At 34.9% G+C, this 214,182-nt stretch overlaps 7 protein-coding genes across 8 annotated transcripts; 5 read left to right on the top strand and 2 right to left on the bottom strand.

Moving 5' to 3' along the window:
- The first annotated feature begins 3,885 nt into the window (after positions 1-3,885).
- LOC138324466 (zonadhesin-like) lies at positions 3,886-13,914 on the top strand. Its single transcript, XM_069269529.1, has 5 exons — positions 3,886-3,978; positions 4,305-4,364; positions 5,416-5,588; positions 11,339-13,203; positions 13,235-13,914. The coding sequence occupies exons 1-5, from the start codon at positions 3,886-3,888 to the stop codon at positions 13,912-13,914; spliced, it is 2,871 nt and encodes a 956-aa protein (XP_069125630.1).
- An 8,813-nt stretch (positions 13,915-22,727) lies between these two features.
- Positions 22,728-105,445, top strand: LOC138324465 (polycystin-1-like). Its single transcript, XM_069269528.1, has 47 exons — positions 22,728-23,060; positions 23,258-23,695; positions 41,701-41,778; positions 42,328-42,399; positions 44,562-44,633; positions 45,141-45,212; positions 45,888-45,956; positions 46,229-46,300; positions 49,618-49,689; positions 50,981-51,052; positions 54,115-54,186; positions 54,827-54,901; positions 55,542-55,708; positions 56,527-56,625; positions 71,174-71,896; positions 72,632-72,808; positions 73,561-73,749; positions 74,058-74,136; positions 75,163-75,368; positions 75,657-75,788; positions 76,169-76,309; positions 76,906-81,998; positions 82,503-82,649; positions 83,086-83,735; positions 84,181-84,478; positions 84,904-85,943; positions 86,406-86,658; positions 87,008-87,203; positions 87,539-87,847; positions 88,220-88,536; positions 89,052-89,204; positions 89,702-89,839; positions 90,247-90,396; positions 90,928-91,028; positions 91,464-91,676; positions 92,263-92,432; positions 92,900-93,138; positions 93,652-93,765; positions 93,937-94,181; positions 94,734-95,042; positions 95,436-95,653; positions 96,007-96,092; positions 97,140-97,427; positions 97,842-97,976; positions 98,326-98,643; positions 99,570-99,761; positions 100,036-105,445. Exons 2-47 carry the CDS (start codon positions 23,370-23,372, stop codon positions 100,438-100,440), a joined length of 14,742 nt encoding a protein of 4,913 aa, XP_069125629.1. The 5' UTR covers positions 22,728-23,060; positions 23,258-23,369; the 3' UTR covers positions 100,441-105,445.
- Positions 105,446-105,885: 440 nt separating this feature from the next.
- Positions 105,886-120,722, bottom strand: LOC138324061 (mitochondrial dicarboxylate carrier-like). Its single transcript, XM_069269073.1, has 9 exons — positions 120,462-120,722; positions 115,083-115,199; positions 113,318-113,478; positions 112,546-112,587; positions 111,921-112,035; positions 111,218-111,310; positions 110,223-110,303; positions 108,895-108,951; positions 105,886-108,527 (listed from the first exon to the last, which is right to left on the bottom strand). Exons 1-9 carry the CDS (start codon positions 120,558-120,560, stop codon positions 108,429-108,431), a joined length of 864 nt encoding a protein of 287 aa, XP_069125174.1. The 5' UTR covers positions 120,561-120,722; the 3' UTR covers positions 105,886-108,428.
- A 1,237-nt stretch (positions 120,723-121,959) lies between these two features.
- LOC138324060 (mitochondrial dicarboxylate carrier-like) lies at positions 121,960-128,060 on the bottom strand. The gene is made up of 9 exons (XM_069269072.1): positions 127,459-128,060; positions 126,486-126,605; positions 125,673-125,833; positions 125,115-125,156; positions 124,686-124,800; positions 124,312-124,404; positions 123,405-123,485; positions 122,797-122,853; positions 121,960-122,534 (listed from the first exon to the last, which is right to left on the bottom strand). Exons 1-9 carry the CDS (start codon positions 127,567-127,569, stop codon positions 122,436-122,438), a joined length of 879 nt encoding a protein of 292 aa, XP_069125173.1. The 5' UTR covers positions 127,570-128,060; the 3' UTR covers positions 121,960-122,435.
- A 2,920-nt stretch (positions 128,061-130,980) lies between these two features.
- LOC138324059 (protein qui-1-like) lies at positions 130,981-145,185 on the top strand. The gene is made up of 12 exons (XM_069269071.1): positions 130,981-131,046; positions 132,007-132,046; positions 132,365-132,417; positions 132,829-132,908; positions 134,136-134,173; positions 134,674-134,796; positions 135,433-135,635; positions 136,025-136,189; positions 137,986-138,172; positions 138,644-138,798; positions 139,521-143,507; positions 143,827-145,185. The coding sequence occupies exons 2-12, from the start codon at positions 132,022-132,024 to the stop codon at positions 144,049-144,051; spliced, it is 5,241 nt and encodes a 1,746-aa protein (XP_069125172.1). The 5' UTR covers positions 130,981-131,046; positions 132,007-132,021; the 3' UTR covers positions 144,052-145,185.
- A 12,868-nt stretch (positions 145,186-158,053) lies between these two features.
- LOC138324058 (actin-like) lies at positions 158,054-160,883 on the top strand. The gene is made up of 2 exons (XM_069269070.1): positions 158,054-158,396; positions 159,334-160,883. Exons 1-2 carry the CDS (start codon positions 158,292-158,294, stop codon positions 160,222-160,224), a joined length of 996 nt encoding a protein of 331 aa, XP_069125171.1. The 5' UTR covers positions 158,054-158,291; the 3' UTR covers positions 160,225-160,883.
- A 2,984-nt stretch (positions 160,884-163,867) lies between these two features.
- LOC138324057 (uncharacterized) lies at positions 163,868-184,680 on the top strand. Of its 2 annotated transcripts, XR_011208614.1 has the most exons (13): positions 163,868-163,916; positions 164,986-165,029; positions 165,787-165,842; positions 166,411-166,484; positions 167,656-167,693; positions 168,055-168,177; positions 168,583-168,785; positions 169,353-169,517; positions 170,401-170,587; positions 171,448-171,602; positions 172,145-176,131; positions 176,434-178,124; positions 178,158-184,680. XR_011208614.1 is itself a non-coding variant. In XM_069269069.1 (12 exons), exons 2-12 carry the CDS (start codon positions 165,002-165,004, stop codon positions 176,659-176,661), a joined length of 5,244 nt encoding a protein of 1,747 aa, XP_069125170.1. In that variant the 5' UTR covers positions 163,868-163,916; positions 164,986-165,001; the 3' UTR covers positions 176,662-184,680. The 2 variants fall into 2 exon arrangements, 1 of the variants encoding a protein (XP_069125170.1); XM_069269069.1 differs by having other exon boundaries at positions 176,434-184,680.
- Positions 184,681-214,182: the final 29,502 nt, after the last annotated feature.

Genomic DNA, 214,182 nt, shown 5'->3' with positions numbered 1-214,182 from the left:
TCTAGAACCATGAGATCTGTTTCGGATTCTTTTTAAAGTGAGATATACCACGTAAACCGGATCAGGTTTAGATATTATACTTGAGAATACTATAAACGATTATGAGTCATAAACTAAGTTCCTTGTCCCGATATATACATCTCTTCAGATTTTAACGACGGAGACGTACTTTGTCACGGCCTCAATTTATCTCCACTGTTAGCACCATTTACCGCTAAAATTAATAGATCCTTACACATAGACGAAATGTTTATTCAAGTCTATGTAGTAGTAATATGTTGTGATATTCAACTTCACCTGTCAAGAAATAACTTCACCCGTGACCTTTAAGTAAGTAAATATCCCCTCAATTTACATCAACTAAAGCCATTATTGTAGCGTATTTATGCTCCTGATCAGGGCCATAGTTCTGTATAATGTTGATAATGTCAGAGTAATCGTTCGCCGTCACCTTTTTGTACTAACGGTACGGGTGTTGTATGTTTTAATAGCGATCAGTCACTCATGTTAAGTGGAGTGTAAAACGGTCTATCTGATCTGACATAAATAGACAGTGATAGTAACCCCTGGACTGCCGAAGATGATGAACTATGACAGTGAATAGAACCGAGAGCAAACCCACATGGGTACTTGATAGAAAAATTCTAACTTTGACGATTGATTTGGTTTGGTTTTATTAGTTTAGCGTCCTATTAACTGCCAGGGTCATGTGAGGACATGCAAGGTTTATTTATGGAGGAAAGCCGGAGTACACGGAGAAAACCTATCGACTAACGGTCAATGCCTGACAACTGCCAAACATATGAGATTCGAACACGCAACCCAGAAGGACAGAATGAACGAATAACTAATGAGAATTTTGGCAAGTCAGAAAATATCTTCTATGATAGAATGGACCATTCCTGAAGACATGCTTGAAGTCATTTTTGTTAGAATATTGTCAAAATGAAACACCATAGTTTACTGGATTTGTGCTGGTAGTGTGTCAGAGTTACGTAATAAAACATTTTGCATTGTCAGGTGATTAATTTCGTTATAATACAAAAATATCTTTAGCACCTTCGAAAATTCGTGCCATGCCCCTGTGCTTCTTCGAAACGGCTTGGAATTGCACACACAGAGAAATGACTTTGTTCTAGTGACTTTTTTACGATAATTTCATTAAATGTTGTAATTTTCTTTAAAAAAATTCTCGGTGATTTATTATCGCGGATTCAAATCACTCGAGAATATGTAAAATAAATTGAACGCAAATATATAATGTTGATGTACAAATACATTGAATCATGAATCGTTCAATGTAAAACGTTAATTAACGTACCGATATTGTGATTTTCGACCGAGATCCCGTCCATGGCAATATACTGATAACTGTGTCAAGGTATGCAGTTTATAGATTATTGCTTCTGAGAAATGATATTTTACTATCAAAGGTTTGCGGACACCCAGTGAAAGGCTGAGAACCAAGGCCCGATTTTTCGCTGATCGAGTCTGCCGGGTACATCGATCGTCCATTACAAGTTATTTTATTACTAGGGTATAAACCGTTTCATTCGCGCTGGTCTGGACTATTTTTGAATCTATATCGACTTCACTGATGGTGTACTGTCACAATCTTTTGTGATAATTGTCTATTTAATACAGTAGATAAACAAACTACTTCAGACATTTCCGCATATTTTTCCCCTGCGCTAAATCCCATTTCTGTTGAACAATATAAACTATGGCTTCCATATCCACCACTCTCAGAAACTCTCATATTTACTCTCCAATACTATTTTCCCATATAAAAGCTATATAGATACTGAGTCTTTCGTGTTTTAAACGGTCACTACCTCTCCGAAATGGCTTGTAATTTTTAAAATGGGAATGTAAAACTAGATTGATTATTTCATAGAGTCACAAAAGTTATTAACTTTACGTTAATACTACACTTACAATCACCTTCTTAACAATTTGATTTGATTTTAAATTTAAAAATTTGATTTTGATTTAATTAAATGCTAATTATCATAACGCGGGTCGTGTTATGTTTCCCGCCGTCGTCCTGATAACCGCGCATTAACTGATTATCACTGCGCCAGACGGCAAGACAGCGAAATGAATCTTAAAGATGCTCCACCGCTGACAAATGGTATTTTTTCACTATCAAAAACAGCAGAAGACGATTTAGTATTTTTCTTCGGTTACAAAACTTACTTACTTTACACCATTACCGCCGTTGAAAAGTTTGAGCTTCTAATTTTACTTCAAGTTAAAAATATGAAAAATGATTAATTGCATCCCCAAAAAAAATCCGTGGCATTATATCCTATATGGACTGAAGTACTGATTGCGCATGACCCAAAGGCAAACTAAATTATTTTATATTATTTTTTGTGTTAACTAGACTTATGTATTCACGATTAAACACTAATTATTGTTCAAATGATGAATATAATTTATGCTCTGTCGGCGGTGGAGCATCGTTAAGTGTTAACATAGTGTTACAACAACATCCTCTCTACAGTGATATAGATTTTCGTATATTATTATTGTTTCAATTTTTTTTAGTTTTGTTTCGCAAAGGTAGTTGGCCTTTAAGCTATTTACAACGTACCGAATTCATCAAGCATTTCGGTTCCAGCAAACCATCATACATCATTGTTTGTTTGTTTGTTTGTTTGTTTGATTAATTTACGTCCTATTAACAGCTATGGCCATGTAAGGACGGCCTCCCATGTATGCGGTGTGTTGCGTGTATGTTGTGCGAGGTGCGTGTTTTGGGAGACTGCGGTATATTCATGTTGTGTCCTCTTGTATAGTGGAACTATTGTCCCTTTTATAGTGCTATATCACTGAAGCATGCCGCCGAAGACACCAACAAACACACCCCACCCAGTCACATTATACTGACAACGGGCGAACCAGTCGTCCCACTCCCTGTTTGCTAAGCGCTAAGCAGGAGTAGACAATACATCATTGTATTGAACGGTTATAAATGGTACATATTACACTTAATACGTTGTGTATGCCGTTGAAATATAATGCAGCCATTGTAATTGCGTGAATACATAAATTGCGCCAAATTGTTAAAAAGTGTTTTCGAAAAAATGTGCCAAAATAGCAATGCTTACAGTTTTAACTGAACAAGGTTGACCATATTTGCTGAAATGCCAACGACATCCTAGATGCGGTTATCTTACCAAGCGATCCGTAAATTTCACTTTTTAGTATAATTACATGCCCACTAAAATATTTTTTTAGAGCTCCCATGACTACGCTCAGGAAGGTTCACGCACACAGGGGTTGGTAACAATCGGTCATGGTGTGTAGATATCAGTACATGTATAAAGAAAAATCAATAAAAATAAAGTGGTAGCCGTTAAAAAAACAACTTGACAACAAGTTCTGGGAGGCATTTTCGCTTTCACATGTGTAATAATAAATGAAAATCGTAGTGCCCGATAAAAATGTTTAAAAAAAACCTTAAACCTACCTAAGTATATAGTATATACACAGCATAACCGACCTCTCCAAGCTTATATTTCAAGCCCCTGTGAATAAAAAGATTTGCCGAAATGAATAACAATATTATGTAATATAATTAATAATGCGTAATTAATTAACGTCAACAAATTCTGCTTCATCATAAAGGACATATTGGTCAAACAATTTTGGCACAAACTACCGCGCAAATTTTTTTTTTGTTTATGATATTTTTGGACTTCCCCATTACGATCGTCTAGTTTTCTGGTTCAAAGCCAGCGTCAAAGCAATTTGTTTCTCATTAAATAATTAGTCGCATTGTTACAATAAGACAATATCATGCATAAAAGGTTAATTAAATAGCATATGACGTATTTTGAATTAATCAACATCGGTTATTTATGTAGTGTCTAAGACATGGAGGCGGGACGGACCATTCAGACCGGTACGTATTTAAATAAGATCAGTCTGAAGAACGGGCTATTACTCACTCCTATCGCCGAACACATCGTAATCTGGGTCTAAAACACTATTTATATTTCGATCTATAAAACGCTTATTACGTTGTTTTTCATTAATACCTACGTGTTTATTAAATTTATGGGATTGAGAAACTGTAAACAGGATACGTTTCCTTCATAATTTGGTAACTAACGTGATAAAAAAGAGAAATCATTTGTAATTGCAAGGTTTTCAAGTTCATATTAAATCTTATGATTTCAATACAATATGAAATCGCTCCCAACAATGAGAAGTTCTGTAAAAGATTTTTTACTCTAAAATCAACTAAAAGTATGGCTAAGATATTGTAAAGAATGTAACAATGAATTTTTCAGGAGAAGGAGTATGAATTGCAAAATAATACATGTATAACGAAGAGAGACCAACAACAGGAAGTAGGCATACAACAAACGAGATTAACAACAGGAAGTAGGCGTACAACAAACGAGATCAACAACAGGAAGTAGGCGTACAACAAACGAGATCAACAACAGGAAGTAGGCGTACAACAAACGAGATTAACAACAGGAAGTAGGCATACAACAAACGAGATCAATAACAGGAAGTAGGTGTACAACGAACGAGATCAACAACAGGAAGTAGGTGTACAACAAACGAGATCAACAGCAGGAAGTAGGCGTAAAACAAACGAAATCAACAACAGGAAGTAGGCGTACAACTAACGAAATTCACAACAGGAAGTAGGCATACAACAAACGAGATCAACAACAGGAAGTAGGCGTACAACTAACGAAATTCACAACAGGAAGTAGGCGTACAGCAAACGAGATCAACAACAGGAAGTAGGCGTACAACTAACGAGATCAACAACAGGAAGTAGGCGTACAACAAACGAGATTAACAACAGGAAGTAGGCGTACAACAAACGAGATCAACAACAGGAAGTAGGCGTAAAACAAACGAGATTAACAACAGGAAGTAGGCGTACAACAAACGAGATCAACAACAGGAAGTAGACTTACAACAAACGAGATCAACAACAAGAAGTAGGCGTACAACAAACGAAATCAACAACAAGAAGTAGGCGTACAACAAACGAAATCAACAACTGGAAGTAGGCGTACATCAAACGAGATCAACAACAGGAAGTAGGCGTACAACAAACGAGATCAACAACAGGAAGTAGGCGTACAACAAACGAGATTAACAACAGGAAGTAGGCATACAACAAACGAAATCAACAACTGGAAGTAGGCATACAACAAACTAGATCAACAACAGGAAGTAGGCATACAACAAACGAGATCAACAACAGGAAGTAGGCGTACAACAAACGAGATTAACAACAGGAAGTAGACTTACAACAAACGAGATCAACAACAAGAAGTAGGCGTACAACAAACGAAATCAACAACTGGAAGTAGGCGTACAATTAACGAAATTCACAACAGGAAGTAGACATACAACAAATGAAATCAACGACAGGAAGTAGGCATACACCAAACGAGATCAATAACAGGAAGTAGGTGTACAACAAGCGAGATCATCAACAGGAAGAAGGAGTTCGATGAACGAGATCAAAAACAGGAATTAGGTGTACAACGAACGAGATCAACAACAGGAAGTAGGCGTACAACAAACGAGATCAACAACAGGAAGTAGGTGTACAACGAACAGAGATCAACAACAGGAAGTAGGTGTACAACGAACAGAGATCAACAACAGGAAGTAGGTGTACAACGAACAGAGATCAACAACAGGAAGTAGGTATGCAACGAACAGAGATCAACAACAGGAAGTAGGTATACAACGAACAGAGATCAACAACAGGAAGTAGGTGTACAACAAACGCGATCAACATCAGGAAGTAGGTGTACAACGAACAGAGATCAACAACAGGAAGTATGTATACAACGAACTAGATCAACCACAGGAAGTAGGTGTACAACGAACTAGATCAACAACAGGAAGTAGGTATACAACGAACTAGATCAACCACAGGAAGTAGGTATACAACGAACAGAGATCAACAACAGGAAGTAGGTGTACAACGAACAGAGATCAACAACAGGAAGTAGGTATACAACGAACTAGATCAACCACAGGAAGTAGGTATACAACGAACTAGATCAACCACAGGAAGTAGGTATACAACGAACTAGATCAACCACAGGAAGTAGGTGTACAACGAACAGAGATCAACAACAGGAAGTAGGTATACAACGAACTAGATCAACCACAGGAAGTAGGTATACAACGAACTAGATCAACAACAGGAAGTAGGTATACAACGAACAGAGATCAACAACAGGAAGTAGGTGTACAACGAACAGAGATCAACAACAGGAAGTAGGTATACAACGAACTAGATCAACCACAGGAAGAAGGTATACAACAAACGAGATCAACAACAGGAAGTAGGCGTACAACAAACGAGATCAACAACCGGAAGTAGGTATACAACGAACTAGATCAACAACAGGAAGTAGGCGTACAACGAACTAGATCAACAACAGGAAGTAGGCGTACAACGAACTAGATCAACAACAGGAAATAGGTATACAACGAACTAGATCAACAACAGGAAGTAGGCGTACAACGAACTAGATCAACCACAGGAAGTAGGTATACAACGAACTAGATCAACAACAGGAAGTAGGTATACAACGAACAGAGATCAACAACAGGAAGTAGGTATACAACGAACTAGATCAACAACAGGAAGTAGGTATACAATGAACAGAGATCAACAACAGGAAGTAGGTATACAACGAACAGAGATCAACAACAGGAAGTAGGTATACAACGAACAGAGATCAACAACAGGAAGTAGGTATACAACGAACTAGATCAACAACAGGAAGTAGGTATACAACGAACTAGATCAACCACAGGAAGTAGGTATACAACGAACTAGATCAACCACAGGAAGTAGGTATACAACGAACAGAGATCAACCGAAGGAAGTAGGTGTACAACGAAGAGAGATCAACAACAGGAAGTAGGTATATAACGAACTAGATCAACCACAGGAAGTAGGTATACAACGAACTAGATCAACAACAGGAAGTAGGTATACAACGAACTAGATCAACCACAGGAAGTAGGTATACAACAAACTAGATTAACAACAGGAAGTAGGTGTACAACGAACAGAGATCAACAACAGGAAGTAGGTATACAACGAACTAGATCAACAACAGGAAGTAGGTATACAACGAACTAGATCAACCACAGGAAGTAGGTATACAACGAACTAGATCAACCACAGGAAGTAGGTATACAACAAACGAGATTAACAACAGGAAGTAGACTTACAACAAACGAGATTAACAACAGGAAGTAGGCGTACAACAAACGAGATCAACAACAGGAAGTAGGTGTACAACGAAGAGAGATCAACAACAGGAAGTAGGTATACAACGAACTAGATCAACAACAGGAAGTAGGTATACAACGAACTAGATCAACCACAGGAAGTAGGTATACAACGAACTAGATCAACCACAGGAAGTAGGTATACAACGAACTAGATCAACCACAGGAAGTAGGTATACAACGAACTAGATCAACCACAGGAAGTAGGTATACAACGAACTAGATCAACCACAGGAAGTAGGTATACAACGAACTAGATCAACAACAGGAAGTAGGTATACAACGAACTAGATCAACAACAGGAAGTAGGTATACAACGAACTAGATCAACCACAGGAAGTAGGTATACAACGAACAGAGATCAACCGAAGGAAGTAGGTATACAACGAACAGAGATCAACAACAGGAAGTAGGTATACAACGAACAGAGATCAACAACAGGAAGTAGGTATACAACGAACTAGATCAACCACAGGAAGTAGGTATACAACGAACTAGATCAACAACAGGAAGTAGGTATACAACGAACTAGATCAACCACAGGAAGTAGGTATACAACGAACTAGATCAACCACAGGAAGTAGGTATACAACGAACTAGATCAACAACAGGAAGTAGGTATACAACGAACTAGATCAACCACAGGAAGTAGGGTAGGTGTACAACAAACAGAGACCAGCAACAGGAATAAGATATTGCTTTGAATTTGAACATCGATCTCAGTAACCTTCAAGGAAGTCTCTGCGGGCCAGCGATTGGTCATGCAGTGTTGTCTTCTGAACTGCCTTCAGTTTTGCTATGACATATATCGAGGAAACTAAGTGTATAAACGGAAGGAATACTAAAGATGAAAAAGAACATAAAATCCACAAAAACATTATATGGCGTAGTTGTAAACTGTCCCGGCTGGATGCATTGCTACTGGGTAAACACTTGATGTCTAATGTACACAGTTTGGTGATAACTTGGAGATAATTTCGGTGGCTCGTGGATCCATAACTGACCATGGCCTACTAAAACCCTAAGACACTGACAACTGACCATGACCACCTTTAATAAAGGGGACGTTGACCTTATTAAAGACAATGGTCTCATTAATATATCACATCTACCGACAAAGATTCGACATGATTGGTTGTAGGTTAATACAATAGCGTCGGTTATAGACGAACAATCTACTGAGGCAATCGGCTGGGCCAACCACTTGTGACGTTATAGACACAAAACAAGATAGAGCATTCTTCTGGGGCAGTCAAACAGAGCAATGAAGACTTCAACACGACCGAGACAGCACTAAATCAACTCTTCACATCGTGGAATATAGAGGACATTTTATTATGACGTCAAAGCAATGGCAAAAACACATATGTGATTGCGACCTACCCAACACCTCGTCCCGATCACAAGGGTCAATAATATATATGCAAGTCGATCTTTTACTGTACACAGGAGCGAGAAACGGGTGAATACCCATCAATTAAACATGTTCATAAGCAAGTTTGTAAGACTAAATCCTGTGAACCAATTGATATTACCCTTCATAACCCATGTTTCCTCTGGTTCTGTGGATGCTTAATCATTGAATAAGTGAATATTCCATCCAGTCGTTGTTTTTATTGTAGAAGCAGTTAGAATTTACGTCCAGTCCATACCCGTATTGTGAAGAGCTTCATTAAAACTGTCGTTGTCAAATCACTGTATACATTCATTACCACATGAAGAAACAAAGATATTAGATATTTACAACTTCACAACCACCACATTAGGTGTGTAATCTTACCAAACACATTTGACATAGGTCAGTACATAACCGACAGTCGCTTATTTTGACCTCATTATTGTTATGACGTCATTCTTAAAATGAAAAATGACGTCATAATCAAAATAACGTCATAATTAAAATGACGTAATAACAAGTGGCTGGCAATCCTGTACTGAAGACTACTAGCTCGAATCGTATGGTAAGGTTATATTGATGTTATACAGTGGGTTGGAGTGAAAATGTAAATATTTGGGTATGACGTCACCAATAGGAAATATAAGTCTCGTTCGCTTGCGATCATAGGAAGTCACTTGGAAACTGGCAATCATTTTGTATGGTGACTGCTTGCAGCGATGATTATACTTGCTATAAATTTGAAATATTTGTCAATATATAATGAGACTGATGTCGGCAAACTTGAGCCGACATACACAGTTAATTTTTTTTCCTGATACATGTATTTAGCAACGACGCCCTTAGAGAAATATATAAAGAGATATTTATCGACACATAAAGCTTTACTAATGAACCATTGTACCGAGGCTTTCTATTTTTATACAAGCGTCAATGTTTACTGTACAGACATATGTTATATGTATGTGAAAATAAGGAGACCGCAGATCCACGTCAGCATGTGACAAATGACTAAATCTCCATACAAGAATGCGTTTACTTATTATTTGTGTAAGTACCCTAACGTGTAAGTCTGTAAATAGGTGTATCGCCCTATCCAGTCCATCAATACCTGGCTCAGGTGTGGTGTGCGGATCCGAATTAGGATTTCTCCGCCAGGGACCAACGCAGAGCTGTTGTGACGTTACTAGTCAGCATGTGACAAATGACTAAATCTCCATACACTTTTCAAATTTACTGAATAAATAAAAATGTTTCATTATTGTCATTAATAGAATGCGTTTACTTATTATTTGTGTAAGTACCCTAACGTGTAAGTCTGTAAATAGGTGTATCGCCCTATCCAGTCCATCAATACCTGGCTCAGGTGTGGTGTGCGGATCCGAATTAGGATTTCTCCGCCAGGGACCAACGCAGAGCTGTTGTGACGTTACAGGCTACGGTGTCTCGCGGACCTTGGTCTCCAAAAACACGGGACTCTCACCTTCGACGGTCCTCATTATGATTTATGCGCAAATATAAAACTGTAATTACGACTGCGATATGTAAAATATTTACCTGGGCGCGAACTGTGTTTGATGACCATACATCAAAAGAAAGAGACGTGTTATATTTGAGCATATATTCTTAGATTTCTGAACGCCAATGTCTTTTTGTTTTCTGAAACATAATGCAAATTTATCAAATCGATGCGGCTTCTCTATGCCCTTTTTACAGACAGTATCAATTTATCATACGCAAGGCATTGGAAGTGGAGGAGATACGGAGTTTATGGAGAAAAACCAACGACCTACGGCCGAAGCCCTAATATTTGTTCCAGAGTAGGATTGTGCTATTTATATCTAATTTAAGAAACGCATAATTTCATGGCATTGCTTAAGAAGAAGTTAATCTATCAATAAACCCCAGGGTCATTTAAAGGGCGGACGACAGCCAGAGTACCCGGAGAAAAAAAATCGGCCTTTTTGTCATATAAACCACTCGGTCATCGTGATACCTTGTTAGTTTTCATTTCTTTCCTAAAAAGTCAGTATTAAGTATCTTTACTTTAGATATCTTGTACATGCATACATACGTCAAAGACATGTTAAAGTCTAGGTATATACAAATATTCGATTATGTTTGTACACATTTCATACCATGGTTACAATCTTTCATCAGCATTCGGTAATTATTTTTGTCACTGAAAAATTCAACAGTGCGCGGTATATCTGCTTCCTCTAGGAAAAATAGTGTAACTGGTACCAGAGCACGAAACGGGACATAAACAACGTATAACACATTACCTCATTTTAGGATTTTCTTTTTCTCTACATAGATGTTCATTAAATAATCCGAACGTTTTTATTTCATTGAGAAAGTGTTCAAACTTCAAATAATCACTTAATTCTATCGATAATTTATCGCCACAAAATTGGACCAGTTGTTCTATTGAACACATTCACTTGTATGTTATAATGCTCTCAATTACCCGAGAACATCACAATGCCAATTTCCTTTCCCATTTTCGGATAAGACCGGAGCTACAAAACTAAGCTTTGGTACCAATAGACTATGGTATAGAGGTATCAGACTGTGTTCTGGTACCAATAGACTATGTCCTGGTACCAATAGACTTTGTTCTGGTACCAATAGACTGTGTCCTGGTACCAACAGACTATGTCCTGGTACCAATAGACTATGTCCTGGTACCAATAGACTGTGTTCTGGTACCAATAGACTATGCCCTGGTACCAATAGACTATGTCCTGGTACCAATAGACTATGTCCTGGTACCAATAGACTATGTTCTGGTACCAATAGACTATGCCCTGGTACCAACAGACTGTGTTCTGGTCCAATAGACTATATTCTGGTACCAATAGACTATGTTCTGGTACCAGTAGAATATGTTCTGGTACCAATAGACTATGTTCTGGTACCAATAGACTATGTCCTGGTACCAATAGACTATGTCCTGGTACCAACAGACTATGTCCTGGTACCAATAGACTATGTTCTGGTACCAATACACTATGTCCTGGTACCAACAGACTATGTTCTGGTACCAGTAGAATATGTTCTGGTACCAATAGACTATGTCCTGGTACCATTAGACTGTGTTCTGGTACCAATAGACTATATCCTGGTACCAATAGACTATGTCCTGGTACCAATAGACTGTGTTCTGGTACCAGACTGTGTTCTTGTACCAATAGACTATATCCTGGTACCGATAGAATATGTCCTGGTACCAATAGACTGTGTTCTGGTACCAATAGACTATGTCCTGGTACCATTAGACTGTGTTCTGGTACCAGACTGTGTTCTTGTACCAATAGACTATATCCTGGTACCGATAGAATATGTCCTGATACCAATAGACTGTGTTCTGGTACCAATAGACTATGTCCTGGTACCATTAGACTGTGTTCTGGTACCAGACTGTGTTCTTGTACCAATAGACTATATCCTGGTACCGATAGAATATGTCCTGGTACCAATAGACTGTGTTCTGGTACCAGACTGTGTTCTTGTACCAATAGACTATATCCTGGTACCGATAGAATATGTCCTGGTACCAATAGACTGTGTTCTGGTACCAATAGACTATGTCCTGGTACCATTAGAGTGTGTTCTGGTACCAGACTGTGTTCTTGTACCAATAGACTATATCCTGGTACCGATAGAATATGTCCTGGTACCAATAGACTGTGTTCTGGTACCAATAGACTATGTCCTAGTACCAATAGACTTTGTTCTGGTACCAATAGACTGTGTCCTGGTACCAACAGACTATGTCCTGGTACCAATAGAATATGTTCTGGTACCAATAGACTATGCCCTGGTACCAATAGACTATGCCCTGGTACCAACAGACTGTGTTCTGGTACCAATAGACTATATCCTGGTACCGATAGACTATGTCCTGGTACCAATAGATTGTGTTCTGGTACCAATAGACTATGCCCTGGTACCAATAGACTATGTCCTGGTACCAACAGACTGTGTTCTGGTACCAATAGACTATGTCCTGGTACCAACAGACTGTGTTCTGGTACCAATAGACTATGTCCTGGTACCAATAGACTATGTCCTGGTACCAATTGACTATGTCCTGGTACCAACAGACTGTGTTTTGGTACCAATAGACAATGTCCTGGTACCAATAGACTGTGTCCTGGTACCAATAGACTATGTTCTGGTACCAACAGACTGTGTCCTGGTACCAACAGACTGTGTCCTGGTACCAATAGACTATGCCCTGGTACCAATAGACTTTGTCCTGGTACCAATAGACTATGTTCTGGTACCAATATACTATGCCCTTGTACCAATAGACTGTGTTCTGGTACAAATAGACTATGTCCTGCTACCAACAGACTGTGTCCTGGTACCAATAGACTATGCCCTGGTACCAATAGACAATGCCCTGGTACCAATAGACTATGTTCTGGTACCAATATACTATGCCCTTGTTACCAATAGACTATGTTCTGGTACCAATAGACTATGTCCTGGTACCAATAGACTGTGTTCTGGTACCAATAGACTATGCCCTGGTACCAATAGACTATGTCCTGGTACCAACAGACTGTGTTCTGGTACCAATAGACTATGTCCTGGTACCAATAGACTGTGTTCTGGTACCAATAGACTATGTCCTGGTACCAATAGACTATGTTCTGGTACCAACAGACTGTGTCCTGGTACCAACAGACTGTGTTCTGGTACCAATAGACTATGTCCTGGTACCAATAGACTGTGTCCTGGTACCAATAGACTATGTTCTGGTACCAACAGACTGTGTTCTGGTACCAAAAGACTATGTCCTGGTACCAAGAGACTATGTCCTGGTACCAATAGACTTTGTCCTGGTACCAATAGACTATGTTCTGGTACCAAGATACTATGCCCTTGTACCAATAGACTGTGTTCTGGTACAAATAGACAATGCCCTGGTACCAATAGACTATGTCCTGGTACCAAGAGACTATGTCCTGGTACCAATAGACTTTGTCCTGGTACCAATAGACTATGTTCTGGTACCAAGATACTATGCCCTTGTACCAATAGACAATGCCCTGGTACCAATAGACTATGTCCTGGTACCAATAGACTATGTCCTGGTACCAATAGACTATGTTCTGATACCAAAAGGCTGTGCTATGTGTGTAAATAATCATATCATAGCATTATTTTCGCTTGAGTTTTTCACAATGTACCAGTGATTTACAAGGAACTAGTCGTAGGTCGGTGTTTATTTTTTTGTATCTTAGAATTTCGTCTCTCCAAAAGGATGTGGCATATCATTGAATGACCATAGCTCTACAAAGGACGCAAGACAAAATGACACTAAATCCTTATTGTCCGCTAAATATTCCACTATAGAGGGGTTGGATCGGAACGATCATCAGGAAATAGGTGTTCGGAGGTTCCGGATTCAATCACCGAACTTCGATCTGGTCGCTACATTTTATCCACTCTACTTAACTAAAATATCATCACAATTTTGCAGTAAGTCACTATGTACGAAAATGAGCAGGTAAATATGCCAATAGACAGCTGAAGGGATTAGCGTTTCTGTATCATGTTTAGAGATTCCGGGTTCGAAACCGGTCTAATTGATGCATATTTCCACTTCTTAGATACCAAACCGATATTGATGTTTCAAAATAATGCAAAATAATCCCTGACCGCCCGCTCTATGTGTGAGCCACTTACGCTAATAATCACAGTAGGTATGAACTTTAAAGTTTAAAATCCTTGGCGAGAGGTTTTACACCCGGGCTGAGCAGCGGCGAGGCCTCTATAGTACATGGATTATCTCCCCTGATCTGGCAGACTTTGGGACCAGGGTACGCTCGATATCTACCCGAGATCTACCCAATACCTGCCCAACCCACCTGCTACATTCACACCTGACAGTTCGTTTCGTTTTCTCGTGGATTTATTACAGTTCGCTTACAGGTAGGTTCAATTTCATAATATTTTCTCATAAATTAATATTAGTAAATTAAAATCATTGGAATATCAATGCTGATTTTAATATGTAACACTTTCGATTATTACCGTGAAATTTTTGGTGTGTATACATGTATGTATATACAAATGTTGAACTGCTTAGCTCTATAACACGTAGCATTCGTGGCTGAGCCGATTGAATAAACTCAATTATATGTATATTATCAACGGTTTATGATTTTTATAAAGTTTATCCAAGATTTGAAATCGTATATTATTATGATACAGAATATTGATAACATTACATCCTGTCGGAACATCAAAAGTTTTAACTTATTTGTTCATGGAAGTAACAAGATAGTGATTTCTTCTTACTAAAGTATCATCGTGTTTTAGCAGTAGTTGATCTTTACTTTCATTGTGAATTCAATTTCAATTGATAGTTTATTTTTTTTATGATACATTTCACATTTTCGTTCATAGAAATACTTCGTTGCGATAAATTGATAGATTATTTAACAGTTCACGCCTGTTGTGCAACTGGTATCCGTAAGCTGTTTTCATTATATGCGATATGTATCACAGAATTATACAACTATTTTAAATACGTATATTAAACAGTGTCTTTTTGTTCTATTGGAACAAAAAAAAAGACAATTATTGTTGTAAAAGCAATGAAAAGAATTTCATGAAAAATAATTTCGTTGGGAATTTTATTTTCAAATTCTTAAATCCATATAATACCCGTTTTCAGATTGTAAAAGACAAATGTCATAATTTCTTACAACAAAAACATGGAAATAAATGTAATCGATATATAAAAGAATCGCCGCCTACAATTTGATTACTTTTTATATTGTAAAATCACACAATATTCGACTGGATAAGATAGAAGTTGTACATGTTTTACGGCTAGCTATAATGACTTCGTGAACTATCTTATTTCAATAATTCAATAGTCTTGACAAGGAAATCCCGGCATGTTATTGCATAAAACGCGCAAAAAATGCATCTGTTATTTTTTTATTTCTACATCCGAAGTATATACAGAAAAGAAGGATAAATAATTAAACAAATATCGTAATAAAATTGGTAAAATGTAAGTCATAACATTGTTTGTCTACCGTATATCAAGCATTTTCCTAAAATTTGGGTTTATGAAGACTGCAATGTGGATACTATGGAAGATTGGTAACACGGCGGCTTTCCGAACAACCTCAACAAAAAACACAACAGATACGCTCTTTTCATGAAATTCCCGAAGTCTACATTTCCCTGAAAATCGGAAAGCGACAGATAAAACTTTTTCTGGATGTCTGGAAACTTAGAGTTCAAAAGTTGTAATAGTGGATTTTGGCGCAGAGTTGTCATAGATACCATAAACCACCCCACCCATGGAAACAATAATATGTGTCTTTCCCGCGGATACGATATGGAAACAACATTAGAATGATAACCTACGGGCTACATGTACAGTATACAGTTGTGCTTTAAAATCACACCTTTTATTTTCTGGTGATAACGCATTGATTTGCACAACACAGAATTGATAACTACTTGTACAGCATGATAAATCAAGACAAAAACGCGACAACACTGTACCTCGTTCAAATTAAAAAGTAATTTATTTACTTATTTTTAGAAACTTGTTGACTTGACAAGAGACGTACAAATATATGCCAGTACGTGTTTAAACCGTATTCAGCCGAAAAATGTCACCTTTTTTCCCCACAGGGACCTGGCACGAAAATTTGTAACCAACTATAATATGTATATATGTATACTGTTAGTTTAAACAAATCGTGCCAGTTCCCTGTGTTTTTCCCTGTGTACATTTTTTTTTTAAATTGAAGATTGAAGCCAAGCCAGTTTTCAAACTCGACCAAGCATTGTAAAGCTCACTTCGGGTTCTTGTGCATAGGAGCAAAAACCCGAAATAGCAATCAATCAATCAATCAATCAATCATTCAATATTTTATTTTAGTGTCACGCATCGTAAAAATATACAGCCATTGATAAAATAAATGTACAGGTACATTTTTGATGCCCAGCCGATATCAGCTTATGAGACACTTATGAAAATGTACATGGAGTTAAAAATACTCATTGTTATACATATTAAAACTATGTTAAAAGTCACATGTGAAGCACAGCACAAAAGTAAAATTTCATCATGATATCATTAAAAAATAGCATTCAAGGGGGATCTGAAACTTAAAGCTCCGAATGAAAAACAAATAAACAAACAAAATGATAGATACCGGGTATGTACCATCGTTTCATTCTAGATAACTATAAAGTATATGTTCTAGGTTTTCGGATAATAGAATATTTGTTTTTCTTGTTCGTTTTTTCTTTTTAATTCATATTTACCATCATTTCCTATTTCAACATACTAAATTCCTGTTTCCAATCAACTACTTAAACTACAATTTCGAGATCCTCAGTTTGTCATATACTGTGAAATCATTCATTTTCTCTGGGCTCAATTTTCGCGAATTTTGAAATTTTAAAATTTCCTTAGTACTTATTTCGTAGAGAAGGCAAGAAGCCCACGAAAATAAAACCCCACAAAAAATAATGATTTCACAATATATGTATAAAAATTATTGATTCAGCCGTACATAACTGAATGTATCCAAAATCATGGTAAAATTGCTTAGAAACAATGAGCGAGAAAGTCTAGCCTTTAGCTCTGTACTTTTTGGTGTTTTAACTCCCTTATACAGTATTCAGGATTTTCCACTGTCACGAAATATTTTGATACCGAATGTGTTAACTTTGTTTAAAGTCACTTGTGATAAGTGAATAAGATTTTTATCAAAAGCAAGGTACCATAATAGTCGGTCAAAATTGAATTTCAGTGAAAATAAAAGTTAGTTTTTTTCCTCCTGATAACAAATGTGCTCACAAATATTGAAACTGTTCGGACAACACTCGGGAACAACACGACCTAAAATCGAAATCGTAGTTTTCATATATTAATGATGTTAATGGAATAAACATGTTTATGCCTTTTTACCTTCGTTAATTAATATCCTCTCTTTGAATGCATATATTTACAAAAGTTCGTATCGCTAATTTTAGCAATAATTAGGACAGTTTGTATCGAGCAGGGTATGCATTTAAAATCAATTTAGATGCGACGTAAATGTCGCTTTATTATTAAAATTCGTTAATTAACGGCACAGGATTTTTTTTTTCATTAAGAGAGTCGGATGAGTTTTGTTTTAGGCAGGGTAAGTGTATTTTTACTAGGTTTTAAACTAATTCAAAATTTTATTTGTGGTTATACTGCAAATAACCATGGGAAAATTCGAAGTAAGAATTAATTAACTCCTGCGATCATTTACTTCTTAATTTGGCGAGTTAAAAGAATAACTGATAGAGTGACAGAAAAAGAATTTAGCATTTACAAAACCCTAAACTCCTTATCACGAGTCAATTCATGAAGAGCGGAATACTTACCAACAGCACAATCATTGCGTATAAAACATATTTTTTTCAATCTCAAATATGTATTCAATTCACATCATAAAAATAAAAAATCGAGTCTTACTGAAAATCGCAAAATAGAAATTTAAATTAGACACGAGTTTAGTTAATTCTGAATTGAGAAGATAATGATTTTTTTAATAGATCGTTTAACATACAGTTAAACATTTCTACAATCAAAATGTATGAATTGAGATAAAAAAAGAAAGATACAATTGTGCTATACAATATATACTATAGATGACGTAACGCTCATGTCAATATCATGACGTCATCCTAGACTCTCAGCCAATGAAAACAATTGACATATGTAAAAAAAAATCAAATAGATTCTAGTCTTTTTGTTATATTTTTTAAAAAGAGTTAACATGTGTCAATCGAGAATTGTATTTGGCATTCTTGTTGCCTTTATCCCGAAGCATTGAGTTGTATACGGTTTAGCATAATAAACGATCTGCCAATCATGTTTAAGTGTTGTTCCTACACAGGGTAGGATATTGCACGTTATAATGTCATGAAAAAAAAAATCATTTCCCTATGAACCACTTTAGGTCGCAGTACAAATTACACACGTGGGCCGACAGAAATAGTTTTCATCTAAATTGACATCAGATGTGTCATTAAATATTCATTTAAACTCATCTGTATTAAAAAAGAAGCGTAGTTAGATATTAAATATTAACGCGTCTCGGAAGCTTTGGAAAACAAATACCATCATTGCCATTGCTCGGTGATTATCTGTTTGATGGAAGTGGTGGGCGGGAATTGTAGACCGTGGTGCGTGCTTAATATGCTTCCTTTAATGGGAATACTTTTATATACACAAACAGTATAATACCTTTTCACGTTCATTTCCAGCACCACAAGACCTTAAAGCACTGACAGTGGTGACTAATGGCTCTATTGATAACGCCACTGACTCTGTTGGTAACAGTATTGGTTCTTATAAGGCCACAAAAAATAATATATCTGTTAAGGGTTACCCTATCGACCCTAATTTTTTACCCCGACCCTAATTTTTTACCCCGACCCTAATTTTTTCCACTTTTCTACGAAAAAAAATAAAAGTTGGGATTTCGATCTCGGGCTCCGGTTCCGGCCATTGTTTTAGAGAGAAAGACACTTTTAAAAAAATCCTCCCTACCTACCGACCCCCCTTTTTTTTTGCCAATGTAACCCTAAACAGACATATATTTTTTTGGCCTAACATGACCACAGTAATACTGACTTAACGTTTTTGACTCTAGTACAGTGGACAGGTGTTTCCGATACTTGTGACAGTGAGTATAGCAGCAAACTTACTGACTCTAGTGTGGTAATTGCACGTGTGCATTGAGAAAAATTAGCTGTGTCCTCTTGCGATAGCGGAAACTCCGGTTCCTAGTATAGCGCGCGCTACCTTGTAACTATCACTACGACAACCGTCAGGGCAGAGTTGGGGTAAATTATTGATAGGCGGAATTGATAGAGAGGAATGATTAATTTCAGATAACTGAAGACAGTACAAGGTGATCAAACGCTGTTAAACGAATTATATTACTGTATATATGTATTATATATTTCATATCATACTTCTATACAAACGGTAACTTTGCTGTAAAACGGCACTCATATGTTAGTCATGCCTAGCATTCGATAAGCTGCAAGCAAGTCTATTTCCAGTATGATTAAGGCAAATCAGGTTTGGATAAAACTAACATGAAGTATTGTCTTATAATCACCTCGTCCGTCCGTAATCCTATTGTAGTGCAGACCATATTGTTAAATACCAGTATACTGAATGGCCACAGTAGGATTATCGTAGCCACTCATCGGGGTGAGGAAAATATTATGACATTGCCATGTGCTTCTGTGCTATATTTAATCTTAATGGCACAAACGTCACGGCGTTTTTTGTTTCTGTCTTGTCAGCTGTAAAGTCGAAAAGAAGAAGTGCCTAATTTAATACAAATCTCTGGCTGCATTTGGGGCTTTAAATCCGCAAAGTCGGTGAACTAATGACCGGAATTGAATTGTTTTTAAAACATGTTGTTTGATAGCTGAAAGACTGCTGCGAATTTACCTCCCTGGATCCGAATTATGTGATATTTATAGAAGTGACACTGATAAAATGCGGGATTAATCCGGTATTTAAGCTGTCATGTCCAAGTTAAGATCTGCAAGCGATAAAAATGTGCATTGTCATATAATCTACCTTTCAGAAAATTCGATGACGCATTCTTTCTTATTAAAACTGCATACCCTTTCAATAAGGATGCCCCTGTCTCCATAACAAACTTTCCCTCTACATATAACAAACGTTTCTCTCTAATTTACACGTTTCTCTCTACATCACGAACGTTTCTCTCTCCATCACGAACGTTTCTCTCTCCATCACGAACGTTTCTCTCTACATCAGAGACGTTTACCTCTACATCACAAACGGTTCTCAATACATCACAAACGTTTCTCTCTACATCACGAATGTTTCTCTCTACATCACAAGCGTTTCTCTATACATCACGAATGTTTTTCTTCGCGTGATACTAGTAATCGCTTCACTCAACATCACAAACGTTTCTCTCTACATCAGAAACGTTTTTCTCTACATCACAAACGGTTCTCTCTACATCACAAACGTTTCTCTCTATAGCACAAACGTTTCTCTCTACATCACAAACGTTTTTCTCTACAGCACAACGTTTCTCTCTTCATCACAAAAATGTTCGTACAAAGTGGTATCCATAACTGACCTTTTTTCTTTTTCGTTTTTTTTTATTAGGCAAATATTTAATTGTATTAACTTCAACTGAAGTTATATGTATGCTAAATCTTGTGAACTCCAGAGTATTTGTATTATGTATGTTTTTGTGCTGGCCTTATATATAGACTTTTGATACATATATATCTGTTATTACAAACTGTATGTATCATTTGCGATGTCTCGTCTACATATGTTTGTAGCTAATTATTATAAGCATTCTCCGCTATCAGATAATGGCGAAATGTAGTCGAATATCTAATAGTATTTTCTTGTATTGATAGATATGTATATATGTGTGTAACGTGTGTATGTTAGAATGTTTCTTTCTTTATTTATGTATTATTTTCTGTAAACTCTTCAATATTGGAGGAAATAAAGGAAATAATAACGACATCAGTAACATAAAAAAAAAACCAAAAAAAACCGGATCTCTTACTGAAAACTCGTCAAATTGAGATCGGAAGTTCGAGATGGCTTGTCCATTTTCTATTACATACCAAACTGTATACACCCAGTCATGATCTGCCTTGTAACGGAAGAACCCGGAAAACAATGTATATTTGAGGTCCCGTTATACGGGCAATTGTGGGCCACGAGTGCATCACAATGACATTGTATATGCAGTGTCACTGAGCCGTGACGGCCGATGATTCTCTGCCCCGTCAGATAAGACAGGTTTTGTGGCACGTATCGTCCCAGATCTTGGGACACAGCTGAAGAAGTAGGCACCGGTACTAGACATAGAAGGGATACTTCGGAAGGACTAATTGAGATTTACAGATACACCACACGTTAGCTTATCACCAACTTTTATATTCCGTGTAAACACGCGTACAATTTTGAATATCGGATTTAAAGTTATATGAGCCGTAATTTCCATACTCACGAATCAATAAGAGATTTTGATATTTCATTCACCATATAAATACAATTTTTGAGAATTACAATATTTTTAACGCATAGGTTTTAATTTTACTAGTATGAAAATAAGAACTGAAAATGATTTTTGGCAGTACTGTTTTGTAATTTTACATTTATAAGCCATCATAAATGTTTGTTTGTCCATTTGAATGATTTTTACAGCTTCATTCATCAAAACCTGGTGGTTTTTAATTGATTACTGAAGAAAAAAAGGCTTTTTAGCACGTCAAAATTTTCTTCCAGTTACGGCACATATAACTTTAATGATAATAAAAAAACCAACAACATATAAACAAATAAAATACCTGTACATAAGCATAATAACTTATTAAAACATGATTTTTGCATATGTGTATCCTGAAGGATTTTGAACTTCAGTGTCCCCATCCGCCATTCAGAAACAGTGTGTATAATACTATGATATATGTAAATACTGCGGGTTAAAAATTTCGTGCCAGGTCCCTGTGGATATTTTCATAATTGCTCCTTTTCTACACTCATGAATTTAAAAAAAAAAAATCACCACACACACAAGCTGTACACCACCATATTTGTGACATGAACGTGTGTACTGTTTGTATGTTTACGAGAATAAAATATTTGTCATTTCTGGTATAGTGTAAGTAAATAATATATGCAACATTTTGTGTATTGAGTTTTAAATTGCGTCGACACCCTAAATGGCGTTCCAAATAAATTAGTCATTGTTAATGTATGTGTTTAAATTAATTACATTTTTATTATCTCACCCGATCTTTTCTTGTACTCGTTTGTGTAGTTAATTATGACAACTGTTATTACATAATGAAAAAAACTTCAGCCAATACATAGACTTGGCAAATTGTCACGGCAGATCAAAGCGGGTATTACATCTAGCGATATTAATATTGAACCGAGGAGTTTAGTTTTATTTAACTTAAATCCTGTTGAGAATAATAGTTAATACCTAGAGAGATCGGTAAGGCGAGGCAATGTTAAAATTATTGGCCTGAAACAAGCGTTGTTCTGACCAAGGGGAAAGCGAAACCTACATGAAAGCTTTAACTATCGTACATAGCGTCACAGGTTGCCATGCTACACGGAAGGGGACAAGGTCGTATTGTACACGATTGAACAGCGACAAAGGCATGTACCTGGTCACGTGACTATACAGTCGATTGACAATCTAGCATTACAGTAATGGTGGTCACAGTATACATGACGAGATAGACACATTATATGAATGGACATTATAAACCTCAGTAATGGAGAAAGGTAGGTTCACACCTGAGATATTACAGGTATATTTGTGCTAATGAGCAAATGATAACCTCGTTACCTGTCCTAACCGGGTACCTGTACAGGTAAAGTACATACCTGTTAAGTAAACCTGTTTGTGTCGTTGATAGATATTACCGTTATATATATATACAGTGTATAATCGATCTATATTTACTGTCTGTATTTCACAGGTTGAGTTAGTACTGGGATCCTCGGGTGTGAGTACCTAGGGGCTGGCCCTGTACCGGAATCCTCTAGGATTTACATACGCTATGCGGATTGAGGGGCCCTGTCTGAGCCTTAATGGCATATCAAATGCCCGGTCGACGTAGTATGCTGAAAGTTGACAAATCAAGAACTAAAAGCCATCATGGTTTCCCCAGAGCTTTCCGTCAGCCACGAATGTACTGTTTGTCGTTTGGATTTTTACTCTTACTGTGCTGGGGGCAGGGGGGAGTACAGGGGGTGGGAGCTACAACCCCCTCCCCCTGCCCATCAATGTGCAAATGTTACACTGTGGGTGCGTCCACGACGGACAGTGTTGTGGACTGCGCCAGTGCCAATATTAGTTCCATAACAGATATACCAACGACGGATTTGCCTTCATCCAGTTGGAGAGTCGTTCAGCTGTAAGTATCTGTAGAATAATCCACTTAACAATCATCAACTGTCATTCAGGATTTCTTCATTTACACACTAGTCTCACTCAATACAAGCAGTTTTATCCGATCTATTACCCTCTCTCGCCGATCTACAGCCAGGTCCAGTTACCACAAGTCACATTTGAGTTCCAATTAAATTGTACGTCATTTTATTATGGTTATTTTTGTATTCAGTTAATTAAAACAACAATTAAAATAACAATTATAGCAATATAATGTGACGTCACACGTCATCAACACTACGCTAATAAGAGGAGACATTCTAACGAGCTGTCGAATGTTAGACATATTTATATACATGTCTTGTCCAAAGGGACTTGTAACTATACAGAACCGTAACACAATTTCACAAGCCTCTGTGGTCTTGCCATTACAGTAACTTAGAATTATATATCATATGCACCAATATAGTCATTCGAACCAACGACGTATATATAGAGAACCGTAACACAACTTCACAAGCCCCTGTGGTAATGCCAATAAACTAAGGACGTATACCCATATCAATGTATTAGGACCATATTTAGTCACTTCCTAAACTAAAAGAGATCTGGTTGTATTTAGACAGAAACGGCATCGTAAGACGCTAAGGTCTTATCACTCAACGAAAGACAAATTCGAGAGAGCTATCCAACATTAAATTTTTGAAATTGTAAGACATTTCATCAAAATGAAAACCCCATTCCACTCCATTAACAGAAGTATACTCCATTATCCGAACTTCATCCCTGTATCCGAACTATACCACATTATCCGAACTATACCCCATTATCCGAATTATACCTCACTGTCCACATCGAAAGCAAAGTTGAGGAAACATTTGTAATAACCAGATTGGCAGATTCACTTCAAATAATAGACTTAATATTGTCAACAAAATGTATTCTTGACATTTATGTTCACTCTTTTGTGTTGTAATTCACATAGGAAAGTTGTGATAATGTAACACATATGGAAATAGCGAAGGAAAGTTGTGATTACGGAAAAAAACGTCAAACTATGCAGATCTATAGATTCGAAATAGTAAATGAAAATTATCAAATTAATCACTGAATTATTATCTGCATAATTTGCAACAGACATATGATATAGCGTAAAAAATGCCAGTTGTAATATTTTCATATTACACTATATACCACCTTAAAAAACATACATCTGTAGCCGCCAAGAAAAACTTTAAATCCTAAATTGACACGTTTCATAAAAATAGAAAAATGTGAATTGCAAAACTGCATTTGGCCAATCCAATATAGACCTAGATGTAGTAAAAGAAATCACAAATTGTGAAGAACCGAAAGACAATCACATATCATACCATTAGTGGGGACCGTTTTGAAGTTCTTGAGCACTTGTCTTAATCGATATTTTACTTCAGTATAAAATACATTTATTTCATTTAACCCCAGAACGACAAGTTTGAAACAATTTCCACATCCGAAAAGCGTACTTTCAGAACTGGTGATAATTTAAGAAGTGCTATGGTCCCTGGGAAAGAATTGTGGGGTTTCCATACACGTATACTGCTGCAAACCGCCTTATATTTGTGTGTTGTTACATTCAACTACATTGTATTTTCATTTTGCGATATTTTTTGTTCTATGCAGTTAAAAAGGTCCGTTTTATATTTAATTGAAACACAGGTTTACGACGCGCAAAAAAAAAATTTGGCGCGCGCGTCGTAAACCTGTGATTGAAACCCTTTGTGACGATTTATTTTTACGAATTCCAATCGTCCGCGAAACTATATGGACCACGAAAAACAGTTAGTCTGCAGTATTGAATACTCATTTAGATATAGATACATATCGATTGTTGTAATTGTGAATAAATCAACTATATGTGATGGACATTGAGAACCAAGAAAACTGTTTCTATTAAGAGCGTCACAGTATATGAATACATGTATAGACAATCCGACAAGTATAATGTACAAATGTATAAATAACCTAAAAGCCAACGAATTTTTTTGACTGACAAATAAATTTAAGAACATCTTAGTCCGGTGTCAGGGTCGGAAAAAAACTGGGACATACATTTGTATACTACTATATAAGCGACTCCAGTTTAATGCCCGGGGTGGAGATTATAAACGTTTTTGCTCATACAAATTTTAGATCAAATTTAAACAAATATCAATAAGGCTTAATAATTTAGTTCCTTGTCATAAATGTATCTTAGTATATAATTGCATTACTGTACCCCATTTGAGATGCTACTGTATAAGAACGACCAGAGGAGGGATTTAAATAAGCACAACTTCATTATCTTCTACTTCTCTGACGTAATAGTGACCAACAAATCAGACATTGATATGAATTGTATATGGAGTAGATATTTACGACAATCGGATCGACAACGAGAAATTGCGATAAGACAGGACAACAGAAAACGCAAATATATGTTTAACAGAACAGGTGAACGTAATTACGAAGAAACCAGGGGAATTTTGGATGTGAAAATGATACCAATAGTCGATAACTATTTCTATTGTTCAAGGTACCTGTAACCTCATACATATAATCGCTACCGTTTAGAAAACGACTGTGTTGATTTATGCTACTCATTATACGCGCGCCAAGTTCAGCATCGTTTCGAATTTTCGCAATTGCAATATATGTTAAAAAGCGGATTCTTCCGTTGATGAATGCATTTTGAAAAGTGAATTCTTAACGTGATGAATGTAATTGAGAAGCCGATTCTTAAGTTGATGAATTGAAATGGAAAGTGATTCTTAACGTGATAAATGCAATTAAAAAGTGAATTCTTAACTTGACGAATTGAATTGAAAAGTGATTCTAGACTTCACGAATTTAATTGAAAAGTAAATCTAAACGTGGTGAATGCAATTGAAAAAATTGGAAAGTTATTCTTAACTTGATGAATGCAATTTAAAACTGATAATGATTCTTAACTTAATGAAAGCCTATTCTTATCCTAATAAATATCATTCAACCTGATAAATGGTTGCTCTTAAACACAGGGACCTGGCACGAATTTTTTTAACCAATAGTATACATATATATATTATAGTTAAAAAAATCGTGCCAGGACCCTGTGCTCTTAAACGCAATAACTTACATTAGAAGAACGTCTCGCACTCACGTGACTGTATCGCGTGATTTCGGGTACATTACTCCGTGATTACGCGGATCTTGATGCCAGTTACTAATTACGGCAAACAGACGGCAGTGTTTGGCGATAAACGACGGGTGTATTATTAATGAGACAAAAACACGTGTCCTGACATGGCTATCCAGTACTAACCTGGCTCCATCGATCGACCGTCTGAGAGGAAGAAAGAGATAAAAAGGCAATGTTCTCTTTCATCAGTACAGGCCTACTAATATTGTACAGAACTTTACAAGATATATCGGTGTTATTGATCCAGAAAATGTCGCAAGTTTGAAAAATGTTCTTAGTCTATTGTCCAGTTCTGAATACACTCAATATCGCTGGAAAAGTTGATCGACATTCTTTTAAGGACATTGAGTAGTTCATGCTGCTATGAACTACATAATCCCATGAGTCCACATGTCGCTCATGAGAACAACGCTATACAATTTCGTTGGACATGGGGTGTGATTTTAAGACCTGTAAAATATAAGTTCTATTCTAGCTGCCGTTACAAATTATAATGAAACACAGACAGTGTATAAGACTATAAGTGCACGAGTTCTTGTTGATCTACGAGTTTCCGGTTGGGAAACTATTATAATTACCCAAGACTATCAAAAAAGTGGTTTTGTTGTTTGCCAATTACAATTACATATACGAGTGCAACTTGTCCATTTACAGTTGAAATTATGACATATAACTAATTATAATACCACTGGCACATTAACACATATGGAATCGACCTGTAAAGAATTTTAAGTTTTCAAATAGTGGAAATAACGAACAGGCTGTTTGGAAAGATTATATTTCGTTCGACACTTCCATTTCTTAGATAGAAACAAATGTGTTTTTCCTATGGTTACTAAGGTGGCAGCGTATACTGGGATTTGTAAAGGTAAAAAAATCTCACCAATAAATTACACATTGATTAAACTCTGTGTTTACACATCATCTAAGGTATTGGAAGGATTGACGCAGTAGAATATGGGACTGGAGATAAGAATACATGACCTGACTTGACGACATTCTGTTGCTCAGTATGAATCCAGATATACTATATTATCACATTCTGCTCAAACACTGTCTCTAGATATATAGAAAGTAAGTTGGTACAGACGTGTCTTAAAAGTTAAATCATTAGCTCAGAAAATTAAACATTCACAGTCAACTCGATCAATAGTGTATGTCTACGAAATGATATTGGTATGGTTTTAAAAACTCTAATCCATCTCCTATCAATCGCGATCTTGTTAACTTCTGATGTGATCATGATCAATAGGCCAAGTGCCACTGTACCGAACACGCAATTTTTTTAATCTCAAAAGTAAGGTATTCTGACGTATGTAGAACACTGAATATTTGAGTGGTAATATTTCTAATCTCATTTTGAACAGAACTGGTCCCGGCAGATATAATTGTAAACTTTGAATTCGTACCTTCCCATATGTCATTAAAATGCGTTATGAGTTTGTCTTAGGACTTAAATATGCATCAGTGACTGAGAACTGTATCATAGATCCTTGTATTAAAACAGTCTAATTAGACAGTGCGAGCACACCTGTGTCCGTGAAGTCACACGCATCACCGCATTCAACGATCTACAAAGTACCGTAGATCTAAAAGTGCGATCGTACTAAAATTTGTTTTAACTTTTGACATGATTTAAAGCAACATAAAAACCAATTTATGACTGAATTATTATGCAACTTGCAAAACATTCGATATTGCGTGGGTATCATCTCTGATCCATGATGGTCTTCTTATAAAGAAGATCATCAGGTCGAAATCTCTGGTTTAACGAACAGAATCATACACTCATTGAGATTATTCAATTCAACTTCATTGCTTCCATACAAAAGGGATCGATAGCAAAACATACATGTACATAACACTCAGTAGATCAAAACAACAACTTAAACACTTATCAAGTCAACTTTCCTCAGTTCAAATTACTTTTTAACAGAGAGGCCTAAATCCAGCAGAAGCTCTATGCCTAGATCGTTAAGAGTCTTATCAAATTTTCAAAACCTGTTTGATGGTGGTTAATTACATCTTTATGACTATTAAAGAAAATTGTTCTCAGTGTAGAGTTAACTGAACACTGAAAAATGAAGTGGGTTTCATCCTCATTTACATTACAAAATTTGCATAACCGCAGAGGACGGGGAATCTTTTTACCCTACCAGCCTCGATTTCTAAACTGTAACTACCAATGGCTTCAGATCTACACGTGCTGACAGCTCTTCTATATTATTTCCACTGCTTTGCCTGCTACAATATTGTCAAAGGAAAATAATTTGACGCATATTTAGGATAACAGTCGGTCTGAAGAAGTCCATAGTATAAAGTTTAGGTTTCACGTAAGTACACGTGTTGTCTAAAATTATGGCGCTTTCATACTTCATGTCAAGTTTCCTCCAATCAAAAACGTCGTTACAAATATCTACATTTCAACTTCCGATAAAACCGAAAGTGAAACAACCGCGACCAGACGGAGCCTCCCTGGCGAGCCATCTTGTGGACATGGTAAAGAAAACGATTATGCGAAAAATATCATTTTTATCGTTCGTTTTTCAAATAACTGGGGCTTGGGTATATTTTTTTTTGTCATTTCAACACATCTATTATAGCTAACTTTATGAGTAGCATGCATATGTAACGTTAAGTAACGCGTTACGTTAGCCTCTCTCAGCAACACAAAAAGTGAACGTGTTTTAATTTATTTCGTGACGTTGACTTGTTTACATTCTTTAACATTATAGTCAAAAATAAAAACTAAGTATTTTAGTAAATACTGAAGTTACCAGAAGGCAAGTGTCTGTTTTATGGATAATGTACTACATTATCACTGTCTGCTCCAACAATGTTTAAGGTATAGCAGGACAGACACTTTTGATCATTACGTCGTGTCGTACGTAACTTTCTTAATATCGACGTCTAATTGGATTAGATCACTGTCTAAATATTTAAACTACAAAACGCATAAGAGTAAAGAACATGATTGAAGCAGATACCATTTTTTTTACTTTTGCATATGAAACTCAATAAAGTTTTAAGTACACAATATTCAACCTTACAATTTATTCATAATTGTAAGTGAATTGGTGTTACGTATTTGGTACAGAGATTTCAACCATGTTTTCTTAAGTATGTGCAAACTGTCAAAGTCAAACATTAATGAACTGTGGTCCAGTTGCAAAGAATGCCATCTCAAAAATCCATACTCTGTACGGCCCATGGGCAAAGCAAACAGAGCGGAATTAATTACTCTACGAAATAATATAATACAATTCAGTGAAAAAGTACACAATAAAATCTCCTCATGTATTGTTTCCACTGTCAAACTTGGTCGACTTTTTTCATTTCTTTAAATTCTATTTTATTTAAATATCCAGGTCTAGTTCCTCCATTTGATTATTTAATTATTTTTTTCTGAATCTTATCAGAATTAATGATTCAATATGATCTTATTAACATTCTGGAAAAAGGTGGTATTTACAATTAAAACATTGTCAATATGACACAATACTTGAGTGAATAATTATGGGGTTGAACAAAAATTGACATTTTCAAGAATTCATTATTTTAAGTGAACATTAAATAGATTACAGTCAAAACTAAAGGTTTTAGATAAAACTTTCGTAAACTTAAAAAGTGTTAGTTTTAAATAGAAAAGTAATTTGAATTACACGATCTTTGATTGAATTAAGTGTAAATGTACACATGTAAAATGCAGGTTAACGGTAATCACTTTTTATTACTTTACAAACAATACTTACTGTCAACTTGGCCAATAAATTATAAAATTTGAAAACAATGGAAAAATACCGTTTAAGCATTAAAAAGCCTGCAGTTACCGTAAAGACCTTTGTTTTCATGTATGCTATTAATTTCATGTCTTTGTAAATTTCATCATTTTTGTAATAAAGAGTAAATAAGGATATTTTTACATTTTGTAATTATCGTTTAAACAATTATTCCTGAAAGATTTAGATTAACATTTGAGTTTTCTTACGAAGTTATTTGAAAACTTGTATCACACGGAATTTAAAGTTGTCAACAGAAATTCAGTTAATTGCTTCTAGAAATTTATTTTAAGGAATTCAAATTTCACTTACCGGATACATATACAAATTTATTTAAGAAGGATTTGGTTGAAAACACAAGATGTTTTTAGTGAAGTGTACTTGATTGACACTTAAGTAATTGAATCATGGTACTTGGCGGTACATGTATCAGATTTTACTAGTGAAATTGATTGAATTGTGTACATATGGTACTTTACTAAATAAATTATATTCACAGTGTAACTGTATATAATTGACCATACAGTAAAGATGAAAACTGGTTTGTTTTTTGCAAACACAATATGTATACAAATAAGATCACTAAATAGGAATATCATTCCATTACTAAAAAGAAATATCAGCATTGTTGTGAAATTGCCGTAGCCTGTCTAGCATAAAAGTTGAAGATTTCAAATATAAACCTGAAGCTTTTAGCGCTGAGTAGTTAGTTTATTCCTTTTACAAACAAATTGCATAGTTTATTAAAGGTGATATAGGTTTTTAAATTAATCTACAAGGGGAGCGACACCAGTGGTATATACATGCCACTCCTGGGAACTTTGGGCTGGTTCATGGAGTTTCCCCTCGGTGAACATGTGAGTTTATATCAGTGTTATGAGGGAAGGAAATGAGGCTATAGAGTGAAAAGTAGATTAGTCTGGGATATCAAATCTTCCAAACGTTACCGACACACCTAGAATTGGCTACAGGAAGATACATTATAAACATTGTCAACCTTGCTACAACACTTACAGAAATTCAATTTACATACCTTAAGATCGCTTGTTCAACAACTCTGTTTACATCCGAAAATCAATTATGTACATTTGTATTTGATATTAAACGAAAAAAATCTACAGATTTTGGATTGTTGTTTACCAATGTATTAAGTACACATTGAATTCCTGTGGAACCTTGGTATGTAAATAAAACAAGTCTTGATATAGGTCCAGTTTACAACATAGAAATGTACCTTTGATAAGATTTTATTTAGATTTTTGTCTTGATGTCATATATATAGGATAAATATCAGCCTAATTCTACATAAGCATACTTATTTTCTCAAAACAAAGTAATACATTTATGAATATAATAAACAGCAGTTCAATCATTTTTCAAGAAGCTGTCATTTTATAAATATATTACTGAGGGTGATGTGGTTATAAGGATTCAGATGGTGTTTTATATTTCCCTATTTATGATTTATATGTACACATGTACCAGGTTTAAGGAGACAAAATAACATTTTGTTGGTAATATTTTAATGATTGATCATTCAGATATACCATCACCTGAAAATTAAAGATGCTCCACCGCTGACAAATGGTATTTTTTCACTATCAAAAACAGCAGCAGACGATTTAGTATTTTTCTTCAGTTACAAAAGTTACTTACTTTACACCATTACAATCGTTGAAAAGTTTGAGCTTCTAATTTTACTTCAACTTTAAAATATCGAAAATAATTAATTGCATCCCGAAAAAAATTCCGTTGCACTATATCCTATATGGAATGGTGTACTGATTGCGCATGCACCTAAGGCAAAATAAATCATTTTATATTATATTTTGTGTTAACTAGACATATATATACATGATTAAACACCAATTATTGTTCAAACTATGAATACCATTTATGCTCTGTCGGTGGTGGAGCATCTTTAAGGATTTGATATCGATAAAGATTAAATTTAGTGGATTGAAAAATTAAATGGAAATTCTTATAAATAAATATGATGTAAATGGTAATTCATTGAGATAAACTTTTACGAATTTACTAGAATTTAAAAAAAAAAAAAAAAAAAAAACCGAAAGTAAAGAATGTTGGTTTTAATATCAACAAATACAAAAAGACTCAAGTAAGAAAAGTGTCAACTTCACTCTGTAACAAAAGTCTGCAATTTAGCAATTTTTTTTATAGTTACAACACCTTGGTGAAAAAATCAGCATTACTTAATTTAATTAATAAATAAAAGGCCCTATGTGATTTTGTGTTACCCACATTTATTGTCATTATTTCATGTTGATTGAAAGTGCTATTGCATTATTTAATTATAAAAGAATTTGTATATTATAAATTAATTCAAAGGTATTTGCTTGTCATTAAAACCCCATGCAGTTTTTAGTTTCTATCAAATCTTGTTATTTTCAACGTTACTAGTAAATATATGCATCATATAGGGGATTGATCTCAATCTTGTTGGTGACATGATCAAGACAAAAATATGATAACAGAGCTTTGTACATTGTTCAATCATCATAACTAATGAATATCCAAAGAGGATCTTAAGACTAATTAGGACATATCATAATTACATGAGGACTGTTAAAACAGATGTACAATGAATGTGAACTGGTCATAAAGTGTACCAGGTCTTCTGTTTTTTAACAGAAACAAATCCAAATGCCTAACCCTATAACGGAACAATCTGGCTATTATTTCAGAGACATTTCAATGAATGTGACAAAATATTATCCTATTATCAAGACCAGCTACACATGAGCAATTAAAGGGACTTATTTATTGTGATATGTAATCAGGGTAGAATCTAAGTGTACAACAGGTTTTGTCTGTTCAGAAGCAGCCATTGTTGTCTCCATCGCTTGGATCTAACCACAATGACGTGCCCTCGCCGTATACCTCATGATCTGGCGATGAATTTACCACCAATAAGAGGATTTTAATAGAAATATAATACTGCTTCTGTATTTTGTTATTCCCACAAAAACTGCTTTGTAATTGATAACGAAAATAATGAGCAGAAATCTTGATAATGACATGGTCCGAGGTTCTGTAAAAACCTGTTAATTAGCAAAGGATGTATGTAACACAAAAGTACTAAGCATAAAACTGCACCCTGACACATGCCAATGTTAACATGGAATACCTGTTTCATTAAGATTTGAGATTTATAGGTCAGCTAGGCTTATACTCTCATATTTACATGTACATGAATAACAGCTACTGAACACACAATACAGATTTTCTTTCTCTTGTAAATATTTTTTGTCCAAAGTTACACCTCATTGGACATATTGTTATGGTTTTGATATTGTTCGATATTTAGGGCAAGATTTTAGTAGTGGAATTAGGTAATTCTGTCCCACATACACCCAATGGTTCGTGGACACCCAATGGTTCATGGTATCAATGGTTTATAACAACATTAACTCCCATGGTCGGGATTATTCAGGGAGATTAAATTTTAAATCTGAAATGATTAAACCATTACATGGAATACTTATAAAGGTTATGATCAATTTATTTACGGCACGTTAAGTGTTGGAACTGAACCTTGGGGCTAAAACTTGTGTGATCCAACAGCTACTTAGGTTAATACTACATATATTAGAACCGGCTGACTACCATAATTTCCATTAAAATTTTGAAAATGATTCTTGGTTTGTGTTTGGGTAAGGGGTCTTGCTCATACTTATTAATATGATTGCATTTACAAAAGATATATGTTATCTTCGCATTTTGAAATTTTATGAGTAAATGCTTTTTAAGTGTACTTTGCCACTCATTTTATTACTGTTACCTGTTACCTCTTCTTAGACAGGGTAGTTAGCTGGTTCCAGCTAGTTTTGGCGTGTTTTGTTCATTTACTAGATTGTTGTTGTCCAGTTGTGCCATATAAAAACTGGGGTAAAACTTGCATGGTACTGAATTCCAGTGAGTGTTCAGTCGGTTTTTTAAGCGAGTTTAGAGTAGGCGGGGCTTCTACTACAAAGTTTGCAAGGGAGTTCCACGAATCTACCACTTGTGGAACTCCCTTCCTACTATGGATCAAGACACATCTAAAAGTGCGCTTCAAATTAATTTTTAGAATCAATAGACTTAAAATGCCTCAATATATGTATCGTTTGTTTTAGTCCAAGTTTTCAATACTAAAGGAGGCAGGACTTAAGTGTTCTCAGGTTCGAACCCCAAAATCACTGCTCAATTTTTTTGCTCTTCTATAACACATACATGAATACATAATTAAGTACTTAATGCGCATCTTTCAAAACTCTAATGAAAGTCAACCGTTCATGTCTAGTAATATAGACAAAGGTGACGCGGTGACCAAGTGGTCAAGATGTCCGGACATATTACCACAAATCCTCCACCTCAGGGCTGTGAGTTCAAATCCCATATGGGGCAGTTACTAGGTACCAAATGCTGGTTGGTGGTTTTTCTCTGGGTACTATGGCTTCCCTCTACCATTCAACAAACCTGGCACATCCTTAAATGACCTTGGCTGTTAATAGGACATTAAAATAATAAAAGAAAAACCAGTATATTGACATTATTTTGTAAAAATTGGCAATATTTACACTTGAGTCGTTTGAATGCATGTTCTGTATGTTAAATTTCCTATAAAGACTCGATAATATGTAATTAATGTGTTACAAAATCATTTCACGTCATTAGATCTAACATTTAACTCAATAACGCTTATAATACTACAACCAAATTAATACATTTTGATCAATACCGTCGCTCTCCTGGAGACCGAATTATTGAATTTTAACGGCAAGCTTTTGTATATATGAGATTTCAGCGAGAATAAAATTCAGAATAATGATGCCTATAGTTTTCTTTTTACGTACATATGTACGTATAATTGGTTTACAATTTTTATATTTTTTATGAATTAGAGTTTCAGTTAATTAAGATATGGTCTGTCTGTCTGTGTATGTGAGTCACAAGTTTAAAGATTTATTTAACGAGGGCAAAAAAAAGGTCAAAATTGTTTATGTTGAATTTACTTGTTTGATTATGTCATAATGTGCTTTTGGTTATAATTATTAAAGTTATATGTCATGTGCCAACCAAATCCTGGTACATGTATATGCCCTTTGTATTGTAATCGGTTCTTAATGAGATGTGGATTAGGGCTAACCCATTATACTCCCCGCAATAAAATTACAGTGGGGTGGGGGCCGGGGGGGTATACTTGGTTCAGTTTGTCTGTCTGTCTGTGTGTTTGACATTCTTTGACTGATTTCTTCTCCTAAACTTGAAGGATTTCAACAAAACTTGGTGGCAACTATCCTTATACAGTGTACCAGTGTTCTATAAAATTTTGATCACCATAAAATACTTACCGGATGAATATTTTATGCATAAAATATTTACCCGAATCAATATTTAATGGGGGGGTCAAAATTTTATATGACAAAGGGTCAATATCTAATGGGGTGTCAAAATTTGTGTGCATATTTTATATCAGAATAAGACATGTCCGCGTTATGCCCCCCCCCCCCCCCCTTTTTCCTTTTTTTTTTTTTTTGTGGGGGGGGGGGGGGGTGTGTGTTTTGCTCTTGGACAACAGCTCTAGTTTTGGTAGACTTCCAAACACCTTATGATGTGCTATATTCCTTTGATTTATCAAGCTTTACATTAGTTCATACTTTTCTATATAAACTATGTGTAACATATAATTACTTAGTGCATGTTTAAATCAATATAAAAAAATTAAAGCATCAAGTAAAGTATAAGTTAATACTTGTTTATCATTTTAGCTTGAAATGACATCAAAAGTATTTAAAACAAAATGGATATTTATCACAGTTGTCAATTAAAATACAACCTTAAAGTGGTTTTGGACAGGAAGTGACAATCAAAATTCACAATGTAAAGTGGTTTTGAAAAGAAGGTGTATGTGGTTCGCCTTGAAACTATACAACTCTAAAATGCAAATCCGTGTTAAGTTGAAAAATTGTGCATGTATACACAAACACAAGAACTTAATTTTTTAAAAATTTTGATTATCCAAATTTAAATATTACTCGGTGATATGCTTTCGGGAAGAATGAAGCAGATACAGCATTGTGAAAGAAGAAAGACATTTTTGTTTTATTTATTTATTTGATTTTTTTACGAATTTTAATAATTTCATTTCAGGAGAAAATTTTTACCTTAATTACCAAATATTAGATATAGGTATATATCCAAATTAAAGCTGTGGATTTTCTGATACATATTTAACGTATTTTAAATTGCATTAGAATATCATATTTTTTTTAATCTAACAGGGGTTGATTTGATATGCTTTCATGTTGAACATTTAATACATTTTCAAAAAAAAAAAGGAATTTTAAAAAAATCATAGATTTTGCAACTGTAATTACACCTGGATTTCATTTTTCTACCTTCCTACCTAGTATGTTTATTACTTTCATGAAAATTAATAGCTGTTCCCAATAAAGGACATTAACCTTATATTAAATATATTTCTTGGAAAATGTTAAAAACTTCCTCTTTTAAATATTTCCTGGATTCTTGTGCATTAACCAATATTTTAGTAATGCACTCTCACAGAAGCTACAGTGTATCTGTCGTTTCTTTTTGAATTCATTACAGGATAAAAAATTAGCAATGCAATGATTTACAACACTTTATAATTGGACACGAAAATATTGATTCCTTGTTGAAGGACGCTAAATGGTTTTAAAGATATGTCTTCCAAATGTGATTTAAATGCCCATATGTAGGCCTGGTACTTTTCACATAAACGGGTCAAGGGCATCGCTACCTATTCCCTAATACAAAATTACCTTTAACTTGTAAATCTGTGTTTGTATAACATAAACTGGGTCCTTTTTCGTGTCAGTTGTTTTGAATCAATTTTGTTATGAAATAAAAAAAAAAATCCGCTACATTAAGTAGTTTTAGATATCAATCTTGCCCGGTAGATGAAGGACATCGACATGGGTTGTAGAATAACTTTGGTTTGAAACCTTACGTCACATATTATATTGTCTATGTACCTGGTACTTATATATACATAGGGGCCGATTATTTAGGTTTTTTCATATTAAAGCAATAAGTCTAAGCTTTATCTAGATTAAAGTCTCTAAATCAGTTGAGAAGACTAGATATGAACTCACATATGTCTGGAGAATATTAGATCGAGACTTGAAGAAATATTTTCAATTCTGAAAAAAAAAAACATTTGCAAGGTTACATAAAATTTTAAGTTAAATTGAGTCATATTTTGTTTCCTTTTTGGCATTAATAACATGGTAATCTTGCCTTGGAATCTCCTTGATAAGTTTTACAGCCTTGTCATGGAATTTGGTGGTGGTGATGGTGGGGGGTGGGGGTTGGGAGGGGCAGCAAAGCTTCATATAATGGATCTAAAACCTCATATTTCATAGTGTCATGCTTGGAGATCAAGTTGGAATCTTACAAATATTTGTGGTATACATGCAACTTGCTTTTGCTTCAAACTACTTTTGTAATGAGCCATTTTTGATAAGACAATCAAAATACAAACTTATTGTGTTTTAATTAACTGAAGACCACTTGACTAAGTTTAGAACTGACATTTTGTTTCTCAGTTTGTCTCTGGGTACTCAAAAAAAATTTATGTTCACTTACCTTACATTTCAATTTCATGATTAAATGTCAACTGGAAACATTAATACCATATAGTTTCTTTTGCAAATAGATTAATGGCTTACATTGTCAATTTTGTGAAAGCTGGTCAAAATTTTGTCTGCTCTTACCGTCCTTTGAGTATTCTCACCTTTTCGGATTGAGTCTAATCTGCTAATAGCTATAGGAGTTAAATTGATAATGGCTGCCATAGCTGCATGTTGGCCATATTATTTTACAAACAGTCTCAAAATCGAACAAAAAGAAAATCTAGACCAAGAAGATAAAAAAAATACTTTATTTTGGTAGGACGCTTGTAAGAAATCTATTAAATCTGGAGAACAATTGGCAGTTTAAATGATTGTTGAATAGAAGAATACAAACATGCTAGATACTCTAGTTGTGATATTAGATATCAATTATAGCTTTATAGAATTAACGAGGAGTCAACTAATTAAAGGACACATGTATTATAGGGGACTCCCAAGAACCTCTGTACAGGCAAAATTTGTGTCTTAATGTACAAAATGTACTTATTGATATTTCATTATTCAACACTTAATGTTGTAATTCATGAATTTGATTATTAAAAAAGATATTAATAAAACCTATTATCATTGTATTCATTTAAAATGAAAATGCAAAACCATCAAGAATCTTGGAATAAAAAAGTAAATGGGAAGGGGGGGATGGCAATTTACATTTCATTATAAGTCTAGAATAATTAACCCAATTCAACATTGGTTGCAAAAAGTAAAATAGAAGGGCAGATAGGATCTCCTTGAATTGGACAAACCATTTGTTTATATCATATTAAACCCATTCACCCATAAAGACACATTTAGACTCTTCTAAATCAAAGACTAGAGCGGTCCATTATGGGTGGATGATTTAAGGACAAATGAGTGGAGTTTTAAAATTGTACAAATGATAGAGTTGAGAGGTGTGTCGTGTTTGATTCAACAAAAGTTTTCATTTCATAAAGTTTCATTTGATACCAAAATTTATGAATTTTTTTTTTTTAATTTGGTAATAGAGAGACTGATCCTAAGAAATTTGATCTCAGCTACAGAAAATATATTGGGTTGTAGGGATGGATGTCAAATTGAATTTCACCACCATTTTCATTTTCATCATTACATGTACAGACCAACATTCAAGGCATGTACATGTAATTCAAAGTGTGTAAGTCAATCAGTAATTAGACTTTGTTTGTGCAGAGACTAAAATATTATGGGTCAGAAGGTTCAATATCTGCTTATATGTATCGCAGACAATTCTATAATGGATTGGGGAGTTAGGTATCTTAATATTTCTGACAGACTACAGTCAGTACTGGCTGGGGAATGAACTCAAATGGAGCTAATGCATGTACAAAAACTGCAAAAAAATCATAAAAAAGGAACTCTACAGATTATACTCTGGTGCAAACCCCCCAAAAAAAAAAAATATGATAAAAGTCAATCCTATTTGAAGCATCTTTAATTAAAATTGATGAATGATTAAGAACTCCGTCCTTTTCAAAAACATAATTTTTACAATTCAAAATTGATGAATTAATAAACGATTAAGAATTCCTTCCTTTTCAATAAAAATAATTGATACATGTAATGATACTGTACATGTAGTGTGGTTTTCAGACCGGCGGGATTTAACTTTGACCCAGTTTTATGGTTCTACTATATGTTATCGTGGGCTCAGTGTGGGACAATGTCAATAGAATACTAAGCTTCTGTGAGTGATAAACACACATACCTGTAGATATACCTCTAACGAGTTAAAACCAAAAGGAGGTCAATTCCAGGTGTTATTAACATTATTATCTTTAAAATTCTGTATCAAATATCAGAAAATTTCTGTTAAGTTACAACTTCAGCAGTATTTAGACCAATAAACTGAGTATCCGCCAGAAAATTGCTCAATATTATTACAGTAGAACATATGATGAAAGAGGGACCCCAGTTTTCAGTCCCATTTAGCCCTATTGTATGCCCTTTATGTGCCTAAGACTTTCCTTTCAACTCAGCATAAGTTAATTTTAAATTTATCATTGATTATATTTGCAGGATATGGTCTAGGTCAAAGTTTGTATAGCACAAGCTGGTCTATCGCCAGGTAACTTTTGTACCAGGCGATTGTCCGCTTTATTTACCTTTACATGTAGTTTATAAAAGCAGGACCGATGATATTCAATCAGTGATATGTACACCACACCTTGAAATGTCTACACCGAAACTCGGAACACAATTACTCCTATTGCAAAACCTAAGTGGATAAATAAAGGTTTATCTCTACCAGCGAACCCTCTTTGTAACTGCCATGCTCCAAGACAGTTCTACTTTGTACGCATTGAAATTGATTGATATTCATGTTATTAAACTTTTGAAAACGTGATAAATGACTGTGGTAAAAATGGTTAAAGCAGCTCAGAATAGATATGTTTAAAAAGGCCAGATGAATTATAGATGCAATGCACTTTGGAAACACAAAAATAAATATTGAAAATAATGATAAAAAAATGAAGGGGAAAAAAATAGTGCCTTACTTTTGTTGCCAATGATGCCTTCCAAAAATCATTTTAGGGAATTGAAAATACATGTTATCTATTTAAAGTCTGAATTATCAAAGATTTGTATATAATGCAGAAATAAAATTGCTAGATATCCCTGTTACATCGCAGCCTTGCACAGTAATAAATGGATGCAAGTACCAGTTCATATCGATATTAAGCTATTAAGAAATGGAATATTTTCACGAGCACAAAATAATCATAAAATTGACCCAGTTCAATTTCAACATCAATTTGGTTGAAAAAGTTTGGAGAGTTCATATTTCAAACTTTGGTTTTTTCTAAATTCATTCATATTACCAAATGTCTTAGTTGTAGCCTTCTTAACATTACAGGCCTCATCATACAAATTATACTTATTATTTGTTGTCTGCATGACTTTATATTTGACCAACAGAAAAAGTATATATATTTTTACAAAATATTTTTTAACAAGTATTCAAAGGTATAAGCCAAGGTGATGCTGTTGACCCCTAACTTTAAAGCTGTTTTAATTATTAAGGGGAGATAATAGTTATATTCACTTTAAAGGAGGGATAATCACTATTCCTTTGTTAAGGGGAGATAATTATTTATGTGTTAAAGGGGAGATCATTATTTTTATGTAGAAGGGGACATAATAGATAATTATTTCCATATAAAGGGGAGATAATTATTTTCTATGTTAATAGGGAGATAACAGTTATTTCAATTTTCTTCTTCTTCTTCCAATTTAAGGGACAGACTCAAAGGTTTTAGTGCATTTGTCCCTGGGAGGGGAAAAAAAGGGATAGTTGCTATTTCCATGACATTATATAACCTGGTACAATTAAATTGTCAATTAATAATTTTTTTTTTCTTTTTCTCTTTTTCAGAAATTTATCGAGAAATAGTATTAATTCCATAACCGCCAAATCATCAGTATTACAGAATTTGCCTCATCTAGAAACACTGTAAGTACTGCAGGAAAAAATACCAGAAAGTATTCTTTTCTAGTTTCTTACTTTTGCATGCTTTAATATAAATAAAACTGTTTCTTAAATAATTTTAGTTGAAATGCAAAAAAAAAAAAAAAATTCAGTCAAGTAACATCCTAAAAATTTTCAGTCTGTTATTTTAAGTGCAATTTATATACAATCAACTTGATTATATGTGATAAGACAACACTATTTAATAATTTAACATAATCTTCAAGTAATTTTATTTCGTATTTCTTTAATTCTTGCTGCTTATTTAAAAAAAAATCTTTATCTTAATATACTCAGGACACGTAAAACTATCATATTTACTTATACACTTTTAAAGAAATAATATATAATATTGTTTTTATTTAATATCTTGAATTCTAACTACAGTTACATTTATAAAATTAGTATTTCTTTATTTCTTGAATAACTTTTAATTTTTAGATGTCACAAAAATCTTATTTATATGGTTTTAACACTTTTAAAACATTCTTTCTGCACATATTTATATTTTGTTGTAATGATTATCTTTTTCAGAGATTTGACATATAATGACTTTTCTTCACTTTTATCAACCTCATTTTCCTCAATATTAAAGATTAAATATTTGTAAGTACTAGTATATAAAATATGAATATATACATATGTTTGGTTGCGGTTTGTGTGATTGCAAATTACGTAATTGTGCAGTATTCTATAATACATATGTTGTATATTAGTTTCTTTTTCTTGGTGAAAGTTTATGCATGTACCAGTGATTTTTCAGGGTATTTTGGGAAAAATGTTTTTGTAAAAATTTGGGAATTTTTAATCGCAAAAAAGAGCAGTTTTGGGAAAAAGTTACCCATTACTGAACATGGTATTATAGGTGATTAGATATTGTAAAACAGTAAACTGTGTCAATTTATCAAAAGGTGACGACCATCACAACAGTTTCAGAGTAGTTTTTTTTTTAGATTAAATGAGAGGAGAGATTTCCAGGTTTCATTCGTTTTTCAGAGATTTGATTTGGGAAATTTTCATTGTAACTGGGAAGAAAATAGGAGGGTTTGGCATTGGGAATGGGGTCGTTTTATAAGGCAAAAAATCACTGTGTACATATGTAGTTTGTATCATGAAGGTACGGAATGTATTATCTACACATTGGAATACATTGTAACATGTGCATATTTTAACAAAAATTGATTTCATAATTTCAAGAAAAAAATTCTGGAATGAAGTATATTATTCATGCATTGTGCTGCATTCATGAAATTCAAATACCGGTGTGAGTATTTAAGAAAGAAATTAAATTTTATATTCTTGAACAAATCATTCTGTTATTGAATATTTGGCAAGCAAAGAATAATGTTAATTCAAAACAGCAGATTTAACTTATTAAAAATTTGGCACATCTTTTTCACCTGATCACATTTAGAATATAAAATGCTTATAGATTTGTTTGCATGAATGTTACATAAAAGGTGAAATAGGTGTCCTAGCTTTAGAGTCCAATCACATTTCAATTAGAACTTACAATAAATATTTTCTTGTAAAAGTTATCTGATCAATTCTATTTAAGCCAAAGTTGGCATGCAAGGTTTCATAGGTCAATTCAAGGGACATTCTCACTGAATCTTCATAATACGTTGAAATAAAAAAAAAAAAAAATAACAATGGCAATGCAATTTTTCTACTTCATTGTATTATTAACAAAGTCCCTATAAGTGTCAAATGTCTTCAAGCTCATCTTCGTACTTAAAAATATTATACTGATATCATATCAATAAACATGTTTTCCATTTAATAAAAATAAAAAAAATGTATGATTTTTTCTGCTGAAAAAATGACACAGGTCAGTATATTATATGACCCCCCCACCCCCCCCCCTCTTATTCTGGAAATTTGTTAAAATAAGCGGGTGTCCTTTTGTAGTGATGTACTGTTAATGCAATATCACTACTGAGTACAGTTTAGCTTATAATACCATGCTTATCTGTTTTCTAATTATTATCCCTACTGTTAGGGACGGAGAAATGGCGAATTTCAACTCTTTGGGAAAAATTTTTGTCAATACATATGTAAAACTACTTTTACACAGAAAAATATATTTCCCTTTGCACTAGCAAATGTGTGTTTTGCTGACTAATATAATTTTTGCTGTCCCATTTAGAAAAAAAAAAGTTTGCAGTGGTTTTTATTTCATGTTGTAGTTAAACCTTATTGTTTAATATTTACCTACTACATGTTTAGCTACATCTTGTAAAAAACAAAGAGAAAAAAAAAACAACAACAAAAAACAAAAACAAAAAACTCCCAAAAAACAGGTCAGCTATGACCTACATTTTGACTTAACAATTATTGACCCACAATTTGACTTTTGACCTAGAAACTAGGCCGCTGAGACCACTGGGACCTAGATTGCCCCATATCATCTGTTTGAGCTATTTTTACTCCTTTGCTTTGAGAGAATAGAAGTTGGTATATGGGTCTATCTATGTATCTATATATAGGCATTTGATTTTTCAGGTCATTGAAATGATATCTAATCATCACAAATTTTTGACATACATATTGTATTGTACATATTGCTGATATTAATATTCTGATATCTTGATATTCATTAATGCATAAATTTATATACAAAATTTATTTATCAAATTTTCTGTGTATAATATAATTTTGATTAATGAATTAATTATTTCAGATTTCAATTCTTGTGTCATTGTTAGTTGCCATTGAAAAAATTAAGTTACATGTTTTAAAATTTCCAAATTTTTTTTTCATTTCAGAAACCTCTCGCACAATAGTATTAATCACATTGATGCCAATACGTTCAGTTCTATGTCAAGTCTAATAAGTTTGTAAGTATTTCCTTCTAATTATGTACCTTCCACCCCTGGAGACACATTTGAACTCTTCTAAATCATAAGCTAGAAGAGTCCATTATGAATTGCCAGGGGTGAATGAGTTAATTGTTTCTTGTACTTACTAGGTTATCTCCCCTTAAGGCTAGGTATCAAATGTAACATCATTGATTTTTTGAGTGAAAATAATGTTGATTTATGAAAAAAAAATGATGCTATGCTCATAGCAGCATGAAGTTACAATCAATACCTACACTCAGTTATTCATAGATATAGAATAATTTAATGAATTATGCTATTATGCATGTTCACATTTGTCTAAAGATGCTTTTAAAATGATATTAATGAAAATATTTTGCAAAAAAACATAAAATGACAATTTTGAAATATTAAATTGATGTATAGTGTATATTTATATTAAATTTCAGTAATAGAGTAAATTTGAGAATGCCAATATTGAACTGTTTTCAGTTCATGTTGTAATGAAATCATTTTTGTTTTTAGGGACTTGTCATATAACGGATTTACCGAAATAGATGCCACCACTTTTAAATATACGACGAACCTGCAGGCATTGTAAGCATATAGCTACAATTATTTAACAAGATTTTATACAGTAACCCTGGTCAATGCTAGCCGCAATGTACCACTCAGCTAGAGAGATCTTCTCTTTAGCTTGATCAGTTGAGTGTCATATTGTAATCCAGAGGTCCTGCGTTCAATCCCTTGCAGAAGCAGTGATTGAATTTAATATGAATCCCTACCCTGTTACATGTATTATACATGAAATGTTTGTGAATATTTTCTCTCTTCATTTGACAATTCTTTAATATTTTGTGGTTAGTCTTTGGAATGACATTAATTATTTTTGTTTTCTTGGTTCGAAATCAATAATTAAAACACCAAAATTTTCTGCACATATTGTTTCATGTCAGAGGGTATGTCAAAAGTCTTGAAGAGTTGGAATTACAGGTAGGGCATTAATTGCCAGGTGCTGACAGTAGGTCGGTGGTTTTTCTCTGGGTAACCTGGATTTAAATTTCCTTCACATAACCTGACACAAACTTTTATGAACCAAACATCAATGTGAAAATTAAAAAAAATTGATTAATTAAATTGTTACACAATCTTGAATTTGAATAAATTGTTTTCTTGAAGTTAAATATGACAGAATTTGAAAAAATATTTAATCTGCTAATTTGTTATTAAAGGTTTTTTCTTTAACTGTATATCTTACGTTTTACCTTGTAGGAGCCTTGCGGGGAATTTGATCACCAAGTTCAAGGATAAATCCTTTGAAGTTCCAAACCTCACCGTATTGTACGTATTTTGATTAATATTGAAATTCTTTTGTGTATTTCTAATCAAAATAAAATGTATTCTGAATGACATGAAAATTATGAGATAAAATTGATTTTTGTAGCTTGCTGTAGATACCCTTTGAAAAAATTTTTGCATATAATGTGATGTTTTGATGACCTAAATGTAATTATGACAACTTTTCATTTTCTAAAAAAAAATTGCATGTATTTTATGTAAATCATGATGTACAGTAATTAAGTTGGGTTTTTTTTTTCTTCTATTTTTTGCAGGGACTTATCCAATAATCCTGTGAAATCATTTGAGAGACTCATGTTCACCTCATCAAGTAGTATCACCACATTGTAAGTACAAAGTCGCAAACTAGGTCACTGTGACCTACTTTTATCAGTTCCTAACCAGTTCACAAAGGACTCTATGTTGTTGAGTTAATCAGACTACCCTTACATGATCCTGTCAGAGTCTCCTTCATACCTGGTCACTGGAACTTAACACGTTATACTTCATCTTCTAAACTAAGTCACTGTGACCTACTTTTATCAGTTCCTAACCAGTTCACAAAGGACTCTATGTTATTGTGTTAATCAGACTACCCTTACATGATCCTGTCAGAGTCTCATTCATACCTGGTCACTGGAACTTAACACGTTATACCTCATCTTCTAAACTAAGTCACTGTGACCTACTTTTATCAGTTCCTAACCAGTTCACTAAGGACTCTGTGTTATTTTAGTTAATCAGACTACTCTTACATGATCCCGTCAGAGTCTCCTTCATACCTGGTCACTGGAACTTAACACTTTATACTCATCTTCTAAACTAGGTCACTGTGACCTACTTTTATCAGTTCCTAACCACTTCACTAAGGACTGTGTTATTTTGTAAATCTGTCTGCCTTGATCAGAACCTTCTTCACAACTGGTTGGTTGATGAAACTTTATACTTTTGCGACAGATTCATATACCAAGTGTAATGTTTGGTTTACCGAAAGTAGGTCACCGTTGCCGATATTGTAACCTTTGACCTGCATCAAACTAAAAGCTTTAAGGCTCGTACAATATATAAACTGTTTTATCATAACCCCCATCTCTGGATTGAATGTTTCGAACCCATTGTCACCATTTTGGAAAGAAAAAAGAATAATTTCATTTAGTTCTGTCTAGAAACCACATTCTGTAAGTGGCATAACTGAAAGTCAGTTTGAGAATCTTTTTATACACTAATGACTTACCAGTAGAACATGTTTTATTTGCATAATTATTTTTCACTTTATTGCAAAGAAATAGAATTATCTTCAATTTATATATTTATGAGTTAATATTGTAGTAGATAATTGAGTGTTTAAAAACACGAAGAAATGTGACATTTAATTGCTAGAAATATCTTTACATAGTTACCGTATACAGAAATTGAATGTTAGAAAAAAGTTTGAATCTTTTTGTATATGTAGTCATTTACTGTTCAAAAATATGTATGGTGCTGTGCATGAAAAATATCTATTATAATTACTGAGCACAACAGAATTTTATTTTGAACATATTATACAGCTTACAAAAAATTCCAAAGATTTAACACCTAAAATACTTAAAGTTTCAATCAGATTGAAAATATAGGCTAAAGATCTGTATGTTCAATGAGGCATGACTGAGAGCGGAGCTCGTAGATCCAATGTTGGGCTATAGATAATATGACTAAACAAGGTAATAAATGTAAACAACTCTATATACTGTATTATATAGGTATATGGTATATGACCTTGGAATCTTTCACATAGTGGGTACCTTGGTGTGATTTTTTTTTATCGTCGTATATAAGCATTTGGGTATGCTTATAGTGGATATTCTTTCATAATTGTATACCTTTAGTACTCAAAGTTCACATATGTCGATGGTAATTTGCTGTGGGCTGAATAGGCTATCAATCAAATACATTTAATTATCACATCTACATCAGATTTATTTCTTTAGCAGTGAATTTTTTTTTTTAAGTCAAATAATAAAATACAATTCTAAATATCTTTCTGATGAATTCCAAAATGTTTTCTGTGATTTTTTTGTGTGCTTTTGTCAGCATTTTCAGAAGTTTATTTTATGCATGCATGCATGTATGGATGTAAAATATATTTTTTTTACAAAATAATGTTATTATATCTACATATATATGAACCCATAGCTTCTGTCAGAAAGTAATTTAACTCCACATAATGATAAGTTTGTCAGCATTATAAGGGGACATCAACGTATCTTTATAATGTCACTGACGAGATATTATGGCCTAATAATTGATTTATCTGACATTATACCACTAGCTTGCTATCTCTGGATCAGTGGGCTGAGTGGTTAAGGCGTCTGACATTCTACCACTAGCCCTCCACATTCGGGTCGCAGATACTGAGTGTTTAAGGTGTCTGACATTCTACCACTAGCCTTCCCCCTCTGGGTTATAGTGGCTGAGTGGTTAAGGCGTCTGACATTCTACCACTAGCCCTCCACATTCGGGTTGCAGATACTGAGTGTTTAAGGTGTCTGACATTCTACCACTAGCCCTCCACATTCGGGTTGCAGATACTGAGTGGTTAAGGCGTCTGACATTCTACCACTAGCCCTCCACATTCGGGTCGCAGATACTGAGTGTTTTGGTGTCTGATATTCTACCTCTAGCCCTCAATCTCTGGAGTCACAGTGGATGAGTGGTTAAGGCGTTCAGCATTCTACCACTAGCTCTCCACCTTTGGGTCACATTGGCTAGGTGTTGTTAAAGTGTCTGACATTCTACCACTAGCCCTCCACCTCTGGGTCACAGTGGCTGAGTGGTTAAGGTATCAGACATTCTACCACTAGCCTTCCACCTTTGGGTCACATTGGCTAGGTGGTTAAAGTGTCTGACATTCTACCACTAGCCTTCCACCTCTGTGTCACAGAGGCTGAGTTGTTAAGATGTCTGACATTCTACCACTAGTCCTCCATATTCGGGTCGCAGATACTGAGTGTTTAAGGTGTCTGACATTCTACCACTAGCCCTCCACATTCCAGTCAGATACTGAGTGTTTAAGGTATCAGACATTCTACCACTAGCCTTCCACCTTTGGGTCACATTGGCTAGGTGGTTAAAGTGTCTGACATTCTACCACTAGCCTTCCACCTCTGGGTCACAGAGGCTGAGTTGATAAGGTGTCTGACATTCTACCACTAGCCTCCCACCTTGGGGTCACAGAGGCTGAGTGGTTTAAGTGTCTGACATTCTACCACTTGCCCTCCACCTTTGGGTTACTGATATTCTACCACTCACTCTGGGTGTAGTGTGGTACCTGATAAATTTAACACCATCCTTTCACTTTTATATTGTAATGGACCAGAAATTAATTTTTTCATTAAAGATGTAGTGTCTTTGACAAATATCAAAAGGATATTTGAAGTACATGTAAATTACAAGAAGAACAATGGCCATAGGACTGCACCTTGAAGAACTCAACATAGAGTATCAACACAGTTATGACATCATTAAATGAATATTGACTCATTGTTTCTAAAAAAATAGATTAACTAAGACAATATATTGTATATCAAACCTTATGTGGCTATGTATATGTATTAGCCAATGCGAATAGTGGAAAATCAGAGCATATCTAATATTAATTGAAAATTTATCTTTTTTTTTACAGGTACATTAACCAAATGAATCTCACGAGTCTTCCACCTTACCTGTTTGAAAACCTAATGCTTCTGGAGACATTGTAAGTTTTTATTTTTCATGTTAAGATTGGTAGTGGGTTTTTTGTGTGTGAATAGTTCTGTAGATTTGAGTTCTAAAAATGAGTAATTTTCAAATAAACTGCTCCATTTTGTACTTACATGCATAAATAAAGATATAGATACTTAGATTTAAAGATTATAGCTATTGTGTGATTAATCAATTTTTGAAAGGTGGAACAATGGATTCAAATGACTGTTTGGGCTGCAGTCCGTTTGAATGATAATTTTGGTTTTCAACAATGGGTCATTTAATTGAATTTGCACCATTAAATTCACATTCAATCTTTTAATGAAAATTTTTAAGTGATATGTACTAATTTTTACTTATTTAGCCATTTTACAGATATTCAAATGATTAAGTAATAGAACAGAAATTAAACTATGTATAAAAGAAACATTTTCGTATATGCTTACTTGGTAGCTGTTTAGAAGAAAAATGTTTAGGTCAAATTAAACCGAACTAAACTAAAGAGAATTAACAAGCATTCCTTTTATTCAAAATTAGTTTCTTATCTCAAGTATATGATGTATATAAAGATAAATATGTTTTTATCTGTTGAATAAAGACTAGACAAACTTGCATTACTTTTCTGTTAGCTCTGACCCCAAGTAGAATTCCGAATGACCTTGTAGAATAAGAAGGTCAAATTTTAGCCGTTCCTAGTTTTATCCTGTATTCAATGGCTTGGGTCCTTGTGAAAACATATATTTATTTCTAAACTTTGAATTTAGAATATCTTCTCCAATCTAAGAATGCATTAAAAAAATAGGTTGAAAAAATGTATTTCTGATATTCTGTCACCATATGTCAACATTATATCTGAAAACTCCTTAAGGTGAATGGCTTTGTGTGTGATATTTTATATAATAGATATAGTTTTAATTATAGATTAGATGTGTAATACAGGTATACAGTCAAGCCTGTCTATAAAGACCACTCTGAAGGGACAAAGATCTACTTAAAAAACCAATGGGTATATAAAGCCAGAGATTTTTATACTCAGGAAAAAAATATTGTTGAAAACCAAAAATGTCCATAGCCATAAGTTTATGCATAGGTCAAATTTTATTGAAATCAATTATTTTGAACAAAAATGGTCCTATTAAGCAGATGGTCCTTATACAGGGGTGGTCTCTATTGCAGGTTTTACTGTATAATTACTACCCAAACAGGTGTAGCCTATGTAGGTAACACTGAGCCACAGTGGCTATTTTAGGAGTATGCCACCGGCCACACTCTGACTGTGCATGCCACCGATTGTTTGTTTACAGGTATCTTCGTGAGAATAATATTAGTGTTATTCCCAGCGACGCTTTTTCCTCCAACCCCAATTTATCAACATTGTAAGTAAGGCCTCCGGAGAGACGCTCAGCCGTCGTATCCGGACACAAATAACCTTCGGAGAGACGCTCAGCCGTCTTATCCGGACACAAATAACATTTGTAGTGACGTCGGATCAAAATATACCTTAACAGCCATATCCTTCGGCATCAATCCTTGCAACAAATATCTCGTAACCCGCACATGGTAGCATCAACCTCTTGATCATAACAAGCACTCTGTGGCATCAACTATTGCCACCGAACATCCTTCAACTAAACAAGCACATTGTGGATATATCTCTTGTAAATTAATATATTATAACAGGGTCATGACTACAGCTAAAGGTCCATCATCTATTAGAAAGTTTTTCTTGAAAACAACTTAAAGTATGAGTTTACGGCTAAAACAGTCTTAGATGTTGACTTACCAAATTATAAAAAGTTAAGTCATTTTTGTTTGGCTAAAGCAAAACTAAGTCATTTTTATTGGCTAAAGTAAGTCATTTTTTATTAGCTAAAGCAAAATTAAGTCATTTTTGATTGGCTAAAGCAAGATTAAGTCATTTTTTATTTTGAATATCTAAAGTCTTAGGTTTCTTTATGACCTTGAAGCCAAATCTAGGGAATCTTTAATAGAAATTTTCAATCTTAATTTTAATTTTGTTTTAAGTTTTCAAGCTTGAATATTTAATGTGAAGTTACGCTGAGATCAACAAAATTATTTCTGATTAAACAGTAGGGTCTTGAGTTAAAAGTTTTAGGTAATACAAATATAATGTCGAATGCATTTATGAAACTCATTCTTAAGTTCACACATGTCAGGTTTTCTGAAATCTTTTGACTTTCTGAGATAAAGGTATGACATTGGTATTAAATTGAAGAATAAGATGATCTTTTACAATCTAAAATATTGTAGAAATAATGTACAATTCAATAACATTTCCTTGGAAAAATCTCCCCTGAAGGTGTTTAATAAACCATCACAGAATGAGGTCAAAATAATTCTGTCATGACCAAATAGATATAAATTATTCATCTAAATGGTGATAAAGATAATTAAAATGATATATGAATTCAAAAAAGAAAATTCTGCAAAGTCAATAAAGTTTGTCTAACCATATAATACAATACACCGAAAGGTGAGAGATGTAGATTAAATGTCTTTTTCATAAATTCCTTCAATTCAATAAGTTAAAATATATTGAAAATTTATTATCTTGATATACCAGAGAGACTGGATTATATCTCTTTTATCTGTGAAAGTAATTAAATTCAAATCACTGGATTAACAAGGATTTTAAAGACAAATGCACAATAAATTATAAAAAGTTTATTAAAGTTCATGAATTGTACATTAAGACGTTTCATTATGCAGAATTGCATGCTCAGAGAATTACTATTTATTGTTATGATTGTAGTTACATCGGGAAATTTCATAGATATTTTGTCATTGTATTTTAGAGTTATCTGCCCTTGAGTGTACTTGTTGGTTGTAAAGTCAATTGTGTAAAAATACAGCCGGTAAATGTTTCTATTAAAATCCTAACTTTACATTTACAAATTCATGATGTAGAAATCAATATCTACATGCAAGATCAGCTAACTTGGTATTATGTAAATATAAAGAAATGTACAATTCAATAATACATTATGCAAGGGGGATAATTCTGCAATATGAAATTACGGAACAAGGTCAATATTTACATGTAATTAAGGATTAGTTTTGTGTTAAGCCCTGTGAATTTGTTGATTTTATGCACACAGATCCTTTCTATGTCAAACTAAAGCACAAACTTCCAATCTGTATTCGACATTGCACTGTAGTGAACTTACAAACAATATGTAAGAAACGATACATAACTCATCACCCCTGTAAAATCATAATGAACTCTTCTAACCTTTGAATTACAACAATTCAAATGTGTCTTCAGGGTGAATGAGTTAATGTGATATAACCAAATTCTCTTTGCTTTAGAAAACAATTTAATGATAGAATTAAGTTTCTAATTTTCTGTATTCTTGTTTACATTCATGTTAGATATAACAAAGTTAGCCTTTCATTCCTGCTATGCCAAGTTTAGCATATATTGATTTGAGTAGCCTTATATGATGTTAAACTGCTGAACGTATTTGACAATTTTTAGCTCGCCTATTCGAAGAATAGGGGGAGCTAATGTTGTCACCCCGGCGTCGGTGTTGGCGTCGGCGTCAGAGTTGGCGTCCCATTTCACGTTAAAGTTTTTGCACAAGTTTCTGTTTTGTCAATTGTTTAAGCTTAAGTCATCATAAATGTTTGATTTTATTTTCCTAATGTGTATGGATGCTGAACGTGATAATACAACCAATTTGGGGCCCTTTAGGGGGTTTTTGAGTCTGTTAATTTGTCATATTTCCATGTTAAAGTTTTTGAGCAAGTTTCTATTTTGTCTATTGTTTAAGCTTAAGTCATCATAAATGTTTATGATTTTATTTTCCTAATGTGTATGGATGCTGAACGTGATAATACAACCAATTTGGGGCCCTTTAGGGGTTTTTTGAGTCTATTAATTTGTCATATTTCCATGTTTAAATAGTAAATACTTGAACATCAACTTCTCCTGAATAGGCGAGCTTTGCTGTTCTCCAACAGCTCTTGTTCTTGCCATCTTGCCATTGCCAATGTGATTTTCCAACTTGATACTTGACTTTCATAGTCAGACATATAATTACTCTCAACTTTTGTGGAGTTATTGCCCCTTGTTATTTTTTTCTTTTTTTCTTTTTGCAGCATTATTGGCATATTTCTTAATGATCTTCAAACATCAAATGCATTATATTGTTTACTTTTTAACGTGCAGGACATTGAATTATTTTGGGGAAATCTTATTTATTTATCTGTTTGCTCATTACTTTTTTTTTCGTTTCTAACATTGAACTTGATCTATACATAATACAACGGATATGAAATGTTTGCTTCAGTTAAAGCAAATTGTTGTTTAATTTGTTTGTATATATTTTTATTCCCTCATGAACTGACTGTTTCAGAATAATGTATACAGATATCAGGCCATGTTTTAACACATCGGTGACAATTGTAATTTCAGAGATGCCAGCAATAACAAGATCCAGTCTCTACAAGTGGACACTTTCGCTGGCCTGACGGCTATGAGATACCTGTAAGTATAAGACAAACCTGTCAACAGTATTATATAACCGGGCGGAGTGTGCTTGTTTGTGTCTTCGGCTGTATATGCTTCAGTGAGATAGCACTATAAAAAGTTCACAAGAAGACACAACACAAAAATACTGCAGCCTCCCAAAACATGCTTTGGGTTGCATAGCATAATGAACAATCTTTCAGCGCTAAAGCGTATGCTTTATTAAAGGCCCACTAACTTTCCGAAACCACTTTTCATTTTTAAAATGGTAATGCAAAACAAGATCGATAATTTTATAGAGTCACACAAATAATTAATTAACTGTTAATACTACACTCATCATTATTTTCTGAAAAATTTAATTAAAATAAATAAAATATTAATTTTCATAACGTAGGATGTCTTTATATTAATGTTTCCGGTATTGGTTCTAAATAACTCGCGGTAGTTGAATATCACTGCACCAGAGGGCAAAACAGCGAAATGAATCTACATAGTAATCATATATTACACAGGATATCTTACAAATGTTGGTGTTATCCCAGGATATTTTCTTATGTTATTTATGTTTTAAAGAAACCTGTAAATTTTGCTTCGGAAAGATAGTGGCCATTTAAAGCATCCAGTATGATTGATGTAATGTAATTTATTTTAACAGGGATATCAGTAACAACAAACTCGGACATCTAAACGCTTCCATATTCAACGTCATGCAGTCCTCGTTAACTAGTCTGTAAGTATCACTAGTATTCAGAGTTATCTGCCCTTGTGTGTATTGATTGTGATGTCACTAGTTTTTCAGCGAAACCATGTTGTTTTCTTTGGAAAATGTGACAATATACTCATGCCTCACTGCTTTTTTCTTTATTTTTGAATCTCTTTTAGTTGGGCTTGGTGCAATGTGGTCCAGTTAATGAAAAATTCTTAATTTTTAGTATGTAAGAAAAATAAAATAGTTCAAAATTATTCTGTTAAAACAAAGAAATATGCGTTTGTCAGCTGCATAGTCACTTTAAAGCATGAATATCAGGAGAATTAGTCATTTGTGTGACAAATTGAGGTAAATATGATTATTTTTTGGGTAAAGAAACTCTTTTTTTGCACAAAATGTTAATGTCAAATTTTGTTTGTAAGGTAGTTTGATATATATTGAAGAGAAATAAAGACATCAGGAGATAAAACTGAAAAAGCCAAAACCAAATTGATCAACAAAAAACTAATGTTCAAACAATCATTCAAGATGGATTTTACATAGCTGGTTTCTGCATGTTTCCATGGATGGTCAAGAAGCCAAAAATTTGTAAAAGAAGTGACATTTGTACTGTAAAAAAACAATGATGTGTTAAACTTTAAAAAAAATTTTTTGCTTCCAGAAATGTCGCTAACAATGAGTGGATGTGCGTGTGCCCTTTGAAACCATTCGTAGAGTATCTAGTCACTTTCAACAATAGTGCTGGCAAAACACTTATGGACTGGCAAAACACGACCTGTAAAAACCAGGCTGGCCAGAATCTTCTCAATCTCAACTCACAATTTTTATGTAAGTAACTTTTAATCATTTATAGTGAAAATAGTGTTATTTGTGATTATTTCAAAATGTTAAAATCATAGCTAGACAACAATATATTTACATAGTGAGATTTTGTTTAGAATTATGTGGTAAATATAAGCGTTTTACTGTTGTCTTCATTATAAAATGTCCCCAAATGTTTTCTGAAACACTTTCTTTTCAATATTATTAGATAGGCAAGGTACCAGTGATATTTTAATATTGAACATTTGCACAAGCCCAAGATATTTGTTCTACCTCAAGAAATGTCAATATGCAAAATTGAATATCAAAATATTTATTTCAATTTATACTTATATCTATAACTAGAAGATAGGTATGTTTGATTTGTATTTAATTGAAATTGTCATTAATGACCATTGATTTTTATTTCTTTATAAAATTTCTCAGATTTCAGGTGACAAACCATTTTTTTATTTACAGATATATGTTGCAGTCTGTATTACATTAAATTTTTTACAGAGAAACTTTCATCTTGTTCTGTTTTGTCGTTCTCATTCTGTGAATGTCTGTTTTAAAATGATGTACATGTATAGTCATCTAGCTCATTCACCCTTGCTGACACATTTAAACTCTTCTAAAACTAAAGCTGGAAGAGTCCATTATGAAATTTCAGGGGTGAATGAGTTTATGTATTAGATTGGTTTTAAATGTTGGCCCTAAACGACCTTAGATGTCAATGGGCTGTAAAACCTTAAAATCAAACAAAGAAAAGTTTGAAGTGTTAATTACTAGCACATCTGATTGACATTCCATGTTGACAGTCAATGTTGAAATGACCTTTTCAGCTTGCCTCTGCAAGCAAATGCCTGACTGCTTTTGTTGGGGAAGGTGCAATGGCGTTTTACACAATCAAGTGTCCGTGGTCAAACGATCGGTCCCAGGAAGTAAGGATATGTCATGGATTGAAGTTTCTTTGGGTTGCGGAGCTTGTTCAAACCAATAAACATAGGGCTAGTTAATGCTTAATATTGCTTTTGATGTATATTATATTTAAAACTTGTTTTGTTTTTCACTGTGATTCATCGTTTGGTTTGGTTTTTTTGACTGGTTGGTACATTGGGGTGATTTTAACAGCATGTTGATAGTAAAGCACATGCTTAAAAAGAAAGATACAGAAAGGAAAAAAAGACATTTTTAAGATCGTTAATTATTAGGAGAGAAAAAAATTCTATTATGCTGTATAATTTACATTATTTAGAATTTATTTTGTTAATTAAAACGATAAATGAAGAAAAATTCATTTGTAAACCCGCATGGAGACATTTTAGCTTAAAACATCTGAAAGAACGAATCTAAATATAAAATATCATTCAGATAGAGGGAGAGGAGAATTTGTTTTAAAAATTAAAATTAAATTCAAGTCAAAGTCTATTATAGGTATTAGAAACAATATCTTCTGCTCTGATGGAGGAGCAAAGCATCTATAAGTCATATGGCTTCATTAGATTTTAGGAATAAAATTGGTGGGGGGCAGGGGGCAGTTTTGTTGGATGTTTGTTTGTTTGTAATATATGTACTGTTCATGTGTCAAGTGTTAAATTAATGTTTTTGAATTGTAACCAACTTTTTCTTCAATCTTAATATGAAATTAACTTGACTTCTTTTCTATTTTTTTTTTTCATTTCTGATAATGCCTTATACAGTGAAAGGCTGCGGAGGTAACTAATCAAACTTAATCACCTTTGTATGTATCTCTATGGTCACGCCTTATATACAAATAGATCTTCTGCATGTCAACTTCCTCTGTTCAGTAGATCATGAATTTCTCGCTTATTGTTTATATATTATCTAGAATATTTGCAATATTAGCATGTACATTTGTTTGTACAGAATTTTAACAAGTGTAGTCCATTATTTCCTTTTCTGGTAGTGTGGAGATAGGGTCAGATGAATATGCACTTTGCTCATTAAACAGACGAATATTACAAGCAAACACTCACCTTCATCAAGTAGAGCCGCATTAGAATGGGAATCATTAATTAATACATGTCAATCTGCTTTAGATCAGGAACATTTCATTAGCTGTTTAAAATGTAGAAAGTCCAGGTTAAGATTTTTATTTTTTTATTTTAAATAACATCTAATTGATGAAATCTATAATTTTAAGCAATCAGATTTCAGATACTGCTGCTGCCAACAATGATGATGATGACGATGATTATAGTTATGATGACGATAATTTTATGTTTCTGTATATTTCTTTTATTTTTAAGCATTCCATAGAAGGTTCTAGTTAGTATGATATCCAAATGTGCTTGATAAAATAATATTGAAATCTTTTCACTGTTCCAATCATTACTATTTTTTTGCTTCGTTTACAAAATTAATGTTTATTTTAATAACATGATGAATTTATCGGTATGTGGTAGTTGAGTGGTTATTCAGGGTTTTTTTTTTCAAAAATTTTGGCCTCAAATTCTTGGTGATGTGTTTCAATCCCACCTTGTCAGTGACGGTTGATGGATTTTCTCCAGGTACTCCTGGTTTTCCTTCGCTTCCATTTCCTGGCTGTTACAAGGAAATAAAATCAAGCCAAACCATACCATATTCTTGATAAAGTTTTACCTATTCACACCTAAAATTTTACTTTGAACTGTTCCAACCGTCGATTTGGTAGAGTTTAAATATGTTTTAGGGGTGGATAAGTTGTGTGAATTTATCGAGAATTTTTGATTGAGAAAAATATGTTTGAAGTAGCAGAATGGTAATGTTTGAAACTGTGATGAGTTTAGAAGTAGTTTATTGAAATGTTTTTTCTAATGTTTTTACGATTACAACATTAGCATTGTGGATTCTTTTAACCCTAGAGGTAAACAGGTTATATATCAATCAACCATTCTGAAATTGAGACCCGTGAACATTTCTTCAGGAAATTATTTCGATTTGAAATTGTTTTATGTGAAATGTTTTTTTCAAACAGATTTTACAAAAAAAAAAAAACCTAAAAAATCCCAAAAACTTTTAATCAATTCACTTGCCATATACAAACCTTCCTTTAAGGAATATTTGGGTTCTATTCTAAAAATGCTTCAGTTTCATGATAATGAATGGAAATAGCTGCTTAGATATCTGTTCGGAAAGTAGATGGTTTAATATTGCTTTTATGTAGCCTTTGTAGGTAAGCATTTTTGAAAAGGCACTTTTTCAAGAAAAAAAATTCTTCAGTTTTGATATATACGACAGTAATTAAAGGAGATTGGATTGGTACTGAGTGACTAATGGTTTGATTGGTAGTTTCGTATTTTTAAAAATATTAATTAATGAATTTTAATTACAGCCCCTGGAAGTAGTGCATTTTAGTTCACTCAAAGTTGATTATTTTTCAGATCCAGAAGTTTTATTTACTTGATTTTTTAAAATACTTATAGGATATAATTAAGCGACCATTGATAGGTTTTAATTAAATGGCCACCCATAAGAATTTTTAAGATTTTCATAAAAAAAAAAAGTCAAATGGCAGCTAAATAAATCTATGGAAGGTAGAATGATAATATCATTAAAGAAATTGTTTTATGGTTTTGTGACCAAATTTTTAAGTTTTTCTCTCACGAGCATTTCTCAACTTGAAATTTCCCATAGGAAAGCATTACACTCGCTTTCCTATGGTGAATTATATATTACGGAATTTCTAAAAGTTAACTTATCTTTTTGAAACTGGGCTCTGGTATGTTGACATTTCAAAAAAAAAATCATGTTGATTCATTACTAATAATAATTTTGTATCAAAAAAAAATAAAAAATAATGTAGGATTTTCCACCTAAGATGGATTTCTTTAGTTGGCCAAATATTTCTCGCTATAGATTGCATGGTTCAAGTTATTTTGGTAACTTATTACACTGTATACTGTATAACATTACATATTTGTTGTATTTAAACATTCATTCTTACATTCATTTCTCAGTGAATGTGACTAAAATGATGTACAAAGATAATATCAAATATATAATTGTTAAATGTTTTTATTTTTGTGTACCACAAATGTTTTTGTACCACAAAACTTTGCAATGAAATTACATTCAAAGAAATCATACAAAGAATTTAGTGTCATGCAGTATACAGTATGCATATGATATGTATTAATTACCAGCTTGATATGCATGATGAACTTATTAATTATATGCAAAAAAAAAAAAAAAAAAAAAAAAAAAAAATTAAGAGTTTAGTAGTTCTGTATAAAAAATAAAAAAAAAAGCACTTGCTCATTTTGCATGTGAACAAACGTCGAAGCATGTTAAAATTATTTACTGGCTGAAGCACCAGTGCCTTTAACATCACATAAAAATGCTAAAGGCTTTTAATTAGTAATTAACAAAATCTACATCTGGTTAATTTCCTCATTCAAACTTTAATGCCTGAAAATTAACCCAATCTGGGTTAAAACGCATAAATATCAATTAAATTTTTAAAAGGAATTCTTGAAATGTAGTTTTAATTAAATAATTTACAACTAGGGCATGTTTATTAATTTTATTTATTATTTATACATTTCTGGTTAAATAAAAAAAAAAATTAATATAAAAGTTTTTCTGACTTTGACATCAACTTCACAATGAGTCATGGAGTGTCGTGACTTTCACGTTTATATATTCAATAAAATATGAAACAAGGAAAAAAATGTCATATACACATGTGTATTCATAATGTTTTTGATATTACTTCTTTGACCCTCACATTTTTTTTTACATTATCCCGGTATTCATATTTTGATGAAGTTGCCTTGGATATGATAACGTTAATCGCACTCTGGATTAAAAATGTGTTCAACATGTAACTTGGAAGTCAGTTTTTGAACATGTGATTGCAAAGGCATTTGAACAATTACAAGGCAGTATATATCCATGTCTTGTGCTCGCAAATGCATGTGTACCTATTCAAGTAGGAGCAAACGTCTTCGCATACACTATAAAAAATATAAAGTCACATGCAGTAACTAGACAATTTGATTGACAGCTGGCGGTCCGTCAATTTGCTCTAGACAAACAAAAAGTATCATGCTATAAAAAATTATCACAATTACTTCACATACTTCATGAAATTAAAAATTCATCTTTGTCCTACACATGTATTATGGTGAAGGGGAAATGTAAATGTGGTGTTTATTTCCCTATGAAAACAACTTTTCCCCCTATAGTACGAATTTCTACCTATAATTCCCAAATAACACTCCGGAATATACCAATTAATTTCTGATATTAACTTCCCGATTTCCCTGTAACATTTCCAACTTCTCTGACTTTTAATCTGCAATTCCTTTTTCAAATCTTAATTAAGACAATTTATGGCGGTAATATACATGTATAAGGATTAACTTTCACATTCAGGGTAAGGGTAAAGGTTGCAGTATGTGGCCCATTTCCAGACCTAAATATTCCACGGCCCAGATTAATTGATTATATGGACGATTTGGATCTTAAATGGTTATAACTTGTAATTCCAAGGCAATTCAATTTATAATTGGAAGAAGAAAAAAATGACATTGAATAAAAGCACAGGAAATTCTGCTGCAGTGTGAACTTGTAGAATGTTATTTATCCTACATAAAGGGGTTTATATATACTACATATTACCAAATTGATACATGATATTCTTCAAGGAGTGAAGCAAATTTTGATGTCACACATACTATGAAATAAGGTGGGGGGCAGTCAGGGTATACCATTACCTTTGTCCCCCCATGTCATGTCCTGTCATGTTACGTCCAATCTTATCGCGTCCCAGTATATACAGATACAGGGCATTAATATTTTATAAATATTTCTAGTTAACTGATATTTTTATGAAGCTTCTAGTCACAAGTGACAATTATTTAGTATAATTGTAATGTCTGACATTTTGATTTAAGGTGAAATACACTCATATTATTTTCATCCATGATAATAAAGACCTTCTCATTTTGCAACACATTATAACGACCACAACAAAACAACCTTTCACTGATTTTAATGAGAGATTACCAAACACAACAGGTTTGCAACCGTAATTCAATAAGAAATTAACTCAAAATGTCTTAGAAAGGGACATGAATTTATCAAGAAACTTCTAGATAACAAACTGAGGATTCCATTTGGTGCTTAAAGTTCCCTTTCCACGACAACTTGTCTGCTAACATGTTGTGGCAGTGACACTAGTTTGGTATTATTTTGAGGTTCCTCAACTCACATGTTTTAACGATTTAAATAAATTTTAAATCTGAAATGAATAAGTAGCTATAGAAATATTTTTATTAAGGGTTAATATTGTTAAGATTTTGAACAAATTTTGAATTATTTATTCTAAAATATAGTAAAAATATAGTATTTTTGGAATAAGATGTCTAGAAGCTTTGGTCAGGAACTATGACATTTTTTTCGATTATTTTTTTTTTCAAATTCAAAAGTTTAAATTTGGAATTGTAAGTCACATTTCATGATTTGTGATTTGATTCTATTTTCAATCCTTTATTTTGAGAATCAGAAATATCTTTTGTGTTCAACATGAGTTGAGGAACGCAACATCAAAGGGTCAGATCGTTACTGGAGTAATTTGAACTTGTTTTAATTATCTATTAAGGATTTTCATATGTCTCTTAACATCAGAATCTCAAACTTATAACAAAACTTCTGAAATTCAATTGTTAAGGAAAAACCTAACAAAATATATTATACTGCTTATATTGAGATGATTGATTTTGGTTTCAAATCTTTGAAACAAAAAGAGAAATATTGGATATCACAAAAGCTTGCGCAGTTTGTACACCTGAGTTTAATCTTTGAACAAACAATAAAAAGATGAAAATCTTACATTACCGTAGGTATGCAATGACAATAATGCAGATGGTTTTGTTACATACCAGTAAGCTGTAGGTTTTGATGTTCGGTGACCATCTAAGATAGAACGTCTTAGGACTTTTAGAGTTTAAGTTCCTTCTGTAATAAGGGTTTTCTTAAACCCTTCGTTTTAGAACTCTACTAGATTTTGAAGTTTGAGTTACTTTGTGAAACCCTTAGGTGTTGGAAATAACATGTATTTACTAGAGTTTGGTGTTTGGTCATTTTCATCTAAATCCATCATCATTAACATTCATGAACGTAAATGTTAATCAGTTTTCTGTATTTGCATATTAGAGAGATATCTTCCCTTGTGGGTAGGTATTGATTGTAACGACTTGAATTGCGCCCATAAAAAAATGATATCACAATAGATGCCTACCCAAAGGGAGCTAACTCTGTAATATGCAAAAATGGAATGTATCCCGCGCCATTTCCCAAATGATATCTTAATCAACAATTGTGTGTGTCTAATCCTTCCCATTTTGTACAACATTAGCTAACTGTTCGCCATCAATACGCACAAAGCGAGGAGGTGATCCAGCAAAGTGTAAGGCTTCCAGTTCAAATTCAATTCACTGCACGGATGGTGAGTTGGGTATAAAAGGATTTCTATTGCTGAAACTTTCTTATTATAAATTTTGTGTTGTCATTTTTTTTTTATATATTTTGTGAGTCCTTGTCAAATATACCTTTGTATTTAGAAAATTCAAGTAGTTTCAGGTCATTTTTTAAAATTAGTTTTTTTTTACATTCTTGTGTCGTATTTATGCTAGGAGCTATTCCTATTCTAATGCTCTTATAATAATCTACCCACAATCCTTCTAACAAATTTAATTAACGGTGATGGTTAATCAACTAATATTTTAACACAGGACAAAACATTTAAATTACGCACCACAACATCGTATACTACATAAGATCATTTCATTAAATTCATTTTTATAAAAAGATTACACATTTTCCCCCGAAGATTCACTTGAACTCTTCTGATTCTGTGAATGGAACAGTTCATTTTGAAATGCTAGGGGTGAATATGTTTCAAATATTTATTAAAAGATTGTTTCTCCACATAAAAAAAATAAAATAAGGATCCTTTTGATTGATGTATATAATTTATTATATATCTAATAACCAATTATTATTACAATACACAATATATACTAATATCTTTTTCCAAACTCTTGAGGAAAAATTTGATTTCTGTATGTCATATCAATTTCATTTTGAATTTTCATTTGCATTAGCTAAACAGCATTAAGAATGAAATGAAAACTGATGAAAATCTTAAATCGAACGAAAGACACTACATGTACAATCTTGAGTATCATTCTAATTAAGACCTGCATGCCTTTAGCCTTAGCTGCTGAGCTTTGCTTTTCCATATAAAGTTTGCATGTGGATTTATAAATATACGAGGCCGAAGCTTTGCATGGGTTTTGCTTCTGACCATCTGCAATTCGTTTTCAACAACTAATTTAAGGTCCAACCTATTCTCATGTCTGATAAAACTGATCATTTCAGCAGTAGACATTTGTAATGATATATACTTCATAATAAAGTTATGTTGAATCTGATAATGAGAAAGGAATATATCCAATATGGAGAGAGTATAGAGTAAAGAGGAAATAGAAAATAACAGCATAGACCTAGATAAACAAGATCTAAAAATAGAGGAAAGAGGGTATACAAGATCTTAGAACTAGAGAAGAGGGTATACAAGATCTAAGAACTAGAGAAGAGGGTATACAAGATCTTAGAACTAGAGAAGAGGGTATACAAGATCTTAGAACTAGAGAAGAGGGTATACAAGATCTTAGAACTAGAGAAGAGGGTATACAAGATCTTAGAACTAGAGAAGAGGGTATACAAGATCTTAGAACTAGAGAAGAGGGTATACAAGATCTTAGAACTAGAGAAGAGGGTATACAAGATCTTAGAACTAGAGAAGAGGGTATACAAGATCTTAGAACTAGAGAAGAGGGTATACAAGATCTTAGAACTAGAGAAGAGGGTATACAAGATCTTAGAAGAGAAGAGGTATACAAGATCTTAGAACTAGAGAAGAGGGTATACAAGATCTTAGAACTAGAGAAGAGGGTATACAAGATCTTAGAACTAGAGAAGAGGGTATACAAGATCTTAGAACTAGAGAAGAGGGTATACAAGATCTTAGAACTAGAGAAGAGGGTATACAAGATCTTAGAAGATCTAGAATAGAGAAGAGGGTATACAAGATCTTAGAACTAGAGAAGAGGGTATACAAGATCTTAGAACTAGAGAAGAGGGTATACAAGATCTTAGAACTAGAGAAGAGGGTATACAAGATCTTAGAACTAGAGAAGAGTATACAAGATCTTAGAACTAGAGAAGAGGGTATACAAGATCTTAGAACTAGAGAAGAGGGTATACAAGATCTTAGAACTAGAGAAGAGGGTATACAAGATCTTAGAACTAGAGAAGAGGGTATACAAGATCTTAGAACTAGAGAAGAGGGTATACAAGATCTTAGAACTAGAGAAGAGGGTATACAAGATCTTAGAACTAGAGAAGAGGGTATACAAGATCTTAGAACTAGAGAAGAGGGTATACAAGATCTTAGAACTAGAGAAGAGGGTATACAAGATCTTAGAACTAGAGAAGAGGGTATACAAGATCTTAGAACTAGAGAAGAGGGTATACAAGATCTTAGAAAGGGTTAGAGAAGAGGGTATACAAGATCTTAGAACTAGAGAAGAGGGTATACAAGATCTTAGAACTAGTGAAGAGGGTATACAAGATCTTAGAACTAGAGAAGAGGGTATACAAGATCTTAGAACTAGAGAAGAGGGTATACAAGATCTTAGAACTAGAGAAGAGGGTATACAAGATCTTAGAACTAGAGAAGAGGGTATACAAGATCTTAGAACTAGAGAAGAGGGTATACAAGATCTTAGAACTAGAGAAGAGGGTATACAAGATCATAAAACTAGAGAAGAGGGTATACAAGATCTTAGAACTAGAGAAGAGGGTATACAAGATCTTAGAACTAGAGAAGAGGGTATACAAGATCTTAGAACTAGAGAAGAGGGTATACAAGATCTTAGAACTAGAGAAGAGGGTATACAAGATCTTAGAACTAGAGAAGAGGGTATACAAGATCTTAGAACTAGAGAAGAGGGTATACAAGATCTTAGAACTAGAGAAGAGGGTATACAAGATCTTAGAACTAGAGAAGAGGGTATACAAGATCTTAGAACTAGAGAAGAGGGTATACAAGATCTTAGAACTAGAGAAGAGGGTATACAAGATCAAAAGAACTAGAGAAAAGTGTATACAAGATCATAGAACTAGGGAAGAGGGTATACAAGATCTTAGAACTAGAGAAGAGGGTATACAAGATCTTAGAACTAGAGAAGAGGGTATACAAGATCTTAGAACTAGAGAAGAGGGTATACAAGATCTTAGAACTAGAGAAGAAGGTATACAAGATCTTAAGAACTAGAGAAGAGGGTATACAAGATCTTAGAACTAGGGAAGAGGGTATACAAGATCTTAGAACTAGAGAAGAGGGTATACAAGATCTTAGAACTAGAGAAGAGGGTATACAAGATCTTAGAACTAGAGAAGAGGGTATACAATACAAGATCTTAGAACTAGAGAAGAGGGTATACAAGATCTTAGAACAGGGTTACAGATAGACAGAGAAGAGGGTATACAAGATCTTAGAACTAGAGAAGAGGGTATACAAGATCTTAGAACTAGAGAAGAGGGTATACAAGATCTTAGAACTAGAGAAGAGGGTATACAAGATCTTAAAGAAATAGAGAAGAGGGGTATACAAGATCTTAGAACTAGAGAAGAGGGTATACAAGATCTTAGAACTAGAGAAGAGGGTATACAAGATCTTAGAACTAGAGAAGAGGTATACAAGATCTTAGAACTAGAGAAGAGGGTATACAAGATCTTAGAACTAGAGAAGAGGGTATACAAGATCTTAGAACTAGAGAAGAGGGTATACAAGATCTTAGAACTAGAGAAGAGGGTATACAAGATCTTAGAACTAGAGAAGAGGGTATACAAGATCTTAGAACTAGAGAAGAGGGTATACAAGATCTTAGAACTAGAGAAGAGGGTATACAAGATCTTAGAACTAGAGAAGAGGGTATACAAGATCTTAGAACTAGAGAAGAGGGTATACAAGATCTTAGAACTAGAGAAGAGGGTATACAAGATCTTAGAACTAGAGAAGAGGGTATACAAGATCTTAGAACTAGAGAAGAGGGTATACAAGATCTTAGAACTAGAGAAGAGGGTATACAAGATCTTAGAACTAGAGAAGAGGGTATACAAGATCTTAGAACTAGAGAAGAGGGTATACAAGATCTTAGAACTAGAGAAGAGGGTATACAAGATCTTAGAACTAGAGAAGAGGGTATACAAGATCTTAGAACTAGAGAAGAGGGTATACAAGATCTTAGAACTAGAGAAGAGGGTATACAAGATCTTAGAACTAGAGAAGAGGGTATACAAGATCTTAGAACTAGAGAAGGAGAGGGTATACAAGATCTTAGAACTAGAGAAGAGGGTATACAAGATCTTAGAACTAGAGAAGAGGGTATACAAGATCTTAGAACTAGAGAAGAGGGTATACAAGATCTTAGAACTAGAGAAGAGGGTATACAAGATCTTAGAACTAGAGAAGAGGTATACAAGATCTTAGAACTAGAGAAGAGGGTATACAAGATCTTAGAACTAGAGAAGAGGGTATACAAGATCTTAGAACTAGAGAAGAGGGTATACAAGATCTTAGAACTAGAGAGAAGAGGGTATACAAGATCTTAGAACTAGAGAAGAGGGTATACAAGATCTTAGAACTAGAGAAGAGGGTATACAAGATCTTAGAACTAGAGAAGAGGGTATACAAGATCTTAGAACTAGAGAAGAGGGTATACAAGATCTTAGAACTAGAGAAGAGGGTATACAAGATCTTAGAACTAGAGAAGAGGGTATACAAGATCTTAGAACTAGAGAAGAGGGTATACAAGATCTTAGAACTAGAGAAGAGGGTATACAAGATCTTAGAACTAGAGAAGAGGGTATACAAGATCTTAGAACTAGAGAAGAGGGTATACAAGATCTTAGAACTAGAGAAGAGGGTATACAAGATCTTAGAACTAGAGAAGAGGGTATACAAGATCTTAGAACTAGAGAAGAGGGTATACAAGATCTTAGAACTAGAGAAGAGGGTATACAAGATCTTAGAACTAGAGAAGAGGGTATACAAGATCTTAGAACTAGAGAAGAGGGTATACAAGATCTTAGAACTAGAGAAGAGGGTATACAAGATCTTAGAACTAGAGAAGAGGGTATACAAGATCTTAGAACTGAGAAGAGGGTATACAAGATCTTAGAACTAGAGAAGAGGGTATACAAGATCTTAGAACTAGAGAAGAGGGTATACAAGATCTTAGAACTAGAGAAGAGGGTATACAAGATCTTAGAACTAGAGAAGAGGGTATACAAGATCTTAGAACTAGAGAAGAGGGTATACAAGATCTTAGAACTAGAGAAGAGGGTATACAAGATCTTAGAACTAGAGAAGAGGGTATACAAGATCTTAGAACTAGAGAAGAGGGTATACAAGATCTTAGAACTAGAGAAGAGGGTATACAAGATCTTAGAACTAGAGAAGAGGGTATACAAGATCTTAGAACTAGAGAAGAGGGTATACAAGATCTTAGAACTAGAGAAGAGGGTATACAAGATCTTAGAACTAGAGAAGAGGGTATACAAGATCTTAGAACTAGAGAAGACTAGAGAAGAGGTATACAAGATCTTAGAACTAGAGAAGAGGGTATACAAGATCTTAGAACTAGAGAAGAGGGTATACAAGATCTTAGAACTAGAGAAGAGGGTATACAAGATCTTAGAACTAGAGAAGAGGGTATACAAGATCTTAGAACTAGAGAAGAGGGTATACAAGATCTTAGAACTAGAGAAGAGGGTATACAAGATCTTAGAACTAGAGAAGAGGGTATACAAGATCTTAGAACTAGAGAAGAGGGTATACAAGATCTTAGAACTTAGAGAAGAGGGTATACAAGATCTTAGAACTAGAGAAGAGGGTATACAAGATCTTAGAACTAGAGAAGAGGGTATACAAGATCTTAGAACTAGAGAAGAGGGTATACAAGATCTTAGAACTAGAACTAGAGAAGAGGGTATACAGAGATCTTAGAACTAGAGAAGAGGGTATACAAGATCTTAGAACTAGAGAAGAGGGTATACAAGATCTTAGAACTAGAGAAGAGGGTATACAAGATCTTAGAACTAGAGAAGAGGGTATACAAGATCTTAGAACTAGAGAAGAGGGTATACAAGATCTTAGAACTAGAGAAGAGGGTATACAAGATCTTAGAACTAGAGAAGAGGGGTATACAAGATCTTAGAACTAGATCAAGAGGAGAGAGGGTATACAAGATCTTAGAACTAGAGAAGAGGGTATACAAGATCTTAGAACTAGAGAAGAGGGTATACAAGATCTTAGAACTAGAGAAGAGGGTATACAAGATCTTAGAACTAGAGAAGAGGGTATACAAGATCTTAGAACTAGAGAAGAGGGTATACAAGATCTTAGAACTAGAGAAGAGGGTATACAAGATCTTAGAACTAGAGAAGAGGGTATACAAGATCTTAGAACCAGAGAAGAGGGTATACAAGATCTTAGAACTAGAGAAGAGGGTATACAAGATCTTAGAACTAGAGAAGAGGGTATACAAGATCTTAGAACTAGGGAAGAGGGTATACAAGATCTTAGAACTAGAGAAGAGGGTATACAAGATCTTAGAACTAGAGAAGAGGGTATACAAGATCTTAGAACCAGAGAAGAGGGTATACAAGATCTTAGAACTAGAGAAGAGGGTATACAAGATCTTAGAACTAGAGAAGAGGGTATACAAGATCTTAGAACTAGAGAAGAGGGTATACAAGATCTTAGAACTAGAGAAGAGGGTATACAAGATCTTAGAACTAGAGAAGAGGGTATACAAGATCTTAGAACTAGAGAAGAGGGTATACAAGATCTTAGAACTAGAGAAGAGGGTATACAAGATCTTAGAACTAGAGAAGAGGGTATACAAGATCTTAGAACTAGAGAAGAGGTATACAAGATCTTAGAACTAGAGAAGAGGGTATACAAGATCTTAGAACTAGAGAAGAGGGTATACAAGATCTTAGAACTAGAGAAGAGGGTATACAAGATCTTAGAACTAGAGAAGAGGGTATACAAGATCTTAGAACTAGAGGGAAGAGGGTATACAAGATCTTAGAACTAGAGAAGAGGGTATACAAGATCTTAGAACTAGAGAAGAGGGTATACAAGATCTTAGAACTAGAGAAGAGGGTATACAAGATCTTAGAACTAGAGAAGAGGGTATACAAGATCTTAGAACTAGAGAAGAGGGTATACAAGATCTTAGAACTAGAGAAGAGGGTATACAAGATCTTAGAACTAGAGAAGAGGGTATACAAGATCTTAGAACTAGAGAAGAGGGTATACAAGATCTTAGAACTAGAGAAGAGGGTATACAAGATCTTAGAACTAGAGAAGAGGGTATACAAGATCTTAGAACTAGAGAAGAGGGTATACAAGATCTTAGAACTAGAGAAGAGGGTATACAAGATCTTAGAACTAGAGAAGAGGGTATACAAGATCTTAGAACCAGAGAAGAGGGTATACAAGATCTTAGAACTAGAGAAGAGGGTATACAAGATCTTAGAACTAGAGAAGAGGGTATACAAGATCTTAGAACTAGAGAAGAGGGTATACAAGATCTTAGAACTAGAAAAGAGGGTATACAAGATAACAGAAGTAGAAAAGGTGGTATGAGCATAAGTGTATAAAAAAAATGAAACAAGAGCTTAAATTAGAAAAAAGGGAGAAAGAGCATATAGCAATAGAGAATAGAAAATTTAATAAAGCAAAGTGAAAAAAGATATACCAAATTAAAAAAGGGCGACAATACATTAAAATAAGATGGAAAGGGAGATAATTCTAGATAGAGGGAAAAAGATTATTCTAGATTGAGGGAAAGGGCATTAATTCTAGATAGAAGGAACGGGCGGAATTTGAGATAGTGAGAGAGGGAGATTATTTTAGATATATGTTACTGTGTGTATGTAAAGTATGTAATAGGATACTTTGTAAGGGATAGTGACATGAAAGTAGGTGAGATTTCTAAAGATTATGCTGCTACTCTTATTACAACATTTTATAGAAGTGAAAACTCGGGTAACTTATAACAGCATGTGTGTCACACATAGATAAGCATGTTAGAAACTTAAGTGTTTAAATCTCACATCTAACTTAATCGCAGGAAATGCTTTGCCTATAATTTCAATTGTATGAAACAAAAACTTAAATTTAAGATATATAAATGTATACTTCTGTCATCAAAAACAAAATTGTCAATGTTTTGTTAGCAATTTAGGATACTATTTTAATTTTGTTGTTTATAATAATAAGTATCATTGATTTGTCATACTTCAAAATGAAACATTTTGCTTTACTAATATCTTCTTTTTTGATACTTTTAAATTATATATAATTTTTGATTGTGAGCATGTTGAACCATTTGATTTCAGGTGCCGCGGATTACTTTTCCTGCTACAACGATACAGCTTCTGGTACTGTGTCAACTGTCATGTATTCAAGTGTTGTGACCTCGAGCCTTGCCACCAGTGAACAGTTATGTATCGAGGAATGTTTCAAGCAGTCGGCAATCTATGCTAGCTACGACACTACCTTCTGTCTATGTAGTACGAGTACAGCTGACTATACTTGTGATTGTTCTACTGCCACCTATGCCAATATGGATACTGTGACATGTACAGATTCCGGCGGAGGTTCCATCTCCAAGACTTACTTATCTAACATCAATCCAACATCGATAGGGGTCGTACTAAGCCCGATCCCCCGTCTCACCGCCGGAAATAGCTACACTTTCACTGTCAATGTCTCCTTGGATATTATCAACATGTTCATGTTTGCGTTTGGCGATAGTTCCAGAGTTACATCTGAGGGCGTGACGGGTAAAACATACTCCATTTCCTACACGTACCCTGTACCTGCCCAGTACACGTTCACCGTGTCGGCTTGTTACAGCGACAGTTCCGTGACAGCATGTGAATCAGTGTCTGTACCAGTGCTGGTTGATCCACCAGACTCGCAGGTATCTTTCGCCTTGACCGCATCATCTCATGTGGGCTCCATTTCTACTGCGTCCGTCAGTGCAAGCTTCATTATGGGTAAAGACCTTGATATCTACTGGAGCAGGTCGCCTGACGATGGCATCACTTCCAACACAAGTAAGTCAAACTACCTGGTCGAAAATATATATGATAATGTACTTGACCCAATAAGCCCTCCACCCCTTCCTGGATTTGAGGCCTCTATTTCACTTGCCTCAAATCAAATGCAATATGAAATTATGAAATCCTGTAGGGTTCTTTATTTGATTTTTAGCTCACCTAGCCCAAAGGGCCGGTAAGCTTATGTCATGGCGGGGTGTCTGTCGTCCGTCGTCCGTCTGTCCTTCAACATTTCCTTTAAATCGCTTCAAGTCATAGAGTTCTGCATGGATTGCAACCAAATTTGGCCACAAACATCCTTGGGGGAAGGGGAACAGATCTTGAATAAATTTTGGCTCTGACCAAATTTGGCCACAAACATCTTTGGTCAGATTACATATACCAGATACTTTTAATATTTTTATGAAAAGCTAGGCAATATTTATTGGGTCAAATATGGTAACTAACAGTATGTTTATGTTTTATTAATATTTGGAGTTTCTGCTTACAGTCAACCTTTTTAGTTATTGGGATTCATGTTTATTATCAGGCCCAACTTCTGTAAACCAGTTTTGTTTTCTCAGTGATTTTATTTTGCATTTTCATGTCCAATGACATTTTTACAACAATCTTTTTCATGATTACATGTAAAACTCTGTATTTCAATTTTTTAATTTTAATTTTTAAATTCTATATCTGCTGGGAAATATGCGAAAATAAATCTCAGGTGATGTAAATGGTTCCTGTTGCTAGGTTACGCCTGTGAGACATCCTGGACACTGGTACGAGGAAGATGTATCCAAGTTAGCAGTTCTACCGCTATTTATGACACAGCCAAGACACAATGTACAAACTCCTTACTAAACACACTTCAACACTCCACAGAAGTCACGGAGTTTGCCACTGAAATTGCAAATGTGGCATCATCAGGTATGGCTATTGTTTATATAAATGCTAATATTCGCGGGGGCTTTAATTCTGCTAAATTTGGTTGTTCGTCCAAATTTGCAAAATTACATACCTCACCAAATTGATATGATAATCATGGTTATACATGTTATTACAGTCTGTCAGATGAATGACATTTTCAAGGGCTACAAAAAAAATCGTGAAAAAAATCACCTACAAATTGTTTTATACATTAAATTTCATCAACTGTACATGGGTTTCAATTTAATGGGCACTCAAATATCACAATATTATTTGCATCTCACTGTCAGTTTTGTTTTGGGGCTCGTTAATAAAAGTTTACAAGATGGCCACTACAGCTGTTGTAACTGGAAATCATAGCTTTTGTAAAAAACCTGTGTAATTTGTGCACCTGTGTAATTTGTGCACCTGTGTAATTTGCGCACCTGTTTAATTTGCACACCTGTGTAATTTGCGCAGGTACTTTTTGGGGCTGGTAGTTTCATTGATGGCAGGAATAATGTGGCAGTAGTGAGCACTCAACTAAACCAGTAGAATTTCTTATAATTATCAAATCAATGGCTTCTGATTATTGAATATTAAATATATATGAGGTTAGTTAGTGTCTGATCATGACAAAACTTTGATTCTGTTCGTGCAGTTTGGCAATAGAAAGGCAATGCAGTAGCAATAAATTAATGTTCATCACCTGAAAAAAATTACCCATTTTTTTTTCTGAATCCTTATATGAAATATCTTTTGTTCTTTTCCAGTTTCATCAGTGTTCATAGAAGCGAAAAAGAATGGTAGCTTCTACCTTTGGTCTGACAATAGCTACGCTTACTTCACAGCGGACGACGTTACCAATAGCAACATCGGTGACTGTGTTATGATTGACCTTACCACCAAGACTCTTCAGGGCACCGTCTGCTCCAATACACTCAACTATGTCTGCCAAAAACGTGAGTGTCACTTCCCCTCAGTCAAAACCTACATAGGAATGTAAAACCGTTTTTAATTCACATTAGTAAAGAGAATTATTAATATTTGTTAAGTGCTTTTGTTCAGGTTAAATGTTGTTTTACTTATCAAATGTATTAATTGCTACCTCCATTTTGTTGCATGAATATGCTGTAATGAAGTTTGGGAAATAAGGTGCCTATGGTGATAAATTTGTCCCACCCCTTTGCCCTCTGCATGAATATGCTGACTGTAAGTAGCTTCCCCATCTTCTTATAAAGAAAAATACAGGGAATTTCTGCTCTATAAGGCCAAGCCATTAGCTCTGGGGCCAGCCTGGCGACCTTCAATAGCGCCGAACTGTCACATGTCACCTCTACTGTGTTAACGTATGTATGATAACCATTACTTACATTCTAAAGTGTCAAAATTTAAAAAAAAATCTTTTAAAGTATTTCAAAAATGAAAAACTGAAAAGTATGAATTTCAAGGTAAAAAGTAAAAGTCTTAAGAAATCTACTTCCCTAACTCTGTTGCTTTCCTCCCCGTCTTTGTCTCCGTAACGAATGAAAACTAAAACCAGTCTGATTTTCCACGATATACACAACATTGATGGTCTACCTGATTATTTTTCTGCATTTAGCTGTAACCATGGAACAACATTGCATGTCCCTACGGTGGAGTAAAACCAGAAGAAGATACTTCATCCCACATTGGTCTTATGACAGGAACCTTTTGAGCTATTTACCTTTTTTGCCTGTCATTGCTGATGCTCGTCCGGGAGCACAACTCTAAATAATCATCAGCAGAGTATTTCCCATGGTAAGGACCGATATCTAGTAGTGCCTTTTGCTATAACCATACACAGTGCCAAGCCGGATTAGCTCTGGATGCCAGCCTTTTTGGTAACGACCTTGGCAATAAGCGCCGAACTAGTGTATTTTCACATGTCACATTGTTCTTATGAGTCTAGTTAGTGTTAACGTATGTATGATAACCATTACTTACATTCTAAAGTGTCAAAATTTAAAAAAAAAATCTTTTAAAGTATTTCAAAAATGAAAAACTGAAAAAATTGGTTGATATTTACCTTCAAGGTAAAAAGGGAAACAATTGTATTCTTTTCCTGTTTTTTTCAAACAAATTTTAAAGAATATTTTGTTTATTTTTCATTTCATTAGTGTGTCGTTACTTCGAAAGACTGATATTTTTTCATATCATGTATCAAAAAATTTGATCTGTATGGTATGATAAAATGTACATTTGTTATTTCACAATTACAAATGTACATGACTATTGTGCTGTTTCAGGTTTTAGAGATATAAATGTACATGTGCTGTTTCAGGGCTAAGACATATAAATGTACATGTGCTGTTTCAGGGCTAAGACATATAAATGTACATGTGCTGTTTCAGGGCTAACACTGAGGCCTGGGTAGGCCTGAGATACCAGAACTCGACCGGATACCAAGAATGGGTGAACTCAGAGTCGGTATGGGCATACGCCCCGTCAGCTTCCACATCGACCGGCAACTGCTTCAGTCTGTCTCAGAGTGGCGACTGGAAGGGATACCCATGTTCGACAAATCTCCCCTATATATGCCAGTACTCAGTTGTGAAAGGTTACTATCTCAATTCATTTGCACATTATGATTGCCAAAATAAGTTTCTCCTAAAAAAACACCACTTTTTCTGTGCAGGAACAGTAATTTCTGAAGTCAATCTAGTTTAGAACAATATGCAGATACGAAAAGTACTAATAAATACCAGTAAGATAAGCACTAAGATACCAGGTATGTTTACTGCACCTTGCAAATTGTGGTAATATTTTTTTTTGTATCTTTGAGCCATAATTAAAGACCAAGTTGAAATGTTGTTTTTGAAGTTAATCTTTTTGCTTGATTTTAAAGACACCGTGTCTGTCGAGGCTACCGGGGTTGGGACCATGGACCTGAATCCTACGTCACTAGCCTATACCTTGAGCTCGCTTCCTAATGTCTCAACACCAGCCGCAGCTATAGGAATCGTTACGCTCTTCCCAGGTAACCTAGCAACTGTCTTCACAATTAGTGTAAGAATATATAGCAGTTGATGGTGTATATTGACTTCCTCGCCCGGTTTGTGTCTTGAATGGAAAATAAAGGCATGAAATTTTTTCAAGAAAAACTCTTACAGTAAAACCTGGTTATAACGAACCTCTGGGGACCAACAAAATCACTTTTGTATACTCAAGCATAGTTCATTATACACATATGACAGCCATTTTAAAGGAAGCATGTACTACATTATGTACGTTATAATCATGAATTTGTTGTAAGTGTTTGTTTTAAACGTGTTTTACTGTATATGGGAAAATTATATGAAAGATACATTGTTGAATATCTGTAAACATGTGTTCTAAATATGTTATACTGACTTGCAGGACATCCAATTTCAACACCTGAGGCCAGTGCTACTGTAGTAGCATGGAACTTCAAAACAGCAAACCTGACTTCGTCACAGACTGTAGCTTTCCAAATATGGAGACCAGAATGTAACAGCGGAGAAACGTTTGTAACGCCAGGTAAATGTCATAGTTTGATAAGAGTTTGAACCAGAAAGCAAGATTTTAAATTTTCCCATCTTTCACTAGGATATCAATAACTCAAAGTTGCTAGTTAAAAAATGACTTACACAGGGGAGTATATGTAAGATAGCTGACATGTACTGGACAATTTGATTGACTTCATCTGTGTAGTACATTATCATGCCCTCATCAATTAATTTTAACGCAATTACAACACCTTTGTGTCAATGGTGTGATGAAAATGTTTGAAAGCAATTTTTAACATTGGAGAAAAATAATTTTACATGGGCCTGTCAAGTGGACAGGGACATTTCAACCGTTCAAGATTTTGGGTTGAGATGTCCCTTTCAACATGACAGACTATTGTATTCAAATAATTTGATAGTTCTGCTTAAGTATATTGCTATTATCAAACTTGAAATAATCGTCCTACTTCAAGATGAAAGGCATCTTTTTGGATAACTAAATTCTTGAAAGTCTTATATATATAGCGTTCATGAAAAAGATACTCTATATATTTACGTTATTTTAAAAGATTTCTTTACAGTGTTGATCTTAGGGATTGTTCTTGATTTATTGTTATTGTATTTCAGGGTGTAATACAAATGGGGCCAGATACGGCTCGTGTAAGTCCACTGCCACTACGTGTCCGACCGTTCAGACGTGTACGGACGGGATGAAGTATTGTTTCTACGACGACACCTGTAAGCCTGTAGCTGACGTTTGTGAGTGTGCCAGCTGTGCGGAATCCTATGTAGGAGCTGCCCCCACCTACAGACTTATAGGACAATCCTTTGTTGTTGTCCCTGCCGGAGCGTTCCAGTATTACACTGTTTTGGCGGGAGAAATCGAAGCTCAGTCCAACGATATCATTGCATTCCAAACCGATACAGGAGATGACGTCATTCAGTGCGACACGGGTGGTGAATGGGCTCAGAACTCGCAACAGTCGGCTGTAAATAGCTGGTTATCGGCCGGCGACACCTTCAGCGTTACCTCGTGGAAGAATAACACTATGTGTTACTTCCATGCCATCTACTCTAAACCAGAGTGTAAGACCATGCCCAGTTCTATAGGCTACTTCACCACTACAGGGCCGACGGTGTTTGACCTAACTGTACCAGACCCAGCGATTACAAAGACCAAAATCATTACGTCACAGGAAATGTTGGGAAGTCTGGGCTGGTTGTCTCCCCCTTTACAGGCTAGCGATACTATTTTCGTTGAATCTGGAGCATCCACTGATCTGCTACTGGTGACAAACTTTGGTACGGATTTGACAGCAAATTGGACTTTCGGTTCCACTTCGACTACAACAACATTCAGCAGTTCGTGTCCAAGTTTTGCAGCTGCGTCAGTTTGTGAGCCATACACCAACTGGCCTGCACTTCCATTTGCCACAACTTCATATACTTTCACCAGTGATATGGATGTACATGTAGATGTATCAAACGAGGTGAGCTCGGCGAACATCACTGTCGCAGTCCGAGTTTTTGAAGTGATCAGTGGCGTTTCCATCTCACTTTCTAGTTCACAGAGCAATAACTATGTGGCATATGATGAGCAGACGTCCTTTACAGTGACAGTGGGCACTGGTACACCAACAATGTATTATTATTATGTGAACGGTTCTTTGGAGTATTATGCAAATAGTGCTTCATTTTCTCACAAGTTCCTTAACACGACTGTGCCTTACCATGTTGTAACTGTGAACGCTTCGGATGACTACAGTTATGCTGTTGCAGAAATCGGTGTCACTGTAAAAGTCCGAGCAAATTTCCAGAATTTCCAATTCACAGACGTGCCTAGTATTCTGGAGGAAAACACTCAGTATGAATATGGTGCTACCGTGGACGCAGCTGTGGGTGCGGAAGTGTCCATCATGTGGATTTTTGGAGTCGGACCTCCACAGCTTATTACAACAACCATAACATCTGCAACTCAACAGTTTAAGCTCAACTCGACTTACACCCAAACTGGCTCATATACTGTCGCCATTTTTTTACAAGATGACTCATTTCTAAGTGCCAAATATATATCTTCCCCGATTGACATTGTTGTTTTGATAACATCACTGTCACTATCAACCAGCTCTGATGTTATCTTGGAGGGCAACAGTATAACGTTCACGCCAACATTACCTGGACCGAGTTACTACGGCAGAACTATTTATTATACATATGACTTTGGAGATGGGACAACTCTTGTCAACCAGACTTCGTCTAGTGAATCTCATGTGTTCAGTGCTTATTCAAATCCTGTGTACAGCGTATCTGTCATTGCTATGAACGGTATCAGTTCTGGAAGCACAACCATCAACATAACAGTCGAACAAGAACTTACTGGGCTGACCCTGGCAGGAACGTCGACCATCCTTATAAATACCATGAAACCATTCACAGCCTCTGTCTCAACTGGTTCACACATCACCTACAGTTTTCAGGAACCCACGCTAAGTCTAGCCAGTGACTATACTGCCGTCAATGAATACAATTTGACTATCTCATCAATTGGCGTCTACAATCTCACAGTCATTGCTAATAATACCTTCGCTACCCTGTACGACTCGCTTGAAGTTCGAGCTGTTGACACCGATACACTACAGATCCTATCTTTCACCCACAATAGATATGTTATGACTGGAACCTCGGTCGTGTTCAAACTCGACGTGCTTAGCTTTGACCCATCCACTCTGCATTGTGCCTGGGTCTACAATGACGGTGCATCTGATACAAGCGTCGGGTTGACTGAAACATCACACTCGTTCACTAACGCCAATAATTACACTGTGACGGTAACTTTAGTCCACAATGCAACAGGTATTCAAACCACTCAGTCTAGTTCAATAGGAGTTCAAGATACAGTGACAGGTTTGAACATTGCTTCCAATTTTTTGGGGAACATCATCTCAGGAGCGCCAGCGACAGTTAATCTTACTGCATCTGTCACCACAGGAACAGACGTATGGTATACTTACATGTATGATGGTTCCAACTATACAACATCGAATACCATCTATGGATTGGAATATGGAACTGCCACCGAACTGTCAGTTGACGTGGTTGCAGCCAATCAAATCAGTTCTGATAATGTTACAATATCGGTAACGTATCTAGAGACGATCGAATCTTTAGTTCTCACTTGTGCTGAATGTACAGTCGACAGTGGCATTAACTACCGTGCCACTAACGCTACATCCACATACACGGCCGCTGTCAGTTTAGGCACGGCTATTACTTACACCTTCTCCGTGGCAGGACAGCCTGATTCAAACGTTAATCCCCTCTCGCAAGCTTTCTCAAACAACGGCGATGTCTTTGTGAATGTGACAGCTACGAATAAAGTGAGCTCAGCAGAGTTCAGTCTGCCAATCGTAGTTGAGGATACACTCACAAGTCTCGTGTTTGAACCGTCAACCACAAATGACATTTTGATTAACGCAAACTTGAGCATGGAAACCATTGTCGTGGGCTCCCACATTACATACAACTGGAAAATGTGTGATACTTGTAGTGTAATTACAACAGATACAGGTACCTACATGAACCCAGGATACACTGCCAGTGGGTCATATGTCATTACGGTTATCGGCAGTAACCATATCAGTCCGTCAGCTACGGCTACGCTGACCATGACAGTACACGAACCCGTGACCAACGTCACTATATCCTCAAACGATCTAGTTGGTGGCACATATGTTCCAATAAATACAGGTACCACTTTTACAGCCGCAGCAAACATTGCACTGCACGTTCATTTTGATTGGACGATTCTCGACTCGGCTGGAACAACTATTCACACGTTGTTCAATACAGATACACTGACTTACAACTTTACAGCAGAAGGTGAATTTTGCGTGAAAGTCACAGCAACAAACTCACCAAGTAATAAGGAAACCAATTTGACTTTAATTGTAGAGACTCCAATATCCGGTGTAGCCATAAGTAATAATGATACCTCCCCAATAGCTACCTCTGCAGGTCTGGCCCTAACTACTACGGTAAATCAAGGCTCAACACTATCATACGCCTGGCATCAAAACAACACAGCTTTAGGCGTAACAACAGCAGACTTAGCGACTTCCATAAGTCCGTCAGGTACATACGTCTACAGCGTCATTGTTACAAATCCTTTGGGTTCAGCAACAGAATCGGTCACCTATGTTGTTCTGGACGTGATAGAAAATGCTACGATCGTAATACCAAGTAATCTTGTATATTATCCATATGTCGCCGTAAACAGCGCTGTGCAGTTCTCAGCCGACGTTCCCAAAGGAGATGATATCACTATTACCTGGGATATGAGTCAGTCTGGTGTGTCAAGTCACTCTGGATCGGGCACGACCTTCGACTACACGTTTGCTGCCGTCGCTAATTACACCCTAACGATGACGGTAACAAATGATGTGAGTTCAATGGTGAAGACGATTGATATTGTTATTCAAACTCCGCTTACCTCCCTTAGTATGACTTCCAGCTCCAATGCGGCCGAGACAAATTCACTTGTAACCTTCACTGCCGTTCCTAACAGTGATGCGGATTATCTGACCTTTGAATGGACGATAGATTCTTCAACCACGACAACTACCACTGACACCACAACTCATACATTTACCACAGCACAGAACTACGTTGTGTCATTAAATGTTTCCAACCAGATTTCGACACAAACCACCTCCATCAGCATTGAAATAGAAGACCCAATACAAGGATTAGCTATTCAGAATTGTAATGCTACTGTCAATGTGACGGACCTGGCACAAGCTATCGCAGTTGTAACACAAGGTACAAACGTTACGTATTCTTGGGCGGTAGTAGTTGACTCCAACAATGTGCAGCAAACTGGAAAAACCTTTAGCTATTCTTTTACACAGACAAATGTCTATAATCTTGATCTGAATGTGAGCAACCTCGTGAGTTCTGACACTGCCACGTGTTGGTTTACCATCATAGGACCAATATCTGACGTGGCCATTACAATGTCCGACGATATCTATCTGTTTGTGAACTACACGGTCGATTTTACCGTGACTGGAAACAATTTGGTTGGTGTAACATACGACTGGAGCTTTTCTCCAATTAATTTTGCCACATCAACTGAAACGGGAACTCTCTCCAAGATGTTCACTGTCAAGCAGACTTACGTGTTAACACTCACAGTTCACAACGACATAAGCAGTATCACTGTGACGAAAACTTTCGACATTGATGAATTGACGTGTCCAACTCCGATCATCACAGCCGGAGGCGAGACCTCCAAAGTTGCCTATAAAGCCAACTCCATTATGTTTGAGGTGTACATCAACAGGTTCACTTGTACCTCCTACGATTTACAGTATCAGTGGACGGCCTACAACGTTACGAGCTGCGCTGAGACGCTAGCAAACCCAGTCACTTTAACAGACGCTATCATCACCACAACACCAAAGCTGATGTTAATTAATGGTTCACTCAATCAGGGAGATTTCTGTGTTGTATTGGTGGCATCTTACCGGTCCACGCCACTGGAGCAGACGGTCCAGTTTAACGTGACAGTACTGATGACCGAGCTTGTAGCTGTTATATCTGGAGGAAAGACTGTCAAAATTCCAGCCAATACCTTGTATAAACTTGACGGGAGCTCTTCCTACGATAAAGATCACACTTCCTTCCTATCCTATAGTTGGTCCTGTACCAGAGTATCTGGGGTAAGTCGAGTTCCTATCAAATATGATTTCTAAAGGGAGCTAATTCATTTTCTCCATTTAGAAAGAAGCTTAATTTCAACGGAGTTAATTATTTTTCTCCATGAAGATTTCTCCATGGAAAGAGAAGCTTTAAATCAAGGGAGATAATTCTTAATTTTTTATGAAGTAAGAAGCTTTATTTCAAGGGAGTAAAATTATTTCCTCCATGAAGAATGTGTTTTTATTTCTCAGGGAATAATTCAATTTCTTTATGGAGAGAAACATTTTATTGGGGAAGATAATTAATTTTCTCCATGAAGAAAGAGTTATTTCAGGGGAGATAATATGAGCACTTACCTGAATTGTAAAGACAATGAATACCTTCGATAAATGAAATTTTTAATTATAAATGAAACAAATTACTTTTGCAAAATTTGAATATACTTTTCAAATTAACAAATTTTGAATAAATCAATGATGATAATGATTCTGAGGATTTTAATTAAATTTGTTTGTTGTTTACAGTCTACTGTGACAAATGCCTGTACAACAGTATCCGGAAGTGCGAGCACTATCAATATCTCTGCCAGTGACCTTACAGAAGGTCAAATATATGATGTCACTTTGACGGTGTCTGCGACTGACAGGTCGTCTGGATCGTACACTCAACAGGTGAGTAGCCAGTCACAATACATTTACCTTTATATAACGACAACCTGCTTAATAAAACCACTCTCTTGGGGATCTTATTTACCACAATTTGACCTGTGTATTGAGACCACTTAACTACTTGGTATACAGGTCTTGGATATGTTGTAGTCTTTATAGACAAGCCGAACTGTTTTGGAGTTGGTTGAAGCAATTTATAATTATCAAAATTGCATAGTTTTATTTGACAATTAAAACAGATTTCTTTTATCTGATTGCAATTTAGATTTCAGTAAAGACCTTCTTAAATATTTCAGTGCAGTGTATATTATAATATGTACCTGATATTTAAAATGTTTTATTTCAGTTCCACCATGTTGAATACTTTTCTAAAATATGTTTGATAAATATAATTTTCATTTTAAAATCGATAATTATTATTTTACATTTTGACTTTCAGCTGATTGTTGGAAATTCCCAAGTGCCATCTGTGGAAATTATGTGTGTGTCCTGCCTAGCTAGCTACACGAATGTGATCAGTTCTTCCAATCAACTAGCCCTTCAAGGACGTTGTACGGACTGCGGGTCTGCCTCCGTCACCTACCAGTGGACGGCACATTACGAAGATAGCGGCCCACAAGCCTTCAGTCTCTCATCCACCAGTACAAGCACTGGCGATACCAAATCCAACTTAGTTGTCAAAAAGGATCAGATTATAGACGGCAAGCCCTATACATTCAGACTAACTGTAACGAAGACTGAGAACTCTGTGACGACCTCATCTTATTCCGAGATTGAATTACTCGCCAATTTACCACCAACTGGTATTGGTTGTAATGTAGCAAGTTCCACCATTAATGTCTTCAGTACACTGTCCGTCGACTGCCAGGGCTTCACAGATCCCGATAGCTCTTCAACTGAACTCTTGTATGAAATCGTGGCCTACAGCACCGATTCGGCTTCTGCGGGTCAGTTCCTGGTCATCTACTCCGGACCTAAATCCCAGAATGACGTGTACTTAACATCGTGGTCGGGAGTTTCTCGATCAACGGTACAAGTGAAGGTGTTTGTTATTGACAGTTTTGGCGGTGTCTTCGAAGGTCTAGACCAGTAAGTGGATAGTTCCAATTATTTTTTCACCAGATAATTTCATGTAATGAGAGATGTGAATACCATATAGCTGGATATATTTCCGGGGATGATATTTTCACGATTTTAAAGTCATTGCTATGATTGAGAAAATTTAATTCGCGAATTATTGAGATATGTTTGAATCACATATCACACCTGCATAACCAAATTCATAAAAATTGAAAGACACTTAATATTTAATTTCATCATTTTTAATTCAAATCGTGAAAATTTTGAAAATAATTGTCTATGCAATAAAAGATTTGCTGTATTCCTGAATCAGCCACAGATGATGTGCATTGTTTAGTCTCATAGATCAGAGGTCAAAATGTTCAGATTTTAAGTGGTTCTTTACTTTAAACCATAAAACAAATGTTTTTGTTGATAAAAATCAAATTTTGGAACCGCTGTCTTGTGTTTTCAGGGTGATCACTGTGAATGGTATAGTTACAACCGGTGGACAAACTGAAGCCGAAGCTCTGTGGGACAAAGCCAACTCAGAAATGTTAGGCCTTGTGAAAGAAAACAGTCCCACTCTGTTGTTACAATATGGCATCACCATGATCCATGAGATAAACGAACTCTCACGCGTGGCTACAAACGACAACGAGAAATACCTAAGAGCCTCGCTACGGAATATCCTGACCTTGACCTTACTTGGTCTGCCTTTGGAGGATAACGTGGCGCAGCAACAGGCAGCGTTCTTCATGGATCACCTAACGGTAAGATATAGCTTTATACTTATAAACCTAATTAACTGGTTTCTACCATAAAAACTTGTGTAAATTGCGCACCAGTTTAATCTACGCAGGTACTTTTCTAGGCTGAAAATGCTGACAATAGTCTTCAATTAGTATGTATTGAACAACTTCAACAATATTCAGGAACTCTAAAAATTGATGTACGAACGTGCAAATTTTGAAACCATATCTATCAATGTAATTTGCACACTTTAAAATTTATATGAGCAGAGAAATATTTGCAGAAATTATATTAGATTTTATGGTACTTAAATATAAAACTGCTTAGTTAATTATGAAAAATATATTTCTCTGTTTGCTCCTAAGAAATAAATTCCTAACTTTTGTTTTTTTTGCTTGCTTTGATGACTCCTCTTAAACAGATATACTTTAATATTCTGTTACAGACTTACGCGGATGAGTTCCAGACAAGTACCTGCCAGGACCAGGTTCTAATCCTCACACAGAACTTGAAGAATACCATGGAAAATGGAGTACGACAAGGTCTGGAGCAGAGCAGCATACTTACTAACCATCTCCTTGGAGCTGTGGCCAACGCCATGACAGCCGTAAACATGGCCGTTTATTCCACTAGCACGTCTCTAGTCTCCGGCTGGTTCAACGATTCGATGCAGGTGTACATACCATCCGTGAGCAATCTGACTGATATATTCTCCTCATCTTCCTTAACTGGACAGACTCACAGACAGGATATAGTCACAAAGGCTATAAAGCAAGCTGAAGATATTATCGCGCTTAACCTCAAATCGATGATGTTGGGACAGGATCCGATGGAATATACCATCAACAGTATGGCGGTTTATGGCGTCAGGACGACCAGCGACGATCTCAACCTCGATTACGTCGGAGCAGAAAGTGGTATCACGGTTAGTAGTGACATCCTGACAGGCCGGATCGCGGCAGGTACCGAGGTTTTCCAGATTTACATCAACAGCGACCCGAGCCCATTCACCTGGGGCTATACCAACGATTTCATCGTAGAAACTCGCATGGCCAGTCTGACTCTTAAAGATACTAATGGAGCAGACATATCCATCAGCGGACTCTCAGACACCGACAGTGTCAAACTGGTGCTCAGCGGTAAAGGGGAGAATATCAATATCACAAATGCCAGCATTGTTGGTAACAGTGGTTACGATCCAACAAAGAACCTTAACTACATACATAAATCCGTAAACAGTGACTCGCCTCAGCTAATTAAACTAGTCCCCAGTTCGGGGGTGAGTGGTTCTGCGTTGTTCATCCAGGTTTCCGTAAATAACATTGACGGAGCCTCAGCAGAAGCATTGGCCACGCCTTCAATGGCATCATTCTACTTCGGAGTCAACATTGCTAATCCGTCTGAATCGGAACACACCGAAGCCATGCATCTTGTAGCTTCAGATACTCTGCCAAGCGACCACCGGGATTATACCTTCTATATCAAGTAAGTTTCCTAGTCAGGACAACGTTTACTTCTGTATAACATGAAAGATTTATCGATACTTTCTTTTGCTGTTTAGAGTTTTCATGCTATTTCGTTGGTAGAAATATTAATGGTTGTTGCATGGGACAGCGATGCTAATCAGGTACAAACCAAATTTAGTTGTTTTATGTTCATGGTTCAACTACAGGACATGTTCACAAAAGTGCAGGTCCGTTTCTTCAACTTCAAAACTAATGATGAGTAATAAGGATAATTTCGAGGTTGGGTTCAATTACTTAGTTGTAGCTGTGGCTATCTCAAAGGGCAACATCGATACCTTACTCGACACGCAAATCATTCAGCCTTTGCAAAATTAACCTCAAACTTCTTACCAATAGAAATATGTGTAAAGTGTAACATATGAAATTAAATTATTTCTTTTTGACTTTGAAAGTGTATATGACATAAGTGCTTTATTTTCAGCAACTATGACACATCCAACACATATAGAATCTCAGTCTATGCCAACGACTCGTACCTGTTGAATGTGTCTGCCGCCGTGTACATGAGTTCGTGTATGTACTACGACACCACTGAGCGAGAGTGGTCGACCCAAGGCTGTTACCCCACATCAGAATGCATTGCCATCGCCCTTGTGTGTAAATGTAACCACTTGACTGCCTTTGGAGGAGGCATGCTGGTGCCTATCAATGCCATAAGCTTCAGCGACCTTGAGGTTGGTTTGAATTGTATATTTTATATTCATTTTACAATTTCAACTCATTCACCCCTGGAATTTCATAATGGACTGGTCTAGCCTTTGATTTAGAAGAGCCTAATGTGTCTTCAGGGGTGAATGAATTAATATCTTGTGATTTTACTGATATATCTTGCATGATTTCAATGACCTTGAACATTTCCATTTTAAGACCTAATGTTTAATGACCTTGAATGCCTTCAGGTAAATTACTTGGATTTAGTTACCTTGAATATTTCCAGTTTCCAACTTAAATCACCTATATTTTAATGATCTTGAAGACTTCTGTATTTTTTACCTTAATTTTAATGACCTTGAATATTTCCAGTTTATTGACCTCTACACCAATCCTGTTGTGTTTGTGACATCTGCCATCATCTTCGTGGTTTACATCGTGGCAGCCATCATCAGTAGACGTCTTGACCTCCGTGACATTGAGAGAATCTCTTCTGTGCCTCTGTGTGGCAAAGATGGCTCCTTTAAGTACGAGATTACTGTGGTAACAGGCAAACAGAGAGGTGCCGGTAAGTGATCATGTATTAGTTCATTATCCATAATTAGATTTTACGATGGCTGACAATTCAGTCAAAAGGAGCTCTAGAAAGACTGTATCTGAAACCACAATCATAACCAAAGGTACATTTAAAATCCCAAGTGTACCATAAAGCCGTTATTTTTGCAGGTGAAAAATTTCATGATATTAGGTAAAAGGAGAACATTTAATTTTAGCTGTTTTGAACTGTTGCAATTTGGCTTTCCAAGTTTTTTATGATTGAGACAATTTTCAATATGCCTTTACTGTATTTTGTATACATTTTGGAGAGAAAACTTATATAAACAATTTGTTGTTATACCCCAGGAACGTCTGCTCATGTCGGGATCAAGTTGTATGGAGAGTACGGAAAAAGCAACCGGAAACATTTGTCAAAGAAAGGAGCATTCCAGAGGAACTGTCAAGATTCATTCATCATCGCGCACGACACAAACCTTGGCGACATCTCCAAGGTGTTTGTCTGGCATGACAATCACGGCCTGGACCCAAGTTGGTACATGGTGCAGATCATTGTCAGAGATCTTCAAACCGACCAAAAGTACTTCTTTTTCGGAAATGTCTGGCTTACTCTGGAGAAAGATTATGGATATATTCAGAAAGAGATTTATGCTGCAGGTAGGCCTTGTCTACACTACTTTGCTTCAGAGACTGATGATTGTTTTTGTTGTTGTTTGATAGCTTTACATGGCCCTAACAAGATTTTGGGGAGAGTGTAAGTACAAGGAGGGTTGCTGGGGAAAGGGTTGCATTAAGTGTTTCAAAAGGAAGGGGAAAAGGAAGCGGCTAGACTGGGATTCGAACCTTGGATCTCTAAACACTAGCCATATTCTCTTCCAATTATTAAAGCTATCTGGTCATCAGTAATCAATCAAGTTCAATTTATGTTTTGTGTTGCCAACTTCAAACAAATCTGTAAAGAAGAATGTTCATATTGTAAGTAACCGAATACCTTTCTTGAAATTGAACTGCTATCAATTTCACTTAAAGGTTCTGCTGAAATACAACGCTTCACAAGAATATTTGGTCATGCTTGGTCAAGTTCCGTGTCAGATCGCCATCTATGGATGTCTGTTATGGACCGTCCAGCCAACAGTCGATTTACACGCGTCCAGCGAGCCACCTGTATAGTGACCATCCTCTATGTATTCATGTGTATCAACATCATCTGGTACGGCGTCATTAACACCGAAGAAACCGCCGGCAGCTTTGGATGGCAGGAAGTTGTCGTTGCCATGGCAACCAATGCTGTCGTCTTTCCTTTTAGCATCATACTTATCAGTATATTCAAGAAGAGTCGCTCAAAGGTATTTGAATCATGTACATTTTGTTTCCTCTTAAAAAAACTGAGTACCTCTGAAAAATAGGAAATGTTTCAATGGTTCATGAAAATATTATAATTTGATGTGTCTTCGATTTGCATATGTCTGCCAAAAATACATTGCTGTGTTTGTGAATTTGCTGTTTTGCATATGGATACAATATTTACAGTTTTATTTAGGTAATGGCTCTCTTGTTTCTTCTTAATATCCCCTGCATTGGGCTTATATAAGGTCATTCCAATTTTGACCCAAAGAAAAGGTTTCAAAAATGTCTGTTTCAAACATGTAAAGGAGTTTGTAAGGGTGTTGTCATAGGTCACTAACTTTTTGTTCAGTCTACTTGCCTTAGAACTTGGAAAAAAAACAACAAAAAAATTAAATAAATAAAAAGTAGGATAACTACCTATAATATTATTAGATATAAGAGATGAAAAGAAATCATCATTAAATTCAAATTGAATATTGCGATATTATAGAGTTGATCTGTGTTTTCTTTGTAGAACAACCTGTTTGAACAAGGCATGAGAACCGGTACAGCGGAGACAATCGAGATTGAAAACAACTGTGACCAATCCATATATTCATCATTCCAAACAAACGAGGACCTGATATCGTACCTCGGAGATAGAGAGAGCACCTCCGATTCAATACTGGTACCCATAATTCATCATTATGCAAATGAGATATTCTAAAATAACTATTTGTTGCGACTTCTAAATTCGACGATTTTCATTTCAGAACAAATTTGCAAAGATTAACTTTTGCCAATTGAAAATGAAGGAAAATTCTTATCAATATAAATGATAGATATCAATTTGGAAAGATAAACTTTTTCGAATTTCCTGGTACATCCCACACGAAAGAAACTTAGTTTATAATATATAAATTAATGTTCACATAAAAAAAAAAAATCATCAAAAACCCAGTCTCATCATCAATGTCTTTGATAAGACAAAAATTTCTCTGATTTTAATAAATCTTTTTTTAAATGAAAAAATGCAATATTTTAAGAATTTCAACTTGCCTATAGGGCTCTTAATGGTAATGGCTGCCTACCAGAGTTACACTTTGCTGTTCTAAAACAGCTTTTGTTAATAGATTTATATAAGATCTGACCAACTGTAATTAATCCTTATACATGATTTACAAGGCTTCTGTTGCTGCTCCTCGCCAGTCCCTGTCTTTACGACGGACTCGTACTTTGAAAACCCCACTTAAGATTGAGAAAGTTCCATCATCCTCCGATAGCTTCAACAGCAGTGTTAGTGAAAACAAAACTGATAGAAAGGTAAGAAGTGTTCTTAATATTCTGATTTCTGTAATCATGATAAATCTGTTTTTAAAATGTTTTAGTTCTATCAAGAGGTCTATGTAATTTACGTTATAAAAATGACAAATAAAAACTTGCAGGCTTCAGGATGACGAAAGTTAAATTCTTGTTTAGGAGAACGACAATGATCTATAACATGTTACGCCTAAACATACTGAGTCTTTTTTAGACCTGAGACTGTTTCATATTCTTGTGGCCAGAAATTGTTCCATTTATCTATAAATGTGAATTATGTTATAAAGCAAAAAAAGATGATGCAGCAAAAGCTCCTCAAAAAAAAAAGGATTCTGCAAATTTCATATTATCAAAGTAGTTTCTTTTTTAATATAATATCTGACGATTATGAAAATTATCTTTGCCCACAGCTTGAGAGGACAAATAATCCTGGTCGGTGGGAAGGGGGGACGTTCAAAGAGAGTTGGAAGAAACATCTTCCACCCAAATCTGGTACTGAGGAAGCCCAGCCAAGTACAAGTGGCAATACCAAACTGGACGGGGCCACACTGAACTCACAGGTAGGCCTCCAGTCTCAGAAAGTCTCTAATATTATCTTATAATTACTTTTTTTGATAACAATAATATATTTTATTGATTTGAAATACAACAGACTGCTTTAGGCCGGGTTTCTCCTGGTGAATTAACGGTCTGTCATGAGATTATTGGTCTCAGGTTGAACTCCTGTTCTGGTTGAAGCTTTTTTTCTGATCTGCTCTTTTTTAAGACACCATGTTCAGGATATCAAATTTTCAATTTCAACAAATCTCATAGCAAAAATTAAGCAAATGGATTTGGCATCAGAATTTTAAGAAGTATAGTTTTGCTATGAAATAATAATATCCTTTTACCTTGATTTTTGAGTCCACACTAGTCATAGCGGCCAATTGAATATTTTTGGTTGAATTAGCTTACCTGGGCTAGAAAATCATGATTTAGAACGTATTTAAGGATTCAGGTGAACATTACAGGCCTCTTGGGCCACTTGTTTACTTCAGAGACTGTACAAAGTGTGTTATAGATCATCAGAAGCTCATCGGTATTATTTCTAGGTGAATGATGCTGCCGATGACATCATGGAGTACCTCGATAATATAGAGGCTGAGACCTCCCGCAAGGAACAGGCGAACAGTAAACACAAAATCACAACAGGGTAATTATTAATGCAAATTTATCTTAATTAAAAATATCAACGAGTCTTGAATCAAAATATTTCACAAATTTACATTAACATCTTATTGCATGCTTAATCATTAATGCATTCTGCATGCAACAAAATTATTTTAATCTCTTTTACAGAATAAATTTCAATGAATGTGAAAAAATATATTTGATGTAAAAAGATTATTACCTAGCATAAAAGTTTGATTTCAATAATTTGGTTTACATTAGTTAAGCTGTCAATAAATAAATGAAATCCCCACTTGGGAATTATACAAACATTGAACATTGAACATACTTACATTAAACTTAAATCATTGTAGAATTAAATGAGTGAAGTATTTTGTTATTACCCGCTAATAATACAACATTTCCCTTTGACAATTTGAAAAAAAAATTGAAATAAATCTTGAATGTTTATTTACAGAAATAAACCACCTGTACATCATTCCATGGATGACAACAAACATTTGAAGTCCGGCAAAGGCAAGACGGAGCCAAAGAATGTATCCTTGAAGAGGAAGGATTCGATCCACAGTGTTGGCATATCAGCTGTTTCCTCCAGCTACAACGCCATCCCCTCCTCAGGAGGTACACAGCGCAACTTTACACCACGAGAAGAGCCAAGTCTGTCCAACAGGTAAGTCAAGAAGCTTGGAGTTTGCCCTGTCCCATTTTATTTAAAGAAGTGTAGACAGTTATATCTCATAGACATTTGTAATTTTCTTAGAAATATGATATTGAATCGCTGAATCTTTAAAGATGCTCAACCGCTGACAAATGCTATTTTTTCACTATCAAAAACAGGAGCAGACGATTTATTAATTTTCTTCAGTTACAAAAGTTACGTACTTTACACCATAACCACCATTGAAAAGTTTGAGCTTCTAATTTTACCTCAAGTTAAAAATATGAAAAATAATTAATTGCATCCCGAAAAAATTTCGTGACACTATATTCTGTATGGACTGAAGTACTGATTGCGCATGCACTTAATGCGAACAAATTATTTTATATTATTTTTTGTTTTAATTAGGCATATATATACACAATTTAACACCAATTATTGTTCAAATGAAGAATATCATTTATACTCTGTCGGTGGTGGAGCATCTTTAAACAAATTTTACAGTGCATTGTGAGATCAAATAATCATATCATTTTAAGATTTTCTTCTATAAAACAATGGTATGATAAGACAATTTCCTTATTTCTTTCTCCTCTAGGAAACCAACATCTGCTGGTAGTGTAGCTAAATGGATGTCTGGACTAAAACCTGGGGGACGCTCCAACGGTATGCCTTCTGTGGAAAACACAGCCAACATGTCCGGGGCGCAGCCTCTAAGACCCAACTCATTGTTAGCTCGACAGATTTCACACCCAGACATCATTACTCGTAAGTTTTTGTAAATTTTTATTCGGCAAAGTCTATTCTGTCTTGCTTATTACAGAGCTATCCCCCTTGCTTGTAGGTATCAATTTGAAGTCATTTTTTTTGTGAGAGAAAGTCACGTTGGTTTTTTTTCTTCATGAAAAACATGATGTTAAGTTCGCAAATACATGACGTCACAATCAATACCTTTCCTCAAGGGGAGACAACTATATGTAATATGCAAAGACGGAATTCTGTTAAGAACATTAATTACCATGATAATTATTTTGAAGGAAGTACAGTAAAACACAGTTATAACGAACCTTTGGGGACCAACAAAATTACTTTGTTATGAAAATTAAACAGATATCTTATAGGAACCTTGATGGGGAATGAAAATTACTACGTTAATTACCATCAATTTGTTGAAAGCATATTTGCTATATTCAAGTATTTATTTATAACTGCATCTGTATATCCATACATTACAGATAGCGTCGTGGGGTCGTTTACGATGGAAGGAAACGACATTCGTAAGAGGAAGTCTGGCTGTACCCTGCCCCCCTGGTTTGTGTACGTGGGCTACTTCCTGTGCTTCTGTCTGAGCGTGCTCTCCGTCATCGTCGTGATGTTGTACGGCTACCAGCTCGGCGCTGAGATCGCCCTTCAATGGGTGCTGGCTCTCCTGTTCAGTGTTGTGTTTTCCTTCCTGTTCTTTGAGACGGTCAAGGTAAGCGTTTTGAAAACCTACCCTAGCAACCACTTCTGTATAAAGACCACCTACTAGATAAGACTGCTTTCCTTGGGTTTCAAAATTTAGTCTGTATATATGAAGACCATTTTTCTTTGTGCTTTTGTGGTCTTTATAAACAGGTTTGACTAAATTGTCTACATTAAAATTTGCACATGGGGGAATTCATGCTGAGTGTCTATTTTTCAATTTCAGTTGAAAAAAATAATGTGTGTATTTGTGTTACTAAATGCATTTGCAGAATCTATGCTACAAAAAAATTTGCCCATAAGTTACAGATATGACACACTTGTTTTATCTGCCAGAAATGAAAAAGAAAATGTTGTCAATGAAATAGTGTATAAATTGAAAATGAAATAGTGTATAAATTGAAAAAGTTGAGTTGTGTCATTAAAACCTTACATCCATGCCAAAACTTACAAACACAATCATGTGTTACCCTATGCTTGTGCATGTTTACATTAGATGTAAATTTAAACCTTTGTTTGACAGGCTCTCTTCATGGCACTGTACATCGCTGGAATCGAGAAGAAGGTCGACCCGTACGATGAAAACGACGTCATTGATATTGAGCCAATTATCGACAATGCTGTGGAAACTGTTAAGGTAAGCGTGCCTATCTTAATAATTTTAGATACACACGCCTTTGCGAACACGGAGTGTGGCTATAGTCTTGTGATTGCTCAATTACTTTGTGTTGTATTCTATGTCCAAAAGTTTGTTAAAAAATATTTTTCAAGCTTTTGTAATATCTTCCTGTTTGTTGTTTATTTGCAGGAAATGAAGTTTAAACCACTAGCCGGGTTCTCTCTGGTAAAGGCTCGGGAGGAAGGACAGAAGGTTCGGAGGATGCGTCTGATGCTGCGACAGTTCGTGGCCTACATGTTCTATCTGTGGCTGTTGATGGTCCTGTGTTACGTGAACTTTAATTCGAGCCAGTTTTACTTTACCTACAGTACGGAGAATCAGTTCGTCAGGAATACAGTGTCAAACAATACATATTCATTCCAAAATATGACCAGGTATGATGCTCTCTTAAAATAATTCTCCAAAGGGATGACAGAGGACAATTGTTAAAATTTTTGCATTCTACCACTAGTCCTCCACCTCTGTGTCACAATATCTGACATTCTACAACTAGCCCCCAACCTCTGGGTCACAGTGGCTGAGTGGTTAATGTGTCTGAAATTCTACCACTAGTCCTCCACCTCTGTGTCACAATATCTGACATTCTACAACTAGCCCCCAACCTCTGGGTCATGGTGGCAGAGTGGTTAAGGTGTCTGAAATTCTACCACTAACCCTCCTCCTCTTGGTAATGGTGGATAAGTGGTTAAGGTGTCTGACATTCCACCACAAGTGTTCATAGAGCTTCAATGTGCTAAAGAAACAAAAGTTATAATTTGCACATTTATGAATTAAAATATAATAATGTAGTCATATATTGTATGACGTACATAATTTCATATAAAAAAATCTTCTCATTTGGTTCCAAAGGCTGTTTATAACATATGTAAAGAAAATCACTCATTTCTTCTTGTAACTGATAAGAATACCTGAACATATCTTTACAGTATTGAAGATTTCTGGGTATGGAGCCAAGAAGTCCTATCTCCTGGCCTACATTGGGATGAAATTGATAACTACACAGAATACGGAACACTCCTGGGCATTGCCCGACTCCGACAGGTTCGGAGTCTAACAGAGAAATGCATGGCCTACGATTCCCTGATAATGTTGGGTAGCAACGACTTCCTCTCAGGGAAGACCTGTGTGGGGTCTATTGGCTTTGAAGAGGATCAGAGTTCGTACGGTGAATCTTGGTCCACTTATCAAGCTCAGAACCTTTCCTGGAATTACTTCACTGCAGATCTGACCGGCAGGTAGGCATCCTATTGTATAAGCATTGATTCAGTATTCCGTCTTTGCATATTACAGAGTTAGCCCCCTTGCTGGTAGGTATTTTATTGTAACGTAATCATTTTGTGAGCGAAACTTGCAGATATTTCTCTGAAAGTATTACGTTACGCTCACAAACATACCAACATTGCAATCAATACCAACCCACAAGGGCAGATAACTCTGTAATACGCAAATACTATATAGGGAATTTTTACGAAAGTATAGCCAGTAGAAGACTGTCTGAGTTATTAAGGTATGCTTATTTAATTTCTAGATTTTCAAGGTTAATAATCTGGTAAGTTTAGATGAAGGAGTCAAGGTTCTTCACGACTGTATTTTGGTAAATTTCTATCGAATACTAATTTTATTTTCAGTAAACGTCAAGAAGGTAATGTGTTCTCATATAGTGGAGGAGGATATGTACAGTTCCTTGGGACCAACTATACAGAGACCCTCACCATACTACAGGACTTACAAGCTAAAGACTGGATCAACTTACACACCCGGGCGGTGTTCATAGAATTCACCCTGTACAATCCGGCCACGGATCTGACAACCCATGTCAATCTCCTGGTGGAACTACCACTTACAGGTAAGATAGTCTTCTAAATCTAATAAATTTACTGTTTAGTTGTTAAATTTTGCTGGTGTAAAAGTTTACGGTTTACTATTTACAACTTATTTGCGGTGGTTTATTTTCTCGAATCGCCTTTGAAAGAGTAATGAGTAATTATGCTTTTTGAGTAGTTTGCTAGGTTTTAAAAATTGCCAAATACTGACCATTGGCTAGTGGTTTTTCTCCTGGTACTCTGTCTTTCCTGCAGCATCTAAACCTGAAACTAATTTGACCAAAAGAAATTAAGTGAAATAAGCAAACAATTTCACTCTTATAGTCATGTTGCCAGTTTGAGTAATCTAACATATACTAATGGTCTTCATTTCCAGGTTCAGTGAACACCTCCTACGTGATTCACAGTCAGAAGTTACTGCGTTACATTAACGATATTGTTGACCCTCTGATGGTGTGCGAGGTAAGCTTGTCTCCAAATTTAGAGTTAAAAGTCATTAAAGATGTTTCTTCATGTGAAATATTTTAAGGGTCCAACCAAAACTACACACTAAATCCATAACTTACATACTCATGTTTTTCCTTTGTCCATCCAACATCATGATTACCAGGTTCAACTATTTTCTTGTATTTTCAAATTGTCTATATTGATTATCATTTCCAATTACTGTATAATATGAATTATTTGTGGGTACTTTTTTCGTGCATTTGGAGCTTTTTTGTGGAAAAAAATATTTGTGGTTTTTTGATGAAACAACAATATTAATGATGCATAAAACAAGATTCCTTGTTTTTATATTTTTGTCCTATAGTAACCATGAAAACGGCGACAATTTCTACACAACGAAACATATCATATTATACAGTGTACTATTTTCGGATTATCAGCAAGCATCGTAATTATACCCCCGCAAAGAAGTTAAAGTGAGAAGGGGTAGAGTGGAATCAGAGTTGTCCGTTATTACTAAATTGTGCAGCAGGGGTATTAGTCATTCACTCCTGCGAGTGTCTATTTTTATGATTTTGTGGTAATCACAATGTCTATCATAAAAAAAAATTGTATTGCACTATTATTCATTATGGTTACAGTACGTATACTATTTTTTTTTTTTTTTGTAATTTTTTATTTTTTCAAATTTTGTAACACATTTGACATGACAAACGAGGACACTTTCATTCTTCACATACACACACATACACCTTATACTATCAAATATACACAGAGAGAGACGAAAAACAAAAAAACAACAGAAAAAAAAACAAAGAGAAAGGAAAGAAAGAGAGAGAGAGAAAAAAAAAGACAGAGAGATGGTATTTAGAGTGGCACGTACAGTAAGCGAAGATCGAAGAAATAAGAAGTTATATCGGCAAAAACAAAAAAATGATAATAATGAATAAATAAATAATAAATATATATAAAAAAAAATTGTATACATCTATGATTATCATATTACGAATATTTCAGGGTGAGGAGCAGTACGTATATTATATTGTCTTTGTTTCTTTACAGAGTATCATGTTTCTAGTAGTAGTTTACCTATGGGTACACATGGCCCTACTGATACGAGATGAAGGTTGCTCATTCTTTAAGAGCCTCTGGAACCTGTATGAGCTGCTGACTACACTGATGGCGATGGCCGTGATCGGACTATATGTCGGCTGCGTAGTCCAGGCCACATCCACCTTTGATGAATTCATCGTCAACTCCACCAGTTTTGTTAACTTTGAGACGACAATAGATATCCATTTGTCGATGAGATACACACAAGCCTGGCTTCTCTTTCTGCTCATGTTTAAGGTACGGTAAAGCATACTACCTTAACAGACACCTCTGTATATCGACCACCTGCTTAATAAGACCACTCATAGAATCTTATTACATCTCAAAGATAGAGAAAATCTCAACAATTCATATAGTCACACCTGCATTAACAGCCACCTCTTTAAATAGACCACCTGTCTAACAGGACAACGTTCATGGATCCTCATTGGTCAATTTCAACACAATTTGACCTGTGTTAAAAGACCATCTGTCTATAAAGACCACCTGGCTATTAAGGCTTTGTCTTTGTCCCTTGGGCGGTCTTTATAGACCAGCTACACTGTAGTGTGACATTAAATATAGGGGGAAGTGTCGTGACAAAAACCACTTTGATAAAGCAGCAATTCACTTCACAGATTGTTGAAACCCGCTTTTGCTTACTCATTACAGGTTGTGAAGCAACTAAGATTCATTAAGATCTTGTATATCTATGAGAGAACCCTCAGTGAGTCAGTGGGCAAGCTCTTAGGCGTGGCTCTTATATTTGCCATCCTGTACCTGACACACGGAATGCTTGCCTACTTGGTAAGTACTGCATTTGAAATTGGTTGGTTGGTTGGTTGATGATTTTCCTCTCGGAACTCTGATTTTGATCCACCACCAAGAAAGTTGCATGTCCTGCCTTATCCATAATTGTTCAAAATAGATAAAATGTACAAACTTATACATTAAAAGATATATCAGTCAACGTATACTGTAATCATACTTATTTTAGTGATGTCAAATTTTAGCTCCAATGCGAAAAAAACCCGTACATTTTGACTTATAAGCATGGATAAAAATTAGTGATTTCAGTGGTTCAACACTGGAAATAAGTATGTTCAAAGTTATTAATTTCTAAAGCAAGTAAAATATTATTGTGTATATCTTTCAGTGGTATGGATCACACGTGGGGGGATTTGAGAGTTACTGGCATACCCTGACAACACTACTGGGAGCAATTCGAGGCACCTTCGATTTCTGGTTGATGTTTGAACATAGTCGCGTCTTTAGCCACTTCTTCTTCTATTCATTCTACATCTTTGTATACGGCCTACCGATTGGATTTATTGTGGCTATCCTTTCGGACACCTACAAGACGCTACGTTCACAAATGTTCTTCAAGTCCACTCTTGACATGCAGGATCATGAAATGATCGACTTCACAATGAAAAGGTTTAAGATGTGGGCTGGGATCACCAAACCCAAACCAGTAAGCAGGCTCGTTGTTCTGATAAATTTGACTGTTTTTATTATGTATTCAAGTAATTTTAAAGATGCTCCACCGTTGACAGAGCATAAATGATACCCATCATTTGAACAATAATTGGTGTTTAATTGTGTACCAGGTATATATTTATGTCTAATTAAGCCAAAAAATTATATAAAATAATTCATTTTGTTTTTGGTGCATGCACAATCAGTACTTCATTCCATATTTAAGGATTAACTTGAATAGATTTTTTATGTTATGGAGATATAACACAAAAATCTGAGTGTACTCTAAATAAACCGCGAAGCGGTTTATGATGAGAGTACACTCAGATTTTTGTGTTATATCTCCATAACATAAAAAATCTATTCAAGTTAATCCTTATAATTCAATTTACTAAAGATAATCTCTTCAACATTTAAAATTCATTTTGGGACTCTTTTGTCTATGAAATTATTACGCCGTCATCTCAGCCAATCAGAAGCGACGTTACAAACGGCGACGCCATTTTTTCCTTTATGGGCTGATAAAGTAAATTTTTAAGCCAATGGAAATGCTCGTAACAAGCAACATTGAATTATAGGACAATATTGCCATGGAATTTTTTCATGATGCAATTATTTTTGATATTTTTATCATGAAGTAAAATTTGAAGATCAAACTTTTCCATGGTGGTAATGGTATAAAGTAACTAACTTTTGCAACTCAAGAAAAATACTTACCGGGTATTTGTCTGCTCCTGTTTTCAATAGAGAGAAAATATCATTCGTCAGCGATGGAGTATCTTTAACTTAAACACTTGGATAATACTATAGTCATATCAATAGTGAGAAATTCAATTATATTTCTATGTTTCTTACTGTTCAGTTTCCTGGATTTGTTGACTATGGTATATCTGTGTTTTACTGTGTACTTTTGCGTTGTAGGAGTTCCGTGCCGTACGGTTCCCTGGTCTCCCATCTGTGTCAAGCAGATGTACCTCGAGGAGTTCCAACCGATCATTTGATGACACCTCCACCAGTTCTGATGGCCTTAGCCAACTGTCCGCGGGAAGCTCTGCTAATGCTGCCGAACGTTTGTCTTCCACGTGGATGAAAGTTTTACGCACCATGGAGAGTGTAAGTAACATTGTTGTGCTAATATTGCGTGTAAGTCTCCCGTGGCAACATAGCTAAAATGTTTTATAGTCAAGCTGAGCAACTTGAAAGATTAACAAAAAGTCTGGTTTGGACCTTGATTGTCCATGTCTGGTAAGAATTCAAAATGTTTCAATTTTAATGAAAATTGATGTGAAATGGCATTAAAAACAATAAAAATTTTGATCACAGTTTGAAGAAGACATGGTAAATAGAGTAAAGATGAAAGTTAACACAAGTCTTTGATATATTTTAGGTGTCACACTTGGATGACATTGAAGGAGATCTCATCAAAAACTGCCAGAAGGAAATCGACGAATGGAAATGGCAGAATCGCATCAATAACATGGAAAAGGAGAATGATGGCCTTTTGAACTGGACGACCAAAAAGCCTCCGACTACCCCCAACACTCGTACGACGAAAATACCCAAAAGAGTTCCAACACAAAATCGTCAGACCGCCAAGTCCGATGTTATAGCCAAAACACCGCCAACTAAACCTGTAGCAAAGGGCAAGACTCCACTACGAACCACTCGCCCCCTGAGTGACCAAGGCGGGCGAGCTTCTCAGAGGACAGAACAGCCAGGCTCTTCCAACGAAAGAAGGTCGTCAATCTTCGACTTCTTTAAAAGTGTTAAACCATCCAAATCTGCGTGGTAAAACCTTGTGCAGACCACAAGAAGGAGAGAGAAATTTCGGAGACTTCTCCAAAAGGACAGAAACCATAAAATTCCTGCAATAGCTATGCAGGCAAAGTTCATATTGTGTTCAGTAAAAAGTTATTCGTTCAACTTATTATTTTTATTAGTAGTAATACAAGTAGAGTTTTATTTAAAGCTACCATTCCTCATTTAGATATTTTTACACGTTTTCTCACCTCATCATTATTATTATCTATCTGTGATAGATAATATCACATTGAGTTGTTGTTTTTTGTTATATTTTTTTTCACTTAATCATCGTCATTATTCACCTTGTTCAATTTCACCTGTGCCAATTATCAAACAAACAAAAAAATGGAGAAAAATTCAAAATGAGAAGAATTCAACAACAGTATATTTGATTGTGAGATAGAGACTCGCACTAAATCGGGGAATTACCAATGGGAAACACAGCTATGGAAGCTGGAAAATGTGAGTCATTTGATATGTGAACTTCAAACAACGGGAAGGATGTTTGACTACATAATCAACTGCCTTTTTGAAAGAAATGTTGTTGGTGATACGTATGGACTCGCCATTTGAGACATACACTTGTTAAGTTTCTTCAACTACAGACAGTGGTTTTAGACTCGCTGTCCTTAACTATCTGTGAGTGCTATCGGCTGGGCTGAATTGTAGTCACTAGACAACATGATATATTTATTTATTAATTTACCTAGATTTTGTAGACTATGTCTATTGTTTTAAAGTACGTGGTTGTTACAACTGTTATGACTTGTGCCTTTATTAGTTGTGAAAGAAATACAGGGCCTCGCAAAAAATTCTATAAATAATTAATTAAGTTAAGTGTTAATTGGACTAACAAGAACTCACAAAAATGAAGGAAAAAAATTATATGAAAACTTTTCAATGGTATAACTTTGGTGTAATTTACATAAGGATAATACTTTCTTGTATAGAAGTTCGTGAAAAAGGGGGAGAATTTACCAGTTATTTAATTCTTTTGGCTATAACATCTTATCTATAAAATTTGTTAAAATGAAAATAAAATATATCGTCCATTGAGCTAGTTCACGATTAAAATCATGTTTGACGCCTGTCCACCTGCTATAAATTTGTCGATCAGGAATTAAGAATATAAGAATATTTTTGCAGGGCCCTGAATTGGAATTTCTACCTTAATAAGGTTTGAAAGTCATTTGGAACCTCTCCTTACTGTTCATACACAGTTGGTCGGTTTAGAGAGGGTGCGGACTAGAGGGGGATCAGTTTCTGAGGCTCTTCTCTTTATTGTTAAGATTTAATATCTAGAATGTACTGTTAGAAACTAGGTTTGTCATTTCATGTTGATATTGACTATGATTTGGCTTGGCAGCGACTGCAGACGATGTTGTAACGGAGATGTATGGCCACAGTTTAATTGGTGCTTGTGTGTGCATGCATTTCTGCCTATCATTAAAGGGTAGGGTATTTAGTACATAGTTTGTCAGATGTGTAGAGAGTCGAGTGCTCGGACATTAAAAAACATGACATTTTTTTATAAAGAAAACACCAATTTTGTGTATATATACTACAATACTGCCTAGACAATCATTGAGTTTGCCGTGAATTATCTCCCCTTAGCATGGTGTAGTATAGGTTCTAGATCATAAATTATAGGGGCGTTTTCATCACTTAGTGATTCTGTATCTATTTCTAAATTCTCAAGGAAAAAACAGCTTCTATTATCAATTCCTAGTGTGCTGATTATAATGAAGATAGTATTTCTGGCCATATTTTTGTCGCCGGTTTTCTTGCTTTGGAAAAGAACTTAAAATGGTTTTAAATGACATTGGAGATCCAAAAAATTTCTGTTACTTATAGAACTTTTAAAGCTAAAGAAATCTTTGTTGAAATTTTGTTTTAAATGGGTTTTTTCCTGAAATGTTCGTTATTTAAACACCTTGAAAACAAATAACTTTTAAGATCCTGCAAATATTACCAAATGATAGAATAATTTTATCTCCATACATTGATTTTTTTGTCACATTCCAAAATATATTTTTGCATAAAACAGGGTTATCTCCCTTGTTTAGGTATTGATTGTGGTGTCATCTATTTGTTAGCGTGACGTTACGTCACATTTTCTAAAAAAAAAAATATAAACATCCAAACCTACCATACAAAGATCAAATAACCTTTTAAGCAGAATATTTTAACAAAGATTTTTTTTTTTTTTAAGCAGATTTTTACCACACTTTAAAGCTATATTGGGTAATATAGGGGGCGCCGGTGTCAACCTTGTGATGTAAACAGACCTATATATTCCGTCCAATAACTTTATACTAATGACATTTTATATTTATACTGTAAGATAATAATGTATGATCTGATTAGATCCGTCCACTGAACAGGTGATATATATCGTGAATATTTTAAAAATAAAGTATATATTTATATGCCGTCCATGTGTTTAGACATAATTCGTGTTGGGTTCGGGCTACCTCTGTGTTGATAGAGTAATGTATATTTAGCATAAAGTAGAGTCATGTGCCAGTTTGTATACAACCTGTTGTTTTATTGTTATATAAATATTTTGTTTATAACTGAACCATATTTCGAAAATTTCCAATCAGTTGGGTAAAATTGAATCTAATTTACATATTTAGGTTTTTGATGATGGTTCTTTAATTGTGATATAGTTGGGTGGGTTTTTTTTAACCGCATTCCGAAAATTTCCAATCAGTTGACTAAAATTAACCTAATTTACATATATATGTTTTTAATTATATATCATCTTAATTATTGATAATTCCATTGTTTTAACATTCCAACTTTTTATAAAAGTACTCTTGTGGTTATAGAAACTTTTTTTCTGCTTTTTGAATTAAATAATAGAATGTCAAATTCGCTACAGTTGGTAAAATTTCTGATTCATAGTCCAGGGTAAAAAAAAAAATTCAGTCTCTGATAGGATGTGTTTGGCAATGTTACTTTTCAAGGATTTATCCTTCACTGGCATCTTAAGTGATTTTTATTCAAAGACTGCAGATAGCCCATGATTATTTGTTAAAGAAAAAAAATGATATTTTATGTTGAAGAGAAAAAGATTTAGTCTTTTCATATTACAAGTGCCTTGCATCATTTTATATCCGTTGGTTTTATTGTCTTTCCCTAAGGGTCTTTTTGTGAATGTCTTATTTCAAAGTGTCTTTCCCTATTGAGGTTGTTTTCAAGTGTCTTTTAAATACTCTGTTCTGACAGGAGGTTATGAAAGACAGCTTCCAATTTAGTTAAATTGTTATACACTGTCAATATTTTGATGGGGAACCCCTAGTGTAATTTTCTATTGTGTCTTATCTCATTCACCCCTAGAATTCAATAATAGACTGTTCCTGTCCTTGAAATGGAAGGGTTCAAATGTGTCTTGAGGGGTGAATGAATTAAATTGTTATTAGGTAAACACTGGAGTCCCTCATTTATGTTAAAGTGTCTTAACTTGTTATAATGGAGGGTGTGGATGGGAACCCCTCATTTAAGTGTCTTAAACTATTTGAAAGGGGGGCTATGTATGGGAACCCCTCATTTAAGTGTCTTAAACTATTTGAAAGGGGGGCTATGTATGGGAACCCCTCATTTAAGTGTCTTAAACTATTTGAAAGGGGGGCTATGTATGAAAACCCCTCATTTAAGTGTCTTAAACTATTTGAAAGTGGGGGTATGTATGGGAACCCCTCATTTAAGTATTTTAATTAAACTACTTTAAATGATGGGAATCCATCAGTTCTCTACATAAGTACTTTACACTGCTCTATTGTCGAGAGTCTGAGATATATTTTTCTTTTCATGAGATGGGCTAACTGGTTTATAAATTCTTATAATAATTGGTATACCCCTTATGCCAACTGGAGAGAGACGTAATTGCCAAAAGAATGACCGGTTGATGTTCATACATACTTACTCTACAACTGTGATAAATAATTAATGTTGCTAATGAATTAATTAATAAGTGCTTGTTCATAGTCTAATCTTAATTCATACCTTAATAATCCTTGACCTACCCGGCGAGACAAGTCTAATCAGAAAGAAAATCAAAATGCAATAATTTCTTCTAGTTTTCTCCGTATCTATCCGATTGTTATTATATGTGTGTAGAATGATATATGTGCCAATGTCTATATTAAATCACTACCATGTTACACAACAATCACGTGGTTACCATGGATACCATAGGCTTTGTATGACTGTATGCTCAATTGTTATACGTATAATTATATTGTTTCTCTGTATGTCATTTTAGAATTGTTGACTTTATAGTGCTATTGTTACACTTTGTTATTGTCAGAGGAAGATGTTCGGCTTCAACGTCTTAACTTTTTTGGAAAATGTGTTTTTCGGTTCCGATAGTGCAATTATTCTGAAATGATAACGAAATAATTTCTCTCTTTAATTTTCTGAAAAAGTTTTTAGAGAATCAGAATTCCTGTAAAACGAATTCTTGCAATTTTTTTTACAAAAAAAAGTATTTATTTTCGTATCTCCTGATCTTAAAAGATATCTAAGTATCATTAATGTCTATTGGAATCTGAGGAAAAAAATTACAAGATTTGTTTTAGTTTTCTGAAACTTGATCAACATTTAGAAATTTAAATATAATTATTTCAATGTTTTCAAAAACTTTAAAAAAAAAGAAAACTTGAAATAAATCTCTATATTTTGTGCGGAAAAAAAAGTAGTCTTAAGTTGTTAGTTGAGCTGAACATCTTTTTAGATGACTGACTAACGTTCACTAGAAGTACCTCATGGTACAACGTGTGACTCGTGTTAGTCGTCCTGGTTCTGGCGATGGTGGCCGGACGTTTTACCTTAACCTGTTTTGTATATATCTTATCTACATCAAAAGAGTGATTCTATTTTTAGGTGTATAATTTATTCATTTAAAGGCATATAATATTTCTACAAAGATACTACCTGTTTTGACGACTGTCATTAAAGCAAAACGCTTTTGACTGAACATTACAAAATTGTTGTGTTGTTTTTTTTATGACTTTCACAAGCAGCCTCTTGTTTAATTAATACTGTTTTTACACATATTTTAGCTGAGGAAATTAATACCCTATATGGAGTATTATGTACGTGTAGTCGACTTAAATCAAAGTCATTTAAATGCTTGAAGATCTAAGACTTTACATAAATCAAGCACCTACGTGATAGCCATGAATTGTCTCCCTTTACCTTGAAACTTAAAATCTGGAATACTGTGCCGTTTTTGCTTATTCGGAACAACTAATTGGACGGTGTGTTAAAGTCATTATTTCAAGTATAAATCCTGACAGACCTTCAGTTTTTGATACAGGTCTGTGAGGGCTTTGTCAAGGCTAGCCCGAAAACAAAACAGAATCACCAGGCCAATCTCTAATAACTTATGTTATACATTGCAATTAAAACAAACTATACAATATCAAACTCTGCATATTATTTATTGGTTAATTTCATAGTATGATTTTTTGATTTGTAATCTTGAACACACATCATTGAAAACTTGAGTAAATGAGAAAATAAGAAATTATAACACTGCAGAATTATAGAAAAACAAATACATGTAATATATATTGTATAATTATCATATTTTTGACTGAAAAAAATACATATAATATACAGTATATATTATATCTGACTGAAAAAGCACTTAACAAGTTGAGCCACACGTATAATAACCATTCATGTTAATCGATAACATTATTAGTAAAATTAATAAACAATTAAAAACCAAAGGCTAGATAATGTCCATATACAAACGTCCACTCATCTTCAGTTAAACCTTGGTATATAGTTCCTGGATCATTTTAGCGACCCAACTTTGTTGGTATAAACTTGATTACTGTACAATTTAAACCAAACTTGCAACCCAGAGATAGAAAGCTTTTAGATGTTGCAACAATGTTTAACAGACATCATGGTCGTGCAAAATGAACTTCGGATAGAAAGCATATTTCCTTTCAACACAAGCCATTTTTAAATAGTAATTAGCTTGGCCGGAATGATACAATTTCACGTGATCAATTATCATTATCCTCTTACCACCTTTAACAAAATCAAAAGATATTCCGAGAATAGACAAACTGGATAAAATCTTCACCAATACTAAAGATTGAGTAGTATAGAATTTATATCTATTTTTTTATATCAGTATCAATTCTGATAAAATTTATATATACATTTGTAATCAATAATTGACTATCTATTTATGTATACATTATATTAGCTAAATATTCTTGATTAAATTCTATCATGATACACAAATTATGCTAGATTATAGACACATAAGTGAATACACACACACCCTCACACACAAACATGCATGATCCCCTTTTCCTGATTGACAAGGGGAAGTAACTCTGCTAATACATAAAATCTAATTTGGAGCTTCCCTGAACGAGAGGTCACGCTTGACCTAAATAGGCCGTCACAACCAAGTCATCGTTGGTTTACATGTTTTTTTTAATTCAACATTTCATACATCATATTTTGTCAACAAGAAATCGGCAAGATCTTGGTAAAAGATCTGAAAGTGTACAAGTTTGGTGTCTACTTCAAGACCTTGGATAAACTTTGTCTTGACCAACTTAATATTTCATATTAAACAGGTAGTTTTGAGTACCTTTCTCATCGTTGATGCCAGTTCGACTTTCTGAAGTTGAATGGTAATTCCTGATAAAGATAACAAAATGTGACATTAAAAGTCAAATAACAAAAGTTGATGTTCTTAACTGTTGAAATTAAAAATGACATAAAACAATTATACTTCAGGTAATAATAAAAACTTTGGTGTGGTTCTAGCAGGATATGGATGGTGCTAGAAAAAAGGCAAACTTAGTGGTATTGGAATTATGTCTAACAGGAAAAAAATATCAAAATACATGTAACCATATCATATACAATATTTATCAATAAAGATAATTAAATAACTTGTTAATGCAGTGGTTTCTAACAGACATAAAATGTTTCTGTTTCTAATTACGTCCAATTTGGTTATAAAAACATAAGATACATATACACAGGGTACATCTGTTTTAACTCATTCTGCCCTAAAATTTCATAATGGACTGGCCTAGTCTTTGATTTAGAAGAGTCTAAATGTGTTTTCAGGGGTGAATGAGTTAAGTTTTGATACTTTAACAATAAAATAACTTATTTCTTCTTTTTTTTTTGACGCGTACAGCTTACTCATAAAGCTATATAACCTGATTCTAACCGCTTTTAATTCTTTCATTTTATGCATTTGAATAAAATATTATAACATTTGGTAAAACGTAGTAAAGCAAACTTTAGAAAGCTTATTTATGATATTAATGTATTTTTAAATACCATTGTATAAGGCAAAACTAGTAAATGCATAAAATTTGGAAGTTAATTTCATAAATACATAAAGTTTGTCTAAAAGACAAATATGCTAAGATTATAGATGAAGAAAAAAAAATCCTAATTATTTATAGACCATGAAAAAAATCTTTTAACAAAAGTCTTTATACATTATGATTCTTCCCAGAAGATTCAGATAAATTGAAGTATATAAAAACTATAATGATGCATTTCAATATTGATTAACAGTTGTATAATTAAAATGATGGAATGGTTGAATCTCATTAGTTTTAAACTATTGTTCCACATTGGTTTAGTTAACGTTATCAATCACCTGAAGTTATCAGCGAAAATGTTTAAAAAAATCCAGATGAACATCACATTTGTAAATGCAACAAAGCTAAAAACACACTTATTGTCTAGATCATAGTTCATCTAGTGTCATTCTAATCTTATCACTCATTCACACATTTACTGGAATTTGTAAAACTGCAAGAAGACATCTTTGGCACATCTGACAAACAACGTCAACATTTCTGAAGATTTCTGCCCTGAATGACAGCTATGTCACCGAGATTGACTAAAGGATAAATGCTGGTCCTCGAGAGGAAGCACAACACCTCAATATATTGACTTTTCAGATATCTATTTAGGATCGTCGCCGAAATTCATGCGTATCTGCTCTAGGAACATGAACATACAGACAGTGTGAGGTCCGAGACGGACGAAGGCTGGAATAAATCCCTGTTAAGATAAAAAAGAACCAATTAAAGTACTATACAACACTATATATGTCGTCCTCGATACTCCAGGGGTTACTATCACTGATGTTACATCCACCCTTGGACTATCTCATAGTAAAACTGAAGGCTACAGAACACACAGGTAATGTTATTTCGAGAAATTGGGGCCTGGTGTACTTAAGAAACAAACTGATAACTTAATTGTGTTGTTAATCAAGGGACATAACTCAACCAATATATGGTGACTGAACTTTGACCTTTATCTTGAATATACTAACTTACAACAATTCATGCTAATTTTTTGTATTTAAGGGATACTGTAATTTTCAAACATATATATACATTTTTCAAACATATATATACATTACCTTGAAAAATCCCATCGGACCATTTTTCCCAATGTCTAATGCACATGCAGCCAAGCCCTACAAAAATGATAAAAAGGTTATATACATGATTTCACAGACTATAATAAGCTGCCAAAGTTGTAACGTAAGTTAATAATAATGGATATTTATATTGCCAGACTTAATTTCCTAGGCATCTGACATTGTATGATCCATTCATCATCACCTTACATATACAGTGGAACTTCCCTAAACCGATCATGGTCGGTGCATAGAATTTTCGGCAGGTTTAGAGAGGGTTCGGTTTGGAGAAGTGAACCGTTTATCAATTATTAAGAATTTACGTAATCCAATAACTTCATAATTATGTGAATACAAATCTTTCTGTTTATTACTAGCTCTGCTTGTTTTCCTACAGTAAACAAACTGGCAATGATCTCTGGTATAATAATCGTGTTCATATACCTTTATATAGCTTTCACACCTGTATACAACTATGGATATAGGTACGTGTGTATTTCATGGTCGGTTGATCAGACCCCAATGCAAGTTATCGGTATCGCTCAGGTAAGGCCTGTTTTCAGAAGTGTATTTTAGTTGCATTTGACTATTCAGATCTCAAAATTGGTCCGGTATTTGGAATTGGGAGGGATTGGTTTTAGGAAGTTGTATTTACTATTAATAAAGAGGAATTCATTCCGTACATGACATCCCTGTTCAGTTTCTAGAGGTGATCGGTTTTGAGAAGGTTCAGTTTCGGGAAGTAACCCTGTATATGTATACAGTAAAACACTTTTATAACCAACATACTTACAACCATCCTCGATACTCCAGGGGTTTCGATCACTTATGATCTGATCGGAACCCCTGGAGTAACGAGGATGACTTACAACAAGTTCATAGTGATAACATAGTTGTTTTCATTCCCCGTCAAGGTTCCTATAAGATGTTTGTCATATATTTGTATAAATGGCTATGTTTATAACAAAGTGATATTATTGGTCCCTAAAGGTTCGTTATGACGTGTTTTACTGATCTTACTTACCGAGTAGGTACCAGGTGGGGCGTTCACATCTTACTTACCGAGTAGGTACCAGGTGGGGCGTTCACATCTTACTTACCGAGTAGGTACCAGGTGGGGCGTTCACATCTTACTTACCGAGTAGGTACCAGGTGGGGCGTTCACATCTTACTAACCGAGTAGGTACCAGGTGGGGCGTTCACATCTTACTAACCGAGTAGGTACCAGGTGGGGCGTTCACATCTTACTTACCGAGTAGGTACCAGGTGGGGCGTTCACATCTTACTTACCGAGTAGGTACCAGGTGGGGCGTTCACATCTTACTTACCGAGTAGGTACCAGGTGGGGCGTTCATCATTCTGGTCTTCATCACATCCAGTGGCATGGTTAGGAATGTAGCCAGAGTTCCCTACAAAAAATCAGAAGGATGTTCTACATAATTTCAGTGAATTAACATGACCTCTTAAGCCTCAACTAAAATATATCATTAATTGACATTTGCAAAAAAAAAACTTTGTTTGTTTTGTTTATCTTTAATGCTTTGTTATAACCAGGACCATTATATAACATGCCAGGTTCTGGTGTTGTCCAGGAATTCTACCACAAGCCCTCCACATCTGGACCGTAGTGGCAGAGTGGTTCAGGTGCCCGACATTCTATCACTAGCCCCCTACCTCTGGAATACATGTTCTGGACCATAGCAACAGTTACCAGGCAATGATATGAATTTAATTGCCAATAAAATGTATTTGCTCTATCACAGATACCTCCTTCTTCACTAATGCTGTCACACCTAGCTGTCTCGCGACGGCCCTTCCCCGGACAATAGGGATTATGACAGCTTGTGTTGCTAGCTTGATATCATCAAGATAATTAATATCACTAATCAGACCGATACCCGGTGCTTTGTTTTTACAAGCTGCGTTATTAAATCATTAGTACGGCAAAGATACGGTTAGTCGTTTTTGATATTCGCCGCCGCCATTGGTAGCGGTTTGCAGAATTTACGGAACGGTAAATAGCGAGCCACATTATAAGTAACTCATACTCAAAACTGTTACATTGCACAACTTTGGCATAAATACTGGAGCAAATCGATCATTCTAAATTTAAGTATTTTGTAGGTGTTGTAGCGCTTTCGGTTTCCTCCTTATTCACTAATGACTGTTACTATTTCACCCTGAAAATTCATATTGGACTGTTCAAGTCTTTGAATAAGGAGAGTCCAAATATGTTTTCAGGGGTGGATGAATTAAGCTCAAACGAACCAATTAATCAAGTAATTGATGTAAAATAAAGTTTTAAGTTTATTCTAAAACTTACTGCCATTGTACTACAGGTGAAGTGCGTGACTAGATTGTCCTGGAAGTAGCCCGAACCCATCAACACTTGTTTTATTTGGTCATAACCAGCAAGCTACAAGAAAAAAATAAATCAAAGGTCAATTATTTATAAACCAAATGTCACTCAAGGTTTTTGTTTTTGGCTGCAGAAACATTTTAACATTATTTGAATGTCTTCACAACATTGATTAATTTAGGGTTTCTATAAATACACAAAAATTGCACTCGATGCACAAAGATCAATGATGGCGAAAAGGAGGAGTGTCAATTTTGGCCGTCTGGTGGCCATGACGGATAAGATCTATCCTTTTGTTTACAGATACCTGAGGGTTAGGTAGTCATTATATGACATATTGTATTTACAATTGCCACTGTTTCTATATCGATAAACTATGTTGGGGCAGATCTGTTTATATCCCAATACCTTGAGTGCAGAACGTGACCGATTCGGTGTGTATGGATACATGTAAACATTGGCGGATTATCTTTGACATTACACAAAACCACATCTAAATGTTTACAAATAACACATGAACGAGACAATCGGAGACAAACAATAAAACAGATTAAATTTTTTTAATGTGTTATAGCGTTTACTTACAATTTACCGACTGCTCCATTGGGTTTATCATCTCATAAACTAAACAAAGTAAGAGGTTAATCCTTAAATAGAACTTCATTACCTGTCCGACCGTGACCATGACTGCACGAGAACTGGCCATGGAGGCCCCAGAAAACATCCTCTTGACACCCTCTTCCCGGAAGACACGATATAGACCGTCAAATGCATGCTTGTAGCTGTCAATTATATATATATTTACTGTTTCCAGATCCCTAATAACTATCGCTGCATTTCATTATCATAGCAATTCATAAATTAAAATACATGGTGTGCAGTCGGAGGTGCCATTTAGGCACAAGTCCTTTCAACATATTTTCTGGTTTGATCTTCTATGAAATCTAGCACAGCCGAGTGACCAGTAAGGGAACAAGTAGCATACTTGAGAATTTGTGTTGCGTAAGGATACATTGTTTAAGATAAACAGCCAGGGCCATTTAGGATCATCTTAAGGATACAACATGTTGCTAGCTTGCAACAGGATAACAGGATTCGGACAATTGAACCTTCGAATCACTCATCAGTGTATAACATCACCAACATATATCTCCCTTTGAATAGTAACACTGAGAAAGTCCTTACCACAAAACATACAAAAATTAAACCCTCTACATCTATCTTTCTTAAATCTAAAAAAGTTAAGTAATTTTTTGTTGCTCCAGAATTCAAAATAAAATTAAATGACTTACTTTCTTCTTTGGTCTTTAGGTAATTTGACATCATTCTGCATTCTAAAAGAAATACATAGGGTTTGTTTTAGTCAAAGTAAGAAGGAAAAATTCTGAATGCGAGGCCAAGTTTGTGACCATTCATCACATCAATCAGACGTGATTTTCCACTCACTTCTTACTGTAAGCTAACAATGGTTCATCTAAGCCTAAAGATGTGCATCTTGAATGTACATTGAACATATTCATATGATGGTCGAAAACGGACTGACAGAATTGTGTTACTAGTAACACGTTTTCGTCAGCAAAATATGTACGTACAAATTTTGTGTCAAAAATCTATTGTTATAATCATGCTATAGTAGTAAGTTTTCGTCAACAAAATTTGTCCGTACATATTTTGTTGACGAAAACCTGTTGTTATGATAGTAGTAGATCTGGCTGTACATGAAATGTGTACATGACAAAATCTAGTAGTTTGGAAATCTACTGGATCTGTATAGATTTTTGACACATTTGTACATAAAGATTTTGCTGACGAAAACGTGTTACAAGTAACATAATTTTGTTAGTCCGTTTCCGGCCATCGTATATTCATCCCCATGAGTACATTTGAACTCTCCTAATCCTAGGTATAGAACAGTTCATTATGAAATCAGAGGGGTCAATAAGTTGATATGGAGTGATTCACATTACCAATATTCAAAGTCGGCACTATACCATTTTTAATGTTTGACTTGTAAATCAAGTTGTCTAGTACAGTACCAGAGACCAACACATCTTTGACAATTACCTGACATTGATAAGATCTGCAGGCGTACCCACAAATCCACCTGTTGCCCCGGATATAGCAGCCGTAGCAACCTTTTGGTAGAAGGGCATCACGCTACCATCACTGGTCAGCTGTTTCTTTATCGTCTCATACATAGCAAACCGTGTCATAGAATAGGTCAGCTACAATATAATTAAAAAGTGTATCATTATATCACCATTTATTACATAATTTGTTTACACCGATCCATATATGAGGAAATATAATATTTTCAACTATTATCCCGACCGTTCAATAAAACCTTGTTATATTGCACAGTTCAAAGTTATATTGCACGCTTCCATGGAAACGTTATATTGCACTGTTCGAGATGTTATATTGCACGGCTTTAGGAACACCTCGGTGTTTTTGTTAAGTTTTGTAGAAAACTTCCGAGGAATCGCGCGTAACAGTGAGTTACGTTTTTATGACGTCACAAAGGTTCACGCTCAATTTCACACTAGCTTTATAGATCTCGAATCAAGCATGTCATGTAGATGCTTATGGAGTAGAGGACGGACACGGCGAATGTATTAGATTAAAAGGCTGCATAGAGGTCTAATAATGTTAAAGAAGACAATAAGACATCCAAACCAGAGTTACAACGTGACGTACGTGGGCTATACGTCAAATTTAAACAGGATGTGAAGCTTTTCCGTACGGTACAGTGCTGATGATTTTGTTAAGTGGTTGAAGTATTAGTTTTATAAAATATTCAACTGAAAAATTGGTGATTATGTAATAAAACAAACCTCGAGGTGGTAATCAACAAATATTATATTTCACTCGGCCTTCGGCCTCGTGCAAAATAACATTTGTTAATTACCACCACCTTGGGTTAAATATTATGAACTAGAGCACAGTAACCCATGTAATATTTGTATAATAGTCATCTTCAATATCAAGGAGTTATGATCTCTATACCCCTGCAATATCTCATAACAAAACTGAAGGCTCTGTTTGTGGGACATCAGATGAGCACATAGTTTGGTCCTTTGATGTACACCAAAGAATTGAATAACACACAGTGAACAGTACATTGTACAGCTTTAAAGTTGAGCATTCATGATCTAGCGAAGACAGAACATATGATTTATCCTTGGGGAAGGGAACATAGTTTTATAAATCTTGACTTCGAGACCCAATCTCTCCCAGGGTTCAGTACAATCCCCACATTCACCTAGGTCACCTCTGTCAAAAGCTCACAAACTGGTTATCGCGTCTGTTGACCTCGGGTCACAGAATGTTGCGGCATGACAATACCACTCCTATTACATATGTCACAGTGATTGCTTTTGAAAATGGCTGGCGTCATATGCAAATCTTGACAATTTACTTACTGTTACAAGTAAATGAAGTGTATCCGCAAAATAATCCCTAATTGTTTGGTTTCATATTGAATTATCAAATCATATTCTGTCAGGACTAGCAGTACTTTATAGTTTTATGAGACAAAAGGAAACCAAAAATATGTTTTATAGAATTTAATATGCGTTCGAAATACATTTTTCGGGAATCTTTAAATTTCCGTGGGCCGTTTACAAAGGTGAAACGTGGGGACTTGCAATACACCCTGAAAGAGATTGTATGAGACCCCTTGACGGCAGGAGATGCTGGACCCGCCATAATTAGCCCAAAGCCAGTGTTGAGGCAGTAGGAGAGGTAAAGCATCAAGTGGACGTTAATTCTGACTTTAACCACCCAAACCAAAAATTGAATTAATTTTGTTGACGTCCTAAAAACTTACCTGTCTACACACTGAAGCTGATAAACCATTATAAAATCCCAGGATACCGTCGTTCTTAAAGATTTTTCCAATTAGTGTGGGAACTTTGACTTTTTCTTGTTGGGTCTGTAACTGGACCTGAAAAAGAAAATGTTGAAACAAATGTCTCCTGTTCAGAAAGTTCAAAAGCAAAAACACAGATTATTTTTAATCTAGTTATAATTCATAAATATAGACTACAGAGGTCTTGATCAAAGGTGTGTATGTGTTCTGTATTTGCATATTACAAGATTTATCTGCCCTTGCAGGTAGGTATTGATTGTGCCGTCATGTGTTTACGAGCGTAAGTAACGTCATTCTTTTCTGAGAAATGACGCAAGTTTTGCTCACAAATAATGACTTGCAAGGGAGGTAACTCTTTAATATGCAAAGACGGAATATCATTGTTGGATACATGGACTCAAAATAACAGGAATTGGCCTAGAGAAAGGTACCGTATGACTAATAACGATAAGGAGTAGGTATTTGTTTAGTTATATGGATTCTATAAATACCAGAAAAGAGCCCCCCCCCCTCCTCCCCCCTCCCCCCTAAAAAAATAAAATAAAATAAAATTATTTACCATTTACATAGGACAAGACTTCAAAGAATTATAGTAAATTTACTCATAGTAAGGCTGGAATAATTAGGAATAGAAAGACTCCAGAGTATACCAAGTAGTAATTTTTTTCAGAACTAAATTATTCCACCAGTGAATAGGGTCCGATCAATAAAGAGCCTACTGTACATGGTTTTTTTGGTTTTTTTCTCTTGATATACAAATGTATGAGGTGCAAATCCTGGTCTGCAGATCTCTGTATAATTCAAATAATCTGAATTGTTTATACAGACAGAGTTTATATATTCAAAATGACCGAAAGATTTTGCCGTCACTATAGAAATGGCAGAATCACTAATTTGTCAAGGCTCCAGAGATTACCCTTCCAGACAGTACTTATTGATAGCTACACTTATTCCAATAAATTAGATACCTAAATGGTAAACAAGATGTTTACTATTATTTATTTTTTCCATGAGGTCATTCGTAGCTCATAAACACAGTGGTATGGATTCTGTGGCAAACTTATCACAATATTACATGTAATTTGATATTGTTAGAATTCTGTGGACTGTTGATCAGGAGTGGAATATTGAAATCTGATGACTGTCGCGAATCTTTGTACGAAAAATAGATCACTGTTGTACACAATTTTAGTCTTATGACCTCAGGTGTGTTTAACGTCATGCTACCCGTCATCCGAGTTTTCTTTTAGTCACATGTATATCATTAGTGGAACACATGATAAGTGAAGCAAAGTTTTGTGCAATCAACCATGGATATTCAATGCATACAAAATTGCATATATTCTACCTAATAAGAGCCCCTGTCCCTATAAGCGCCCCTCCTCCTTTTGAGGCCTCAATTTTACATGCATGTACCTCAAAGTACATGCGGACTGAAATTATGAAGTGTGTACATTTTTTTCTGCAAATTGACCTATGGCTTATTTTGTAACATTTTTGAATTAAAGGCTACCAGTAGTCCAAATTTGGTTCTATCAAGCTCTCCGCCCCTACCCATTTTTCAATTTATAAGCACCCTGCGCTCTTATTAGTTCAAATAAGGTATATTGCAAAGCACACAGCCTATTTTGATTGAAAAATCAGATATGTGAGCTATATATATGCTTAGTGCTTTAATTTTTAGGTATAATTCAGAGTCCCATCAACTGATGTGTGCCCTGATGTAATACTTTACACATGTAATTACAAAATAATTTAAATTTCCTAGCTTCAGTATCATAGGTAAATCTTTAAAAAGGAAAGAGAAAATTCTTTTCCTTTTCAGTGATGTTTAAAATATATCTCTCCAGATCCTTTTTCACAGATATCTTCAAACTTAAGCAAAAGGCGAATCATTTTTAAATTAAAATTCTACATACTTTTCAAGCGACAGGAGAAATGAACCCATTCATCTATAACAGTCATGTGGAAATGTAAAAATGCTCCACCGCCGACAGAGCATAAATGATATTCATCATTTGAACAATAATTGGTGTTTAATCATGTATATATATGTCTAATGAACACAAAAAATAATATAAAATAATCATTTAGCCTTTATTGCATGGGCAATCAGTACTTCATTCCATATTAGGGTATAGTGCCACGGAATTTTTTCGGGGTGCAATTAATTACTTTTTTTTTAATATTTTTAGCTTAAAATGAAATTAGAAGTTCAAACCTTTCTATGGTGGTAATGGTGTAAAGTTAGTAACTTTTATAACTGAAGAAAAATACTAAATCGTCTGCTCCTGTTTTTGATAGTGAAAAAATATGATTTGTCAGCGGTGGAGCATCTTTAAGAAATATAGGAAACGTTTAGCTATACACCATTGAATAGTTCTTTAGACTCACACAATGGTATACTCTTCTCTGAGGGTCTTAATAATTAATTCACTTTTTCATTCCACACTCTTTATGTAAATGTATTGTCTCACTGACTACCGTAAAGTCACTGTTCTGTTGGCATATATAACCTCTGTCTTGTATATATAAGAAATATGTGGATGTGGCGCAGTCGGGTAGAAGGCGCAGGTATGTTTGGCTAGGCGATTGGGTGCTGTATATCGTGAGTTCGAGGCCCAGATAGGGCACGAGTCAATAAATTGTCATGCTTTGTTAAATTGTGTTTCTTTGATATTTAAGAAATATCGAACTTTATAGGTGGAGGTTTTTGCCAATATACTCCAAGAAAGGAAAAAAAAACCCACTTCAACATATCTACCAACAAAGAGATACTATTGAATACCATACATATTTTCAATACCTTCACAAAAATGGGAGGGGGCTTATATAAAATGGACAATATTTACAGCAAATGAGTTTCAAGTACGTACACTGGCGGCTAAATTACTGAAAATTCTGAAAATATATTGAACTCTATGTTATATAAACAGTGAGTCGAATGTCAGCACTGTTTATTCTATTGGAAAATAAATATTGGAGTTGGGTTAAAACAATAACACTGGTCGCAGTTTACTTAAATATTATATATGTCAGAACAATTATTACCCTGCTAATACACAAAAGTATTAGTAATGAGTTGGTTTTTTTTTATCTAACATCCTAATCTAACAGCCAGGGTCATGTAAGGACGTGCCAGGTCTGATGGTGGAGGAAAGCCGGAGTACCAGGAGAAAAACCACCGACCAGCAGTCAGTACCTGGCAACTGCCCCACATAGGATTCAAACTCACGACCAAGAGGTGAAGGGCTTGTGGTAATATATGTGGAGACATCTTAACCACTCGGCCAACGCGGTAGAAATAGTTCCATACCTAGGATACTAATAGGTACAGAAAGTCAGTGGTTTAAACTTGAAGTAGAAAAAGAATATATATCAAGTCAGTGGTTCAAACTTGAAGTAGAAAAAGAATATATATCAAGGACCAGAAGTAGTCCTTTACAATTCTGTATGTTGGCAACACTTGACAACAGAGCAATGTTTAAACACTGTTCTCTGTCAATGAGGGACAATTATCTGCAATATTATATAATAACAATACATGAACATCAGTAATACCTCTGGTGTCATGCGATTACCTAACTAGGAAAGATCGAGAAAGTTGCTAAATAATCTGTCCAAGGACAACTCAGTTCTGACAGAGGTTGTCATCCCTTTACTAGTTAATATGAATCGATAATTCTGTTCGTACTATTGTTTGTCGTGCCTAAACAGAGCTTGTAAGACCGCTCTAAACGTGATTTCTAGATTAATGTATACATAAGTCCTTCTTTCCTTATTTGCAGCTTTAATATGATTTTGCGGATGGAAATATGTGTGATTAGTTGATATGAAGCAATAGTGACAATAAAATAAAAACTTTTTTTTTTTTATTTTATATTCATGGTTTCATATATAACAACCACGAAAACAATGACGAAAGTTTCTAAACCACAAACACGTCATGATTCAATGACCCAATGGGACTTAAGCTTGGATCATACATTTGTATGTGAAAACAGTTGTGTCACTATTTTTTCCTATTTATCTGGTTGGGAACACTCCTGTATATACCGGAAAGTCCTGCATTTAAGTAATCATTTAATTACCCAAATGCAGGATTCTGTGAAATGAAAATGGTTTAAGTTCCTTTAATTTTTTGTATAAAAAAAAAAGGCGTCATAATTTTCAAATTGCCATAAAATTGATTTAAGACATGTTTTTGAACTATTGAATTCTTTTGTCTCATCTCTTTGTCATAAAATGACAATTTAGGTACAGGACTGTTACTCAAATGCAGGACTATCCTGCATATACGGGAATGTGTCTAACCTGTTTATGAGCTGAATTGATAATGCTTTATAAATTAAATGATTATTAACTATTTAACAGTCAAACAGTACTTTCATCAATATATATTTCCCGGGAATATCATCATGTCAAGAGGCAAACAAAGTTTGTCCGAATAATTTGTGTATTAGAAAATCACAAGAAAAATTGTATAATAATAGATTTCAGAAAGATAAATAGCTTTAGTCTACAAAAGGCTAAATATATATTTGAGTTTGTCCTTGACCCGATAATTGGTTTGTATAGACGGTTTTACTATCAGTTATAATAGATAATTTTATTTGAAGTAGACAGGGCATGAGAGGCGCCTTGTCAAATTCCCCTGGGAATATCATACCCATCAATCCAGGGGAGATAATCAACTACAGTGATATACATGTACATATTATCACTAAATTTATTAATTTCGAAATAGTTCTATTCAGACTTTAAGAAGTATTTTAATATTTTCATTATCTTTGTAAAAGATTGTAATCATCGTAATCATTAACAACCATTAATTCTTCAAAGCGTAAATTTTATAAATTGTTACAACGAAACCACTGACCAAGAACTGGTTTATAATAAATGGGTTCCGCAGATGCATAATCGGGATTAATATTACATGCAATGCTCTTTTTTTCCCCTTTATCAATAACAATATTTCGAATTTGTTCTTCAAATTGGTTGTAAATAAATGTTGAAAGTAGTTTGATAATCATATTTTGACTTAAATATGTATTAAAAAGACTTAGAAATAAAAAAAATATTGACTTCAAATAGAACTAAGCTCGGTTACTATAACCATTTGCTTAGGTTGTTAATTAGAGCAATTAACCTCATCACAAGGTTAATACATGTACATGTCCATTCTGTAGGAGATTTGCAGTATTAGTCCGTCACTGCTGCATCAATGAAAACCTACAGTGTGTGCCCTATTATGACACCTTCCCGAGCATACCTGGATGATACCGAGAGTGACACCTTACCTGCTCGTCACCTGTCTAAACCAGCATCTGTATTTACCTTGATCAGGTCCAATGGATGTGTGCAGCAGGCAGCCATAGCACTAGCTACACCTCCGAAGTAAAAACGTCCCACTCGCTTTGTTTTGTCCACCGTCATGATTCCACTTACAGTTATATCAGGCACTTAGATCATTAAGAGAAGATAAATTAATTAGAGCAGCTAATTAACATCCTTTGCTAGATTACACGTGCACACTCTTGCATGCTGACGTGACCGCGATCTCTGCGAACGTGACCCATCAACCCTGGTCGATGTCAATGTGGTTATTTAGAGTGACCTCCCTTTGACTACATTGTATTACAAAATATGTAGAATGTATACGCTCAATTGTGTTAAGTTGTAAAAGGCAACACAATAAATATATTGTTTCCTGTGGTATCGGGCGACTTCCATACAAAAAGGTTTTTGAATTGATACATTTTATATATTTATACAAAATATACATTTTAGAATGATTATTTCATAAAATTAGTTTTACGTATACATTTGTACCAGCTATAAGGTATATTTGTACGATATTCAAACGACTTTTATACGTTAAACACATGAATTTAATCAAGCATGATATTTGAAAATATAAATGTGAATTATTTTACAATTAAAATCTTGTTATAACTTTTTCACAAGACATCAAGGATTTATAAGTGAGAAGGATTTGCCACTGTTCTTAGGAACCGGGAATAAAAACATTTTTTTCTCAACAAACATTTGTCTTATCGTGTAAAAAAAAATCTATGTAAAGTTTATTAAATTTCACAATGTTTATACGTCCTTGCAAAAATATATAGCCTCATTCAAAAGTGGTAACTTTTTTATTAGTTAAGTTTCTATCCCTCAAGTCTACTAGAGCAATGTCCTGTGATTTTGTGTATGTTGATTTGGGAGACTGGGGTAGTATGTTCGTGTGGTGTCTCCATGTAAAAGCAAAACTTTTGCTCACATTATACGTACATAATTCTATGGCTCCAAAGCATTCTACCAAAGACACAAAATTAAAAAATAATAATTAATTTTCTCTTTGTTTCTGGCTTTCTGATTGGCCTTTTCTCTTTTCTAACTTTATCGGGGTATGAAAAAAAAAATGTTTGCAAACTGTGTGAATCCGCGTAGCGGATTCTCACAAAAGTTTGCAAACAATTTTTTTAAATTGATGGCCCAGGGCATAGCAAGGAAGTATCATTAGCAAATAATTCAGACAGACTTTCGAGGTTGTCAGAAATATCATTAATATATTGATAATTTTCCGCCTATACCATAATGACACATTTATACGAATATTAATGTTCTGGGTCGTCATTCGATGGTATCCGTCCAATAGAAGCAAAGTCACGGGGCTAGATTGTATATACATGTATATAAAAGCGCCAAAAGTCAACGATATTTTGATACGCCACCCAACACAAATCTAATCATATTGCAGTCATCATTAACATTATTCCCCTACTATACCCGCTCTAACCTCAGAATCGAATATAAAAAATTCATTGATAATAACAACATTTATTTGTAAGTGAAAAACAACAAAATTAAGCCATCATATGGCCGAATAACCATATCATCACATCGATCTATACTCGTCGTCTACATATATAATTTAATACAACATTTCACTTGCAATAAAAAGTTATGGAGAACAATTTATTTTACGTGCGATTTTCGTATGTTTCTCTGTTATCTTGAAATGTCTAAAACATCTGATTTAATGTTTGTTATCGCCGTGGAAATCCAGCTACCTATTGACAGGCACAGTAAGGTCATGGCTCAGGCTTTTGACTATTAAAAAAAAATCTCTATATATATGTTTGTGTATGTAATAATTTGCTACACACATATATATAGAGGTGTCCATCTATAGAGTCAAACGCCTGTGATTTTGGTAACTACTTTGGATTCCTCAAATATCTCGGAATTCAAAACGGTCGAGATTACAAAAGGAGAATCTTCGTTCGAATTTCGAATTCCTACAGCTGTCTACTCAGGATCGTCTCCAAAATTCTGCCGTATCTGTTCCAGGAAAATGAAAATGAAGACCGTATGTGGTCCATAGCGCACAAAAGCTGGAATGAATCCCTACAATGGGGGGGAAAGAAGAAATAATTATCACATATGAAGTATTTTTAATGAGAAACCATCGCGGAGTACTTTAGAGACCCACATTGTATTTAGCATTCAATAGAAATATTTAGCTTTGTTAATATCAATTAAATTAAGGAATGACGCAAATTTGTTTGCTCCAGTTGCGCTGGACCAAAAACAAAAATAAAAGGATGTACATGTCTATCATATATATTGATTCATCCTCATTTCGCATATTCAAAAATAATAAACTTACCTTGAAAAATCCTTGAGGTCCGTTTTTCGCTATGTCTTTTGCACATGCAAATAAACCCTGAAAAATCATAACGCTAACGCATATATTTATAGAGTTAATATGTATCACAGCTGAAAAGTTACATAATTATAAGCTATGGAATATTACATTTATATATCTTTTTATTTAAATCAGAAGTGCATGCATAATGCGCGCGTATATAAATCAATATGAAATATTAGCATAATATTTGTTAAAAAAATGTTCTTTTAGTTTGACATTCTAAATGTCTTGAATTTTAGTGTATGTAAGGGCACAGGCGCTTGCAGACTATTATGAGAAGTTGCTGTAAAACGTATATAACGACATAGGGGCTTGGTCTATTGAGTTACCATGTAACTACAACTGTAGTAGCTCTATCCCGTTATACTTTTTTACAGCAACTTTACATCATGATCTGCAAGTGCCTGTAGTCAGGCTAGGAGGAAACTATGTATGTATCTACATTGTATATATATGTCAAATACCGTCTCAGTCTGGCGTGAGGGATCGAAGAAACTCGGACTAACCAATATGACGACACGACTAAACGCTAAAACGAAACCTTCAATACGATTCCGTATACCTACACTATATTTTCCTGGCGGGGCATTCATCATCCTGGTTTTCATGACATCCACGGGATGGCATATAACAGTAGCTATGGTGCCCTGTAAATTTAGATACATACATAAAGACTCGATTTAATACGATAACACAATGTCTTGAATGTTTTACATCTAATACTTAAATGATGAGGTTGCTCCGATATATCAGAGTTACTTCCCTTCGTTTCGCTCCGACAGTACTGTCGGAGTGAATGAAGGGAACGATGCAACAATGGGATGAGGGATTCACTGATCGTTTCTCCATAAATAAATTTATCGTTGTAGTTAATAATAGTTGACTAGAAATCGTTACTTGGATGTCAAAAATGTATATACGACCCGAATTTTATAACAGATGAACTTTTACATCATATCCATTCTCTATATATTACATACATGTTCTGCTGTTAGGTAAAAGGGCAAAAGTTTTGAAATTTGAATTTGATTTTGTTGTATAAAGTATAAAACGAAAAAATATGCCTAGCAGCCTAGCATTATTGTTATTAAAGAGTTCATGATAAAGCAAAACTCTTGTTCTTCGTCACAAAACATGTACGCGCATGTTGCTTAATCTAGGCCGACACCCAATCTTGATGACCTGAATATCTATATTTCTAAACGTATCGGACATTTACCTATCACTTATCTCCTATTATCTCCTATGTTATTGACATAAACTCTTAAAAAGATAATGCTGTAAGCGTGGATATCATAGTTTCGCGTGTGGGTATTTTTAGTTTTCAAATTGTTCAAGATTAAGATTTTTAAGTATCTTGAGATTTGTGTTGTTTAAATGTCAAAATTTAAAATTTGTTGGTTAGTTCGCAAAATAACATGGTCGTGAGGATTTTTTCCTTGCCTTGAATAATTCCACTTTTTCAGTACTTACCGCAACTGCGCTGCACGTTACGTGTGTAAACACATTGTCTTTGAAAAAACCAGTGTTCATCAATGTTTGTTTAATTTGGTCGTAGCAGGCCAACTAAAATAATAAAAAAAAAGTTACAAAGATTGTGTGTTTTGTTTAACGTAACTATTAGCCAGGTTCATTTATGGACGTACTAGTATTAGAAGATGGGGTAAAATCCACCGAATACAAATTATTGTTCAGCCTCGGAAGTTTCTTGTCGTCGAAGACCATGGTTCATCGCACTACGCTACGCTACACAGTGTAGCGTAGTGTGTTGCGTAATGTGATCAAGCACGGGTCTTTCGACGATGAAGCTTTCTTGGTCTAACTAAAACACTGTTAAAGACACCTACCTGTCCGACAGTGACAAGGATCGCCCTGGAACTGGCCATGGTGGCTCCGGAAAACATCCTTCCGATACCTTCCTCTCGGAACACACGATAGAAACCATGGAAAGCGTTCTTATAGCTACAAGTAAACCAAGACAAACAATTTTCTGCAGTGAGTTTGCTGAAACATACTTAAATATATGCAGTGATGAAAGTAACTTCTCCAAATAAAATAAGAACATTTTCAGTTCTAAAGTTTATATGCGTGTGTGATTGCGTTCTTCTTGCAGATATCATTATGATATTATTAAATTTCACTAGCAGATATAATTTTCTAGTCTATAAGAGTTACTTCCCCTTCTTTACCCATCTTCGACATTTACAGCACATAAGAGTTACTTCCCCTTCTTGACCATCTACTGGTGCCGCCCTATGTATACTGTTAAAACTTACTTTCTCCTTTGATCCATGGGTAGTTTGACATCGTTCTGCATCCTAAAACAATTACGATCATACAACAGTACCGTTATGAAATACTATACTTGATGGGTCAAAGAAATATAGTGTTGATTGATAAATTATTGAGTATCGAGAGATGCAGCTTTGTGAAGTGTATTAAAATCAGCTTTCAACATAAGTATTGCCTTCGTTAAAAAACTGTGTCAGTGCTCATATCAATCTTAATTTGATAATACAATGTTATTTCTCTGTGGTTAAGTTTAGACACCCCAACGATTTCTCAATATTCTATTATTCTTTTACAATGTGGCGATTCGTACTTGATAGCGAAGCCTACTCCTCAGGAGCATATATATATATAGTTTCATTATGCTTATATATATAGTGTGTTGTTTTTTATGTATATTTTTGAAATTTCTTTTACATGTATGTATTTTTCTTAACGGTTGCCTTTATTTAATAAAGCTTCAATTTTGATTGTCTTTATCATGTTTTGGTATGTAATGAAAACATACTCATTATAGATGAGAACAGTGACCACTTAATTAATACCTGACATTGATGAGGTCGGCGGGAGTCCCCACAAACCCGCCCATAGCTCCAGATATCACAGCCGTACCGACCTTCTGGTAGAATGGCATCACACTCCCATCCTTGGTCAGATGTTTCTTTATTGTCTCATAAATAGCGAACCGTGTGGTGGAGTAGGATAACTGGAAAAAACCAGAAGTTTAATGTAGGAAAAGACGATTGTTGAGTAAGATAATTGAAGCGATAGGGGTGAATAGACGACAGGGCATCCTCAATACTCCAGGAGTTACTTTTACTGTCGATATAGGATTGCTTTTACTGATGTTATTCTATAATGACAGTGTGACAGTAAACCCTGGAATATCTTTTAAACGTCCTATTAACAGCCAGGGTCATGTAAGGACGGCCCCCATGTAATGCAGTGTGTAGCGTGTGTGAAGTGCGAGGCACGTGTTTTGGGAGACTGCGGTATGTTCGTGTTGTGTCTTCTTGTATAGTGGAACCGTTGCCCTTTTTAATAGTGCTATATCACTGAAATGCATGTAGCCGAAGACACCAAGCAAACATAGCCCACCAGGTCACATTACGGGCGAACCAGTCGTCCCCACTCCCTGTATGCCTCAAGCGCTAAGCAGAAGTAGAAAACTAAGGATGATGGAGGACAATTAAGTTTGTTTGCAATGTACATTCTGAGAGCGTATTCACAGATCTATATCCAATTTAGGATGCAGACGCACAGGAAAACCCTGAGATCGTGAGGGAAACCCATCGACGTATTACCACTACTAGCCAGACAACTGTCTGTAAAAATTATGATTTATTCATGTATTTTACCTGTCTACAGATAGAGGCCGATAGACCATTGTATATCCCGAAGATACCATCGTTCTTGATGATACGAGCAATCAAACTTGTGACCTTCACCTTTACCAGCTGCTGAGTCTGGAGTTGAACCTATGGAAACATAAAAAATAGTTATACAGGTAATATTTTGTACAGTATACTTTAATGTTCATAATGTAACCCAACTTTCTTTCGCGGTTACAAAAATTCGCGATTTTCCTGTTTTTTAAAGTTCATTTTCATCGCGTTTGCGAAAATTAATCGCAAGCAAATGAACGGTTTTCAGTAATTTCATGTATTCCTTTATCAATGTTCCCGACCATATTTAAAGATTTGTGTATCAAAACCACCTACATTTTTGTATGAATGTCAATATTTCAATTAATCGTTCCGGACAATCATGCAGTGTTAGGATCAACCGTGAAAGACGAAGTGATATTGACAATGATAATGATATTTCGAAATACCACTACATTACCTACAAAGCGTGTGACATAAACAAATCTGAATTTTGTCCTTTATTTGGGTCTGTGGAAATTCCAGCTCTGATTTTGGCAGTCGTGCCAAATTCTACCAACAATCTATGATATGACCTAGACATAGTTCAACAGTGTATTGTACTACACGTGGCTGTATGGCAGTAAACATAGATTTGATTATTCAGCAAGTACAAACTTTAAGTTAATTTGTCATGCAGGAACTTGGTGTATGCACCCTATCTGACATATAAATGAATATTTAAATATTGAATTATTTCCAATCACTACGTTTTGAAAACTACATGCTTATCAATTATATTATCTCCTTCATATAAGGGCATAGTACTACAAGCATGAAATGGTTAAAATACGATACTTCCAAAATACATTATATAATGTTTAGTAGATTTATGAAATAAAATTCTAAATTTTATAATAATTTTGATTTTAATTTAAATTCAAATTTTAATCTGCGCTATACATACCTTGATAAGATCAGCAGGGTGGGTGCAGCACGCGGCCATGGCACTGGCTATACCCCCAAAGTACCATCGCCCTATCCTCTTAGTCTTATCAGGGGTACTAGTGGCAGACATTCTCAAAAAATGCAGAAAATCCACAAAATGCAAAAATATTTTTGGTGTAGATATAAGTTTTCAGGTCATGCTGTAGTGACCGATGTCATTAAAATCCCAGGTAAGGTGAATAAGGTTTAATTAATTACCTCTGATCAAGCGTTGTGTGAAGTTAAGTACACGTTATCTTGCTGCTTTTATATTCTAATCTTTTAAAGGTATCGCACGTGTGCCAGTTTTGTTAGTTATGTTCCATACACATGTGCTCGGGCTGTATGGACGAGTTGCCTCCCTTTTGAATGATCATTTCGGATTAATTAAAAAATATAGTTATTGGGGGTTGATGTGACCTTAATACACAGACACATTTCCCTAGTCCCCCACCTGTTGCCGCGATTACGAGATTTTCGATATCGTAAAAATGACGTCATTTCGGTGAATGTGACGTCACGTTTTAGCGGGACTGAATGACGTTTCATTCACCGGAAGGTTCAAGTTCTGGGTCAAGTTAGAAAAAGTTCCGTCTAGTAGAGCAGATAAGTGCAGAAATATGGCCAAATTGTGCACATTATGATAAAAGCATGAAACTTGGCAAAAATGAAGTTTAGGCCAAAAGAAAACTTATAGTCAGATATGGAACAAATTCACGTGATCGTATTGACGGATAAAGCATATCGTATTGACGGATACAGCACAAATTTATCCGGTGTAACGTTGAAAATGGACCTCCGTTGAAAATTGACCTCGGGTCAGTTTTCAACGTTGAAAACGGACCCCGAATGCCGTTGAAAATTGAACATGCCGTTGAAAATTGACAGTGTCTAGGGTCAATTCTCAACGGCAGGTCTGTTAGAAATGACCGTTGAAAAATGACCTTGGCAAACTATTCAACGGATGGTCTGTTGAAATATGACCCTAGTACATTCACATATATAACTGTTACCCAAACATAATTCTCGAATTCTGTTATCGCCATTCCTAATATAAGCGACCCTTCTGTGATGGTATTTAAATTACGTAATCACCTCGATTTGAATTGAAATTTGGTATTGTTAACAAATACCTCATTTAGATATTTTAGGTGCCTGTATGTTTATTATGGAGAATACGGCACTACAAAACTTTCATTTTTCTATGTCATTTTGTTCGTCCGTGTAGATAATGATAATTTAATTGTTCTCAAACTGAGGAATTGCTATATAACACTGTGGTAACGAAGTTAAAAAAAAGAATTGTTGTTATCAACTGCATGCAAAGTTTGAACTATGTGGTGTTCACTTCCTAGTACCAGTGGATAGTGTTACAAAACTATAGTTATGTGATATTATTTATTTGTTTCTTAATGATTTTTTTATGATTATATTTTCGACGATTTTACGTTTGTCAGTTATTCAGTAATTGTTGATATATATTTATTCCCTGCAATACAAGAATGTATCTGCGTATGGATCAGTTATGTTGTGTTCTGCGTATGGTTGTGTTGTAATGTGTTGATGTGTTGTTTTGTGTTTATGTGTTGTGTGTTATTTGTTGTGTGGTGTTGTTGAGTGTTGTTTTGTTGTTGTGTGGTGTTGTGTTGTTATGTTGTGTGGTGTTGTTGTGTGTTGTGTTGTGTTGTCATGTGTGGTTGTGTCATGTTATTTTGTTGTGTGTCATTGGTGTGTCGTTGTGTTGTTGTGTTGTTTTTGGGTGTTGTTGTATTGTTGTTGCGTGGTTGTGTGTTGTTTTGTGTTGTGTGTTGTGTTATGTGTTGTTGTGTGATGTTTTGTTGTTATATTATGTTGTGTTGTGAGATGTGTTGTGTTTTGTGGTGTTTTGTGTTGTTGTTGGGTGTTGTTGTGTTGTTGTTGTTGCGTGTTTGTGTGATGTGTATTTGTGTTATGTTGTGTGATGTGCTGTTGTGTTGTGTGATGTTGTGTTGTGTAGTGTTGTTGTGTTGTTGTTGGATGTTGTTGTATTGTTGTTGCGTGGTTGTGTGTTGTGGTGTGGTTGTGTTGTGTGCTGTTGTGTTGTGTTGTGTGATGTTTTGTTTTGATGTTGTGTCGTGTTGTTGTGTAATGTTGTCTTGTGTTGTGTGGTTGTGTGTTGTGTGATGTTGTGTTTAGTGTGATGCGTTGTTGTGTTGTGTGATGTTATGTTGTGTGATGTTGTGTTGTGTGATGTTGTGTTATTTTGTTGTGTTCTGTTGTGTGGTATGATGGGTTGTTGTGTAGTGTTGTTGTGTTGTTGGTGTGTTGCTGTGCTGTGTGATGCTGTGTGGTTTCGTGGTGTTGTGGTGTCGTACGTTGTGTTGTTGTGTAAAAAACGAGTTCTTATGTGGTCACTTTTCAACAGGGTCTATTTTCAACGGGTCGTGTAAAAAGTGCGCTGAAAGTTCAGTTTTCAACGGTTTTCGGGGTCATTTGTCAACGTTGAAAAATGACCCGAGGTCAGTTTTCAACGGGGTCCATTTTCAACGTTACACCGGCAGTAGTTATCGGTCAGTATGTGGGACAGTTGCAGGATAAATGACAATAGTTGTTCCTATGACGTAAGACAAAAACAAATAAAGAGCAATTAATGTATTCAGCCCTCATCGATATGCACAATATGAAACAAGAAAAGGGAAGTTCAACGTGAATTGTACCAGCCACTAGCCCGAAGCTACACTGTCTAACAATTAGCTTGCATTGGGGTTCAATTTTGGTGCCGTGACCAGGATTGTGGGCACTTTCACTGTGTGTCAATCTGATGTAATCAGAGATTTATATAGTACTATTTAAATCTCTGATGTAATTAATTGTGTGGTAGTGTTTCCCCCTTTCAAAATTTTAAACGTGTAAAAAATCTACAATGGTTTATGTCATCATGTGAAAGGATATTTCATTCATTAATTACATGCACGCGATTTTAAAAACAGGTTTGTAATAATAAATAATTTATACTATTAAACTTTCTCGCTTCCGGGACATGCACACAAATGTATATTTGTGTGTCTGTGTAGTGCAGTTAAACATTTTATTCATGTTGGTGTATTTTGATAGATCTACTAGTATATATATAATATGCATGCAAGATTCACCGAACAGAAACATCAGATAACAGTAGACAATGTATAATTTGATAATCATAACGTCAGGCCTACATGTACAATGTACATTGTGCATGTATTTATAACATCTCCAGATAATGTTTTTTGCGAGATTTAAAAAATATATACATGTATCAAGCATAATTGTTTTACTTGCTAAAATTATTGCAAGCGAACAGCAGAATACCGTTTAACCCTTAAAAGTTAAATAATGACCATAAAATAGAGTTCTCAACTTAATAGAATTCGAGAAAACCAATTCTAGTTAAACAATATTACTATAGCAAGGAGCCGCGCTCTTGCTTTATATTTTCGATCTTTATTGATTGCGGTAGTTATCTCCCCTTAACTGTCACTCGGGTAAACAAACAAACATGTCTGCATGCTACATATATGACTTGGCCGTTGCCTCTCGGCTGACAATATAGGTAACTCTTGTTAATGTTGTGACATGGACATCCCTAATGCTATTATATTGATACAAATGTGCACATCTGAAATCTTCCGTAATGACACGCGAGAATTAGTAGGATACTGTTGCATAGCCTAACGTAAATGCATCTGTGTACATTATACTACTGTACTGTACATGTATGTATACATTCCGTGTGTATTACATGTACAAATATAGAAACTTGGTAGATGAGACTTTTGGAGACGTACACAATATGTATGTTTACACTGTGACTTGGAGTGTTCAAGGTCTTAAATATAATATAGTTTTATGCTAACTTGATACAATGCCAAATTAAGTCTGCATGAAAACTATTATTGTTAAACCATTATATAAATTCTTTCTCTATTCAAACAATTTCCACTAACTATCAATTTAGTTTTCATTTTCTACATAATTTCTCATTCTTATAGTCAGTATATGTAGTTTATTTAGATATTTTTTCGCATCCAGTATGATGGCAATATCGTACTGAATACAATACTGTACCAGCATTATACAATTTGTTCATGTAAAATGAATGTCTACATACATTAGAAGTTATTGTATGTTTTACAGCATGCTTTTAAAGTACATAATTGTACAAAGTGTAGCACATGTATTTGCAAATGTAAGTACATGTACATATTAAGTATACATTTGTATATAGTTTCTATACAGTACATTTCTATTTGTACCATATTCGACCCACTAAGCACCCAGGACACAAATTGAAAATAATAAGGACTTAAAAGAACTAAATTTGGACTTGCCATGCATTCATAAATTTACTGCAAGCAATCAAATAGAAAAACCTTAAAGTTTTAAAGTTTTTATAGTTTCATTTTTTTTTCTTTTTTTTTTTTTGGCTTCAAAAGGGGAGAGGGGCGCTTATAGGGACGGGGTGCTTATTTGGTCGAATAGAACAATTACCAATATTATCTTTTTATTACAGAGACAACAGGAAGAGATGGCTTCTAAAAGTACCCCATCAAGTAAATACAACTGTCATAAGTATCCATGGTTAATTATATGTTTTTACATCAACAATGCATAGCATAAGGATATTAATTATGTGCAAATTATACAAATAGTATCTTTGGAATCTGCAAATATTCAAGATATTTAAGGAAAATTTGTTGAAAAAAAATCATGAAAAATTCAAAAGAGTAGAGTTAAATAATGTCTGATTGTTTCAAACATTTAAAGGTGTGTGTCAAGGAGCAGTTAGCACTCATGAACTTTTGAACGGTTCAAGGAGAACTTGTGTTCTGAAATAAATATTTACATAGAAAATATATTATTAATTCCAGATTCCAAAAGAGTGCCAGTGAAAAGACATGACTCTTCCTTTGATTTGATTAAGGTATATATACTTTTTGGATTTTTTATTCATCAGATATGTAAGTTCGATAAACACTACATGTAACTCTCGAATATTGTAGTTACTTTTTTTTTTTTTTTTTTTTTTTTTTTAAATTTAAAAAGGGAAAGCAGTATATTAAACATCCATGAAAACTCTAGAAATTAATTTGGTACAAAAATGATGACAAAAAAATGAAAAAAATAGATTCATACAAATTATATAGCATTTACAATAGGTTTAATATTCTTTACTTTTAAAAGATGAAATTGATTGTTTAGGCTTTAGTGACTTGTATATGAAATATCTTATACAATTTTTTTTATCTTATATCATTGCTTATTTTATTGAAATGAAAAAAAAAACCCACATTAACTAAATGTTCAGATCATTAATGATTTTTTTTCTGTCTAGGCAAAATCCCAGAATGGTGTTGTTCCAATACCTAAACCTGTTAATAAGGCAAGAAAGAAGCCAGTCCAGGTCAAGCCAAAGTAAGTCAATGTTCAACCTTTGAACTTGCATATTTAGCATATTTGTCCCAATATAAGTGCCCCATCCCACTTTTCCAGGCCTCAAATTCACTTACCAGTTCTCAAAATATTTGAATACAGCTACACTGAGGTTGACTATATGTGGCTTTGAAGTTGAGCGTTGCAGTCATTTTAATCTTCAAAGGAAGTCTCTGCAGGCCTGTGATTGGTCAGACTTTTTCTCCTGAACTACCTTTTGTTTTGCCATAAAATATTCCAAGGGTGGATATAACAGTAACATTTCCTAATGGATCAAGTATCAAGGTAGTCCGCTAAACCTGCCTATATTATTATTTTTAATTTTTTTGTTGTCTAATATATCGTCTATATATTAGGCAAAATAAAATTAAAAAAAAACAAAACAAAAAAAAACCTAATAATATAGGCTAGTTTAGCGGACTAATATCAAGGTTGTAAGACTTTTCATTTATGCTTAGAGTAGAGTCAAGCCAAAGAAATTGATTTGTAAATGTTATATTACTGTAGCAATATTACTGTCGCAATTAATGTCACAAAAGGGTTAATTATTTTTTTAGAAATGAGTGTGTGTGTATGAAGGAGAGGCGGAGTGAAGATTGGCAAGATACTGTGCCCTAGTTGTGTTGTCAAGCACAACACTTACTCCTTACTCTTACAATATAGCTTGCCAGTCTTTATTTCAAGCTTTGAAATGCACTAAGTTTGGTGTTCTGCATTTGTATATAACAGAGTTAATTGCCCTTGCTAATAGATACTGCCCATGCAGGTAGCTAGTGGTAGTTTATCCATGGTACCATGAGCACAATGTCACCTTTTTCAGGGGAAATGATGTACACTGCACTCACAAAATGATGACATCATCACAATTGATACCTTTCCACAAGGGCAGATAACTCTACAAGATATGCATAGGCAGAATAAGTTCTTTAAGTTTTAAGATTTAAAAATTTGGTAATGTCAAAATCTGACTCAAATCAATTTTTTTCATATAATTTACATAGTTGGAAAAACTTTTGACTTACCGGTAAGTCTGCATTTTTGTTTTGAGAAATCAGGGCCTGAACATAAGCTGTCATCTTCAACAAGATAAAGCTTATTAGTAGAATGCCAGTCTAGGAACTCAGACAATATCAAATTCAAATCTCCTTTATTTTTACCGTGATCTGTTTCATTTTACATGTAATATTAAATCATTAATGTTTTCGACAGGATTGCAGAAAAGACAGAGGTGAATACCAGCAATACAGGTAGGTAGAGTGGGTAGATTTAAGGTTTGTAATGCTCTTTAACGATGAATGATAGCAACTGCCTGTGATTAACTTATCATCAAAATAGATTTTTTTTATAATTAGATTGATTTGGAGGGCTACCTTTACATGTTCTTACTCATTCTAAACAAAACCATGTGATGGTTCATGCCTATAGGAATTTCAGCTAGATTTTGTGGCTGTGTGACTGAGTGTGGCTGAGTGTAGCTGAGTGTTGGTATCTATTTACCGTAATGAAACAACATCGGGGGTGACCTTCTCTTGGATGGGTGACCGCTCCGTTGGTTCAGGCCCCGGCCTTTGCACATTATAACTACAAGGATTCATTATAATGTCCATATTGAAGTAACATCTTAGCAGGTTCACTGTTTAGAAGCTGGTGGCTATCCAAGAAGATATCTAGTCAGATTAATGTTGAAATGTATGATTTGAGAGTTTCATAGGTTTGTTAATGTGTCATATTAACTATGAATTTACAGCTAAAGATGGTTATGACAAGGCGGCGGAGCAGCAATTTGAAAAGATGCTGGAGGGACAACTTGACAACATCCCAAGTATTCCCAGATCTGTCGTCCGTATCTTCCTCAGCTCAACATTCTCAGGTAGTGACCGTTGCATGCAGCGTCGATGACGTCATCAATATTGACGTGCAGACGACGGAACCATGTTCATGTCGTGGTGAAAATGCTACTTTTAGGCTATGATCTCTTTCTTTTTCTTTTGCATATGGGAGAAAAAGAATCATTCCCTACCTATGAGGGTGTGACAATAAAATCACAACCCGAGGGGTAATTCGTGAACGTCCAACCCTTGTGATTTTGTTGTCACACCCTCTAGGTAGGGAAAGATTCTATTAATTCCGGAAGTTCTATTGAAGTATATTTTGTGTTGAATGGTGAGCCATTCATTTCTTCAACTTCTCTGTAGCAGCCACTTCACAAGCCAAATAGTTCACAATATTTCCAACATTTCCTGTCTTGATGAAAATTTTCTGACATTGAAACAGTTGCTTATGCAGTTGTGTTCAGTTTGCCTCTTCTGTTTCAAGATCTGTTATTATTTGAAAAGTAAATACAATGTAATATGCATTTATTGCTCTGGCGGTAGGCACACATGACAATTGGTTTACCAAAGGCATGTCATATTTCTTGAGAGCGTGGCATCTCTCAACCAATTAGCAACTGAAATTCATTGATGATGCATAATTTATTCATTCTTTTTTGCACAATCCTCTTCAGACATGCGAGCAGAGCGAAATGCAATAGTTCGGGAGGCTACACCAAAACTGCGAGACTTTTGTGCGGAACATGACCTTGACTTTCAGATGGTAGACATGAGATGGGGAGTGACAGACGACAGTCAGAATGACCACTCCGTGGAGAAGATTTGTCTGCTAGAGGTGGAAAACTGCCAAAAAATTTCTCTGGGACCTAATTTTGTGGTAGGTAGAACGTAATGTATACATAAGATATTTATATATTAAATCAATGGGAACTGAAATAAGAAAAAAAACTTTCACTGTATATCTGACAGCAAGATTACCAAAATTGTACCTTGTCAATTTACACACAGTACCTTAGTGATCCACTCGTTGACAAAATTGTTGAAGGAATTCACTCTAAGGCAAAATCTATGTTTCAATCCATACATGGCAAATTTCTTGGACTGCTCAAATTTCTTCATCCTTTGTGTGCCTCTGTAATGAGGGTTGTAATACAAACTGCATGATTTTGATAGATAATTTGAATTCATATGCAGGAAATTTTCAAAGTTTACTTCAAGTGGATTAAGCTGTATCCTATAAAATTCAATGCAATGTGTGTCTTTCAGCTAATAAAAGGTTCCCGATATGGCTTCCGCCCAATCCCTTCTGAGTTATCATCTGAAGACTTCATACTCTTGTCCAGTTACACGACCGACCCTGAACATACAAAACTTCTACACACCTGGTACAAGAGGGACGACAATAGTAAACCCCCACAGTATGTACTACAGGTGAGTGTACTGTACATATACCCCAACCCTAATCCCCAAGTCACCCCCACCCCCCACAGTATGTACTACAGGTGAGTGTAAAGTTCATGTACCACCTCATCCCCCTCCCCCCCCCCCCCCCAAAGTATGTACTACAGGTGAGTGTGCAGTAAATATACCCCAATCCTAACCCCCAAGTCACCCCCACCCCCCACAGTATGTACTACAGGTGAGTGTAAAATTCATGTACCACCTCATCCCCCTCCCCCCCCCCCCCCCAAAGTATGTACTACAGGTGAGTGTGCAGTAAATATACCCCAATCCTAACCCCCAAGTCACCCCCACCCCCCACAGTATGTACTACAGGTAAGTGTAAAATTCATGTACCACCTCATCCCCCTCCCCCCCCCAAAGTATGTACTACAGGTGAGTGTGCAGTAAATATACCCCAATCCTAACCCCCCAAGTCACCCCCACCCCTCACAGTATGTACTACAGGTAAGTGTAAAATTCATGTACCACCTCATCCCCCTCCCCCCCAAAGTATGTACTACAGTTGTGTGTGCAGTACATATACCCCAACCCCAACCCCCAAGTCAACCCCCCCCCCTCAGTATGTACTACAGGTGAGTGTACAGTACAACCCAACCCTAACCTCCATCCCTACAGAATGTACCCAACCCCACCCCCACAGTACCATAGTATGTACTACAGGTAAGTGTGCAGTGCATATACCCCACCCCCATAATATGTACTACAGGTTAATATACAGGACATAAAAGAATAACTCATTCACCCCTGAAGACACATTTAGACTGTTCTAAAACAAAGATTAGACCAGTCCATTATGAAATTTCAGGGATGATGATTTAATTAACAAAATTAATATCAAACGTAAAACGGCCCTGGAATGTCAATGAAAATATACATTTGCTTGAACTACAACTGTACCAAAAAGTAAAGCATTTTTTCTGTTCAACTTTATTTAGTATGATTTCTTAAAGGGAAAATTTAGTCTAAGTGTACATTAAAATGTGTACATATTTCAGAAACAAACCAGTTCTAATAGAATTTAGATTAATTGATTTTACCGTAATATGCCAGAAAAGCCCACTGCAGTGAAATGTATATGAAATGTTCAAATTCGCTTACTGTCCACCCTTACACAAAATGGTCGGGTCATTTGTATGCCGAAACCTGACCCTTGCCAGTGTAGTTAAGTACTTTTTGTCTAGAACTACTCAAATCGCTCTAACCGTAGTGTGTTTACCTTATTAGATGCATGTTCATCAATTCCTCAATGGTTATGTATTGCATTTGTTTAACGTACATGACTTTGGCTCGGGTATATACATGTTGTTCCTGCTTAATCGTATTGATCAACGATTTGCAATTTCAATGGTATCAATCAAAATACTTTACAATGTCGTGGAATTTGTCGATATTTCTTGTTATATATATTTCATAAGGAATGTAGAACAATACACTTATGTCACTTTTTTCTACGCTGTTATGTAACAGAATTACCCTTATTGAATTGTCCCTTTAATTATGAGTACCGGTGACCATGATTATGATGAAAAAGTACATAGAAAAATGACACCTTGCAAACTTCTGACCTTTGAACACTCCTTTTTGGTGAGATTTCATCTTTGGCATCTCTAGAACTTCAGCACCCTCAGTGCACTGTTGATTAAATAATGTAGGTATATCAGCAACTTTAGTGAGAGTTTTACTTGAAACCATGAAAATATTGACATTTTCTTTTGGATTTCCAAAATGAATACATGTGTTAATTGTTTTTATCATCATTACAGAATATCAGATCTAAGTTTACATTTTTTGGTGATTATTCACCGGGATGTGAGGAGAAACGGGCCAAAGATGCAGAAAATTGGCAGCAGACATTCCAACAGCTACAGTTTATCCTCAGACGGGCCGCCAAATCTGCTTCAGAGGCTGGGAAGATGTCTCCTGCAGCCCTCCACGGATACTACCAGTCAGGTGAGAGCAGCTGACTATGACAGGATCACTGACAGTATCCATGTTCATGTTGAAATTTACAATGACTTACTATTTTATTTTATAAAAAATTAAATCTAATACTATCAGTTTTTCTGGTACAAATTTAACTAATTGTCTTTATACAGTCAAGTAATTTTGTTTATTAATAATCAAAGAGATTTTCAGACAAGATTAAAAACATTTTAATTTCCTGTTTCAGTTTCATCTTGATCTGCTTCTGTTACTCTATTTTCTTGGGTCCATTAAGTATATACATTAAGTAATTTTGTCAATTGTTTTTTTTTTACCCATAATCATATTTTGATATTTTATATGCATAAAATATTGATGAATATATTAAAATATACCTTTACTTTAAAATTGACAAAGGACAAAAGGCACCACTCTATCTACCTCTGTGGACTACACCTGCCATCTCTAATAAACTGTTTTATTTTGGCTTTGTTTCAGTGACAGAGACTGAGATAAAGAAAGGCTTACTAGATGTTGTGGATCCAGTCGCCCACACCGTCGTGTACTCCCGAACATTTACCGGGCTCAACAACGAGTCTCTGACAGACAAAGATATCAAACGATACATTGAGATTAAAGACAACAATGGCAAGGTTTGTGCTTATGTATTTGATGTCTTGAATATTAAATCTAAAAACATTGCTACTCCACTGAAGAAATGGTTATTCTTATCTTTTTAAAACAGAAAAAGACAGATTAGTATTTTTTCTTGAGGAACAAAAATAACTCACTTCACCCAATGTACCATTATTGAAAAATTTCATCTTTTTATTTTACTGCAGAATAAAAGCATTTAAATTGAATGCATCTCGAAACCAATCTATGGCACTTCTGCCCTATATAGAATGAGGCACAGATTGTGCAGACAACAAAAGTTTGATGATTTGCAATTTTTATGAAAACCAATTGCTCTCATTATTTCCAATGAAATGTGTCTATTCTAAAAAGGTTTACCTATTGGAGGTATTCAAGTATGACAAGAATATTTCTATAAACTTTGCAGAAATTCACCATCTGCAATCTCAATGGATTCTGCAAAAGAGACAAATTGCTATAAACCAACTTATTTCCATGTAAAATTGATGTTTATGAATCTGACTGGCCATTAAAATCTCAAAAATCATTCCTTCCAAAAATACATCCAGCACAGATACAATAAAACCATATGAGTCTAAATTGCAAACTGAAATTATTGTGAAAATGTCATGAGGCATGGAAAGTGGAAACGTAAAATAGTTGCTGCAAAAAATAAGTCTGTAATATTCATTGATTTGAAGTTGTTGGTTAGTATGAAAAATCAATATTTTCTTTGTAGCTTGAAGTTGACTCTAAGATCGCTAGCCTGCAGAATGACCTGTTCAATAAAGTTAAGAAGAAACTGAAAGGCTTAAACCGACGTGAGTACGGCACACCCTGGGTATCTGGTGGTATCGATCCAAGCTCGAATCAGCACCACGCCAAGTACATCGAGCAGTTCTGGAACGACTTCCTGTCTGATATGAAGGAACTGATTAAGGATGGGATGTACGACTACCTACCAAATATCCGCTGGTCCGAATGGTACACAGATTATGCCGAGCTGATCCATCATCTACAGTTCTGTAACACCAAGTGTGAGACATTCTGTGGACAGGACGATGTTCTAGAGAATGTGAAATCTTACATTCTTACTGACACATCACGCAAGCCACTGGTTCTGCATGCTCCCTCAGGGGCAGGAAAGACATCCATCATGGCCATGATCATGAAAAATCTGTCAACCTGGTTCAAGATGAAGAAACATGTTGCAGTCATCCGCTTTATCGGCACAAGCCCTTTAAGTACCAACATATATAATGTTTTGTTTGGTGTCTGTGCACAACTGGCTGATATTGCCAATATTATAATGGATCCAGGCACTTATAAGACCATGAAAAATTTGTTGGAGTTTCTGCCAAGATTTCTAAGGCGGGCTGCCAATGCCATCAAAGCTCCTATTGTCATTATCCTTGATTCATTGGACCAACTGACGCCAGATTACAATGCCTATTCCTTGGCATGGTTACCTACAGTTTTGCCAGCCAATATGAAGCTGATTCTGTCCACATTACCAGAAGAACATGGGATACTGAACAATTTGAGAAATATCCTCCCAAATGACAAATGCTACATTCCAGTTCCAGAACTTTCCTTGAAAACAGGAACGGCAATCGTAAGTAAATATCTAGGTCAGAGAAAACGAGCATTGACCGACAGCCAGCTTAAATATCTAATGTCCCTCTTCACCAAGAGACCAGGACCACTCTATCTTAAGTTGCTGTTAGACGAAGCAGCCAAGTGGAAGTCGTACACATCTGAGCAGGAGCACGTTCTGGCTGACACCGTGCAAAGTGCTATCTCACACTTGTTTCAAAACATGGAAACAAAGTTTGGGAAGGTGTTGACCAACCATGCTCTTGGGTACATCACAATTGCCCTGAACGGTGCCTCTGAAACAGAAATTGAAGACGTCCTCTCCTGTGATGACGAAGCTCTTAACGACGTGTACCGGTACCACGATCCTCCAGTAGAGGGCATAGTTCGTATACCACCAGTCATTTGGGCTCGTCTTCGCTACGATCTCAAGGAATACCTTGTTGAGAGACGGTCCCACAACAAGTATACATTGAACTGGTATCACCGACAATTCACAGCAGTAGGACGTGCCTTATACACACAAGGAAAGGATGGTCAGAAACTCCATAAGAATTTCTCCGAAATTTTCATGTTCCATTCTGTCAAACGGAACATACCACTTCAGTGGAGGAAAAAGACAATACCAAACGCTGATCGACAGATCACACCACAGGCTATGGTGAGCAAGAACGTCAGAATGCTTTCTTGTCTACCATACTATATCAATAATGCTGAAGAGATGCTCTCATCAGACCTTGCCAAAGAAAGGTGCTTCTGCAATTTTCACTTTCTGAAAGCTAAAATCGCAGCTTTTCCTTTAGCTATACTGCTTGATGACCTCGCATTATTTGCGGCAAGAACTGATGATAAAGAGGTTCAGAAGCTCAAGTATTTCTTTTCTACCTGCAAAGTAGAGGATCTCAGCAACGCGGAAAAAATTGCCATCAGTCTGCTATCCAAAATATCTCGGGTAGAAGGGGAAACGCATCTAGATAGATTGTTGACTGTTGCAAGGGAACATCTAGAATCGCAAAGAAAGCCTTTGCTGATTCCGAAATATGCGTGTATGGCTCTTGGTACCGATACATCAAATGCAATGAAAGACTCGATCAAGGGATGTGAAGACATCATAGCGATCGGTGGGGATTCAGTCCTGTTACGGGTAAGTGGTAAGGAATCGGACAAAGAGACGAATGGTGTATATGTAGTGTATAACACCATTACTGAAGATCAGCAACAGGTATGTCTCCCCGAAATGTTCAGCAAAGGATTGGTACCATGTTTAGACCGAACAGGAAAGACTGTTTATTACCTCAACAACGGACAAATAAACATGGAGAATCTATCGAAGAAAGTCACAATTAGTAAGAAATTGATAGACTTATCCTCTGACTTGTCGGCAGAGAGTAAACATGTCATGTCGACCTTAGACACCGACTCTTCGTACATGGCTATCCTATTTGAAAATAGAACCATTCTACTGATCGACCTCAATTCTATGACGCTATTGAGATTGATACGATTGTCAGAGGAAGTAGGTGTCATTACCAATTTGATGTGCACTGTCTGGGATAGCCCAGCTGTCATTGTCACAGGCGAATATGGAGGGACAAAAAAAGCAAAGAACGGCAACGGATTCCTGCAAATTTTCCCAGCCTCAGAAGAATCCAAAGATACGTTGATGAAAATACCTTTCTCATTCACAGATGGATTGGTATGCTTTGGCATATCGGAGGACTATCTTGTTGGGCTATCCAATACTGAAATGGCATGTAAACTGACGGCAATAAAACTAGGTGAGTTCACTGTTGTAAATGAGCTATCTTTACCGGATGTCATGACTCAGGTATCTGTTGCCAGGAAACAGCCACTAGCGGCGGTCCTGTCACAAAAGGGCGTGGTCACTGTACTGAACTGGGAAAAAGGGACAATCCTACATGATATGTCTACGAACAAACCAGTATCCGGATTGTGCGTTAACTGGTCAAACGGAGTAGCAATGCTTGGAGACTCCCAGGGACAAATTAGTTTGCATAACATACAAACATGCGAACACTTTGGAACATTTTCTGCCGCTCATGAATCTGGCATTCATCGACTTTTTTGCTTGGACGATAATCTTATATCCCTTTGCACCAACAAGGTATTAGCAACATGGTCCATACCTGCGCTATTACAAAATGCTGCTCAGTCTCAAAACCAAGGAAGTGATGTCAGTGGCATACTGGGTCAAACCAATGTGGCTGGTGTTGCCATCAGTCTTGATAGTCAAGAACTTGTTGTGGCTTCAAGGGACAATATTCTAAGCATCTGGTCCCTCATTGATATGTCTTTAAAATCCAAAGTGGACATTGGAGTTAGAGGAGATAAGATCCAATTTATATCAAATGAAAGCTGTGTGGCTTTAGATAAAACCAGCAGGAATATCAAAATATTTAAACCAACAAATGGGAAAAGTTCAGTTGCCTGTGACCTTCCGAAATGTGTTTTTGATTTTACTGTTAGCAAAGACCGCTCACTCATGTGCATTCTTTGTCAGAAAGAAAAGGGACTCATGGTTGACGTCATGGACCTCAAAATCGGACAGTCGAGGAAGACCTTCTACCTTAAAAGTGTTCCCGAATACGAGACCATTGACATCAGTCTTAGTGCGAACAGTAGATATATTTTGTTTCGCATCAAAGTCACGGATGAATACTACAAAGATGTAGAGGCATCGTGGAAGAAGGAAGAATCGTTATTCTACAGCAAACCCCGCCGCCACCGATTTAGCGCCGTAGATCTTACCCAGGCCACAGGCGGACTGGTCCATTGTATGAGATCTGTATCCAAGTATGCACAACTGGGAGAAGCCATTGAAGCATTTCAGGGCAACGTTGCTATGATTACAACTCGGCGTTGGGTGCTGTTTTGGGATATCCCAACTGGCAAATGTGACAAGAAGATCAGTAAAGTGGAAAGGAAGGGAATGGTTACCCGTCCGGAATGGCTGGCACAAGATGTCAACAGCACACCGATAACTCTGGTCATCAGCAGTAACGGAAAGCATCTGGCTTTAGGATTAGAGGAAGGCTATGTGTTCTTATTCAGCACCGAGACGGGGCAACCAATCACGAAAAAGTCATCGTGTTCAAAACATGCTACGTCGGTAAGTAGAAAACACATGTTTTGTGATATATTTTCGGTTTTTGTTTCATGTTGTACTGGTTTTGTATCCTTGCATTTTAAATTTTTGAAGTCATAATCTAGGTATTTCTAAATCGACGGCAATCTGACTTCAAAGTCTTTTTAAGAAAGTTGCATATTGTTGAAACACTTCTTTCTTCTTGGATGAAAATATAAGGACTTACAGTTTGGGTTTGATTTTAAGAGATTTTGTCAGTATTTTCGTCATGTGCTCGTAATGTATGTTAGTGTTATGATTTTCTTTTCACACTTGGAGTTAACCTAATTTCTTGCTTTGATAGGTCATACTGACATTATTCTCACCGGATAGTGAATGGGTGGCTTCAGCATGTCGCAACAACACAATCAAGATTTGGGAGGTCTGCACTGGGAAGGAAGTGTTCAGTATTAAAGCCAAACATGAAGTTACCAGCATGTGCTTTAGTGCCGATTCTCGGACCCTGGTGGTTTCCATTGGAACTGAGGTCACTAGGATACTGGCTTATACATTCCATACCGGTCGCTAATCACACAGACTCTCAGGGAACCAACACTGCTATCGACGTGATCATTGTTACTATGGATACTACCAGTGCTCTTTGAATTTTTCATGAAGTACCACTACCTACCATGGATTCTTGGACTTTAAACATGTAATTACTAAGTTACGTCAGAATTTCATATGTTACCATGGTAGGTAAATGTATTGCATGTAAAAATACCGATGAAAATGCATGTGAAGATGTTTATTAGTAGTTTCCCCTTGGTCATTGTAACTGTTATAAGTGTTGTGGTCACATTACACTCATAAAACCAATACCATGAAGATAGATGAAAGAAATGCAATGTCCGTTGTTAGTACAGGTCTAAAGAATTAAAGTTACAATTGAAAATATTTATGTAAGGTGTTGCTATCCTTAGTGTTTTTTTAGCAAATAGTTCCACGTAAGAATGATGATCTGAACATTTCGGCTGATGTCTGCACACTGTAAATAAGATTCTTCTTAATCTACCAGCACACAATGTGAAGCTTATCATTCTAGTAGTTTAGTTATGTAGAACATATAATATTCGTGAGTACTTTTTTCCGTGGTTTAGATATTATTTCGTGGATAGACATATTCGTGGTTAGCTGATGGTTCATGTTCTGCAGCAGCCATGGAAACAACGGTAGCTATTACACAACGGATATTTTATGTATTTACAGTAGTATAAATGCAAAACAGTTATATTTTGTGTTTGCGGAACCACAATCAACTACATTGCAATTATTTTGTTACCTTTGTAACAGTTTTCGTATATTATAAACATGTTATTATTGTCTGATATCAATATTTGTTCATTTGAGAAAAAATAATATCCGCATTGCCATACTCAAACCTTTATGATTTTTGTGATTTATTCAAAAGTTTATAATTTTTATTTACACTGTATTGTATAGTCAAATATTCGCGGGATTTTAATTTCACTAAATTATCGGATTCATACAAATTCTCGAAATTTAACACCCTTGTGAAACTTTACATAAAGCATAGTTTTTCATTTCAAACGGTCAGTAAATGACCCTTTCGAAGGCCTCGCAATAATTTCGTAAATAATTCCTGCAAAATTTGACACAGAGGCATATGTAAGCATTAGATAATTAAATACCCTACAAGTAATAGATGTCTGATTTCTTTTTTTATCGGATATTGACAAATATTGGCCTATGGCTAGCTAACAAGTACTTGTGTTTTAACTAGAAATAGGGACACCTACAATGCACATATAATTTTTTTCCTGGGAATAGAAAAAAAACAAACTTTCATGTAATTTACTGAACGAAAATCTACTTAACAATAATCTTTAAAATTCGTTTTGCCCGTGGATTTATGCAAGAAAGCACTCGTAACATTATGTTGGTATCAGACAACAATACTGATCTGAAATATTTATAAAATAAAACATTCTACATAACTCAGATATTCTAGGTGGATTTTTCCAGGAAAACCGAAAAGCCGGCAGTTAGCTACCCTGACTGTCAATGCATGTGTCAGTATATCTACATACCGTATCCGACTTCTTCTCTGATCATTCTTCAAATCAACTATAGTACACATTACTCATTGGTTCTTCAAACTTAAGTCGTATAACAAAGTACAAACACCAGAATTCAAATAACGATAATCTTGACCCAAACCAAAAAAAAAAATGTCTCATTATTTCATTACATCAAGTCAAACCAAGAACATAAAGCGATCAGTACCTTAAATTTTCCAATTTCCAATTTCTGTGAAAATTTGAAAGTGCTTTTGAACTAGTACCTTAAATTTTCCAATTTCTCTTCGGATCAATTGATGATGATTAATCTGCCAATGCATCATGTAAACAACATTTTCAATTCCATCAGATGATGATAAAAGCATCATGTAAACCAATCTTCATTCGCGGCAACTAAATTTCGTGTTTTTATTTTCGAATCAAAATTATTTTTAACGGATTTGATAAAGTGAATTTGAATATCTTTCGATATCATTTAAAAATAAAAAGTATTTTGCGACGATAAACTGCCATGAATTGACATTGATCGCAAAAATCGCGAAAGTAAATCTCACGCGAAAAGAATTTGGTTTACAGTAACTTCTCCTGTTTTATTAAGCTTTAAAACCGGAACGATACAACCCTATACAAGACATGTTATAAACAAAATTAATATTTATGAATATTTTTCATAAACTTACTGAATGGCCTTTGGAAGGCAATAATTGTATTACTGTAAATTTGATTTTCCGTAGATTTGGTTTTTGTACATATTATTATTTTCATAAATTCGAGTTCAAATGTAAGTTCAATTATGACCTATTGCCAATTTAAGATCAATTACAGCCTAGTGTTTAATAACATTTGAAGAAATCTCAAGATGGTGGGCTAAAAACTACAACATGCATGTATGGATAATGTTTCAAAATTAATTAAATTACACACACTAATATTTCAATGAATCAATAAAACATTGTTCAAGAAAAATACACGGATCATAGGGCGAAACCTCTATCGGGCGTAATATTAGTTAATTAATGATGCGATTTGGAGCTAATGTACCAAAATAGAAAATGAAAAACATTTCAAGGCGAACCTCCTCCGAACATAATGTTAGGCAATTAATGATGCGATTTGGAGCTAATGTGACAAATTAAAAAAATAAACAAGAGATCCCAGAAGGATCTTGGCGCCCACCAAAGAATGATCTATGTCTGACAAACATAAAGAGGGATCTTTTCTCTGCTTTTCAAACTTTTCCTACAGCTGGACATATTACTACATATGAAATTTGATAAAGATCCTTTGAGTACTTTCTGAGTAACAAACTTCAATTATCAAAATCCTAGATGGCTACCTGTCGGCCATCTTTTTGACTGATCAGTCCGAAAATGCAATATGCACAAATAAGGTCCTAAGGGAACTTACATATAAAATTTGAGACAGATCACTTCAGTACTTTCTTAGCAATAGTGGTAACAAACTTCAACTATCAAAATCTAAGATGGCGGCCTATCGGCCATCTTGTTCATCAATCGGTCCCAAAATACAATATGCACAACTAGACCCCTAGGGGAACGTGCAAATGCAATTTGATTCTCCTGCAAATGCAATTTGAGACAGATCCCTTCAGTACTTTCTGAGAAATAGCGGTAATAAACTTCAATTGTCAAAATCCAAGATGGGGTCCTGTCGGCCATCTTGTTCACTGATCGGTACCAAAGTGCAATATGCAAAACCAGGGACCTAGGGGAACCAGCAGATGAAATTTGAGACAGTATCCTTCAGTACTTCCTGAGAAATAGTGGTAACAAGCTTCAACTATCAAAATCCAAGATGGCGGCCTGTCGGCCATCTTGTTCATCGATCGGTCCGAAAATGCGATATGCACAACTAGAACCTAGGGGAACCAGCACATGCAATTTGAGACAGATCCCTTCAGTACTTTCTGAGAAATAGCGGTAACAAACTTCATTGTCAAAATCCAAGATGGCTTCCTGTCGGCCATCTTGTTAACCGATCGGTACCAAAATGCAAAATGCATAACCAGGGACCTAGGGGACCTTGCACATGAAATTTGAGACAGATTCCTTCAGTACTTTTTTAAAATAGTGGTAACAAACTTCAATTGTCAAAATCCAAGATGGCTTCCTGTCGGCCATCTTGTTGACTGGTTTGTCCCAAAATGCAATATGCACAAGTAGACACCAAGGGGAACCTACTTGTAAAATTTGAGAGAGCTCCCTTCAAAACTTTCTGAGAAATAGCGATAACAAACTTTAAATATCAAAATCTAAGATGGCTCCCTGGCGGCCATTTTGTTGACCAATTGGTCCCAAAATGCAATATGCACAACTTGACCCCTTGAGGAACCTACATGTAAAATTTGAGAGAGATCCTTTGAGGACTTTCTGAGAAATAGCGGTAACAAACGTTAACTACCAAAATCCAAGATGGCTGCCTGTTGGCCATTTTGTCGACCGATTAGTCCCAAAATGCAATATGCACAACTAGACCCCGTGGGAAACATACATGCAAAATTTGAGAGAGATCCCTTGAGTACTTTCTGAGAAATAGCGGTAACAAACTTTAACTATCAAAATGCAAGATGGCTGCCTGGCGGACATTTTGTCGACCGATTAGTCCCAAAATGTAATATGCAGAACTAGGGCTCTACAAGAACCTACATATGAAATTTGAGAAAGATCCCTCCAGTACTTTCTGAGAAATATGAAGCCCACCATACTGGGCTAAAAATTTTTGAATAGCCTCAACCATCTGGGCTAAAAATACATTTTTCATTATTTATTTAAAATACATGTAAATTATTTAAAACATCAATGAATTTCACAAAGCATTCAACTCCACTCCACACTCCATGCTCAAAATGATCCCGGAGGTAATCCAAGAAATCGACAATTGTTAACTTTGTTTTTAAAATGAAAATTGTAACCAATTAGCTGTACATTTAGACTGTATTTTAAGTATATATCATACAATTGTTTATTTTGGTGAAACTCCCAAGAAGAAAGCACATACATTAATTACTGTAACGTGCACATTATCTAAATCAGAATTTGCCCCCTATGGCCTTCGCTCCCTCATTATCGAACTGTGCTTTGGTAAAAACATGATTTTTGAAATCCTCCAGACTGGCCAAGATCGAACCTCCGATTCAAGCTTAGTACGGTACAACATCGTCATTTGTATTTCATTTACACCCATCATCTTGGATTTTATTTTCTCCTGTATGCGATCAGCATATCCATCAAAATCAGTGTTTTCTCCACTAATTACAATATTTCCATACAGTTCTTTTGTCCGATCCTCGCCATGTTTGGCGCGGATCTTCTCGATGCAGTCAACTATGACTTGTGGAATAATTCTTGTGTCAATGTTGGTAATGGAAGAATCCAATAAGATCTCGGGAGCTCTATGTACATCTGGGACGACATTAACGGAGCTCCCATCTGGAAGTGTAAACTTTTGTCTTCCTCAGTGGATGCCAAACCAGTTGTGGTTTTCTTGATTTCGTCGACAGTTTCGAAATCAAGACCAGACTGATAGAGTTTTTGTGAGACGAAATTTGTAACTTGCTTACCTGTTAAGTCTGTGGATAGAACGAAAATTAACATGGTGTATCCTTGGTGAATAGCCACACAGTTGGACATGTCTGCCCCAGATTCCATCACAACGCCGTTAATCTTCCCTGTACAATAGAGAGACAAGACGTTTGTATAGACGAAACAGACGGCTGGAACATTAAACCTCTCAAACAGGACCTGCACATCCTTCTCCCTGTTGAGCTCTGTATTCGTCACGGATTTAGTCAGGAGGACTGAGTGCTCTTCGGGTTTGACTCGTAGTTCTTTCAAGGTATTGCGGAGAAACTGCTCCAGGTCCTCCCAGTTTGTTGCGAGACCCTTCTCAGTGGGATAAATGCCCCCTCCAAGACGTTCATGTACAAAATAAATAAAATATTCTTTAATCCCCAACTTGAATGCTATAAATATAAAAAAAATATGTGTAAAGTTGAGTTCCTTTTAATGTAATACTGAATAGCGGATGATTTTTCTGGGGATTATTTTTTTATATTTGTGGTTTTTCTGAAAGCCGTGGAGTCAAAACACCTGCGAAATATTTTGAATTTCAATAGTGTTATGTCAAAAATGTTAAAGTTTCAAATAGAGGAACCACTGTAGCGCGATATTAAAAACCGTGCGTATGTTCCGTTGACGAAACCGCGAATATATGCGCCCGCAAAAAAAAACGCTATATACAGTACGTATACATCTTAACTGCTTTTAATACATACAGAACAAATAAACAAAAGTTTGGTTTATTTATTTTTGCTTTCTGTAAGTCATCGTACATTTTGTTTTGTCTGGCCTTGATAAATCAATTTCGTATAAGTGGATTATGAAAACATATCTGTAGTTGAGTCACTTTAATGTTATTATCTCGGAACAGGGACGTTCTCAATTATATGTATCTCGCCGGTAACCCACCGGGACGTTCTCAATCTTGTACTGATTACATGTAACGTAATGATATTACGCCTTTAACTCGATCGATATCTGTTACCGCATTTGATAGTCAAAACACCTGCGAAATATTTGAATTTCAATAGTGTTATGCACAAATGTTTAAGCGCCAGTAAGTAACAAAAGGAAGCCATAGTTACACACACATGTTGTTTACTAGAGAAAAACAGGCGGAAAGAGAGAGGGTGACGTAAAACGTTACAAACGGATACGGCACCGGGTAAACTATATCCGGAATACAATTAAAGCGCTATATATTTACTGGCGCTACCCTTTTTTTTTAAACAAAGTTCCAGTTCTTAGAAAACTTTAAATTCACTTGACTGATCAGATTTAACAGTCTCTCAAATATCAGTACATACAATGTAACCATCACTAGGTATACATTATAAAGCTATTAGAAGTGCTCAATTACTGTAAACATAACGTTCTCTCTGAACTTGACTAGAAACTAATAAATATAACACATGAAATGTTAACAGAGAAACTCATTAACTAATACCGAACATAGTCACTGAGGTACCGAGGGGTCACAGATGGTCTAGAAGAACGCCTTGGAGGTTCCATCGAAGGAGTCAGATCATCATCATCATTACCAAAGTCAAAGGAATCATTGGTTAGAGAGTCCGATTCAAACGTGTCTGATGCTAGCTGATTACTATCTGAGGTAGGAACATCATCAACAGCAGGAGAAAGTATTGGAGTCGTATCGCGAGCTGGAGGAACAGATATAACGTTAGGTATGTCTGGAGGTTGCGGTGGCGAGTTGGCCGGCGATGTGTCGGTATCAGAATTATCATCGATATCAACGAGTGCGAGCGAATCCATGGGAGACCTAATGCGTTCATCAGCAGTGGTAGACACACGATATAAGTCAGAACGTTTTGACGCGATAAGATGCAGCGCGAAGTTGATTTCCCACAAATTTTTTAATGTTACACCACATTGTATCCACGTGCGTTACGAGGTATCGGTCACGGCCAGACGACTTGTTTCTATCACTGTATAAATATACAAGGTCGCCGACATGTATATCCGGACTGACGGGATGTCGCCCTGAAGGTGCTTTGGACTTTTCACTATACGAGTGGTTGAGTTATCGCCGTTGATGCTTTTGCGCTATCAGAGATTCATCGTTAATGGGTATTTGGTTATTATAGAATTGGTCCCGTTGTGTTAGCATTTCTCTGGATGATAAACCGCTCTTTCGTATACGCGAATTCAAACGGTTGATTGCTAAGGATAGCGACAGGGGAGATACCGATCGTGATGACGAGTCCTGTCGGAGTATCTCTTCTTCCAATTCCTGAACAGCACGTTCTGCGACAGGATTTTTGTTGCAGTTCTTGGCGTTTCCTAGCTCTACCGATATCCAATGACGGGACAAATATTCATCGTTGAAAAGAGCACGAAACCCTGGAGCACAGTCAGTACGCACGACGGCATACGGGCCGTCCATTAGACGAAGGTTAATGCACGAGCGAATAAGGCCATCCCGGAGGGTATCGCGACGTTCGTCTTCAAGTAGCATGGCTTCTGTATACGACGTTACGCATTCGCGCACTACAAGAATGAGCTGTCTTTCGCGTTTTATAACGTCAGCTGCAAACTGGCTACCTACAGTTACCGGAGGGAACGCTGGAAGTTTGAGTCTGCACGAAGGTTGGAGCATGTTTCAGAGATGCACAACGATGACAATTGTCACTGACACGTTGGATTGCAGCATCCATGTCAAGAGCATAGAAATATCTGTGTACGATCGTCTTCAACTGGTGACATGTAGGATGGTCGAGTTTAACATGGAGAGAAGTCAGAAGACCGTCCAAAACCTGTCTAGGGACTACTATAAGCTCGGACGAATGTGACAACGGGATCGTTCGTTTAACGACTACGAGACCATCGGCTGATAGTGACGAGACGTTTAGGTAGCGCTTCACATCACGGGCGTTGGTGATTTTCTTTGACGGTCGCGTACCTTGTCGAAGATGTGCGCACGTGCGACGAAGATCAGAGCAATCGGACTGTAATCCTAACCACGCAGACCGACTAGTGAAAGGCAACCTGGCGTTACCTTCGAGAATGTCATTTGTGCTGATCGATCGAACAACAGAGTCCATTTCTTCGCTGACAAACGTACAAATCTGACAGGTGGGTTCAGCACACGGTGGAGCGTTACGACTCGCGAAGTCAGATGGGAGAATCGCACAGCCAGCAACATGACGAACAGACACCTGAAAGCGACTTGCCGTAGACAGGAATGATGTCACTCGTGGGCTAGCAGAGAACTCACCTCTGCAAAGCTTCTCGAATGCCTGCACGCAGGGCTTACTGTCAGTGAGTACGCACGGTTGTAACGATGACTGAATCAGATACGGGCTGAAATGCTTCAGCGCTGTCGCGATAGAAAGAGCTTCAATCTCGCACGGAAGCCAATTTATCTGATTTTTGTGGAGCTTAGCGCTGAAGTATCCAGCCAGACGAGCCTTGTTGTTGCGAGTAACATACAGCGTGGCGCCGATTCCAGGACTACGAACAGCACCATCGGTTACTATCCACAGTTGATCAGTAGCGCGGGGCAACGTGATGGAGCGTGCGTTGTTGAGGGACTTTTGAGCTTTCTCGAAAGAGGTCGTCAGCGACTTTGGCGACGACGCCTTTCTGTACCAGGTGACCTAGTACGCGACATGTTAACTCCTCGAGAGCGGTCTCGGAACCGGGCATGCCCATAGCAGTTCGCGCGTAAACTCTTACACCCTTGAACGGGGTAACGACCCCACAGTATTTCATTGACTCTTTTGCAAGTGGAATTTCGTAAAAAGCCTTCGTCAGGTCTGTCGCGATGATGTAAGACCATTGAGCAATATGTCGTAGAGTGGAATCAACATCTGGCATCAGAGATGGTTGGGGCTTGCTGTAGCGTCCAACATCGGCGAACGCGGTTACAAGGCGAAAACCACCGCTTGGTTTTTTAACTAGGAATGACGGGTTCACGTACTCAAACGGACACACCAACATCCTCCGGTCGACGAAAGACACCTATTTCCTCCAATTCGTCGAATTTAGACTGAAGTTCGTCCAACTGATTTTTGGAGTACTGCGGCACGCGCCCTTTTCGCTGTGGGGGCTGGACCGGACCCATATTGACTTTACCTTGTAGAGGACCGACTGCACCATTATATCCATGGAAGCTGGGGTTAAACACCTCGTCAAATTCCGTCAACACGTCACGAAATTTTCTTTTCATATCTGCGGTCATGATACCATCGGGGTCGAGTTTAACGTGCTCCGAGTGTCTAGTTTTAGCATGCGACTTTACGAGTTTCGGAATTTTAGCAGGCTGACTGTCCGGTTTTGCGGGTATGAATGTAGATCGCACCTTGCAAACATGTTCGTTCCTTCCAATAGATTGTGGTTCACTGGTGAGGTTCGGGACTCGAATTTTACCTGCGACACTAGACACAAGAGAGACGGGAACGGCCACGACTCTGACGCGATATGAGGTTCGACTGAGACTTCTCCTTCATAATTAACCAGATCGTCAGGGAGATCAAGTTCAACAAATTCACTAGGCCAAATTACGGACTTTGCTGACGATCGGAGAACATGCGCACGTCTTACGGCAAATCCATCAGCTGGTGTACCGGTCGAGCCATACGAACACACTAACGAGTCGCCAATGAGGATTTGTTGTTTGGCCGGTCGGACGGAAACATCATTTTTTTCCATAAACGGTATACCCGCTAAGACGTCAGAGTCAAGGTTTTCCACTACGATGCCTTCGTAGTAAAGATCATGTCCTTCGTGTGAGAATGATAAGCGTGTCTCGCCGACCACTTTTAACTGCGACGAACCATCCGCTTGACTGACAGAGTGGGAACTACAGACAATTTTCGCACCTAGCCGCTGAGCACACGAAAGTCGCATCATGTTCCCTGTAGCACCGCTATCGATGGTAAGCCGGGCAGTATGATGTCCATAGAAAACGTCGAGGTACGGGGATTGCCGAATTGCCACGCGATTGACCTTACTACTATCACTGATCAGCGGGGTGGAATTACACGGGGCGTTGCCAGGGTCTTCGGTTTCCTCGCAATCTGCAACTTGACGAGCCTTGGCAATGAACCGCCTATCATCGAACGGAAGGTAAGAACACTTACTAAGGAAATGATTGTCTGATCTTCCAGCTTCCTTACACAGTGGGCACACTCGTTTTGCCTTCGACGGGGGGTGTTGATCGCGTTTCGGTTTTAGCACGTATGCCCTCATGGCACGGGCTTCCTCAGTTGACTGTAGCTCCTCACGAAGGGAATCCAACGCTTGGGATATCTAAGGTTTTATGGATGCTAATGTACGTGTACGTAATTCCGTGCCGTAGCGCTGCTTTACCAATTTTGGCAGATCAGGGTGTATGAGGCGCAACCATGTGAGAACGATAAAAGTTTTCTAACGACGGAGTCATTTCCTCGTCCTCCTGTAACTGCTCGCCGTGATGTAAAATGCCAAGATCTCTACCAAGGAGATTGTCCTCAGAGAATGCCATAAGGCGTTGATACAGATCTTCCGGTCGCTCGTTTGGTTCCAACTTGATATCACAAAAGTCTATGAGATGGGCCCCGGTTGATTGAAAGCCAAAATGTAATCTTATTTGCTGCCAAATAAAGTCCATAGACCTGGAGTTTTTAATGAGTGTGTTTCGCGATATCACTGGGCAATAATTTGCTATTTGGCCGAGCATAAGCTCCAGATGAGCAACCTTTTGCTCGCGCGTTCGACGTTGATTTTCTGGTATCGGGTGGGCATCATTGGTGAACCCCCTATGAGGTGCTGCCCTAGACTTTTTTTCCCATCTCACACCATCACTCAGGAATGGAGTGAAGTTCTCAAACGAGTTGACCGTCTCAGTTTTACTGAGGCACCACTGTTTCGGTGCACGGTGAGTGTTCATTTTTGTTGCAGTGCTCAATTCACGGTGAAAAAAATAACAACAAACGATGTGTAATTACCCGTAGAAATGTCACTACGATGTGGCCTAATTGTCAATAATTATACCATTGATACCAAAGCGATATACAGTACGTGATACATCTTAACTGCTTTTAATACATACAGAACAAATAAACAAAAGTTTGGTTTATTTATTTTAGCTTTCTGCAAGTCATCGTACATTTTGTTTTGTCTGGCCTCGATAAATCAATTTCGTATTGTGGATTATGGTCAGATACATTACTTTTTGTTGACTTTGATGATACAGAAAAAATATTAACTCCACCGCAGAAAATATTTATACCTTTGCTGATAAGATGCAAACATAGAGAACGTCGAAAAAAAAACTAAAAGTTGAGAGGTACATGATCCTGAAACTTTTTTTCATAACATTGACAACCATAAAAAGGAGACTTTTACCTAAATTTTGATGACACGTGTATTTGTATTGAAGACATTTTTTTTTTCGTTACAACATCAGTAATATTTATTAGCGCGTTTCAATTTAATAAAGATTAATGATACATATATATTCGGAGCTTTGATAATGGTGTAGTGTAAGAATAAGACCTTGATTTCAATGTTTTTGTCAACAAATAAAAAATTACATTTCCAATTCTTCAATATACTGTAAGGTAAAACATATTTTTGTCTATACATACTGCACGATGAATAACACATGTATATGTCAAAGGACTAGATAGACAATACGTAAACAACGATATGTCCATTTATTGTGATATATCTATATTTTTTGTTATCAAATGAAATCAACTCGTTCGTTAACCGTGCATTCTCGCTGAAACATTTTATCTTAAACAAAACACTACATACTTAACTATATACAACCCACAATAAATGATCTTAACAATAAATGAATGACAGACCTTTTGTTGTGATTGTGTCAGTACACACCAAGGACTTCCAGCTCCACTCATTCCAGCCGCCACTCTCCGAGATCCATCACCAAAACTCCTTTTCCTGCCATTTTTTCACTGCAATATGTCTTCTGTGTCCCTGTTATTCAGAGTCGTACAATATCACCAGCATCATAGCTACCCTTCTTTATACCAGTTGAAAACCCCTCGATAACCAGTACGTCGATCAGTCATACCTTATATGGAAAGCTACGCTATTTAGTGATCAAACTATAGTACGTAACCTGAATAATGCAGTGTTGAGATATACTGTAACATATTCAGAGTAAAGTCAAAGGCGTGATATCATTATTTAATGTAGTTAGTACAGACCGTTACATGACTTTACAGACTGGTTGTGTTATGATTGAATCAATGTGGGATTACAACTTACACGCAGTAAAACATCATATTTGGAAGCAAACAAAATATTTTGGAATTAAATAATGATTTTGATAAAATACTCACCAATTAATTTAGGCCTTGCCGAAACGGCTTTTAATTTTTTTTAATGGGAATGATAATTTTGTAGGATCGCAGAAGTTATTAACTAAATGTTAATGCTACAAATATCATCACCTTTTGAACAATTTCATCAAAATAAATAAAATGTTGATTTTCATATATGTTTCCCACCGTCGTCCTAAACACCACGCGTTAGTTGTATCACTGCACCTGACGGCAAAACAACGAAATGAATCTTCACTGTATGCTTGGTGTTGTAACCTCATCTTAGGCCATCGATATACAATTTCTTTTGATATTATTGTTTTTAAGAAACCTTCATTTTTGTTTCGGTTAAGTGATGGACCTTTAAAGAATGAAAACATTAGACATTAGGTATAAATTTACTTTGGAGTCTTCCTCTCATATTGTATAAAATAATTTAATCTTAATTTAATTAATCAAGAGAAGGAAATAATATATTAGACATTTTTTCTTAATTATCAAAATATTGATAAGTTAATCAATCAATAAAATGAGACATTACAAGTGCAAATATACCGTATGAACAGTTTTATTACACTACATAAAATAACTAAACATACAGAATTCCAATTTACAATAAATCAATACTGCTCAAATCCCAATATATCTTATTACAGGTATAATCGCCACATGGATTAATTCATTTTTTCCATCGCTCGTTTCATCAAATAAGGATAAAACTTTTCATCTCAATTTGTCAGACAGATTATGTTCTCATTGGCACTAATAATTATTTGGGAGACATTTCTTTGAGTGAAAGAAACCGCATCAAATTTTACTTGTCAAAATCAAAAATTCTTTATCGCACACATGTAATAATTATCATCAATATTAATAAGCGTATACGTGTATATTTTCTGAAAAAAGCGGTCATTAAGAAATCGACATTTCCTTGGACCTATTTTAACATAAAATATTAAACTATCATTTACATGACAATATGAAGTTTCCTTGTTTCTGAAACAAAGAATTTACATTAACTAAGCGATGATAATATGAAGTTTCCTTGTTTCTGAAACAAAGAATTTTTATTAACTAAGCGATGGCAATGTGAGTTGTTGTTTTTTTCTGAAACAAAGAATTTCCATTTCCAGCAACTATGCGTTGACTATATCTATTGATTCCTACATGTATATTCTCTGATATTGTGACAGTGTGCTCGATTTTGATTTTGAAAACTCTATCCTTTTTAAATCAGTGTTTTAAATACTATGTTTGTATGTGTGTGCGTTTTATTATTATCTGTTTCCTTGTATACAATAGTTATTATATATATATCTGTAGTTGAGTCACTTTAATGTTATTATCTCGGAACAGGGACGTTCTCATTTATATGTATCTCGCCGGTAACCCACCAGGACGTTCTCAATCTTGTACTGATTACATGTAACGTAATGATATTACGCCTTTAACTCGATCAATATCTGTTACTGCATTTGATAACTTATATACTTCAGGTTATTAACTATAATTTTGATCCTGAACGATTCCCATTTTTAAATTCCACAAAATGATCTGATACTTATGTGATAGCTACCTATACATCAGGTTAAGTCTTTTGGGTATGTTAAATGATATCACGCCTTTCACTTATCGTTAATACTTACATCTCTCCTATACTTCACGAACACTGCTCATACTTCAGGTAACGTTCTACATTATGATCGCTTATTGTCGTACTTTCCATATAAGGAATACGTTGATGACAGAATGTTTATCGCGGGGATTTCAACTAGTATAAATACATGTAGATATCAGACCTGTGGCATAGTACAACTTTAACCAGATCAGGAAGAAGAAAACCTTACAGGAGGAATGGCTGGACAGGTAGTTGTTATAGACCTGGGATCTTGGAGTGTAAAGGCCGGTGTGAAGGGGGAATATGTTCCTAAGTGTATTCTGACAGAAAAACAACAAAAGGTATGTAGATATTTTTTTATTATATACTGTAAATATGCATCTTTAGGTAAGGACAAAACTTTTCTTTGTCTTGCCATTATGACTTTGCACTTGTTTTGAATTTTAATAAATGAGTTTATATTTTTATTTTAAATCGCAAAATGTTATACTGCATAACATGATTTTTTTTTTTTGTAATCCATCATAGGTAGACAAATTGATACAGTTTCCAGTCATCCAGAGAGGGATATATCGATGGTTCTATTCCTTCAGAGCATATTGATACAAAATCTGGTACAATTACTGGATCATTTTCAGATGTATAAGAAACATCACCAATCAATATGCACAACTCTGTCGGATTTAAAAGCATTTGTACCATGATCAAATGTTTGATACATTTTATTTATATTGCTCTCGGTCTGACACTTTGTATAGCTGTTTGTGATATCTGGTTACCTTTCAGTGGTGGTTATATAAAGATGCTTCATCGCCGACAGAGCTTAAATGATACCAATCATTTGAAAAAAAAACTGATATTTAATCGTTAATATACATGTATGTGACTAATTAACACAAAAATAATAGAAAATAATTTATATTGCTTTTTTTGTACATGGCTGCACAATCAGTATTTCATTCCATATAAAAAGCATAGTGCCATGGATTTTTTCGGGACGCAATTGATTATTTTTAATATTTTTATCTTGAAGTAAAATAAGAAGCTCAAACTTTTCAATGGTGCTACAATTAATGTAAAGGTGTACAGACAGTAGGTAACTTTTCTCGTCTTCTCCTGTTTGTGATAGAAAAAAACAATTCGTTAGCGGTGGAGCATCTTTAAATTACCAATTTAGCAATAATACACTATTTTTGTCTTTGATCAGTGCATTAGTGACAAATGTAGCATTAATGTGTAATCTATTATGTATGATAGAATATGTTAAATGTTTTACAGGCTGTCCTTGATGGTGGCAAATACCCCATTGAGAAGGGACTCATAACGAACAGGGAGGACTTCGAGCAGCTTCTCCGTAACACATTCAAGGAGCTTGGAGTCAAACCCGAGGAACAACCAGTTCTCCTGACTCAACCCATGACGAATACAAAAGTCAACAAAGAAAAAGTTGTCCAGATGCTGTTTGAGAGGTTCAATGTTCCGTCCGTGTTCCTTGGCCTCACCAATGTCTTGTCTCTGTATTCTACAGGCAAGTTGAATGGCGTTGGTATGGAATCTGGGGCAGAAGTATCCAACTGTGTGGCTATTTACCAAGGATACGCCATGTTAGATTCCGTTGTATCCACAGACTTGACAGGTAAACAAGTTACAAATTTCGTCTCACAAAAACTGAATCAACCTTATCTTGATTTCGAAACCGTTGACGAAATCAAGAAGGCAACGACTGGTCTGGGCCCCGCTACCGAGGACAAAAGTTATACACTTCCTGATGGGAGCTCCGTTAATGTCGTCCCAGATGTACAAAGAGCTCCTGAGATTTTATTGGATCCTTCCATTGCCAACATTGACACAAGAAGTATTCCACAAGCTATAGTGGACTGCGTCGAAAAGGTCCGCGCCAAACACGGCGAAGATCGGGCAAAAGAACTGTATGGCAATATTGTAATAAGTGGAGGAAATACTGAACTCGATGGCTTGGCTGACCGCGTGAAAAGCAGCATACAATCCAAGATGGCGGGTGTAAATGGAATACATGTGACGAAGGCTGCAATGTACTCAGCATGGATGGGGGGATCCATCCTCGCCGGTCATGAACATTTCGGGGGTCTTCTCTTAACCAAAGCTCAGTACGATGCAGAAGGGGCCAGTTCAATTGAAGGCAAATTCTGATTCTGAAAAAAGAAATTGACAGTTGTTGAAATAATAGACACCAAATTGTGTTTTATGATGTTTGTGCTCTTGATAATATGTTGATATCAACTGCAATTTTGAAAATAAAATAATATTGTGTACTTGGCGGAAAACAATTAAATCCAGCAAGGACGTAGATGACGTTTATAAATCCTTGAATATAGATATGTAAATCATTATATCCATATCTTGGTGTCGATAAAAAGGATATTCTTATCATTTACCGCAGTTATCATTTATGTGATGGGTTATAGAACAATTTATGTAGTTTTCAAATTGTTAAAATTAACTTAATTTTATTTTCATATTCAAATCTTGTTTACAGAAATATTGTGACAAAAACATTAATGTCATTGATTTTCATACATATGTTCTCACAAATGATTTTGACTGTCGAGTAGTCATCGTCACCATACCATCAACTTCCAAGTATTTACATCTTGCCGAATTTCTTTGCCGGTGTTAAAATCATTTGTTTTGTTTCGTTCCGAATCTATTGAATTAACTGCAATTCTCATATATGCAATCATATGTCATTTTCATCTGTTTCAATTTTCGTCTCATTGTTTCGTGTAGAGTATTTTGCATCCTTCTTGTTAGTGTCAAATAAAGGACGCTAGACGCGTCAAAATATCAAATATAGTTCTGAGTTGTTCGTTCCATCAACAACAAAAGTCATTAATGAACATGGCAGGTTTTGAAACATCCTCGATACTCCAGGGTTTACTATCATTGCCGTGATATCCACCCCCTTGAACATATCATAACAAAACTAAAGGAGGTAGTGTGGTCTTTCGATGTACATCAAAGAATCGAATAATGACTTTAAAGACGGGCGTTGCTCACCGTAATCTTCAAGGGAAATCCATGTTGGCTTGTTGCAGGTTTTTATGTAATATCTTCAAGTTTGCAATAACATATTTCAGGGGTGCACTTATGAAGACAGTGATAGTAACCTCTGGAATGTCGAGGATGATCAAAGATTTAATAATACCTGTATTGTTCAACAGATCTACTAGAAATAACCAAGGCATACGTTACATATTATCTGTACTACAGTGGTAAATAGAAAAGTGATATGGTACAATTGTGGTAATGTATTAATAAAGTCAGTACCAAATAAGTTGTAGATGAAATTACGATCAAATTGAACATATTAATAAAATAATGATACAAAATATCACGTCGGTTTATGGCCAAGTAGTTGTCAATGTTGATCCAAAACACAACAAAAATAGCACTCCGAACGTTCTGAAATTCATAAAATATATATATAAGTAAAAAAAGAACCATGTCCATGTCATGGTTTCCATATACATAAAAAGAAAACACAACTATAAAACAGTTTTTTCCGCCCTAGCGCGCTGTTATGTTGGACCTAACTCATTATGCTTCGGTAGGTTCCGTACGAAAATGCCTAGATACTACTGGTTATTAGTATATCATTTTGTTCGTCAGAATTACTCTTCATAGATTGAAAGGGTTCAAGGCCCTCTACTAAAATTGTGAATTTCATGGCCCTGGGGTCTCGGAACGCGTGTCCCGGGAGGATTTTTTAGGGCAAGCTAACAAGTAAAGCTGGTTTCCCAATGTGTATTGTGTACCTGTACTCTGACCTTCCTTTTAAATTACATTGTACGTAAATGGTAAATGGTATTTTTCGTGATTCGCAAGAAAATAAAACATGAAGAAATCATTACTTTGTATTCTAATCACAGTAAACATACTAAAGTGAATATTCCCTTTAATCTCGCCTCAAGGATTATTGCAATTGTTAGTGAGAAGAAAATACAAGATATTAGACTTGGTCAGTTACAACAATATCTTAAGGCTCAATGTTATCCTGTTGAGGTAATAAAGCATGGTATTAGAAAAGCAATTGAAAAGGGACCTTTTACACCCCGTATACATGAACATAAAGTTAATACGGCTTTGATTCCTTTTGTTTCTACTTTCAACCCAAGAAATTTCAATATTTTTCCTGTGATTGAAAATAAATGTAATGAGTTAATGCAAAGTAGTGATCGTATGAGAAAGATTTTTGAAAACCATACAATTTTGCAAAGTAGATACAACCTAAAAATTTTAAAACAAATATTAACAAGTTTCAAGTTCAATAACTCTATTGCTGACCCTGTAGTGTCGAAATGTAAGACACCTAGATGCGGTACATGTCCAATTATTATTGAATGTAGTATTTTACTATTATTTAGCAAACATGAATTGCAAATCGAAGTGTGGGATATATGCTATAATTTGTTCTCGTTGTGGTGATTTTTACATCGGCCAAACTAGTAATAAACTTAGAACACGTATGACTGTTCATAGGCAACAAACAAGAACGGATTCTCTACGTAATTTGAATGTCAATAAGCATGTTCATGATTGTGCAGGTGATCAATTTAATGTTATACCTTTATAACAATTACATTCTTCAGACACTGTTTTGTTGGAAAACAAAGAGAATCACAGAGATTTTCACAGGGATCTAGTTACATTTTATATAATATATGATGTATTTGAACTAACCAGGGTGACCATACACCATACACCATACACTGTACATGTATATTATATACAGGTTTTAGAAGTCTAGGTCATCGGTAGATCAAATCTTACTATATATACAATGTATGTAGACACACGATGTTATGTTAAATATGAATTTTTACCTATTTTATTATTTTTTTTCTATGCACATAAAACGACTAAATTGATCTCTTATACTTGTAATGAGTGAAAAATCTGTCTAAGAATGCCGGGCCCAGAAAGTGATGACATGTGTTGTATTAACGGTTACAGCATAGGGCCTCGTTACTAATGATGATATATATAAGATAGGTCACGTCTATTTACATACATTACACATTATGGTGTAATGTATGTAAATTGATTTGACCTATCTTATATAATATCATCATTAGTAACGAGGCCCTGTTGTTACAGTGTAGCTACTCTGCAAAATTATCAATCTCGTTTAACATTCCAACATTAAAAGTTATTTCGGAAAGGTAGTTGGCCTTATAATTCCAACATATAGTGTATTAAACGTAACAGTTCATGTATATTGCATGTCCTCAAGTAAAAGTCAAGTAAAATTTGTTCTTACGGTATTAAAATCATAAAAGCGTATAACTAAAGCGAAATGATTATTGATAAATCTGAAATTTTATTGATGAAATGCAAAGAACACTTATGGAACTATTCCGCTAAACCTGCCTATATTATTAGGCTTTTTTATTTTATTTTATTTTTTTGCCTAATATATAGACTATATATTAGGAAAAAAAAATAATAATGATAAAGCCTAATAATATAGGCAGGTTTAGCGGACTATTATGGAACATATATACCATTTGGTTCCATAACAAAGAGGTTTTATGAAGCGGGCGGTCTTTATTCAGAAGTCGTCGCTAGGACAAGTTTAACTATACATTTAACGTTTAACATTTTGTATGTTTATTTCTGGCACAACTTAAAGTTTTTATAGACATGCATTTTGCTTTAGCATAAGCATTGTGATATCAACATTATAAGTTTACCGGTACAACAATGTACCGGTACTTGTAAGTACCGCGTTACAACAATTAATGAGTTATCTACCCTGGCCGCTGTCACCCGGGTAAACAAACATGGCCGTTCGTTGATGTTACCTGTTCGTTATACGGAAGGTAAGCTTTGTAGCTTTACTTGTAATGGACACATGCTTGTGTCAGTGTATGCATGTTTGACCGGACATATATTGCTATTTAAACATGGATCTCATTTTTGACTTAGAGAGGTAGCTGAAAACAGTGAAGGAGAGAGTAGTACAAAACAAACGGCATGAGCATGGGAACAAAGTCTGCATTAATATAGACATTAGAATTATAATGCTATGTTAATAATAATGTACCTGTACTAACAGTAAATGTGTTTAATTTTTTTTGTTCTCATTTCTGAAGTATTTAGGACTATTCATTTTAATATACGCTACAATGTTGTACATGTTCTTTGTTCTTATGTATACAATAATGTAGATTTAAACATTGTTCATATACAGTACATTAAACATTTAATTGGACCTTGTCTATATTTGGTCAATGCTCCATTAATGACCACGTCTATGCTTAGTATTGATCAAATTGTCTACATGTGTGCATACAATGTATTGATTGAACAAGATTCATACAATGTAAGTGTAAATATTATTATACATTATTGTGCAAGTACAATGTGAAGCAGTTACATGTTTCTAACACAATATATTGTGTTATTCCACTCTCAGGCCAATGTATAAATGTACTGGGTGTTGGATAAATATATTGATTTTCCACTAGTGGAATAACACCTTCAAGTCTTTTGTTTGGGGAGATAAACTTTGACCCTAACTAATTTCGACTTATTAGCATCTTTTCATTTTTTTTATTTTTTTTAAACGCCCTGGGCACTTAATGAGTCAAATAAGGTATTCATTTTCTCAATGCCATATAATTTGTATGATAAGGCCAAAAAAATATGTCTGTTTAGGGTTTTTTTTTTTTTTTTTTTTTTTTTTTTTTAGTGTCTTTCACTCTAAAATGATTGCCGGAACCGGAGTCTGAGATCGAAATCCCACTTTTTATATATTTTTTTCCATAGAAAAGTGGAAAAAAATAGGGTTGAGGGTAAAAAATTAGATCGATCGGGTAACCCTAAACAGACATATTTTTTTCCACCTTATAATGCAGTGTTTTGATGAACTTTGAACTTTGATTTTAGGTACCACAGTGAAGTGATGTCTTCTAAATCAAGGAAGATGCCAGGTGAGCTATGTAAACTCAGTCACCCTTGAAGTATTGCAATGAACTGTTCCAACCTTTGAAATAAAAGAATCCAAATACATTTTCAGGGAGAATAAGTAAATTGTTTACATATAAATTTGACTTTAATTGTGTTGAACTCATATGCATTAATCAAAGGCCCACTACCTTTCCAGAGGAAGATATAAAGGTTTCTTTGAAAACATTAGTAATATTAGAAAATATATACCGTTAGCTTAAGATAAGGTTAAGAAACTAAACATATGCAAGATTTGCAGCGTAATATATGAAAACAGTGGAGAGTCATTTCACTGTTTTGCCATCTGGTGCAGTGATAGTCAACTACTGCACAGTATTTAGGATTACCTGTGTTATGAAAATTTACATTTTATTTATTTAAATGAACTTGTTCAGACAGTGATGAACGATGTAGTATTAATGGTAAGTTAATAACTTTTGCAACTCTATAAAATTATCGATCTCATTTTACTTCTCATTTTAAAAATTAAAGATCGTTTTGGAAAGGTAGTGGGCCTTTAAGTAGAGGCAATCATGGTTGTTTTTTTTGTGACTATTTATTTGCGATTTTATTTATCATATATCATGCTGGTTTACATTTATATCTAGTCAATTATTAATGTATTAGCTAAACCTTTAACACGGTGATGAAACATTGAGTCATTTATTGCAGACCAAGATTTAGGAATGATTGTATCTTTTGATTTTTTTTTACAAGTTTAATACACTGTTATTTTTTCAGGCCCCAGAACGGCAGGACTGAAAAGACATGACTCTTCCTTTGATATGATTATCAGGGTAACTATTTAGTAATGTACTACATACACAATAGTATCCTTCATTTTAAAATTATCTCCCTTAAAAGACATTTTGGCTCATTCTCTAATACTGAATTTGTCTTAATAAGCACCCCTCCCCTTTTCTGGAGAAGAGTTGAAGTTGTATATAAACGCCCCTGGCCATGGAAACAACCCTGTCTTACAACATGTGATGCCTCTAACATCAGCATTGTATCCCATATTACATGAACCTGCAAGTCTTTTATATGCGAATCACGACATAATAATGTGTCTCAAAGGTTAAAAGGTATGCATGTTTACTGTAACAGATTAATGTACCATGAGTACAGAAAGATTTAAAATATGGCTGCAATTATTTAAGCGCCTTGGGCGCTAATTGTGCGAATATAGTATGTATAATATCAAAATCATGAATTGATTGTGTTTTAAGAAAAGCCAGTTTTTCAGAGTAAGATATCAATTATATTAAATTTCTTTGTCTTATGAGTATTATTTTTTTCTTTGTTATAAGTTAACATTTTGTTAAGACTTATTTACCGTCTAAATGACTGCACCTTTGTTTTTAGGGAAAGTCCACAAGTGCTGCCCCTAGGACCCCAAGCCAGGTGCCAAAGAAACAGACCCAGGATACAACATCCAGGTAAGTCTACAGAGACAGCCTCTTAGTATCCTCGATACTCCATGGGTTACTATCACTGACGTTGTATCCAACCCTGAATCATCTTATAGTAAAACTATGGCCCAGGCAGTCTGATATGGAGGTTTATTTACCTGAAGGTGTAATTTTTCCTGAGAGGTTGCTCAAGGGAAATATTACATCTGGGGGTACATAAATCTTCATATCACACTGCCATCAGGGACATAAATTGTTTATTAAACAGAAAATTTGAGATTGGCTACTGCGGTTTAAATATTACTGAAATTTGCGATTAGTAAAAAGTTCTGTTTTATGCTTCATTCGTCATTGTTGTACAATTGGAAGGGGAGATAACTCCGTATGAAATTCGGGCAATCACCATAGGGGCAAGCCCCCCAGGGAAATACAATGTTTTCTTTCATACCTACGAGTGTAATACTGGCTGGTCTAGGGCAATACACTCATGCCGCCTGAGGCTGTATTGCATGGCTACCCATGCAATAAAGCCTCTTGACATCACGGCGTCAACAAAATTTCTATTTCCTCGGTAAAATTTTAACATTTTTTTCACAAAACTTGACTGGTTTTACTATTAAAGATGCAAACAATGGGATTTTTGTTGAAAATATCATGTAATTTTTCATGTATGGAAATTGACTTCCAGTCGTGGATTTTTTTCGAATTTATATCAAAATGGTGGGATATTATAGTTGTAACATTGCAATAAAACGTTGAGGTATGAAATAAAAATACTCTTTCATAAGTGAATATGAAGGATAGGGATATTCTACCCTCGGGATCACAAAATGTTGCAAAACCCTCGGCAAGCCTCAGGTTTTACTACATTTTGTGACCCTCGGGTAGAATATCCCTATCCTTCATATCAACATATGAAAGAGTCTTATATTATTTCCCTGTCATGTGATGTGCTTCAACTAATCACAGACACGGTTATAAACATGAGGTATAATAAGATATATGTAGTAGAACAGTAAAACACAAATAAAACGAACCTATGGGGACAACGAAATCCCTTCACTATAAGCATAGTTACAGAAATCTTGATGGGGATTGAAATTACCATGTTATAACCATGGATTATAGTTGTTAGTGTGATCTCTATAAAATTTTTACTGTATTTTATTTGAACTGATAGTGAACAATTTTCTTACAGAACGGCAGCCAAAGCTAATACAGACAGTCAATCCATATGTGAGTCATTTATATGGTTTTAAATTTCTAAAAACACTGATTAGTTTCTTATTAAACTCAAAAAGATATATACATGTACATGAATAAATGAAATTGTAGTCACACTAATTCCTTTACCTCTCTGATGTTCTATTGTAGCACAAGAGATCATGGAAGATAACTGTTCAATCGACTGTTCCGTCTTTGACTATTAGGAATTATGTATTCATCATAGATGTAAAATCTATCAGGATTTCATTTAAAATTGTTATCAAATGTAAATATAAGCATTGAACATCTTTCAGTTGGCATTCATAGCCAATATGAATGCCAACTGAAGGTCTTTCAATCTTGAATTACCATGGAATATTTGTTTTACCAGTGAAGGAAGGGTATGACCCCGAGGCAGAAGAACACTTTAAGAGGATGATAGCTGGACAGCTGGATAACATCCCAAACATTCCACGGTCTATCGTCCGAATCTTCATCAGCTCAACATTCTCTGGTTAGTCCTGTTTCCTGTATCTTTGTCAAGGAGTCGTAATGGCTGAGTAGTTAAGGTGTTCCAACATATTAACACTGACCTTTCAATAAGGAGTTGCAAGTTCAAATCCCATTTGTGGCAAATATATCAAGTTTATGAGTTTTCCTTGGGATAATGTCCCAATAAAATCATTGGAAAAAATGATGTTTTTTCAAGGTTACAAAGCAAAACAATGTAGGTTTTAATAAGATGTAAATTGGTAATGTTGAGAGATCAACTCCTAAGATGTGTTCAAATAGCTGAACTTGACCTACTTTCAGTACCACAAAGGATTATTTGCCGCAATATAAATTAAAGGAAAAGATAATTTCTCATAATCTCTGCAGTATTTAATCATTGAGCTTCAGAAAATTCTATGTTTTTTAGACATGAGAGCAGAGCGAAATGCTATAGTTCGGGATGCGACACCAAAACTGAGAGACTTTTGTGCGGAACATGACCTTGACTTTCAGATGGTAGACATGAGATGGGGAGTGACAGACGACAGTCAGAATGACCACTCCGTGGAGAAGATTTGTCTGCTGGAGGTGGAAAATTGTCAGAAAATCTCTCTGGGACCTAATTTTGTGGTGAGTAAAATTTTTAAATGTTAGATTTTCATGTACCTGATTTGACCCAATAAGCATCCAGGTCGCTTAAAAGTTAAACAAATAAGTTTAATAGAACCAAATTTGGATGAGCCTTACATAGAATTGTTTCGTAAATCATTTTGCAAAAGATATCAATAAAGGGACCTATACAGTTTTCATAATTTTGGTCTGCATTTAATGCCAGCAAAGGTAAGTGAAATTGAGGTCTAAAAAAATGATGAAGGGCACTTATAGGGATGAGGGCACATACTGGGTTTAAAACGGTAACTACCTGTTAAGTCTTTTTTGTTTTACTTGTCACATAGATGGCATGTTTGGTGTTAACCTTTTTTTCTAGTAATCAAGGTGTGTGCATACAAATGGACCAGGCTGTGCTATGTGAATGCAATATTTGGTTTTCATGTTAATTGTTCTGATATATTGCTTTTGAGGTAGCCATAAGCTACTACTACAATCAAGTGTACACAAATTTCTACATCATTTTTCATGATGGAAAGTGTTAAAGTTTCTTGTAAGATAATTGTGAGTTGGATTTTTTTCTTTCAGCTAATAAAAGGTTCCCGATATGGCTTCCGTCCCATCCCTACCGAGTTATCATCTGAAGACTTCACACTCCTGTCCAGTTACACGACCGACCCTGAACATACAAAGCTTCTACACACCTGGTACAAGAGGGACAACAACAGTAAACCCCCACAGTATGTACTACAGGTGAGTGTACAGTACATATACCCCAACCCTAACCCCAAGTCACCCCCATCCCCACAGTATGTACTACAGGTAAGTATGCAGTACATATACCCCACCCCAACCTTCAAGTCACCCCCACTCCCACAGTATGTACTTTATAACTTTATACAGGTGAGTTTACAGTTATACCCCCAAACCCCCAACCCCTACCCCCACAGTACCACAGAATGTACTACAGGTGATTGTGCAGTACATATACCTTACACCCTCCAACCTAAATCTGGCTTTCTGATTGCTCAGTTCTTTTTTTGATACCACTATCGCACGTGTAAATGTATTTTGTTTTATCAAGTAGTCTGGAAAAATTAATTAAAAGCATTGATGTCACTATTTTTTAATTTCATTGGATTTGTTTGCAAACTTTTGTGATCATCCGCTACAAAATTTCTTTCATACCCCAATGAAATTAAAAAATAGTGACATCAATGCTTAAAAAAATACATTTAAGAGCTAGTATTAAGTAGACTATTGAAATGCTTGCAATAATGATAACTTAAAAAAAAAAGATTTACATATTAATAATTGATTACAAGACACTCAACCATATGCTAAAATTCAAACTTCATTAAAACATTCCTATGATATATAAGTGTTGTTATCTTTATTCATTTATGGTCAGAAGGGTTTTACTTTTTTTCTTTTGTTTTTGTTTTTTGTTTTTTTCTTCTTTCTTCAAAAGATTTTAATTTGATACATACTTTGGAAAAAAATTTATAGCATTAAATGTTACAGAGAAATTTGATCAATTTTTATGAAGTCATGGACATAATTTCTAACATATGATACCCAGCTTTTGAATTTATAACATTTCCCCATCCTCCTTTATAATGCATTTAATTTCTAGCCAATCAGATCGCAGTTTACATTTTTCGGAGACTATTCACCTGGATGTGATGAGCCTCGTGCCAAAGACACAGAAAACTGGCACCGGACATTTGAACAGTTGCAGTTGATTCTCAGACAAGCTGCCAAGGCTGCGACAGGTGCAGGGAAAATGTCGTCTGAGGCTCTCCAGGAGTACTATCAATCTGGTAGGGCAATGATCTAAATGGAGAAATTATCGCATATCTTTTAAACATTTTAAGGAAATAATGAAGTTAGGTTTTTACTTAAAGGGACAATTCAGTCTAAGAGAACATTAAAATTTGTACATGTATCAGAAAAAACCCAGTTCTAATAGAAATTTGATAAGTCGGTTTTACTGTGATATGCCTGAAAAGCCCATGGTGGTGAAATGCTTGTGAAATGTCCAAACTCGCTCGCTCTCCGCCATTACACATTGTTGTCGAACATCTTGTATGCTGAACCCTGTCCCTTGCACGTAGAGCAATGAGACTTTCTAGAACTGCTCAAATCGCTCTGACAGTAGTGTGTTTACCTTAATACTAGGTGAATTGTCTTGCCTAAAAATAATTTTATCACCTCCTCAGTGGTTATGTAGTTCATTTGTTTGACGTGCGTGACTTTGTCTCTGGTATGGGTACAGCGTACATACTGTACCTGCTTAATCGTATTGATCAACGATTTGTAATTACAATGGTATCAATTAAAATACTAAACAATGATGTGGACTTTGTCAATGTTGTATGTTATATGTTTCATAAGAAATGTAGAACAATACATTTATACCATATTTTGCTTCTTGGTTTTAGCCTTAGTGAATTGTCCCTTTAATAAGGTGAACTGTCAGTAAAACTGATATTTCATGTAATATTTACCATAACTCTAACTAATATCACAATAAGCCCAGACTATTTCTAATAAAAGACTTTCTGCAAATCATCCTCTTATTCCTTACTGTAGTGTACAATGCAAAATTATCACTTGAGGACCACGTATTGGCCTAACTTGACTTATCATTTTTTTTATTTTTTTTTTTTCACTGTTTCAGTGACAGAGACTGAGATAAAGAAAGGCTTACTAGATGTTGTGGATCCAGTCGCCCACACCGTTGTGTACTCCCGAACATTTACCGGGCTCAACAATGAGTCTCTGACAGACAAAGATGTCAAACGATACATTGAGATTAAAGACAACAATGGCAAGGTTTGTACTAGAGTTATTTCCCTTAGAACATATTTTTTTTAATTTAAGGGAGACAAACCTGATGTTCTTGTACAACAACTAATTTTCTCACCCATCATATACATATTATAAGACACAAAATACAAGAAATGTACATTGTATATATACCAGTAACAAATATTCATATACATATTATAAGACACAAAATACAAGAAATGTACATTGTATATATACCAGTAACAAATATTAAAAAAAATTCTTAGTGTATCATTTCTTATGAGATTTTATGAAACAACTCTTTGTAGCTTTAATTGGCTTAGAACACTTGAAGGTATAAATTTATTTATTTCAAGTAATGATCTTCTGGGCGAAAATTTAAGGGAGCCATTTTGGTTCAACATCATACATGCTTGACATTGCAATGAATTCTACTCAGGGCAACTATATAACGCAAGTGATAAGTAAAAAGTCACTGGATAGATTGTTTAACTAATTGATTAATGCCTTTATTATTGTGGTTATGTCTCGGGTAAACTTTCAATATTTTTTCTCTAATTTTTCAGCTGGAAATTGACAAAGAGATAGAAGGTCTTCGAAATGAACTTTTTGGCAAAATCAAGAAAAAACTGAAGGAATCAAACTGCAATCTTTATGAAATTCCTTGGATATCTGGAGGTGTAGACCCAAATGCCAATGTTCCTCATGGCAAGTACATTGAATCTTTCTGTGAAGACTTTCAGTCTGATATGAAAGCTCTGATCAAGTCAGGAATGTCTGACTACCTTCCCAAGATAAGATTTTCAGTATGGTACACTGATTACGCCGAGCTGATCCACCACTTACAGTTCTGTAACACCAAGTGTGAGACGTTCTGTGGACAGGACGATGTTCTAGAGAATGTGAAATCTTACATTCTTACTGACACATCACGCAAGCCACTGGTTCTGCATGCTCCCTCAGGGGCAGGAAAGACATCCATCATGGCCATGATCATGAAAAACCTGTCAACCTGGTTCAAGATGAAGAAACATGTTGCAGTCATTCGCTTTCTTGGCACAAGTCCTCTTAGCACCAACATCTATGATGTCTTGTTTGGTATGTGTGGACAACTCGCTGACAATGCTGAGATCATCATGGAACCTGTTTCCTATAAGAACATGAAGAATTTGCTGGAATACTTGCCAAGGCTTCTAAGACGAGTTGCAAATGCCATTAAATCCCCGATTGTCATCCTCCTTGATTCTTTGGATCAGTTGACAGCCAACCACGATGCCCACTCTCTAACATGGCTGCCAACAATACTGCCATCCAATGTCAAACTGATTGTGTCCACTTTGCCAGAAGAACATGGTATCCTTGACAACCTGAAAGATATACTGCCAAGTAAGGATTGTTATATTGCAGTTCCTACGCTGTCTGTCACAACAGGCAAAGAGATAGTCAACAAGTACTTGAGTCTGAGGAAACGAACTGTCACAGACTACCAGCTCCAGGTCCTCATGTCCTACTTCACGCAGGCCCCTGGACCTCTTTATCTCAAACTTCTGCTGGATGAAGCCGTCCGATGGAAGTCTTACACTCCTGAACATGAACATGTTCTGGCCGACGCAGTTCGGAGTGCCATCTCACAGTTATTTCAGAATTTGGAGACCAAGTTTGGGGAAGTGATAACCAACCATGCTCTTGGTTATATCACTATCGCAATGAACGGCGTGTCTGAGACAGAGATGGAAGACGTCCTCTCCTGTGATGATGAAGCTCTCAACGATGTGTATCGTTACCACGATCCACCGGTAGAGGGCATTGTTCGTATACCACCAGTCCTTTGGGCCCGTCTCCGCTACGACCTCAAGGAATATCTAGTCGAGAGACGAACTCACAACAAGTACACATTGAATTGGTACCACCGACAGTTTATAGAAACAGCACGTACCTTGTACACACAAGGAAAGGCAGGTCAGAAACTGCACAGGAATTTCTCCGAAATTTTCATGTCCCAATTGGTGAAACGTACGATTTCGTTGAAATGGAGGAAAACAACCATTGACAATGCTGATAGGCAAATCACACCCCAGGCTATGGTAAGCAAGAACAAGAGAATGCTTTCCTGTCTACCGTTTTACATCAATAATGCTAAAGAAATGGTTTCATCAGATATAGCCAAGGAGCAATGCTTCTGCAATTTCCATTTCCTTAAAGCCAAAATTGCCGCTTTTCCACTGACATCTCTGCAAGAGGACTTGGCAGATTTTGTGGACAGAACAGAGGACACAGAAGTTCAGAAGCTCAGATACTTCTTTTCTGTGTGCAAAATAGAGGATCTTGGTAATGCAGATAAATTTGCAGTCAGCCTACTAGCCAAAATACCAGTGACAGAAGGAGAAAACAACTTGGAAAGGTTGCTGAAGACAGCTTTGGAACACCTGGAATCCCAAAACAAAACTTTACTGATCCCAAAATATGCCTGCATGGCACCTGGTACCAACTCCTCCAATGCCATGAATGATTCAATCCAAGGGGCTGAAAAGATCCTTTCAGTCGGTGGAGAGTCTGTCTTGTTGCGGTTGTGTGGAAAAGAAATAGACGAGGAAAGCAAAGAATTGCATTCAGTATATAACACTATCACTGAGGAACAGCAACAGGTTAGCCTACCTGATACATACAAAGAAGGACTGATGCCAAGACTGGACCGAGCAAGCAAGAAAATATTCTATATCAACAGTGGAATGATCAGCACAATTAACCTCGTCAAGAAAGTCACCATGAGCAAGACGTTGTCCGATGTGTGCCCGGAACTCCCCGCACAGGCCAGTCCTGTTATGTGGGCTTTTGACTCGGAATCCTTTTATGCAGCTATCCTGTTTGGTGACAGTAGTGTTCTAGCCATCGAACTCAGCTCAATGAAGCCACTAAGACTGATGACTTTATCAGACGATGCAGACACTGTCATTGGAATGGTTTGTACCGGCTGGGACAGACCAGCTGTCATTGTCACAGGGAAATGTGGAGAAGAGGACGAAAACAAAAGTAACAAAGGATTTGTACAATTATTTCAACCTTTGGACGAAAACAAAGATATGCGTATAGAAATTCCTACTTCGTTCTCAAATGGACTGGTGCGTCTTGGATCATCGGAAGATTTCCTTGTCGGACTTAGCAATACTGAAACGTCATGTTCCTTAATTGCCATCGATCTAGACGATATGGAGAAAGTTAGCCAGATGACTCTACCGGATACAATGATTCAGATGTCCATGGCTAGGAAACGGCGCTTGGCTGCAGTTTTGTCTTCGCAGGGCGTAGTCAGCATGGTGAACTGGGGAGAAGGAACTATCCTGAATGAGTTATCAACCAACAACCCGGTTTCCTGCCTTTACATTAACTGGTCACATCGACTGGCGATGTTGGGAGATTCCCAAGGTCAAATTGTGTTATACAACATAAATACAAACAACCACTGTGGCACATTTCCTGCTCATGAGAGCAGCATACAACGACTAATGGGTGCAGAGGATCATGTGGTTTCTCTCGGAATCAATAAAGACATGAAAATCTGGTCCGTGTCTACCCTAAATCAGAATATATCACAACCCAAACATGAAAACAGTGACTCAAACGTTGTTGGTCTGGCTGGTGAGACACACGTCGCCAGTTTGGACATTACGCTGGACAGCGAGGAGCTCGTGATTGCGTCTCGGGACAAAACGGTCTGTCTCTGGTCACTTTCAGACATATCGATGACACGTAGTTATGATATCGGAATCGCAGGGGACAAGATCAAGGTGATATCTAAAGAAAGCTGTGTAGCCCTTGATAAAACTGATAGAAAAGTTAAAATATTTCATTTAGCAGATGGTGAAAGTGCAGTCGACTGTGACCTACCGAAGGGTGCTTTAGATTTCACTGTAAGCCAGGACCGCTTACTCATGTGTATCCTCTGTCAGAAAGAGAAGGGGCTCATGGTTGACGTCATGGACCTCAAAGTTGGACAGTCAAAGAAAACCTTTTATCTCAAAGGTGTTCCTGATTATGAAAGCATTGACATCAGTCTAAGTGCAAACAACCGATTTCTCATCTTACGCACCAAAGTTACAGAGAAAGACTTCAAGGACATAGAGGCATCATGGAAGAAGCAAGGGTCGTTTTTTCCCCAGCTTCATCCCTACCGCTTCAGTGCTGCAGATCTGTCGCAAGCAACAGGAGGACTGATGCACTGCAACAGGACGATGTCCAAGATCCCCCACCTTGGGGAGGTCATCATCCCATTCCAAGGAAACAGTATGTTAATTACCACTAGGCGATGGACGCTGTTTTGGGACATTATAACTGGCAAGTGTGACCAGAAAGTCAGCAAAGTGGAGAAAAAGGGGATGATGTACCGTCCAGATTGGCTAGGACAAGACTGCAAAGGTACAACTTTAGCCATTACTCAAAGCAGGAACGGCAAGTACACCGCTCTGGGATCAGAAGACGGCTACCTGTTTGTATACAGTACCGACACGGGTTTGCCTGTGCAGAGTAAAGTTCCATCATCCAAACACACTGCGGCGGTAAGTGCTGCTATCCATACTAACCACTTTTACTAGCAATGTTTCTGGCTTGTTCACATACCTTGTTTTATGCATAAATATTTTGTTAAAGCATACAGTATATGTTGACATTTACAAATGATAATCATTAGTTATAAAATACAAAAGAAGAAGAGAGCGGATAATAATACCTAGACAAAAAAAAACTGCTTGATGTTTTGTATTCTTCAATGTGTTGTTGATAAACGTTGTTGAAATTAATCCTTTGTAGTCTAAGAGAATTTTAGGATACAATAAAGCATTTTGTGATCTGTATTTTGTAGGTGATATTGGCAGTATTTTCACCAGACAATAAGTGGGTTGCGTCTGCATGCTCTAACAACACAATCAAGATATGGGAGGCTGCTACGGGGAAGGAAGTGTTCAGCACAAGGGCTAGCTTCGAGATAGTCAGTATGTGCTTTTCTGCCAACACTCAGACCCTTGTAGTGTCCATTGGATCTCAAGTCACTCGGATATTGGTCTACACGTTCTTCACTGGAAGTTCGTAAACATCGTTTGCACCAGAGCCAGCATTATTGACTTCAATAATTGTATTCTTGAGCCTAAAATGGAATCGAGCAATGTTTCTTATGACACTTTGACATTTTCAGTCGACCATCAATAATTACCATAGTAGCAAACACAGAACGTGTACCGGAAAGACAATGTGTGGACTTAGTTGTGTCATTATCACAAAATATCGTCTGAAGAACGGTCAGAGACCAAAACATCGTTGGAATAAAAAATTCCATAAAATGACTCAAGAATAAGTAGAAAGACAACTCTAATACTGGAGTTTCGAGATACCAAAACAACGTGGGTGATGATGAAGTACGATTTATAGTCGATTAGTCCGTCCCACCGGAAGGTGATTGTAGCGTCACAAAAATTACGTCATAATATTCTATCACAATTACTGTAAATCATACTTCATCCACATCGTTTTGTTTTCTCAAAATCGGCGTATTCCCATCACTGTTTAAGCCGATCTAACCATTAGGGACAATGACTTTTACTTTGTTAAAATTAGTGCCCGTTTCAGTTAAAAAGAACACTATACAACATTGAAGTTACTTTCATCTTCAATATTTTAGCCGAAAACAGAAAATTTGTTGATGAATGGTTTGAGAACATGTGACTTATCAATTTTATTTAGTAAGTATTCAGCGGCACCCGTATCGAAAATATATACTATCCAAAATATTTGGTACCCATACTTGCAGTGAAATGATGGAAACGTCTAAGTCTTGTAGTTAAAAGACAGTGTATGCTACATTCTTAAAAGTACTTGCATGTACTTAAGGAACTGCGTGACAACTTCGTGACTATAAGTAGAAGTGAGTGTTGCGTGTTAAGATGAATTAAGAGTACAACTTAATGTGTTGTAAGTGTAAACCGGGTACGGATTCTATCTTCTGTATGACGACTTTATTGTGTAGCATCTTAGCATCCTTTTTAAGTTTCACTTTTCATTATAAGATGTATTCCATCAGTTGTGTGAAGTGTCAGGTATATAAATCGGTGATACAATCTGTATTTCTAAGTTAATGTAAAATTTGTGTCTGCCATTGTTCTATAAGCATACATCCTGGTCCAAGAACGCTTTGATGGTACTGGTACTGCGCATTGTATTGACTTTGGTACCGGATCCTGTGTTATATTTGAGCCGTCTCTTTGACATCGGACATCACTGTTTAGCAGTCAGTAGTGTGTAATGCGATGTATAATGGTCACGCGCACTTTGGTGACATTTATGCCAGAATATATTTTATATAACATTATTTCCATGACATTGCAATGTCATTATCGACCGTTTCTGTTGTTTCTGCGGTAACAGTTTAGGCAAGCTACTGTTGTTACTAGGGTAACAGTTTAAGCAAGCTACTGTTGATACTGGGTAACAGTTTACGCAAGCTATTTTTGTTACTGGGGTTACAGATTAAGCAAGCTACTGTTGTTACTCGGGTAACAGGTTAAGCAAGCTATTGTTGATACTGGGTAATAGTTTAAGCAAGCTACTGTTGATACTGGGTAACAGTTTAAGCAAGCTACTTTTGTTACTGGGGTAACAGGTTAAGCAAGCTATTGTTGACACTGGGTAACAGTTTAAGCAACCTTCTTTTGATACTGGGTAACAGTTTAAGCAACCTTCTTTTGATACTGGGTAACAGATTAAGCAATCAATGTCTCTTATTAGTTCCATGAATTGTGAGAAATGGTTTTTCGGCCTATCGTTTGTTGGTAATAGAGGCACATAGATATTGCCCAGTTCTTGATGTCGTTGATCAGGGGCTCTTGGGTTACAGATAAGATGTATTTGACCAATATCTCTTGAGTGACAGGTATACTTGTAATGGTGCTGGTCAAGCTTTATGTGCTGACTTCGATACAAAAGCCTTGCCCATTATCTTGTGATGTCACTGGTCGAATTTTCGTGCTAACAAAATATTGTCCTGTACTTTATGATTTCCTGTTCTTCTTCCACTAATAATGCACTTGTTATTCTACGCACTCTTTTGAAAAAAAAATGATATTGAGAAACATTCATGTATATCTTTTCATACAAGTTTTCGTTAAACATGATAAATCAGTTAGGGAGAGTCCAAATACGGAAAGTTTCAACCTGGTAATATCTTTTGGAAGATGTTAAATTTAAATAAACCAGACATACTTTGTAATACCACTGAGTTTAATGTAGTATAGATGACAGTCGTATAATATACGTATCTATCAGAAAATACTCAACATACTTTTGCATGCTGCCTGTCCACGTTTTTAAGTGTAGATCATACATTATTGATTATTCAACCTGTAGTATATGAAAAGTTTCTCCTACTTAGTATAATACAATCAGTACTAGTAATCCCAGTATTGTGACACTTTATTTATGTATAGTGTGACAGACTCGCAGAAGGTCACGTGATGTAGGATGTAGACTCGGGGTCGGGACCGGTTACATAGATGCATATCATGAGCCAATGCCTGTAATTGATTTCAACTATTGTTACATCTGTAGGGTCCCTGTCATCAGAGATTAGTTATCACAGCCATTACTGCTAATTCTATCGACTAGGAATTTTTATAAACATGTGTCAGACAAAATACGAAGATAACGCTTCTTTTGTTGCCTCATCTGTGATTAGTTTCACTTGTGCACTTTAAACAAACATGGTCCATATTGATTGGTAAAGGAGAGTAAAAAAGTAAGTTATGAACACATTATTGACTGGATTGATGGTGATGTGCATGATAAAACGCACCAAGGAGACACTCGTCTGGTGATGTTGGTGTCACACTTGACTGCTTCCTGTGAGGAGTGATAGAGCGCTTGCCTTTGATCAGTCTGGCATGACTGGTGTACAATTTTACATGTCTCTAGTTTGAATGGCTATTTCATTGAAACAGTAATTGGACTGTACCGATTTACTTTCATCTTTCAGACATGCACCAGTAGAGGAGCAGGATTGACGTTCATACAATTTAGAGGGTATTTTTTATTTGTTGTGGCTTTTCTAGATATTTTAAATTGTCACATGCCCCTGATGACAATACTGGAGTTTGTTGATGTTGTGTATAAGTCTTGCTATCTAGTACGACCGTTTTGATATTCTAGGATTGGTGTGACTGAAACTTCTGCTATTTTTTCTGTATTACAGATGTCAATTTCATGCCACACCAACTTTATATTGATTCGTAACACCAAACAAGTTCAAAGAGGGGTCACATGCTTTTGTCTTTACTTTTCTCTACCTATACAATTCTTCAATTGAGCTTCATGCTGGGGTTTAGTTCTGCCTCTTCTCGACCAGCCCTTCAATGTGCTTCAGCCTCGGCATCTTTGTTTTTACATATCGAAATTTTTCATGTACTTCATGCTTTTCTGCAGCATACCAAACTCTTCAATATTGTTCATGCTTTGTCTAAACTTTGTTTCAACAGCTAAACTTCTCGAGATTATAATGGTTTGTGTAAACTTTTATCTATCCTCCAAGTTTCTCAAGGTGCTTCATAGTTCTCCTTCTCAACACGTCTATAGGCTTCAAATTTTGTTCCAACTGTCTTCAAGATGCGTTTACCATCCCAGTCAGGGGGTGAAATTGTCACTCCTCGCGCCACTCTACATTTACCGCCAGAATTCCCTAAGAACGTAATAAAATCATACTATAATGCCCAACTTTGGCCAGTTTTTCTACTCTTTGGACTTATTCCCTTGTAAAATGAACATATTGTGACTCTATTGCGTCCATTGTTAGCTTGACGCACAGCACGATCAGCTTTTATGATTTAAGAACTATGCATCTCTTATGAAAATTTACAAAGCTAGTAACATTATTCGAGCTAATCTGAATGCTCCTTTTTGGAAAATTCTCTTATGTTACCAAATTTGTGTCGTTAAATTTTCCTTTTCAGTATAATTATGTAACGCCAGTCTTTCTGTCCAGCCGTCCCTACAAACGGTACATTTATCTCTATCTGTATCTATATAAAACATTTAATAGTGTGTTTACAAGATGATGCTTTCTTTGATGTTTAGGAGCTGTCTGTTCATCCCAGTATTTTTTCTCTCTGTGAGACTCTACCAACACAAAGGTTCAACCTAACTGCTTCCTATGTAGTTGTGTTCTCGTCTTTGAAGTGCGGGTTGATAGAAATTCCTTCTCTTTCATTTCTGGCTGCTACTAGTGATAATGTGAACAAATAATTTACCAAACAATAAATGGTCGGTAATTATATATCAACTAGAAAGAAAGATCATACTTCAGCTAATAGTATCGTTACCCAATATGTTCTTTGTTCTCAAAACTTGTGAATGTAGTTATTGAGTTTTGGCATTAATATAGTAATGTTCATTTCTGGATTTTTCGTAAATAAAAATTGTCCTATTTGACAAGAAAAAGTGTGAATTTGATCACCATAGAAACACGAAAAGTGTCATTTTTCAATGACCCATAGTGGGACAAATTACCGATATTGTAGCTGGAAAAAACACACTTTTTTCAGGAATGTCTGACTTGTTTGTTAGTTGTACAATTATTGCTAATAGTGGAACGACATGCAATAGATTCTTTGATGTCGTCACACAAGGTTAAAATCTTTATTGTTATTCCCAATTTTTTGGCCTTTGTAAATAACGGCCACATTTTGCTCAGTGAAAGTGTAAGTGAAATTGAAATATAAATTTACGATCGTTGTAATAGTGTAGTGAACAATGTAATTATTTTCGTTATACGCTTGGCAATTTCGCATGATTGGTGTGTTTTTTCAGGACAATCAATTTTTATTTAACCATTGACAGCCATTTTACTGTCGTCTGCTGCTAAATTGTTATCTCCATAACTTTGATAGTACGTGACGGTGATAAAGTACGACCGTTTAAAATCAACTACATTATTTATTGTTTGTGTTTTCTTTTTTATCTTTTGCTAGAATTTTGACGATTTTTTTCCCATTCTTAAATAATCTTTTATAAATTATATATATTTCATATTATACCACATATTTTTCTTGTCGCATCTTGTTATATCGTTCCGCTTGAACTTTGTTTGTCAATTGTTTACAAATTATATATTTCGACAGCTCAAAGTCATAAAATATTTTCTTTTTCACAACATTTATCTGAATTATCGTATGATATTATTAAAAAAAATATCAACCTTGTGTTCGTCTCTACATGTGAATACTTAATTTTTTATGCTGTATTTCTGTTCCGGCAATTTAAAACTTAAAGTGATTGCTGTTGCTTTTTATTTTGTTCAACCATTATGCTTTTGCTTCTACCTCAGTAGTGAAGTAGATCACAGACTCCATAGTCTTTGAATATTTTCTGTAGCTTCTCTATTTTTGATTGGATATATTTATACACTTTTACATGTATGGATTACATTAGAAAAGAAATTTTATTTAACTCTTTTATGAAATTTACTTTAAACTATTTCTAACAGTGGATGAATGGTTAAGGTGTCCGATATTCCACCTTGAATCCCGTTCATCTACGTGTCCAGTCCCCCTAGTGGTATTTGTCGACTACATGTTTTGAGGTTAGTGATTGCTATCCATCTGACAGTCCTTTAATTATCATAGCTGATGATGAAAACCATCTCAATACATCAAAAATAAAAATAATAGATATAGGACAGCAAAACTTAAATTGTGTCAACTTGGTCCGATGCACCTATCCGATCAGATGTTTGATAATCTTCCCCCTGACTATTTTTAGTAGTAAATCTCTATAATCAAAGGAAAATGCCATGCAGATTAAATACAAAAAATGGTAAAATAAATCATAAAAAAAGCATTGTGATGATGTGTATCTAGAGATGTTTATTATGTTGTTTGCTCATTGATGTTGGTTTTGTAAAAATCGTTACCATAAGCTCAAAGTTAACAAAAAGTCTGGATATATCAGAATTTGAAAATGCTTACATGTTTTATATCGATAATGCTCATTTTAATTGTTGTGATTTTCAATAAATAAACACTTATGATATATAATTAAATGAAAAATGTACTTTTGTAGCGCGCGTGGTTATTATATGAATATTATTATATAACACAAAAGAGAAATGATCTATATCTAGTATTATACTATAGGTGTACACACAGACAGAAATATGTTATCTACTCGAAATACAAGATAATTATAGATGTGGAGTAATTAACACAGACTAATTGCAGTCGACATCATTTCCTGCTGCACTTTGCTCCTCCTACTTTTCCTAGGCTAGAGTGGCTCGACGTTCAGGTCTGGAACCCGCGCTAGTTCATTTGTTATACAGCCAGACTTGGGGTTGTGTTTGATATAACTTGATGTGTATTGCGTTGTGTTTGATGTTAATTCCACCCAGTAGCAACAAGCGTCTTGGTGATCCTTGGCAGTACATTAAAGGCATTTAAACGTTTGAACAGCCTTATGTCTGCACTGCAGCAGCAACTAGGCCCTTCATTGATATCCAAAACTACACGTTTTACACCCATGGTGCACCCTCTCCAAACTCTGGTGTACAAGCGATCTAGCTCTTTCATCATCCTTGCATGTAATTCTTGTCTTGCTGTATTGAACATTACAGGAAGGTTTATAAATATCGTAAGAATAATTTATATTTTCCTTCTTTTTTGATATTTGGCTTGTATATCTATTCTGGCGATTTGGTTTCCATCAGTACTGCAATTATTTGTGTGACTTAGTAATCATTTGAAGAAATATAACATGTAATCTTACTGAATCAATATGGGTTTCTTTGATCTTATATGCGGTCTTAAATGATTTGTTATGATAAAAACAAAAGAAAGGATATTCTTTTGAAATAAAGCAATTGATTATAGAATTTCTATATGTAGTGAAAGATTGATTTTTTTATAACAATATATATATTATTGTTTTATGATTATCTTAATTTCACTTAAAACAATGTAATTACAGATAGAGATGTGGATGTGTTACATATATAATCAATGTTGGTGCAGTGTTTTGACGTAATATAATAATATATCCTAATGGTATCGTTATAATATGTACTGTAATTATATTGAACTACAACAGTTTGGGCCGGCTTGGTTTGATTCCCCGATCATTACACGACTCACTGACTTCACTGCATCACACCACCTTGGGGAGAAGATGATACAGGCGGTTAATCAAACATAAAACTTTATAGGGATGACATACCCATTGATTTGAACATGTGGATATTGAATCATTGAATCAACGATGACATATGATGGGATTTGTTGTCGTTTTGTTGTCATCGCTTTGTTTGTTATTTTCAACATTTGGCTTCTTTGTTCTGACGTTCAGACCATGAAGCAAATTTTGACTGGAAGTTTTGTTTGGCCAATCAAAACTAGCTTATTAATAACGGCAATCCATTAAAAAGTGGGTGAAAAAAGGTAGTTTAGATCTGAAAATTGTGATCAATCAATGGTCAAAATAAGAAGGTAAATAGGGGTTGCTTTTCCCCTACTTTTTAAGTATATTTGGTTGTGTGTGCACTGAAAGGTAATCACATTTATGTTAAATGTATGTTATGTATATTGTATAACAAATTTACAATATAAATAAATTACATTATATTATGGAAAATCAAAGCGAATCTAGGATTTTAAATGATAAATTATATTAATGATAGTAAATGTATTAACTTCAAAGAATTAAGAAATTTTGGCCTTTGAAGTAAATTCATACATGTATTTGATTCTTAAATATTCAAACAAACCAAAAATATGAAATTCAGAAAATGCGACTGATCATGTATGATTGTCAATTCTATTTCAGTTTGTTTATTACGAAATGTTCATGATAAATAAAGATATATTCAAGTATGTAATTATTATGGATGTAAATCACCATAACAGGCGAAACACGTGCGGCGTAAACACGTATGTCACGTGTTCTTCACGAGACGTTCGTGTCTCGCCTGTCCCCCTACCATAAATTGTGCACTTCTAACGTCCAATATGTCGATGTAACTGTTTTTGTCACATCTTTTTTTACATAACGTCTTGTTGTTATCAATAAAGAATTGAATGATTTTAGGCCTGTTAGTGTTTACCAAACGTTTACTTTACAAGGATGGTGTTGCCTATGAATGGCGTCTCTCAGTCTTACGATCATGAAAAAACGTAAATTTTGAGCTACAAAAAGGACATTAATGTTAAAATGCAATCGCTGTATTTAAAAGTGAAGAACATATTAAATTAATTAAATAAAAACCAAGGTGTTATTAATAATATCATGATTAAGACGTGAGTCGTGGACCCGGAAAACTCACAATAAATATGAATTATAATGCATAGTTTTTGTATAATAACGTTGTTTTATTCATTTTGGACTTCTATAAGGACATTGTTTTGACACCCTTTATATATTTCATGATTTTAAACTTACTGTCGACAAAGGATAAATGTCTTTTTATGTATAAGCCAGTCGGATTTGTGCCTTTTACTACCATGACTGCGACACGTTGTCCGATTGCTTGACCTTCCATTACCAACCAACCACCTCTAGACCATTAATTAAATGCTTCGTTCACATATGACACTCGGCAGGATATTCCGTAGGTCGTTGATATTCCTCCGGGATATCTGACTTTCCTAAACACTCAAAGCCTAGAATAATTCTGAAAACCTGTAAGGCATAAGATAAGAAATTATAATTCAAGCTATGAATTGAGAAGTCTCATGTAAAATAGTCAAAATCTTTTCTTATGATGTATTTAATATTGGTGTTTACATAAGCTTACCTATGAGTTTTATAAATACTTTTACTGACCGGTAACAAAGTAATGCTTGAACGATTTTTATTGATAATTTGCCTTACCGTCTAAATTAGCCCAATTTTCCGTGGATGTAACCACACCATTTTCTTGTTTGAGATACCAAAATCACTATTTTCTTGTTTGAAATAACAAGATAAAAATAGAAGAAATTTAATAAATATTGGTTAAAAGCTAATGATATAAAGAAATAAAGAAACGTTAAACGTCATAAATAGTGAATATCTAAATAATAAAAGTATTCATACTCTAGTGTACTGAAAATGTATGAAACTGCAACACAAATGAATCTGTGTTAACCTGGCAACGAGAACAGTTTTAACCCATCGTTGGTTAGTACAATGATTGGGCTAAATGTCCTATTGACGCTAAAACTGACAATGCACGAAACAAACCTATTTTTACAATACTCGGGTACTATAGCATGCTTTCTTTCAACACTCAGTTTCCTTTTCAATAAGAAAGAGAGCAATGACCAGGTAACTTTAGAAAATCATGTTTAATGGGAAAAATGATTTCCTGTTTTGTCTATAACTTATTTGAAATGCAACCTGATTTAACAATACGCTATTTGAAATCGAGTGACATGTTTTCACACAAGAACTAATCATATGTTTTAAATGATATGATATAGAATAGCCGGTTATTTACTCGAATCAGAATTTTCGCGATTTAAACTATAAAGGAGAAAATTAATATATTTTAGCAATTGTTTTGCGACCTATTAAGGTATCTGATTCAATAATTTCTCGATATTTCGTGAATCAATTTTTAGCGATCATAGCAGTGTCCCGCGAAATCGCGAAAATGTCATACCTTTGGGAAAAAGATCTCACAGTATCACTAAAAATGAGCGGAGTATTTTTTTCCAATTAATGAAAGACTATAATTATGACCAAACTAAAGTATATACATGATGTTTTAAATTGGACTGGTACAGCAATATAAGATAAAGTATACTTATTGTAATTTCCTTATTGTTTCCAGGTCCAAAGTTATAATTTCAAGAGTTTTAATAATGGCATTGAAAATGCGTTTTCCATCAGCTGAACTTAACTGGGTGAACAAAAATCACGTGAAACAATTCTGATAACAATGAAAACGTGATTATTGTGGATTTGAGCTGAGGAGAGGGCTGGGCAATACCGCCAGGTACGGAGATCTGGAAGGGAGGCAACTCTTGATGTCCTACTCATACATAATGTGTTTATAAGTGGTAGGGCGTAAACAAAAATGACTTCCTAGAATTGTATCGAAGTGACTTAACACTCGATGATGCATTTAAAAATCTTAAAACCACTTCATCCGTATCAAGCAAAGGGAGACACCAGCTATTTAACGACACATAGGGTTGATGTCCCAGAAAAGTGGGGTCAAACCCGAATGGCCGCCAGCTAAACCACGGTATTATCAAAATTAATCATTTTAACCTGATGTTAATAGATCACGTGCTGTTATCTGAGTTATACGATTGAGCATTAGCTAACCAAAGGTATCTCTACCGATGATAATGATTACTACATTTCGACATTATTAAATGGGTATGAGCGGTTGTTTTATGTGAAAGATAAACCTAGGTTGAAATGCAGGCATACCTACTAGGGATGATCAAAGTACTTTTGACTAAAATCCTAAATCATTTACAAAAAACTCGAGTCGTTACTCCCTTCTAAGCAAAAGCCTACTAGAACTAATCTGTGATCTTAAGAATCAAAATACTGAGGTAAAAAAACAATTTTCTGAAACATTTAATAGGGCACGATAACCGAAAACTATTATATTTCAAAAAATATGGCTGAAATTCATCATGTACCCATTGAATTAATATCTAATTTTTAGAATATCTAAAAAAAAACCTATGTATTTCCATCAAAACTATGAGCATGGTTTGAACATATTCAAATGGAATCAACGTTTTTGATAAATAATATTGATATTAAGATGATTAATCGATTGATTGTTGGGGCTTAAAGTCCTGTCAACCGAGATAAGGCCACATAGAATTTTTACTAGTTTTTAAATGGCCATCTGAAAAAGCAATATAATTTAATGAAGATATTGAAAAATGTACTACATTTTTTATAAAATGTTATTAGAAAATGAAATTATTTCTTTTGATTTTGTTTGATTAAAAAACGATATTATATTCATATCGGATTGTTAGGTGATATTGTACCCTAACATAGAATACTTGTTTTTAAATGACCATCTAAAAAACCAAAACAATATAATAAAGAAATTGAAAAATGCACTACATTTTTATATAAAATTATTCGAGAACGAAATTATTTCTTTTGATTTTGTTTGATTAAAACTCGATATTATATTCATATCGGATTGTTAGGTGATATTGTACCCTAACATAGAATACTTGTTTTTAAATGACCATCTAAAAAACCAAAACAATATAATAAAGAAATTGAAAAATGCACTACATTTTTATATAAAATTATTCGAGAACGAAATTATTTCTTTTGATTTTGTTTGATTAAAACTCGATATTATATTCATATCGGATTGTTAGGTGATGTTGTACCCTAACTTAAGTTTACACAAGCTCGGTCCTTAAATATTTACATTCTAAATTGATAATTCCCTGTGATCTCTAATGTATTTGCGGTATTGAATGAAATGTATCACCAATGTAAACACTATTCAATAATATCCATAAGTGGAACTGGAGGCTTGATTTAGTGAGCAAATACAGATCTTATTTTCAATCCCGAACTTATATAATTTACATCTAACCTTATTTTCATTCAATATAGATTCATTCATTACAAACTTCTCTGATTTGGATAGAGTTACCTTAAAATTAAATTTAATTAATTAAAACTAAACTGTTCACTCGCCCTCTCATGATCTTTTTTTCCATCCTGATCTGATAATTAACATTTAACCATGAAATTACGTAATGTTTTCATTCACGATATCAATTTTTGCATTAAAACTTCTCTCATTTTTGGAATTATTCGTGGTTTCAACCCATGTTGATGTTAAAAAAAGGTAAGGAATGTTTTAGCTATGATGCAAAGTCGCTTTGGTTTAAGAATTGGCTCAACATATATGTGATTTGATGCTGACTTGTACAATACAAGAAACTATGAGCATAGGTATGATAATAAATTTTCGCAGTATTCAATGGAATTAGATAGCTTCAAGGAAATGAACTATCAAAGCATTTTGAGTCAATGAGAATTAACTAGTACATTGTTTATTTTTGTGTCAGTGAATAGTCTTAAAACAGTCAACGAATTTGTTGATTATTTAATAGATATTTTTTTTATGTTAAACAATGAACTATTGCTATTAATATATATAATTATTATTGAAGATTGTTAGATATTGTTTTTCAGATTTGTACTACTCGCTATTATACCAGTATGTGCAATTTTATCATTGCAAGGACGGTTTATTGAAAACAAAGAAATACAGACAATGGAAAGACGAACAGATGTTCAGAAAATCAAGGAAAATGTCTGTAAGCTTTTTAATGACATTCTTCATATATTTATATCAGTTTTATGTACAATTGACTACTAGCCTCGGACTGTAATGGCTGCAAAATGATATGTTATTACGGTCAATATAAAATTAACTTATGCATAATTCTGTATTTCCTGGTGTTTTACAATGTTCATTTTCAATTAGCATTATTTTTTTCTATCGAGTTTAGAGTACTTATGATTCTTGATTTCAGAGTGAATATTGTCAAAATTATAATTATTATGTCCTTATCAAAATATGGAAAATGTGCAAATACACCAATAACTATACTTTTTTGTTAATTCATTAAAGTTTTTTGCTCATGTCCGACCATCATTGTTTTTGGTATTTTGAATATTATTTTCAAAAGCGTTTACCACTATTCATCGAGATTTTATCTTCAACATCTTTTTCTCTACATAGATGAGCAAAACAGCTGTATTTTTCAGTCCAATTTTTAAAATTCATCTTTTCTTTTTCGTTTGTACATTTTACCTGAATAAACAAAACATATATATACATAGCATGACAATAAAGGCGCAATCCATGCAGCCTAAAAGACTTTCTTCGTTAGTAAGTAATCTCAAATTAAAGTTTTCATATTCTTTCTCGTAAAATACCAAATGAGAGCTTCTAGATGATTCATTTATCTATTGAGTACTGTTATTGAAAGTCTTATCCCGACTATTTTACATAATTTGTTAATGATATTAATATCAGATTATAATTATATTCCATAACCACGAACATTTCTAATGTGATTTGTCCATATTTTATCAAAGTTAATTCAAATTCTATACTTTTTAATCTTCGTTGGAATTAGAAGTTAAAATCTACATAAAACATTATTTCAGGTGAATATTTATCCAGTAATGCATATTTAATGTAGTAAGATGGCGATTTCTGTACTTTATATAGAAAACTTGCAATTTTCTTGATATATCATGAAGAATATTTGTAAATTGTTATGTATTATATACAAACAGTAGAAAGTAAACAAATGCAATACAATTTTTTATACAATAAGGTAGTGACTTATGATCTTTATAAACAGTAAAACTTTGCTATAACAAATTCCATGGGACCAGGAGAAATAATTCGTTATAACAGAGTTTTAAGTATAAAGAAGTATAAATTAAGAGGGGCCAAAAGCGGGGATTTGGATTTAAGCAGATTCGTCTTGAGAAAGTTTTATTGTATAATACTAACCACCACACAGACACCCTTTATATATCAGTAATGGTAATTTTATTGATTTGTAGACTGGTGTTCTCTGTAAGTAAACAGTATAAAGTAAATAGATAATAAAAAGTGTCAACATTTTTCATATGTCTTTTATAGCAATAAAACTTTCATTATTTTCAGTCAAGATATCCTAGCACCAGGTTTCAAACGACCTGGAATTTTAGTTGGACCCTCCCTCATTCACCCCAGAAAATATGTTTGAACTCTTCTAATCAAAGACTGGAGCAGTTCATTATGAAATTGCAGCGGTGAGTGAGTTAAAGGTATGCGGCCATTTGATCTCCAATATACCAAGTCAGCTTCATAAACATCTTACTCCGAGACTTTTAAAGTAAACATTTTAGCATGTGGTGCACGCACGTCTCTTCAATTTTGCGTTTAGTGATGCTATTTTATTTTTGTAAAGATTGATATTTTATCAGCTGTATGCAGCCTATTTCATGTAATGTTTCTTTTAAAACTATGATATTCTTCAAATACATGTACGAGATGAATCGGTTTATGTTTTTTAATGATTATTATAAAAATAAATATTCTAAAAGTGGTTATCTTAATCTTTGACTCATGTTTATTTCTACATTTGCGCTTATCAACATTCTGTTTGACTTTCTATCGTCTTTTTTGTATTGGTATTGAGCTTATATAAGAAAAGATAGAAAAACTCGTACCAACATCATAAAGATAGATATGGGTTTTTTTCATTTGTATCTTTGCTATTCCTGGTTAATTTATATGGATACCATAATGTTATGTCAGTAAAGATTAATTTGAATATGTATTCGAGATAGGATAGAAGTGTTACGAAATATTAGTTACATTAATTGAATTATAAATTAACAACTTCGAATATCAGAGCAGATATTACATAAAATAACTTCTTTTTTTTTATTAAATTCAAATTGTTTTTGAAAAAAACGTCATGATGATCTTTACTCATTTGGGCCTTTTAAAAATCTTTGTCCTTATTAAAATGTGTCTTTATGTGATTAAACTAATTGTTCAACTGAACAGATTACACAGTATATTTTTACATTAATACTTCTAGAGTTTTATGTACTCAGGAAATGTTTTGTAACTAAAAATGAAAAGCATCCGCACTAATTTTTTGATTGACATCTATTTAAAGAAATTTAAAACATAAAACAATTTTAGGTAGCCTTTGCCTACTGTCTAAACCTTTTGACTGTATATAATATATAAAAATAAAAACTTTGTTGAAATTGAAACTAGAAATTTATCTTTTATCAACAATGTATGTCAATATCCTGTTAAAATTAGTGAAACATTTTTTGAAGAATTTAAATTCGCGCACACACATATGTATATCGATTATGTGGCACGCGACATAATTAATATCAGTAATTGCTTTATCAGCAAGGATGATCAGTAAAAATACCTGTTTGAGCCACGAGCTAAAGGAAATGTAATTCTTGAGGACATTAACATCTTGTTAGTTGGGGCTTCAAAAACGAGATTATCTCTCTTCCTAATCCTCCCATTTTCTTTCTGTTGTTTAAATTAGTCATTTTACTGGTAAAAACCATGCAATTTGAAATGAACCCTTCATAACGGAGCTTTTCTATTTCGTGGTGATCAAAAGGATATACTGATTGGCGGCTTGATCAAAGGGATAATTGAAAGCCAATGGTGAATTGTTATACGTCCAAGGACACTTTTACATGTTTTATTGAAAAACGCAGGCGCTGACGAAATCGCGCCACGAGTATGTTCACAAATAGCTTTGCTTTAAACAAATGATTCTAAAAATAAATCGTTTATAATATGAACCTTCCGTACTCGCATCGAAATATATGTTTACTTTCAGATATAAAACCTGTTATTTATCTTATTTCTGATTTTATTCATAATAGTATGTACTATGCAAAATATATTGATTATTTTTGCTTTCAATAAGTTGATTTGCTTTGTTATAGAGTCAAATTAAATTTATGGATAACTAAATGGATGAAGTTGAATTTTGTTTTATATTTTTTTTTACTTTTGTCGGCTTTCGTCAAAAAAAGTCAATTGAATACTCTTTGCTGTAATGCACTAAGTATTTTATATTGTCCAATTTCTATACAAAATGGCTATGATTCTTATAATATTTTAATGTAAAAAATGGATATTCAACATGATTATGATACAAGAAAATACTTTTATAAGAATGTGTTTTCTGGGATCATTCATGAGAAAGTGAAAAGTAACATAAATTGACACCTTTAAATGTTTGAAATTAACGAGATGGCCTTTTGAAAAAAATGTCAAATGATCCTAGGCTTTCAAAATAAAACGAAAAATGACAAAAATGTTGTTGAGCAAGAGAACATAGACTCAGTGTTATTAAAGAAATTATTAATGGTTCATTCGTTTTTTGCTTGTTTTTGATTTTGTTTGTTTGTTCTTGATGTTTTGGGGGTTTTTTTTGTTTGCTTGTTTGTTTCGTTTTTGTTTTGTGTTTGTGGGGGGGGGGGGGGGAGGGGGGTTGCTTGGGGGGTTTATCATTGTTAGTGAATTTAACGTTGTAGTTTGTTTCAATTTTATATGTGATGAGATTTTTTTTTGCCTGGAGCTGGGGATTTGATTATATGGCACTCTCTGGACTCGAGCAATCGGATCTCCTCGTCATTTTCTACAGGTTTACGAGGTGTTCCGAGTGAACCTTTGAGGTCGATCCGTGTAATAAGTCCTCGTTAATGCATGGTAATACTTTGTGACACGGCCTATAGTTAACTCTATTTCCGTTATATTGCACTCCATCCTCTTAATTAATACATGTATTGCAGATGTTACACCTGTGCATGATATGAAATTTAAATATAACTATGCAGCATTAATTTAATGTTCGTATATTGCCATTTTAAAATTCGAAACACGGTTTAGAAACGGAATTTTCAATCTCGTAATAATGCCATATTGCCACAAATATGTATATATCATCACCGAAAGCCTACGACAATCACGCACACATTTTTGAAGTTTTTATGACAACACCTAAGTTCATTAGCAAGGTGTTATATTGAGTGACGTAGCAAGTTAAAAAGGTGTTAAGTTCTTGAAAGGAATTAAACAGGAATGAATTACAATATTTATATAATGTTCATAACACGACAATTTTATGATGTTAGTTACCTAACTTTTGTTTATTTTGCACGATAGCGTAGGTGGGTTTTTTCGCCGGGTACTCTGACTTTCCTCGACCTCCTAAACCTGAATCCTCCTTATATGGCACTGGTCATGTGTTAAAACAAAAACAAATAAATATGAAAGATGTTATTTGGACTTATTAAGATAAAGTTATCTGGTCTGGAAGGTGCAATATTCTTTTCATACTTTTATATTCGAACTACAGTCATATTGGTGAAAGGCAACTGTATGTTCATATTACAAATAATGTATATTCAACGTTGTTATGATGTTCAGAATTTTTTTCAAGGAATATATCATTTCAAATTTGTCATTTATTAATATCTATTGTCATTGCAGATTTTTGCTTTTCAATGAAGCGTTTAATATTTTTTTTATCTTTTATATAGTTCATGCAAAGAATGCAATCTACAAGCATTGCAATTCAGTTCTTTTAATTACGCTTTTTTCTTTTCACTTCTTTCACTTAATCAGTTTCCACGTTCTTCAACTTCTTTTTACTTATCTAAACCAAAGATTTATATAGTCCTTATCTAAACATATTTTTGAGCATTATTTTAACTTATCGATATAACAAAGGAATCTGAAAATGAAATGAAATTATATTTACCCATTCCAATCACAAAGTTTCCCACATTGGATATACTGAAATTGTTATATAGAATATAAGCTGCTCTGGATAAAAGACTCATCGTTATATATTGTAGCTAAAGCAAGTCATAGCTGTACGTCGTATTACATAGTTGTATTCTTGATACCTTATAGAGGCGATGCGAACGTTCCGACATTTGCCGGTTATATGAGGTTCAAGACAAGAACTTCCTAACTTAAGACAGCATATTACACACTTCATTTACGATGTATTATCGACTTATAACTCTCCTGTTTATTTTCAAATGCCCTTACCCGCTTTGATGATATGTTCACTTTTGATTGATATGTCTTGTTTTGTGGTTACTGCCTTAGTTAACATTTTGATTACGTGACTGTTCTCGCCCGGATTTGGTTGATTGGTTCCGTCGATGAAGCATAATCGCTTCCTTTCTAAAATGTCTGGTCTTTTACTCCTTATACATTTTCGGCAAACTAAATGCTTGCTTTGTTTATCATCTACCGGTACTCTTAGATAGTGTCATATAAATCATCAAATAAATACTTTAGTACTTAACTGAATATAAATCAATTTAAATAAAACAAAATGCTTAAAGACATTATAAACCCATCTGTTTATGAATAGTAAGCGTCCTCTGTATTTAATATACCTTTTTGTTCTAGTTGTTTCACGTTGTTTTACTTGTATAACAATATATTTTGAGGATAAGACAATGAAAAATGTTTTGAGTTGACCTTGCAGTTTGTTTATGAACTTCTGAGTTGACATTATGATTAATTCTAACCTTCAATTTTTTTATTTAAGATGATATGTCTGAAACATTTTCGATATACCTTGCCCATTGTGAGTTGTCACTGTGGTAGGTATACATATATATGTATTCTACTGTACTGACTCTGCCATGTACCATATATTGTAACATCTACTTTATAAATGTATATATTCGCGCATGGTGATGAGGTACGCGTTACAGTCATTGTTATAATACTCTCGCATATCAATGTCCATCTCTGTTGCATCTGTCGCATATCCGATGACACACTGCCGGATATACGAACAGTAGTCCGTAACACACGATACGATTTAACGCAACAAGTGAACAAAGTATACCCAGACGTTTCAAATACGACGCCATTTGACACAAGATACTAGTATATTTTCCAGATGAATCCATCTAATTGATATGTCTATTGGTGTTGTAACCATCCCCTTTGATCATGGTACTGTAGATGTAAACAACTCAAGTATTGGACAATGTGTTAAGCTTTTGAGTCAAAACTGCTGGTCTTCAAGTTCATTATTTAACAATTGCTTGAATAAGATACTTATCTGAAAGCGTTTTTTTATAATTATGATTGAAAAGAGCTTGAAGTATGTTTTCAAGACTTGAAAACTGCTGGCCTTAAAGTTCATAGAAAAGAAAATAACACGATTGTATCCTAAAATTGCTTGAGACAAAGGGTCAGGGGTCATAGTTTTTGATAGATGTTAAGATTTTGGAGTCAGGGTTGCAGATTTCCTCTTAAGTGTATCCAGTTTGGTGTTCGTTCTTGAAAGGCAATTAAATCAAAAGAAGTGGTGGAAACATCTCATTTACACAGAAATCCTTCAGACAACTAGAGAATTTATATTATGGATGTCTAAAATTGAAATCTTCTTCTCCAAACATTGGAAAGAGACTTCTATACCATCTAGATTTTTAATTGTTGTTACAGTTATCGAAGCCCTTTGACTGATAAATATTGTGTTGATTTTTCAGTGAGAATGCGCTATGAGTGGACACTAGTACCGAAGTTTTCAAAACACACTTGCTATTAATACATATAACATAAGATAGAAACCGGCATTAAAAGAAATAAAATCAAAGGAAAATCAGCCATTTTGTGACTTTGGCTTCATATTGCTTAACTTTATATTAACAGTTTAGATCATTTATTGACGACCTTCTTTGTATTGATATGTTGCGTGTAATGAGTTCGTGTATTTTGGGAGACTGTATTTCGTTCTTTTGTGGCTTTTTGATGATGAAACAATACACCTAGCCATTGTAGTGCTATCTCGCAGAACCATACAGTGATATTGGCACACTCAAAAGGCTCACGTAATACTGACAACATCCAAATCCTCTCCCTTTCAGCTAATCGTTAAGCAGGAACAGAGCCTGCTTCTGAAAAGAGTATGATGTGAATCGGCCAGGGGAGACAACCAGGAGCCTTTGTTACTGGGATGAGTACAAAACGCAAGGTAATATCAACGAAGGCTTAAGGGGAAAAGTCATTTATGAAGAAAAGCAACCGACACAGAATAAAATAGTTAATCTATGTTTAAAAAATTAATGTGTATATATGCAAGATTTCTCTTATTGGTATTTCAAAAAGATAGTTATCATGATTCTAAATTGAAATTTTAGTTTTTGACCGAATTCTTTATGTTGCTTCCTAAAATACACTGTCTACACTTTCTAGTGTATTAGCTTCTAAATTTCACTCGTAGCATATATTTCAGAGAATGATTTGTAAGTAAGCATGGGTAAATGTAAGAGTTAAAGAATGTCGCGAGTTTAGTGGAGCACGTAATCAATATTCGACCTTGAAATGAGGTTGATATTTGATATGCCTGACCATCAATGCTATCGATGATAACCGAGATGCAACATCACAAAGGAAATAAATCCGTTTTTGGACCACACTTCAAACATTTTTCTCCACAATACTATTTTATCAAAATTCATAAACATCTAAAAAACATAGCCTATTATGCACAAAAGCTAGCAAAACAAGATCAGGCTTTAAACGACAGCGGAAATTCTACAAGGGCTAAATAAGTGTGTAATTGGCTGTAAGATTTTGTTTCCCAAGCACCACCGACTGCACTTTTCCTTTGATCCGACAATTAGGCAGTGAAGTTGTGGGACCTTTGACAAGCCCCCGCCCTACAAAGGATGCAGAAGTGAAGAGAATAAGTTTGCCCTGTATAACTAGAGGCCTACAGAGTCTAGGGATTATCTAACACACAGCGTAGCGGTAAGTACTGTAGCTCTCAGATCAAACAAAAAATACAATATCAATTAAAGAAAATTGTGCAATTAATTAGTATAACCGAGCAATTATTTTATTAATGAGCATGTCGTCAATATACATTTAGCTGTTGGTAGTCAGCATCACTGGAGGATGAATCCCCGTCTCTCTGTATTATGTAGATAAATTAGTATCTATTTAGAAAGCATCAGGCGCTCAGCGACTACCATTACAGACTAATTGTTCTACTTGTATAATTAATTACATTTCATTTTATTGTTTATGACAGTACAGAAAGATTTGAAATAGTCATATAACATTACGTATGATAATTGTTTTAAATTATCTAATTGTGAATCATTGTGGTTATGGATGTGATGAAATGAAGGAATGATGCAATGGCATCCGTAATGCCGTGAATGTAACATAGACACATATGTGTGAGTTATACCTTGAAAAGTGCTATACATAATGTCATACTTGTAATTGATAAGAGGAACAACAGTATTGATGTCGTAATTACTGCAAGCAGACTTGTTTTCGCGGTGACTCTTTGTCGCGTTTTGATATCTAACTACTTTTTACGGCTATTCAATTTCGCGATCTGGAGCGCGACTCAATGTCGCGTTTTGATATCTAATGACTTTTTACGGCAATTCCATTCCGCGATCTAGAGCGCGTCTTATTGTCGCGTTTTGATATATAACAATTTTTTACGGCTATTCAATTTCGCGATCTGGAGCCACTATTGTGTCTGTGCTTGAAACTTTTTGGCGAGGATAATTTTTCGCAATTTTTGTAGTCCGTAAAATACGCAAAATACAATCAGAATCGAAAACAAGTTGATTTGCGGTAATTATGCGTAAAGGTATTGTTTAGTCTTAAACCTGTTAGTGTGTTGGTATGAGTGTCGTATAATATAATGACGAAGAGGTGTTGAAAGATTAAGAAGAGCGAGAAAGGATATCAGATGTTCGCATGCATATTGATGGGAGAAGGACTTAATGTAGAAGTATAGAAACTAGAAAGACACAATCGTACTTGTATGTGCCGTGATAATGATCAATTGATAACAGGAACCAATTTTTAAATATGTGCAAACATAATTCATATATTTGAAATGTCATGTGATGTACGTTTCATTGAGATTGCGCTATGTAGTGGACACTAGTATATAAAAATAGTTCATAAGTTCATCAAAATATCAAAAAAACTAGTATGATCAATTTGTTCAGCTTCTGGAGACAAGAAATAATCTTTAATTTAGGAAAATGGTGTTTAAAACTGCACTACACTAGCGAAGCAATCGTGTCCGTGCTTTGTGTATCTATGTGTGCATTATGAAATAGGTTTTGTTGTATTTTTACATTGTATAGAAACATACATCTTTAGTGGTGAGGGTGAGCCTAAGGTTCAAAGAAAAAGAAGTAATTGAAATTGATTGAGTTGTGGGAATACTCTAATAAAACATATTCATATCAGGCGAGTTTTTGCTGGAATATTCGTTATTGTTCTATGCGATTGCACGACGATTTATTTCGGCGGACTCTGAGCGGTCGCTACATACGCCAAAGTTGATCGCTCGCGAATATACCTTGTTTACAGTAATTTTAGTGGCTAATGATTGTGAGTAATTTTGGTGCGTCTGATCAGGAAATGATTTCGAGGGCGAGATACACCTATCTAGTGAGTTTTAAAGACCTCATTTCACATGTAACTTCGTGACGTTTTAAGTGACACCTGAGAATATCACTAATGTTCCTCATGTTTATATACAATCAAAGTTAATACTAATTCCTAATTAATTCGGTACGGTAATTAACAGCAGAAGGCATTGCGTGTAATACGTGTCATGGGGCCTGGGATGCCAGATGTCGACTCACTGATCTTGGTTGTGTCAGGTGTTAGGTAGACTCTGCTCACCTGGTTCAGGTAGCAACTGGTGCACTTCTCATGGTAATATGTAATATCAAGAAGAAAATATTCAAGGTGGTGGTAATGTCAGGTAGAAAATATTTACCTGGTTGTGTTAGAAAGTATTGTTATGGTCACGTCAGGTAGAAAGAATTTACCGGATTCTGTTAGGAATAATTCACATTGTGGCCATATCAGATAAAAATATTCACCTGGCTATGGTCATGTCAGGTAGGAAATATTCACCTGATTCTGATAGGAATAATTCACATAGTTGCCATATCAGACAGAAAATATTCACGTGATTCTGATAGGAATAATTCACATAGTTGCCATATCAGACAGAAAATATTCACCTGATTTTGTTAGAAGGTATTCTTTTGTGGTCATATCAGGTAGAAAATTGTTCATCTGTTTGTGGTCACATCAGGTAGAAATATCCATCTGGTTGTTGTCACATCAGGTAGAAATATCCATCTGGTTGTGGTCACATCAGGTAGAAATATCCATCTGGTTGTGGTCACATCAGGTAGGAAATATCCATCTGGTTGCTGTCACATCAGGTAGAAATATCCATCTGGTTGTTGTCACATCAGGTAGAAATATCCATCTGTTTGTGGTCACGTCAGGTAGTAATATCCATCTGCTTGTTGTCATATCAGGATGAAAATATCCATCTGGTTGTTGTCACATCAGGTAGAAATATCCATCTGGTTGTTGTCATATCAGGATGAAAATATCCATCTGGCTGTGGTCACATCAGGTAGAAATATCCATGTGGTTGTTGTCACATCAGGTAGAAAATATCCATGTGGTTGTTGTCACATCAGGTAGGGAATATTAACCTGATTGTTGTCACATCAGGTAGGAAATATTAACCTGATTGTTGTCATATCAGGATGAAAATATCACCAAGTTGTGTTTAGAAATCAAGAAGGCAATACTCTTATTGTTGTGCTAATATCACACATTTCAGTCGGTTTAACGTAATACGATGTAAAATTATTCAAATACATTTAGTTGCAGTGATATCAGATAGAAATCATTTACCTGAATGAGCTTAGGTAATATCAGGTAGATTTGTATTCACTTAGATTTTAAAGTGCCAGGTAGAAAATATCAGTTTTGTAGGTAGAGGTGTTTGTTCAGCATAAATGAAGGACAATATATAGTTTATAGAAAATATTCACGTTGTGGTGGGAAAATATTCACATGGTTGTGTTTATTTCAAAAAGAAAATATTCACCTGTCTAGTGGCATCTAGGAAATTCTTCTCTCGTTGTGGTAATATTCACGTGAACTTTATTTGATAGTAATTAGTAATATTTGGTAATATGTTATTGGTGTTTAAAACCTTTAAGCCCTTGATAATTTGACACACAAAAAATAATAAAAAGAACCTATTTGTTAAAAATCGTATTAGTCGTGTGACATAATTATTTGAGAAAAACTGACGATGTGATAATAAATTAGTCAAAAACATCCTCCCTTAATTTAAAGTTGACATGTTTGTTATATGTAAATTCATGTATAGAACGGTTGATCTTTGGTGACGCCTGTATTCAGAAACATCAATATGAAGCATCAATTTCTCTTTCTGCATAAAAAACGGCATTATATCATGGTACTGATGAATGGCAGTGGTAGCATTTCATCTATACGATAATATCACTTTCTAGTAGGTAATTGATATTTCATGGAATCCAATTTATAGCTATGCATAGGTTATGCTTGATGCCCGGATTAATTTTTGGTTTTTGTTGGCTTTAAGCTCATAATCTGTAACAAATGTATTACACCACTACATTAGTGTCGATTTCAGTTGTTGCTTACACGATAAAATTATAGTAAGCTAAAAAAAAATAATACATTTTAGTGATGCCAGAATAAATTTACTGCATGGTTATTATAAATGTATATATGGCTAGCAAATCAATAAAATTATATATATTTACTGACTAGTTTGATATGCATAAGTATTGGAATGTTACATACGTAAAAAAGAAATAGCAGTCAAGAATTCGTGATTCTGAATTAGTCAGAACCGTAGTTTCTAGGTTTTACCAGATAAGAGATTATGAGCCGTACGTCTGGAATCTTACAAGAACAAATACAGTACATATTACCGTAGTTATCTCAAAATATATCTAAAATGAAACCGCGATAACAACTGCAAATAAATGTTACATCGAGGTGTCCTCAGAGCAAAACTGTAACACATATGGGAATATGTTGTCAAAATGATTTAAGTAATTATATTGACATTGGGCTTTAATTAGTTATATTTCACAGTGTTAATTTCAATTACGGTTAGTGTTTTATGTAACCAAATATTATTTCCATAAAAAAATCATAATTATAAAAAATTCATGATATCCCAAAAGCAAAATACCTCCATTTTAGTTACAGGTCTAAAATCTAATGACAAATTACCGCTAATTGATCATTATGCAATACTCAAGACTTATGTCAATACATTCCTGATAAGGGAAATTATATGCTACCTGAACGGCCTGACACTTAACTCTTCTTCGCGCAAACCCAGCTTTTCTGCCGGATATATGATAAAGAAAATATACGTAACAAATATTCCCCTCTCTCTTTGATCTTTTTTTTCTCTCCACGGAGATGGAAGGGAGATCAAAGGGAACGTCGAGGTGGATACAGGTTTAAATACGCGTGCAGCGTAGGGACGGTCTATTTAGATTATCGATAGTTTCCTCCAACAGTATATTTACCTTGTCGGCACCACATATGCGTTATAAAGCCAGTCTTGGCCTACACACGCCATTGTTAACTCAACTCTCTATAATATCTTAAAATCGTAATGATAATTGACAATTCATTCCTATGATATTTCTTATGTGGATTTGGTTCAATTGAAACTTTCTCCGCATGTGCATTTTAGTTATTATTATAAAAAAAAAGCAAATGAATGATCTTACATATAATACAATAGCTCGAACATCAAATTTAAACTGTTGTTGTGGAGAGGTTTTTCTTTTGTTCTTCTTGCCGCTAATTAATGATTTTGGGTCAACAACCTTTTTGTGGCGATTCATTTTCGCGAATTACACTGTTATTGTTATAGTGTACCTGTAATTGAAATATTTTTGATGTAATTAATTTCCGCGATTAGTAATCGCCTAGGAGATACTGCAAATTGTATCGCACGCAAAGATCAGTTGCTTTACAGTAATCTTATCATACTTCGCTAAAAAAAAGACGTCCATTTTCGTTTCGATGACTGCTTGATAAATTGTTTAATGTCAAAATTAAGGTTTTCCCATAATATAGAGCTTAAGTTTGCGAACGACTGCCAAATAAATAAGTTAGTGTCCAACCTCAGATGATCCTATAACATGGCGAAAGTAAAAGCACCATTCCTCGTTGTGGTCGCCTAATAATTGTCAAAGTTGTCAAAATTTCAGGTAGCAGTGTATAACTAATGATTTGCTATTATCATATTTAATCTTTTAATCTACAGCCAGGGGACTATGTTCTTTCAAATGATTGCTTAACAAACGAGTAAGTGTCAAGAGTATAGGTAGTGTATAATAAATGCATATGCTATTCACTACAGAGCTCATAGAAATCTACTCTACTTACGTGTTTCTTTGTGGTCTCTCAGTTCTAGAAGATGAGTTGTTCATTTTGCATAATATATTTATGCATGTAATGTTTTGAATTATTTAAGTACATATTACATATCACTTAATATAATATGTATTTCAATTTATTCAATCAAACTATCGGTATTTAGGCATCTGATCATTTTAATTGACTATTCAAACATATTATTTATCATAAATTACATTATTGCATGAAATTGATGCGTTTTGAAGCGGCTTACTTTGATGCAACCTCTGACATTTTTGTCTGCAGTGCATTTAAAGCGGCATGCATTGCGCCTAATATTCGCTGATCCCCCAGAAATCGCTAATTATTTTAAATCGTAGTTTTACATAACAAACCGTACAATGTCACTTGATACGCGAAAATAAACCCTTGCGATTAAAAAATCAAGTCAGTAAATCGCGAAAATTTACGCCCGCGAAGTTTAACATTTTTTTAAAAATCTCTTCTGAAATAGTAGCAAACGTTTAAAGTAGCATTATCTTTCATCGTGTTACTATCAGTATTATATCCAGTTCATATATCATCTGTTTGATAAGCAAATGTGACGTCATGATATGAAAAGTGACGTCATAACTAATAGATGACGGACCAATCTCCTTGATTTTGATATACACAATTACAGTTATCAAATCTATCTATTAATGTTGTCATAAAGCTATACTTGTATTTTATAATACAGATGTTTTGGTTTTTCATCATTCTTATTATTGCTGGCTTTCTGTTTCAAAGAAGATTTCATGATATCCGTAAGGAAATTTAATTTACAAAAACAAAAGTATGTAAAAATAGAAATTTCATATGCTCATATGATAAAATCTCATATGAAATTAGCAATGTTTTTGATAATTTTATTGTATATCTTTAGTGTTTGCAAATATATTACAAATACAGCTACAACATTTACAATGTTTTTTTTCTAATCACCATTGCATGTAATTACGTTAACAACTTATTTCTCTTATAAACATAATTCTAAGGTAATATCTAATTTATTGACATTAGTAGAAACCTTATGTTTGACATGCATGTAATGAATTTAGTTGTAAAATCATTTTCAGGAAAACTTTTAACTAAATATTTCATCTTACTCCTTTTCTACATTTCCTTGTGTAAATATTAGCACACAAATTACCCTGCTAAACTTGTAAATCTTTTGATAGCATTAAGTGCGTACATGGGTGTCGTGTGGGTTACATAACGTTCACACGGACCCATTCAGTAGGGTGATATGACTGCGGGCCCATACTGACGAATAACTAAAGCATACTGATTATCTATTGGACCTGTCAATCATTTATCAGGCAGGGGGGCTGTAAAATGTATTGAAACGAAATGAATATCTCTCAGGCATTTGACGAAACTGTTATTATGTACCTGGTCGCTCACAGGTCATTACGTCACGTGCCCAGTCCTTAGCTACAGGGGTGGCGGGGTACTAGATCTGCCCTAGGGGTCCACACATTGTCCACCTACTACTAATGTATTTTACCTGGGCTAGTTAATAGAACAGGTCGAATTATATGCACAATAAGCATATATCTCTGCAATGTTTGTATAGATAAAACACGATAGCACCACGTTGGGTGGCCCTATATTAAATTTAACTGCATTTTGTATGTAAAATATTTCAAAGGATTTTTTCTGCTATGGATCGTGTATCGATTACATTGCTAGCTGCTATTGTGCAAATCCCGTTTTGTGTTTTACATTGTGCGTGCTCATTCGGCATAAATGAAAATTATACTAATAATATCTCATTTCGTTTTGTTAAAATCTTGCACTTTAACAACTTAATGGTTCAAAGTCTTTGTAGTCAGATCTCATTAAAAAATCAATATTTTGTATCTCTACATTTAACTTCATCTCTTTGATATTGCTATGTTTCATATTTTCCGATATATGTGAAGGCATATCGAACCATGATGTGAATAATGCCTGCCAGACGTCATGTGATCTAAGTCTGTTGAAGAATCGTCATGTGACCAATGCACGTGTGCAGTAGTCTGTATTATGAATTACAAGGTGGTCGATGAGCGATTGTGAATTTGAAGAAGTTGAAATTACATTACCGAGTAAAGTAAGTGCATGCAACTGTGCAAACATGCATTGATCATGTGATCAAAACATACATGTGGAAAATAAATAGATATTTCCTATCATAATTTGATTTCTGTGAGATTTTGTTTGAGAACGATTCGATGAGAATTAATCACGTGACCTTTCCGCATGCGCATAAACTCCATTGGATGAAGAGGTGATATATGCGTATCAGAGGATCAGTCACGTGACCATTACACGTGCACGATTGTGAGAATTATAGAATTACGACCAAACACTGTTTTTGGTGAGAATCTATTTTGATCAATACATCAGTGAATAATTTCTATGAAAATGCTATGTGATCGGTACGCACGTGCATGAGACTGGTTTTGACATGTGGTCTGTACGTGTGAGGTCGTGTGATAGTCCATCACGGAGAGCTAGGCCGTCTGTGAGATGTCCCTGGAGCTCCGCCTGATGCCTGACATACAGCCGTTATAACCTGAGTTCCGCCGACATATTATCATCTATTATTCATCCATTTATATATCATTTTTGCAGGCAGAAATTTGTTATTGACAATTAAAATCTGGCATTTTTCTCTTTGCTCACGTAATGCAAGATATAACAATAGACCTCTAGAAAGTATTTGGTTGGTTGGATTTTTATTTTTTGTTTGATGTGTAGCTCTTTACAATTACTGAATGCACAATTTCAAAACTCTGCAATGCAATATCTGTCATATTCTGGTTTTCCCAGTATTCTTCAAACATTTCCAAAACTTGTCTGTTGTAGTGATCACATAGAGTATATGGATTTCCCTTGATAATAGGTCTCCTTCTCTTTCTGGTAAAGATATGTGCCAGTTGTCGCTGATTTTATTTCACATTAAGGTCTCCAATTATACAACAAACACCTTAAATATCGAGTAGAGCGGAAAATGCAATAAATCAAAATCTCATTGTGTTGCAATTTTTTGTCTTTCTCCTCAATCTAATGTCAACAAGGTTGCAAATGTATGCTTTAATCTATTTCACATTTAACAAATAGATTAAGCTTAGTTTTAAGCATTCCGTTAGCTAAATACACACATGATATTTGTGTAATATCATGAACCAGTTTTTCCATCCACCAAGAACATATCATTGACAATTGGACTTAAAACCGAAATGTTAAAAAGTTAAAATAACATTTCAGTAAGTATTGACTGGGAGATGCTAGTGATTTGCAATTCAATAGTTTCGATAAATTGATTATTAGTTGTATTGAATGTTTCTAAATAACATGTAGAGGAGATTTCCATTACTGTCCATGCATCGGATGAATCAAACAGCTACAATGTCAACAAAGTTGTATAAGTATGCTTTAACCAATTTCAGATTTTGACAAATAGGTTAAGCTATTGTTTTATAAGCATTCCAGAAGCAAAGCACACACATGCTATTTTGATGATATTAAATATCCTTTCTTTCAACAAGAGCACCATATTTTTGACACTTGAAGATGAACAATAATTGGTTTATTTTTCTTATTTATTTATAATTTAATTTGATCTGTTACACCTATTACAATTGGTTAGAAGTTTTGTGTCTATGACAAATTGTCCAACGTTTTTGTCTATGACTTCATGAACCTAAACAATATTGAGAATAATGCTTTAATAAACTAGGGGTTATAACAAATGCCTTCAAAATACTAAATATTTTACTAATTTTAGAATTATTGTTTGTCTACTTCTCAATCACCAAACTTTTAATTTTGTTCTATACCTTCTGTTGACTTTCCCGTGGAACTATTTACATGTTTATCTTCTTCCATATGTTTACAATCTTTGATATAACAATTGAGTGAAATAAAATCCTCTTTTACAATAATACGATCCTTTATTCTTTTTTCCTTCAAATTCGCTATTTACAACATTCAAATATTTAGCTACATAAGCTCTTTTGCTTTATTACGTGTGTAATATTCAAATTTTCAGATGTTATCTAGCATTCATGACTAACGATTTATTTAAATATTTAGTTAATGGGTTCTATAACTATTCATTAAAAATATATATTAAACCTTTAAGCAGTTCAAGCGTTATAACGTATGTATTGCACTACGAAATGTAAAGTCTCTAGTCATGTTTTCATTTTGAATTTGTAATACCAAAAATCTTTTTGTGAAATTTGTGGAATTATATCAATCAATTTTAAAAATTTAAGATAACAAACTCGGTGTTTTGTCAGAAATTGGTGGTGTTAGCAAAGAAAACCAGATTTTATTTTTCAAACTTAAACCTATTAGATGAAATTGAAATCTAAAATTGTGCATATCTTATACTAACCTGGAACCTTCTTTACATCTTCCTTAGCTTTGAAAACTTATGTATCAGTTAGATTAAGATATTATCATGATGAAAGAAAAGTTATGTTCGTAATAATGAAATATGCTATCATTTAATTGTTGTAGCATAAAATGCATGTTAACTATTTATTTGTTAAGTGACGAATTATTTCTCGAAATTCCTCCTTTCTCTCAAAACATTATCACATACAATCTAAACTATTTCAACACTTAATTAAATATGTTCATAATTAAGATATAAGACAAGTTTGTTTATTTATGTGTTCTTGTCACACTAAGTGCCATATATATTATTCATATACCCATATAAGTATGGTATGTTCAGTAGCATTCTACTTTATATATGTTTTATGTATGAAACCAGCTGTTTAATTATTTATGTTTTGTTATCGCTGATGAATTGTAATATTATTAACGTTCAGTCGTCACTTTTATTTTTGTGTTTTCTTCCTGGTTTATTATCGTATAATATTTTCGCGGTGATGATAATTTCGTGATTAAACAAGTCATCGCCATGGTCACGAAAATATGATCTCGGTGAAATATAAATTATATATACACTTGAAGCCAAATCTCGAAATTTTGAACATCTGAAATTTAATCATATAATTTTAGGTCCATATCGCGATATATTCTACCCGCTACAATAGCCGGCACGCGACATGCAACTTATCTCCAGCAACACAATAGTTTAATGCGTTGTATATCGACACTTCATATAGCTATGATAAATGCATAGGTCTGGAATATTTAAATTAATATAACTATCTGAATCAATGCTATTGCATTTTTGTATGTGATTGTTCTTATTATTGTTACTTTATCCATAGAAAGGGCGTGTCCGATTTTGTCGTAGGAGTAAGACCGGAGTTCCCCGAATAAACACACCGCCCTATAAATAATATAACTGATAATTTTTCAATTTTGATCTTGATCTACCGACCAATTTATTTAGGGCTTACAAGTATTCAATTTTATTTATTCGATTGTATTACTTCGCTACACAGCCATTTTCATTTCTGCCAAATCCTTATCTCTTCATAAAAATCATAGATAAGAAATGATAAAATAACATGAAAATATACATATTTTTTATCTATCCTCCTTTAATAAGATAACATCAACATATCAACAAAAATATTTCCGTGGATTAGGATGAGGTTATTGAAATGATAAAATGACTATTTTATTAGATTCTTTTCAAATTAGTGTTATCAATATTAACCTTAATCATAAGAACGATCAAGTTACTGTTTTGTTTGTATAGTTAAATTCCCCGAAACAATATTATCATCACATTTGCACGGATACAGTAATAGTGACATATTGTATTGTTCCATGTTATCTTAATCAAAAGTAATACCAAATGTCGCATAGTATTGCTTTTTTTTACTTTTCTGATTATAAAAAGACATATGAATGTTCTTTCTTCTTTTCTTTAATGCATAATGTTATCTAAATCCATTGCATATAACGATATGAAGATATCATGATCCATGTTTATTATAATCTCACCCCCAATTTAACATTCAGATACTCGCTTCATTAATTTATACATTTATTCATCATCTGGCTTGATTAACGAAGTGTATCTCGGTTGATCAGACGAGCTTTGCTATATTCATTGTCTAGTTCATAGTCTTCTTCATTAAACATGAAAATGTTTCTTCGCGATGTGTCTTTCTATAGAAACATAATTCTATCTAATATGTACAAATCGACTTGATATAAAATGCGACAAATGCATTTAAATCAACATTTACAATTATGACAAAAACTGTACTGCAGTATGGTTTTAAGTTAGGAAGTGTAGTTATCCTTTTCACCGATATAACATGTGAATCATTTGAATATTTAAACCATTAAGTAACCAAAGAAATGTCTGATTAATTCAAATACGTATTACCTTGCTACAAAATTCAAACATTGAATCAAATATAAGGGGAATATATACTAGATTCGGAAAAATAGTATGTACATTTATTCAACATTACTACTGTTTATGAAGCTAAGATTGCTTTGACGTAGCGCCTTGTGATCAAACGCTTCAATAGAGTTTTTGGAAATTTTCTGAAGAACAGCATTGTGAAGGATATTGTTCATTTGTTTTTTCTCTGTAAACAGTTACAGTATGATAGGGCAATAAATATGTGTTTGTAGAATGTTGAGTCATAGGACTTGTCAATGTAACTCCTTTTGAAATATTGTTCAATGTTACTTTGATGTTTAGCTGGTGTGAAGGGCGACTTAGCATAGATTTACACACAGTATAAAACACCAACAGGGGCAATCATCATTCAATTAGTGGGATACCCCATTACAAAGGCAATCAACATATAATTAATGGAATATTCAATTAACAGGAACAATCGGCACCCAATTAATGGGATATCCCATTAACAGAAGCAATCAACATCTAATTAATGAGATATTCCATTAATCGGAGCAAACGACACTCAATTAATGGAATATCCCATTAACAGGAGCAATCGAGACCCAATTAATAGGATATTCCATTAAAATAAGTAATCAACATATAATTAATGGAATATCCAATTAACAAGAATGGAATATCCAATTAACAAGAACAATCGACACCCAATTAATAGGATATCCCATTAATAGGAGCAATCGAGACCCAATTAATGGGATATTCCATTAAAATAAGTAATCAACATATAATTAATGGGATATTCCATTAACATAAGCCATCAACATCTAATTAATGGGATATTGCATTAACAGGAGCAATCGACACCCAAGTAATGGGATATTCCATTAAAATCAGCAATCAACATATAATTAATGAGATATTCCATTAACAAGAACAATCAACACCAAATTAACAGGAGCTATTGGCATTTAATTAATGAGATATAATATTAACAGGAACAACCAACGTCCAATTCATGGGATATTCCATTTACATGAGCAATGGACATCAAAGTAAATGAATATCGTTTAACAGGAACTATCGACATTCAAATAAAGGGATATCACACTAACAGGAGCAATCGACATCCAAGTAATGGGATATCATATTAACAGGACAAAGTGTAATCCCGGATGGCGATATAATTCATGGAATATCGTATTTACTGGACAAATCGATAGTCAGTTAATGAAAAATCACATTCACAGGAAACGAAGACATCCAGTATATTATATTAACAGGACAAATCGACATCTAATTAACTGAAAGTCATAGTAACGGGATCAAATGCTTTCCAATTAAATAGCTATTATTTTTAATGATCATTTCAACGACCCGTGAAATTTTAAACCATGAAAACAATCATAAGAAAACAAGAAATAAAAGAGTATCGAAACTATCTTTATTGCCAAATGCATAACTTACAGCAACAATGCCAGTAGCATTATCATAATCACATTATTCGTCATGTAGGTGTAGCAAGGCCTACATTTTTTATCATAACCACGATATATAATTTCGATCACAATCTAGAAAATAAAGGTCTGTGAAGACTACTGAAAATCTGAAATCATTTGGAACATGTTAACAAATAATGAATTTAATTAATACATTAAATTTTAACTGTTTTATTTTTTCAATCATGCTTTAGAAATAACATAATCGAACATAAACCTTGCATTGTTATTAATGTAATTAAAATTCCTAGCAAATGTTGTAACAATGATCGAGTAAAAATTGTTTCTCTTAAAAACGCAACAATGTTCTCTCCTCTGTAAGATAATGTAACTATATTTTCTCGGACAAATTATGTAATAACGTTCTATGTGACAAAATATAATGTAGCAGTGTTCTCCCTGTAAAATAATGTAGCAATGTTCTCCCTGTAAAATAATGTAACAATGTTCTCCCTGTAAAATAATGTAGCAATGTTCTCTCTGATAAATTTTGAAATATACCTATATATGATAAATTATGTAACAATGTTTCTTCTCTTCAAAATAATATAACAATGTTGTTTTTGTGTGAAATAATGTAACAGTGTTCTCTCTGTTAAGTAATGTGGCAATATTTTCTCCTTAAGATAATGTAACAATGTTCTCCATGTAAAGCAAAACAGCAAGGATATCTGATAATTATTATAACAATAGTTTCTCATGCATATACCAATGATAAATGACAAATAATAAAACTATGATAGTTAATGCAACAACTATAAAACAATGCAACAGTGATCTCCATACTAAATAATGTAAGGTAATGTTATTCTAGAAAATTATTATATTAATAATGTTCCCTTAGACAAATAATTATTGAAAGTTCTCTCTGAAAAAATAATAATGCAATATTAACAATATTCTTTTTGGGAGAAATAAATTTGGAAAAAAAAGTAATAATTTCCTTAGTGAAATAGAATACATGTATTATGTAACAATGCTCTATATTACACTAAAACTTTACATAATTTAAGACTAACAAATGTTGTACTCATCATTTTTCACTACTAAGGCATTCTAATCCAATTTCTAGCTTGTCCACCTGATGAAGGAACCGGCCAGCAGCAGAGTCACCCTTGGTGGTTCGTTCTTACATTGCTACGAAAACAGAACATATCATTTGAAATGAAAAAGTGCCTTGAAGTATCCATAATTTACATAGATTGTAATAAAAAGATAAAGAAATCCTAATAACTCACATGATGCATTACCAATAAATCACATATATTTTAATTTCAAAAATGTTACATGATGCATAACAGCGCTAGTCTTTATAGAGAGCAAATATACCACATTAGATATGTCTTGTATATACATTAAGTAACTTTTTTCAAAAGGATGATTGCATACCACTATCCTCCTCAAGCAAGGATAGACAGATCTCGGAAATAATACATCATTGGTTCCCGAAAATGAAGTTCACGGAAAAATAAAATACTATTTGACACACAAAACAAATGCATTATTAAAACGAAAATTTAAAAGTCATTATTTCGTTGTCCTAGGATTGTCATTGATGGTGATTATCAATGTTATAAAAGGCCGCTAAATCAAAGGTATCAATTGCAACTGCATTGGGCCAAGCGCTTTTAACAATTATACCAGAATATTCTATTTTCATCAATATTTTTGTTTTCAATATAATTTTCAAATTTTTACTTTCTCAGAATGATAGATGTAAGTGTGTTTCCTGAACTGTGTTATTATTAAAACGAATTCAACATGACATGCAAATAATACACCATTGTCATCTACATGTACCAATAAATTACATGTGCACGTGTTGTGCTTTTATCTATTACTTTTAAGCTACAACATAATATATCAATGCTAAGTTCGCCCCTATTAACAAAGATCCGATGCTCTTCTGCAAAACATTTCTTTTGAGTAATAGAAGTAAAACACGTGTCGACTTGACACTGTAACTATGAAATGATGTAATCAATTTCATTTTATACGTAATGCATTATTTTTATACTTTTGTCGTAGATCGGTGTTGTTTTAATTAAATATAGCAACGTTACTTGAAATTGTGCATCGGTACTCCTTGTAGGTATTGCATCAGTATTGCTTATCAGTTAAGTTTATAACATGCAATAGTATACTCATAAATCATTATACATCAAGGTCTATACATGTACAGTAAATATGGCATCAGTATTATTATAGGCAATGTATAAATACTAAATTATTATTATATATATATAATTTATAAATGATATTTGTAATACATGTAATGTATCAATAATAGTTATAAACAATGTAAAAATGTTACTATTTCTGATTTAAATAGTATGTGGGTAACTATTTAAGTTTCAGTGAATAATTTATCAATAGAATTAATAATTAATCAAATTAATTAAAGTTCTTTAATTTATTGAACTAAAAATAATGTATTATGCCGTTCATAGGATGATACACAAATGGTATTCATATATAGTACACCTGCATGCTTAAATATGTAACAATATTACATACAAAACATTATGAATAAAATATCAATATTACCCAATGAAAAATGTACATTTTGTATTCCATTGATGCGTTGACATGCCATCATTTATATATATATTTATTATCTGAGTATCCCAAATGAAAATCTTAGAATGTCAAACTTCAATATAGTGAATTTACATGCCAATATTTCCACCTTGTTGATACCATTCAATGAGTAAATAACTGACATTGATCAGTTGTTATCATGAAATCGACATGAAATGTACATGCTGGTAACATACATTTCTACTAGATTTTTTTTTTTGAAATGTGCATATCAAATTAATTAACTTATCGATAGCGATTGCACAATGCCTTGTAGAAATATAATCTAACACCGCAATAGCATTTTAAAACACAAACCATTTAAACATATTGTGAAATTGTCAGTTAATTTTAATAGATACACAGACAATATTTCAAAAGCAAAATTTGTGTTATTAATTTTGGTGACAATAAGATTATCTATATAATAAAATATTTAAAAAAAATGTTACTTTTCATGCAAAGAAAAAAATGACTACGGATAAATAAAAGAGGAAAAGAACGCATTATCCAATTTCCGTTTTGATTCACTTTTAAAAACCTTAGATGTGTGGTTTTACAAAATTACTTCAAAGCAACTACAAAGAAAACTACAATGTATGGGAAAAATAAAGTGGGGATGAAACGGCTTAAAGTAAGATTTAAAATGACAATTTGGAGTTAATGACGTGTGTTATCTAATGTGAAATATGAAAATGAAACTAAAACTGTTATAAAATAAGTATATATCAAATATCTTGTGAACAAGTGTCATTTATGCTTTTTCTTATTACACTACTTGCAATCAATAATATGAAAAATAGAATGCACATGAATGAATATGATTGAGAAAGAATAAATAAGTATGTACACACATATAATCCATTCACTTTCATGCATTGCATTTTACCATTGTTAGAATTTAATAATACCGTTTTTGCAAACAGACTATATTTAACAGTAAATATTGACAAATGTTATGAATCCACAGAAAACAAACGTCTGAAAGAGACATTAATAAAGGCCAAACCCTAAATAGAATGAAATACAATATGTTTTGTATACAACAATAAATGTTATTAAATTTTAAACGTCACGATGAAGAATATAATATTTCCCTATATTAACAATAATTAAACGCCCATCCTGCGCCAAGCCAGTCGTGCGGAACGAACACGTTGAGAGGAAATTATTAAAATGTAGCAGTATACATACGGAAAAAAGTAAATATTCGGCTACAAAAACATTCATTAGCTGCATTGATAATGCGTTGGGTCCTTGCAGCAAAATTTGACCTTCGCCTTGTGTAAATTTTGCTATATCCACATTTTAATTCCACATTTCTGACACTCTTGA

Source organism: Argopecten irradians, chromosome 5 (assembly GCF_041381155.1).
Source record: "Argopecten irradians isolate NY chromosome 5, Ai_NY, whole genome shotgun sequence".
Taxonomy (NCBI): Eukaryota; Metazoa; Mollusca; class Bivalvia; order Pectinida; family Pectinidae; genus Argopecten; species Argopecten irradians.
This window is presented reverse-complemented; position numbering and strand designations above follow the sequence as displayed.

Coding starts and splice junctions, on each gene's coding strand:
- LOC138324466 (XM_069269529.1), top strand. CDS start 3,886: ATGGAGGCGGGACGGACCATTCAGACCGGTACGTATTTAAATAAGATC. Junction 3,979..4,304: donor CTCCTATCGCCGAACACATC/GTAATCTGGGTC, acceptor TGAATTTTTCAG/GAGAAGGAGTATGAATTGCA. Junction 13,204..13,234: donor TACCAATAGACTATGTCCTG/GTACCAATAGAC, acceptor TGGTACCAATAG/ACTATGCCCTGGTACCAATA.
- LOC138324465 (XM_069269528.1), top strand. CDS start 23,370: ATGGCATATCAAATGCCCGGTCGACGTAGTATGCTGAAAGTTGACAAA. Junction 85,944..86,405: donor GATTATACCTTCTATATCAA/GTAAGTTTCCTA, acceptor CTTTATTTTCAG/CAACTATGACACATCCAACA. Junction 93,766..93,936: donor ATGCTGTGGAAACTGTTAAG/GTAAGCGTGCCT, acceptor GTTTATTTGCAG/GAAATGAAGTTTAAACCACT.
- LOC138324061 (XM_069269073.1), bottom strand. CDS start 120,560: ATGACGGTGGACAAAACAAAGCGAGTGGGACGTTTTTACTTCGGAGGT. Junction 108,952..110,222: donor CCCCACCTGGTACCTACTCG/GTAAGTAAGATG, acceptor TCATTTTTGTAG/GGCTTGGCTGCATGTGCATT. Junction 108,528..108,894: donor GTCCGATGGGATTTTTCAAG/GTAATGTATATA, acceptor TTATCTTAACAG/GGATTTATTCCAGCCTTCGT.
- LOC138324060 (XM_069269072.1), bottom strand. CDS start 127,569: ATGTCTGCCACTAGTACCCCTGATAAGACTAAGAGGATAGGGCGATGG. Junction 125,157..125,672: donor GCCGACCTCATCAATGTCAG/GTATTAATTAAG, acceptor TAATTGTTTTAG/GATGCAGAACGATGTCAAAC. Junction 123,486..124,311: donor TAACGTGCAGCGCAGTTGCG/GTAAGTACTGAA, acceptor CTAAATTTACAG/GGCACCATAGCTACTGTTAT.
- LOC138324059 (XM_069269071.1), top strand. CDS start 132,022: ATGGCTTCTAAAAGTACCCCATCAA. Junction 134,797..135,432: donor CCTCAGCTCAACATTCTCAG/GTAGTGACCGTT, acceptor AATCCTCTTCAG/ACATGCGAGCAGAGCGAAAT. Junction 138,799..139,520: donor TTAAAGACAACAATGGCAAG/GTTTGTGCTTAT, acceptor TTTTCTTTGTAG/CTTGAAGTTGACTCTAAGAT.
- LOC138324058 (XM_069269070.1), top strand. CDS start 158,292: ATGGCTGGACAGGTAGTTGTTATAGACCTGGGATCTTGGAGTGTAAAG. Junction 158,397..159,333: donor TGACAGAAAAACAACAAAAG/GTATGTAGATAT, acceptor AATGTTTTACAG/GCTGTCCTTGATGGTGGCAA.
- LOC138324057 (XM_069269069.1), top strand. CDS start 165,002: ATGTCTTCTAAATCAAGGAAGATGCCAG. Junction 168,178..168,582: donor CATCAGCTCAACATTCTCTG/GTTAGTCCTGTT, acceptor TATGTTTTTTAG/ACATGAGAGCAGAGCGAAAT. Junction 170,588..171,447: donor CCAGGAGTACTATCAATCTG/GTAGGGCAATGA, acceptor TCACTGTTTCAG/TGACAGAGACTGAGATAAAG.